Here is a 288,358-nt window from a genome sequence, read left to right on the forward strand (position 1 = left end):
AACAATACATTAATCAATGCAGTTGTTCCTTCAGCTGATGTCTTTTCTCCCCTCCTTTAGAGATAGATGACAAATGTCAGGGTATGCCAAGCACAATGAAAATCAAGTTCAGTAAGAATTTATTGCTTAGTTTATAATTGAGTGCACTTTTGAGACTTTTAGTAAAAGTAACATTCTCCTACTTTCAAAAATATTTATAAATTTCTTGCCTTTTTGAACTCTCACAGATCTACTTTGGCTGCAGTCCGTTTCTTCCAAGTACTAGAAACTTTTCAAAAATGCAAAAAGCATTCCACTATGTATTTTGAGTGTCTTAGGAAAAAGGCATGCTTTCCATTTAATATGAACAAATCAACATTGCTGAATTAGAATGTTGACTGCTTTCTAGTTATTAAGGCATGAAAACCATCAATCGTTCCTGTGTAATAACAGGTTTATCTAACTTAGAGGTTTTAAGAAAAGCACAGCTTGGTGGACTGCATGAGTCTTATTTTTCCAATCTTTTTTAGCCATTATGAAGCAACTACTATACTTCATCAAACGAGTTTGTCTTGTTTCTGCATTGGCAAGTGTTTTTCTTCAATACTTCAAATTAATTTCTAACATGACTTAGGTTAGTAATTTAATAACTACAATTTATTCACGTTTGCTTGACTCAATAACATGTATACCAGTGGTGGGATTCCAATAATTTAACAACCGGTTCTGTGCCCTAATGATTTCTTCCAACAACCAGTTCACCAAACTGCTCAGAAAGTTAACAACCGGTTCTCCTGAAGTGGTGCGAACTGGCTGAATCCCACCATTGGTGTATACCATCTTCTCATATGTCTAGCCTTGTTTACTCTTTGTAAACAGTGCCATCATCACTGTGGGTATCTGTAGTTTCATCTCCAGGAGGTCCTTCATAAACCAGGGAAAGCTTGCTTGGAAACAATCTTATCCAACATTTTCACCACCTTTTAGTTCCAGAGAACATCAAGATGTATGGTAAAACTGCCTACAAGTGACTTGGAAAATCCACAACTTACTGCATAAATCTCAAAAAGAATCTACAAAGCATCTGGGGTGAAAAATCCTAATCAGCACGATTTTTAGAAAGAAATATAAAGAAAACAATGTAAAAAGGCAAATTAAAACAAGTAATATATAGTTGCCCAACAAATAAATGACTTAACTTGCAATTTTTTTTAAAAAAGAAAATAAACAAGCAAATAGAATTTAAAAATCCTAAAAGCTGATAAATTGATAAAATAATTTTGCCTTGAATTTGTTTGGTATAAGGTGTGGTGCAGAGAAATTGAGACAGGCTTTGAAGAGTCTGTTATTTTACTCTAGAACCATAAAGAATATTTCTGAAATCTTGCTGTTTCTGTTTCTTACCCATCTTGAAGAGCTGATAGCTCATAACAGTTATTAGTATTTGTTTCCCAATATCCACTTCCTGCCACTACTCCCCATCACATTTTGAAGCTTCCAAAAGGATCCACTACCCATTTTTGGATAGCAGCACTCTTCCCCTCTTAAATCAACTTAAAATCACCTAGTAGTCCTTCAGCTGCACTATGAAAATCTCAGTCTACATTACATGCAGTGACAACTGGCCATCTGTAATGGGCTGTGATGTAGATGATGGCAAATGTCAGCATGGAAGACAGGTGGAAGAGCCACAGCCAGGGCAACAATCAGACAAGAGATATCTCTGCTCTGTAGCCCAAAGAAAGAATGGAGTGAAGAAAAGAGACCCACCCTAATTCTCTGAAAAGTAAAAGCAAGGGAGGAAAAAAGTACTTTCAGACTTGCAAGACTGTGTTCAATGTATTCTTTCAATATAGGTAGTATTGGTACTCATAGTTTTGGTTTCCTGTCTGAACCACCTTGAAGGGATGCCATCAATCTTACAAATCTGCTTTTTTCTAAGAGCGAGATCAAATCTTAGCATGGTGGGGCATGCTACATTGAGCTCTGCAGTAGACCTGCTGGTCAGGTGCCAGAAATGAACTAATAACTATGCAGACTTGTTTCAAGATTCTTGAGGCAAGGGTGTATTATTTGCCATACAATGAGTTGGCTAACTTTATATATCTCACCAGATTTCAGCATCACTTGTTCCTGAATATAATTAGTTATTTTAGGCATATGGCCAGATGTGTTTACACATCTGCATTCAGTTAGATGTATGATTTCATGCTTTGTACTTATCTTTATAAACTCCACACATTTTATGAGAAACGTCAGAGGGAATGGTGGTATGCAAACCCCTGAGCTGTTGAAAAATGCTGATTCTATTCCAAAGACAAAGCAGTTGTCTTTGTAACACATATCCAGTAACAAATGATAAGTGTTAGGATGGGTGGAACTTTGGCTCTTTATATTTGCACCCAACACAACTGTCCAATTTTGTCACCTTTATGTACTATTGTACATAAGAATCAACTGTCACATTAGTAAAGAAGAAAAGTAGAAAATGAATTAGGAATGAGCAAAATATTCCAATTTAAATTACCTTGAATTTGTAACACCCAGTTTGAATGCAAGATGGTGGCTCCAGGTTATTTGGGAGAGTTTCTATTTTAAATCAGTTCTAGTTTTGAAGACAAAGCATTTCCCAATATATTCATACAACCCATTTTACAACCATTGATTTGATTTGATTTCACATTTCAAGTGAAGATCTACCATTAAATTATTGATAAGCACCTAGTGAAGTGTTACTATCTCCCTCACTCTTCTGATAGGTGAGCCAATAGTGTTAGCACTGACATGTGCTTTTAAGGAGAGAAGGCTAGGACAATAGATAGAAGTATCTTTGAATTGCCACCCATGATATGGATACTACAAAACTTCACAATTCAGTATGATGCTTGGTTATTCTTTTAAAAACTGAAATTTATTTATGTAGCACATTCAAAAGTTGCTCTTCAGCCTAAGGATATTCAGGACAAAGCACAAGATGATTACAGTGAAGGAGAAACTCAATAGGAAAATGCAACGGTAATTCAAGTTTTTTAAAAAATCCTGTAGTATCAATAAAAAATTCTCCATAGTGCTACATTATGGAAGGTTGGGGGGGGTTGTTGTTTTTTAGACAATCACTATATGGCATTAGAGTATGGTGGTACTTAAGAAGTAATCTGTTTCACTCTCAAGTCTCTTTATCATCATTTACCTCTTCCTCATAGCTTATTGTAGCAATTATAAAATCCTGAGAAGACTTTTATGTATATATTGTTCATGTACAGACGCTTCTTCCAGAATTTGCAAATAATGGTAGATTCTAGGAGCACCTGAGGATGACAGTTTCCTGACAGAATCTTTTATGGTTTCTACCATTTCCCAAAGCCAGGAGAGGCTATGTGGAGGCGACTGATGTAACCTGCCTGTTTTTTTGCTCTTAAGATCAAGGAGAACACCTTGTTTCATAAAACAGCTTTAAGAGAATGCTTTGAGCAAATCTTAGCAAAACCAAGTGCCCTCTTGAAGATTTCTAATTCTTTTATTAAAAATGAGACAATGTCAAATCTGGTAGACCCAAATTCCCTCTTTCTTTAGCATCTCGCAAAAGTTTATATCTAATTCTTTTGCAAGATGCTTTTGCAGTATCACTTACAAGTATTGGTAAGGTCTGAAACAAAAAAAGCATCTTTGATAAAACATTTATCTTAATTACAGAAATTCTACCCAATAACGATAAAGGCAATTTATTCCATCTTAATAAACCCTTTTTGTATCATTCCAAAGAAACACATAGTTACTTTGAAACAGTTTCGCGTTTGTATTTGTCAATATAACACCCAAGTAGTTCACCTTTTTTCTCAACCTTAAAACCAGATTTTTTAATCACTATATCACACACATATACAATAATTATTTAGATCAAGTGCAATTCAAGGTGCTGTTAACTATAATGCCGTATATGTCATAGTGCCTAAGATATCTGAGGAACTGCTTTTCCTACAATCCATTCTGTCCACTCAGCATCTTCTGGCAGAGTGGGCGCATTCCAGGTCTCCTCCATTAAAGGTTAACATCTTGTGAAATCAAAGGATGCTTTCTCTGTTGGAGCTCCCATCTTCTGCAACAGTATCTCTCCAGAAATATTGAACAGGGCTCCCTTCCTAGGGCTCTGGGAAGTTCTGGGCTTGGTCACAGGCCTGGACTGATATTTGTTATTGGTTTAATGGTCCATGTTTTGTTTTGCATGCCCTCCAGAATCCACTGAAGTTGGGTGGCTAACAAATTTAAGTAACCAAAATCTTTTGAAACTGTTTTTTTTCCCCCAGAGAGGTCCCACTTTATGTATAAGTGACATGCAGAGGCCACATTTCAAAAATGGTTGGCAATGGGTAGGAAAATATAAAAATAAGCTCAATTTAGACTGGTTAAAATTATTTTCAGTCAATGAGGCAGTGAATATTTTTTTATCTTCTCTCAGATGAAAATTAGAATATTGGATTAGAATATTCTGGATGTGAATTCTAAAATGGGAATTCATAAGTCCCATTTTGCTCAGTTATAATCTGGAGCTGGAGGAAATGTGTTTGGCTCTTGCCTCATCTTGTCATCTGCCCCATCATTCATCTGCAGCAATGGATTCATCTCTATTGTCTCCTCTTACCCGTTTTCACAATGCATAGGAAATTATTTTCAGAAGTAAATATGGGCGCTATCTAACAAAATGAAATTCAACAGTGAAAAAAGTAAGGTTCTACATTTAGGCCAAAAAAACAAAATGCACCAGTACCGTATATGTGGTACCTTGCTCAATAGTAGTACCTGTGAGAGGGATCTTGGAGTCCTAGTGGATAACCATTTAGATATGAGCCAGCAGTGTGCAGCAGCTGCTAAAAAAGCCAACACAGTTCTGGGCTGCATAAACAGAGGGATAGAATCAAGATCGCGTGAAGTGTTAGTACCACTTTATAATGCCTTGGTAAGGCCACACTTGGAATATTGCATCCAGTTTTGGTCGCCACGATGTAAAAAAGATGTTGAGACTCTAGAAAGAGTGCAGAGAAGAGCAACAAAGATGATTAGGGACTGGAGGATAAAACATATGAAGAACGGTTGCAGGAACTGGGTATGTCTAGTTTAACAAAAGAAGGACTAGGGGAGACATGATAGCTGTGTTCCAATATCTCAGGGGCTGCCACAAAGAAGAGGGAGTCGGGCTGTTCTCCAAAGCACCTGAGGGTAGAACAAGAAGCAATGGGTGGAAACTGATCAAAGAAAGAAGCAACTTAGAACTAAGGAGAAATTTCCTGACAGTTAGAACAATTAATAAGTGGAACGACTTGCCTTCAGAAGTTGTGAATGCTCCAACACTGGAAATTTTTAAGAAAATGTTGGATAACCATCTGACTGAGATGGTGTAGGGTTTCCTGCCTGGGCAGGGGGTTGGACTAGAAGGCCTCCAAGGTCCCTTCCAACTCTGATGTTATGTTATGTTATGTTAAGTAGCTGATGTATAATTCTTTTCCATATTAGTTTTAATACCCCACTAATAAGTAACAATTAAATAATGAAGTTTAAAAAAGATTTGTAGTTGCTTTGATTAATAATTAAGACAGTGTGACAAATACGTTTAAAAATTACTTTAGTCATCACAACCCACTTGCACACTTCTTTTTAATAAAATCAGAAATAGTCAAAGCAACAGACTGACTTTTTAATTTTTTTTCTTTTGAACTGATATCAAGGACGCCAGAGTAGAATATAAGTTTTTTGTAACTATACGAAGACTCATCTTAGCCCAATGCTTTTTAATGCTTCATTTTCAATTTAATTTCTCAAAGACTTGTTTGTTTAAAGCAGTGGTAGGCAACCTGGTCCCAACCGCCCACTAGTGGGCATTCCAGCTTTCACGGTGGGTGGTAGGGGTTTTGTCCAATACTGAAGCACTTTCCTTTTTTTTAATTTAATTGACTTTTCAAAAAAATTTCATAGCATTATTTAAAAACATTTTCATTAGGTTTTTATAAAATTCCCCGTGACAATTTAAATTTCTGAAAATATACTATTTGTATCACCCGCGCATAAGTTTAGTTAAGTAAGTTAAGTTTAGTAAGTGAAACTAAATGGCGCTATAGTATGACCGCAGACAAAACAGCCTCAGCCCAGAATAGCTCGCACATCTCCCTCCACACCACCCAGCTGTAACAGACAAGCAGAGCTGGTAGCATGCGCCCCCCCAACCCCAATCCACGATGCGCGAGAGGTATGCGCAGACGATGATACACGGCGCAGGCTCTTTTGTTTGCGGTCGCACTGGTCAGTACGCAGTTAGATTTGTGAGAGTGAGCACGAACTGGTGGGCGGTTAGAAAATTTTACTACTAACAAAGATACAAAAGTGGGCAGTAGGTATAAAAAGGTTGACTACCCCTGATTTAAAGTGTTATTGGCAATTTCATCTCTTCTATTTCTTAAGAAGTAAAGAATATATTTCAATTATCAATAGATATAGATATACCTATATTTGTTGCAGTGTATTTCTTTAAAAAAATGAAATGTTTTTATTTACTTTATTAGCACAAGAATATTAGAATGGCTTCATAAACTGGTGCTTTCCAGTAGTGCCACAGAAATAGTTAAATGATATTATATTGTAGCTGAACATTCCAATTTTTTTCCCTGTGAAATTAATGCTTTTAGGGTGAATTTATGTCTGTCAACAAGTAATGATCATAGATGTGAGTTGGCTCATAATCCAAAAGTACTAGGTTACAATGTGTTGCCATGGAAACAGTGTTTTATTGCATTTTCTCTACTTGATTTAAATCATTTGACAATCATAGCAACTGTTTGCCTGTCTTCCCATATCATAAAAAATGCTAACGATAGACAGACAGACAGAATTTTGCTACTAGAAAGAAAAAGAAAGAAGGAAGTGACAAGCTTTTATTTAACAGAGACCTTTGGTGAACCATTTATCTCACAAAATGTAAAGTGTTGGGAAATTCAATCCATGGTTAGTCACTGCAAAGCTTTGTCTTACTATGGCTCATTTTGTTGATTGCATCATATATCTTTTATATTCACTAGAACTTTAGCTTGAAGCAGCATTTGTTCAACAAGAGCCATGTTTCTTCTGACACTGTTTATGTCATCTGAAACATTATTCTTTGGATCCAGGACCCATTTTCAATTGAGCAAAGGTCTGTAACCGAATACTGCATGTCTGTATTTATTCAGGATCCAGAGTAAGAAATATCCTTGTTCATGTAACATTAATCACTTTCCCAGTGTTCAGCTGAGGTCATTGCCACATTCCTAGCAGTATTACACCGAGTCAAGATTAATCACGTACATTAAACCCTGCAAGAGACCCAGTGGAAAGGATCTGAAATTATACATTTAGTAAAAGAGAAAGGGGGAGGGGGAAGAAGAAGGAAGGAAAAAAAGATTTAAAAAATGTGTTAGTATATCAAGAATTTGATACCTGTTTGGATTTGTCTTCAGTTTTTGCGCAGTTTACCAACGTCAGCTTTTCATTAGAAAATAGGCTACAGGGAATGATTAGTGTTGTATTGATATTTTATTGCTGTAAAACACCATGGGGGATCTTTTTTTACAGCTGAAAGGCGAAACACAAATGGCCTGTAAATAAATGCAAGTTAATTAAGTGATCTTTAGACTAACTATGATTAGGATGGACCTTTCTGAATGAGAAATGTACCTACATACACTCCAATGGAATGACTAAGCTTAGTTTATATATTGTGCTTTGGTGGCTGATACAGCTCATTAAAAAAGAAAAGAAATAGATTCCTTGTTCCAGTTAACTACAGCTGTGAAACATAAAATTTAAATAAGTATGAAGATGAGATTATGTACTCCTGCAAGGAATTACTCCTGAAGTGTAGGATTAGTGTGATAAAGTCTATAGTACATAATTATGTAAAGATCTAGCTGATATTGTAAGTTGTGTTAGGATGACGAATGTCTCATACCAAACACCTAGGCACTACAATATATGGGTTTGGATCAGTAGTGGGTTCCCCTTACCTTCGCTACCAGTTCAGAACTATGAACAAGCATGCATGCTCATTTCACTCATGCACGGAGCTAAGATGATTAGGGGACTGGAGGCTAGAACATATGAAGAACGGTTGCAGGAGCTGGATATGTCTAGTTTAATGAAAATAAGGACTAGGGGAGACATGATAGCAGTGTTCCAATATCTCAGGGGTTGCCACAAAGAAGAAGGAATCGGGCTGTTCTCCAAAGCACCTGAGGGTAGAACAAGGAGCAATGGATGGAAACTAATCAAGGAGAGAAGCAACTTAGAACTAAGGAGAAATTTCCTGACAGTTAGAACAATTAATAAGTGGAACAATTTGCCTGCAGAAGTTGTGAATGCTCCAACACTGGAAATTTTTAAGAAAATGTTGGATAGCCATTTGTCTGAAGTGGTGTACAGTTTCCTGCCTGGGCAGGGGGTTGGACTAGAAGACCTCCAAGGTCCCTTCCAACTCTATTATTATGTTATGTTATGTGCATGTGCAGAACCTTCTGCACATGCACAGAGCGTCCATAATGACATCTGGATGGGTGGGCAGAGCCTCCGACCACCACCACTACTGGTTCTCCCGAACCGGGGTGAACCACTAGAAACCCACCACTGGTTTGGATTAGTCTGGATTTGAAATTCCTCGAAATGTCAGTTGTTTCTGGAAGAGGAACAATTTAAGGTAAAATCAAAAGCTGCTTTCCAAGAATTCACAACTTCCAAGAAGATTGTAGTATTCCAGACACGTTTTCTAAATAATTTAAAATCAAATTTAATTCATTCAAATATACAGTTTGTATACCCATCTCACATATATGATTCTGGATGGCTCACAACAATTAAAAGTCCAAAACCATGAATAAACTTGCAACAGAAAAAATGTATGAACCTAATAGGTTAGATCAGAGGTCTGCAAACTTGGCTCTTTTAAGACTTGTGGACTTCAACTCCCAGAGTTCCTCAGCCAGCTTTGCTGGGTTAGACTATTAAAATCACTTCAATCAGTAGCCAAGGTACAGAACATTCACCACATTCAATATAGCCATCAAATAGGCTATGCTGAATATGAGTGCCACCCAAATGTGGGCCTTCTCAAAAACCAATAGGGTTGGGGCCAATCTCTGGGGTGGGGGTGGGGAGGGTTTTCCAAAGGGCAGTGCTTTGGGAGAAAAAGCTTTTTGGGCCCCATCAGATGAGATTCTTTAATAGATGGAATTTGAAGCACGCCACCCCTATGTGACTTAATGACACAGGTAGATGTAAAAAAAATGCATTTACTGCTATTTGTTAAACTTAAAATCTATCAGGTACATACCTGAGGCCAACACTGACAAAAATAGGTAGTGGCAAGAGAAAACACGAATTAGACTGAAGGTTGCAGAATTAAATGAATCGCAATTAATTAACATATATTTTATTAGATCTTTGAAGAGAACTTATTTATTTATTCTGAGTATTCACAATCTGAACTAGGTATGATTTAAGGGCATCCAGTACAAAACAAACATTGTAATATATATATATATTTAATAGGATTTTTTTCCCTGTAATCCTTGTGAGCCTCACTTTGATTATATGTAAATTTGTCTATGAAAAGAATAGTAGGTCAGCTCCCAACTCCAGGAATGAAAATTATTACATGTAATTTAGTTGTAGTTCAATATAATTCATCCTGAATTAATTATCAATTATCAGCTTGAAGTTTTCTACAGTTTCATCAATATCCAGAAAAACAATGACCATTTTAAATGAAAGAAACTAAGCAAAGAAATAATATTTTAATTAGTGAAATAATTTAATCAGATCTTAAACTGGTCAATCTAGTTAACTAAATATTCGGGGGGGGAAATCAGCCTTAGGAACTGAAGAACTGAAATTTCTTTAATTATCACAGTGAAGTATGTTTACAATCCACTTTCTACCTTAGCTATTGCAGTTGTCCATAATACCAGAAGAGATGAACTAGCAAACTCTTAATGTTCAGTTCACTTCCTCTACTAGGCTTTCCATTAGATTTGCCTTTGTATATTTTATAGTAATTCTGTACACCTTTCAGGTGAGCTTAACTCCCAGTGACATGATATGGAAATGAATCAACATTGCTTTCTTTAATGGTATTTTGTCAACTTTTTGGACTAACCTACAGCTTTGGAATTCCCAGATGGTCTCCATCCCAACCAGGACCAAATCTGTTCTGTTCTATAGATGTAACAAGTTTGGCTATATGATTTTATACTCATATTTAATTATTCAACCCATTACTAACCCTTTGCTTCTCCCAACTCTTTCGTTTGTTCCTTTTTTTTTTTTTTGTTTACATTTATACCCCGCCCTTCTCCGAAGACTCAGGGCGGCTTACAGTGTATAAGGCAATAGTCTCATTCTATTTGTATATTTTTACAAAGTCAACTTATTGCCCCCCCAACAATCTGGGTCCTCATTTTACCTACCTTATAAAGGATGGAAGGCTGAGTCAACCTTGGGCCGGGCTCGAACCTGCAGTAATTGCAGGCTACTGTGTTCTTAATAACAGGCTTTACCAGCGTGAGTTAAACCGGCCCTCTTCCTTGTACCACTTGTGTGTTATAATAAATATTTACCTTAAATTGCAGTAATTTGAGTACATTGCCAAAAATGTATGAATAAATACAATCATATGGTATGTATGTATGTATGTATGTATGTATGTATGTATGTATGTATGTATCAGAGGTGGATTTCAGCAGGTTCTGACCAGTTCTGGAGAACCGGTAGGGGAATTTTTGAGTAGTTCGGCGAACCGGTAGTAAAAAAATTTGAAACCCACCACTGGTATGCATGTATATGTATATGTATATATATGTATATATGTTAAATTTACTGAGAAAAAAATAAAGGGAGACTAGTATAGATCTATTTCAAGCTATTTAGTTCTCATCAGCTAGCCATACCCCTTCTGGGATTCTGGGATATGTATTTGTATATGTATATGTATATGTATATGTATATGTATATGTATATGTATATATCAATGGTGGTTCTATTTTCCAGATCACCGAGGCATATGATCTAATAGACTAGTTATGTGGATTATTGCATGCATTTGTTTATACTGCATTTTATAAATTCCATCACAGAACCCAAGGCAACTTTTTGATAATCTACTCAGAAACAGATGGATTGCTTGGCTTCAACAATGCATCCTGTTCTCCATAAAATGTAATAATTAATCAAAATATTCTTTTTTAATGTAATATTTTTGCAGGAACAGATTTTTTTTTAAAAAAAATATCCTATTTGCAGTATACTAACCAGTAGTGGGTTTCAAATCCTGTCGCTACCATTTCACTTGTGGGCGCTCGTGCAACGCTTCTGAGCATGCGCAGAAGCATCCGAGCGTGTGGGCAGAGCCTCACACTGCTGCTGCTACCGGTTTGCCCAATCCGGGGCAAACTAGTAGCAAGCTACACTGGTACTATCTTTATCTTGAATGCAAGAATTTTTCTTATTTCATATTGATTTTATACAAGGATACAGTGAAATCTCATTTAGCAAATTAATTGGAGAGATGAACACACATCGAGGAAAAACTGTTGGAGAGTAGTTTATAACAGAGAAATGTATGCTACTTGTATTAATTTATGTCATTTGCATGTGCACAAAGAAGTGCATGTATAATTATGCATTCTTTACAGAGGCTCACTTGAAATTTTACAAAAGATATATAAAAGAAGTGTAGGTAGACAGATAACTTCAATACTTTCACATTTCAAGCATTAATATGCTTGCTTAAAATAAGTGTCACAGATTTAAATACCTACCATAGAAGCACATACACATTTCTATTCTGTTTTATTCTGAGTCTTGCTATTTAGTCCTTGGCAAGTTACTATTATTGTACCAAGACATATTGGAATAATACTTGAACTAACCTCTTGTGCTTTGAGATCAGCTTTAGAAGTCATACCTGTGGGCTCGCTGATGAGATCAGTGAGCACGATGATCGCCCACTTTGGGAGAGTTCTTCCAACCAGAATATATATTTATGTATCACTTCCATTTTGAAGACCCACTTGCTTCTTTAAAGGCTACTTTAAGTGTATTTAGCTACATTATTTTAAAGCTCATGGTGCAACCTTCTACATTTTTTTCCTCTGAAGGTCTATTAATTTCAACGGCTCAGTAGCTAAAAGAAGTCAAAAGAATCAAGAGCTGTAATCCTCTGCTCGTGATACACAAAGTTCTTACATTGTGAGGGATATTTCTAAATAAATATGTCTAGAAATGAGCTGCAGAATGAATAAGTGCAGACAGAAAATAAAGTGGTATGGAATGGTACATCCATAAATATATGAAGAATATAGGAGTGATCAGAAATTAATTGCATACACTGACCTTGTTATTTTTAATATCTTTCAATATATGATGGGAAACCTCTCCAATGCATAGGAGTAACTGTGGACCTTCCTAACATAAGCTAAAATGGAAGGTGCACCATCAGGAAAACTACTCTTCAAAATTATTCTGAAATAAAATAAAATTTTCATTGACTGACTATCTGAAGAGGAACATCAAAAGCCTTTCTTTTTAAAAGAGGAAATTTTTAAAAGGTCATAGGTTCCCCTGAATGTGAAGTATAATATCTTTAGAATGTAATAATTAAAAAAAAACACAATTACAGTAGTGTTATCTGGACCCTGCAGCTGTATTTCCTTGTTTTGCATTGGCAGTGTGTATTGGAAGGTTATGACAAACCATGAAAATTGCATCTTAAAGAGTTTTCTTTCTTTTCCTATGATCTGATTGAAACAGACAGCTACATTTTGTGTATATATAATTAGGCAGTAAAATAGTCTTTGAAGGCAGATTTCATTTAGTATGTGACTCACACACAACAGGCTTTCATTCAACAGCCAAAGACTGATCTTTTTAATGCCTTAACTTGCTCAACCTGTTTTCAGGACTCTATACTCTAGAGAAAAGGGAGAAGTGACAACAATCTTTTGGATCAAATTTCTTCTGTCAAAGGAGAGAGGGAGGGAGGGAAGAAAAATGAAATGAAATGAAAGGAAAGAAAAGGAAGAGAATGTGAAAATCTAACAGAAAGAGAGAGACACAAAGAATCAGAATTGGATAAATATGAGGCGCTCTAGATGAGAAGGCATTGCCGTCACCACCTACTTTCTTCTTCATTTAATGATAACTAGGGCAATGAATGCTGCACCAGCTCTGGGTTATTTATAATTCCCCTTATAAAAAGCTATTGCAGCAATAAAACTAAGATCAATAGGGTTTTTTTCGTCATCACTTCTCAACAAACTAATAGCATCCGTTTTCTTTCATTTTCAATGCAAATTTTTTTTTTTAAAAAAAAGAAAAATGAATGGCATTCTGTTCTGTCAACAATCATAATGTTCAAGAGAACCATCCTCAGAAAAGCAGAGCTATTTTACAAGATGTGATTCACATATTGCCACAACAAAACATTTTCATGCACGGTAGAAAATATAAAAAGCCCCCAAGTTAAATAATGCTTCAGTGTTTGTTCTTATGCGTTCCAAGCATGTTTGTTCCTGCTTTATTCCTTAATACAGGTTGTTGTCAACTTACAATCATACATTCAGTGGCTGTTTAAAACTACAAACATGTTGAACAAAAGGACTTACAACCTGTATCCAAAGTTACAGCCATTGCAATGAGTCCACGGTCTCATGAACAAAATTTGGGTACTTGGCAATCTAGTTGCCTTATGGCTGTGCCTGTTGCTGCTCATGGAAATGGAGTTGCAAGCAGGCATGCACTTGCCCGCTGCTCATGCAGAACCATCCCCTTCCCCCCCCCAGCCGGTCCGCAAAGCCGCAAAGGTTGGGGAACTCTGTCTTAAACTGTACATCTTTCCAATTGGAAATCAAAAAAAGATCAAGCTGAACTGTATCAGCCAACTGTCTTTTACTTTGACCTTGTAGGGTGTTTTATATATATATAAAAAGGATGATATAGAAAAGCAGATAGTATAAAATAGAATTAAAATAGCTCCACATTAAGAAAAAATGAAACATAAATTTACATCTTGTTGAGTAAAGCATTTTAAATAAGTTCCAAAAATGAACAAACCAAATAGTGCTATAATTTATGGATCTATAATTCTATCAATTTGGCACATACGTTTAAAAAAACTGTACAAACAGCACCCAGAGCTTTATCTGAACCATTGTTTTCTCTCCTTTTAATATGACTTTATTTTAAAATGATGATCATCATCATCATCCATTTAGTCATATCCAACTCTTGGCCACTCTATGGATCAGCACTCTCCATGCCACTCTGTCTTGCACTGCCTTCTTTAGATCCACCACGATCATCTCAGTGTCTTCTTTTATACTGTCCAGCCAGCAGGTAGTAGGATGGCCTGTTAACATTTTTCTGCTGATTACTCCCAGCATGACTGACTTTTTGAGTGAGTCAGCTCTCATGATATGACCAAAGTATGATAGCATCTGTTTGGCGATCTTGGCTTCAAGGGACATTTTTAGTGAGGTTTGGTCTACAATGTCTGTTTTTATTTTTGCAGTCCATGGAATGCGTTATAGTCATCTCCAGCACAATAGTTTAAAGGCCTCCCCCCTTCCCGTATCTGCATTTAGTTAGGGCAATAACTAAATAACAATAAATTTAATAAATTTAATATTACCAATACCAAGAAATTAAAAAAAAATACATTATTACAAGGTAAATGCAAGCAAGCCATGTCTGATCCACAAACTTGCCCCAAAGGTGCTTTTTCAAGAGGCAACTGCACTTTCTGTTTTTTGTTTGAAAACATTTCGCTTCTCATCCAAGCTTAGCAAAATGCCTTCAAAAGAAAAAACAAAGTGCAGTTGCCTCTTGAAAAAGCACCTTTGGTTCAACCATGACCTCGATGATTGAGAATCTCCATAGACAAATCCCCAGACTTCCTTCAATCAACTTTCATGCAGCTTTTGGTTAATTTCAAATCACTATTGAAAGAAATGATTTCGGGTCAGAAACATCTTGTGCTTCTATACAGCCTTGTGCTAGCAAGAGAAAAAGGTTGCACAAGAGATACTGGATGCCCAACTTTTGACTTCATTCATGAATTGGCATCATCTAAGCAAGCCCCAATATATTAAGTTTGTGGGAATGTGGTTGTGCAGGAAAAAAAAAACTTTTATAGGAGGAAAGCAAGGGAAAAGATTTCCAGATATGCCAAAAGAAACATTTCAAAGTTACTTTTTTATCACCTTTGTAACTAAACAATTGCTATCCAAAGCACTTGTTAAACAGTGACTATCTATACTACACTGCTGAAGGACAAGCCCTTGCCTTACTTTCCATTTTAACTGCAGCCATACATTGACAAAAACACTTCCTCATAGTTTCACATTCAACTTCCTTCACAAGCATTTTGATTTTGCAAGTGGATAGTATGTAGTTCACTGGTAGACTGGGTATATTGCATACATCTACATTTACACAGTATAGTTTCTCTGCTTGGTAATGTTTTTCCACACCCACTGTAAAATTCAAAACTTTCTGGCTTGTGTTTCTGATATGTTTGGAACTACAGACCTAGCAGGCAACACCTCAGTAGTTATGCAGCTCAAGTAGCCAAAAACAGAGTGAATAAAATGATGCCAATTTATGCCTTCCGTTTCAAACAACTGCTCCCATACCTTCTACTGCTCTGTAAGTTAACGCATCTCTTCCATCTTCCTTCACAAAAAGACATGCTGACCAGTCAAAAATGTCATGTCCATGTGTACTTTGGTACTTAAGTTTGAGTTTCAGAACTCTTCTGAATGTTCAGTATTTCTGCATAATTATTCCCTAAATTGTGATCTATACTCCGCACAAATCCTAAAACTAAATAAAGAGAACCCAATTAAACAAATGAGTCAGAAACATGCTTGTTTATTAAAGATGATCCATACTTACATACATATTTTACTGTGAACTGCAAAATATTTCTTTTAATAGTTTTTTTTGGGGGGGAAAGTAGCAAAACAAAATGGATTTTTGAAATAATTAAGTATGCATTATGAGGCCTCAACATTTTTGTTCATAGGGTTAGATCAGTGTTACTGAGAGAATGCTGTGAACACAACATTTTAACAAATTCAAAGTGAATATGTTAATTCAGCACATTCTGAAAATGTTACATATCAGCAAAATCACTGCAATAATATGTTGCTCTTAGCTTTGTTTATTATAGAAACAATAACAATCTCTCAGTGTTTTCTCTTGAAATAGCATCTCTGGAATTTGTAATCTACTTTCAAATCTGGAAAGTCTATTGTAAAGTTCACTGAATATGAATCAGTAATGTAATTTGGTTACAAAAATGGCATAACAATATTAGCTTAACAGTAATTTCCAATTGACGGAAGATAATCATTCTTTTTCCTTCTGCATTGGTCAGACCCAATTTAAACTATCAATAGTCCTCTATTTAAGACCATTCATTTAATGACTGTTCAAAGTTACAATTATGCTGAAAAAAGTGACCTAGGACCAGGTCGCATGAAGACCAGCTGGCGGGCAGCATGTGCGCAATGGAATCCAGGAGAGCAGCTGGCGATGGCGCATGTCTCCACAGAGAATTCAATATTCTACAGGTTACACACAAAAGAACCTGCTACAGCTTGTATAAAAAAAAAAAAGAAACTTTATGACATTTATCAGAAATTCTCAGGAACGGCTATCAATTATTGTATATAGTATTAAGCCAAACAGTTTTAATAATGTCTGAATGTAAGTTAGATGTGCTATACCGCTAGGACATTTGTTCAATCGTTTTTCAGACCTGTATAAAAAAGAGGATGTGGCCCCCACCATGATTAAGACAATTTTCAAGCAATTATACAAAGACATATATTAAAAAATTGTTTTAAAATCAGACATTCAAGAAAACTAATTCCATGGGCCCACTTAGAGGCATATGTAGCATGTTGCTAGATACAGATAGTCATCGACTTATGACTACAGTTCAGCCCAAAGTTTCTGTTGCTATGTGAGACATTTGTTAAGTGAATTTTAGCCCATTTTTTGAGCTTTCTTGCCACAGTTATTAAGTGAATCACTGCAGTTGTTAAGTTAGTAACACAGTTAAGTGAATCTGGCTTCCCCATTGACTTTGCTTGTCAGGTTGCAAAAGGTGATCAGATGACTCTGGGACACTGAACTGTCATAAATATGAGTCAGTTGCCAAGCATCTGAATTTTTGATCACATGACCATGGGAATACTGCAATGCTCATAAATGTGAAAAATGGTCATGTCACTTTTTTTCAGTAACACTTTTAAAGAGTTACTAACTGAACTGTGGTAAGTTGAGGCTTACCTGTACCTCTCTATTTAAAGAGCTGATATAACCGTCTATCTCATGCAGTAATCCTACAAATGTCCTCTCCCTAGGTGGCTCACAGCAACCAGTTAAAATAATATACTTTCCCATTTCCATTTTGTTATATTTAAAATAGTGCCCAATTTTTTTATGATCCAGAACAACTCTTTAACAATGCTGATAATGTAATAGGAGATGTCCTATCGGCTTTATATAAATAGGCATAAAGAGATGCAATGCTGCAGTAAGAGATCTAAACATAAAGGTCTGAAAATCAACCAGTGAAGTGCTATAAACAGATTCTTCTATAATAACAATTATACGGCATATTTACAAAACTCTTTATAAGATGGAAGGCCTTCAGAGAATACAAGCATATTTCTAGCTTATGTTTATTACAGTGGATCTTCTGATTAATTTTCTCTTTAAGAAATTTAACAGAAGCATAAATTAAAACAATTGGCCCCAACACTATTAATCACTTTATATAGCCAAAGGGGTTAATATAATTATCCCCCAAATGCCTCTTTTTTCTCATTATTTTCCCAATACATCTTCAATAGTCACAGTGAATCACACAGGTCTCTAGTTAAATAAGGCTTTCTTTTATCTACACTGGTGCTTTGCTACAAAAGCAATAAACCCAAACCTACTCAGTTCACAGGTGCATTGTATGATGGAAGTTTGTCATCTATCGATCAACATGGATGATTGGACTTTGAATCTACCTTGCAAAATATATCCAGCTGTAAATATATAAATTGATTAAAATAGCAAATAAAGAAAAAAGCAGTTGGAAAGTTTGTCATCTTTATCTCTGAATGCCAAATTCTACTACAGTTATGTCTTTTGTTTTCCTTGGACAACAGCCAGTCAGTCATACATCTTTAAGAATAAATAATGGAAAACCACATACAAAACTCTTAAAGATGAGTAAAAAGGTGCACTCACCTTCAACTGGATGGGCTTGTCACTTAATTTTTAAAAATAGTTCAGAACTACGCTATTTTGTTCTTTGAAATATTAATAATCCTAATTGCATCTAATGTTATGGAAGTGGGTCCTCATTTACATATCTGAAATTATCCCTGCTTCCCCATTTGTTATAAAGTCCCTCTAAGAAACTTCGAGAATTAACATGAGTGTAATTGGTAAGAGTATCACATACCAGTCATCTTTGTTCTACAGGCAGCGAGGCATAATTATATGCCAATCCTGGATGACAGCTGGATGTGCACATATTTATATCTTTGTATACATGACCTTTAATTGAGGCTCTTGTGCAGACTTCAAAGGCAAAAAAGTTGGCCGATCCCTGCTTGATTAAGAATTAAAGTTTACGAGATTATTTGTGGGGTGAGCAATTAAGTGTGTAGAGGTGCATGTTCAGGAAATGTAATATGTGGACACATTAAATTATTTGTTTTAATGACTGCTATAGCACAACTATATTATGTAAATGGAACATGGAAAACTTCTAATATTTGCCTGTTAACTTATGTCACTGTACTTTTCAAACACATTTAAAACAAATGCATTCCTCGTTTTAATCAATCAATACAGTTTTTTGGTCAACTGGGAGATGAAAAAAAAGGAGGAGGAGAAATGGAACAATTAAAACTAACCATTTCAAAATCCCTAATGTGATTAAATTAATGCTGCATTTCACTTTACCATTCAAATAATTAGGATCTGAAATCAAAATAACAGCAAAGTTAAAAACAACTAAAATTAAATACCTTCCATCTTAAAACAAACTTAGGTCTAGGTAAATCTAATTTTATATATGAAATAAAACTTTTGAAGAGCATTAAATGATCATTACATAGATGCAAATTTATTGATAGTAAGTAGGTAATGGTAAAAATATTTTAATCACTACCATATCAAAATTATTACTGTTTTAATAGTAGAATGGTAATCAATCCTAATAAGCTATTTTTTTAAAAAAATCCGTCTGTGTAACTACTATTCTAAAACCTGGGAACCAACAACACAACCAGCCTACTTTTAAAACCTTACTCCTTCTATTTTGTCCGTATTTTGTCTTCCTTTTCCTGTGATAATAAGATGAGACAGCCATTCCTGCTTTATTAACATGTTGCTGCTAAATATATGAAGAATCCACATGGGCCTGCTAATATGCTCCAGGTAATTGTGCCTTTTACAAAACAGCATGATTCAATATCTACAGGCATTAAAGTAGGCTTATTTTTGAAAACACCTACCCTTTTCCCATTAACCATATTCTGAATTATAAGAATATGGTGGGATGGAGTGATGCTATTTCACCCGTCAGTTTCAGTTACAAAAACATTTGTTCAATGGACTGTCCTTCTGTAACATTCGGATTGTATAATACAAATAAAGCAGAAGCGTGTTTGCAATCTCACCCAGTGACCATTCCTTGGCGAGAGAACAGACTAACTATTCAGAAGCAATTTTCTTCAGACTGAATTTATGTGCTGACCGTATAAGATCACTTCCCATAATAACCCTCCCCCTACCCAGTGTTAAATACAATCTGTCTCCCACTCACTGTAATAATAATGTGCAAATGACTGTAATTTTGCAGACATGAAACAGCCTAAAGTGAAACATGTCTAAACAAGAGGTTGATTTTGAAAAATGGGGGCTATTAACCAAATAAGTAAAATATATATTATTCAAAAAGAAAAAAAAATCCAACAGTGACCTGTGTAAGTACTATTTTATTTAATTCCTCCTCCAAAAAGCCCTAATCTCAATGTTGCTTTCTTATAAATAGTACTGTGAAAAGCAGTGAGTAAAAAATGAGCCGAAATTATTTTCAATTTCATTGAAAAAACAGCATGGGAAAAACAGAAGCAAAGGAAGAAAAATATTTCCAGAGGTTCATCTATGAGTATTGGTCACTGACATTCTCCCTATCCAGATTTGTTATTATTATCCAATACTTAGTCCAAGTATGCTTTCAGCAACATTCTGTAAAACAGAAAGATTCAAATATCATATGCTGACTAGATTAGCATAATATACATTTACTAATGTTCATACTTTTTCCTTTTTCTACCATCTTTCAAATACCTTGATCATATACAATCATATTTTTATTTTATAATCTGATTTTTCTTTAAGTAAATCTTATACATAGTTTCAGAATACACCATGTTTTAGAGTACACATACATAGCGTTGTCAAAATGCAATCTTATTAAGACTTAATTGTTCACAATTCCGTTAAAAATTACTTTGAAGTCTCATTTACAAACTTTATATAACACACTGGGGAAAAAAGTGCTTTTTTCACAAGTAGGTGAAAAAAACAGCACAACAAAAACATTTCAAAGCAGTTTACAAAGTTTAGAGTTTTATTATTATTGCTGAACATTTTTATTGCAATCTTCATTTCTTTAACCAATACATTTCACCTTGTTTCAAAAGCCCACTTCCCAAGATTTGCTATTGTTAGCATATTGCTGTGTATTTTGAGACACTCTGTGTGGGAATACAACCTAAGAATTGGAACAAAGCTTTATTTACATTACAACTACACTGCTATAAACAGACCTTTTTTCCAGACTTCTCACTTCCAAGAAACCTCCCATTTTTTAGCAAGACTGTAGTTATTTAAAATGCATCAAGAAGTGTTTCTCAAACTCTTGAATATTCCTCAATTCAACCATTTTAAAATTTACTTTTTCACCTCCCAGTTTACTGCTGACATAAGATCCTGTAATGAAGTTCAAGTCATTCATCTATTTACTATTATCTATTTAGAGGGGTATGGGAGGAGGGAGAGGGGAAAGAGAGAGAGAGAAATGGCTGAATTTGCAGTATTTATGAACTGAGATGCTTAATACACTACTGACATTTCAATAGGTATAGAACTGGCTATCTCAGCTCTTCCTGAAATAGCATTAGCCTCAGCATTAACAACTACTTCTCCTAAATTCCCTTTACTACAGTATATCCCATATAAAGTGTCACTCAATCACTTAATCCTTTCTCCAAGTAAAAGAGACGGTTTTCCTGGCGCTAATTTCCATAACTTTTTTGTAATTTCCTGAATAAGAAGGTTATACAACTTTTTCTCATCTTCAAGAATCTGCTATGCAAAAATATCTTTTATACCAAATAAAATATGGATTGTGGGCATGGTAGAGAGAAACAATGATTTAGTTTTCTCTTTGCAAGTACAGATTATGTTGCAGAGCCAAAAATTAACAAGAGCTCTTCTTGCTGCATTCAAGATTTCCCAAACAAGTATCCAGTTGCCTTGCTGGATGGTTCAAATTTTACAACTGAATCTACAGATGGAAGTTCTTACTTTTAGCAGGCAGTATCGGAGTTATAATTTTAAGATATGGATTAGAAATTGTGAGTTTTTTTACAAGTTAACTACAAATTGTTGGCATGGTTAGGCTCAATTCAAATGACTATTCTGTGCTTCATATGGTCTGTATCATCATACCTGCAAAGTGTATAACTGAACAAAGCAGAATTTATTTCTATACAAATATAGTCTTACATTACTGTAATTAGACTATACTACAGCTCACACATTACACTAATGATTTTATTAAGTTTTGTTGAAGAAGCCACAATGGCTGGGATCACAAAGAATTCTGTGCCATAAATATATAAAAAAATAACATATAAACTACATGACTGGGATATAAATTAAGCCAAATCCAACAAAATCACCTAATAATTTATGTGACTCTATCTGATGATCGGTTGTTTGTACAATACCCTTCCTTCCATACATTTGTTGGCTGCATTCGCAACTGTACCAAATTTTAGTGGCAGTGAAGAACTGTTCCAACCATTGTTAGCTCATTAAAAAAGAAATTCAATTATGAAAGATTTTTGCAGAAGAATTTTAGGGGAACTGGCAAATATGTAAGATGTGAGCAAGAATAACTGGCCATTGTGTACATTGGCTGCACTTGTAAGTCTTTTTGACCTCAACAGCAGTAGTAAGCACACAAAGTGGCTCAACCCTAGGTTCGATCAAATGCAATTCCTGCCAGGCAAATATATTATTTTAAGGAGGCTCATCGTATTTATTCATCCAGAGATTTAGCACAAATATTGAACTGAGTACAAAATAGCGTTTAGGTATCAAAATATCAAACCACACAATTGGTTGCAAGCTGTTATAATTTGAAACCCCATACTTCAAATTTTATACTTGTAACATTTGGAGAAAATTGCTCTTTATCTGTTCAAGTATTTCTTTAAAAAAAACACATTCTTGATTCCCACTGATAAAAGCTAGCAGCAAAACCAAAAGGTTTGAAAGAAGCTATAAAACACATATGCCCCTCTAAACAATGGCTGCTATTAACTATCATGCACATGTTTAATGGTTTATTAGGCATGACCTCTGAGAGCACTATCTTCCAATAACTGGACGTTTTGATTATTTCAGGTTTTGCTTAAGTATGTAAAACAGGCCGTCTGGAATAAAATAACATACTCTGTACAGAAAGAACGGGGGAAGGGCTACCGAGTTAAGTTCCGCCAATGCAGACTGCAATTTTCTGACACCAGAATATACCACAGCTTTAGTACATTCTTGGTTGTACATCTACAACAAAATATAATTCTTGATGAAGTGATTCACTGGAAAGAGGTTAACTGGGGGAAGGGCGACCAGAAAATAATTGCATTCTCACTCATGTGTTCCCGCGGTTGGTAAGTGGTTTCTTGCTATTCCAGTTCACTGCTTGCAGCAGTAAATCAGCAGGCTGGAAACAAAAGGGTTACTCCTCTCCATAATAAAAATCGAAATGCCCTATTTAAGTCATATTGTAAAAATGAGCAGAAAATAAAAGTGTGGAAAAACGAAGGGAGAAGGGTGAGAAAAGGCGCAGCATGTCGGCTGAGTACCCCTGCAAAGCAGGGAGGATGGGGTGGGGGGAGGAGAAAGGGACAGTTTTCCTTTGGGAAAATATCTTTCCCTCACCCCCACCCCTCCTTCTCTTCTGCTCTGGAAAACACACATCAATATCAGAAAAGACCTACGTACAGAGTCAAATGGTACAGATATTCGGGGGGGGGGGCAAAAAAAGCACTCGGAGAAACGGTAAGATTTTTCAATTGGTTCTTGGAAAAAGCACACAAGGAAGCCATTAATTGTGGCTTTGCCATGCAGACGCAAATCTTAAGACGCTGAAATGGTATAAACGAGGGAGTCTCCCATATTCCGTGCCCGGGATTATATGGTGCAGTCCTAACCCCCTCCTCACCTGATCCTTTCATTTAAATAAAACGTATAGGCTAATGCCGTAATTGAAATAGGAAACATATTTGTATCTTGCTGTAGCAAGAGACTGCCTAATGGAGGACTCCTATAGGCTGAAGATTGCAAAATACAAGACAGTTTCTGTATGTGGGTGTGCGCGCATTTCTCACACCCTCCGGCAGCTAAGAGGAGCCACTATCCAATGAGACGGCTCGGTTTCATAAAAGCTGGCCTCTGATTGGACAGAAGGGAAAGGGCATTGGGAACAAAGAAAAGTCCCTTTCAGGTACGGGAGTCTAGGCTTGCTTCACACTCTCGCTTCTCTCCAGTTCTGATTTCTGCTGTTCAGTAGTGCAGTAAAGGCAGCTTGATTTATGCAGTGTGTGTAAGAGAGCGAGCTCATGTGAGAGAATGAAAGGCTCTATATTTTCAAGCTTTTTTTAAAATTTCAATTGAGAAAAGCCTTTAATGGTTCACGAAATCTGGTGCTCTTTTCTTCAAAAAGCCCCCCCTTAATCTGTCGAGGAAATTTAATTTTTTTTTCCAAAAATAAAAAACAAATAATCGGCTGCAACAAAACACACTCATTGCACTTGTAGAAGGAAAAGGTCAACTCCATTCGATACAGTAAGTACGACTGCGTGGTGTATCGATAGCACTTAGAGGGGATATCTAGAGCTATCTTATCTCTCTTATCTGTCTCTCTTTCATATGAAAAGGGGAGCGAGCATTAAGAAATGTGTGCGTTGCAAAGAAAGCTTGGTGTAGCTGGGTTTAAAACTAAAATACACCAAAGGGTACGTAGGAGAGGGTGAAAGCATTGCAATTTCTCACACAAATCATCCTGAAAGTGCACTTGAGGGGAAGAGCAGAGGGAGGGAGCGTGCTAAAGCGTATTACCTTTTGGGGTTTAACTGACCAAGTGGGGGAAATAAAAAAAGACCGAGACTTAAAGATCAGCCTGTGTATCGCCTTGTCCCTTGCTTCAAGATCAGCCCTAAAACAATCAAAATAGCTTGATGAAAAAAAAATCGAATTTAAGATCCTTTGGAGGGGAGAGATTGCCTTCTGTCACATGCAAATAAACAATCTGCTGTTAAAAGTGGGGCAGGAGGAGGATGCCCGTGTGTTGTGGGTGCAGTGAATATTTTTCTACCACCCTTAAAAAGCCGGTCCGGTTCCCCACCCCCGCCCATAGCAATATATATATCCACATCTCTATATATACCACAGAACTGCCATGATCCAATAAAGAAAATACTAATTTGAATGCCACGGAATGTTTTGTTGTGCTGGAGAGAAAGAGAAAGGAGGCATTTAAAAACCCGCCACGAAGCCATCCTCCTCATGGCGAATTCCTGATGGCACCGAATTCAAGGAAAGGGCGAGAAAGGGGACGATCGCCCTCCTCCCTCCGCAACAGACGGTTTGCAAACCTGGGGTGCTCATTTCACCTCTTATCTCGGGAGCAGTCACTTCTCGGGAGCAATGTTTCAGATGCGTAACTTGTAGCTGCGCCAGCCCCAGTAGGTAGGGAGGGGGGGAAGAGAGGATGAAGGAAGAGAGGAAATAGATTCTCTCTCCCCCCCCACCCTTTTAAAGACCAGATCAGTATTTTCTTGATACGGTTGTCACCCATTTTTTGTTCTCACGACAACCAATTGAGCCCTTGATCCTCACGTGATGTGAAAAGCTTGAACTGTAACAAAATCGCTCCTTTTAGGTGGTTGGTTGCTACTAACCCGCCCATCCCCCTCCCTCCCTGCCTCCCTCTTCTGTTTTCTCCCTGATACATTTCCAGCGAACCGACTCTGCAGTTTCCAATCTATCAACAATTCATTACAGGTTTTTTTTTTATCTTCCAAACACCAGCTAATTAAAAATACTAAAGCCAAGCTTCGAAAGGCGAGGAGGGAAGAAGGAAATGTGAAAGATGAACCAGCGTTGGCTGAAACATTTTTCGAGGGTAGAAGGGAGGACCAAACAAAATCTCTGTTCTAAAAATAATGACACATATTTTATCTCTTCGAATTCTTAATTACCGAATGGCTCATTCTATGAGCTGTTTGTTTTAAAACTACCTCTCCTCTCCAGGAACTGCTATTTAATTGGAAAAAAAAAGACCTATTCCCTCAAAAACTTTCAATCATTTCCTCTGTTTAGGAATATTTGCTTCATTTTCAGACTCTTTTTTCAACACTCCATCAGATGTTTTGATAACTGGTTCATCAGACCCTGATTTTATTCCCTCCCTCTTCTCCCTTCCATTTCCCCCCTTCAAGTTAGTTCAAGAAGTCAGATCTGTGAGCACGGGAGGGGAAAAAAAACCCACTTCCCAACTAACAGGCGGAATCCAGCCCAGATTTTCAGTCCTTTCTCCCCCCCCTTCACTAATTTTCCTCGATGTTAGCACATTCTGCCTTGTAACAACCGGACGCCTGTAGGTTTGTTTCATGGAATCATTACTTACTGATCAGGATGGCTACAGAAGCTGGAACTGAAGACTGGATGTGAACTTGCGGGAAACATTTTGCAATTTTTATTTCTTTATTACAATCACATCTTGGTGCTTGTACAAGGAAAGAAGAAAAAAAGATATATTTTTTGGTGCTTTTGTGGCTTCTGGTGTTTTGAATGTGAAATACTATCTTTCAGCCTGTGAAGTTGTGAGGAACAAAATACTTAAGAAGGAAAACCATATTTTTTTAAAAAAAAAAAAGTGGGAGGAAAGAACCTCTTTCGTGTGCCAAAAAGGAAGGAAATATGTTTCTTGACGATTACTCTGCCCGAAATGTTAGTTGGTTTTTACTTCTTGATTACTTGCTCTTTAAGTAAAATGAAGTGGGATATTGAGTTCTTGCTGAGACCAGCAAGAACAGAATTTTGATTTCTCTGGCTTAATTTAAAAAATGATAAAGGATTAAAGGTAAGCAATGTACATAATATATATCTAAATATTTGGACATGGACATTAAGAGAAAAAATATTCCTTTTAAAATAATTTTAGCTAAGCTGTGTCAAGCACACACTCTCTTGCGGTTAGAGGCCACCTTGGTGTAGAGCGTTTAAAGTGTATGTCTTAATCAGTTTCCTGTACAGTCAGTAATACTATATTTAACAGTCTGAGCAGTAGGTGACCTAAGTGGACATTTGAACCACTTTGAGATGTGTTATCTTAAATGCATTTCAAATAGAAATGGTTCCCTTCCCTCAGATTAAAATCTTAGAATGAATGTACTTTTATTGTTGTTTTGTTCTCAGAGATTTTTTCTTACAGAAAAGCTAATTCAGTCTAGGGAACAGATACAGAACTTGAAGGGGATGGTGTCTTTTCCCTCCCAATAATGGGGAAAATGGGTTTTAGAGAGAGAAGTTTCCTGATTGTGCTTAAATGATACAGAATCACATTTTATATTTTTGAATTTTGTGGAATTAAATGCTGCAATTTAAGAATATGATTTATTTTGGGCTTGGGTTTTTTTTGGTTGGTTTGTTTTTTGGGTACATGGCATTTTAAGAAATGATCATGGATGATGGGATGCAACCGTAGAAAAGAGGCTTATTATCAAAGGCTTCGGTTTTACAGATATCTCAAAAATTAATATATGGAGTGTCTTATGTGCCTCTAATATCAGTTTGACTGTATTCTGATAAGACCCAGCCAAGAAATATTCGACTTTTCCCCTTCCTCACAGGAAAAGGTGAACCTGGACTTCAGGGTATATACCCAGATATACCTGGGGGAGGAAAGCAAGAAGAGTTACACTTTAAAAAGTCCCACGGAGATAAACGAATGTCCCCTCATCTACAAAGGAAAGTTCGTCTGATTTTTACTCAAGAGTTCTCATTTTCAGGATGTCATTGAACACTTCCACTGCTGGCAAAGGTGTGGATCCAAACACAGTTGATACCTATGACAGTGGTGATGACTGGGAAATCGGGGTTGGGAATTTAATAATTGATTTGGATGCAGATTTGGAAAAAGACAGACAAAAGTTTGAGATGAATAATTCTACCAATTCCAAGGATTGTGGGAGTCTTGCTTCTAGTGGAGTTAATCCTACCTCAGCCTTAGCTGATGGCCTAAAATTTTCTTCTGTTCAGCCCCCTGCTTCTCAGGGGAATTCCTCACACAAAGAAACTAGCAAATCAAAAGTGAAAAGGAGTAAAACTTCGAAGGATGCTAGTAAATCTCTGCCTTCTGCTGCCTTGTATGGAATTCCTGAAATCAGCAGTGCTGGCAAGAGGCAGGAAGTCCAAGGGCGCCCAAGCGAGGCAGGTGGCATGAATTCAGCACTGGGTCAAAGTATGAACAGCAGCCCAAATGGCAATAATAGTACCACCAGCATCAATAACAACACTCTTGCCTCTTGTGGGAAAAATAAGGAGGAGAAAACAGGTAAAACACAAGCCAGCAGAGGCTCCAAGCGGGATAAAGATGGAGGGAAATCCAGGAAAGACCGGCAACTTGATCTACAGCAAGGACCCTCAAATAACTCTAGCCAAACTGCTCCTGGGCACTTGTACAGTTTTGGGGCCAAGGGAGGTTGTGCTGGGAGCAACATCCCTTTCAATTGTACATCCTCCTCCACAGCTGGGGATGCGAACAAAAGTGCTTCAGATTCAGGGTTAATGGGGAACTCTATTTTGGTAAAGAAAGAAGAGGAAGAAGAGGAAAGCCACAGGAGAATAAAAAAGCTGAAAACAGAAAAGGTAGGAGTAATTCACCATTTATCGTTTGATAAACTTTGAACAACTCTGCTTCTGTTTGTATATTGTCCAGTATTTCTTTATGATTAATTTTCTCAATTGCCTACCTATGGCCTGGGGTTATATGTTATCTGACTGGAGTGTTTGGTTTTTTAGGAAGAGATATCTAAATTGCCACTTTGATGGGTTTTGCCTTCATTGTGTTTTATCTTGCAAGTTGGGAGGTTGTTGTCATTCTGTTTGGAATGAAGCCTTTTGTGTGCATCCTACATTGAAATCCTGGTAGTGTCTGTTGGAGGGCGGGGGAGGGGGGGAGGTGTTCTGTCTCTCAAGGTATCTGAATAACTTGCACCATCCTCTCATTACAAGGAAGAGCGATTAAACAGGTTCTTGATTCCTTTAGCTCCTTGAATTAGAGAGATAATCTTGGTGTGGGTGTGGGGGGAAGGGGTTGTTAGAGAGTTATTGCCTCTTGTACAAAAGCCAAGACGCTCTACATAATTCAGAAACTGCCATAAGGCATGCTTTGTCAGCAGGCATGCCGTGTGCTTAGAAGCTGTTTGGTGCAAGTCCAGTGGGGGAGGGGAGCCCACTGTCCTGAAATCTGTGTGTACAACCTTTATCTCCAAATATAGATGAACACTTTGTCCTCTGTCCAGAAGTCTCTTTTCTTCTTATCTACGTTCTCAGAGAGTTCCTGGATGTGCACTGCCTGTTTGTTGAATAGCTGAAAAATGTGTGTGTTTTTCTTCCTCTTCACTAAAGTCTGAAGAATGTGCTCTGTTAAGGATAAATGGCCTTGCATTGTGAGGGGAAGTGGAAGCTACTGATTTCTCTTGGCTGCTCACTGGGGCAGGGTTTGGGGTAAGCACCAATTGTTCTGTATCCAGAAGACAGAAGGTTTCTTTGTCAACCAGGGAGCTATTGTTGCATTATAATTAAGACTCAAATTAATTCCACAGGTTGTTTAAACAAAAGACAACCCCTCCCTACTCCCATGCAGAGCAATTGCTTGCAACATGATTGTATACAATTGTCTTGACATTATTCCTCTTTACAATTCCCAGCCTAATGTCCAAAAGTGAGAAAGTTTTTAGTTGACTTATTTAATACACTGCAGCTTAAAGAACTGTGAAGATGTGCTATTTAAAAGACGTTTGGTGAATTTTCATAATATATGTTAGTAAATATTAGGCTCCTGTAACTCCTCATCAGTAAATTGTTTGCTGCAAAAAAATTGTGTGGTTTAAAAAATGATTGCCAAGGTAATTAATTTAGAGCACATAAACCTTATTTAATATATAAAATTTAATTCTAGTTATAATCCTGTAAACTAGGGCTTTGAATGGTCTGAGTTACACTCTCCCTCCTCCCCCTGTCCCCTGCTGCTATCTTCAGCCAATTGAAAAAAACTAGCTCAGTTTATATCCTAAATTTGGTTTGTCTTCTGGGTTAGTGCAGTGTTTCTCCTTGGTCTGAAAACTATCCTAAAATCCCATGCTTGTTTTTTTTTTTAATTAACTTAGTACAGTAGGCATTTGCTTTTGTTGCCAATAGTCTTCAAATTGTAGTTCTCTAATCTGCTTTAACTATCTAGATAAATTGCCCTAATCCAGTCTTCACAATAGTTGTGGTTAAAGAGTCAGAGCCATTTGATTGGATTCAGTGGATGCCTGGAATGTGGGAGGTGCTGCCCTTTTGTAACCCCCTTAGCCTTTTAATCTTTCAGCCAAATGTTCACATTCAACAATTTTGTTTAGCTGGCAATCTGAACATTTCAGTATCTCAAAGGCTGCTGTCATGGCAACAGGAGATTAGAGAGTGGTGTGGTTTTCTCCAGTTTTTGTGTTCCTTTTCATACTAGTCGCACAGGAAATTATATGAGGAATGAATTCATACACAAGCAAGTACATTTCATCCAGTGTAATGTAAATGAGGTAATGTGTAAACTAGGAACAAACCAGTCTGGAGTAGCTTTTTGCCAAAAGAACACTTCTCATTTCAGTTCTTGTCTGTATAGAATTGGTAGAGCTTGAATTACTAGTAACACCCACTGCTGCTGCCTTATATTGACTTTAATGGCTTCACTTGTTAGAGCCCTGCAGAGCTGCCCATTGTCTCTGGAAGGAGGATGTTGGCTTACTGTCTTAAACATCCTGAGTTTTTTTTTCCCCTTTTACTATTGAGGGAAATTCCTTTTAATCAAGTCATGTGAATGTAAAACTAAGAATATGGCTGTTTTTCAAGCAGGATTTAAAAACAAACAAACATTCAAGGGCAGTCTTGTTTGAAAAAAAAAACCCTGAAAATTAAATTGGCCTTTATTGAGAGACAAATTGGTGAAGAGCCCAAAATAAAATCTTTCTTGGCTTCAGCATGGATCTGGCAACAGTGGGTGACTGAATCAGTTTATACACTTGAATCTGAATGTCTTTTAACTTGTTTCTTTTTTAAATTAAGCAATCTCTAACATTTAAACTCTGAGGTTTCTTTCTTGGAATGGAGCTCTTTTTAACAACAACAATAACAAAAAGACAGTTAAAGCATAAAAGCTGCTTCCTTAATGGTGTGATTCCTATTTTTTATATATTGCTGTAATGCCAGTTTTAGGTTTCTTCTGTTTGTTGAAGCCATGTGAAAATACGTTCAGTGGAATCTTTTGGCAACCGTTAACTATTTCTTTTAAGTTTGCAAAATGTCAGAGGTTATGTGCTTGTTCAACCCTTTTGGTATTTAGCATACCAATTACATGTTTCAGTGAGTAAAACAAAGGAAAAGATTTGGTTGCCAGGATGTGACAGGAGGGGCTGGAATGTTAAAACTTGCTCCATTTCAGCATTGCCAAATTTCAACTATCAAGTTACAGAAAAATGTAATCAACCTAAGAGTTTGCTGTCTAGAAGTTTTTAATATTTTGCCTACTGTTCTTCTTCGTGTTCATCGAACACTTTGCATGATAATTTTATATAACTTCATATATAATGTTATATAATGTGTATAATATAACTTAATGCATTTAAGTAGGATGTGTGTTGTTAATTGGCTGTTCTTAGAAGAAGAAGTAGGGGATGGGCTGTTCACTGTTTTATCAGCATGCAGAGCAATTCTCTGTTGTAATTAGGTTGCTTCTCTGTATTCATGTACATTTATTGTAGAATGAATCTTGTAACTGGTTGTAGTACACATCCTGAGCTTTTTCATGTTTCCTTTAATGTTGAAGGATTGTGAACATTTTGAAAATGTTTTGACTTCATGAGGTTGTGGAAGTATATGTTGTTTGTATTTAAATATGCCTATGAATGCTAGGATTTGGGACTCATTTATTCATTGTTGAGTGAGAGAAAGGGCAGAAAGGTCACGGGTTGTAGCTAAGAACAAAGTCCATTGTGATTTGACAGCAAACAGTTTTGAAAGCTACATAAGAGATTTAGCTGTTGAAAACACTGATAACTACTGGGTGCTTAACAATGAGCTCAGTTCAGACTTCTTAATGTTCTGTATAGGGTTGTCTAGTAGTGTGACCACGTTTGGGTGGGGGGAGAGTGGAGGTGAAGAGATGCTGTCTTTAGGCTGACGAAAGCTTTCTTTGTGAACCTGCTGACTCCCTCAGACAAGGTCCATTCTGTATTGAATTCCTCAGTAAGGTTAAAGTAACACTGAAACAGTAGAGAATGGTGAGAAATATTTATACAGCAGAACATTTAAAAAGATTTCCTCATTGTGAACAAATGGGAAAAACAAATTGATTTGACATGAGATAGCAAAAAATTTTACCATTATAAATAATTTCAAAAATACCCAGTTGAAAAAAGAAAAAAATGTAAAGCTATATTGAGATTAAATTTATTCTCTTTATTTTAAGAAGTTTTCCTTTAAGCCCTTTTTAATGAGAGCTATATAAGTACTATTTTTGTAAAGCAGCATTTCATGGTTCAGTAATTGAAAAGAATGTTAAAGCTGCCAAGCATAAATATCATATAACCACAGAGGTGTTCAGTAACAAAATTCCAAGCAAAGTGGAATGTATGCTATGCTACTTCTAGTTTCCAGAGTAAAACAGAGATGAATAAACTGATTGGTTGACCTTTGTTTTTAAATTTCAAATGTTCAACTGTAACTTTATAGAATAATCATAAATTGCTAAAATAAAAAGAAAAAACCCTAGAGATGATATATATTATAGCCACCCATATTTTTAATGAAAGGTTAGTTTGACACTGAATAATTGAGAATACACATAATCGACTCCAGCAGGCAACCTACAATGAGGGTCAGTTTTTCAAAAGACTCATTACTTAGCAAGTGGCTGAATTATTCCATCAATTTTTTCCCAGAGGCAAAAAAGAAAAAAGGAACTTGGAAGAGAGAGGGAAATCTCCCAAAGGATAAATTTAGTGAGTTAATACCATTTATCAAATCATATGTGATAAAAGCTGTCCATTTACATTTCCAAGAAATGAACTCTTTAAAAATGTTAAGTAAAATCATTGAAATATTTTGTGAAAACACTTGTTTTTTTAATGGAAGCTCTAAATTTCTTAATTCTTAAGCAGTAAGATTCTTGACTGTTGATCATGCATCTTGGATAAAACATCATCCGGCCTTTGTTTGAAGTCTGTTATTGAAGCTAATGACTGGTCTTGTGCCCCCTTGAGATAAATGACATTATCTCTGAGTAGGCTGACAGGAAACAGGCATGTTAATGGTGAAGCTGCAGGGAGGATCTGCTGTAGTTCTGACAAAAGAGTTAAGCATGGACCCCTGGTTGTGATCATTAACAAACAATGCATTCCTGCTTTTCCTGGCAGAGCTGTGATAATTGGAAAGCTACTTTATCGACAATTACTTAAACCTTAAAACTACTTGTCCCCATCTCAGTTATAAAAATTGATGTCTTTTTCAGAGGAAGAAAAAAGTATCTTAGTAGCCGAGATTCTGTTCTGTGTATGAGTTATATTTATTATAATATTACTGGCCTTAAAACGAAAACAAAACAAAACAAAACACCAGTGTAAATGAATGAAACTTGTTGGGATCAATTCCCAGGGGGAACCTATTAAAAAGCCACAAAAACAAAGCAATAGAACGCTGTTGGTTGTCACCTACAGTTTAGCTCTCAAGCCACTGAAACATATTACCAATAAGCTACAACTCATATTGTACAATGACACTGCATTTTCTATTTCCAGTCCATTATCTGCACTGGATATCAGACCCATGTTTCAATATTGTCAGTCACCCAACCTTAAACAGATTTTCGCAAGCAATACAAACAACAGACAATATGGAACCCCACTGGTAACAAATCAAATGTCAACTTTGCTTTCCAAAGACTTTATGCACAAGATCAGAGATAAGTTTATATGTTCTTCCTTTAATCTGATATATCCCACTATTTGCCAAAAAAAGCCAACCTGTTTTTTTATGTTGAACAAACAGACCAAATTTTGCATAAAATAACAAATTCCCACAAGTTTGACATAAACATTCAAAACAAAGATAAAATAATGCTGGGACATTTTAACCCAGGACATTCAAGATCTCAAGGTAACTGTTTTGGAACAATGAAACTACACCAACAGGTTTGAATGAGAGATTGCTTAACTCACATCAAAGGTTTCAACTATTTCAGAAAGTCTTAACAAATAATGGATTTGAAATACATTACCATTTCTAATTGATATGATTTCACATTTAGCTTACATCAGCATTACCACTTCTACATCATCAGGATGAAGTTATGATTTGCTACAGTCTGAAAAAGTATTACCAGACTCCTGTTTTTTTGGCTACCATAGACTAAGATAGCTTAACTTTTACAATGCCTCTTAGGAATCTAATTGGCCATATGGCACTTATATATTGCATCATTAAATTATTTGAACAATCTTAAGTTTATAATCTAGTTTTGAGATCAATGTTATGTCCCCTTAGGACTAGTACCAGCAGCAGTAAGAATATATGTTTATGTTTATTGAAGTGTGCAAACAACTTGAATTTCATGGAAATTGAGACTTTTAAGGATATATTAATGGTAACCATATATCACATAAACCAGGGGTGTCAAACTCAAGGCGAGTGCTTAGATTGGGCTCATGGGGACACCCTGGAAACAGTGTAGGATCGACGTGTGGTTCCTCTGCTAGCAAAAGTGGAGGGAGAGGGAAGGGGGACACCCTCCCGGGCTCTGTTTTTGCTGGCAGAAGGTTGCAGGAGGCAGTCACAGCCTGAATGGAGCTCTGGAGCCCGTTTTCGCTGGCAGAGTGCTCGGGCCACCACAGGTACCTCCAGCATGAGTGACGTTGAGCAGGCTACCACCCCACTGAAGTCAAACACAACTCTGATGTGGCCCTCAATGAAATCGAGTTTGACACCCCTGACATAAACAGTACATTTTGATGTCTTTTTTCTCCTTATCAACTAGAATCTCCTACTTTTCCTTTGGCCCCTGGAAAAAGAAATGCTATTCAGAATGCTACTCCTTAAAACTCAATTTAGCCATCTATCCTTATATCTGACAAAACAGAATAATTCTTATTTATTGAACAGCTTATTAGTATTAATTAAAACACATAAGATTCTGAATATTTGTTGACTGGTTTCTTGTAACAACTGTTATGCTAAAACAGCGATATATATCTATAATCTAGATAGAGAAGTAAAGATTTGCAGCTTTCATGGATGACCTCAGTGAGGATGTTCCATGATCCTTGCAAGATTCTTATGGTATTTTTTAATATGCAGTATTTTCATAGGAAGTAGTCATATTTCATCTAATGATGCATTTAATTTTTAATTAATTAAATTATTAATGTATTTTAATGAATATATTATAGAAATTACTATAATATAGAAGTTGTTTTAACTCAAAACTTAAAGGATTCCTTCTTTTACCTAGTATGTGCCTATGATTTCTCTGTCTTTCTTGACTCCATCCCCGTGGTTCTCCTGTTCAGTTGATTCTATGGTTGTGGAGATTACATCAAAAACCCTGGAGAAAGTGACATTGGAAACTCCTGAAAGCTAAGCAGAGGCGGTTTGTGAGCTCAACTTTGGTTTCACACGACACTTTCTAAGATTTCCCACTGTAAGCAATTGCTAAGCCTTTTTCTGTTGCTTTCTCCTTGAATTTAAGAAATGTGAATTGATCTCATAAGTTCTGATGTAGCTAGTAAAGAAAGATATCTGCAAGTACACAGACTTAAAATATGTTGAAATTTCTTCCCACTTGTTTCATAACATATATCATGGAAAGTGAGAAATCAGAAAATAACAAAGAAGGGCAATGCATATTAGAAATAGTCCTCAATAGAAAACAAAATAAATTAGAAAGGAAAGATGGAGAACAGGTGCCTTAGGATTTGGGTGGCACAGAAACCAGCTATGGAAGCATTTAGGGCTCTTCCAAGTAGAAAATACATAAGAGCATAAGGTCCTTTAGGAACAATTGGAGGAAGAAGAAATTTGAATTAGAGGTTCACTAAATACCATAATAGTATAATTATCAGGAGCTTTCGAATAAAATCAGAAACGTTAGGAAAAAGTGGCTTTCTTTTCTTTCTCTAGCCAAACAAATCCCATGATGCCAGAAATTAAGCTACGTTTTCTATGAGAACATTTACCTTTAAATAAATAAATGATGTTTTTTAGAAAAATGGCAGCAGATCGTAAAAGAAACCAAATGAAAACAATTGCTTGCATTCATGAGGGACATGAGGTAAAATTAAACCTTGTCCCTAATCAGATGCTTATTTGTGTATTTTGATAGAAGGTGCACATTTCACTCAAAATGTGAAAATGGATGGACACTTTTTAATATGTGCAAATACTGAGTAGTAGGCTGCATCTCGTGGAAGGAAGAAACATTCAAAGAAAAAAAATGACTGTGAGGTGCCTGTTTCCTTTTTGTTGCTGCTATATGGAAATGAAAGTTGAGTATGGCAGAAGAATTAAACTATGTTTAATGTAGTGGAAATTTATTACTTGTAGAAAAACAAGAAAATACAAAGTCGAGAATGGATAAGTGTTAAATAAATAGGGATTGTTATTATCAGATTACAACTTGCACCCTTGCAATTAGAAGCCACTTGGGGTCTCTGGTGTGGTGGCACCTATTTGACAATCCACCTTTTGAACCTTATGGATCCAATTAATTTTTAAATGGCACTTCGGGAATTTCTTATTCTTCTGAACAGTTCTGTTCAGAGCCTGGTAAGCAATTGGCAGTGGGAGTTGAATTGAGCACTAAATTTTATTGCCCCTAAGTAGCCTCTTTTGGGTTCAATTGGTATCTTGGTTTACCAGTAGAATATAAAAGGGAGTAAACGGTGCAACAGAAGAACATAGTGGTTATTTGATCTAAAAAGAATGTGCCATTAGACTCAAGGTGCTGATGGTTAATGCCAGATCTGTTTGCAATAAGATCATCTTCATTATTCATGATTTAGTATTGAAAGGGGCAGGGAATGGCTTGGTGAAGGCAACAATGCACCTTACTGAAAATCTGTCTAGCTGGCATCAGGTCTTCCAGCATGCTTAGGGACATGATTGGGAAACAAAAGTAGTTCTGGTCATGTCAACCTTCCCAGATAAACGAGACAGGGAGCACTACCAGTAACTTGGGTCCTTCTGGACTCATGGTTTATTGTTTGATATTCTGAGAGGATCAGGAGGCTGAAGCTAGAAGGTGCTACTGTGCCAGTGCTGATACTTTGAAGCAGCCCCTCAAATGAATAGTTGCTGTTGTTTTTCACATAATTCAAGACTGAACTTTTATAAAAGGCATTCATAGAAATGAGAACGGTAGAGTAAGAAATAAACTAGGGTGAAATAAGGTGTAGTAGAAATGTGATAATAAGGAAAATGAATAGGATTAATGTGCAAGATAAATATATAAAGAAATAGTGAAAGGGTTAAGAGAAAAAACAAAGTTATGGTTGAATGACTCAATTGAGTTCAGAAAGAGAGATGATAAAAGATGTGTTGTTGTTTTTTATTTATATCCCGCCCTTCTCCGAAGACTCAGGGCGGCTTACACTATGTTAAGCAATAGTCTTCATCCATTCGTATATTATATACAAAGTCAACTTATTGCCCCCAACAATCTGGGTCCTCATTTTACCTACCTTATAAAGGATGGAAGGCTGAGTCAACCTTGGGCCTGGTGGGACTTGAACTTGCAGTAATTGCAAGCAGCTGTGTTAATAACAGACTGTCTTAGTCCGTTGAGCCACCAGAGGCCCTTTAAGAAGCATCATGTGGTGTGATTGAAGCAAGAATGGTTTCTAAGACAGAAGGGTATGGAGATGCACAGTGAATGGTGTAAGCTAAATTTAGCTATGTTCCCTTTTCTATATCTTTATATAGAAATATATTTTTGTATATCTATCTATCTATCTATCTATCTATCTATCTATCTATCTATCTATCTATCTATATTATATACACACTATATAATATTTACACAATAAAACATGTTACATACTGTATATCGTTATATCTTTTTCTATATATATTCTATATATATTCTATATTCTATATATTTAATTTCTATATATATTCTATATATTCTATATATTTAATTTTGTTTACCATTTCTGTTTGTACATTTTCTCTAACATTTCATATTCAGAAAATTGAAATCATGGTTTATATATACATACATCTATTATTTTTGGCCTAAAGGGGCTGAAGCAAATCAATGATGGCATAAGCTGCAGTCCAGGGGGGCTTCATAATCTTTTCCCTTCCCATGAAAAGGAAAAGTCCAAAGTTTCAAAGAAGGAAAGGAAGAATTCCCTAATGACTGAGATATTCAGCCCATATTCACTATTGATCTTCCTTTTGTTAAAATCTTTCTCTATTCCAGAAACAAAGTTTCTGCTATGGTTTTGCAAAACTATCTGATAAACAAAATGTCAGATGCTTTACATAATTTATTTCCAATATTTGTGGGGGGAAAGTCTCTTACACCCCATGCAATTGGTGGTACGGTTGATTTTGTTAATACTGTTGTGAGCGATAGCAATTTTATTTTGAGGATTCAATTGTTCACAGGTTAGGCAAACTATTACAATATAATTGGATTCAAACAAGTGCTTCTCCTTACAATTCTCCTGCTGTCTAAAAGAAATAAGATGACTAAGCAGTGCTCCTAATTTGATCACTATCCCTCTTTCATATCAATGTCTGTTTTGTGCTTTTTGGTGGTATGACTTAAATCTAAAATCTATACACAACAGCCTTTTCAAATGATCATTGTAGAATGATTGTTTCCTCTTATTAATTCAAAAGATATAGAGACGTGGCTAGAAGTCATGCCTTTGCACAGTTTAATGCTGCAGAAATCCCATAAGTGAATAGAAACTGGATGCTTTTGACTAAAAATAACACAATATGATACAGAATTTTATTTATGATAGGGAATGTGATAGAAAGCTTGATAAACCTGCAGTTCATCCATCTTAATGTATTATAAATTAAGTCATGTAATGTCCATACAGATAAGATCAGTTTGTCACCAGTGGTCCCCAATCTTTCTGGCATTGCGTACCAGCATTAGTTGCAGTCTGGGGAGGGGGATGGTTTCACACATGCGCCCACTGCTTATGCAAATGGAACTTCGCACACTAACGGATCCGGCCCATAGGGTACTTAGATCTGGCCTGTGGGCAGTTTCTTGATTGGGCTATTGTTTACTTCGTCATTGTAACTGGATTCCACCTGCCACTTCTTATAGAATAAATCCACTTCCCTATGATGGTCTTCAAGTATTTGTAAATTCTTATTATTCTTTAGATGAAACATACCCAATTCTTCCTGATCTAAAGATGTTCTTTGTAGGATTTAGGTTTGAAAACCTTTACTATCTTTGTGATACTTCTTTGCACTCTTTCTAGCTCTTCTGCATCTATCTTGTTTTGTGGTGACCAGAAATGGATGCAGTACTTCCAGTGTAGTTTAAACAGTGCGGCATAGAGTAGAACTGTACCTCTTTTTGTGATCTTGACTCATTGCCTCTTTGATCACATTGAAAAACTGCAGTAACTTTTTGGTAGTTGCAGCACGCTTGTGATCTATATACTGGTTCTTTCTCACAAGTACTGCTGTCAAGCCATATACCATCTAGCATATATCTGGCTTTTCTTTTCTAAATGCAGAATTCTACCTTTCCCATTAAACTGCATTTTGTTGGATTGGACTAAATTTTCAAGCTTTATCAGGAACTTTTTGAAGTTTGTCCCTGTCTTCTGTGTTATTGTCAATTCTCCCAGACTTCTGTCATCTGAATATTTGATGGGTATCTTTTTTATCCCCTCATATGAGTCAAGGATAAAAAAGTTTAGTACTAGGAATAGGACACAACCCAGACATATCCCACTTGATACCTTTTATGTTAACATAGTGCCATTAAGAATCATGTGCTGAATATAATTATTCAATTAATAGTGACTCTCATCAAGTAGAGTGATCATCCTTTCCTGCGTTATTTCATCAAGCAGGTTATGGTTATGGTCAACTTCATAAAATGCCACACTGAATCTTAAGTCTAAACCACTATACTCACAGCATTCCCTTAATCTAATAATGACTACTAAATGAGCAATGAAACTGTATGCTATTAGGTTAGAAGCTTCTTCAGTTTCTTTAAAAAATGTATAATATAACAGTATAATAACAAAACTGCATGCAAAGCATTTGAAATTACTTTGACAATTTACTATAGCTTCCACAAATAAATATTTAGCAGCGTGCATTTTGCTGTTTCAGTAAAAAAGATGCCTCCTTTTAATTTGCAAACATATACAGGTAATATTCACTTAGAAATTACTAAGAATCAGCAATTCCATTACTAAGCAACATGGTCATTAAGCTATATATCACATAATTAAACCAAACTTTCAGTATCACTTCTCATTCAGTCATTGAACAAGTCATTGCAGGACTGCAACTTGCAATTTTACTTTGGCTTTTCCTTTGACTCTGCTTATCAGAAGCCAGTTGTGAAGTGTGCAAATGGCAATCACAGGACAGCAGGATGCTGTTATGGTTGGAAATGCGAGGACTGGTTGTAAAGTTATTCTTTTAGCACCTTGTAACTTCAAATGGTCACTCTATCATACAAGTGACCATGTCATTCATTAAGGAAGGTTACTTGTATGATAGAATTGCTTGGTATCCTCTTCACCCATCAATGCTCAGGGTAACAAGTCTTCCCTCTGTATTATTTCCACATTCTCATATTCTTCAGTTATATCTTATCAAGCACTCTTCATGCAGTAATTGCTTTGCCGGATAGAGCGTATGCTGTTAAAGTGATTGTACTAAATCAGTGAAGTAAGTGTTCATTCTTAATTGCAGGGAACAGAAAGGTTGTTGCATAAATAAAAAAGCAAACATTTTTTCATTAGCTGTTTTGTGATATCCACTATTGTTTTTAGAACAAAGTTGTAAAGACCAATTTCTGCATGCTTTTCTTATAGCTGCAAATGCTAAAATAAGTCTTTCAAGATAAGGCTGGAACAGAGATACCAGTACATAAAATAAGAGGCATTGATAATGACATTGAATCAGCCATCAGAATCTTAGATTTTGAGGACAAATTCCCCTAAGTAAAAAACACCAGTATGGTTTTGTATAGTTGCTGACTGTTTAATATTTCTGGGTGAATGTACTGATAAAAGTGGAATTGCAAAAGGCATGTCTTCCTGTAAGTTACCCTAATGTAATAGCAGCTGTGGTATATATTTATTCACATATAGGTATTTATTAACATATAGTACTAACTTGAGAATCCCATTAAAAAACTAGGATTATAGCTTTGTTTGTAGTCCTTAAGAAAAGGATTATGATGTCAAAAAAATACACAGCTAGTTCTCGTTTAATGGTGGTAATTGGGACCATAATTTCCACTTGTAAGTTGTGATCATGAAGTATAAATTCATGTGACCACATTGCTTAGTGACACAGAATCTATGCAACAAGTAGAGATTGAGGGCCATTAATTGAGGACCTTACATGACCATGACATGTGATTTCTTACTGGCTTCCCCTAAGCAAATTCAATGGAGAAGCCAGTAGAAAGTTACACATCTTGTTGGGGGCAATATCCTGATTTTGTAAACAGCTTAGAGAGGGCTGTAAAGCACTAAGAAGTGACATAGAAGTCTAAGTGCTATCTTGGGTGGCTTACAAGGAGCCCAAAAGTGAGTGTTGTGAGCACTGTGAATGAGTGAGTACTGTGAGTGAGTATTGTGGAGTGAGGGAGGCAGGGGAGTACTGCAGTGAATGTATTTGTGCTGGGAAAGGGTTCTTGCAACATTTCATAGTGTGTATGGGCTGAAGAAGGGCTAATGCTGTATTGCTTGAGTTTAGCTGGGTGGGACAGCAGAAAGTGCGGTGTGAGCATGTTCTACAGTACGAAATCTCTCTGATTTCGTCCATAGCCAGTTTCCTCAGGAGAAAAAGGGGCAAGAATAATTTGCAACATTGCTCATTGGATTTCCCGCTGATTTTTCTTGTGAGAAGTTATTAGGGAAATGTCAGGGCCAGAAATAACACTGCGAAATCCAATTGAGTTCAGTCCTTTATTTGCGTACACCTAAATGGACAGAATCTTGCCATATTAAAGCTATTCTTTCTAATCTACTAATTATAGAAGAGGTTATCAGAGACATTATTAATGATTGTATAATCAAAAAAAGTATACTCACACTGCTTGAGCACATAAAAACTAGTGCAAGAATGTCTAACTGCAATATGTCCCCAAAGTGCTTTTCGAAAAGGCAGTTGGACTTTCTTGGGTTTTTCTTGAAAATGTTTCGCTTCTCGTCCAAGATGCTTCTTCAGTTCTTCAGAAGCAAAACCCAAGAAAGTCCAGTTGCCTTTTGGAAAAGCACCTTTGGGACAACCATGACCTGCATGAAAATCTCCATAGACTCTAATCACAATAATTTCATCAACATTTTCTTTGACATGGATTTCAAAAACAAAATTCTGAAAAATAAACAGGAAAAAATTGAGCGTAAAAGAGAAATTGTAATACGTATGGGGAGAAAATCAGCATGAAAGCCACAAGATAAGAACTTAGATAGCTGTAAGAAGCAATACAGGAAAAACCCAACTCCAGGTTTCATTTCTGTATTATAGATTTTATTTATATTCCTTGCTGGTTTGGCTAAAAAGAACAAGTTAAATTTTCTGCTTTATGCTTGTTGCAATTTAGTTTTCCTTTGACAAAAAGTATTCTTCAAAATGGGCTATGAGTACTGTATAAATAAAATATGTGTTGTAGAAAAAAATAAGTTCTAAATCATAGTTTGGAATTAATATCTGAAAGGTGTTGGTGTGGAGTTTGGGGTGTGGCTGTCTACATGTCTACAGGCCCTGCAAATATATGATATTTGGGGGAGAGGAGATGAAGGTCAGCATTCTCTTCTCTTCTCTTCTCTTCTCTTCTCTTCTCTTCTCTTCTCTTCTCTTCTCTTCTCTTCTCTTCTCTTCTCTTCATAATTTAAATATAAAATCAATTTTAGTTCTTTAAAGCATCTGTCTTGACCTCCTGAGAAGAAGTAGGGCCATAAGGTATGAATAATGAATTTTTATCTTCAGATTGACAGGACAAGTCTATTGCTATTTATTTTGGGGTTCTGCTACAACAGCCTTAGTGTTCTGTTATAGTTACTGCCAAATACGTGTGCATAGGTTTAATTACACGGATACACTGTTTAAACACATGTGAGAAGTTGAACCCACACTTCATTTCACTGGTGATTCCAATAGAAGCACTGTCTATGCAGTCATACATGCTTATGGACAACTGGAAAGACCCTTCAAAAGAGCTGCAGCAAGCTTTTCAGAGGATTCAGCTTCTTTAATGCTTCAAATGGATGCTTTATTTGTGAAACCTTGTGAAGCACCTTTTTCAAAGCTTTGTGCTGTGCCCAGCTATGCAGTATTATTAGTTTTCACTATCACTTCTGAACTGTGTATTTCTGCGCCTTGAGTGACAGTAATAAGAGAAATATATTCACAGAGAGCCTGCTCCTTATGAGTGCAGGGTTTAAAGCTAAACATTTTAGCTGTAATGTATGTATTCTGTTGAGTAATTTTAGGAAGCCGATACTTAAGTTTTGGAATTGATTCATGTTAACCAGGAAGCAGATGGCATTACGCCACAAAAGTATAATTTTACTTAAAAGAACTTTAAAGATTTTGATGTTTTTCTTCTTTTTTTCTTATTTCCCTGATGGCTTCTTTTTATTGAAGGGTAACTTGAGGAGATCTGGTAGCAATTTTATTGCCTTCCCATGACAGTTTCAAGTAATAGCATGGTTTTTGGTTGCTAGTCAATTTTATACCAGTCAGCTTGATTCTGGTTTTTATCAGTTTGCAACAGACTATTAAAAGTAGGTTTGCAATTTTCTTGAAGACCCTAATTCTGCTTTTATATTTCTGCAACAGCAAAAGACTGAACTTCAACTGATCATAATATTGGCTTCTTTTTTCATCCTCTTGATTAAATAAAGTACCTGCCTTGAAAGACCTCATTTCCCAAGACATTTTTGAGAATCTCTGGTATTACGAGTAGTTCACTGTCTATTGCTTAATTTTGCATTGCTACATTCTTCTTATTAGGTATTGATTTTATCTCAAATTGTTGTTAACTATAAGCTTTATTTAGAAAAAAAAATATTTTGATTTGTTCTAATGCTTCATGAAGGGAACTTTTTCCTCTTCCACAGAAATTAGATTTCTTGGTGGTTTGTTTTTAATCGTGTTTTTTCCACAAATTTGGAGAGAGAGTGAGCAAGGAAAGGGAGAGAAAATTATGTTGGCTATGGAGATTGTAATGTTGTATGTCACTTTTTGATCCTCAGAACTTAACACATTGCCTCAAAAACACACTGCTGCCAACAGCATTTTAACATTTTAACAATGACTATGCAGGTTGGTTGTTGCTGTTTTGTATGAATAAATAATACAATTTTTTCCTTATAATATATCTTTCTAGAAGATGAATAGTCAGGGTTAGTTAGAGAGAATAAGGTAAGAAATCCCAGAACAATTTTCTTTCAATGAAAAAAGGTGCATTCTATAAAGACTTTGTATGCATATAAAGCTACGGTGCCTATTCTTTTATTGGATGCCACAAGGGTGAATTCATTACTATTTAACATTGATCCAGGATTAAATGGAAAATACCAGTCAAGGTATATAAACCAAAATCAAGCCATGGTCTCAGATCTTAATCTTTTATTCCATTCTGGATTATTCCTCGAAGTACAATATATCTCAGCATTATGTTGAAAACCACTCAACAAATGATGTAAATTGGTATTTAATTTCTCTAGTGTAGTAGAATAGAATAGAATAGAATAGAATTTTATTGGCCAAGTGTGATTGGACACACAAGGAATTTGTCTTGGTGCATATGCTCTCAGTGTACATAAAAGAAAAGATACGTTCATCAAGGTACAACATTTACAACACAATTGATGATCAATATATCAATATAAATCATAAGGATTGCCAGCAACAAGTTATAGTCATACAGTCATAAGTGGAAAGAGATTGGTGATGGGAACTATGAAACGATTAATAGTAGTGCAGATTCAGTAAATAGTCTGACAGTGTTGAGGGAATTATTTGTTTAGCAGAGTGATGGCCTTCGGGAAAAAACTGTTCTTGTGTCTAGTTGTTCTGGTGTGCAGTGCTCTATAGCGTCGTTTTGAGGGTAGGAGTTGAAACAGTTTATGTCCAGGATGCGAGGGATCTGCAAATATTTTCACGGCTCTCTTCTTGATTCGTGCAGTATACAGGTCCTCAATGGAAGGCAAGTTGGTAGCAATTATTTTTTCTGCAGTTCTAATTATCCTCTGAAGTCTGTGTTTTTCTTGTTGGGTTGCAGAACCGAACCAGACAGTTATAGAGGTGCAAATGACAGACTCAATAATTCCTCTGTAGAACTGGATCAGCAGCTCCTTGGGCAGTTTGAGCTTACTGAGTTGGCGCAGAATATGGAAGTCTTGTCAAATTTCCCTGACTTAAGTATAGTTGAACAAGACTAGTAGAATTTTTGGATTTGCATTCATCTTCCTTTTATGATAGAAAATATTTGTTTTGTTTTTAACAGCAGAAACAACTATTAAGACTATTATTTAATGCTTTGTGGACATTCTGTTCTTTTAAAACGTGGATACAGTAAACAAGGTGGCAAATATACCAATTGTCCTTTGTCCTTCAGATTTCCCCACAAAAACAACCCTGTGAGATAAGTTGGGTTGAGAGATAGATTGACTCAAACTAACCCAGCCAGTTTTACATCCCTAAGGCAACACTGGAACTCACCATTTCTTGTTTTCTAGGCTGACATCTTATCCATTTAGCCAAACTGGCTATTGTTCCTTATTCTTGTGATCCCAATAACTTGATACTTAATCTGATATAGAGATACATATTTGGACTGAGAAATCAGTCTTATTTTCTTAGAAACATGGTATGCATTAATTAAGCAAGACATCATGTTGTCAGAAGCAGGTTGTGAAGAACGGAAATGGCAATTGCATGTCTCTAGTACACTGAGGTGGTTATAATGTCTGAGAGTTGAGAAACGCTTGAATCCTGATCATGTGACTGCAGGGTCATAATGATGGTCATAAGTATGAGGACTGATCATAAGTTACCTTTTCAATGCTAGCAAAACTTCAAACCCTTGCTAAATAGGGTGATTGTTAATGGAGGACTATCTGTATATGACTTTTCCTGTGCTGAAATAATGGGATGCAGTGTCTCAGTGGCTAAGACGCTGAGCTTGTCGATCGAAAGGTCGGCAGTTCAGTGGTTCGAATCCGTAGTGCCGTGGAATGGGGTGAGCTCCCGTTACTTGTCCCAGCTTCAGCCAACCTAGCAGTTCGAAAGCACATAAAAAATTCAAGTAGAAAAATAGGGACACCTTTGGTGGGAAGGTAATAGTATTCTGTGCACCTTTGGGGTTTATTCATGCTGGCCACATGACCACGAAGACGTCTTTGGACAGCACTGGCTGTTTGGCTTTGAAACAGAGATGAGCACTGTCCCCTAGAGTCGGGAACGACTAGCACATATGTGCGAGCGGAACCTTTACCTTTACCTTATGCTGAAATATTCTCATATCTCATAAGACCTTTCTATACCATCCTTGTTCTCCCTCCCTCCCTCCCCCATCTCTCTCTCTCTCTCTCCCTCCCCCCCCCTCTCTCTCTATATATTTTCTGAGGTTTTCGCGGGTGTTTGCATGTAGGTCCTTGGCTATTCGGGTTCTCTCCCGCGTAAAACTGAAAGTGTCTTGGCGACGTTTCGACGAAGTCTCATTCGTCATCTTCAGGCTTCAGCTTCGTGCTTCTGGGAGCAATGTGTGATTGCAGCTGTTTCTTCCTTTTTAACTGCTAGTGGGGGTTTGAACTGATTGGATGGGAGCTTGGCTGTGCTGTGATTGGATGGGTTTTTTTTGTGGTCTGATTGGCTGGGGGTGTGTCCTGTTTGGGTGGGGGCTTGGTTGTGCTCAGATTAGTCTGAGTTTCAGGGGGATTTGAGCTGGTGAGCTGCATTGCTGTTGTTTGGCTTCGTGTTTGTGGTCGTGCTACAAATGGGATGAAATCCCATGCACCGCCTGCCCCACCACATACATTGGACAAACCAACAGAAGAATAAGTGCACGCATTGAAGAACACAAGAACTCAGTCAAAAAAGAGGAACCAACTTCTTCCCTGGTCCAACACCTTAAAGCCACAGGACACGATATTGACTTTAAAAAGACCAGAACTATCGCCAAAACTGAACATTTTAACAACAGAATAATCAGAGAAGCCATCGAGATAGAAAAACGCCCACACAGCATGAACAAGTGAGATGATGCCTCCCGCCTACCAGCCATTTGGAAACCCGCCCTTATTGACAAAGGAGTCCCTAACACGAGGAATGACACCAGACCCACACTCACGAGGTCCACACAGGATGTCACCACCACACATCCACCCAGAGAGCAGACCCAGGCCCACGCTGATCATGAAGCACGACCAAGGACCAGAAGCCAGACCGCAGCTGCAACATTAGCCATTTCAAACCCCTCCAATCCATACATACAGCAGACAGACACCCACTATGAAGATGTAGCACGACCACAAAGATGAAGCCAAACAAAAGCAATGCAGCTCACCAGCTCAAATCCCCCTGCAACTCAGACTAATCTGAGCACAACCAAGCCCCCACCCAAACAGGACACACCCCCATCCAATCAGAGCACAAAAAAACCCCATCCAATCAGAGCACAGCCAAGCTCCCATCCAATCAGTTCAAACCCCCACTAGCAGTTAAAAAGGAAGAAACAGCTGCGATCACACATTGCTCCCAGAAGCACGAAGCTGAAGCCTGAAGATGACAAATGAGACTTCATCGAAACGTCGCCAAGACACTTCCAATTTTACGTGGGAGAGAAGCCGAATAGCCGAGGACCTACACACACACACACACACATATGTATATATTCACAATTTTTTTCTCTGCATGCACACAGATACAAAATACAGAATCACACACTCATTGTCACACACTGCAGCTTGTAGTAGTGGAGAATCAAGGCTCAGCAAACTTCAGTTTCTTTCTCCATATCTCCTCCTTTCTGGAGCTAAGTTAGTGTTTAGATAACAGCTGTTGAATTCATTCTTCAAAGTCACCTCTGTACCACACATATTGAGAATGCCATTCACATTCCCAGCATATCTCAGCTGGGAAAATGAGAAATGCAAGTGGCTGGAATGATATAATTGACATGATGGATATGAGAGGGATGATGTTCACGAAGCATCTATGTACATCTTTTCAGTAATATAATACTTCTGCATTTGCTATCTTGTGTTTTAATTTTGTAACCTCAAACCACAACTTCAGCCCTGCCAAGAAAATTATATGAATGTTGTCACCAGGAGTCAAGCTTATCTCAAGGGCATGCATACAAACAAAAGCTTTCAACAGTGTTTTAAAGTTTTGCTAATTTTTACTCTCTGAAAGCAAGTTGAAGGAAATAGAAAAGAACATTATTTTGCGTTTATAAATTTGCTGTTTTTAAACAAATCTTATTTTTTACTTTTGATTTTATTATTATTATTATTATTTTTGTCTGTGATTATACAAATAACTTGGGCAAATAGGATGACCTGATTTTGCCTGGGTTTGGAAGCTAAGCAAGGTCAGGCCTGGTTAGCACTCAAACGTGGAATGCCATATAGACAAATTGGGAACTAAACAAAAAAGCATTCTAGAAGGCAGTGGCAAAACCACTTCCATACTGTTGCCAACAACATATTTTAGCCAGCTATTTTCATAATACCTCAGATGTTCTCGTAGAAGAGCATTTTTATGGATTAGACACTATGCCCTCGATGGTTCTGGATGACAAATACAATTCATTCTAAGCCTGCCTGTGCTATTGTTCAGATGAATAAAATTTCAGTTTGTTTCTCATGTTTTGCTTCATTGTCATCTATAATCTTGGTCCTTAGCTCTAATTCCATGTTAGTTACTCAACTGGATCAGCCTGATGAGGAAAAGATGGGCTTTTTCCTAGCACTTTTCTTTTGGAATAATCAGGAAGATTGTTAAATTTTATTCAGTACAATTGTTGTAAGGGGACTCAAGTTCTGGGATAAGAAGATTTTGCAGATATATTGGAATATATACATAGAATTTTAGAGCATTGTGACCATTATTCATCCATAGTTTGCTGTATGCAAAAAAGAGATCTTCCTTTGTGTTCAGAACTTAGCTTGGAAACGTCCCTTCCAGGAACTTGACCGGGTCTGATGTACGTACAAGATAGTTCATTCTGGCTGGAGCTCAATTGCACCGGCATTTTAAAGTTTGATTTTTATTTACTTTTATTCTTCATAGACACGCACACACGCACTCCATGTATACAGTATATATTTCTTATTTCTTGTATAGCTTTTAGGATGAAGGATGATATCAAAATGTTTTTAACGAACAAAATAGTGGATATGTCTTGGAGTTTTCACACTGTAATGGTCTTGACAGGTTCATTTGGGAAATATTGCAGTTATCTGTCCTCCACAACCCTCCCTCTATTTATTAAGAGACTGTTCCTTTTTTAATATATTTGAACTTTTCATTTATTTTCTAGAGAATAATTTGGCTCCCAAAGGCTCTTTCCTGTGGGGCTAATTAGTATTACGGTGTAGTCTGCGCTGTCTCAGTGTACTACACCTGAAAAAACAGCCACTGAGAACTGATAGTTAAATTTAAAAGCTTATTTTTCAGAGTATACCTCTGAAATCATAAAAAATAGCCAAGAATTATTTATTTTTTATTCTGCCTTTATTATTTATACAAATAACTCAAGACAAACATATCTTCTTCCATCTATTTTTTCCACAACTCCTCCTCTGAGTTTAGTTGGGCTGGAAGACCACCCTGCTGGCTTTCATGGCTACACAGGATTTGAATTCACAATCTTCCACTTTCTAGCCTGGAGCCTTAACCACTGGACCAAACTCGGAGTTATACATATACTTGATCACTAGTCATTCGTTTATTCATTCATTCATTCACAAATTAATCAAGTTTTATAAGACCACTTAACCCAATAATGTGACTCTGTGCAATCTTGTAAAGGTTGTTTATTTAGTGGCAGTGTATTTTTTATTTGTAACTATCACTATTACACTTATACCTGCTGGGCTGGCACAATTAAATATAACACTTAGGTTTTGATGGATTTCTTTTCTTTTTTCTTTTTTTTTTGCTTCCTTTATAATTCTTGACCAAATAAAATAATTTTATTCATTTGTCTAATTTTTCTACAAACTCTTACGGTCTGATTTCCTAAATATATCCAGACAATTTGTATATTTGGATAATGAAAGCTCCTTTCTTATGTTATTTGAACCCTAAGAAAGAAATGTGTTTCAATTTGCACTTGACAACAGTTAAATTTAGTGTGGGTTTGACCAGGCAGGGTATTCCAATAGATGATATTCTTCACTATCACCTTTCCCCTTAAACATTTCCATTACTCTTTTTTTTTGCTTCCTTTATAATTCTTGACCAAATAAAATAATTTTATTCATTTGTCTAATTTTTCTACAAACTCTTACGGTCTGATTTCCTAAATATATCCAGACAATTTGTATATTTGGATAATGAAAGCTCCTTTCTTATGTTATTTGAACCCTAAGAAAGAAATGTGTTTCAATTTGCACTTGACAACAGTTAAATTTAGTGTGGGTTTGACCAGGCAGGGTATTCCAATAGATGATATTCTTCACTATCACCTTTCCCCTTAAACATTTCCATTACTCTTTTTTTTTTTGCATTCTCGGTGCATCTCATTTATACTGAATTAAAATTTGCCAGTGTAAGGTAGCAAGCATCATAAATTTAATGATACTACTGTGTAAACCAAAAGCTTCTCCATCCATGTAGACTGTTTGCTTTCTGGTAGATTTATTTATTTTCTGCATGCCATGTGCCTCAAGCTAGAAAGCTAGACTTTTAAGGTTGTGTATCATCTAGTCACAGCAGATGGCCTGTTTCCAGTAATATGCTTTTATTTCTGTCTCCTGTCTCCTGGCTAACATAATCTTGAAAATAATGATCATTCTTTGTATCTCTTTATAATCCTATAGTAACTGGAGAAATAGTTCTGATATTACCAGTAAGGATTTGTTATGAATAATGGAAAAATATACTTAAATTAATAATTTGACTGATAATTACACTAACAGATCAAATTGCGTAGGCTTTTGATAAGTACACCGTGAATAGATGTTTTACATTTTGATACTTTCCTTCTCAGCCTGTACAGAAAATAATAGCTTCATAGCTCTGTGCCCTTATTGCTGAGATATGACTGAGAAAACAGCATGCCGTACAGTGCAGCACATTCATTTTCATCTAGTACCCGTTTATTGCCCTGAGCACTGTAAATCTGTCAGCTCTTCACTATGCTTTCACCTCTTTCTTCATTTGCTCCAGCTTCTAGTTTGACAATGTTCCCCTGAGGCAGAATTCTAATCTGCTTCCAATTAGTTGCAAAATGTGACTGAAATTTCCACATTATGACTGCTGTTTTACTTGCACGAACACATCTAGAAACAAATTAATGCTCTTGAATATTTATTTTGTGAGCTCTTAGATTTACTTTCGGGAGGAAATTGCAAAATGTTTTCAAATGACGTACAAGGGCTACATTTTCACTAAAATTTTAAATCTAAATCTGGACTTTAAATGTAATTTTTTTGTAACTAAAAAGTGAATGAAATATTTTTGGCATCTTGAGGTTCTTGATCATTTATTATGCATGGAGGAGTTACATATTGCTGAGTTTTCTGTAATTATTTCATCCTGTTTTCAGTAATGTCTTCATACTGAGAACAAAAATAAGCAAAAAGTCGGTCTCTTAACCTCTGTGTAAAGAATATATGGTTTAAAAATATCGATCTAGAGGACCTAATCCATATCTTACAATGTGCATCTATGCTTTTCACCTTGATTATTACCACAGTTTGTATATAGCATAAATTATCTATTAGATAATTTAAAAAGAAATTAGTATCCTTTCATGTTAATAACACTAAACATTTTTTTTTTATCCCACACTTTTAAAATAATCCATGTAATAATTTTATGAGTTATCACAAAGAATACCCCAAAAAATATTTACCCAGTATTTTTACATTTCAGATGTTCTGTGATGCAGTTTTTTTCATGGGTTCAAATGACAGTTTCTCTGGAACATTTTCATTTTTTCCCCAGACCATGCCATTCTGGCTGATCCATGGATGATCTAGAAGCTTTCAAAAACAAATTTGCAATTTTTAGATACGGCCTAGTTCTGAAAAATCAGGGTGGCTATGGCTAGAAAAATCAGGGTGGCTAGTCCAGTGTTTTCTGGAATCGTCTATCTCAAAATGATATGTTTTGTGGATATATATATATATATATATATATATATATATATATATATATATATATATATATATGCTTCCAATCAGAAGCACGAAGCTGAAGCCTGAAGATGACGAATGAGACTTCATCGAAACGTCGCCAAGACACTTCCAATTTTACGCGGGAGAAAACCCAAATAACCAAAGACCTACATACAAACACCCGTGAAAACCTCAGAAAACATATATATATATTCATTCATTCATTCATTCATTCATTCATATTCTGAGGTTTTCGCGGGTGTTTGTATGTAGGTTTTTGTTGTTGTGGCCTCTGGAGTTCTGTGATGTGATGTCTTGAGCAGGTGGCTGTGATGCAGCATCCTGGGTTTTAGTTTGGCTCCGAGTTCGAGTCTTGTCATGTGTTCCTGGCATGTGTCAGCTTGCTTTGTGGGGGATCAGAGGGGGGTGCAGCAGCCGGGGGTGCAACAGCCAGTGGTGCCAGCACGGTCTGGCTTCTGGATGGTGGTTGTGTTTCATCTGTTGGATGGGTTTGGGTTTGAATCTGGTGAAGATGATCGGTGGTGGGGTTGTGTGTTATCCTGGGTCCGGTGTCAATTTTCGTGGCTGGGACTCATTTGGTGACTAAGGCTAGTTTCCAGATGTCTGGTAGGCGGGAGGTGTCATGTTTGTTCATGTTGTGGGGATGTTTCTCTATTTCGATGGCTTCCATAATTATTCTCTTGTTATAGTGTTCAGTTTTAGAGATTAATTTGGTTCTTTCAAAATCAATTTCATGTCCTGTGGTTTTAAGGTGCTGGAAAAGGGAGGAGGTTTTCTTCTTTTCTCACTGCGTTCTTGTCTTCTGCGATGCGTGCATTTATTCTCCTATTAGTTTGTCCAATGTATGTGGCTGGGCAGATTTTGCATGGTATTTCATAGACTCCTTGGTTTTCTAGATGGATCTTGTCTTTGGGGTTTCTCAAGATGTTGGCTATTTTTTGGTCTGTGCAGAAGGCTGTCTTGATATTGTGTTTGTCGAGAATTTTGCTGATTTTACCTGTGGTGTCTTTGATGTATGGGAGGAGGGCGATGCCGTTGTCTTGTTCTGTGGCTTGGTTCTTGGGTGTGTCTCCCTTTGGATTATGTTGGTACTTGTGTTTCTTTGGAATCCATTGGAGATTAATACGTTTCTGAGAGTGTGTAATTCAGTTTTCAGGTGGTCTTTGTCAGCTAGGCATTTGGTTTGCTCACAGAAGCACAAAGCCAAAAGCACCAGCATGAAGATGATGAGTGAGACCTCATCGAAACGTCACCAAGATACTCTCAACCTTACACGGGAAAAGACCCGAATATGCCAAGACCTACATACCTATACCAGTGAAAACCTACGAAAACATATATATATATGTGTGTGTGTGTGTGTGTGTGTGTGTGAGCCAAGAAAGAAATGAAGTTTTAACTGTCATCGAGTAACCAGAACTAAAATAAATCCCTAGTGCTATGCATGAGCATGTGGAGAAAAATGAAGACTACTTTTCTCAACAGGGAGTTGAAATTTGCATACTAAAAATCTTGATAGTTTTGTCTGCTACAAAAGTTACTCAATAACATATAAATCTACTTAAAATAAGATGTGTAAGTGGAATAAGTGGTAAGTGGTAAGTGGTATGTAAATTCTGGAATAGATATAGTTTCTGGAGGTTAAAAGAGATTAAAATAAAGTTCTGATAATCTCATATTCTGTAGGAAAGAATTGTAACTATACAGTTTGGAGTAACTTTTTAACGATCGCTGTCAAGAGCTCTGGAATCTGTATAGATTCTCATATTTATCCCAAATAGATATGACGTATTGATTAATATAGTAGTTAGCAAAATTGTGTAATTTTCAAAATGCACATCACATTTTTGAATTTTTAGGAATATTTCAAAATACCTCTGTGGCTCAGACTGTTAATGCAGTCTGTTATTAACAGCAGCTGCCTGCAATTACTGCAGGTTCTAGTCCCACCAGGCCCAAGGTTGACTCAGCCTTCCATCCTTTATAAGGTAGGTAAAATGAGGACCCAGATTGTTGGGGGCATAAGTTGACTTTGTATATAAATATACAAATAGGATGAAGACTATTGCTAACATAGTGTAAGCCGCCCTGAGTCTTCAGAGAAGGGCGGGATATAAATGCAAATAAAAAAAAATATTATTATTAATTTTTTGCAATCTGAAATACAATGAAGGCATTTCCTAGATTTTAAAAAAGGGCAACAATCAAGTCTTACTGTATGATAAATTTGCAAATACATTGATTTGAAAAAGAATTAAATCAGTATCTCAAAGGGTTTTTTTCCTTGAAAACATTTCGTTTCTCATCCAAGAAGTTTTTTCAGTTCTGAAAAACTAAATTTACAAGTTAGCACATCTTTCTGTAACATTTTGTTGATTCTAATAAAAGACATTACTAAAATATATTTTTATTCATGAATTACGTGTGTGTGTGTGTGTGTGTGTGTGTAAAAAAAAATCAGACAGCTCATTCTTTTTTGAGAGGCAAAAATACATTTCACAGTCCTGCACAGTTTTATAACTTCTGTAGGAATTTGTTGCTTTTAAATATCACAAGAACAACATAATAAATAGAATCTGTGAACTTCTCCATTGGATTGTAGCCAGAGAAAAAGTGGGGGTAAGATGAATTACTTTAATTGTACAGCAAATCATTTATTTGCAAATTAAGACTTATTCAGTAGCCAAATCTTCTGGACACTAGGTGAAAAAATGAGATTCCTAAGTCCAAGAAATGAACATCTGGCTTTATATTTTGTGACACATGTTTGCTATTCACACACCCCTCCCCCCCTTGCAGAGGCATAAGGGGGTAGGAAAAATGGATGGTTTGATAGATCAGGCTGCAACACAATGTGTGTTTTTGAAAAGGAAACAAAAGATTATTACAAGAAGAGAACTATCAGGCTCTGCTGTCTGTCAGGAACCTGACTATTCTGGAGCATCAGTTGTTATAAGCAAATGGAGCTTATCTCTTTGGTTTGCTTCAGTTGGAAAAAATAGAAACTAAGCCAATGAGACATTGCTTTGAACCTGAACAACTATGTTTGCTCAAACCTGTCTTTCCTTACATGGTTCGGTTATCAACAACGAGATGGTAAAATTGCATAAGTTAGCCATTATTTCACTATTCTAAGTAATTAGTGTACAGCAGGAACTGATGAAATATATGCAAACCAGGTCAATCACTTTTCAATGGGAAAAAGGAAAGCTAGTTTTATTCTAGTTAGTGCTATAAAGGTAAAGGTTACCCTCGCACATATGGGCTAGTTGTTCCCAACTCTAGGGGGTGGTGCTTATTTCCGTTTCAAAGCCGAAGAGCCAATGCTGTCCGAAGAAATCGCCGTGGTCATGTGGCCGGCATGACTAAACAGCAAAGACACACGAAACACTGTTACCTTTCCACCAAAGGTGGTACCTATTTTTCTACTTGCATTTTTACATGCTTTTGAACTGCTAGGTTGGCAGAAGCTGGGACAAGTAATGGAATCTTACCCCCGTTATGTGGCAATAGGGATTTGAACCGCTGAACTGCCGACCTTTTGTTCGACAAGCTCAGCGGCTTAGCCACTGACCAACCACGTACCTAGTTAGTGCTATATCTATGCTAAATTTTGGACTCTTACTTGGAATAAATCATACTAATTTCAGCTATAATTCTATAATGGAAATAATGTGGATATAATTATCCACACATTAACGTTTTCCCAAGGTGCTTTTATTTTGATCATTAGTTACATAGAACAGGAATAGGTAACTTATGGTTTGAATTTTACTTTTATTTGTGATTCCAAAACCCTTTGTAACTTATAGAGCTAAATTTTGATTTCTTAATAGTTTGGGCAGGAAATGTGTATAAGTAATCCTTGATTTATAACCGTAAATTGGGACTGGAATTTTAGCTGCTAAATTATGACAATGAATCATGATATGACCAGACCTGATTTTACAGCAGTTTTTACATCTTCTTAAGCAAATCATAATGTCATTAAACAAATCATATGATTGTTAAATGAATCCACCTTTTCCAAGTAACCTTGTTTGTAGAAAGGTTGAAATCATGATAATGTGACCCCAAAATTCTGCAGCTGTTGTAAATATGAGCTGATTACCAATCACCCAAATTGTGATCACATGACTGCAGGAATGGTGCAATTGTAGTAACTTTGAAGATGAGGTAGAAGCCAGTTTTTCTGAAACCATCGGAACTTCGAATCATTGTTAAATGAACAGACATAAGTCAAGGACTACTTGTAAGCATAGATAGGTTTTATAGCAGGAGAATTAAATTGAGGGCCTCATGAGGGTGGTGTTTGACCTCAAGGGTCTGGGGTGGGCGCGGCCAGCCCGACATCACTCGCTTGTGGTGGCCCGAGTGCTCTGCAGCAAAAATGGGCTTCCAAGCTCCATTTTTGGCTGCGACAGCCTCCTGCAACGTGCCAATGAAAACGGAGCTCAGGATGGCTTCCCACCGTCCTTGCATGCTCTGTTTTTGGCTGTGATGGCCTCCTGCAATCTCTTCCAGTAAAAATGGAGCTCAGGAGGGCTTCCCACAGGCTTCCTGAGCTCTGTTTTTGCTGGCAGAGGCAACATGGGCCAAACCTTTGTTGTTTCCAGGGCAGCCCTGCAGGCCAGATTTAGGCATTCCGCGGATTGGATCTGGCCCCCGGGCCTTGAGTTTGACACCCCTGCTTTATAGAGTGTTAAAACCTGAAAATAATTATTCCTTCAAATCCTGATTTTGTTTATGTGCATGATAAACAGACAGAGCTTGTGTCCTTATTCCTCACATAGCTTTCACCAAGATATTTGTATACATTTTTTAGTCTCCAAATATAGTGCACATTCAAAACTTCAAAGGTAGAGATATTGAACAGAATTTCCACTTTAAAATAAATAAATATGTCTTCCCTCTTCAATTGCCTATTAGCTAGCATTTAAATGCATTGAGTTGTACATAGGTAACTGCTGTTTATAGGGACGTGGTGGCTAAGTGGCTAAAACGGTGAGCTTATCAATCAAAAGGTCGGCAGTTCAGTGGTTTGAACTCTAGTGCCATATAACGGGGTGAGCTCTCGTTACTTATCCCAGCTTCTGCCAACCTAATTGTTCGAAAGCACGTAAAAAATGCAAGTAGAAAAATAGGGACCACCTTTGGTGGGAAGGTAACAGCATTTCATGCGCCTTTGGCGTTGAGTCATGCCGGCCACATGACCACGAAGACGTGTTCAGACAGCGCTGACTCTTTGGCTTTGAAACAGAGATGAGCACCGCCCCCTAGGGTCGGGAACGACTAGCAGATATGTGCGAGGGGAACCTTTACCTTTACCTCGAGCAATTGCAAGTATCCATAATCTTTGTATAGGTAATGTTCATGTGTATTTTTCCACATAGTATAACTTTTAAAATTAATTTATGTGTTTGTTGTGTTAAGCACTATAAATATATATTTTAACGTTGCAAAGTTAAAGATGCATAGCAGCAAGATAGAATAATAATACGGTTACATTTGATTGCAGGCTTTACGTACACATTCTAAGACAAAATAAACTTCATTGGTTATGGTGCAAGGAAAATTTTTTCCTCTTTATGAAACAGAAGAAGCACATAGATATTAAGCGTTTTTGTGCCAGCTGATTTCATGATCAATGGAACTCCCTTCAGTTACAAAATATTTAAAATCTGGATAAGAGTCTACAATTGTCACCCATTTTCTTATAAGCAAGTTTCTGCTGATCTCAGTGGGAATTATTTTCAGGCAAGTGAGAGACGGATAGCAGGCTATGAATTAGGTGATTGTATCATAGTTAGCTCATTAGTTGCCATGCTGTGTTCTGCCCTACCCACTGTGCAGGCAACTGGAACAACACTATGAGATGAGATTTCCCTACTGTGAAATCAGGGAGCTTTACCAACCACTGAAAACTCATTCTCTTTTTGTTATAGTTACTGCAGTTCATAAGACAACTAAGAAAATACATACAAGCAATAATTTATCTGCACAGTAGTTTCAGTCATTAAAGATAATTCATTGTCAAAGTAATGTTAAGCATTTCACAGTATACCATTTCTTGCAGCGATTTTGTGCAATCTTTTTATTTTTCTAGTATTATAAATATGTGATACTTTTTTTCAAAACAATAACAAGTAATGCATGGGAATATGGAGACCACTATGGCTAAATTAGGGATGGTTCTGAATCTAATATGAGAAATAAATATTTATTTAAAATGTAATGGTATTCATGTGTGAAACTTTCTTGTCTCTAAAAGAAACAAGATTCTTTCCCATGCAAAAATGAATTGTTTTTCTATTAGTAGTATTTTCTTAATAAAATTAAGTTCCATGATGTGTTAAATAACAATAAATAGTATCTGTAGACATTTCTGAAGCATGTCTGCTACAGTAAGTTGCATAATATAGTTTTTCAGTTCACCCCCGCAGTTTGTAATTGACACTTCAAGACAGCATTTTTTTTCCCTGCAATTTTTTTTCTTTTCTGAGACAAGTACATTCCAGTCTCACCAAATAAATCCAGTTTAAACTCTTGGTGACATAGCTATATCACAGAAATGATGGGTAGCTGGAACATAGCCAGTAAACGAAGGCAGGTTATGTTCAAGAAGTCCACTTATATGAATAGTGGGTAGCAGATTCACTTATCTCATGGAGGGGAAGCAAAAAAGACAGCATAATAAATATGACAGTAAGGTTGTGCAAATGATTCAGAATAATTGTTTCACAAAGCATGTTAGGGCAGATGAAGCGTTGCTCCTTGTCTTTTGAAACACAGTTGTTCCATATCCTGCTTTAAAGTACTTGATGGAAGTTTTGTTTTTGGGCTTGTTTGTAAATTTTATTAAGACGTTGAATATATCAAGCAGTTTTCACCTCTTTTGGCTTCTCAGCTATAGAGCAGGGCATTTGATTTGCTGAATGTAATGTAAAAACACTATCATAGAAGGTTCAAACTACTTTATATGCTAACCCTTAAAACTCAAACATTAGTTCCATATTTCTGAAACGAAGAATGTATGTTAAAATAAGTGAAGGAAGATCTGATCCAGGCTACTTCTGGTTCACACATCACTATTTTTTTCAATATATATAAATATATATTATCCTAATGGGTTTCTATTAAGAAAGCATAATGTCATATTAACTGATACCTACTGCAATTTTTAATAAAGCACATTATATCTTGCGTTGGGATGCTAATGCGTCCTTAATGCAAATACTTTCAGTTCTTATTTCAAAGAATAGTGGGTTCTGCTCTGAAGAGCTATGGATTTTACCTGTTAAATCAGATTATCCTGGACAAGCAAGGGCTTGTGCAAGTGCAGAAGCTTCAGAATGCAAATACATTTTCATGATCACAAGTATTTTTAGTTGTATAAAATATCTCCCTTCCATTAAAATAAATGATAAAAAAATCCAAAGTTTAGTTTGTTTTTCAGTCTTTTTTAGTTTTGAATTATTTCAATAGCTGCTTAAATCTACCTTGTAATTTTATTTATTTATTTATTCATTTATTGGAATTTGTCAAACAAAAATGAGAACAAGATTAAGAGAATAAAAATACAATGAGAGGGACGATAGGCACGTTAGTGCACTTATGCATGCCCCTCTACTGATCACTTAAGTATGAAGTATGGTCCACAGAAGTCAATTTGTGACTGAAACTGACAAAATTTACCATTTGTTTACTTATTTTAACTGATCCCTCAATAGTAAATCACAACTGTCATTGTTTAAGGATAAAAAAATAAGATAGCACTGCCAACAAGAGTAGTGTTTATGTGGTACATTTCATCTCATCTTTTCTGCAGAAGCTCAGTAAAGCAGAAATAGCTCCTCATTGCTACTTTCCAGCTTTAAAACACTAAAGTAATGGAATAGTGATAAGGGCAGTAAGAGAAAACAGATTATGAAAAAGAAATGAGAGAAAAAAGAGTTGACAAACTGGTAGAATTATTATATGAAGAAAGATTCCTATTTTTTAAATTGTACAACTTCTGGAAACTGGTTCTAACTTTCTACCACAATCAGCTGTAATTCTCATCTACAATAAAATTTAAAACAGGAGATTTTGCTTTACATGTTTTTATGAAGAAAAATAATTTGTGGTACATCAAGATTAAGTATGTGTTTTATCTAGTAGTGTGGAACACTTATTTCAGTTCTGAGCACATTAAATGAAAATAATTCCACTGAAATCACAGGATTTACTCCCCTAAATTTTTATTACTCTTATTATGGTACCAGTTAACATGAGTGTTTGTTTGTTTGTTTTTTGGTCCATTATGTGACTTTAACAAAAAAAAATATATGGAAACCAAAATTCACATTTATGAAACATCTCTAACACAGGCTTATCCAGTTTGACTACTTCAGTGCCAAATTTATTCAGCCCCATGTGGTGTTCTCATTTGCCTAAAACAGAACATCCTGGAAACTTGTTGCATTTGGTTACAAGCTCATTGTGATTCTGATGCTGAAAAGGTATTGCACTGCACAAAACTGCAATACTGGTTCAAAGATTTAAATTATGAGCTGTAATTTTTTCACTGTAAGGACCAGGGAGAAAATCTTTTTGGATATCACAGAAGAATTTTCATTGGTGAACTTTGTGCTCTGTGTTCCTTTGTGCATCTGTCCTGTCTTGAAAGGCTAGGTGGATCTCTTTACTTCAGCTTGGGAGATAAAGAACTTTAAGGACAGAGCTGGCACCAGACCAACTGTGAACGTTGTGCTCCAGTCCTGGTTTATCAGTTGCTCTGTCTGACTCTTGTAATCCCAGGGGGGGAAAATGAGAGTCTTGGAGGTAAGATTTCTAATTCTTAAAGAGAGCTATGACAGTACATTACTGAAAGGCACCCTACGATAGAGATTTATTTCACACCAGCATGTGATTCGGCATTGAAAACAGGAATATCCCAGGGCCCTTATCTTCTGTATATTGCATTAGAGATGGATTGAAGTTGAAGGCAAGAAAAAAAACAGACACTTCAGTTTTGACTTAATTGAGGGGACAAAAAACTAGGTAAAATCTAAATACCAGAATGTTAACTGACAACTATGTAAGAGATTTGTGTAGTTATCACTATTTTTACTGCCCTTGCATCTGGGTGGTTTTTTTTGTTTTTGTTTTTTTGGTACTATCAATTTTGTAGACAGATATTTAGCAGGTCATGTTTTTCTTATCATGAAAAGGCTGGATGAGATAATTTACTGACTTAATTTGTGTTATTAAAGAATGGGAGCTGGATTAATTAAGCCAAAGTAATTCCAGATACGCACTTAATGATATTTACAAGATTGACTTATCAGATGTAGTCTTTATCTTAGAGTCTCAGTACTTTGAAAGTCTGCAAGTTAGAAGCTGGCACCTTAATCTGTAATTGGGATGCCTGACAGTTCAACTGCCATTTCTGGCAACTAAGTACTGTTTTCAGTTCCAGTGAGCGTGTTTAGAGCTGCTGTTTCAACTCTTTCCTTTTACTTCTTGTGAGGAATTACAGCTTTTCAGGTTTCATATCGCTTTATTATAGTTATAAGCAAGATTTCTGCTTCATTTAGAAAACAAATGCACAAGATGTGTATCTCCCCACTTCATTATCTTTAAAGATTTCAGATGAAAGGAAAACAGGTTTTTTTTTTCCACCTGGTTTACAGTTAACCTTCTGTTGAACTTGACAGTTTCAACTGGCGCAAACCCTTCTCTACGTTCTGGAACTCTCTCCTTTCCATGTTTACAGAGAGAAATTATGGGAATTAACCAGTGATGACTGATACAATTTTTCACTCTGGAGAGTAGATGTTTCATTCCTAATTTAAGTGGCCTTGACTGACAAGTTATTTTAGCTGAAAGAGGCAAAGAAATAATTTTTACTGTAGGTCGGTAGGAAATGCATACCTTGTTATACTGTTTTCTTAGTACTTTAAAATAAATAATAATGCATAATTGAAAAGACAAGGGTGTTTTTATTATGCTGGGTGTGGTTTTAATATCCAGCCTCAGAATATGAATTTGCAATGAAAAGACTTAATCCAAAAGAAATCACCTATTGTTTTTACTAAGAAAATAAGTTTCTCAAAAGACTTATATCTCTGTGTTTAAAAATGTAAGTTTTTTTATACTATACATATGGATTCAATATAACACCTTCAGTGATGGTTTTCAAAAATTTTTACTACCGGTTCTGTGAGTGTGGCTTGGTGGGCGTGGCATGGCTTGGAGGGCATGGCTTGGTGGGCATGGCAGGGGAAGGATACTGTAAAATCTCCATTCCCACCCCACTCCAGGGGAAGGTTACTGCAAAATCCCCATTTTCTCCTGATCAGCTGAAACTTGGGAGGCAGAGAATAGATGGGGGCGGGGCCAGTCAGAATTTTACTACCAGTTCTCCGAACTATTCAAAATTTCCACTACCGGTTCTCCAGAACTGGTCAGAACTTGCTGAAACCCACCTTTGAACACCTTCCACTGTTTATAGACAAATTCCTTGTTCCATTTATTTCTTTAAAAAACCCTATATAGTACCTTCTGTAACTTTAAATATTTCATGTTTAATCCATTATTTTAAAATAAGATTGCTAGATTTTTTAAATTGGCAATACTTAGTTTTGCAGTTTCATGATCTCTTAAAACAATTGTAAATTATAATGTATGATCCTTTTAGTGAATACAAGGCTTTTAACACAAAGTAAACTATAACTATACTGAAAGAGTCTTTTAAATGATAATTAAATTTTCTTCTTTCTACACAATTTTTCTTCAGGTTTCTGAAGGCAATACTAATTGCCGAACATTGAATAGAAGTAATTATTTATTGGAGCACAGTCTTCCAAATGAGACAATGCTGACATTGTTCTCATATTTTGGTTCATGTATTTTGGAAATATAGTTTAGAAGAATATGTTTTCAATCCTTGTGATCATCTTTAGTAATTTTTAACCAATTTGTGCTTAAAATTACACAATCTGTTCAAGCAGTCCAACCTTATGAAGCTTTTAAAAATATTTATAAAATATATGGAGAGAGAGAGAGAGAGTGAGTGAGTGTTGTATGCAGTGGTGGGATTCAAAATTTTTAACAACCAGTTCTGTGGGTGTGTCTTATTTTGGGGCATGGCTTGGTGGCCATGTGACTGGGTGGGCATGGCTAGCTGATTATGTGATCGGGTGGCTGTGGCTAGGTGCATAGGAACTACTCAGAGGGCTGAAAAAAGTCATTTCTGACCGGTCCTCGGACTTTTGACCCGTCCTCACACTTATGACCATCCTCATATTTATACCCATTGCAACATTTTTAACAACTGTGTCACTCATTTCACAACTGCAGTGCTTCATGTGACCGGGTGGGCGTGACCAGGTGGTCATGTGACATCACATCTTTACCCTAATGACAGTTTGCTGCAATCGTCGTAGGTGTGAAAAACGGTCACTTTTTTCAGTGCCATTGTAAATGTTCTAAGTCAAGGACTACCTGTACAAAAATACAAAATGCTTCTTTACTTGCAAAAAGCTGCCCTAAATACCAATCATTAGATTAGAAATGCCTGCAAACTGGAGTTACAAATCAGGCAGGGAGAGCACCTTGATGAATTAAAATAGTTAAAATGCAATGATAACTATCAGAAGCCAACTCTTGCTCATAAAGTGAAACCCTTTAGCAGAGAGGTCATTTAAGCTCTCCAGAATGAAGCAAAGGAGCAGAGTATCTGTTGCTTGTTAAATCAATTACCAGAACAAATAGACACAGGAACTAGTCAGATTTCCAAAGCTGCTTCTTTTCAGGAACAGAGATTAACCTTTTTCCTTCCAAACAAAGTTGAATGGGGAAAATTATCCCATCACTAAACACAGGATTAAACATCACCAAGCACAGAATTAAACTTCACCCAAACCCAGTTTTAGACCAAAAGTCAGAAAGGGTATGTAAACTCACGTTTGAATGTCAATCTTTCTAGCTAGCCAATAAGCCTTGCTGAATGTCACTCAACTTAGTTCCTTGCCATTAAAAGCTTCTGCTTCGTTATTCAAGTATTTCTTCAAAGTGCTGATCATTATATCCTGGCTGGAAGAACTCCCAACAGGGGAGTGTTTCTTCCCAACAGTAGTGTAAAAAGCTTAAAACAATCTTTCACCTTTAAGAAAGTCAAGAAAGAAAAAAAAACTAGAGAAGCTCCAGAACCAGAAGCAACAGTAAGTCTAGGTGTACTGCGAAGAATGTAATAAGGTTTAATGGAGAGGCAGTTACTGTAGGCAGGACAATAAAGATTAGGCTAGGAAACAACACCAGAAAATTGTAATTCCTTACAGGATTAACCCTGTAAAGTGGAAAAAAAACAAAAGGAGATTTCTTCTAACAATCAGTTCTCCGAACTGCTTAACTACTTACTTAACATCTGGTTCTAGAGAACCGGTAACCGGTAGAATCCCACCACTGTGTGTATGTATATACATGTGTCAATGAACCTTTTTTTGGGATATCCCTGATTTATCAGAAGGCTTGCTATATAGAAAGAAAGTAGAAAAATAGCTTGTTTCGTAATCTTAGGCCATAAACACTTGCAGAAGTTTAAATTGAATGGCTGTTTCAAATATTATAAGTTCCCATTGCTTCTGTCCTTGTTCATAACACACGTCCATGTATGTGCCTGCAGGCTGCTTCACACTCAGCTCAGAAATGATGGAAAAAGTTTCTTCCAGTGTTCCTGGGGTAATGGTTCGCAGCTTTATGTTTCTCATATGTCTGTCCTTGTTTTAGAAAGACCATTTTCCACTACAGTGTTGGCAGACTTCTGCTGGAGATCAGTTGCCATCTGTCCTGTTGAGAGATGCAAGTACTTAAGAGCATTGCTTAAGTTTATTCAGGGTGTAAGTCTCATAAGTTACTTTGGGAGCATGACAAATTTTCTAAAATAACAATATAGTAAGGAAAGGAGGTGAGAATATCACTTAGTCCAGTGATCACCAACCTTTCGGACCTCAGGGACCACTAAATTTATAATTTTAAATTCCACAGACCACTAATATGATCTGCCTAATGACTGGGTGTGTAGGCGTAGCTAGGTGGTCATGTGACTGGGTGGGCGTGGCCAACTCAATGTCACTCACGTCAAGGGGCACCTCATCAGCCTCTACTCACCCTTCCCAGCCACTCCTCTGACCGAGAAGGAGGCTCAGTAGAAACACCTCACTGAGGAATATGAGCATAGGCTTTCCAAGCAAAGGGAAGACTTGTGGAAGTGCAAGGCCAGGTACCGGCGCCTGAAGGCTCAGTAGGCTGAGAGGGTCAGCCAGTTTCAGGCCATGATGCAGTCCCACTGGAACAAGTTCCTCCGCCTCTTCGCCACCGTTGGCACTTCCCTCCAGTCTTCGCCCAAAGCCCAGCACCAGGAGGCTGAAGCAGACCCCAAGATGGACTTTCTGCCCCCTTCTGCCCCACACAAAAAGACCCCAAAGGGGGAGGCTCTGCAGCAACACAAATGTTCGTTGCATGTATTTGTCCCAGGGGCCGTAGTTTGAGGACCGCTGATTTAGTGCAATATAAAAAATACAAATAATCTTTCTGCGGACCACCAAAATTTTCTCATCATGATCTACGGACCACAAGTTGGTGACCGCTGACATAGTCAGTACAGGCAAGTTTTGATTATATCACTATAAATAACATGAAGGGTAGATGAATAATGAATTTTGGGCTGGTGTATTTTAGAAGCTTTGATTGGCTATCTGTTTTTATATTTTTTATCATTCCTTAAACTGCAAAAGGGGGGGGGATTTTTTTATTCTGTTTTAGAATTTAACTATCTTGAATTTATTATGGAGCAAGAGCTTTCTCATTTTCTTGCTGCTCCTTCCCTCCTCCCCCAAATTTCTATTGAAATCATTCCTCCATGTCCCCCAGGGAATGAAACAGGGCTCAGTACAAATTCTAGGAAAGGATTATTTTTCATTGGTAGTGACATCTCTAGCCAATGTGTAATCCACATTAAATCTGAAAAAGGGCTACATGTGTACCAAATTAGAAGTAGATAATTCTTCTATGATATTAGAAAAAATGGCTAATCAGAACATAGATGCACACATATGGGATCAAACAATTGGCGCTGTCTGACATTTTTGAGATATAAGGTATGTTGAGGTATATTATAAAATGGCTAATCCTACAGCATTTCTAACAAAAACCATCCCTCCACTAAAATTTACCTTTAGTCCATAAACCAGCATAGACTCAGCAGTCTAGATTGTATTTGACTTGGATAAATATCTTGATTTACCTCAAGAATTTGTTAATTTTTTAAAGATGTTCTCTCTTTATTATATAAAATTTCTTTCCTATGATGGTATATAGAAAAACTGGGTTAATGATTTCTTTTAGTGTAGTCATTCCTTTTAATAGCTTTTTGTATGACATATACTTTAAGAACATTCATTACTATAGTGGAATATTTAATTGTGTAATAATTTGTTTTTCAATTTAAAAATATCAGCTTGTAAAAATTCATATGTTGGTATCAGTTTGTTAGCTTTATATGAATTACAAGTGCTTTCAAATAGCATTCTGCATTGAGTACCTGACAGTAAATTACATAAGTTTGAATAAAGGACAAATTTTGGCTGCGCATTCATCTATAAATATGCTCCAAGTATAATAATTGAATCTATATCCTTGCTGAACTCATGTAAATATTCTTTAGTGTAATGTGTAGTCACTTATAATTACTTATTTAACATATATTACCTGGCACTTTCGCTCTATATAAGACAAAGATACAAACTATAATTTATTCTCTTTGGCAGAGTTCTCTGAAATATAAGTAATTACCCACAATGTACAGCAAATAATCACCATGTGAAACCGTAGCAAGCTATGCTTCACTCCTGTTCTCTTAATGGACACTTCCATATAGTATTCTTGGCAGCTGTATGGAAGTGGTTTGGATTTCTGCCTTCTGGGATTTTTTTCCCCCAAGTTCCCAGTATCCAGCTCTGGTATTTCCTCGAGCTCTTCCATTCAATTTCTACTTAGTCCCAATCTTTTTAACTTCCATACACAGAGAATGTGTTACCACCTGCTGATTTAAGGCTTACTATAGGAGAGATCTGATTTTCCCTTTGTGTTGAATATAAAAGCTACTTTGCAGTTGATCTTTTCTTTTATCTTTTTGTCTTCCGCATATATATTGAGAAGTTATCCATACATATATCTTTTTTTCATTGCTGCAGGTGTCATTCTTCTTACAGCCCACAGTCTTTTCACTCTAGTCTTTGTGTCTGATTGGCTAATTCTCACTAGCACCCCATTAACGGAAAATAAGGTGGTAAAGTTTTATCTGCCTCAGTAATTGCTAATTTTATAGTATTGTGTTCCAAGTAACACATTTTTGCTACCAAAAAATATGCAATAGCAGACTAATTGCAGGATGAGTATTCTTACTCTCTAGTACACTGGTATCAAACTCACCGTGTCACCTTGCCATCCTGTGATATTTTGTGACATTTTTCCCATTCGAGGAGCTAGAGTAGGCATGGCCTGTATGTGATGCATCTGGCCCATGGGCCTCTAGTTTAACCCCCCCCCCCCGCTCTAGTATAGTAAGTCAGTTTCAGGAAGATCAGATGTATGGAACTCAATTTGATGATATGAAAACACTATGTATAGCTGAAAAATCACTTGTTTACTAAATGTTACTGTAATGGTATGAACAATCTCATTTTAGTATATATGATATGTAAATTTGAAGATTTATAATGGAAATTGAACAAAATTGCATTAAAAAAATTCTTATGTGATAAACCTACTCATGGCTGCTTAGATTCACCTTGATAATACAATTTGTACTTTAGAGATAATACAGTTTTCATGATTGAAGTAAGAGGTGATGCAAGACTTAATGTAGCTCTGTAGCATTTTTTTTCTCTTACTACCTCCTTACTTGCAAAGGCCAGAAAAGCATTGTATAGGAGTCTTGTATAGGAGTCTCTTCCAGTATAGTAGCTGATCAAGCAAAGCACCTTTTAACAGATTTACATACCCTGTTATTTAATTATGATTAAAATGGTCTGCTAATACGAATCTTATGCCCATTAATAGTATCAGGATATGCTTTTCATCATGACATGATATATACTATTTCTACAGATACCGTTTGTTTAGTATTTAAAATAATCCATATTATAAAACCAAATCTGAAAACATTTTATTATGGAAATACACATTTCACTTCTGCCTATATCTTATGTTTTCAGTTTTGAGATAGAGTAGTGAAATATTTTTGTAAATATTTGTAAATAAATATTTTGTAAATAAAATGAGCCAGCATAACAGGATTAAAAATACAGTGGAACCGTTTTCATACCTAACAAAAGAATTATACTAAATGTGATTTTATTATTTACAAGATGCCATAATGTAGCTCCTTATATTATTTAAAAGAATTTAGTGTGCATTGTTTTCTTCTGCTTCTATACAAAGCTATAATAATGTCATTAATAATTAATTGATGATCATTTTCATTTCCACTTGTATGTATTATTCATATATTAATGGAACCCTCTATAAAACTAAAATGTAATAACATGAATTGCCCTGAAAATTGAAAATACACCTATACATAATACCTGCAATTTGACCCAATGTATTTCATTAGCATGTTGTTATTGGGAAGCAGTGAAGGGCTTTTTGGTGGATTGTTTTAATTCTTATAGTGTTCTTCTGCAATTAAACATATTATAGAAGTATTGAGTTAGCAACTGTTTTATAAGTAAGATTACTGAACTTTTAACCAGTACAGTATGCTGAAGTATTGTATAGTAACAATTGTATAGCTCCCCAATTACTTTGAAAAATAGTGATTTGAGAATATTTATATCACCCAATTTTTCCAGGTTTCTGACAATTTTTTAATTAATAACATAAAGTTCATAAAGTTATAGCACTACACCTCAAACAAGCAGTTCATGACATTATCTTTTAAATGTTGCTGAATTAAAGCAGTTCCCAATGAAGGAGTGGACCCAAATTCCTACACAGTGATGTTATAGACTAACCTACAGTTATGGGAAACATTTTCTCACAGTAAAAAAGTACAGTTGAAGTTAGTAATGAATTTGGGCAGAGATACATCTAATGCATCAGTGCATTTAGAAAGTATGCAGACCGTCTTCACTTTTGTCAATTTTGTTATACTGCAGCCTGATTCTATATTTGTTAAAATTCTTTTTTTTCTCGTTAATCTACATTCAGTAACCCATAATGACAGGTAACCCAGATTGTTGGGGGCAATAAGTTGACTTTGTATATAATATACAAATGGATGAAGACTATTGCTTGACATAGTGTAAGCCGCCCTGAGTCTTCGGAGAAGAGCGGGATATAAATGCAAATAAAAAAAAAATATCAGAATTTTAGGAATGTCTGTAATTTTTTTTAAAAAAATGAAAATTAAAATACCACATTGGCCTAAGTATTCAGACGCTTCACGCTGTCCTTTGTTGAAGCAACTTTGGCAGCAATTACAGCCTTGAGTCTTTTTGAGTATGACGCAACAAGCTTTGCACACCTGGATTGGGATATTTTCTGCCATTCTTCCTTGCAAATCCTCTCAAACTCAGTCAGGTTGGATGGTGACTATCGGTGGATAGCCATTTTCAGGTCCCTCCAGAGATGTTCAATAGGGTTAAAGTCAGGGTGCTGGCTGGGCCACTGTAGGACATTCACAGAGTTGTCCCTCAGGCACTCTTGTATTGTCTTGGCTGTGTGCTTAGGATCATTGTCATGTTGGAAAGTTAACCTTCAGCCTAGGCTGAGATCCAGAGCACTGTGGAACAGGTTTTCATTGAGGAGATCTCTGTACTTTTCTCCATTCAGTTCTCCATGTCGGGGGAAACGGCCATCAGGTATGGCAATCAGGTATGGGTTTCCTCTTCTCGAATCCGATTGGACCGGGTCTGCATGAATCTTTCTCCTTATTGTCCCCGCCTCCTGTCTGTCACCAGCTTTTCGACTCGGTCCTGCTGGTGACCAGAGGTCTCGGATTGCTTTGCTCTGCTTCTTTTGCAGTTTTTTTCCTCTGAACAAGACTTTTTTATCCAAATTAAACAGAAAAGCGAGAAGGGACTTGATCCTGATACTGCAGTCGGCTTTGCATGCCGTTTCTGCCTTCAGCAGTTGTTTCCTGGCTGTGATCACGGGCTTGCCCTGAAGCGTGCTAGAAGAGCCGCTTGCTTCTTAGCGCGGCTGGAGGCGGAAGCTGTCAGCTCGCCTCCGCTTGCTCGGGCGTGGGAGTCACTCCACCCTTGGCTAATTGATCGCGCTTGACGCCGGTTGCGGCTAGAGATCCCGGAGCCCGAAACTTCCTTTGGAGCGGAGCCAGCTGAGTTTGGCCAGTCAGCAGCAAACTCTCCAATCGCGTTTGTAGCCCATGGGGCAACTGATCTAGCAATTCATTTAAACGAGCTATTGTTTAGCCAGCTATTGAAGGATTGTGTTAGCAGCCCAGCAGGCGAGTGATCACTAGCATTACCATGCCTTGAGGAGCCGCCAGCTAAGGCTTGTTTTTTTTCAAATTTCCCACCTGTTATTTCTTCGGGCAGCGGAGACTTCCTATCAATATTCAGGGCGATTCGGCTTCTGCAGGGCTTAGAGATAACGCTGTGTGAGATCCAGAGCACTGTGGAACAGGGTTTCATTGAGATCTCTGTACTTTTCTCCATTCAGTTTTCCTTCAACCATGACCAGTCTCCCAGTTCTTGCTGCTGAAAAATACCCTCACAGCGTGATGCTGCCACCACCATGCTTCACTGTTGGGATGATATTGGCCAGGTGATGAGCAGTGCCTGGTTTCTTCTATACATAATATTTAGAATTGAGGTCAAACAGTTCAGTCTTGGTTTCATCAGACCAGAGAATGTTGTTCTTCACAATCTAAGAGTCCTTCAGGTACTTTTTTACAAACTCCAAGCAGGCTTTCATGTGTTTTGCACTGCGGAGAGGCTTCCATCTATCCACTCTGCCATAAAGCCCAGATTGGTGGAGGGCTGCAGTGATGGTTGTCCTTCTGGAACTCTGACCCATCTCCAAACAGGATCTCTGGAGCTCAGTCAAAGTGACCATTGGGTTCTTCAGCATCTCTCGTACTAAGGCTGCTCGATCAGTTTGACAGCTCTTGGAAGAGTCCTGATTGCATCAAACTTCTTCCATTTGAGAATTACGGAGGCCACTGAGCTCTTAGTAACCTTTAGTGCAGCAGAAATTTTATTGTAGCCTTCCCCAGAACTGTGCCTTGCAATAATCCTGTTTTTGAGCTCTGCAGGCAATTCCTTTGACCTCATGGCTTTTGCTCTGCTGCAGTATGCATTATCAGCTGTGAGGCCTTCTATAGAGAAGTGTGCCTTTCCAAATTATGCCCAATCAATTTAGTTTCCACAGGTGAACTCCAATCAAGGTGTAGTAACATGGTGGTAATGATAAAGAGGAATGGGAGGTACCAGAGCTAAATTTCACATGTTGTTCCAAAGAGTCTGAATACTTATGCCAATGTAATGTTTCAGTTTTTTTCTTTTTAATAAATTTACACACATTTCTAAAATTCTGTTTTCACTTTTATGGGATATTGAGTGTAGATTAATGAAAAAAATGAATTTCAACAACTGTAGAATCAGGCTGCAGCATAGCAAAATTGATAACAATGAAGGGGGTCTGAATTCTTTCTGAATGTACTGTTTATGATGCTTACACTTTTTATTTTTCACTTATTAACATTTGTCCAGATTTCAAAGTACACTGGTTGTGTTTGATAAGTGAGTTGCATTTTATTGATCTACCCTAAATACATTATCATTGGGTTTTCATAAGGCTACATTTTAATGTCTTTCATTTTGCAACTGCAAGGAAAATACTGTGATAATTGTCTAACTTGCCATTTCCTCTCTTGGGAAGAAGCTGAAATATCACAGATGGGCTGCTACACTGCAAATTTTATTTTGGTTTACATCGATTATTTCTCCTTTTCTAGCAATAATCCTAGGGCAGTCAGCCAACAAAAATGTGTAGGCCCCCTTCGATGTCAACCAACTTTTATTACATATCTTCAAGAATGCAACAAGATGCTTTCTAAATATCAATATCCATCCCTGTAAATCATGTTTGTTTTCTGTATTTCTATGTATGTTTATTTGTTGCTGGTTTCTAGGTATAGTAAAGTTTGAACTGTTGTTTGTAGTAACACTTCCTTAGAATCTCACCTAAATTATTCTGGCTTTAAAGATTCCAGATGTCATTGAAATCTTCAAGCTGATATTTCTCTCAGAATCAGATTGAGATTTTATTGCCCAAATAGTTTAAGTATATGATTGCAATTGCTACATTTTTAAAAGAGAGGCATATGACACTTTTCTCTTAATGCACAACTTAGAGTTCTGCAACCTTTTACAACTTCCCATATGTTAATGAAAACATTTCTGAAAATTGGCAAAGCTACATACCATAACTTGTGCCAGCTATTTTCATAGGTCAGTTTGAAGCATGGCAAGAGAGAAGAATGCCTTGTTTTAGTGGTTGAGTCAGTCTGACAGGCTTTCACATTGCCCCTCCTCTTATTAATATTCTTTTTGATGTGAACTTGTAAAACACAGGATTGGTTGTTAATCTTAAGGATCTCGAGGGCTTTTGGCATTGGTCCATAATTTATGTGTTCACATGGCTGTTGTCTGACTACTAATGATTAGACAGCCGTGGTATCTCCCAGCTAAATCAGTGTTGCTTATAAATCACGCTTGATAAATGGCAGTTTCATTTCTTCAAAGGCCCTGTATACATCTGCATGCTTTGATAAAACTGCCAGGGGCATGTCATGATATTACAAGATTTTAGGTTGGGCTTGTTTACATTTGGTTGGGCAAAAGATTTGAATTTCTGTGAAGGGTAAAAGCACTGATCAAAACAAAAAAGAATACATGCTGGAACAATAGAAATACGCTGGAAAAAATACTGATCCTTTGTAGGCTTTTTTTTTAAGCAGGTAAAGTTACAAAACAATTTTTCACCAAAAAATAAATATTCCAAGTATTAAAATATAACAAAATTAATTTGTCATCACGTGAATTAATAGTACTATAACTTGACTTAGTTCATCATTCTTTTGAGTAATTTTATAGAATGTAATTTTGTTAGACTGTTTTGCCTCTCATAACATAATATTTCTTGTGTACGTGGAAGGTGATAACAGACATCGTTTTCAGGATTCAGTAATGCATCTCCTTTATTTCTCAAGTTTTTCATCCACTCACCCTTGATTTATTTGCATTGTATTAACAATATAGGTGTTGTAGAGCTGCACTTTTCGCTCTTAGAATTGATTTTGTAAATAAATAACTTTAATATAGAACAGTGGTTTTAAAATGGGTTGCAGGATACATTTAATTCTTTGAAACATTTTCAGAAGTTCTTTAACCAACTGTGTTCTTGGATAGTCATCCTAAAAGATGATTTGCTAGTTACTACATGTGATGATCAAATAGAAATAAATTGTGCTTCCCCTTACCTTACTTTCCCAGCTACCCCTCCAAGAGATGGTTGGTGAGGATATAAGGAAGCTGCCTGTCCCAGAGGGCTTGGTTCTGGGAATGTCATTGGATGAATGGAAGTGGGCCATAGAATCATTGTACTCATGGCCATGGGGTAATATGGGGCAGAAAATAAGGAACAGGTCGCTCTTGGGGACTGCGAATTATTGTTTTGTAACACTTATATTCCAGTTCCATCAGCCCATAAGTCATAAGACCCCTGATGGCCCTTCTAGATTGTTAAAGTGGCCCAAGGGGTGTCATTTGAATAGATTCTGTTGGTGATTAATACTTCTTTGTGGAAGAAGATTTTTCCTTTACCTCCTAAAGAGATCTGGTTCATCCCTTTCTCAAGAAGCTATCACTGGGTCCCACCATACTGAAATATGGTGGATCTATAGTATCTACAATGGACTGGATGCTGGATGGGATTTTGTTTTTGGAACAAAATTTATGAAAGGATGCAAGATTTGGAAAGTAAGTTACCCCAAAGGCATGTCGTGTTGAAAGATAAAATGCTTAAAAGTAAGATAGGGGGTTTGGTTGTTGTTGTTGTTGTCATTAGAATAACATTCTAATTCTGAATTAGATGTTTGTGTTGTATAGAATGTATGATCAAATGGCCCAGCATCTTCTTTTATTGCTTTTTTTGGTTAAATGTAGTTTTCCCACGGTTGCAAAAGGAAAGTCTCTAGTACTTTTATATATCTGTATTTATACCAATGTAGTAGGAAGGGAGTGTGTTTTGAACAGAAACTGTTTTGGTCACTGGATTTCATTGTGGGATTTTATTGCTCCAGGACTGTAATTCAGAAGAGTTTTTAGTGCATCAGAGACCAATTATCACATCCACAGCTTAATTTTAGGGCTGGTGAAGAAATGGTGGAGTAGTACCGTATGTATGTATGTGTGTATGTGTATATGTATGTATGTATATAAAACAACAATTATGACTAGACAGAATAGCAACATTCATTTTCCAGTCTCTTCTTTCTCTCTTGTTTTTGTTTGGTTAGGTTTTTTTAAAAAGTGTGTGTGTGTGTGTGATGTGAAGAGCTCTTCCTCCAGTGCTTGATCTATGCATTGGCAGATATTAATTGTCAACTTTCTACTACAAGTAGCCTTCATTAACTGATGTAGTCATAGATCTGGGTAATAGGGAACCCTGTTACCCTTGTAGGTGTTAATAGCTACCCTAAAAACCCATGCAATCAGGTGAGAGAAGAGAAAAATATGGTAGCATAACCTATCTTACATTTGGCTTATTTTTCCCCCCCTTCAGTGGAACCTGTTCTGTGATAAATATCAACAGCAATGCCCACTATGTCCTAACACCTGGGAATAATCCTGCCAAAATGACAGTGAGGAGCTACAGTGTTATTTGTTCTTTATGTTAATTTTCCTCATCTTGTCACATCTGATGTGCAGATGTTGGACTTATGTATCTTTCCTTCTCTATGCCCCGTGCAAGATGGCTGTCTTCCTGGTTTTGCTGCTTTGTCTCTAATTGTTCGTCTCTATCATCTTCTGAAGGTTTCCCACAAACCTCCTTAAGAACAATAGCACAGGAAAAACAAATTTTTTAAAATTAATTTTGCAATTACTCATTTAGAAAGAGGAAGGTAACTTTCTAGGAGATACAGTTAGTCCTTGTTTAACAACTGTAATTTGAACTGGCAACTCTGTCGCTAAATAACACAGTCTTAAATTGCAGTGTAATGTAACTGAACTTAAGATGGCAGTTCTGATGTAGTTGTTAAACAAATCCTACTTGGTTCTTATGTGCAATGTCATATGATGTAGTAGTTCTTGACTTGCAACGGTTCGTTTAGGGACCATTTGAAATTACAATGGTACTGAAAAAAGTGACTTATGACTATCACACTTATAACAGCATTCATGTAATCTTGTGATAAAAAAAATCAGACCCTTAGCAACTGACTTATATTTATGATGGTTGCAGTATCTTAGTGTCGTGTCATCACCTTTTGTGAACTTCTGATCAGCAATGTCAATTGAGAAGCCAGATTCACGTAACAATCTTTGTTACTAATTTAACAACTTCAATGATTCACTTAATTACTGTGGCCAGAAAGGTCGTAAAATGGAGCAAAATTCACTTAACAATTGTCTCAGAGAGAAATGGGCTCAGTTGTGGTCATACGTCTAGGATTTCATGGATGTTCTGCTTTTATTTCTAAATTGAATTTTTATTCTTTCTATTAAGCACTTTAATGATTCCCAATCCCTTTCTTTCCTGTCAACAAATCTGTGACATGGGTGACACCTGATAGTTCAGAACTAAACTGCATAACTCTGTGAGGATTTTTATATGAAATGTTTATGCGGTGTGCCTCAAAATGATGAAGACTGGTTTTTGACAAGAGGGTGGGATAATGCACTGAAGCCTAATCCTTTTCTATCTTCCTACTTTCCTTGTGGGTTTCTCTTCTATGCCCTAATCCTGTGGTCTATTGTACTCGATTAGATTTTTTTGAACCAAAATTATAGCATTTTAAAATAATTTTTAACCAAATTCTACGGGACACATCGGTTAGGTAGGTTGCTGCTAAAGTATGCTACATCTGGAGATAATACTGAGGAAAGTACAGAAATAAACTGCATTATCTTTATTACAAAAGCATGAAATTAAAACTAGAAGGCCTGTGTTACCAGGAGACTCTACAACAGTCAAAACTCATGTAGTGCAAACTCTGGCTCTCTCTCTTGAACTTAGTTCAAAGATAAATATTGTTTTATTTTATCCTTACTTAACTGATGACTGATTTGCAAAGAACATCTGTTTTTGAGGTCAGCTGCTTTTACATTTGCCTGCATATTTGGCTTCTTCTTGAGAAACTTTTTCTGTTTAATGCTGCCAACATCTTGAAGTCTAATGGCAGGAGGATAAACACAGAAGTGCAGAACTTCTATACTCAATTCATGCTTTTTTAAAAAAAAAATTGTTAGGCAACTGACAAATGTGGGGATTCAAAAATCATATTTCAGTCAATTTCCCATACATCTGGAATGCAGGATTATGGATAGAATTCTAGTATAGGATCTGGATTATATTGTTTCTTTTTGCATTATATTTGTTTACATGTAAACTTCTATTTTTTCAGTGTCTTTTTTGAGACTATGGAGAGATTAATGTAATTTTGACAAAATTATCTAAACTGCTGTTTTGAGTTCTGATTTAAGCATATGAGTGGTTCTAATATTTAAATTATATTGTACCCACTCATCTTTGTATTTTCCCTTGTGTTTTCTCAATTCATTTTAGCAATCAATAGCTGAATTTGAAATAAAGAGAAAGGGGAAAGTCTTCAACCAGCTTTCTCACTTTGGAATGTTAGAGATATGTTGGACTTATCCATAATGCCAGGTGGCTATACTATCTGTAAATTATGAGAATTGAAGTCTAATATAACTGAATATTACCCTTTTGGATATGGCTGTGCAAAGACTGCTAGTGTTCTCTCTGTGCAGCGTAAAACTCAGAAATCTCAAAGGTGATAAAATTGTACTTTCATTGTGTGATTACATATATTTCAAACTTCTGTTTTCTGGCTGAATAGAAAAGGGAATCTATCTGTTTTATGGTATTTGTCATTGTGCAAATTTATTAGAGAGACCAACTTGGGTATACAACAGTCAACATTAGATGCATCAAATTAAATAAAATGTTGTATATTATCTTTATACAGTAGTTGATCTAGTGGTATTCCTCATTTTGTATATAAAAATGCATTACAGTGACTGGAAATCCTTATTCCCCAGTAGACGTCTGGCAACCTTGTCATATTGCATCCCGTTATCTCTTCAGAACAAAATTTCATTGAGTTCTTGGAGAATTGTTAATATTCTCTTACTATAATTAAACTATTTTTCTGCAATAATGTATCTTTTGATTCATTTGTCAGTTTTCAAGTCACAACAAACAATGAATCTCTACACGGTCTCATTTATAGAAGTATATCTCCACTATCCTTTATTATATAGTAAAATACATTATTCAATAAGCATCCCTTTTAAAGGCATGTTTTATAAAGCATCTTGTAATTGTATGTGGGGAAGACTTTGAAAGATGGGCCAAAGAGGAACAGTCTGGATAAGAAGAGACAGCATAACCTACAGATACATAGTAGGCAGAACAGTAGTCTCAGAAGGGACCTTCACTAAGTTCTCTGCTGTAAAGGTGACCACATGATAATTGTACTTTCAAACTTGCAAGATTCTGTTAACATAGATTTATCATAAAGTAGAACTAGTTTATCTTGTTGTGTTTCCTGTCCGGCCTACCTGTTATGGCTAACATCAAATTTTAGGAGTAACCTCAATCCTTAAAGAATTCTGTTATCTGCCTAGCACCTGGCAGCAGCATTTTATTGCAAAACCAGCAGCAAGTGGATACACAGATGACTAATTTACATAATGTCATGATGCAGCTAATGCAACACCTGGAATAGAATTTGCCTCAACCAGTAGCAGAGTTACCAACTCTAAACTTGTTCCTAATTTTGACCTATGAGGGGGTATGCACACTTATTTTGCCACCTTATTCTAGTTTTTTATTGTTATTTTTTTCACCAGTAAACAATTATAGTTTGTTTTTCAATTGAATTGTACAACTTATATATTAAAAGGTGGAAAAAAATTCTGAAATGATTTATCTTGCTCTGATTTTTATACATCTCAAAAACTTGGTATTTTAACGGTGTGTATGTGTGTGTGTGTGTGTAGATTTTCTATATCTACTGTTATCCCACCTCCTAAAAAAATGCTTGGCAATATTCTCTTGGTTGACTGAAGAACAAGGGGCCTTTCCAGAGTCAAAATAGTTCTTTTCTTCTCAGTCCCTCCAGCATCCCAATGCCTTCTGCCCCTTTTTTGTGCAGACTTCAGATGGGACCATAGATGCAGGTTTATTCCAAGACAGATTTATTACCATGGGCCTTTTTCCAGACCGTTCCAGCAGCAAAGAACTATGATATTTTCAGTGAAAACTGCTGGCAGTAAAGAAATGCCTTTCAACAATTAGAGCAGCTCATCATGTGCAAGTTCGTATAGAACAGGGGTGTCAAACTTGCAGCGTCACATTGTCGTCACATGATATATTGCAACTTCTTTCCCCTTCACTAAACCGGGAGTGGGTGTGGCCAGCGCATGACACATTCAGCCCACAGCACATCTAGCCCACAGCATGTGACGTATCTAGCCCACAGCACATGACGCATCCAGCCTCCTTCATAAGAATTTAGAAGTTTTGCAAAATACTTAATTTCTCACCCCTCAGCAAACCAGATGGAAACAATATTTATCCTTCTTTGATTTTTACATCTCATAGGTTTCAACTCCCCAAACAAACGTTCAGATACCCTCTCATATAAGCCAGAGTATGAGTTGCCCAATCCTACACCCCCTACAATAATACTTTTTTTTATTATTATTATTATTATTATTATTTATTCAATTTTTATACCGCCCTTCTCCCGAAGGACTCAGGGCGGTGTACAGCCAAGGTAAAACAAACAATGTAATATACAATTTAAAATACGAATTAAAAAACTTATTACATAATTGGCCTAAAACTTTGGAACATAAAAACTAAAACCCATTAAAAATTAATAATAAAAATTTAAAACCAATAAAATTTAAGCCAGCCCCGCGCGAATAAATAAATGTGTTTTCAATTCGCGGCGGAAGGTCCGAAGGTCAGGTATTTGGCGTAAGCCCGGGGGAAGCTCGCTCCAGAGGGTAGGAGCCCTCACAGAGAAGGATCTTCCCCTGGGGGCCGCCAGCCGACATTGCTTGGCGGACGGCACCCTGAGAAGTCCCTCTCTGTGTGAGCGTACGGGTCGGTGGGAGGCATGAGGTAACAGCAGGCGGTCCCGTAAGTACCCAGGCCCTAAGCCATACTTGAGCCATATATCTTTGAGCTGTACCAAAAATTAGACAAACACAAAAAAAGCTGGCTCAGGAAGAGAGGCTATTGATATCTTTCATCAGATAAGGGGTAAATGGTGCAGGAATCTAGTCCCAGAGGAAAACATGTATAATACTTGATGCGCTGGAAAAGCTACCCACAGTCCATTTTTTCAATGTAGGCAATGTTATTTTTGTTTTGTTTTTGTTTTGTGTTGTTCCAGATGCTCAGTTATACATTGTCTCGGGTCTTCTTCTTGTTATTTTAATTTAGAAAACTTTGTTCTTTCTGAGGAGAAGGCAGAAGAGAGGAAGCCTGATTTTGAAACAATTGAAACAATGAAAATAATTCAATAAGTATACTAGCTTCCTTTACTGCTAACTCTCCCCGTTTGTCTCCCACAGTGTGAACTACTTCAGATAAGGGTTCCATCGATTTTTTTGCCCTTGGTAGACCTTTGTAGTTCTTCCAATTCAACTTCTGTGAATATTTTGTATTATAAATCAGCTTTGATACTGTTTCTTTCTTTCTGATTCTAGATGTTGTTCTTTCCAGAATGAATGCTTTCTCTTTAGGCCTCATTTGTAATAGCAGATCATTGATTATTTATCAATCTTTGTATATTTGAGATGGGTATGAACATTTTCTTCTAGCAGTTCTGCAGCTGCTTACCCTGATTTCTCAGTCAATTGTCCTGAGTCCTATAGTTCACTTATCACCAAAGTGTCCAAGAACTATTACATCTAGAATGGTGTTTCTTAACTTTGATGACAACCTATAAAATAGGTTTCTATAAATTACATCTTACCATATTATTTATGGGAGAAGCAGTCCTCTTTGTGAGAGTTCCATGTTCTCCAAGGTCTGGATACAACATGGCATAGCAAATCTGCGCACAATTTTGTATTGCAGCAAATACTCTCCCAACAACATGCTATTGTTCTGAGCACTTCCACTATTCTAGGACTTTGCCAGATGATGTTATCACACAAAGATGTCTTCAAAACTCAGCTTTAAAGTTCAGTCTGTCAATACTCATTTTACACAAAAGTCTCAAAGTCTATAAAGACGTATACAGACCAGACCTTCATCTAACAAAGCAAATGCTAAAACATGGTATGGGTGTGTAAGGAAAAACAGAGACGGAAAACTGCATACAGACAAGGAAGTGGGAGGTGGCACCTGAAGATTAGCAGTATCACAGGCAGGCCAGAAGACTTTCAGTCAGCTGTCAGGACCATAAGCTACGGTAAACATATCCTGATGGAGTACTGTCTGAAGCTTAGCTTGGAACTCAGCTGGAATGCTCAAAAGCACTGTTTAAGCTTGGAACCTGGTCTCGAGCTTGGCAGCTAAGAGAAAGAAGTAGCTAAAATGCTGAAATTGGCAGCAATTGAGCTATCCCATAGAGAATGATATGCACCAAAATCAAATGGGGGACATAGAATTTTACTGTTGTGACCCAGGCCCAAATAGGTAGTAGGAAACTCAGTCCATGAAAAAACAAACAAACTTTATTCGAACAGCTGAGAATTACTTCATTCCTAGCATAGTTCAACTAAATTAAAACAAATTCCTCCCAACACAAATTCCTCAGTCCTATCGCAAACCTTGGTCCAATTAGGCAAACTGCCAAAGGCCTTTCTTGGCAAACGTTCAGAAGTCACAAAAATAAATGCAAGATGAAGCAGAAGACGCAGCTACCAACATTGTTTTCCGGCAAAGCCCAAACGCATTACTGGTCTGTTTTAAGCCTTATGGGAGGGGCCAGTCATTTCTTGGCCCTACTCCCGAGTTGTCCCTTTTGCTTGAGCTTCTCTTGCCTTCTGGCAGCTCTTCTCATGTGTGCATTAGGAGCAGGCTCCTCCTGTTCCTCTGCCTCACTACTATCAGTCTTTGGAGGCTCCGGAGTCCACACCTCACTCCCCGATGGCCCTGGCCTCACCTCAGCCTCATCACTGTCCATCTCCATTGCCAGTTCTGTAGGCTGCTGGTGGACCACAACATTTACATAGACATGAGTTCAAGTAAATTCAATTGCAAAAATTGACATATGTCCACATATAGACCTTTTGCTAGATAGAGTAAAATCCATAGGAGAGAGTCCGAATGGTCACCTAATTATCCTATCGATATGGTATAGACTTTCCTGGTTATGCAGAAGGTGGGGCCTCTGGACCATCAGCACATCCTTGAAAATAGCATGGAGTGACTTAGGTTGTTGGAACACTGGCTTGGATGGATCTGAGAATGGCTGAATACCTGACTGAAGGGTTGGGGGGTGGACTTTTCTCTATGCCTGAGGCAACTTTTGAAATAAGCAGGTTGTAGCCCCAACTTCACTCCCTCCCACTCTTCTTATGAGACCTATCTAATATGGTTGAACTGAGGCGTATCTCTCATCTTCCTCAGAATGCAAGTTCCATAACCATTTCAAGGTAAAAATCACCATTTCAATATCTTACTGGTTGCATATTCAGTGTGTGTGTTTGTGTGTAAAAATCAGTGTGAAAGCTTCCAGTTCTTATTATGTTCTCCTTCATACGTACTGAATGATTGCCAAGAACCTAGAATGTTATAATGTATCAGATTAGTATATGTGCGGATCCAAGCAATGTGGCCTTTTGTAATTGACAAATGGAAATTTTGTCAATTTATGTTTTTTCTGTATGCTGTCCCAGTTTTTTTGGTATGGCACTCAGTGTGCCAATAACAATGGGAAACACCCCAGCCGGTTTATGAAAACTTTTTCAGTTTTCAGATCTTGATATTTTCTTATCTTCTTTAATTCTTTGTCTTTTATTCTGCTGTCCCTTTGTATTGCCACATCAATTATCCATACTTTCTTCTATTCAACCACAATTGAATGGAATCTGAGACCAAGACCAATTTGTATTATGAAATCCCACAATATTTTATCCTTATTTTCAACTATTTTTTAAATTCTATGTTCCTACCAATTTTTCATTACTGGCACATGATAATTTTCACAGGTGCTTCAATTAATCATTTTAGCCACTGTGTTATGTCATTTTTAATAATTTTGCGTGAATCTTTTTGTACAACCTGAATATATGACCTACTATTGCTTCTGCTTCTTTGCACAATCTTCACTTTGAATCATTTGACAAGTTTTCAATTCTGGCACTGATTGCATTTGCTCAAATTATTATGTGTAGGGTTACATTCACAATCCAAGACTGATGGAAACTTAGTAATTCATGTCCTGACCAAGGACCCAATCATTATTAAGGTAGCATCTAATAATATAGGGAATTCCATGCAGGGTGGGGTTGTTTTGTTTTTGTTTTGTTTTTTTGTTAAAGTAGGATAAAATTTGTGATAAAATTTCCAGATGTCGAGAAAGTTCTTTAGAGAAAGAAAGTCTCTAGAGAGAGAGAAAGTCCTCTGAGGGCTCCAGTCACAATTGGTATAATAACATATTTCTTTTTTCATAAGGTGTTCAATATCATTCTGAAAGTCCTGGTATTTTGTTTTTTTTTTCAAATTATTAATAAATATTATCATCTGTTAACAACAATGTGAAGTCATAGCTGCCAATTCTTCAACTGGTATTGGTCTTCATATGCATTCAGTTCTTCCCAAGAATCTAGATTGTTGTAATCTATCGGCATAGTGCATATTCAGATCTAAGCAGTGTGGCCTTTTGTAATTGACAGATGGAGAATGTTGTAATAAAAATAAAATAGTCATTACTTTCCATTGGCATCTGGTTGGGCACTATCGTGACAAAATGTTGAACTAGTTGAACCTTGGCCTGATTTAATATAACTTACATTCTGCTGTTCTTATGCCAGGAAATTAAAAAAATGGATTTCTTTCTAAAGTAAGATTTTTTTTTATCCATCTTGCCGAATTATTATATGGCATTAATATATTTATTTATTGATACATTTCTAATAACAGTATTTCCTTTTATTTTAAAAATAACATTTCCCCCTTTGTGTTTACTTCTAGGTTGAACCACTCTTTACAGTGCCTGCACCTCCGCCTCCTATTTCCAGTAACCTGACAACTCAGATTCTACCTTCCTATTTTTCGCCATCTTCATCCAACATTGCAGCCCCCGTGGAGCAACTTTTGGTACGGACTCGTTCAGTGGGTGTGAATACTTGTGATGTTGGAATAGTAACAGAACCTGAATGCCTTGGACCATGTGAACCTGGAACCAGTGTGAATTTGGAAGGGATTGTATGGCATGAAACTGAAGAAGGTAAGATGTTTTCTTCCATCTCTCTCTCTCTTGGTTGGAACGTTGCATTTGATTTAAAATAAATATTGCTGAAAAATAATGAAATAGTATGCTTTGTTTTGTTTCTACAGGGAAAAAATTATTAGGTTAATCTAAATCTGTCTATTTTATTTATTTTACAAATAAATCTTTTTCTGCTTTTGTTGTTTTTGAAGGATGGGGTTGGGTTTTGTTCTAAAATTTTGTTACACTATTTACATTGATGATATTTTGAATAAGGTTTAATGTATTTTACATTACATTACATTATAATAAAATATGCATAGATACCCTTACAAGAAGAATTACAAAATTATGCAATCTACATTAATATTAAAATTGTTTCATTTTTTAAAAGCATCTACAATATTCCAGTAATATATACAAGCAGCATATATTGTTGTTACTGGATTTGCTGAAATTTGACTAGTCTCTTGTGTGTATAGGCAAAATGTATAAATTGCATGTTAGCTGTTTAAATATTTTGTTTAAGTGCCCAGAGAGCTTTGTGATCATTGTTTGGGAACCCGAGATTTAGAAGATAACCTCAGTCAACTGCAGTTTCATATAAATATATATTTCCTTAAAATAATGAACAAAAATTCAAGCTACTGTTTGAAAAATAAATTGAAAATTATTAACAAAAGTCTAGACACTAAAAATGAATTTGAAAGATATTTATTTTTGACAAATTAGAAGCCGCACAAAAATGTAACCAACGTGCTTTTCAATATTGATTTTCAAAAGATTCCCCTAATATGTGAACTACCTATAAATAGTACTGCACAATTACTATATCCACCTGTTTTGGAGGATATGGTCTGAAATATTGAGAATTATTCAAATTGATTTTTTACAGATGTTTTCTTTTTTCTGTTTTAATAGTATTTAATTACTATTGATTTAATAGCCTGTGTAAAAGGAGTGTGGTTGCTCATAAGGTTAAGATGATCAACAGGTATTTGAGACCCAGTTACTGCTAGGGATGGGGTGAGCTCCTGTCATATGCTCCAGCTCCTGCTGACCCAGCAGTTTGTAAGCAGGCAAACCACAATTAGATAGATGGTTATCACTTTGTTGGGCAATTTATCAGGGAAATGAAAGGAGCCCCCAGCTGGGTGTCCCACGGGCAATGGAAAAGTCACCGTTCAATCCTTTCAACCCGGAAGTATTTTGGTGCTCCTGATACGAATGTAGTAATAGCCGATGTGAATTGAAACAAAGAAAGGGAATTTTAAAAGTGTACAATGTATTCCATTGATAATAAATCCTAAAGTATTTTGGTTAGAAAAGCTTCAGCAAAGCTTAATTTTATGGAATGGAGTATGAAATGTTATTAGAGTGTATTAGCTATGTTTGCAAAATGTTTTAGACTCTGCCCTTCCACTTGTCTTCTTTGTATGTATATCTTCATCAGATTCATAAACTAGATTGACACTTTAAGATTATTTTTAAAGGTCACATAAGCAGTTTTAAAATACTTTAAGTGAGATAGCTATCTATTTTGGCTTTAGTGTTCACCTTAGTAAATTTCACAGAAAGTCAGACTATGGGAAAAAATTATGGTGACATCGAAGAGCAATGGCTTTTAATACTGTTATTTTCGCTGAGTAAACTAAACATCTGACCCCCACAGAATTAAGAAACATCCCTTGTTAAAGGTCTGGAGGGCAATAGTGTGCTATTGTATAATGTTCTTACATGCTTGCAAGAATGGCATTTTATCTGTTTTTCTTCTGTGCTCAGATATATTCAGCCGAGAAGACTTTTATTTATTGATAAAAGATAACGCCTGATCTGTGCTTATAGATTCCCTGTTCCTATTGTAAAAAGAGTAGTCTATCAACCTTGTTACTTATCTCTCCCATTCTGATTGTGCATTTACAAATCTGGGCAATTGGTTTGGCATAAACAAGATAAAGATAAATCCACTATCTCCAAATGTCAAATGTAAAGAAATTTTAAACTTGCTATAAATTTTTTTGACAAAACTTCTCAAATTATACTGATAATATAATGAATAACTTGAAAGAGTGACATATGATACTGCTTAACCGAATAAGCTGCTTAAAGGGGTGGAAAAAGAGGAATGCTTCAGATTTTTGTTAAGAATTTGCTAAATGGAATGATTACTTGTGCTATGTTATGGAAGACTAGATATATCTTCATTTAAACTTTTTAATTGTAAGTAAACTATTGCTTATGCCCAAGAGACTATTGCACATGCCCAAGATGGCGCAGTAAGAAAATCTCCATTGGAACGAGGGAGCGGCCTTTCTCGGGGTCTGGGACCAGGAGGGGTCTATTTTCTCACCTTCTGGTCCCAGGCCCGGCTGGGGGAACATCATGAGCAGCGATCGGGGGTAAGGCTGGCCGAGCTGGTGGCCTGTGATGAATGGCAGGCTTCGGCGTTCTTCGGGCCCCTTGCTGGGGCGGCTGCTGCGGCAGTCGCAGCGTGGCTTCCAGGCTTCTGGGTTTTCGGCTGTGGTGGCAGCGGCTTCCCCAGGGGGCTGGGAGCTTTTTGCCATCAGAGAGCCCTTTACCATCAACGCTGGAGCCTTTTACCACCAGCGCTTTTTTACCATCAGCGCTGGTGAGGTCTGGGACGAGTGGCAGGCATCAGCATCTCCTCGGGCCCTTGTGCTGGGGCGGCGGCCGTGGCGGTCGCTGCATGACTTCCGGGTTGCAGCGGCAGTGGCGGCGGCGGCCTCCTCAAGGGACTGAGAGTTTTTTATCCACCAACGCTGGAGAGGCAGAGGGTCGGACGTATGAGAGGCAGAGGGTCCGAAGAGTCATCTGGAGGGCCCAGCCCCTTGAAGGGGGAGTTGGAGGTCGAGGCTGGCCCTCTTTCGGACCCTCAGCAGTTTGGCCTAGGATGGCCCATGATGGCGGCGGCGGTGACGGCTGGGAGTTCTGACTGTCGGCAACGCGACAGCCTTATCGTCTTGATGGACTTGTCGTGGATGGTCATGGCCCTCACTAAGACCAAGACTAAGTCTAAGACTAGGATTAAGATCAAGACCAGGCCTGAAGAATCGGAAGAGGTTGGTTGGAGGAGGCATCTTGAGGGTGGAATCTGCCGGAGAGCTGATTCGAGGCAGGTTCGGGCCCTCTTCCTGGCTACTGCCTTCGAGGGTGCCGGCGTCGGTGTCAGCGGCGTCGGTGAGGGACTTTGCCGATGGCGATGGCATCGACATTGGCCTCTCCGTGGCTAGATTTAGATCCGGACCCCCGACTTCTACTTTCTTTGGTGGCCTGGTGCGTGGTCCCTGGCCCATATCGACTTTTAACATCAAGGTTGACTAGACTGGCTCGGAGGAGAGTGGCTGGTTTTGTCTGGTTTCATCTGGACCTGGGGCGAGTGGTGGCCGTTTGGGTTTGGAGGTAGAACAGCGGCCCCACGGAGTCCTGGAAGTCCACGGTCCATCCTGCCAGCCGGAGAGCCTCGTTCTGCTGTGGTGACACCTTGACTGGCTTTGATGAGCTGCTTACCGTACTCTTTGTTATGCGGAGATTTTCAACTGCGGACCTTCTTGCCCTGCGAGATTCCCCTCTCTCGCAGGTTTGGCCCTCCACACTATCGAGGGCCCACCTTGAGGACGGGTTTTGGAACCCCGAGAGTTGGCATGCTAAATCTAGGAGACTTAGGGGATTTTTAACTAACTGTTTTAACCGTTTTTTTAAGGGGAGTTTTAATAGGGATTTTAAGAGGGGGAGGGAAATTGACGGGCCGGGGTTGGGGGGGGAAGGATGGGTGGGGGGGAATCCCGTCAGGGAGGGTGCCAAGTCCAGCTGATGTTCGCAGTGGTAACTTAATGGGTCCTAAGGTGACAGGGGAGGGTTTAGTTCCAGTTTATCAGGGTCGGGTCATCGATACGGTAAGTGGGAGAGGCAGATATGACGGAAGGGGGGGCCACATCAAGTTTGGGGGGTACGCCCTCGCTATTTAAGAGCGATCGTGTGCTTCGGCCCCCCAGGATTTTCCCGTTCCCCGAGTGGCCAGAGTACTCGGGACCTGGGCCTTCGGCTGATGTTATGTAACGCTAGATCCATAGTTAACAAAGCCCCCCTGATCTCAGATCTAATTCGGGAGGGGACCACGGATGTTATGGGTGTTACGGAAACCTGGTTGGGCACCGAAGGGGGGTTTCCCCTAGTGGAGATGTGCCCACCAGATTTCCTAGCATTTCATCAGCCGAGGGCCCAGGGTAGGGGAGGCGGGGTGGCGGTTATTATTAAGGAGAGTCTGGAATCGAGGGAGACCACTGTGCCTCAGATATCTGGGTGTGAATCTCTCTTCGTGAAGTGGGGTCGTAGGACTCAGGTGGGCTTGTTGATCACGTACCTGGCTCCTTGCTGCGTGACAACAGCCCTGCCCGAGCTGTTGGAGCTGCTGGCGGGGTTGGCAGTTGAAACCCCTAGACTGTTGGTCATGGGGGATTTCAATCTGCCATCAACTAGCACGGTGTCTTCGGCGGCTCGGGAGTTAATGGCCTCCATGACGGCCATGGACCTGATGCAATTAGTTGACCGCCCTACCCACGTCGGGGGTGGCACCCTAGATTTGATTTTTATCTCTGGCCAGTGGTTGAATGATCTGATTTTAAGTGATTTAGTGGTCGAACCTTTGTCATGGTCAGATCATTTTCTCCTTCGTCTAGACTTTCTGACCGCTACCCACCACCGCAGGGAGACAGAACCAATGCGTTGGTTCCGTCCCAGGCACCTGATGGATCCAGAGAGGTTCCTGATGGAGCTTGGGCTGTTTCCCGAGAATCTGGCCCACGGCATGACTGAAGAACTAGTCGCGGCCTGGGAACAGGCCGCGGCTGGAGCTTTGGACCGTGTCGTGCCTTTGCGGCCTCTGACCCGGCGCCGATCTCAACCAGCTCCTTGGTTCTCCGAGGAGCTGAGGGAGATGAAACGCCGGAGAAGACGCCTAGAGAGTGTCTGGAGATCCAGCCGCTCCGAAGCTGACCGGACACTAGTTAGGTCCTATAGTAGGACCTACCTAGTGGCATTGAGGGATGCGAAGCGTTCTTACGTTTCCTCCCTCATTGCGTCGGCAGATAACCACCCGGCCGCCCTGTTTCGGGTGACCCGCTCTCTCCTTCAACAGGAGGGGCGGGGGAACCCATTATCAGGGCGTGTCGAGGAGTTTAACGGTTATCTATACGATAAAATCATTCAGCTTTGGGACGGATTGGATCAAAATTGGGTAGATCCGGGCGAGAGTTCCGAGGCCCGTCTTGTTGAGGTTGTTTGGGATAGTTTTGATCCTGTGACTCCCGAGGGCATGGACAGTTTGCTGGGAAGGTTGAATGGCACCACATGTTTACTGGACCCGTGCCCCTCCTGGCTGGTGCTGGCCACGCAGGAGGTGACACGAGGCTGGCTCCAGGGGATTACAAATGCTTCTTTGTGGGAGGGGGTCTTTCCTGCTGCCTTGAAAGAGTGGGATGCGAGATTAAAAATGTGCGAAAAACAAAGCAACAAAATAATGCAATGCTACAACATTTATGAAAATATGACCATTTCCATTAAGGAAAAACTACGTGGAAGCCACATTTAATCTAGAAGATATTTGAATTCCATACCAGAATATATTTCTTTAAATAGATCAAACCATGAAATATTGCAAAAAATATATATTAAAATAACAGTTTCTTACTTGAAAATAATTAAAAATATTTGTTTATGACAGTAATACCAGAATTTCCCACTCAGTAGCTATGGTGGCTTCTGGAAAGATAGCTTTGTTGCTTTTCTTGGGAAAGCTTAATAAACACATTTGGACTAATATGAATTGTTAATAGCCTTAAGAAATTATAATAACTGTCTTGCTTGTTTCATCTTAGACGCCTTTGCTAGATTAGTAAATCAGGTGGTTTAATAATTAAATTACTAACATACTAATAGGCATGAATGTGATTGAGATATCAAAGGTTCTAGTTATCTGCATTTTTATATTTCTCCACCAGTTCTAAGGATACATATATTAAAAAATTCTCTATAGCCTAGTTTTTATTGTTTTACACATGCTCAAAATGACTGATGGTTTTAGGTGCCTATGCATATTTTATCATATTATTATTAGGACCTTAAATATTATTATTACATCAACACTAGATGCTTTTTATTCTGTTCATAAAGGATGCAAATTATATTTTCGAATTTTACCTGCCAGAATGAATTCTGCAATGATCCAATATGTCTGTAGGAAGTCTATACTATATTGTATGATGTCACCTAATTACAAAATGTATACAGCGATTCCTCAATAAAAGCCAGTGATAGGTTGGAGATGGTGTTAATTATAATTAGAATAATATGGTATTTGGAGAAGGTGAAGTTATATTTGGCATGAATTCTTAAAAAGGTAATACCTGCTGATATAGCACTGAAATGGACTGCATTTGGATATGACCTGATTATGTAGGTCACTTACATTCTCTTTTAAGACTCTTAACTACTGTCACACTACATTACTCATCTTATTTTTTTGAAGGTGATGAGAACAATAATGCTTAGTGTCCTTCCCCAATATTTAAAGTTAATTTGACTATAACATTTGAAATAGTGTATCAGACTTGGGTGTTTCTTAAAAAGAGTTAAATATTTTGACTTGTAAATTTCAGTAGATTAGTAGATGAAAACTCTGTTTCTGCCTGACATAGCCTGTTATCATGATTGCTTGTTTGTTAATGATGTTACTTATATATTTTACCTTTTTAAGTATTAATGGTAGCATCAAAACCTTCCTTTAATATCAAAATAAAAATGCAACTCTTCTGTAAAATGCTAACATAATATTAATAACATAGCAATTTTTGTGAGGTTTCCCATTTCCTCTTTTAAAAATGTGTTTTGAAAAAAATAGCAGTCATGACCTGAGATCACCAGTGAAATGGACTCTAGATATTTCATATTTAAGTGTAGAAAACTTAGTTGTATATAGAGTCCAGCAGCTTAGGGTAATAAAATATAATGAAATAAGGGAATACTCGTGAATTATTTCATATGTGGAAAATTCTTAGAAGGAAGTTCTGAATTGCTCGAGCTAACTTCTACAACCACAGTGTGTTTGGCACACTGAATGCACATTCTGTACCTTGCACACACTTGGTAAGGCTACCTGGAACAGCCATCCAACTACCACACTTTTACGTACAGCATACGAAAGAGTGATTGCATATATTCCCATAGCAAGAATATTAAAACGTTGAGTCTGTAGGTTTTCAAGGAAGCAGCAAACTATACAAATAACAAAATAAATAAAACTTGTCTTGATTCTTCTCTGCAGAAAAAGAACAAAGACAAATATTGTACAAGTAAACTTTGACTTACTGTCACAATACTGGAAAATTCATTGTTAAGCCGTGCAATAGTTAAGTGAGTCATCATGTGACCACACTTGATTTTACAGATTTTTTTCTGACATGTCATTAAACTAATTACCCACAGTCATTAAGTGAGACCTCACATGACCTCGACCTGCAACCTCTTTCTGACTTTTCCATTGACTCTGCTTGTCAGAAGCTGATTAGGAAGGTCCTAAATGGCAATCACATGGATGATTGCAGTAGGATGCTGCGACTGTGATAAATGTGTGGTGGTTGTCAAGCACCCAAATCACAATCATGTTACTATGGGACATTGTGATGGTCCGTATATGGACCAATCATTAATCACTTTTTAAAAACATAGTTGTAACTTCTAACACTCGCTAAATATATGATAATCAATCAAGGACTACCTGTAACTACCTGATTAATAGGCAGTATCATCCAGAGAAGACTTAATGAATTTTTAGATCTTCTCTGGATGATACTGCCCATTCATCCATTCATGTCACCAAAATTAATTATTGAGCTTTTAGAAAATGGCAGTTGATGATCTATGTAACTCTAGTTTTCCTACTTTCACCATTACATTTCTTAAATTTTAGTATAAAAGTTTATAAGTACTCTGGTGTTTTATTTATGCTCTGGTGATATATTTGTGCTATCTTCAGGACAGAATATTTGATTTCAGTAAGTAGTTCATGTTGGGAAGTGGAACAACAGGAAGGCTATATATATAAATGTGGTAAGCTCGCTTTGTAACTGGTTTTGTCCCATGGCAGCCATTTTTGTGAATAAGTACTTGAAATAATTCCTATAGGAAATAATTTCAAATCTGACTTTTGGCCAAAATGTTTGTGGATTCATCTTGTCTGTCATTCTAGTTTCTAATACCTAGTCATGGACTAGTTTTACAGAATATTTTTATCATTGTAAGGTTCATACAAGCATTTGCACAATTGACAAATAACAAGTATAAACTATTGTTCTTACTAAGTTTGGAGGCAGGGAATCTTCAGAAGAAGATTTAAGTACAATAAAATGATACCACATACATTGTTAATTGCATTTTCCTCTTTGAAAAATTAAGAACCATTCTTGTGAATCTCTCTTTACATAGTCATTGTTCCAGTACAAGCTGAGCTGATCCCTTTGCAGTGACTAAAAATATGTTGAAAGATTGAATGGGGATTGTAAGAAAGTATATTTCACAGGTTCAAGTGAAAGATGGAAGAAAAAAAATAGTCTACATTACATTGGTGGGAAGTATCTGCAAGAAATCAAACTTAAATATCAGAGAAAAAAATGTTGCTTAAAAAATAAGAGGTACAATCAGGAAATAAGATATAGTCTTGACAATTACTTCTAAGAATTCAAATTACCACTGGAGATTTGCCAAAAGCTTCAGAACAACTAACACAAGTCCTTTTATGAATCAAATAAAGATTCAGAGAGAGATTCAGATTCAGATTCGGAGAGGGTGATATGGCAGGCCTCTAAGGAGTAATTATGGACAGGCATCGATGGTGGGGACGGTTTCTATCCAATGGTTTCCTGGACTGGACTTTGGACAGATTGGTGGCTGTCCTTGACTTATTAAGATCTTACAAGGACGTTATTTATGGACTATTTACCATGGATCCCATCTGTCTATCTTCTTCCGTTATACCATCTTCGGCATCCTGTTCCAGCACCTATTGGTCTTATTGGTCAACTGGATACCCACTGGAAGTTCCATCATTTATTAATGTTCTGCCAACCTGGTTTTTTACCATCTTATCATCTTTCGCCGACTCTCACTTTTTCTATGCGTTACTCAGCACATGAACTCTTGCGCCTGCGAGGTGCCCCCGCCTCGCAGGAATGGCCCGTTTTGTTACCAAGGGCCGGCCTCCATGACGGGTTTTGGGACCCACAGAGGTGGCATGCGAAGAGAAAGAGCCTGTGGGGATTTTTAGAGAGGGAATTTTTAAAGGGGGGGAGGGCAAGGGCGGGTGTTGGGGGAAACCCGTCGGGGAGGGTATGTCCAGTCCTAGCGCGTGCTCACGACACTATTTTAGCTGGTCCGAAGACAGGGGGGAGGGGTCTGAACAGAGCAAAGAGCATTATTCCATCTGTACGGTAAGTGGGAGGGGCAGACATGGCGGAGGCAGGGGGCCGTATCGTTCGTTGGGAGCACGTGGTCGATGTTTAAAGGCGATCACGTGCTCCGGCCCCCCAGTCCTTACTCGTTCCCTGGATGGTCAGGATCCTCAGAGCCTGGGTCTACGGCTGATGCTCTGCAATGCCCGGTCCGTGGTTAATAAGGCTCCCCTGATTTGTGACCTGATTCAGAGGGAGTCCAAGGACTTTATGGGCATTACGGAGACCTGGCTGGGCACAGAAGGGGGTGTACCCCTGGTTGAACTGTGCCCACCGGGTTTCCGTGCATTCCATCAGCCGAGGACCCAGGGTAGGGGTGGGGGGGTGGCGGATGTGATTAGGGAAAGTCTGGAGCCGAGGAGTCCACTGTTCCTCAGATAGCTGGCTGTGAATCCCTCCTTGTGAAGTGGGGCCATCGAAATCAGATGGGGTTGTTGATCACGTACCTGGCTCCTTGCTGCGTGGCCACAGCCCTACCTGAACTACTGGAGGTGCTTGCTGGCGTGGCGGTTGAGATTCCCAGACTTTTGGTCTTGGGAGATTTCAACTTGCCATCGGCCGGCTTGTCATCAACAGTGGTTCAGGAGTTCCAGGCCTCCATGACGGCCTTGGACCTGATTCAAGTAACTGATGGCCCTACACACATTGGGGGAGGCGCTAGATTTGATTTTTATCTCTGGTCAGTGGGTAAATGATCTGGATTTAGGAGATATAGTGAAAGAACCGTTGTCATGGTCAGATCATTTTCTCCTTCGCCTAGACTTTCGAACCGCTGCTCACCACCGCAGGGAGACGGAGCCGATGCGTTGGTTCCGTCCCAGGCGCCTGATGGACCCGGAGAGGTTCCTGACGGAGCTTGGGCCGTTTCCTGAGGATCTTACCCACGGCACGACTGAAGAACTAGTTGCGGCTTGGGAACGGGCCGCGGCTGGGGCTTTGGACCGTGTCGCGCCTTTGCGGCCTCTGACCCGGCGCAGATCTCAATTGGCTCCCTGGTTCTCCGGGGAGCTGAGAGAGATGAAACGCCGGAGAAGACGCCTAGGGAGTGTTTGAGGTCCAGCCGTTCCGAGGCTGATCGGACACTAGTGAGGTCCTTTACTAGGACCTACCTAGTGGCAATGAGGGAGGCGAAACGTTCCTACGTTTCCACCCTCATTGCATCGGCAGATAACCGCCCGGCCGCCCTGTTTCGAGTGACCCGTTCCCTCCTTCAACAGGAGGGACGGGATGACCCCCTGCAGGGACGAGCTGAGGAGTTTAACGGTTATCTATACGATAAAATCGTTCAGCTTCGTGATGGTTTGGATCATGATTGCGATGATTCAGCCGAGGCGGCAGAGACTCGTCTTGTTGAGGTTATTTGGGATGAGTTTGAGTCTGTGGCTCTCGAGGACGTGGACAGGTTGCTGGGGAGGTTGAATGCAACTACGTGTTTACTGGACCCGTGCCCTTCCTGGTTAGTACTGGCTGCTCAGGAAGTGACACGAGGCTGGCTCCAGGGGATTATAAATGCTTCTTTGGTTGAAGGGGTTTTCCCCACCGCCTTGAAGGAGGCGGTGGTGAGACCTCCTGAAGAAGCCTTCCCTGGACCCAGCTATTTTGGGTAATTATCGTCCAGTCTCCAACCTTCGCTTTTTAGCGAAGGTTGTAGAGAGTGTGGTTGCATGGCAGCTTCCCCGGCACCTGGAGGAAGCTGTCTATCTAGACCCGTTCCAGTCCGGCTTCCGACCCGGTTACAGCACGGAGACGGCTTTGGTCGCGTTGGTAGATGACCTCTGAGGGCCAGGGACAGGGTTGTTCCTCTGCCTTGGTCCTATTAGACCTCTCAGCGGCTTTTGATACCATCGACCATGGTATCTTGCTGCGCCGGTTGGAGGGGTTGGGAGTGGAGGCACCGCTTATCGGTGGTTCTCCTCCCATCTCTCCGACCGTCGCAGACGGTGTTGACAGGGGGCAGAGGTCGCCTCGAGGTGCCTCACTTGTGGGGTACCGCAGGGGTCGATTCTCTCGCCTACCCTGTTCAACATCTATATGAAGCCGCTGGGTGAGGTCATCAGTGGTTTCGGGGTGAGTTATCATCTGTACGCTGATGATACTCAGCTGTACTTTTCCACCCCGGACCACCCCAACGGCGGTCAAGTGCTGTCCCGGTGCCTGGAAGCCGACGGGTCTGGATGGGGAGAAACAGACTCAAGCTCAATCCTCCGAAGACTGAGTGGCTGTGGATGCCGGCACCCCGGTCCAGTCAGCTGCCCCCGCAGCTGACTGTTGGGGGCGAGTTAGTGGCCCCAAAGGAGGTGGTTCGCAACTTGGGCGTCCTCCTGGATGGTCGGCTGTCCTTTGATGAACATCTGGCGGCCGTCACCAGGAGGGCCTTTTACCAAGTTTGCTTGGTTCGCCAGTTGCGACCCTTCCTTGACCGGGATGCCTTATGCACGGTCACTCACGCCTGGTTACGCCTCGGCTGGATTATTGCAATGCTCTCTACATGGGGCTGCCCTTGAGGTGCACCGGAGGCTACAGTTAGTCCAGAATGCAGCTGCGCTGAGTGGTAACGGGAGCCGTTCGTGGCTCCCATGTAACACCACTGCTCCGTAGTCTGCACTGGCTTCCTGTGGTCTTCGGTGCGCTTCAAGATTCTGGTTACCACCTTTAAAGCGCCCATGGCTTAGGACCCGGTACTTACGAGACCGCCTGCTGCTACCTTATGCCTCCCACCGACCCGTACGCTCTCACAGAGAGGGCCTTCTCAGGGTGCCGTCCGCCAAACAATGTCGGCTGGCGGGCCCCAGGAGTAGGGCCTTCTCTGTGGGAGCACCAACACTCTGGAACGAACTCCCCCCTGGCTTACGTCAAGTGCCTGATCTTCGGACCTTTCGTCGTGAGCTTAAAACATATTTATTCATTCAAGCAGGACTGGCATAAATAGCTGTTTTTAAATTGGGGTTTTAATAATATTTTAAATTTTTAAATGTTTTAATAATCAGCCGCATAGTAATAGTTCTTTTAAATTCTTTTAATTGTATATATTCCGTGTTTTATTTTGGCTGTACACCGCCCTGAGTCCTTCGGGAGAAGGGCGGTATAGAAATTTAATAAAATAAAATAAATAAATAAATAAAATATTTGGCAGCTAAAGACTAAGTAGTATGTTCTTTCTCACTAGTCTGTATGTGTAACCCATTCAGACTCACAGTATACTGTAGGGAATAAATTAAGAAACGAAGAGATGCTTTTCTTTTGTTGCTACTGCTAAATGATAGGGATTTTTTTTACAATAAACAACACTGGATAGCTTGAAGGAAAGAACTAATTGTGGTTTTTTTAAAAAAAATAAAGAGTTTAAATGTCTGAGAGACGTACATATAAACTCATCTTGAAGAAAGGAACTAAATAATACTCTTTGTTAATGAAAAGTATTTTGATGTTGAAACAAATTTGACTGTTAGCCAATAATAACTATGATTTGTTCGGATGATGGTGTATTTGCTTGAAAACTAATCACAAATAAAGCCATCACATATAAAAAGCTGTTCCTGCAGCATTTGTTTCTCTTCATCATTAGAATAGAATAGAATAGAATAGAATAGAATAGAATAGAATAGAATAGAATAGAATAGAATAGAATAGAATTTTATTGGCCAAGTGTGATTGGACACACAAGGAATTTGTCTTGGTGCATATGCTCTCAGTGTACACAAAAGAAAAGCTACGTTCATCAAGGTACAGTAGGATGATATTGCTTTTTAAAAACAATGTGTTGATTTATCTGCCTACTTATAATTTAAGACCTTGATTTCATGTCACGTAAGTCTTGGATTTATTCTATATAATATCCATTCAGGTGCTTAAGACTGCTATACCATATTGGTCATTACTTTGCGAAAGTTAACATAGCAGGCATTTCATGGAATACACAGATTCTTTATTTTCTATGTTTGTATACTTGTGTGGAGGAAGGGAGGGAAGGGAAGGAAGGAATGAAGGGAAAGAAACAGAAGAGAGAACTGTATAAAATTAACTTTAAAATTATGTTTTAAGCAAGTTGTAACTCAACCACAGAGGATGATATTGTTCTGTCTTTTCATTATGTTGATTATGAGTCATTTAAAAGACAGAGAATCCAGGACTGAAAATCTGGAGTAACAATTTTCTTTCCAACAGAGCAGAGCTATCAGTTTAGTTACACTCTACGTTCAATCAATCCCGTATTTGGCATACATTGATAAATAGCATATGTTAGTATATAATTCAACACCAAATAAATATATTTAAACTTTATTTCTCTTTCCAACTTTTTTACCAACAATGTAAATATTGTCAAAATGATATAAACATAGAACAGCCCTAGATTGCATAGAGCAATGTCTTCTTAAAGATTGTATTTCCAACATAAAGAGGTCAATTCATCCCTTCTTAAACTTCTACTGAAGTGTCTAGTAAACGAAAAAGAATTTTTGAATTAGCACCATAATAAATTTATTTAGCATGCTTCAAAACATAAGACTATTGAAAGGTTAAAACATGATATTTAAAGTCTTTATTCCAGAGGTCTTGTAAATTGTAAATTGCTAATATCTATGTTACTAACACTCTGCAACTATTTATAAAAATAAAGTGTAGATTAAATCTTCTAAAGCACCATATAATAATTACAGAATATTTAATGTTTGGAAAAAACTTTTTTCAAATTTTAAATTAAATTAAATTTTAAAAAATTAATTAAAATACTAATGCCATATTCTTTCCCCATAGTCTTGAAATGCTATGTACTTGTAATTCTCAAATAAGGATTATCCCAAAGTATGAATATTACATGTAAACAAAAATCACAGTTAATTTCTTAACCATATCTTCCAGATATGTCTTCTATTATTTAAAGCTGGCATATTGGCTAAAGTTAATCACTGTCAAAATATACCTAAGGCCAATGATAAATCAGAAAATTACCTCTGTGCCTCAGTTTTCATATGGCAATTAAAACATTTCTGGTTAGTACTTCCAGCATTAAGATAAATAACAGTGGAAATAATGGGCAGCCTTGCCTTGTACCTTTTGGTATTGAAAAATTTTCAGTTACCTCACCATTCACAATCACTCTGGCTTTCTGATTTATATATATTGCCATGAACATATTTATAAATTAATCTCCCCAATCCATATGTCTTACTTGGCATAACATGAATTGCCAGTTCACATTGTCAAATGCCTTTTGGGCATCTAGAAACAACAATGCCAATTGCTTTTTACTATGTGTTTTGTAGTATTCCAACGTATCTAATATTACGCTCATAATATTTCTTATCTGCCTTTTGGGTAGGAAGCCATTTTGGTCAGGGTGTATAAACTCCTTCAAAAATCTCTTTAGTCTTTCTGCTACTACCCGTATTTCCCGAAAATAAGACCCTGTCTTATATTTTTTTGAACCATGAAATAAGCGCTTGAGCTTATTGCTCAAAAGCCCAATTAGGTTTATTATCAGGGGATGTCTTATTTTGGCATTCAGTAAGGATATGGGTCTGTAGTTCTTGATTTGCATTAAATCTTAATCCTCTTTAGCGCTTACCACCATTTTCTTAATGCATATATATCTTTGCTTGATACAAAAAAAATGTACCCAGATGACACACTGATTGATTAATGTTTGTTTAATTGAAAAAAATGAAAAACTTTTATTAAAAAAATCTGAATCCTCTTTTGGTATCAAAGTAATATTAGCTTCCACCCATGAGGGTGGTATCTTCGTTTCAAACAGAACTGCATTGTATACCTCTAATAATGATTGGCCCAGAGTATCTTGTAGCTCTTTATATATCTCTGCCAGTTGCCCATTTGGGCCAGATGTTTTGCTGATGTTTTGTTGTTTTTTAATTGCCGCTGCTAGTCCTGTCATTGTTATCCTCTCATTCAGCATAGATTTCATTGCTTCTGGAACCTTAGGTAAGTTAGCTTTTTCCAAATATTGTAATATTTTCTCTTCTGGATGTTCCGCATCATCATCATATAGTTTCCTATAAAAGTCCTGGATAATATTCTTTTTTTCCTCAATTTGGTAACGTAGAAAGCCATCTTTGTCTTACAATTTACTTATCCATTGTATGTATGTAAATATTAGAATGATGGATATGGTGACATAATAGAATATAATGGTCAGAAACTATTGTACAACATTACAACTGTTTGAAATAGTATATAAGTTATTTTGTTTTTTTACTTTTGTGTTATGGTAAGTGGAATGCCAGGACAATTACACTGTATTCAATATATTCATATGTAAACAATAAAAATATATCTTAAAAAATCCCATCAGTTTAAAACAGAAATAATTCTTCATATCTCTATCAGCAACAATAGCTATGTAAACATTTATTCTTCTCCATAAAATATTGTTTTTTTATTGTGGTTTGTTATTTGATTTTAGAGACATCGTAGTAGACTTTTATTAATCTATGGTAGCAAAAGATCAGGAAATGTCTGGTAGTAGTTTTTCCAGCTAACACCTTTTATTAAAAGTACAAGTATTTGTGAGCTCTTATTTCATAAGCAGAGTTGTTAGTCAGAAAATGTGATACCAGGTCTCTTCCGATTTTGTTTTTAAGTTAATGCACAATAGCAGAACTTCAGGATTTTTAAGTAGAAATTAACATACTGCATTCTTGAAATAGTGTGATCCTGCTCCAGTCAACATGCTGAATCTTTCGGGATGGTTAACTATAGATCAGAGCTGTCAAACTCTCAGCCCATGGGCCGGATGCGTCATGCATTAGCCACGCCCATGCCCAGTTTAATGAAGGGTAAAAAAAGTCCCAATATGTCACGTGACGCCACCATGACGATGTGAGTTTGAGACCCCTGCTATAGACGGCACCCAATCATTCACAGTAGGATATATATGTAAATTGCATTCACTGCTTATAATCAATTTACTTTATTGTCAAGCAGCTTACTTTATAGTTATGCAGGTTAACTTTATGCGGAAGACTGATGGGAAGAGACCCACAGTTTTCTATTTTACTTATCTTTTTTCTGTTCAATTGTGTCCAATTCTCAGAGGAGAGTGCCAGGACAAGGCCCTGTCCCTGTTCATTACCTGGACAAGGTTTTTTAGAAGTGATTTGCAGTTTCCTCCTTCCTAGAACTAAGAGAAAATGACTAGCCCAAAGTCACCCAGCTGGCTTTGTGGCTAAGGATGGAGTAATTTATATACACTGTGAGGGAAAATTCTAAAGAATCTAAAAAGAATGAAAAATCCACTTCTACTAGGAACCATACCATCATTGTTAGATATTATGATGTCAGAATTGTATGCAGAATTTATGGGTCAGTGAATATTCAGTGGAAGCATTTACTATTTCCTCCATTCCCATGCGCTTGGACAGTTCCTGCTCTGTCCATCAAGTTTTCTGCTTTAATAAATTTGAATTCTCAGTCAAAAGTATGGCTTCTGGCTCTAGTATCAATAGTTTAATGTAACTTCAGATTGTGCTCCCAGCTTATCCTACATTTTACTCTATATTGATATTTCTAATTTACAAGTTAACATATTGATGGGATTATAGCAAAATGTCATTGTATCAGAAAGGCAGCTGTAGGAGATTCTAAAAACATTTAAGAGTTTTCTGAAATTGAAAACAATTATTTTACAATTCTTTGTAAAATGAATATGCTAAAAGTAAAAATCTCTTTACAAGAATTTATTAGATTTTGTGTCTGTTGACAAGCAGTCAACTTATGTCCTTTGGTTGTCTTTGGATCTGATAAACATAGCAGCAGATGTAGAACTAAAATCTGGTTTCAGTTTTTAATGAAACTAGTGTTTTAAAATTATTTAATACCAGCTTTCTTATTTTGGAATGTACATGTACATCCTAGCAACTGGAGTTTTGTGGAGAGAGAGGAGAGAAGAAACAGAATGTCAAAGTGATTTGAAGGTCGTTTGTGAAGAGGTTGGGTGGATAATATCTAGGATGATTGGCAACAGCGTTATATGTATTACCAGTAAGGCTGCATTGTTATGTAGCTTGGAAGTATGGCATGGATAGATGATTTGGCAGGAAAGATAGGAATAAATATCTCATATTCCAGAGAAAATAAATAGTTTTCTGGCATTAAATTTTTATGGGACACAGTCCATTTGATCTAACAAAAGCTTTCTCCTCTTCCTCTTCCTCCTCCTCCCCATGGTTAAGCTATTAGAAAATATTCCAGAATATTATGCAATTACTTCTCCAGGATAGCAGAGATATTCAAAGATTTTTAGTCAGTAGTCTATATGTTATAGACTCTTTTCATAATTGCAATAAATACTATACATTAGATTCTATTCTGATATATAATTTCTACTATTAGGGGAAGGTTTTCCATTACTTAAGAGAAATAATGTGACTGTATAACATGGTGTTTGCTTGGTTCGATCGATATAATTGTTAAACGTCTGACTCCTGCTGATTTAGAGTTTGTAATGGCTCAAAGTGTATGTTAGATCAATCTGATAGCAAAAACAAGCAAATCTAATTTATACCTTCCCACTGCAAATATATATGTTAATCTCTAAGTATATGCTTCTGGATGGTGAGATGATCTGATTAGAGTGGGTACATATATATGGGTGTGTGTTTCTGCTCTCCCCATGTATTGTGTTCGCATGATTTTAAACTACTGTACGTATGCGTTGGGAAATTATATAGTGTGCAGTCTGCAAACAGCACACATGATACAAGAGGGAGTAGGGTAGAATACTTAAATTGGAGCAATTGCAGCATTTCTCCCATAGGAATATTTTCCCCACGGTTCCTAGCAGGATCCAACCACTTTCTCTTACCATACCACATTTGGTCCCCTTCTGTTTTGTTTTCAGAAAGTTACCTTCCCAATTGACAGAGACAGTATCCAAGGACCTTGTTAATTCATTTCCAATATTTCACTGAGTTGGAAAGCATAAAAAGCATAAGATAAGCAAACTGAAGGACAACTTAGTTGAATGTGCTTTCTAAATATGTATTTCATTTTGAAAGTTTTTAGATAAATCAAAGATGGATAGCAAAGCAAATAAAGTAAAGTGGAGTTGTTAAACTTTATTAAGAAAGTTTTTTACCAGTTAACATGGGATTTGCATCTAACACTGAAAATCTGTCCAATTGATTAAAATTAACTTTTCCGAGTTGTTCTTATAATGAAATCAAATTATTCGTTTTATTTGAGAGATTTTCACAGTAACGTTTAAGTCCCAATTTTAAACAGGAATATTTTCTTGTGTTGAAAAATTTGATTTTAAGAACAAGATTAATGGATTTTCAAATTTAAAGTAAAAAATAATAATAAAAAATTAAATTCATTTTTATTTTCTATGTATGTAATAAATATATTTTCAACCATCCTACATATTTACTCTTGCATTTTACTTTTGCATCTTTTTGTGAGTGTGAGGAAAGAACAGAATTCACAGTCACTCTAAGCATTTTTACTGTGCTTTAAGGCATTAAAAGACTAAATAAATTAATAAACTTCCTCCAAAATCTTATTTCAATTTTCTGAGGTGAAGTTATTTTATAGTCTTTCTCCTATGTTATTTTAATAGTTTGTTTAATAAATCAAAAAACTGTGTTTTGTTGTTGCTTTATTTGAGGAGTGTTACTGGAAAGAGGAAATGATTTACAGCAGTTCTTGGATGTGGACTGATTTTGTAATCATGTACTGCAAATCAAGGAAAAATAACTGAGATTTTTTTTAAAAAAGGTGCAGAACAGACCACTAGAAAAAATAAACCAAGCCAAAAACTGAAAATCAAGTAAAGTCCTGGCAGCTCTTCTTACAAAAATATATGAACACTCAAAACAACATCTAGTCCCCACACATTTGCAATTATATATTACTTCTTTAAGTACTGTATATGAATATGAAATAAGCAAACAATAAATAAATAGTCTGCAAAATCATGTTCCCACCCCCCCTTTACAAACACACATTGTGCAGCTGCTCATCCTGGCAACATCTATTTTCAGCAAATAGGTTCAGTCTGCCAAATAAACAAGATTTTTTTTTGCTACTTATGGTCTGTTTAAATGATTGATTTAAAATAGTGTGAAAGTCTGCAGACATAAAGAGCTAAAAAACAATATTCTTAAATAACTCTTGACATAATCTGCACTGCGTTGTCCAAAAGGGGAAATATATATTATATGCAGGTGGATATTTTTTTAAAGATGTTTTTGCAAAATAGCTTCTTCCTGGCAAATTAAATACTGTGTTTGTATTTTCTTATGAACATAATTTTCAGAATACTGAAAAAGTCGCTCACCTAATCATATACCCAGCCTATAATTAGAATCAGTAGGATTTAAAGCTTGAAATTTTGAAATTGCCATAAACAGATGTAAGTTCCATTGTGGCACCAAACTGTCTTCCAGATCCTGTTTTTTTCCTGAAGTATAAATTTGATGGGCTAAGAGTAAATATTTCATTCAACCTAAAAACATTTCTGCCTGTCTAGACAAGAATAATCTAGGAGAAGCATATTTTACAGCAACTTGGTTAAATAAAGGCAGTAGCCGAAAGCAGAAGAGCAGTCTACATTCAGATGCATAGCTTATTCAGGCAAACCTGCTAATTTGTTTTCAGCTTCAAGGAAAGTTGGAGCCTTTGTATTTTGGGAGCAGTGTCCAATGTAATTGTTTCCTGCCCCTTAATCTTCAATCTAGTTGACTAGGATTAGTGTGCACAGAAAAGCATGAAATGTTGAGTACATTTTTTGTGCTTCTCTCCTTTTGAAGTTCTTGGAGCTGTGCCTGAAGTGTGATGTGTTATAGAAGCACAGTACCTGTTTTGATCATTTGCAATCATGAAATTGACATATGTCAGAATATGTTCCTATGGTGAAAAATATAAGAATATGAAAAATATAAGAATAAGCTATGATGTGCAATTAAAGTTTAGACCGAGTCCATTCCAAAATTTGATGTCAGTCAAATCTTTTCCTCAGAAGCCTCTGTTCTCTTCTTCATTCTTGTAAAAGTAACACAGTATTTGTTGGCTAGAGGTGAACCTTTTGAAAAAGGGTTTCATTTTTTAAAAAGTGAAACAACAGTAAAAACTGTTAATGGCGCTATATGGTAAACTATGATATAGTGAAGCGTAAGGTAATTTTGGATGTTACAGCAAAAGAATTGGGATAATCTTATTTGCTTTTTGATGGTTCCTTGACTAAATGTAATTCTGATGTGAGAAGAGGAAGGGAAACAAGATTCTTTCTTTGTTGAAATCACCTAATGTTCTCAGTGCTAGAAAGATGTGCTTTATTGATCATTGTAACCTCTTCTGCTTTATTACAGTTTCATCATGGAATCTGTTTTCAAGGACTCCTTCTGAGAATTAGTTGGAGAAAAAAGCAATTTGCTTGTGTTTTCTAATCATAAAACAGGCTGAACAGATGGCAAGCCAGACCTGAAATAGTTTATTGGCTGCCTGCCACCACCCTATGAATTTTTATTTGTATAGATAACAATTTTATTTTTCCCTTTTTGGGGAAAATATGTGTGTAAGTCTCGGGAAGATTAATCCTTCATTTCCTGAAAAAGGTATGCTTGTAGAACAAATGTTGCAGCAATGTGCCATGCAAACCCTGCATTGTGTCAATTAGGAGGCATAACATCAGGAGACTACCCAAGCTGTCAAAGGCCAGAACAGCTTTCAAAAGTTCTTTTATTCATGACTTTTCCTGAAAGGGAAAGAAATTTTCCTTTAGCCTCAAAAAGGGAGCAGTTAAAATAGCATTCCACAGCAAGCCCATTGTTGAATCACTGACCTCATAAGGACTGAGTAACTATTTCAAAAATAAATCTGCCTACAGCATTTTGCAACTATTGAGAGTGGAAAGAATGGCTTAACATATTTTGGTCAAAGCTAGCATACATGTAATGTAGCTCATTCAGTAGTACTAAAATGTAAAAATAAATTTTAACATTCCCAGTGACTATACTTAGGATATAGAATAAGAGAAATTTGTCATCTATCATATTAGTACATTTAACAATAACATTTTTGACTCTGAAGAGAAGATTAAAGGAGCCAAGAACCTATAAACCTTTTTTATTCTTGGATATGCTCAAGATGAATGTTGTTAGAACCGTGAACAATGCATTTCTGGTTGCTTGGAAACCCAAACATTAGCATGTAAGGGAAAGCCAATGAGTTTGTTCTGTATACAGAAATCATATAATTTGAACACATTTATTGATTTTATTTAAACTCTATTATAAGGTCTTTTTTTAAAGATAACTGTAATTCATGGACATTTTTATAATTTTCTTGTCATGAGTTATAAGACAGACAAAGCACAAAGTAACTTATTACAAGGAAAAGCCATTATTGGGGATTTACTTTATAACATAAGGCAAAATAATTATCTTCTTGGTCATCCAGAACTGATACTCATTGATTGGAGTCTAAACCATTTTGAATTTCAAAAAGCTTCAGATTGTACTTAAGTGATAATGGGCTCCATTATCCTTCATGAAATGAATTCGTTGGATTTTAATTGCATGATTTGATATTTCTAATAGAAAGTAAGGGTGATGGTAATATCTAAATCAAAACTAAAAGTCTATTTTTTCTGCAAGGAGCTGGTAAGATTTGGAAAATATGGAGTTAGTTGAGGAACACATGTTTCAAATGCCTGGTTCTGCTTTTGTAATTGTATGTCTTTCCTTTGTATTGAATTTCACATCTGGAGTAGTTTTCTTACAGACAGCTGAAAGTTTTCCTTACAGTGTGACTATTTATTAAATTTGAACTATGAAACTTGATCATACCACTTTCCTGAAAATGTTTTGTCTGGTACAGTAATCTGTGCAGAGGTGAAACCAATGGATCTTGCCACCTTTGGCTTTGTTTCCTATAGAACATGTATGGCTAATCATTTGTCCAAGTTTTCCATTGTCAAAACTTATATTTCAGGCAAGGCTCAGCCTGGGGACTTATTTTTCATCTCTAGTTGTAAAAGGAAAATCTGGAACTCTTCCGGCAAGAAAGTGCCTCTAAGTATCTGCAGAAGTCTATTCCCCTCTGTATTGAATAACAGCAGTTATTCCTCACACATCAATGATTAAACAGTATGGATTCCAGGATGATTTCAGTCCTGCCATTTCTCACTTTACACATCAAACACTCACTGTGTAATTCACTGAACTGAACCAATAGTATGCTTTAACTGCCTTGAAAGAAGACAGTATCAGCCACTTCCAAGCTAGTAAACCGCTGAGCAGAAATGAGTCTCCATGAATATTGAACATGTGTAGTTACCAGGAAAATGCATTCCGTTAGAAGATATTTTTTTGCACTATATATCATAATTATTACTTGATAAGTTCATTTGCATCTACAGGAATTTTATATACAAAAAGTAGCACTTCAGTTTGCTGATCTGATGATGGCAGAATAATTTTAAAAGGCAGTACAGTGGCATTTTCATTCAACAATGGGCTGAGGGATGGAATCTACCTAGTTTTCTTATGATGACAGAAGACAGAATAGCATGATTCTCAGCAATTCAGCCCTGTCACCAGCAGTCATCTGCAAGAGTTTTCAGACCAGGTTTTTGAAGCTTAAACAGAACTGTTAGTGGGTGGGAAAAGTGATTGCAGAGATGAAAATCTTCAGTTAGTGGTGAGAATATTCATCAGTCTCTGTCTGGCTTCTTATTTCACTTTTTACCTCACATGTCATAACTTCTCACATGAAGAAAATAACATTTCACCTTGGCAGCAAAAATCTGTCATAGAAACACAGCTTTTTACTGATAGTATAAAATTGCATTTCATTTAGAAAAGATTAACTTTAAGATTAACTTTAAGAATATAATCTTAAACACAGCAATGTAAAGCATAGCTAAATTATTATGAGTACATCTTAAATATTAGGTTATGAGACTATAACTGTACTCTTCATATAGTTATCTGAACAAATCTTTTTCCAGAATTAAGCATGTTTGTGTTTTTATGACTGAAGTTTCATTATTTACTATTTGGTGGGCTTTAACATTTGGGGTTGATGTACTTTATGCTATCACATAAACACACAAAAAAGTGTAATTATTAGCTCAAACAATGGGCTGAGGGATGGAATCTACCTAGTTTTCTTACAGACAGCTGAAAGTTTTCCTTACAGTGTGACTATTTATTAAATTTGAACTATGAAACTTGATCATACCACTTTCCTGAAAATGTTTTGTCTGGTACAGTAATCTGTGCAGAGGTGAAACCAATGGATCTTGCCACCTTTGGCTTTGTTTCCTATAGAACATGTATGGCTAATCATTTGTCCAAGTTTTCCATTGTCAAAACTTATATTTCAGGCAAGGCTCAGCCTGGGGACTTATTTTTCATCTCTAGTTGTAAAAGGAAAATCTGGAACTCTTCCGGCAAGAAAGTGCCTCTAAGTATCTGCAGAAGTCTATTCCCCTCTGTATTGAATAACAGCAGTTATTCCTCACACATCAATGATTAAACAGTATGGATTCCAGGATGATTTCAGTCCTGCCATTTCTCACTTTACACATCAAACACTCACTGTGTAATTCACTGAACTGAACCAATAGTATGCTTTAACTGCCTTGAAAGAAGACAGTATCAGCCACTTCCAAGCTAGTAAACCGCTGAGCAGAAATGAGTCTCCATGAATATTGAACATGTGTAGTTACCAGGAAAATGCATTCCGTTAGAAGATATTTTTTTGCACTATATGTCATAATTATTACTTGATAAGTTCATTTGCATCTACAGGAATTTCATATACAAAAAGTAGCACTTCAGTTTGCTGATCTGATGATGGAAGAATAATTTTAAAAGGCAGTACAGTGGCATTTTCATTCAACAATGGGCTGAGGGATGGAATCTACCTAGTTTTCTTATGATGACAGAAGACAGAATAGCATGATTCTCAGCAATTCAGCCCTGTCACCAGCAGTCATCTGCAAGAGTTTTCAGACCAGGTTTTTGAAGCTTAAACAGAACTGTTGGTGGGTGGGAAAAGTGATTGCACATTCCCCCCTTCTCTGATTCAGAGATGAAAATCTTCAGTTAGTGGTGAGAATATTCATCAGTCTCTGTCTGGCTTCTTATTTCACTTTTTACCTCACATGTCATAACTTCTCACATGAAGAAAATAACATTTCACCTTGGCAGCAAAAATCTGTCATAGAAACACAGCTTTTTACTGATAGTATAAAATTGCATTTCATTTAGAAAAGATTAACTTTAAGATTAACTTTAAGAATATAATCTTAAACACAGCAATGTAAAGCATAGCTAAATTATTATGAGTACATCTTAAATATTAGGTTATTAGACTATAACTGTACTCTTCATATAGTTATCTGAACAAATCTTTTTCCAGAATTAAGCATGTTTGTGTTTTTATGACTGAAGTTTCATTATTTACTATTTGGTGGGCTTTAACATTTGGGGTTGATGTACTTTATGCTATCACATAAACACACAAAAAAGTGTAATTATTAGCTCAAACAATTGCCTGTTGGCTATTGTCAGTTCATTAAGACAGACTTCCTGTCTTAAGAGTTCATTGGAATCTTCTTGCAAATTGATTATTCTTATAGTGGTATTGAATTTATATTGTTGAGTATATAACAATTGCAGTCCTGCATAGGTCTTTTGGTAGTTAATAGCTTAATCCTTAAGACATGGATATAACATTACAGCATCAATATTTCTCTGTTCATATTTTATCATTCTTTTCTAGGCTACCAGCCAATTTAACCTGTGCACTTTATTTCTTTATCTGTTCTTCACCACTGAAATCTACATTGCACATGTATCTGTGGTTTGCTTTCTATTCACAGAGGCATCCAGCTGGGAAAATACAATGTGTACAATACTCTGTGCTTCAACTGACATTTCTCATAAATTGCAACAGAAACACTGCTATCAGCAGCTTAATAGTAGGTAGAATGCAGTTCTACATATCATGTCTCAGCAGGATGCAGAATCTGTGGTTATGAAATTTTCTATTTGTGAGTCAGGAGAAAGCAAAAAGACACTTGTACAGTAGACTCAGGTTGGAAGGAAAACCAGTTGAAAACATTCATTGAAATCTTGTCTTTTTGAAAAGATGTTATGGGAACTGAACAATGATAGCATCATTCTTGCATTTTGCTGAATTGCTAGCTTTTGAGACTCAAACCCCACAGGAGGTTTTTGTGATAAGCAGCTCAGTAAAGGCTACATCCTTTTCTTTTCTGGAGGGATGGCCATCTCTTTCTCTCTCTTTCTCCCTCCCTCTCTCTCCCTCTCTCTCTTAAAAATAAACTCAATGCCAAAAGACTGTTTAGAACTATGTTTGTAATATGTGGGTTATAGCAGAAATTTTAATCTGGATGCCTCTTAGAAGTAGCATTTTTCTTGCACAGCATTCTGAGAAATGAATTTGTTCATTTCATTGTCAGATGCCTGGAGGGGCTTCTGAAGTGTGTGATATCTGTTTCCAGCTGCATAACTAGATATAAATATAATCTGTTCCTCATAATTGTTTCTAAAGAATTATCCCTCCTTTCTCATCAAAATAGTCTAGATTGGCACAAGTTCTCTCACTGAGCTTCGTTTTATGTATGTATGTACATTTAAACCCGTAGTCCAAATCCAACGTTCTCATCACTGCATCATCTGGATCCTAATTATTTTTAAGAGTTATACTGAAGTATGAAAATATTAATTTGATGTAGCAAGCACCAATAGAATAGGCAGCAATTACTTTTAATGAAGGACTATATAGGTATGCATTTTAATGCAGAAAGTAGGGTTGTGTCTAAAATTTAGTGTGTTTAGTTTTAGTAAGGAAAATAGTTTGAGGAATCACTAATCACTGAGTTACTCTATAGAAATGTTATCTGTTTGTGAATTTACAACTGGATTTCTGGGCATTTAAGAGACAATTCCCCAGTGACTAAACATAGACTAGCAGATGAGCAAACAAGCCTGACTGAAGTCATCATATGAGTTACACAATTGCTTCTCTTTAATATGCTGTAATAATGTTTTGAAGGCAGAAGGAATTGATTTTTTTTTCTTTTAGATACATTAAATATTTTCTAAAACAGTGGTGCTTGTTTCCTAGTAAGAGAAATGGCTATTTTAAAGAGACTACATCAATTTTGAAAGTCAAAAGTGATACATTGAACTTTATAGATTGACAGACTATATTTGGCTTAGTACCAGTTGCTGCTTGCATTGCTGAACGTGAGCTGATATGGATATGATAACTGGATGGGAAAATAAAACAAATAACAAAAATCATATTTGCACAAGGGAAAGACTATACATCCATTTCCCCAATCCATAAATGCACAAGTACCAGATGTACCTTTCATAGCAGTTGGAAATAGCAATAGCACTTACGACTTATATACTGCTTCACAGTGCTTTACAGCCCTGTCTAAGCAGCTTACAGGGTCAGCATATTGCCCCCAACAATCTGGGTCCTCATTTTACTGATCTTGGAAGGATGGAAGCCTAAGTCAACCTTGAGCCTGGTGAGATTCACACTGCCAAATTGCAGGTAGCTGGCAGTCAGTAGAAGTAGTTTTCAGTACTGCATTCTAACCACTGCGCCACTGCAGTTCATGTTTCAAAAAGCTGGCTGGTTATTTATTTTAGAACACTTTTTCCTATATTTCAGACATATGTAGGGAGAACTTTGTAAGTGGTCAGAAAATGCCTGTATTCGTAGAATTTTAGCTTACAAAGCAGCATACAAGGAAGAACCTCATTAAAAAAGTAGAACATGAATAATTTTATAAGTTTAGAAGAACTTTAGTATGAGAAAGGAGAATGAGTCTTTCACAGGTAGTTCTCAACTTACGACCACAGTTGAGAGCAAAATTTTTGTTGTTAAGCGGGACATTTGTTAAGTAGTTTTGTCCCATTTTACGACCTTTCTTGTCTCAGTTGTTAAATGAATCACTGCAGTTGTTACTGTATTTTTGGATTATAAGATGCACCTGAGTATAAGATGCAGCTTTGTTTTTGAGGAGGAAAATAGGACAAAAAAATCTGCCTACCAGGTATTCATCTGGCTAGCGTCCTTAGTCTGGTCAGCTTCAGCACATTAGTTTTGAGCGCACGTTTACTTGTGGTTAAAAAACAGCTGCTAAAGCACAATTGATCTTTGGAGAGAGAAGCAATGAGAAAAGCAGGCAAACCACAGAGATTGCTTCACTTGCTAGTGCCTCGTTAGGGCTGAAAAAAAGCTTCTAAAGAATAGCTGAGAGTCGGAGGGAGCAGGCAAAGCATGTAAGATCACTAGCACCTTATTAGGGCTGAAAAGAAGCTTTGAAAAAGCTACATTCAAAGTATAAGACACACCCAAATTTTCAGCCTCTTTTAGGGTGGGGAAAGTGTGTCTTATACTCCAAAAATATGGTAAATTAATAACAAAGTTGTTAAGTGAGTTTAGCTTCCCCATTGAATTTGCTTGTCAGAAGGTCAGAAAAGGTGATCACATGACCATGGAATATTGCATAAATATCATAAATATGAACCAATCACTTTTTTCAGTGCTGTTGTAACTTTGAACAGTCACTAAATGAACTGATGTAAATCAAGGACTACCTATATTTAATATAAAACAGCCAACTTGGCAAGAACAGATTGGGGAAGGCTTTGTTGCACCACTAGTACACTCTGCCCCCACTGAACCAGAATGATGCCTAGTTTAAGATCTCATGGAAGTCTTTGCTATATCGTTGTGCAGGAAAAGCTTCTCTTCATCCAGATCTCTTATCTAAATATATGGATCTTTTGTAAATTAGATCCCGTCCCATGACCTCAACTTTTTGCATTCCACAAATGGATACTTAGAATTTTTTTCCAAAGATGTTATAAGTTGAAATGCATAAATAAATGCTTTTGATGTCTTATCACAAATACAGGTAGTCCTCGACTTACGATCACAATTGAACCCAAATTTCTCTTGTTAAGTGAGACATTTGTTAAAGTGAATTTTGCCCCATTTTACGACCTTTCTTGCCTCAGTTGTTAAGTGAATCACTGCAGTTGATAAGTTGGTAAACTGGTTGTTAAGTGAACCTGGCTTCCCCATTGACTTTACTTTATCAGAAGGTCACAAAAGATGATCAAATGATCTTGGGACATAGCCAGGTCATAAATATGAACCAGTTGCTAAGCATATGAATTCAATCACATGATCATAGGAATGCTGGAAAGATCATAACTGTGAAAAACACTCATAAGTCACTTTTTTCGATGGTCACTAAATGAACTGCTTTAAGTTGAGGACTACCTGTACTAAAATCATTTCCTTTGGAAATTCAACAAAATCCAGATTGTGCCCTTGCTGTTGTACTCATCCTTGCTCTTTATATGATGTCCTCAGTCTCTCTACCACATTCCAAATCACCACAAAATCTGGCTTCTAGCCACTCTTAGCACTTTCCCATTATTGCTCTCTACCTCCCCACTAGCATTTTTATTGCTTTCAACTCAGTCCAGAAGAAAGACTTGAATAAAGTTCCACACCATGTTCAGAATTACAATTAGGTTACATATCTCTTATCAGGAAAAAAGTAGATAGATCTGTAGACTGACTCATATTTGTACACCCAGAGAACTATAAATGCTAAAAATGGTTTTGCTAGTCTTTTATGAGGGAAAGGCAAAGGATTACTTTTGGAGGGCAACGAACTGAGCAATTAGCAAAGTTGAGGTAAAAAAGAATGAGTGGTAAGTGGCTTACCCAATGTTCTTTGCACTTGATCATTGACTTTATCAGATTGAGCAAGAGGACACTGAAAGAGCTCCTGTTTAGCTTTAAAAGGTAAAGGTTCCCCTAACACATATGTGCTAGTCGTTCCTGACTCTAGGTGGCAGTACTTAACTCCATTTCAAAGCTAAAGTGCCAGTGCTGTCCAAAGACGTCTTCGTGGTCATGTGGCCGGCATGACTAAATGCCAAAGGTGCATGGAACACTTACCTTCCCACCAAAGGTGGTCTCTGTTTTTCTACTTACATTTTTTATGTGCTTTCGAACTGCTAGGTTGGCAGAAACTGGGACAAGTAATGGGAACTCACCCCGTTATGTGGCACTAGGGATTCGAACCGCTGAACTGCTGAACTTTCAATTGACAAACTCGGCATCTTAGCCATCGAGCTAAGTCCCCCTCTATTAGCTTTAGGAATAAACAACATTGTGTCAAAGCATTGTTGGGGGGGAAAAAATCAAGAAATTGGAACATGGGAAGAATATGGCTATGTTTTAACCTACATCTCTTTATTCATCTCAGTTTCGTCAGTGTAAGTAGTCTTCCTCTGAACTTCTTTTTTAAAGAAAAAAGTAATTTTAATGTGTTCTGAGCAAAACAAGGGATTTCATTAATCTGCTTGAAATTACACACAAGGTATGCATACAAATACAAATTGAGAAGCAGTTCCACAGTTAAAGTGCTTTTAAGAATTCCAGAGAGTGTTTCTTAATAAAAAGTCACTACAGTGTATGAAAATAGCAAATGAAGTAAAATAAGGTGGGGAAAAATATTTAACCAGTTATTTATTTATTTTTTCTGTTTTAAAAGTCTTGGGAGATACTGTCCACTAAGTTTTTTAAATATACATTAAGAAATTCCTTTGATTCTAAGGACTGGAGGATAAAACATATGAAGAACGGTTGCAGGAACTGGGTATGTCTAGTTTAACAAAAAGAAGGACTAGGGGAGACATGATAGCAGTGTTCCAATATCTCAGGGGCTGCCACAGAGAAGTGGGAGTTGGGCTGTTCTCCAGAGCACCTGAGGGTAGAACAAGAAGCAATGGGTGGAAACTGATCAAGGAAAGAAGCAACTTAGAACTAAGGAGAAATTTCCTGACAGTTAGAACAATTAATAAGTGGAACGACTTGCCTTCAGAAGTTGTGAATGCTCCAACACTGGAAATTTTTAAGAAAATGTTGGATAACCATCTGACTGAGATGGTGTAGGGTTTCCTGCCTGGGCAGGGGGTTGGACTAGAAGGCCTCCAAGGTCCCTTCCAACTCTGATGTTATGTTATGTTGTTATGAAGGTGATTCCCCGCCCCCCCCAAAAAAAGTTAATATAAGATTGTTGTTACAAATGAAAAAGGTAACCTAATAACTGCAAAGAATCTATAAGCTGAATAGAGACACATGAATATCATTCAGGGTGAGACTATTTTATAACGGTATATGTGCTAGATAGGAGCAGTGTTTCTTAATAAATTGTGAAACCAGTTTTGGATATACTTGTACAGACCAAAGAAATGCCATATTAGATTTACATTCTGCAAATAAAATGTATATATCCTGAAAAGCAAAATAAACTTGTTTCATCCTCCACTTTCAGTGTGCTTCCCTTTGGTACACACTGGCAAACGTGCACCTGCACACATAGTTTGAAGACACAGCTTTATGCTCTGTTGCATTGTTCTATAAAAAAGGTCTTGTTTTCTTTATTGCCCTTATCTATTACATCTATAAAATTTATTTAAGCAGTGCCAAATCTCTCTTTTGAGCCTTGCTTCAAAGACAATAACCTCTGTCAAACTGTTGCAGGGAGATTTGTTGAATATGACTGATCATTAAATTGCAAAGAGCTAAAGATAAAAACTGGCTGTTGGGAACTAATGGAAACTGCAGATAGATGTTAACTAAGAAACATTTGGATCTTGTTCATTTGCTCTTATTCTAGTCTTGCTTTGTTGCTATTTTACTGTTATTTTTTAAAAAGCCATTCTGGAATTTGAAAATACTATGGCAATGTAAAGAAATTACAGAAGTTGTATAATAAAGAAACTAGCCATGGTCAACGCCATGGTATATGGAAATTTTCATGCAGAATATAAGAATAATAATGAGCATAGTTTCTGGAATTAAGGAAAAGAAAGAAAAATAGAAATAGAATTATGTGGAATAATTCACTATTGTAAAAATTAAAAAAGAATGGTGGAATAGTAAAGAGAAAGAAAATGCATGATAAAATGATTGGAAAATAATAGAAAATTTATATCAAAAATTTGAAAAAGAATAAGGGGCAGAAGTTGTATAATAAAGAAACTAGCTGCAAAGAATACGGTCAAGAGCATTGAATGGTTGATATTAAAATAGAAAGAAAAGATTAATTACTATGTTAATGGAAATAAAATTGGAAATGGAGGAAAAGGATTAAACAAGGAATTATTAATAGGTTTAGTGAAATTAAAAATAAGTGATGGAAAGATTTGGGATAAAACTGAAAGTAAAAATGGTTGAAATATTTTTTTCTGATTTGTATAGGATATACAATACAACAATAATAGTTCAGGAATGAATTTGATCAAGTGTTATGCATATTTGTATCCAAGAAAAAGTGTACCGTAAGTGAATCACAAATGTAGAAAGTATTGAAATTTGGTGAGGCTGCAGATGGAGGTTTTGTGACTGTTGAAATGTTGAATGTTAAAATATTGATGTGGCTTGCTTATGGAATAGCTCTGTGATTTGTTCAAACAATGTGTGAGCATCTGTGCCTGATGATTGTAATTGTTCCCCAATACAGAGGGGAAATATAGCAAGATTGGATGGGGAATCTTCAAGGGAATTAGTTTTTTATGTACTTACAAAGGTATTTGATAGAATTTTGATCAAAACTCTGCAAAAGTGACAGCCAAACATGGGAAATGCAATACAGTTTTATGCCAAGCAGGGATATTTTCTTACTTAGCAAATCATTGAGAAATGTATGAATGTGAGAAAAAGGTAATATGAATGAAAGTTTATCTAAACTTAGGTTTTACTTAGGTTCTTCTATCCAGTTACTCTCACTTTCTTTTTCCAGTTGTTTAACTAGCTACCAGTCCATCAGACCAGAGAGATATACTTCGCTTTCTTTTCATTTAAAGTCCAAGAATAATTGATTTTTTGAATCAGCTGCATCTGATTTCTGACAAAATGATCAATAGCTATCTTTATTGCAGGACAGGAATGACATTCACTTGGTTCTGCTTATTTCACTTTTGGGATCCTGTTAGACTCCCATATTAAATTTTAACCTGTCAAAGATTGCAGATTAATCAAAATGCAACATTGAAACATTACTAACATACTAGATCTTGCAGATTTGAATATTTAACATATTTAGTATTTAGTATTCCGTGTACCTTTAAAACCTGAAATTTATAAAGGAAATATGAGATTAATAAAGCATGCATAATTAATTTCCTATTACCAGTGAATATATATTGCTGGAATCCAAACCTGCTTTCCCATAATTAGTCATTGTGTTATTTTGGGGGATTTCATAAAGCAGTTCTATAAATTTTTTAAATCAAAGCTACATAATAAATTAACTTAATTGTGCAAAAATACAGTCCTGATAAGTTTTTTAAATTATTACAAAGCCTTTTTTGTGTAGATTTATTTTAGTGATATGGCACAGAAATTATGAGTAGTATAAAGTTTACTGAATCATGATATAGGTATCCTGTGTCAATAGCTTTGTTAATTTACCTTCATGCTGAGTTCATTATTAAGGACTGTTTCTGTCTTGCATCATCATCACATACCTTGTTTTCTAACTCATTGTTAAGATTTCATTAGCCAAAACAATTCCTTGCCATGTTTTGCTTTGTATTTTATATATTCTTTTAAATTTGTTTGAAATAACACAACTGCTTATACATAATTTTGACAGTTACAAAATGTATACGCCATCTTAATCCACAAGAAATGAAATGTGTGTCCAATTTTATTTTTTACTTTGCTTGTTAGCAACAAGGAAAGATTTCTCAGTTGCAGTCAATAAATAGTTAATCTTTTGGGGGTTTAGTAGGTATATTTAGAATGTTCTGCCTACATTCAGTATATTTTCCCAAATTGCTTACCTTTAGGGGGGACTCATTAACCGACCAAGTTTCTGAAAAAAGTCTGCCAAGGTTCAAGGCAAAATGGCAGAAAGGCAAACTCCAAATACACAAACTACATCTCAGTCTAGTACTTACAATTGTGTAATCTATAAATACATAGATTGCATTATAAATATAATACCAGATTCTTACTGCCGTAGGGCACAGTTCTCATGCAACTGCTCTGGTTCCTGCATTCTGACATCTTGCCTGTGAATGATGTAGAAACATTCCTGAGGCTACCGTCATTTTTCTTTGGATACCAGTTATCAGTCCAGTTATCAGTCCCCGTCATTTGCCATAATGAAAAAGCAAGTAGTTGCATACTGATTTTTTAAAAATAGTACCGTATATACTCGAGTATAAGCCGAGTTTTTCGGCACGTTTTTTGTGCTGAAAAACGCCCCCTCGGCTTATACTCGAGTCTACCCTTGCAGAGCCGACCCAGGGAGAGGGTTTTTTGCCCTCGGGAACAGCTGGGCCGGCAGGACGAGCCCAAATGCTGCCGGCATGCTTTGCCAGCTCGGCCGGCTCGTTTTGAGCGGCTGGCCTCCGGCGTTTTCTTCCGCCGCTTTTGATGGCGGCGGTGGTCGGCGGAGGGGCGGAGGCGTTGTCACCCTCGCCCTCCTCTCGCCCTCCTCTTGCCCGCGGTGGGGGCGGAGGCGTTGTCACCCTCGCCCTCCTCTCGAGCCGAAATTGAGTGCGGCGGCGGTGGGGAGGCCGCCGTGAAGTGCCGGCTGGGGAGCCGGGATTGGCTCCTGGGCTCCCCAGCCGGCACTTCACGGCGGCCTCCCCACCCACCCCCACTGCTGACATTCGCTCAGAAGGTGATAACCAAAGAAGAACTCTCTTTATTTGTTTGTCACTCGCCTCCTCTCGAGCCGAAATTGAGTGCGGCGGCAGTGGGGTGGGGAGGCCGCCGTGAAGTGCCGGCTGGGGAGCCGGGATTGGCTCCTGGGCTCCCCAGCCGGCACTTCACGGCGGCCTCCCGCCGCCGCACTCAATTTCGGCTGGAGAGGAGGGCGAGTGACAAACAACAGAGTTCTTCGCTTGGCGTTTGTCACTCGCCTCCTCTCGGCCGAAATTGAGTGCGGCGGCGGCGGTGGGGGTGGGGAGGCCGCCGTGAAGTGCCGGCTGGGGAGCCGGGATTGGCTCCTGGCCCCCAGCCGGCACTTCACGGCGGCCTCCCGCCGCCGCACTCAATTTCGGCTGGAGAGGAGGGCGAGTGACAAACAACAGAGTTCTTCGCTTGGCGTTTGTCACTCGCCTCCTCTCGAAAGCCGAAATTGAGTGCGGCGGCAGTGGGGTGGGGAGGCCGCCGTGAAGTGCCGGCTGGGGAGCCGGGATTGGCTCCTGGGCTCCCCAGCCGGCACTTCACGGCGGCCTCCCGCCGCCGCACTCAATTTCGGCTGGAGAGGAGGGCGAGTGACAAACAACAGAGTTCTTCGCTTGGCGTTTGTCACTCGCCTCCTCTCGAAAGCCGAAATTGAGTGCGGCGGCAGTGGGGTGGGGAGGCCGCCGTGAAGTGCCGGCTGGGGAGCCGGGATTGGCTCCTGGGCTCCCCAGCCGGCACTTCACGGCGGCCTCCCGCCGCCGCACTCAATTTCGGCTGGAGAGGAGGGCGAGTGACAACGCCTCCGCCCCCACCGCGGGCAAGAGGAGGACGAGTGAGAGGCGAAATGTCGAACGCCCTCCGCCTCCGCCGACCACCGCCGCCGCCATCAAAAGCGGCGAGCGCTGAGGCCAGCCGCCGCCCAAAACGAGCCGGCCGAGCTGGCAAAGCATGCCGGCACTTCAATCCCGGGCTCCCCCAGCCGGCACTTCACGGCGGCCTCCCCCCACCCACCCACCCACCCCCACTGCCGCCGCACTCAATTTCGGCTGGAGAGGAGGGCGAGTGACAACGCCAAGGCGAGAAGAACTCTCTTTATTTGTTTGTCACTCGCCTCCTCTCCGGCCGAAATTGAGTGCGGCGGCGGTGGGGGTGGGGAGGCCGCCGTGAAGTGCCGGCTGGGGAGCCGGGATTGGCTCCTGGGCTCCCCAGCCGGCACTTCACGGCGGCCTCCCGCCGCCGCACTCAATTTCGGCTGGAGAGGAGGGCGAGTGACAAACAACAGAGTTCTTCGCTTGGCGTTTGCCCCCCTCCCCCCCCTCTCCGAAAACCCGAATTTGAGTGCGAAGGGGCAGTGGGGGTGGGGGGAGGCCGCCGTGAAGTGCCGGCTGGGGGAGCCCGGGATTGGCTCCTGGGCTCCCCCAGCCAGCACTTCACGGCGGCCTCCCGCCGCCGCACTCAATTTCGGCTGGAGAGGAGGGCGAGTGACAAACAGAGTTCTTCGCTTGGCGTTTGTCACCCTCGCCCTCCTCGGCCGAAATTGAGTGCGGCGGCGGTGGGGGTGGGGAGGCCGCCGTGAAGTGCCGGCTGGGGAGCCCGGGATTGGCTCCTGGCCCCCAGCCGGCACTTCACGGCGGCCTCCCCCGCCGCCGCACTCAATTTCGGCTGGAGAGGAGGGCGAGTGACAACGCCAAGGCGAGAAGAACTCTCTTTTATTTGTTTGTCACTCGCCTCCTCTCCGGCCGAAATTGAGTGCGGCGGCGGAGGCCGCCGTGAAGTGCCGGCTGGGGAGCCGGGATTGGCTCCTGGGCTCCCCAGCCGGCACTTCACGGCGGCCTCCCGCCGCTCGCACTCAATTTCGGCTGGAGAGGAGGGCGAGGGTGACAACGCCTCCGCCCCCACCGCGGGCAAGAGGAGGACGAGTGAGAGGCGAAATGTCGAACGCCCTCCGCCTCCGCCGACCACCGCCGCCGCCATCAAAAAGCGGCGGAAGAAAACGCCGGAGGCCAGCCGCCGCCCCAAAACGAGCCGGCCGAGCTGGCAAAGCATGCCGGCACTTCAATCCCGGGCTCCCCCAGCCGGCACTTCACGGCGGCCTCCCCCCACCCACCCACCCACCCCCACTGCCGCTTCGCACTCAATTTCGGCTTTTCGGAGAGGACGGCGAGTGTGTCAAACGCCAAGGGGCGAGAAGAACTCTCTTTATTTGTTTGTCACTCTCGCCCTCCTCTTACTCGTCCTCCTCTCGCCCTCGGAGGGGGCGTTTGTCACGAATACATCCCAATAAAATGCAAAGGTTTCAAAGCATGTTTTGGAAAAGCAGCGAGGGATGGGGGGAGAATGCTGCCTTGAATGTGAAAGAAACGTGGAAAACTCCAACTACAGTATAAAAAAAAAACATTTGCACTCAGTACTTTTTATTTTATTTTATTTTTTGCCAAGTTTTCCCCAGGGTTTTTTTTCCCCCCTATGGAAATTGGGGAGGTGGGGAGAAAGAGGTGAAAAAGAAAAGCCTCTTGGAAAGCGGAGAAATACGGCAAGAACAAACAATTTCTCCCCCCGAGAGGGGGGCAGGAGGAGGAGGAGGAGGAGAGATGGGGACATTGCAAGCTAGGGTGGGAAGAAGGAGGAGGAAGAAGAAGGGAGGCAAAAGAAACCGACCCTCGCGCAGATCAGCAAATTAGCTTTCCTTCTCCAAACCAATTTTTTTTTAAAAAAAAACCGTTCTACCCAGAGCAAATGGCAAATAAGCAGCCTGCTTTGAGTCTGATTATTGTTTCATGTGGTTGCCCTCTCTGATCTCCTTGTACATGACAAGGCACCTCTAACCCAGCGCTTTGTGTTTGTTATTGGTAATTCTCCTCTCCTTCTTCCATTGGAGTCCTCTCCTTCCTTTCCGAACGGGCGGGCGATTTACCTTCTCTGCCTCTTTTATTTTCCTGGAGGTGGAGGTGTATTCCTAAGGATGCCTTCAGTGCTGGGGAAGGAGCCGATCCATGGAGGGGAGGGGGGCGACGCTGCCGAGAAGCCGCTGCTTACAGAGAGCGAAAGAGCCAGGGAGACCTTGGCATAGGTGGGCGGCTGGTGTAAGGCAGGGCAGAACCTTCGACCCGCAAGGATCCCGGGAGGTGGGGGACGAAAGAGAGGCAGAGAAGGAGGGAGGGAGGGAAGGAAAAGAAAAGAAAAGGGGGAGTGAAAATAAGAGCAGTCCGAGCAATAAATAAATATTGCTGGGCTGCTTTCCAAAAATCCTCAGCACGGAACTAAAAGTTGCAAGTGTTTTGTGAGTTCAAACAGTCCCTTCCAGACTAACACGTTTCATTAAAAGATACAAAGTTTGGTAAACTGAAGCTCGCTCTGTCCAATGCAAAAAAATCATCATCATCATATAATAATAATAATAATGATAATAATAATAATAATAATAATGATGATGATAATGATAATAATGATAATGATAATAATAATAATAATAATGATGATGATGATAATAATGATAATAATGATAATGATAATAATGATAATAATAATAATAATAATAATAATAATAATGATGATGATGATGATAATGATAATGATAATAATAATAATAATAATAATAATAATAATAATAATAATAATAATAATAATAATAATAATAATAATAATAATAATATTCAGCCGTGCTTCGCTTTGATGGCAGCCTGACGTAAAATGGGGGGCAGGGGGATACATACACGGTTAGGGAAAAATAACAAAACAATGTTTTGGGCTCAATTGCAGTCTTAAATTGAGGACTACCGGTACTTGCAATTTGAACCTTATTGGACACTTCATTCCTGGAGGGTTTTTAAAGAACAGACTGGACAATCCTTTGTCTGAAACAGTATAGGATCTCTTGCTTGAGGAGTGGGGACTGGACTAGAAGATCACTGTTAGTTTGGGATATGTTCAGAGCCCACACATCTGATGACATAAAAAAATTGGCAAAGTCATCTCAAGTCACTTTGGCCGTTATTCCAGGTGGGCTTACATCTGTATTGCAGCCCCTAGATGTCAGTTTAAATAAACCTTTCAAGGACCATGTGCGAAGGATGTGGCATGAATGGATGACATCTGGTCAAGCTCGTCTGACAAAAGTTGGAAATCTGAGAAAGCCAGACATAGAACTAATAGCACAGTGGGTTCGTGATGCATGGGAAGATATTCCAGAGGACATGGTGCAACGTGCCTTCAAGAAATGTGGCATTAGTAATGCTATGGATGGCAGTGAAGACAGCGCATTGTATGAGAGTGACAGCAGTGATGATGACGACTGTGAACTCAGTGATGACGACAACGATATGCGGATAACATCACAGAAGCTGAAGTAGCTGAAGCTCTGTTTGGACAAACAGATGATGATGAGGAGAACTCCAGTTTTGAGGGATTTTAGCTCTCGTTAGCTTGGTTGCTGTTACTTTTAAAGATACTGTATTTTTGATACCATATTCTTTTTGGGGACCCCCTTTTGCACTTTTATTGTTTTTCGTTCAAATAAATATTCATGTTATTTTACTTGGCTCTATCTTTATTTTTTACATTGACCAGTAGCTGCCTCATTTCCCACCCTCGGCTTATACTCGAGTCAATAGTTTTTCCCAGTTTTTGTGGTAAAATTAGGTACCTCGGCTTATATTCGGATCGGCTTATACTCGAGTATATACGGTAGTTGTTTTTTTGAGCTTTTTACCTTTAAAAAAAGAAAAAAAACAGGGACAAAAACACAGGAAAAAACAAGATATACATAACAATACAATGTATGCTATTTTTATAGCCTTCTGTATCGACATACATATTCTCTATTTTTGTTCAATTCTTCTACTAAATACATATATTTACAGTATATTTATGTACATAATCAATATTATGAGATTAACAATAATTAGTGACTAATAGTTCTGTTGCATACTGTTATGAAAGATGTGTGCTGCGTGTGAAGAACAGAGGGAACGGGACAATCTACAACAGTTCATTGATAATAAATGATAAATTGATAAAAGCTCATATCTGCAGATTTAATGATTTTACTGAAGTATTTCACTCTGAAACCTTTAGGCCATGGGTGTCAAACTCGCGGTTTCACGTTGCCATCACGTGATGTTTCACAATGTTTTTCCCCTTTGCAGAGCTGGGGTGGGCGTGGCCTGCTTGTGACACATCCGACCTGTGGGCTGCCAGTGTGACACCCCTGATTTAGGCTAATGACAAAATGTATATATAATAGCAGTTGAATTGAAAAGGATGCAATTAAAATGAAGCTGGTTTCAAAATAAATCCTTTTTGAAAGCTGCTCCTTGTTATTAAGGGCACATTGGCTTTCGTATTTTTGCCATTCCTAACCTCTTCAAAGAGGAGACAATAATGTCTTTAAATAGCATGTGAAATTTAATGCACACTTGCATATTGGGAAAATGGAGCCCAGTGACTTCCACTATTTTTCAGCTGCTTTTTTAAATTGCTGTTTTAAATTCCATTGAGTGGAATAATAAAGGAGTGATCATGTCTAGTAGTTGGCCTTTGTAAAGACTGACTGGCTAAGAGGCTTTATGATTTACAGAGGCCACAGCTGGCTGCCAACCGAGCTGCAGGGATGTATTCTCTCCTGGGTCTGGTAGCTAAAGATGAAAAGGACCCCAGAGCTGGCACAAAAGCAAATAAAATGCTTTGACTTTAAATAAAGCATCATAATTTATATGAAGCTCTGCTTTTCAGCCCCAATAAGATTCGTGGATCAGCAGCAGCTTTTGGAGGTTGTGCTTATCTAACTGTCTGATCCCACTGTATTTTGATAACCATATCCTGAAATAGACAGCATTATTTTTACCTCCTTCTGTCCTCTCCATTCCCTTATCCCTGCTTTCTTATTTCAAAGAACAGAATCTACTCCTTCCTTCTAATGTTTCATTATCTGTTGTTGGATATTTTCCTATTGTTCACACCTGGCAGCCTTTTATAGCCATAGAAAACAGTGGGAGAGTAATTGCCAAATACACCTTGAGGTTTATTTACTTATGGTTTACATATGCCCTTCCTGCTGAGTTCTTTCTAAGCCTTTCACTGTTTTGAGAGAGCAGGAAACAAAGAACTCACAATATCATTTTAGAAGTTAGTATGCAAGGTTTGATGGTATACAAAGCTTGGTCTGGAAGTTTAGAGAATGGGTTTTTTTTGTTTTGCACAGGTTTGCAATACACAATCTTATTCAGTTGTTTTCAGTTGCCTTCTTTGAAGTCTTAAAATAAAGCAAGATGAAGGAAATAATTGTCTTTTAAAAATATGAGCTTAAATATGTAACTTGATAAATGTATGTTTAATGTGAAATTGGTTATCCTTTTGAGGCCTGGTCCTGTTACACATTTTTAAAGAATAGCATTCTTGGAGAGATGGGGAAGAAATAACTATTTTTAAAGCTAGAATTGAAGAAACTGGAATAAAAGTAAATACATCAAGATGGAAGATTTCCGAAACATTTAAGTCCTTTCCTTCCAGTTCGAACAATCGTTCCGGGATTCATATGAACAAACTGTTGTTTGCATAACCTTCCCTTGACAAGAAAAGAGCATTATTCTGCAATTAGTGTTATGAACGTCATATTTTGGGATTTTTCAGCAATTTTTTTAAAAAGTATGGGTGTTTTTTTAAGAAAATCTACATTATTTTAAAATAATACAGCTTTCTCATCTGGTAATTGATTAGCAAAAGATTTGCAGTACATTACTTGCAAATGCTTCAGATTAGGAGTGCAGATCATTTTGCTTATCAGCTGCTTTCTTTGGTTAAAATTCAGCAGTGATAGCCAACCTTTCCAGCTCTTCCGACCAGAGGGAGTGGGGAAAGAGGGGATGGTTTTGTGCAAGTAGCAGGCACTTGGGTGAGTATGCAAAGCTCCATTTGTGCAAATGGAGTTTTGCATGCTTGCCTGCTGTTCAGTACATAGGGCCAGTGCTAGCTGTTAATTAGATTTCTGACATGCCCAATTTCTCTTTCTTATGTTGTTTCTTTTCTCGCTTTCTCTTCTCCCTTCCATCTCACCTCTTCCTATATCTGCTTTCTTCTTTGCCTCAGTAACCTCACCTCAGAGAGAATCACTGGAGATTTTGAGCATTCAAAAGCATGGAGAAATAGTTTTTATAACTATGTAGAAAATCATTGCACATTATTTCACCTTTCATACGTATGAAAGCATGGTATTCAAATACCATTTTTTAAAATTAAAAACTAACATCCTTTTCAGGGTCTAGCTTGGATCACTCTGAGACATTATTTCAGGTTAAAGATGAAGTTTATCATTTTGATCTTATTACCTGGCCTTATTTCACCAATCTTTTGAAGGTTCTGCCCCCCCCCCTTTTTTTTTTCGGCATTAAAAGATTGATAAAGTAGCTTTGATTTTTTTCTTTATTAAGAATTACAGAATTGGCTTTCAACTAGTTATGAGTTTCTAGTGTTTCAGTGGTATGAACTAAATGCTAAAAATAATAGAATTAACTTTATGTCTCATATATTTTGTGATTTATATATCAATTAATACATCAATTAAACAATGCAATGATCAAATACTGTCGAAGCAGGAATCTGGTTTGGCTGACAGCCCAGTCACATCCAATTTGTACTCTTTCCTCCTCATCCTTTGCCAAACAGAAAAATTATTTACCTGCCCAGTGTAGTGCAAAGAGTGTGGAGTGGAATAGCACTGACTTAAATCTTCTCTCATCAGAAATTCATTTGGTGCTTATTGAAAAGCATTTTTGTTTCTGCTAGACCTGTACTGGAACCAACCCATTATTTATATTTGCTTAAACTTAGTGTACATCATCAGAGAAAAATGTAAGAATACACTCCAATATAAACTGCTGTAAAAATAAGATTCTTTTAAAGAGCACTGCTCTATTACCATTGATTTTTTGTTTTTCCTTTTTTCTCTTTATGCTAAAGAAAACCTTGGTTCAAGTATTAGGTGACACTTCATTCAGAAATGTTGGATTCATGCTGAAGCCAGATTTTCTACTATAATATACAAAAGCAGAAGGCTACTAGAGATGCAAAAGAAGAAAAATGATGAGAGCTTATTTTAGTAGCCTAGGCAGTTCAGTATTGACCTGCTGTCTTCCTGAGAGAGAAATAGATGGTGGTGAATAAGCTAGAGTCTAGTTTTCCAAGAAGCTCAATGATTTTCCCAAATCAATACAACTCATTGGGCTTCAGAACAAAGGCTGCATGGGATGTGACAGTGATAAAAGCGGCCATGTGCTCTTTTGAGTATTAAAGCACAACAGCCCATGGGAAAACAAATCTTTTTGATAATGCTTTTCCTTTCTCTTATTCATGTATTAAAATGTAAATATTTTAAGATTGTAACTTCAGTAATTTTACAAATAATACAATATATTACAGATTCTACTATTGTTCGGTTTGTTATATTTTATTGTGCACTAGTATATATAAAATTATGCAGGTAATTATGTAAAGCAGTCAGATTATATAGAACATTTGTTGAAAGGTAACATTTTAAAGTCTTGACAAGCAGTATGATTAAATAGAATCTTAGAAGTAGCCATTTTCCAAATGTCTTGATCAGGCTGTCTATATTGCCAGGGCTAATCATTAGAAGATCCTTCATTCCCTTTATTTTTAAATGCACTGTATATCTCAGAGGTTTATAATTGTGGTAGAAATGTGCTAGTATATAAAATGTGACATTATGGTGCTTGTTATTAATAATGTCCACTGTCCTTACCTTTATTTCCATATGCAAGATAAACTAATCAGACTTCTGCTTCAGATGGTTTGAATATAAGATGCATTAAATAAGTGATTCTTCGGATATATTAGCAATGGTTTTCTTTAACAATCACAATGCATAGCCCTCTGCTTTTTATATAAACTATCAATTTGAAGCAGGCAGCCCTTTTATAATTAATACGAGAATAAATTAATTTAATCATGTTAAAAAAGAGCATGCTTTATTCTGAATTTTCATACTTAAACAAATGCAAATTGTCCACAAGGTAATTGGTGATGTAAGTTTTCATATATTTTTGAATTAGTGTATTATTTTGACAACTTTATAGAAAATTTTGTAAAAATCTTTTTTACTCTTTTAACCCGTTTGGATCTACTTTAAATGTTTATTTGACATAAATTTATTAAACAAATAAACATTTTATCATGGGAAATGTTACAGAACTTTTGATCCAGACAATGTTTTAATATAGGTAACCAATCTACAGTGGATACAGAAAGTCTACATGCCTCTGTTAAAATGTCAGGTTTTGAGATGTAAAAAAGAGTCAGACCAAGAAAAGCCATTTCAAAATGTTTTCCACATTTAATATAACTTATACATTGTACAATTCAATTTAAAAACAAACTGAAATTGTTTAGTAGGGAAAATAAAAAAACTAGAATAATGTGGCTTACATAAGTGTTCACACCCCCTTATAAGCAAAGATGTGGTGTGGTCAGAATTAACCAATAGCCCTCAAACTGATGATAAATAATATCAGTTCACACCTGCCATCACTTAAAATGATCAAGCCCATATAAAGGTCAGTAGCAGTAATACGATTTTTCTGACATTTTCTCAGTTGCCACTTACAGCAGAAGCTATGATCTGCAAAGAGCTTACAAAGTATCAGAGGGCTCTCATTGTTGGAAGGTATCAATCAGGAGAAGGGTAGAAAAATATTTCCAAGGCATTGAATATACATGGACCACAGTGAAGACAGTAATCAACAAGTGGAGAAAATATGGCACAACAACATTACGAAGAACTGGATCCCCCTCCAAAATTGATAAACTATAGGAAGAAAATTAAAGAGGTTAAAGAGGCTGCCAAGAAACTTACAACAACATAAAAGGAGCTTCAGGGATTTCTGGCAAGACCTACACATGACAACAATCTCCCATATTCTTCATATGTCTGGACTGCTAGGTATGCTTGCAAGATGGAAGCCTTTTCTTGCAAAGAAAAACATCCAGACCTAGCTATATTTTGCAAAAATATACTCATATCAAAGGGAAATGCGTTATTGTCTGATGAGATCAAGGTTGAACCCTTTTGGCCATAATTCTAAAAAGTATGTCTGGTGCAAAAACAACACTTCATCATCAAAAGTACACCATAACCATGGTGAACCATGGTGATGGCAGCATTATGCTTTGGAGCTGCTTTTCTTCAGCTGGAACTAGAACTTTAGTCAAGGTGGAGGGAATTGTGAACAGTGCCAAATATCAGTCAATTTTGGCATGAAACTTTCAGGCCTCTGCTAAAATGCTGAAGATGAAGAGGAATTTCACTCTTCAACATAACTATCCAAAGCATATCTCCAAATCAACAAAAGAATGGCTTCACCAGAATATCATCAAAGTTTTGTAATGGCTTAGTCAGAGCCCAAACCTAAATCCAACTGGAAAATCTGTAGGGCGACCCAAAGAGGGCTGTGCACAGGAGATGCCCTCTCAATCTGACAAATTTGGAACGCTTTTGCAAGGAAGAGTGGACAAAGATTCCCAAGGCTGATAGGCTCTTACCCCAAAAGATGGAATGCTGTCATAAAAACAAAAGGTTCTTCAACAAAGTTTTAGTTTAAGGGTGTGCATCTTTATGCAACCATGTTATTGTAAGTTTTTTTTATTATTTTCTCCTCTAAACATTTTCAGTTTGTTTTTCAATTGATTTGTACAGCTTATATATATAATGGTGGAAACACTTTTGAAATGACTTATCTTGGTCTGATTTTTTTTTTACATCTCAAAAGCATGGCATTTTAATGGGTATGTGGAATTTATAGCCACTGTAGCATATAACTACTATACTGCAACAATTTATATTTGATTTTAAACCCTAAATGAAGTTTAGGCAAAATTATTTAAATTAGGTGTCTTAATTTATACCTCATTAGAGTTTTCCAAATATGAAAAGTGGGACGGCAATGTGTATAACCTTGAACATTTCTAAGGAAATAAGTAGATATATATTTTAGGAATTGTCTTATTGGTTTATTTTTTTTCAAGCAATTTCATATATTTCATTTTATTTCCATTCTTGTGTTGATAAATTATCCCATCCCTCTGTTCATCTTTTTAAGTTTAATGGTTATCTAGTTAGTTTACCAATTTCTGATCTAAGGTTAACATCCTGCAAATATTACCATCATTATCTATAGAAAAGGAACATTATAGGCTAGCAGACGAGGGCAACCCATTCCTGGATGCTGCCTCCACTACAATGGAGAATATTCCTTTCCATTTGTTATAATGCACTACTTGGATATCAGAACCATTGTTAATGACTACAGTTTATTGTAATACTTTAGGTATCTATGTGTATTTTATATGTAGTAAAATATTTATTATCCAAAATTTGTGGTGAATTATGTACTATAAAGTCAATGCCAACTTTTAGCAACTGCATGAATATATGTTTTTCTATGACAATATGTCCCTAGTCTTACCTTTCAAGTCTTCTAATGCTAAATCAATCGCCATTGTATGAGCCCATCCATTTTGCTGCTGGTTGTTTTCTTGTTCTCTTTCTTGAGTCCATCCTTTATACAAATTTGAACAACCACACTTAATCTCTAAATTTATCCATTGCAATAATGTCCCCAAATAATGTGCTTTGCCCCCAAAGAGTGAATGCATACATTGGGGAAAAAGTGAAAGGAATACTTAGACAAATTGTATAGGTACTATTTGGCCATGTTATTGAATCAGTGAAAACACAGTCAACTTCCATTAATGCAATTCTTTCACTTTTGTTACTTAGTGCCTTGTCCTTCCTACTAGAACTTGCAGAGTGAGCATGCTCTGGATCCCATCAGTGATCCAGGTCATTTGGTGGGTTCCAGGAAGCGTGCCTTCTCTGTCATGACACCTGTCTTATGGAACAGCCTATCCCAAGATCCTACCAAGCCTGAGCTTGTTGGCCTAACAAAGGGCTAAGAAGACTCTTCCCTTAAGTACTGAGGCCAGGATGTTGATTGATCTCTAGTTTGGAGGTAGTTTGTATGATGAGCTGATAATGTGATTTTTCAGATCCAGTTTCTTTTAATTGATCTATATAGTTGGTTTCTTTTTATTTCTGTCACTGCCAGAATTCCTTGAATAGATGGATGGCTGCATAAATATAGTAAATAATATTCCCACCTTCAAATTCTGTTTCTTGATGTGGCATTAGAATACATTTTAGGGGAAAAGCTTATGCTTCTTTTTATCTCCATTGATATTTCAGAACTTTATTTCTGCTTTTGGTTTTGAGCCCTAGCACATAAACTGTATCTCCCATATTAATTTCTTTAGTCTAGTTTTGTTTCAAGGTCTGGTAGAGTTTGGATTGAAAAGACTGCTACAGAGTGTCACTGTCATAATTCCCTTCTTTTCTTTTGTTGGGTTGGGGAAAGAGATATTTCCTTTGTCTGAGAAAGTCTGCAGATAGAGAAGGCAATCTGAAACATCCAGCAGGCTTTGAGCAGTAGGATGCCTTCATCATAAAACAGAAAACCATCTTTTCATTGATGAGAAAATCTGATCATCCTCAGGAAGGTATTACTGTGACAGAAGTGGGACAATAAAATGTCTTAAGCATGTGGCATATAGAGCCGAAAGGTACCAGGTTAGAGTTTATATATCTGTCTACTATCATTGACTTTCCAGTTCCATGCTTTTCTGGTTGAAGCACTTTATTCGCATGATTCACTTCTGCAGTAGATTTTCTAAATTAAATACTCTTACTTCATTGCTTGCATTCTTATGATGGAAAGAACCAGGGGCAAATGTGTGCAAGGCAGTAAATCCATTTTCCCCATGCTGTTTTTTAAAATAGAAGGAATATATATCTATAGCCTTTTAAGCTGTGGTCTGTGAATCAATGACTTTGGTGATTTCAGTTACTATTTTAATACAAACAAGTAATGCGTCAAGTACATAGGTTATTAGGTTGGATATTTTAAAAAATGCATTTTAAAAAAATCTGTTTGGCAGAAGAAAATTAGTACAAAGAAAAGTCCATTACTTAACTGTTATAGCAGCAGATACAAGCACTTGGAAAAAATAGCTTGTTTACACTTTGCTCCTGATAATTTTGTAAACTTTGTTCTTTTATTTACTTTAGCAATTCAGATTTTTAGGCCATTATCCTTCTGTGTTTATTTATACTATTTCTAGGTTGTCCCACTCCTGAGTGACTGGGTGGTGAATAACAAAAATTAAAATGATAAGCATAAAAAAAAAAGAAACGATTGTGATGCCTCCCGTTCAGCTTGACACAAGGCAATCTTTTTACTTGTTATGTTCAGAAAGTAAGGAAGGTGGGAGCTATTTAACTTTTAGAGTGGATATCAGTTTTTAAAGAACTATAGATATCCATCCAGATAATTTTGCACCTAACTCAAATTTCTCATAAATATCAGAAATTGTGGCTAAGATCTTTAGCTAACAGTTGTGCAATAATTTGGCTTTAATTTCAAATAGGTGTTTTTGAACACATGGGTGTAAACACAGCAGGTGTTCACAGCTCTTTTAAGCAGATGAGTCCTTTCACAGGATTATGTAGCAGGTGCAGAGGTAAGATCAACCACATGATCTTGGGAAAACTTGAGATTGCTTTAAGATATTGCATACAGATGATGGTCTTACTCCCTCTTAGGAATTAAAAACAAAACATTGCATAGTCGGCCGATCAGATTATGGCCAACCAGGAGAAATGTACAATCATATCTACAGATCTTTGCCCCATCCACACATGTACTGAATTAATTGCTACTTATTGCATTATAAGACTATGCCAGTCATTCAATGAATGAACTATATGAAAAGGACCTCTTAGATGTGCTCTTTGAAGGAGCCACAACCACTTGCTTTATTAAATATCTTGGTGGAAATCTGATCTGTGTTCAATTATACATGCCCAGATTATTTTAGGGAGGGTTTTAAGCAGCTACAACTGCTTCAAGGAAAAATTCTAGTCAATTTACACAAGCATATTATGTAATAGTTCATAAAGACATTAAACGTTATTTGGAGAGCAGGCAATGTACAAAGGATAATAATATCAGTAACTAGAATCATGATCATTAAGTCATTTGGGGAAGAGCAGTAAGAGAGTATTGTTGTTCTCATGTTGTTTGTGAGCTTTTTCGTTGTCATCAGTGGAACTCAGTGCCTTACAACCTTATTTAAATGTGTATATTACTTAAAAGTAAATTTGTCTTGATGTATAGTGGCACAGAGAAACAGTGTTTGTATTCTAAGGAATACATAATTTCTACCATATATTTCTAAATCAGGTTGCATCATATGGGCAGTACCGCACATATATAGCTGGCACTTCTCACCGTTTTGGCAGATCTTTTTTCTACCAGACTTCATTTTGTGCAACAATGCTCAATTTCAATTTTAGGAAAGGAAAGATCCATTTAAAAGAGTATAGGCAACTGAGTTGCCGTCATTAGGGTGCTTTTCACATTTACAAAAATAAGCCATTTATTAATATTGCTATATTTAGACATTAAGCAGGGGCCTTAATTAGCCGATGAAAAACTTCCAAAAATAGTTACTATATAGTTCACGAGGTTTGACTTCAAATTTGTCATTACTAATCAGATACAGTGGTTGTAATTTATAAGCCTAGATAATTTAAGACCAAATTGTTTCTTAGTATCAATCATTACTCTGCCGAACAAATTCCTTTTTTCATGATCCAGAGAAGATTTTGAATGCTTAACACAGCCCAGTTGAGTAGACAGTAACCTTTCAAGTTGACAAGCCAGATAGTGCAAACAAACCAGAGCGTAATTACAGAAGCAGGAAGCATTTAAACAAGCCTCTTGTACTGGTGAGATTATTCCAGGCTCACTCCCTTCCCTTCCCCCTCACCGTGTCACTTTCTGCTTGCACAGAAGGGTTGTGTTACATCACTGTTTTTCTTTCTTTCTGTGCCTCTACTGCAGTGCTAAGTCCAACCAATCAGATGGCAGCATTGTTAGCCAGCCCTGGCCAATCCAGGGACTGGATTTGAGGGAAATATGAAGCCCTTAGGGAAAGACAATAACAAAGGCCTTTTTCACTGCAGACAAATGTTAAGTGTCTGTGCAGACTTTTCCTGTTTTTTAATGCTATTATTCCAAGAAGGGAGGCCTTGTTGTTTCTTTCATGTTTCTCTTTCAAGTAATTTTAATTATACATTTGTGGTACATCAGAGATTCAAGCACGAAGAGATTTAGCCTATTGCTTCTTAAGCTCAAACAATGCATTAACCTTCTAACAATATAAATATATTTCAGCAATTTAAATACAGCAGATAGGTTGAAAAATGTTGAGCAATTGGAAAAGTCTCCAACACCACACACAGTGCCCTGGAGAGCAAATAATGTGAAGAACAGATCCATTCTGCATCTGTTTGAATGTGTATTTTTACAGCTTTAATCGGGAGGTGGGAGTATTTTCTTCTCTTTGCACTTTTGTTCTTAATTGCAAAAAATGAAATTTATTTTTCTAACTTGTGAGACCACTATGGTCTATGGTTTTTAGTTTTATTTAACAAAGATTTTATCATCCATATCTGGAGTTTATGTTTTTGTTCCTTTAAAAAAAGCCTCAACTCAGGATATATACCTTATGTGGTAGCCTTCTGCATTTACAATAACATGCTAAAACCATGCAGGGAACCATTTTCCCTCCTCTGATATACTGTTGAAAATGCTTAAAGGAAATCCCTTCTTCCTTAGTACTTTAGCTAATAGCATTTCAAAATACTTTCCTGCTGTTAAAAGGTCCCTAAGGAAATAAGTTGCAGGTTACATGTTTTCTTTACATTGATGTTCTGGTCTGGGAAAAAGGTTGAATGCAAATTAGAAATCACACTAGTGACGTAAATTAAGCCGACAAGCTGGAAACATGAGGCAGGATGTCATTATTTATTTATTTATACATTATTTCTCAGTTTAAAGGCTGGGATTGGAGTTAGATTATACAAATGTGTAGCGTGAGGAAAAAATTTACAAATTTGCCAATTGGTGCTACATATTTACAATGAATTACAACTCAATATTGTTGTTCTGGGTCTTTTTTTAGCATGTCTTATTATAGATATTACTTGTGATATTCCATATCCACATCTGGTGGAATACAAGTATTGTCTATAAGCCTAAAAATTATAAATTGTCTTTTATTTGAGGGAGGAAGATAAATCTGATAGCTTTTCTATGTTTAATAAAGAATACTCGTTGACACATTGGTTTTCAGTTTGCTTTTTGTTAAATATTGGAAAATATTTCTAATTTGGATTTTTTAATTTTTCATGCTTGGGAGGAATGTCTGCTTAAGAAAAAAAAGCATGCAATATTAGTCAAATTAATAATATTTAGAAGTATTAACGCTGCAGTATGGTGTTTATATTGAATAATTGCCTCCAAAGTAAGTATCATTTCAGATAAATATACTCTGTATCTGTACTCAGTTTTAGTTTCCTCATGCCACCCAATGCCTTGTGCACTAGCTACTAATAATCAGCTTTATTTTCACTAGTGAGCAACAATAATTATGCAATAATAGAAAAAAATTAAGAGTACACTGTTTCCTTTTTAAAGCATACACATTAAAAGCATTTCCTCCTCACTTTAGTATCTTGATTACTCCTTCATCATTTGTCTTGCGTGCATTGTCTTGTGGGTTTTATATGGAAGCCGCTGAAACCAACAAGAGGAAGTTGGCAAACCACAATCTGTGAAAGCAAATGAAAATTTAACTATTTTTACCCATTCTATTTCTGAACTAGGTCCAAAAATCATAATTCCCACCAACAATTCTTTGTTTCTTTTTCATCTGCAGGTGTCCTCGTTGTTAATGTTACTTGGAGAAATAAAACCTATGTTGGAACGTTACTTGATTGCACAAAACACGATTGGGCTCCTCCCAGGTAAGTAATTATCTAGAGGGTGGGGTCTGCTTTCTTGCCCACATTCTGACATGTAAACTAGACAGTTAACAATTTTGTTTAAAAAAAACAGTGAAACAATATGTTCTTGGGAAAGTAGTCCATGCAGAAGAAATTATTTGTAAATGAGTTGCAAATGAAACCATGTTTTAGGTGTATCCTCTCATGATCCAATATCAGCAGGATAGGATCTGTAATTGATACCTCCACCTACCAAAGAGTCCAAGTTCCAACCTGTTAGACCAGATGCAGCAGCCTGTTTTTTAATGGGGTTTGTATTTATCCCACTCCTCCAAGATCTACAGAATGTACCCATTTCAGATGTACTTCAGTGCATCTATTCTGGCTCTAATTTTAGAAAGCAGGCAGATCTTGCCATCAAAATTGGCAGTTTTGCTCTGAGTTTCAGCACTAATGTTGAAGGCCATAAAATGATCTCTGGTGTATGTCTCCTGTAGGCTATTATTTGTCCAGTCCTTAGCTGAATAAGTGGATTTCTTAAAATAAGGAATATTGAATAAAATCCAGTATACAGTTAGAGAAAATGTGGGATGCTTCTTCTGCTTCCTTCCACATTTACTAAGTTTGATTTTAGCATGTTAAGGTGAAAGAAAGGGAGAAAACACTATGGTGTTAATTAACAAATTTATGTTGCTTGCAGTATTGCACTGTTTATCTTTTTATGCATCTGGTGTTATTTCATTTTGCTGCTTCTGTGTATATGGTTTATTCTGTCGTTAAATCTTTTAAAAAAGAAAAAAAATAGTAAGAAATAGCAAATAAATCACCTCCTGCAAGGCTTGCATGGCTTATCAAAAATCAAAGATGTAACTGAGTACCTTATTAAAATAATCAACCCCACGGATTACTACCCTTTTCTTCTATACTTCCAATGACACAACAGTGAATCTGAAAACAATAATGAGATTATGAACAGCTAAGGAAGAAAGTTTAAGAATTAGGAGCACAAGTGGGTTTTTTTTTATCTATACTTCCAACAAAAGGCCAACATCCAGTGAGAGAGAAAAGGATTTTAGAAACAAATCACTGGTTTAAGAACTTCCTAGACCATGGCTTCCTAGACCATGGTCTGCATTACCTATATGAAGGGCTACTGGCAAGGATGGACTGCACCTCAAAAGAACTGGAAAGAATATATTCGGAAAACGACTGGCTCATCTTATCAAAAGGGCTTTAAACTGAAATTGAGGGGGGAGGAGCACCAATCTTCATGACTTTTAGAACCTAATTCCATGCAAAAACCATTAGATGCAGCTGCGCGAGTGGTAATGGGAGCCGCTCGTGGCTCCCACGTAACACCACTGCTCCGTAGTCTGCACTGGCTTCCTGTAGTCTTTCGGGTGCGCTTCAAGATCCTGGTTACCACCTTTAAAGCGCTCCATGGCTTAGGACCCGGGTACTTACGAGACCGCCTGCTGTTACCTTATGCCTCCCATCGACCCGTACGTTCTCACAGAGAGGGCCTTCTCAGGGTGCCGTCCGCCAAACAATGTCGGCTGGCGACCCCCAGGAGTAGGGCCTTCTCTGCGGGAGCACCGACGCTCTGGAACGAACTCCCCCCTGGCTTACGTCAAGTGCCTGATCTTCGGACCTTTCATCGTGAGCTAAAAACATATTTATTCATTCAAGCAGGACTGGCATAAATAGTGGATTTTAAATTGGGGTTTTAGTAATATTTTAAATTTTTTTAAATCTTTTAAATTATCGGCCGTTTAGTAATAGTTTATTTTAAATTCTTTTAATTGTATATATTCTGTATTTTATTCTGGCTGTACACCGCCCTGAGTCCTTCGGGAGAAGGGCGGTATAAAAATCTAATTTAAAAAAAAAAAAGATAACCAATCACACAAGGAAGCAAGGGGGAAGGAGTAAAAAGAAAGAAGAAATAAAAAAAGAAAAACTTAATAAGGTTTTTCCGTTTCAGCTCTATTCTGTTGATTGATCCTTCTCACTTTGTTAATTTCAGATGATTTAGGGAAGTGTCCACCTCATTACTGATACATTACTGATATTTGGAGGTGGGGTCTGGGTGTCATATATGTTGATTTGCCATTGAGACAGTTTTTATTAGAAGAGATTTTATTTTTTTCCCCATGTACCCAATTCTGATACCTGATTTCATTTATAACAGGTTTTGTGAATCGCCAACAAGTGACCTGGAAATGCGAGGAGGTCGGGGTAGAGGAAAGCGAGCAAGGTCTGCAGCAGCTACAACCACACCAGGGACTGACATTACCTTTACAGAGTCCAGAGGACTACAGAACAAGAACAGAGGTGGTGCTAATGGAAAAGGAAGACGGGGCAGCCTTAATTCTAGTGGCCGCAGGACACCCCCCAACTGTGCCATGGAGGATGTGAAAGTCAGCCCTTTGTCTAACAACAAGAGGAAAAACAAGCCAACCATGGAGCTGGACTTGAATTCCAGTTCAGAGGACAACAAATCTGGAAAGCGTGTGCGCACTAATTCTAGAAGCACTCCCACCACTCCCCAAGGGAAACCAGAGACTGCTTTTTTAGACCAAGGTTGCTCTTCTCCAGTGTTGATTGATTGCCCCCATCCTAACTGCAACAAAAAATACAAGCACATTAATGGGTTGAGGTATCACCAGGCTCATGCACATTTAGACCCAGAAAACAAACTGGAATTTGAGCCTGACAGTGAAGACAAAATATCAGACTGTGAGGAAGCACTCGGCAATGTGGCACTTGAATGCAGTGACCCGAGCACAAGCTTATCACACTTTGATCAGCTGAAGGGCCCCCTGTCTCCTTGTTCCCTGAGTACCCCTGGAACACCGAAGGGGAAACGGGAGCAGGCCCACAATGGCAGGAATTCTGGCAAAAAAAGGGGCTTGAACAGTGAACTGAATAGTCTCCCGGTTATTTCCAATATGACAGTGACTCTGGAAAACTGTTCAGTGGCAGAAAACAGTTTGGCCAGTGAAATGCCCAAGCTAGAAGCTGAAGGACTCATAGACAAGAAAAACCTAGGAGAAAAAGACAAAGGCAAAAAAGCCAGTAATTGTAAAGTAGATAAAAATCTGTCCAAGCTGAAAACTGCCAGACCCATTGCCCCAGCTCCAGCTCCCACACCGCCTCAGTTAATAGCTATCCCCACGGCAGCTTTTACAACCACCACCACTGGGTCAATATCAGGACTGCCCTCCCTGACAACCACTGTTGTACAGGCTACACCAAAGAGCCCTCCGCTAAAACCTATTCAACCAAAGCCCACAATCATGGGAGAGCCGAGCACTGTCAGCCCAGCTCTCACATTACTCAAAGACAAAAAGAAAAAAGAGAAGAGGAAACTTAAGGACAAAGAAAGCAAAGAGACTGGGAATCCTAAAGTGGATTTGAAGCTGGGAAAATTGGAGGACACCAAGGGGTCTGGGAAAGAGATTAGTGGGCATTTTTTAAAGGAACATCTCAGCAAGAATGAAGTGTTAGCTAATGGACTGTCAGAGTCTCAGGAGAGCAGGATGGCAAGCATTAAAGCTGAAGCTGATAAAGTTTACACTTTCACAGACAATGCCCCCAGCCCTTCGATAGGGAGTTCCTCCAGAATGGAATGCAGCCCTTTAGTGAATGGACAGTCTTCAGTGGCGCCACTGCATGTGTTGACACAGAATGGGGCAGAGGGTGCTGCTGCTAAAACTAACAGTCCTGCTTACTCGGATATCTCTGATGCCGCAGACGATGGTGGTTCTGACAGCAGGTCAGAGGGCATGAGGTCAAAGGCCAGCTCTCCTTCAGATATTATTTCTAATAAGGACAGTGTTGGAAAAGGACATTCTTCAACCCCGGTACAATTACCCCAAGTAAAAGAGGCTCATTCTCCTTATTACCATGGCTACGATCCTTATTATTCTCCAAGCTACATGCACTCTGGACAGGTCAGCACCCCCGCAGCTGGGAACAGCAGCAATAACCCCCAGGGAATGAAGATCAAAAAGGAGGCAGAGGAAGAGGCTGAGAAAAAAGACAAGGCAGAGCCTCCAGAGTCCAAAAAAAGTGAAGCTGGTCCCACTAATTTGCAGCCTCAACACCAGTCTGTAATAACTCAGAGGCATCCTGCACTTGCCCAGTCACTTTACTATGGCCAGTATGCCTATGGGCTTTATATGGACCAAAAATCCTTAATGGCCTCTAACCCTGCTTATAGGCAGCAGTATGAAAAATACTACGAGGACCAGAGATTAGCAGAACAGAAAGTGACTCAAACTGGCAGAGAATGTGAAAGGAAAAACGAGCTCCCCTTGAAAGATCTGGGAAAAGATGACAAGTTGAAAAACATACCCTCTGCTACAATCTCAAAAGCACCTTCAGCTTCAGAGACCAGTAAAAACAACACTAAAATAGGGTCATCAGTCCCTAATAAAACTGAGGAGACAAGTAAATCACAGATGCTTTCGAATCATCAGCAACAGATTCAGTCCGATAGCTTCAAAGCAAAACAAATGGAAAACCATCAGCTTATAAAGGAAGCTGTGGAAATGAAATCTGTTATGGATTCTATGAAGCAGACCGGAGTAGATCCTACTACAAGGTTTAAACAGGTGAGAAGGCGGGAGGGTGAGGGCTGGAATTATTCTAAGCTTAGATCCTAGGGCTTTAAGCTATATAATCTTTTGGCATTTACTCGTAGATACTTCTGCCAAGGATCATGCAAGCTCATGTGGATGTTTTTTCTTGCTTTCTCAAACAAGATTTGTTGCTATGCTGTCACCCAGATTTCAGGATAGTAGCAATCGACCTCCACAACCAAGCCCTTGGTGCTTTGTACTGAAATTATATTTTGAAAGATAGAAATGGTGACATAACTTCAGGGATTTGTCTGAACACTTAGTGGCCATTCCCTATTCTTCCAAGGTTCACAGCCAATAAATATCAACGGAGTGTGCAAGCCACACCAGAGCAGGGTAGAAAGAAGTAATTGAGTTACTTGGCTTTTGAAGCTTAAGGATATTTCTAAACTTTGTAGAGCCGTGCTCTGCTTTCAGTCTGTAACACTGTAGTGAAATTATTTGCATGCCTTTCCTCCTCATACTCTGCCAGAACTCTTCTTTCCTTGAATACTTGTTATGTTAAATTATCCTCCTGTTTGCAAGCAAATTTGAGGGTGGTTGCAAATTTCTGATGACTAGAAGTGTTGAAAGGGTGAGCAGGCAGAGAGATTGCTCTGAGACCTTCAGCAAGTTTCCCCCAATTGGCTTTATTCCAAGAATGAGAAGAAGTTAGGAGTCCATAACCCCCAGCCAACTAGCCGGGACTGACAGGAGTTGGTATCTCAAATTTCTAGATTATAGTGCAAAAAACTACACATAATTGAGGAAAGTGTAATGCTTCCAAAAGTCATTTACATGTGTAGAAATATTAGTAATAGCAGCAATATTCATGGGGAGGATTTATTATTTGATAGGTTTGTGGCAAAATCTGAAAATTCCTGTCTTGTATCAAGTGGCAGTTATAAATCTCACTGTATAATTTGGCTTATTATATCAATAAATCAGCAAATAGGAAGATAAGGTTTTAATGTTATGCTTTGCAAATATTTTCAAGTACAAGAAGAAGAGACTTAACTTTTTTTCAGACAGGGTAAAATATAAATAAATCTTTCTCATGCTAGTCTTTGATGGAAGTCATAAATCTTAACCTTTATATTACCCAGCAAGATCTTTATTCATAAACTCATCCACCCCCAATATGAAATATTTTATTGATGTTTGAATGAATGAATGAGTGGTCCCCAAACTTTCTGGCACCAGGGACCGGTTTTGTGGAAAACAATTTTTCCAGGGGCAAGGATGGTTTCCTGCACAACCTAGATCAGTGATGACTAACCTTTTCTGAACCGGGTGTACAAAGCGTGTGCGTGTGAATGCCTGTGTGCCCCCCTGAACCCCCATACATGCTCCCCACCCCCATGTATGCACGCACGACACCCTGCCTGCACCCTGCCACCCATGCCTGCAGATTTTAGCAATTTTCTATCAACTAAACCAGGGGTCCACAATCCCCGGGCTGCGGACCAGGACCAGTCCATGACCTGTTAGGAATAGGGCTGCCCAAGCAGTGGGTGTGTGCATGCCCCCCATGCATGCGCAACAGAGGTTCGACAACTAGCTGGCCGGCAGGAGGCATGCACACATGCGCGGCAGAGCTGAACTGGGGCAATGACTCGCTTGTCCACAGAGACGGCGCTGCGTGCCACCTGTGGCACGCATGCCATAGGTCCACCATCACGGACCTAGATCCTGTGTATCAAGAGAGAGTTTTGCTCACTCACCCACTGTCCTGGTCTGCAGCCTGGCGGTTATAGATCCTTGGTTAGTTGATAGAAAATGGCTAAAATCTGCAAGATACCCAATTTAAAAAAACACAAAATAATAGATCAAAATTATACACCAACAGGAATCAATTTACATTGGTTTGCAAGGCATACGGATCATAATGGTGCTTTTGTTGTCCAGCTCTAGAATTTTCAACAGAAGTTTTCTGTTTTACGGAATTAGAGAGCTAATTGGTGTAGTGGTTAAAACCATCAGGCTAGGCACAAGAAATCATGGCTTCTAGCCTCAAGTTAGACACAAAGTTAGCTGCATGATTTTGGATCATTTAAGATTTTCTCAACCTGTTGCAATAATACCTACCATGTAAGTACAGGTACTCCTGTGCACCCCAAAAAAGGTACTTATGATCCGGATTTGAATTTCCAACGCTCCCACCTGGGGCCTCCTAGTCACATGGTTGCTTTTTGTGTGCTCAACAATCAGTCCACATTTTCATAATCACGTAACTATGATCATTTTTTGCCAAAAACTTGTATTTATTTCTGGATTTTGCCAAGAACCGTCAATTGTGGCTAATGAGTCCACAATGGGGGCATTTGCTTAACAAACACCATATTGACTTAACAAATGAAACTCCCTTTTTATGACTCTGAAAACAACTGTCACAAAAAAAAATCAAGCTGTTCATGTGGGTGTCTCGACCTACAACTGTCATGACATATGACGAGATTCCAATCTCCATTAAGGTTGTAAGTCAAGGACTACTTGTATAGTCAGGAAGCTTATTCTAGTTTATAAGTTAGACTTATTAAATGCATGTTTCCTGAAATGGTTAAGTAATTTCAGTTTATTTACATTGTGTTTGGTGAAATGTAAAATATAAGTTCTAGTTCATGAGATCTGTATAATTTAAAAAAATGGTTTGATAACAATAAGACAAGATGGTATGATTAAAAAAAACAGAAACCATAATCTTCAGAATTCCCCAGCCTGTTCCTCAGTTTGGAGATATTAAGGTCCAAAAAAAAATTAATACTTTCATTCATTGAATTAAGTTCAGACTTAAAGGACTATTGCAGTCAACGGAGCTCAGTTTTACTTATTTAAAAGTGTATGTTCTATGTCTGGATTTAGTACATTTTTTGTTGGAATGAATTTAGTTAATAAATACCGTAATAGATTCAGAATACTTAATTTTATCTACAACTAGTTAAAAATCATTTTCAGTCTTCTCTTGTCCATGCTTACTCAAGCTCCATATAAGATTTCTCGTTACTATATATAAAGAAGCATACTGTTTAATACCTTTATCGTATAATGCGTAATTGAATATGCAAATGCACTATTGCTACTCCTTAATTACATTATAAGAGTGTTCTTTTTCTCTCTACTTTTCTCCGTAAATGTGAATTTCTGTTTCTGTTTGGTAAGACTGTGGCCCTTATCTAAAGAGCTCCTTTGCATGTTTCCCACAACTGGGCAGTCTCAATTCTGTCTCTGTTGCACAGTAAATGTAAACTATTTCAGTTTCAAAACACAAAAAAATGGAGATTGCTGTGCAAAAAGCATAAACGTACCTCAGTTTGGTTTGTGGGACTTGTCATACATTTATTGTACTGCTTTCAAAATTTCCCCCTTCATTATTCAATCCTTACCTATTGTAGGTAAAACACTTTAAGTCAATTTAAATATCCCCCTAGTGATTGGATAATGGGTTTATGGAAAAACCACTTTTACCCAATTTGGGATAATTTACTCTGGTTTGGGAAGCACTGTTTTTTTTGGGGGATCGTGACCAGTTTTTCTGTATCCAAGCAAAGCCAGTGAGCAAAAACTTTTGTATTGTTTACTTCAGTGCTGATAGTTTTTATTGCAAAACGTTCCTCAATTTTAAAAAAAAACCACACCGATAACCCTAAGATACATATATTTGCTTATTTAGAAATCAAAGTGTTATTTCTGCCTTCAAAGTAGATTACAAATTTCCTAAAATAAAACCAAGACGACAGTTGTATCTTTAAATTTTACATGTTTTGTATTTTTTCCAGTTAAGGTAGCGAAGGTTCATTTAAGTTTGATGAAAGCAATGTTTTTTTACTTTATATTAATTTTTAATGAAATACTATTTCTATCATTCCTGTCCATGACTTTGGCTTTAAAAATTGCAAGCTTTTGTTATTTTCCTAAGGCAAACAGGACTTCTATATGACAAATTGTCTCCTCCTGCATTGCACATTAGTCCTTTTTCAGCTTATGGAATTCTCCAAAGCAGTATGTGACATCTCAAAATGACTTCTACCTTGTGAAATTTAGACAGAGGCTAAGATTACATTACTAGCTCTCTCTATTAAAAAAAAAAAAAAGCAAAAGGCCAGCTGGATGGAGTCAGTGAGGCATTTCTGCTGACTTGAAGCTATTTTCTGCTCAGTAACTGCAAGAGAGATCTGCCAGGAGAACAGACTGAAATGCCAGTAAAAGAAGTGAAGCTGAGTTATGTCACATGCAAACTGCAGCAATGTTACACTGAAAAAGACATGCCCACGATTCCAACACAAAGTTCACTCAGGTTGACAGCAGCATCTTCAACACATTGCATTTTATGCAAGCTGTAAAACCCTTCTATATTTGCCAATTCCAGTCTTGACTCTTTTGGCTTTGTTCTCTGGACCACAGTGGTTGTAGGTTGTTCTTTTAAAGTGTAAACTTTAAAATGGTTTTGTTTTTTTTCCTTCCTTTCCTATCAGGACCCAGATACAAGAACATGGCATCATTATGTATATCAGCCAAAATACCTTGATCAGCAGAAAGTGGAAGAACTGGACCGTGAAAAAAAATTAAAAGAAGATAGCCCCAGAAAAACACCTAATAAAGAAGCTTCTTTCTCTAGCCTTCCAGTTTCATTAAACAGCATTAAAGAAGAGCCTAAGGAGATGAAGCGTTCTGATTCTCAGCCACTGGAGGAGAACAAGATAAAAAATGATGATCAAAAGACTGCTGTAAATTGGAAGGAATCCCGGGGTACTAGAGTGGCTGTTTCCTCTCCAATGACTCAGCATCAGTCATATATACAGTACTTGCATGCTTACCCTTATCCACAAATGTATGATCCTAATCATCCTGCATACCGCGCTGTTTCTCCTGTTCTCATGCATAGTTATCCAGGTATGTACCAAATTAAACTGAATAGGCCCATCAGTTTTGTCATTGCCTTTTAGAAGCAAAGGAAAATTAGAAGCTTCAGAGATTCAATTTCTTTTGCAAAGGTCTAGGAGTGAAATAACCTTAACATAAGTTATTTTTTATGAATTATCAGCATTTCCAAATACAATTTCTGCATCCATTGGCATTCTTCTAGGCTATTACACTCAAGATAGTAGCTTGCCTATAAAAAATATTGTAAGCATTTACTCTCAGAACCATTACAGTTATTACTTCTTCCACTTAAATCCCTAACTGTTTGAAATTGCAATATGTTCAACCCTTTTTATAACTTTTCATTTGCCAGGTTCAAATAGTCACATTTGACAAAGAGAAATCTAATCCCTTGAATACAGTTGTTGTAATTTGCATTTCATGCATTTGAAATTGCCTTATCCCCAATTGTAAATAGTAACTTGAGAGTACCTTTATTTTTTTTATCTGCAGGGGCCTATCTCTCACCAGGATTTCATTATCCTGTTTACGGAAAGATGTCTGGGAGAGAAGAGGTGGAAAAAGTCAATACCAGCCCTAGCATCAGCGTAAAATCAACCACTGAATCTAAAGCACTGGATTTGTTGCAGCAACATGCCAACCAGTATCGCAGCAAGTCACCTGTGGTAAGATATAGCTTGTTCTTAAAGAATTGCATTAATTGGCATAACTGGAAGAGTGAGAGGATTAACTTTAACTGGTACATATACCTAAATACAATTGGGATAATCACACATTCAGAAGACCATGTTTATCATAACACCTTTCAAACACCTGTAAACCACCACCTGTTTCCACCTTTTCACCATCCCCTGCCAGAAATGTTGCTGCTTTCAATCATTTATAGAAGCTAACATTGTACTATCAGTAATGAATAAAATGATTCAGATGATGACAATTGTCAGAGGTAATGTCAGAGAATTGAGGAAAATAATCTGCAGGGATGATATGACGAAGCAGGGAGATTTACATAACCTTAAATACAAGTATACACTGAGATACTTTTTTTGCACAGAACAAAACTTTACATAATCAGCATGTACTTATTTGAATAGAAGTAATTCATACATTGCAAACTGTCACATTGTGTTGCATGATGCAAAAATATATATATATTCATATTTGAGAACTAATCATGATTTAAGTTAGTTTGTGCTTTCCTTCAGGAACCAAAATTAAAGAACATATGCCTACTTTTAATTGTACTATGTATTCTATTGCACTGTATTTTCTCCTAAATGTTGCTTAAAAATCTCAAAGTACAGTAACAAAACTAAACTAAGTTTCCAAACCTTAATCAGAATAAGGAACGCAGTAAAGCCTTTGCACCTCTCCTTAGTTTTTGGAATGTCATGGTCACAATCAAATTATTTTTTTAAAAAAAGGTGGGGTTTTTTTTTAGTTAGCTTGGAGAAACTTTAATTGCTGTAACAAAAATTCCATCCTAATGTTTGATTAAAATAGTTGTCTTCTTTTTCAAGCCAATTAGGTGTAGTTTTGTTAGCAGAGTAACTGGAATAACACAGGTGCAGGATGGTACAAGGTGTCAGTAGCTTAGATGACAGGTAAAATGTAAAGTCTTCTTTGAGTCATGCTCAGTTTTCTAATAACTGACAGATATTACACATTGCTTATAGTCAGTTGAGAAGATAAATAAATGTTGTAGGTAAATAAACTGAATGGAATATCTCTATGTAGTTTTCTTGGCAGCAGGACAGAAGTCCCCAGTCTAAATAATAGTCTGGGATTCTTTGTTGGAAGAACTAACTTGATTCAACCATGCTTAGCTTTTAACATGGCAAGGTTGTTGCCACCCACCTGGGATAGATTGGAGATATAAGACATTAACTGGAGCCTGAATAACTCACATCTAGAGAAATGTGGAGTTATCCATTATTTTTTCTCAATATCTTTTGTTTTTAGCCTGTGGAAAAATCTACAACTGAACGCGAGAGAGAAGCAGAAAGGGAGAGAGATCGGCATTCCCCCTTTAGCCAACGGCATCTTCATACACATCACCATACACACGTTGGAATGGGCTACCCGCTAATTCCAGGTCAATATGATCCATTTCAAGGTGAGTATCAACTTTCCCATACTGTTCATTATAAAAATATTTGGTTTTGGTAGTGTTGATAGAATGTACCGTTCACTGGGGCTTATTGTCAGGATATGGGTATAGAAATGCAATCTTAAAGCCAGCCCAACTGGCTCAAATGGCCATAGCCATCTAAGGTGCAGTGGGCTGACTTAAAGGCTGCTATTTTCAGATCTCTGTATGGCTATAGGAAGGTGAGGATATTATACAATTGGAGTGCATGTGTGTTGTTGAGTTGGAGCTTCTATGGATTCAAAGACTGCCTTCAGCCATACCTAACTCTGTAGTGGCATGGTGAGCATGCCATTATTTTTGGTCAGGTTTGGGTACACCATAACTTGATTTGCTGATTCCTTCTGTTCTCCTTATTAAGCTCTTTTGACAACATACTGCAGCCAATAGGGCACCCTTGCTAGCAGAAGTGGGTGGGGTGAGAGGCAGCTGGTTTCCTGCCAGTAGAAAAGCCTTTCGTCTCCTGAAACACCTCATTCTTGTATTGATAGGGAGTAAAGTTTGTTGACTTACTATTAAGTAAGTATTATTAGGATTCTGCTGCTAATAAGCCATTTAGTCCATTATTGGTATTTCAGATAAAACAGGGTGAGCTCACGTTAAATTGATTTTAAAAGTCCAAAGGATTTTTAAACAGAATATGTGAATAGTATGAGTAGATTCATATGATTTTAAAAAAAAATGGGGAAAGGCAGAGAGAGAGTAATATTAATGAACAAGAACTCTGTTAGACATTTAGTTCATATAGTTTTAGAACCAAGATTGTTTTTATTAAATAATACATTACTGGAAGTTATTCATAAGCAGCAGAAAATACCTTTTTTGCTCTGTCCCTGTATTCTAATATTAAAAGGCTATATTTCTTACCTGCCCCAAAGAGATTCTATGATGTTTATAGCTGAAAAAGTGTTAACTCATTATGTTCATTTAGTGCCCTGCCAATGTCTCTTTTATGTAAAGTACTGACTGCACTTCAGTGGTCCCATACGTCTTATGGGATATTTATATGCATTCAGAAAGAAAAACACTAAAGCGATAGCTATTATGCAAGCATTATGTTTTGAGAAGCTATAACATCTTTGCTGTAACTCATTGTGACTTTTGATTCTTCTTGTTTCCTGGTGCCTATTATTTCTACTGAGCTTCTTATTCAGGAATTCATGCAAGCCATTTAGCACCATGCAGTGCAGTACTTGGAAAATAATACAATAAGGCAGAATGCCTTCTTTTCTTATAAAATGCCTATTAGGTGGAATCTAAAAAAAGGCATGCTGGTTAGAACAGCTAGGCAGGGTTTTCGCCAGCTTGCTTGCAGTAATTAGGTATGCCTTCTGCAAAAAATATAATGGTGCTGTTGTGATTCATGTCTTGTTAATACGGAGGTCTGTAGCTATTGTTGACTTTTGTGAGTACCAGCACACATGTCCTGAGATATACCATTTCACTTTTCTCCAGGGCTGACCTCTGCTGCCCTTGTTGCTACTCAGCAGGTGGCTGCTCAGGCATCTGCATCTGGTATGTTTCCTGCACAAAGAAGGTAAATATTGTGAATTATACTCAGCTATTTTAATAGGAAGGAAGGGGGGAAATTGTTCTATATTTTGAGGGCATTCTTTGTAGGAAAGATACTTTGTCTGTTAATTAGAGCATTATCCTCCTCATCATAACATTTTCCACAGAGCTGTTACCATAGCGTAGTTAATTGATCACTGAAGCAGATACTATTCTTCTGAAAAAATGAACCATCCTGTCTATCATGTAACAGCAAGTCATTTAGATTTCCACAGAGTATGATTTAGCTGTGTGTGTGTAAGAGTGTGTGTGTGTGTGTGTGTGTGTATGTATGTATACACACATATATTCATCTTTGTAATGTCGTCATAAATCTGTAAGAAAAATAGGCACTTTGAGATAGCATTTATTTTTAAGTAAAATATCTGCATTTAAACAGCATTAATATTCAACTGTTCCTAGCGAATGGAAGCCCTACCTATAAATAAATGTGTATTAATTAACAGATAATTAAATATCTGTCTGGTTTGCTATATAGCATAACAGTATTTTTCCCACTTATTGAGACTGTTGATGTTACAGAGTTAGAAATAGGTTATTTTAAAGGTTTTCTTGTTTTCTGTTTCTTTTCAGAGAATGATAAATCTGGACATGTACATCATCATGTGACTGGATCACATGAAAATAAGCGCTTTATTACAGACATCAGTTCCATGGTGTTAATTTGAAATGCCTTAATGGCAGGCAAAAACCAGTCATTTCATTTTTGTAAATTGCAGATTTTTATCTCAGAGTAACAAATGTTGCTGTATTTAGACTTCTGTTTATAAATATATATATATATATATATATGCTTATATATATAAATATAAATATATATATATATTCTTTACTTTTTTGTATCTGTAATTGGGCTCCTACAAAGAGTCTAATACTAAGTTGTAAACCACACAAGTAAATGAAAAAAGTGTATTTGTCTTGTTTAGAAAGCGTTATCCACAAAAGGTTGTTTGTTCCTTTTTTCTTCCTTTTTTCCTTTTTAAAAATTGTAAATAACTAATGTTATGTATCTGTGTGCCTGAAACTTGCATACTCTTCTAATATTGCCCACAACCTCAGTAGAGGCTAACTGTGATAATGACGATGACACTTTGGTACAATTTAGATGTCTATTTGGTGGCTCCTATTAAGATGCATCAGTATAAAATGTTACTGTATTAACTGTTTCATTGTAATTGTGTATTGTGAAAAATATACATTTGGAAGGCATGGGCTTGCCAGTACCACAAAAACTGTGTTGTACATAATGTATAGATTTTAAAATGGGAAAATAATGAGCATCTGTGAATAATGAAATGTCTTTTTTTATAATCTTGAATGGCAAATAACCCAATAGCCTGCATACCAGAAGACGTCTGTGATTGTTCTATTACTTGAATAGTCCTGCAGTCTTTTTTTTAATGTTTACAATTATCCCGTTTTAGAAGAGAGACTTTAATGCCATTGCCTCGTTACTTGTTTTATGCTGTAATCTAGTTTATTTTATGTAAGATGTATATTGAATGCTTTCATTTTTATACTTGCCTTAAATAATTTGGCAATCAGAATTAAAAAAAAATGCTGTTTTTTGTATTTTCTGGTGTCACATGGTTATTCAGAAATCATTGAGCACTTTCTCATATTTGTACAAGAATTTTGGATCAAAATTTGGGAGAGGAAATTCTAGTATAGAATCCAGAGAAAGTTCAAATCCTATCTTTTGTCTTTTCCTTTCTTAAACACAATGTAACATGGGCTTCATTGGCATGCCTCTCCCCTGTGAGAACCTGGGAACTGTCGGAGCAGTCTGGAACAGGGCTTCTAGAATAAAATTTAAATGCCCTTTTACTAAAGAGTAGGATCTTGTACCTTGAATTGAAATGGGCTGCCACAGCCCAAACATAGGGGGCAAGTTGTCTCTTCTTCTCCAGGGGATAAACTGAAAGAAAAATGGGAAAAATAGAATAATTAAAATTTCAGAGTTTAGGGGTGGAATGCTGAAGTGTCAGGAGAAAAAGAAACGAAAACTAAAGAAAAACTAAGTTTCTTCAGGAGAAAGAATGAAACTTCTGGAGTCTTTTGAAAACCTTGGTTATTATCATACAGTCTTTACTTGATATTAAGGAGAAGCATACCTCTTTGGGGCTTGGATATTTTGCAGTTGTATCTATAATTTAATAGAGGTTTTGGGCTATTGTGAGGGGAGGTGTGATCTATTCAGTTTTTAAGTAGTGGCATCTTTCAAGCCAGAAAATCAATGAAGAGCTGAGTTCCAGCTAGATAATTGAAATAACTGAATGCAGAACTGTAGCAGATCTGTATTAGTAACATCTTATAGTAGAAACAACAGAGGTTCCTGATGATAATGCTAATAATTTGGTGCCAAATGAATCAGCCACATATTTATCCCCAATATTCACTTTTTCCTTTAAATAACATGCTTCAACTTGCTTATTTAGCTTTCTTTCTTATCTGAACTGCAGATTCGCTTGTTCATTTAAATATGGTTTATTCATGACAAGTTTTCAAATCAAAATTTCATATTAATTTAACAAAAATATTTTAATTAACAAGAAATGGCCCAAGCTCAAAAGGTAGTTTTCTTTTAAAGAGGGGGAAAATACTTCAAAGCAGCTTACAAAATATATGCCAAATATAAATTAATCAACCTAGGTGGATAGAAAAGCTCTTGATTGCTTTCATCCCCCTGGATTTATGGCTGGCTACTGATGGAATCCAAGAAGCAGCATTGTATTTTTTCAGAAAAACAATGTTCCTCAACCTTAGCAGTTTTAGGATGCTAAACCATTACATGTGTGGGGGGGTGTGTGGAGGTTATTTTGTTGTTGGCCTAACATGTTGAATGAAATCACCCTCTTTATTCAACAAGTCACAAACAAAATCACATTAGAATGATAGTGTCAGCCCCGCCAAGCTGTCCCTCACCTGTTCCGCCGCCGGAGTGCTCAGGCCTGCCTGAGGAGCACTGCCATGCTGCCGGGACACCAAATGGCCACCGAACAGCTGAGAGGTGGCTGCATAGTGATGACATCACTGGCCGAAGCGGTGAAGATGCAGGGGTAGCAGGTGCTGCTCTTCCTGACCCCTCTAACCCCACCCTGGCCCCTGTGCTCGCTTGGGACAATGGAAGGGGGATCGAACCTTCCTTGCAAGCCAGTGGCTTGCAGAGAAAGGGATAGACCAGGGTGAAGGCTTGGCTTGATTGATGGGCGGATGCTGGCTTAGGTGATTTGTCTTTATTTCTGGGTCACATGGGTGGGGCACAAGCATGATTGGGTGGATGGTGTTTAAGATATAAAAGGTGGTGGAGAGAATGGGCCACTAGCCTGAGCAAGAAGTTCTTCACTGATAGTAAGTGCCAGGAAGTAAATAAAGAAGGCAGCAACAGACCAGGTTTGTGTCCTTTTTTTTTTCTTCTGTTGGGAACCTGACAGAAGGGCGAACATGGCAAATTCCAAGAAACAAAAATAAGTTTCCTATGCAGTTTTAAAAAGTAAAACTATTCCTTTATAGAATATTGATGAGAACAATAAATCAGCTATAAAAGAGATGGAAGATTTTGATTTAGAAATAATCCCTGAAGGCATGACAGGTTTTTTTAATTATTGCTTCAATTTACATGCTCCAATTGTCAAGACTGAGCATACCTATAAATAATTTTAAATTACAAATTGTTATATAGTATAGCTTTAAGTTGAAATACTCCTATTTCTCTAGCAGAATTGGAACGACTAATGAATTCTTTATTTCCCTTTATAGTGAGGTATATGATTTTTTTTTTTAATGTATTAACTCCAAAACAAAACTGAAGGTCCGAGGCTCTGCTGAACCATCCAGCTACAATGAGAATACTTTGGTTTTTCAAGATTTGGGACAAAAACTCCAGATAGGGTGAAAAGATGAAGACTGATGGATATTGTCACTTCTTCTCCTCACCAACTGCCAAGGCAGATGTTGCATTGGTCCAACACTCGTGATTTTTCCAGTACGTCCCATGCCACATCTCAGCTGCTAATGGCCTTGTTTTCTTACTCTCATCCCAGAAACAACCTTTGCCCAAAACAAAATAGGCCCAAACACCTAAAAATTGTTTCCAAAACAACTGCTTTTTATGCATTTAACCTGTTGTATATACCTCATCAGCCTCATTTTTTTCCAATTTTACAATTCAGGTAGTCCTCTACTTGCAACCACAACTGAGTCCAAAATTTCTGTTGTTAATTGAAACATTTGTTAAGTGAATTTTGCCCCATTTTAGGATCTTTCTTGCCACAGTTGTTAAGTGAATTACTGCAGTTCTTAAGTTAGTAACACAGTTGTTAAGTGAATCTGGCTTCCTCATTCGCTTTGCTTGTCAGAAGGTTGCAGAAAGGGACCACGTGATCTTGGGATACTGCAACCATCATAAAGATGAGTCAGTTGCCAAGTGTCCAAATTTTGGCCACATGACCATGGGGACGCTGTTGTAAGTGTGAAGTGTGTGTGTATCATAAGTCACTTTTTCCACTGCCTTTGTAATTTTGAACGGTCATTAAATGAACTGTTGTAAGTCAAGAGCTACCTGTATTTGTATCCTATCTGTAGATTATACAGCAATTAGAATATCAGGTCAAAATTTGAATCCCTACTAATTTGCTCCCAACTAAGTGACATTTAGATGGACTTAATAACTAATTGATCCATTAGGATTGTTGCGAGGATAAAATATGTTGAACCACATATGTACCCTCTTGCACTTCTTGGGGAAAAATAATATAAAACATTATTCCATGTTCTCCAGAAACTCAGAATGGTACATAAAATATCCCCACTTCTGTTTTTTTCCACAACAATCCCATGACTGATGACCATTCCATGAATTTCCATAATTGAAAGCAGGCTGGGATCTGGATCTCCTTTGTTGCATGTCAGCACTTTCAGCCAAATCCACACTGGGATGAATTCACATTCTTTTACATTTATTTACTCAGTTGCCTCCCACCAAGTTTGGAGAGATACAACCTACTTGTAACTCAAGCCTGTAATCTCTTAATTTCCCATATTTTTTTCAACCCTTCTTTATCAAATTTACCTACCACTTGACTGAGAACCGATTTAAATAATTGTGTACTCTTGTATATGGGATGTAAGTAGTTAAGATACTGGACTTAAGAGTCACTCAGGTTCAGCCTTGGAATTCAGTGAGTGACTAAGCTTCAGCTCAGCCTACCCCATGAGGTCACTGATTGAGGAAAAACTAGAGAACAATGTCTACTGTCATGTCTCAATACTGTACGAAAGTGAATATTGTACTATTCCAGAATGTTATACTATTTGATTCTGAATAACCTTCCTGACCTACTTCGATTGGAATGGCTTCTTTAACGGTGCCCTTTCCCCACATATTCCATGATCAGAAGCAAAACATTTGACTTCTCTACCAGTATTCTTCTTGGTCAATATTCCTTTTATATCTCATTTTCTCAGCATCTTAAATTTTTTTTAAAGCATTAAAACATAGTATTTTTGAAAAGCAGATAATACTCGGCAGCAGATGTATAACCTTCACCAGTTAAAAGTTTTGTTGCTGTTCAATTTGATTTCTTGCTAGAACTTTGTTTTTTGAAATGTGCTTCATGTGGATCAGCCTTTTTTGACTCTTTCAAAGAAGAGATCATGTCGGCTTCATGCAGCAAAGATGGTGCTGATTGGGATTGTAGAATTGATACATACCACTGCAAGGGGACACAAAGCTTTTCCACTCTTAACCACAATAGTTGTTATGATCTCTGGAAGAAGAAGAAAAGGCTCCCATGTCACCATCTGATCATTTTACAGGAAATGCCAGTAATGGTAGCTCACCATAATACATATAACAGTGGCAAGTATTTTATTATTATAGCACTGCAATATTGCTAAGAAAGACAGCAATTAATCCATAAGAAGAAGGGATTCATAAAGGTTACAGCTTTAATCTTACATGCTAGTTGACAATTTTTAAACTGTACAGCTTATATAAAAATGTTACTAACATAAAATGCCCATAATATTTCAAACTGAAGAATCAAATGATAACTGCAATAAATTATTTCTCTTTATGCCTAGAGTGGAATGAACATTAGCATTCTTGTCCTTGTGGTTTTGCAGAGCTACATTCAACCTCTTTAAAGACTAGCAATGAGAATTATTGATTTAGCTACACTGACCTATTCTTCTTTTCTTTGAATATTTAGATGCTAATATATAGGCATTAATGCTCTACAATTTAACATTCACCAAGGAAGAGGTAACTGAAAAAAGTCATTGTGGGACAGTTTGTGGAGTCAATATTATATTCCCCACTAATAAAAACTTGAAAGAGGTTTTACATTAAATTGTCCAATTGATTTTCAGCTTGGTAGCGCTAAGAATTCTGGTGTTTCTGATATAATATAAAACTGCCCAAAATTAGGTAAAATATTATTACCCAAATGAGTGGAGAAGATAATTTGTAGAGTTTTATAACACTTTTGCACCCAGAAGAAACAATCCAAATTACTCCTGTGTTAAGTTCTGCTCTATATAGTTTACCCAATATATTTTTATTTTTTAATTAGTATGTTTTTTTATTGTATTATTGCAAGCTATTTTTAAAATACACAAAAATACAAAAAGAAAACAATACAACAAAATACAAAAATAAATATAAATAAGATAATCATACTAAAGCAAAACCAAGAGGAAAATTATGTACCATCCAGGGATGTCAGCTCTATATCAAGTATTATAAGAAATACGTGACAATTTCAAATAAATAGGAAATGATTTACCTTTAGCACTTCCTTTCCTAACCTGGTACCTGGTTAGCACAGCAGTGTGTGTGTGTGTGTGTGTGTTGCCATTACCCTTCCTAACATGAGAGAGGGTGGCTGGCCCAAGGTCACTAAGCTAGCTTTGTGTCTTAAGGTAGGACTAGAACTCAGAGTCTAGTCCTTAAGGTAGGACTAGAACTCAGAGTCTTCTGGTTTCAAATCATTACTCAACTGCAAAGCTAAAAAGACTTTGGACAGTTTTGTCTTTTCCCTTTCTGCCTCATAAGGTTGCTGTGATATTTAACGATAACACTTCCACAGTTGCCCTCTAACATATGAACTGCAATTCTATAATCTCTGGAGTGACCCAATCAGGGGAAATCTACCTTATGCCTTTTTTAAAACTAGCCATATGTCAAATGCAAAACTCTGGGTGGTCGCTAGACAGCAGCAAAGAAATAGGATAAATAATGTGGAGTTTGGCATTCCATATATAATAGCCCTAAATTTCCTGCTTTGAATTCTGTAATTCCACAATTAATAGAACTATTGTTTCCACCTCATTTTGAAAACATGCACTTCATTTTCAGTCAGAAAATATTGTCACTCATGCTAAAAAGAGCATAATAATCAGACCAATAGGTAAGTGGGATTTTACAGCTAGGATGAAAAAGGAGGTTCTCCAGAAGCCCTTCTCAGAATTCAAAGTCCAAAGTATTCACTGCCACCTTTTTTTTGAGGAAGGGCCTGTTTGGAATTTTGCAGAAGTGGGTTAAAGAAATAAAATTCTTCAATGTTTCATGACTCAAGGACCGCCCCCCCCTCCCAAGACCCTGCCCCAGTCTTCTGCAAAATGAAACCTTTGATATGTCATGTAATGTTCCTCAAACCTGGTGGATGCATCACTCTTATTTTTTATTTTTTTATTTATTTATTTATTTGTCGAGTATGTATCAGATAATATATATAAGCATGAATTGAATACATAAAATGAATACAATTAAAGGGAACATTAGGACAGGGACGGTAGGCAGGAATGAGGTGAGATCAACAGTAGCCAGTCTAAGGTTAAAATTTTGGGGGTTTCCTCCATACTGTTTATTTTCATGATGAAGAGTCAAGGAAGGGATCAGTTGATATTGTATTTTCCCTCTCTGTTCTGCTGCCATGACGTACATAAAAGAGTTAAGGCTGGAATAACCCACGGCCTCTTTGGGACTTTCCATATTAACTACAAGCAGGATTCTTTCCAGAGGCTCTGCAAAGTTATATGTCTGAACTTTCTCTCTGTGGGAGAGAGAGAAAGAGAGAGAGAAATGTCATATAAATTGTTCTTTGATAGCATCTCTTGTCTCTATCTCTTGCCCATTGTTCATGTCTCTCTCCCTGCTGTTGCCTGCCTTTGTCCCATTTTATCAATGAACTCTTTTGTTGTTTGCTGATGTTTAATAATAAAGCTCTATTTTTGGCTAGCTGAACTAAGTGGCATTTAGACTTGCTCTGTTCTGATAGAGAGAAGGTGCTGAGTGCAAACCAAACTGGAAATTGTTCACAGTACAAAGCCAAAATAGCTGCAAAATTGTAATTGTTAATGTGACAGAAGGGAACACTTATTAAACAAGAGAAAGCATGTTAAATCTATTGAATGTTAAGGAAATTAAATGAAATGGGATTTAGTTTTTGTCTGGGATCCCTTCTCAGCCATTTGAAGTACAGCCACTGAGATATCACTTAATGGTCAAATGAGGTTCCTGGGCTATTAAAAAAATTGTATAACCCTGTCTTAGAAGCGAGTAGCAATCCTCAAAGAGATGTTTTATACAAACATTTCTTTCTCTTACATATGTGCAAACACATTCAACAGCAGCAATTAAAATACTTATTAAGAACTTCCACAATGGGGAAAAAAATTAAACTACCATTGTTTATTTTTATTTGTGTTTATTAATCTCACCATAAGCTATAATAAAAATGTATTTTAAAAAACAATTTTTAAAAAAAGTCACCCATACCTCAATCAATTTCTAGCAATTAATTTATACACTGATACATTTAGGCAACCGGATGGAGTGAAAATAGATAAGTTTCACCATTTTTTTCTTAAAAACACAACCTTCCAACAGAAGACAAGACATACAAAATACTTAACTGTTAGGGAATTTATGTAAGGTTAGAATTAAACACAAGTGACCAATTCCATTATAAAACTGGCAGCATAGTTGTACAAGGCAAAGTTTCAACTGTTCTTTGATGATAGGGGCACAGCCTCTTTGTAAAAGGAATGCATCAATATCTTTGTTCCAGTAAGGCTGAAGGCAGTGTGCTGAAACAAACTAAGATGAAAAGCTGTCATATTTTACAGTCTCAAGGTTATATGGTTATTTAGCCAGAGCAAAAGCTTAGCTTAGATTTCCCTTCTGAAAGCAAAAGTTGCTCTTAGTTTAATCTCTCTTTAAACCAATGTCCTTTTTTTGGGGGGGGGGGTCATCTAACAACTCTAGATTTAGAGAAATCTTTAGCTTTAGGGAAACCTAAAGATAGATCTAGTTCCACTACAAGGACTTCTTCCAAGTTGATTATTAATAATATTAATAACGTAAATCAATGGTGATACGTGTTCTTTGGCTTCTATTGAAAATGCAACTAAGGAAAAGCTAGCACTGGGAACCCATAGAGAAGCTCCAAAATTAGATTTCAAGAAGTTATATTGAAGTGCCTCCCAGAAGCAGACATAGTGTTCTTATAGATACAGACCCTTTGTGACATCAAACATCAATGTTATATAAAATCAACAAAAATATTATTTTTCAGTTTTATTTGGTAGTGCTTAATTAAGCAGTACCAAATGTAAATAAATCCATTTTAATGCCAGCCTACTTTCTACTAGTAAGCTGCTTTTAACTCTCGAAACAATCCCAGCATTTGAAGGAGAGATATCGTATATAAAATTTGCCAATTACTTTAAATAAGCTGATGGGACAATACCTTGACAGGTCCACCATATCCACAAAAGCATAAATTATTTTAGCATCTCTCTTCTTTCTATTTAGTGCAGCTTTTTTAATGAGTTCTGAAAGAGGGAAGATACACATTTGGAAGAAGTGTATGCATATTAGTAAGAGGATTGAGTTGTCCTATATTGTACATCATTAAACACACTTAATTTAATAGTGGAAAAACTGACCAGCCCACTTGCATCCACCTCTTTCACTCATTGACACCTGTAAAACCCATGAAGTGATTCAGTTCAACTTCTGCTAGTTTAATAATTTGGACTGTTACATTTGTATAACATCAAGCAGAATTATATAATCCTGCTTGACACCGTGAACTGCTCAGAGAATGCTTTAAAGCACTGTGGAGCAGTATATAAGTCTAAGTGCTATTGCTATCCAGAAAGGAGATATCACCTCTTTTGGAAACCCAGCAAGAGATATTCCAAGATAGAAGCATGATGATATTCCTGTTCAGGGATGAACAAACTGCCTTCTTTGCCATGCGAGTGACAATAAATCACCCATAGGATTTGAAGCCAGCTTAGGCGGAGGAGGATGTTAATTAAGAAAAAGCTCTTCTGGACCAGGACTTCGAAAATCCCAAGTTAATGAACTAGATCAGTATTGTCTGTAGGCCATCTCCCTTATTCCCCACATCACTCTCCTATGTTGGTCTCAATCTTTTAATGCAGGTACAGTTTTGATTTTGGTACCAAGTTACTACTTTAGCCACTATCCAAGATTAGCTATTCTTCTCTGACTAAAAGCTAACAATATTTTTATCTTCAAAAAAAATCTTAATAGAGTGCTTTGTAATAAGGGCCAAAACATCCTAAAGTTTGATAACAGAAGGATTATTGGTTGTCTGAAATCAAAACCATTCTTATAATCCCACTTATATTTGGTTTCCTTTCAACAATTTCAAAATCAACATGGCCAAAATTGTATTGTAATAGCTAATTCAGAAATCCAATAATATCTTCCTTTGCTGTCTAATTCCTCTTGTTAATGCAGTTAAATTCAATAACTGGCACTATCAGTTTATGTTGAGGCTAATGTCCAGTATCAGCTATTTCTCTTCTCTGTTGCCTATAATATGTAAGACTCCTCCATCTTCTGTTTAGATAGTTAAGAAGTCTCAGTAATGTTCTCCTTTCACCAAGGAACAAATGACCAGGGTCAAAAAAGTGGATGGGCTCAGTTACAGTAGTGATGAATGCAATTCTGAAAGACCTAAAACATCAGGTTAGGGACAAGTCATCATGGAGAAAATTATATGGTCACTAACAGTTGACACCAACTGATGACACATAATCCATCAACAATCAATTTTCCTCTATTATTTTTCAATTAGCCTAAAGATTGAAGATTTCCTAGTGCTAACTTTGCTTAGCTTTTGGTAATCAGCCAAAATCACAAAAGTAGCTGTATACTACTTCCTACTGTAATAATACACAGCATTCCTTACTTCATTTATAGCCTTGGATAAAATAATATTTTCCTGGATTACTGTTATGGATATTTTCTTTTAAGCAATTTCATTTATTGTTTTAGTATCATGTGAATTGTGGTTGATCAATTGCTTGAATCAATTGCTTCTTCAGTATAGCAATTCCAGTGAAAAATGATCTCCTTCACTGCCATGCCACTGTGTATTGGGAAGCCCAATGAACTAATAATTTATTTTTACTTCAATGGGACACTTTCAAGACCCTTTCTCCAACCCCATCTCTTGCTGTTGCCCATCCTCTCACCCCAAGATCCATCTCCTGTAGTGGCTTTATTCTGCTGAACCAATCCTGATGGAGCCAATCCTGCACAATGTAATTTTGAGTAAAGGACTCAACCCATGTCATTAAAAATAATATTGGGTGGAATAAACATGATTTTTTTTTTGCATATTCATTTTTTTTCATAATTAGGAAGCAATTCTTGCTGTGTCTCACTTATTTTGACCATGAGAGGAGATATATTGGATAAAGCTGTTATGTTTGGAAGAGTTAGCAGTAAAAGGAAATAAGGCCATCAAAGAACACAGTGACTGGACATTATCAAAGCTGACATTAGCCAGAGCATAGAAGAACTCAAAGAAGTAGTGCAAGATCAGACAATGTGGAAAGATCTGGCCAATAGATTCATCAAGCCTGAGTAGATAACATCATCAACTTTTGCTGTGATATCTATGCTGTTTTGCCACTGACACATGCATAACAGCTTTTAAGGTACTCCCTGAGAGACAGTTAAAAGCTTGACAGATGCTAGGCCCAAAGTTGTGCTTAATATAACATTGCCTCCATTTGATGAATCTCATTTTAAACAATAGTAACAGATTTCAGGTCACTATTCCTTCCTTGACCACAGAGCATGTAGAGCCAGCTTTTCTCTCTGTGCTAGTATCTTAACAATTAATAGCTTGCTGGAACTTCTTCAGTAAAATGCATTTGAGCATGAACATAGATTAACCATGTAGAAACACTATTATTCATACAGTGGCATGGCTAAGTGATGACAGAGGATCTTAACAACCTGATTTTCTGGATTGTGTCACTGGAGCTTGTTTATAGTGAAAAGCCACAATGAATTTCAGATTTGTCAAATATCTAACAAAGGAAAAAAAGGGGAAAGTTTGCCCCATTCCCCCACCAAACAAGACCATAGGCAGTAGCAAACCATTTCCATGTTGTTACCTAGAAAACTGTATGAATATAGTTGCTTAGCTTGTGTGTCAGCCCTTACCTTTTGATCATAGAGCTGACATAACTGGTTCTTCCCAGGAGGATATTAAAAAAAAAAATTCCAGGAGGAAGTAAGACATTTCTGTGATTATAGTTGGGACAGGGGAGTTAATTGTCTGCTCCCCATATGCTAAGAAAATCGTCCACAGAAAAATGGCTCTTCATTAGTATTTTAATTACGATAGGACTTTTTCTTTTCAAAATGCTCTGGGACAGAGTGAAAGTATATCTGAATCTGAATTTTGCTTAAGCGCTACCTATGGCTTGCTGCACAGCTCCAAAAGAGTTGTTCATACAGACAATAGTTTCACACTCCACACATCTAGAGCTGCAAGAGGCCTTCTTTCCTTTTGCACGGTGTACACAAAATATTTTTCAACCTGAGGTAAGAAGCGATGTGAAAATCAATACTATATGTGTGCTAATGTTTGCTTGCCTGAAATATTGACCATAGTCACACTGTTGGGTTTTACAAGAAGAATTAAAAGCAATTTCAATGGTTTGAAAGGTTCTAATTGTTTCACCCTTCTCTCCCCTCCCCTCCACCGCATCCTAACACACACACACACACACACAGGTGAGGAGGAGGGCAGGAGAGACAGAGAGAGCTGAAAGAGTAATAATGGGGCAAACTGAAAAGAAGGAGTCTCCGGTTATTTTATAACTGGCACTAACAAATCTCGTCAATTACAAAGTCTATTCTATAAGCAATGAAATTGTGGCTCCCAATTAATCTCGTGTACCTCTAGGCAAGGTCTAAATCAGCTGGATACAGCTAAAGCAATTTGCACCCAACTAAAAGCAAATTGGAAAATAAGTGCTCCATAGTTGCCTTCCCTTCCCCCACTTTTCCGGTCCCCATTTTCCTGAGCCAAATGCACAATCAGTATTCTGGCACTGGTCCTCGGTCATGTTATTTGCAGCTATCAATTTTAATTATGACAATTATTGATTAGTTGGGAAAGTGAATAATCTAATGTTCAATGAGCTCCAGGGAGGCTACCAAACCTCCCCGTTCTTCTTTTGTTGTGCAAACCAAGCCCCCAGGTGTCTCTCTCCCTCCCTCCCCCCCACCTCCAAAAAAATAACTCTGCAGAAGTCTCTGTGTACACATTCCCAGACTGCATTTTACAGTGCTGGACCTGAGGCTTCACTTATGTGAACTTTCTGACCCACCTGCATCTGAATGCTCTCAGAGCTTGTGAGAGATCACACTGAGAAATGAATGACAGAAAAGAGCTGTGGAGTCCAGCAAGGAAGCCTTCATTAAGAAGGATTCTCAAAAGCATAAATGGGAATTAAGCACACGGTGCTTTCAGAATTTCAGCACTGCTTACTAATGTGTCATTTTTGCCTGTCAGATGGTGTACTCAAGTCAGCATCGGCAATTCAGTACTTAAAATCAGTGACACAAAGGCGCTCTCACAAACAAATTCAGATGATAGATACTGCAGATGAATGTATAGGCATGACCTGTAAGTGTAGGATAGACAATTACGTGTGATGTTGATGACGGGTTTTCTATAATACCAAACATGCGGACTTCCACTGGAAACGCAGGCTTCGTGGACGTTCCTTTGGGATCGTCTGCCCTGGGTCTCATCAAACCATCCCTGACAGTGTAAATGGGCTGTCAAACGGTTTGGAATTCTCTCCCCCGGGAGAAGGGGGAGGGAAGAGTGGTCAGGTTTGGGTAGAGCTCTCCGGGAGCCCCTGGAATTTAACCAGGGGATCGAAGGGTGAGAGCTCCCCTTTAGCCTGACGAAGCTCCGTGCCCAGGGTGCTTCTGTTTATACAGAACGAGAAGCCGTGACCATTTCTGTGCCAAGATTTATTTTTAAAGAGAACTCAACACAGACAGAACAAAGTAGGAGGACTAGCAAGAATTTGCAAATAATAAATCTTAACTTCAGCTCTTAAATAGCTTTCCTTTGAACTAACTTTCAACTTGAGTGGATTTAAAATGGCATTTGCAATATACAAAGGGAAGTGAAACTATAAAAGGACAAAGGAAGAGAAGAACATAACAAGCTACTTTTTAAATGGAATGAATAAGAACTGTTAATGATTTTTTTTTTTTTACCTTTTTCTTTATCACAATGTTTAAGAAGTGTTTATTGAATTTTTTTTTCTCTTTTTGGTAGATTTTACAGTTTAAGAATGGCTCTTAAGCAAACAGAACTAACTACTAAAATCTTGGAAACTTCTTCACTTCAAATATGGATTATTTTTTTTATAGGAACTTTTGGAGGCTTATCTTTTCTTAATAAGTTTTTAAACAAGAGATTTTTACACCAATATATTAAAGATTGGAAATTCTTTATTGTTAGATGTTAAGCTGATTGGTGAGCAGATGGTGGAAAATGTGTAAGATAGAAGACAAGGGGAAGGAGAATGCTTAAGATGTGATTTTGATGGTATTTTTTTTTAAATATATATATATAGGGTTTAATTTTTACAACTGACTTATTTTGGGTATAAGGTGTTACTATTTGATATATGTGAGGTATAAAGGAATGGGAAGATGGAATATTGTTTAACTTTTGGAGGACAGATAGAAAAATTTATGGATGTAATGTTGGTATTTGGTTAAATAGAATTTAATTGTTATAATTGATATATTTTGGATATAAGTTATAATTTTAATAATGTTATTTGACAGATGTAAGGTAAATTGAAGAAATATTAATATTAGCAATGTTATTTGATTTATGTAAGTGATATTAAAGATATGAGAAGATAGAATATTGTTTATTTTGGGAGATTGGATAAAATTTAAGAATTTAAGCTGGAAATATGAATTATATTTGGGAGACTGTTTAAGGAAGAAAGGTATATTATAAAAGAATTTCTGATGAATACTGGAAGATGGAATATCGTCTTGGTCTTGATCGATGAAGATTGGATATTAAAACTATAAGATTCTGAAGACTTCAGGAGTGGAATGGATTGATATATATTTGGTGTTAATTGATGAAGATTGGATATTAAAACTATGTATTTTATTGATGAACTGGAAATACTAATTTAATTGGAAGATTCTGAAGATTTTAGGAGTGGAATGGACTGATATATAATGGACTGGAAGAAGAATGTACTTTTTGTTTCTGGAAGGGAGTTAAGGTCTTAGAGAGGAGTGACTATGGATTATGACTTATGTTGTATTTTAATTTATGATTGTTAATCTTATACCCTGTACTTTGTTCTGGGAAGTCTCGGGGGGGTGGGAGGGGGGAGGGAGGGGAGCGGGGAGAGGGGGGGAGATGAAGGATCAATGTAAAGGAATGATTGAAGATATGTAATTAAGAAATAGAAATAATTTGAAATGAAATCTGGGCTGCTCAGCTGCCATTTCAGAAGGGAATGGAAAGGGAGAGGAGAGAGTAAAGGAAGAAAGTAGGTAGGAAAGAGAGAGGTAGAAAAGGGGGAAAGGAGAGGAAGTATAATACCAAACATGCCACCTTCCAAATGTTGACCTTATCTACTATGTTCTTCTCTCTCCACGGTAAAAGCATTTGCTGGATCACAACTCCCTCCCCAGATTTATCTAGCTCAGAATTCTCTTCTTAGAAACAATCATCATCTGTGAATTTTAGGCCAGCACTATTAAAAGCCTTACACTTCCCACCAAATGTCCTTGGCAATATTAACCTGTCAAATGGAGAGCTGATAAATTATATGATTTATCATGCCACAAAGAGACATGACTGTCTAAAAGAAACCTTTCTCAATGTCAAACACGATATGTTTAATTTCCAATTAATTGATGTGTGTGTGTGTGTATGTGTGTGTGTATTTATATAAATTGTAGTATTTATATTTTGAAGTGTAAGCCGCCAAGAGTCATTGACAGAGATGAAGGGCTATAGAAATTGAATACATACCACCTACATACATACATACCAGGGCTGAAATGTTCCCGGTTTGGACCGGATGATCCGGTAGCGATGGCGGTGGGTGGTTCAGAGAACCGGTAGCAAAAATCCCTGCCCCCCTGCATATGCCCACCCAATGCCAGGTTGCCCACTTCCCCGCTTGCCGCTTCTTTTAAAAAATGCTTTTAAAAGGTTAAAAAAAAAGCTCTGATGAGCACAGCTGAGCTGCCTGATCTTCAGAGTCTTTTTTTTACTTTTAAAAGCATTTTTTACAACCTATTCAGCTGAATAGGTTGTAAAAAAATGCTTTTAAAAGTTAAAAAAAAGATTGTGTGCCACAGCTGATTACCTCCCTCACCCCCGTGTGCTCTTCTACTTACCCCATGCCTCCTTTTGGTATGCACTGCGTGTGCATGCACAGCCAGAGTGTGGTGCGCACTGTGTGTGGTGCGCACTGGTGTGTGGTGCGCACTGTGCATGTGCAGCCAGAGGACTGGTAGTAAACCAGTTCAGATTTTACCACTGATACATACATACATAAAAACTATAAAACAGTATCAAAAAGCCCTCCCCCCCAAAGAGAGGGCAAATAGAACTGAAGACGGCATCATAAAATCAGGGGAAAAGCCTAAGAAACAATTCTGTCTTCAGCAAGGTCAGTCACAAGAGGGCTAGTTTAATTTCCACCAGGAGGCTGTTATCCAAGAGAGTGACTAATGCCGTCTGCATCCAGAACCCAGGCTAGAACTCTGTCTGAAAAGGGTTCAGGTAATTTGCTTCCTGCAGGGTGCTGCAAAATACATCTGCTATCATCAGCTCAACAATCTTCCATATAAAATGGAGGTTGGAGTCTGGCCAATAATTATCCGCTGGATCCAGGAGTCAAGAGTACCGAGTCCATCAACTTTGTTAGGGAAACGTTGACACAGAAACCCAGTGGTAGATCACAAAATGGCGTCAACTAGGGTTCAGCATGCTAAACAAAGCTCCTGGCTAGCAGCCTCCTGACCTAATAAGAGAGGAGATGTAACAATTTAGTTTGCTTTATTTTAATTTTATTTGTCAAAACAGAGTAAATCACATACATTGTTTTTTAAAACAATAAGGGGGTTGTTCTCAATTAATCATGCCCTGAATTCTGGACATAATTGGTTTAAGCTGCCAAATTAACATTTAGAAGTCAAAGCTTTAATAATACTGTATTATGAAATACAATGAACAAAAGACAATATTTATTTATTTTATCAATTTATATCGCCACCAATCTTGCTCATTGTGACCCTTCATAGTGAACATTAAGCATGTCTTCTCTGTCTTGGCCTTAACCTCTGGAACATCATCTTTCCCCCCAGTGATATAAACCAGAAGCCCCCCCAAAACCTGGTTCCGATCTCAACCTGATGCTGATGTGTTTGTGTGGGCCATGCTGTGGTTTCTTGTTATTGTCATAGTTGTTTTAGTTTGGGTTATTTTATGTTTTTATTTATGTTTGTATCTTATTTATATGGTCACACTCACACCCACACCCACACAAAACACGACTCTGAACAGCATACAGCAGTGCAATAAAATATTAAAATAATTAAATTAAAACTGTAACGAACTATGAAAACATGAGCAGAGAGAATGATTTTAACTGATTTTATTGTTTGAATTTTTAAGTCATTGAAAATCTGCTGAAGTGGATTCCTGTAAACAAATTTAAATTATTATCATCATCCAACAGAAACAAATAAGCAACATAAGCAAAATAATAATAATACTATAAAGGATCCTGAGGACAATCTAGCTGAATATATACAATAGCCATGATGCTAAGCAATTTAGCAAAAGCATTAAACTTATATAGTGCTTCATAGCATTCTGTAAGCGGTTTACAGAGTCAGCATTTTGTCCTCAACAATCTGAGCCCTCGGAAGGATGGAAGGCTGAGTCAACTTTGAGCCCTGTCAGGATTAAACTCAAGACTATGGGTAGAGTTTACCTGGAATAATGAATTCTAACCACTGCACCACCAGGGCTCAGGGGTAGCATTTCAAACTGTCTAGAGCAGGGGTACCAAACTCACAATGTCACATTGTCATCATGTGAAAAATCACAACTTTTTTCCCCATCCCTTCGCTAAAACGGGGGTGGGCGGGGCCAGCACGGGATGCATCCAGCCCATGGGCTGCAAGTTTGACATCCCTGGTCTGTCCTATCAAAAAGCCATTCCCTCTGGAATCCTTTCCAATACTCCAGAAAGAGTCTAGCTCAGGATACCTGGCTGAGGGCTGGAGCACAGCTTCCCTTGAGTTAATAAAGTTGTACCACTTATTGCATTTAAGAAAGTAACAGAAGAGTTACAGCATCCATAAAACATACTTTGCCAGTGCTTTTAAAAAAAAAATAAATTAGCATGTTTTATGTTTGTGTATATGAGATTGATGATTTATACCATTGGTTATTATAATCCTTCGTACTGGCTTGAATTGATAATTATTTCAGAAATAGGATTATGCCGGGCCACAATGCAGCAGAAAATAAAGAAGAAATCAACAGCAGTGATACCTATAGATTAACTACATGATCTCTCCTCCCTCCCTGCCCACCTCCAAAGCAAAATAAAAACCTTGTCATTAAACATTGAAGTGAGATGGAACATCTGGCACTTCTGAAAGCTTGGGAAAATCCCCATTAAAATTTAGTGGGCTATCAAGGAGGCCAGAACACACATTCACCACTCATTTTCCAAAGCCTTCCGAGAGATAGCTGGCTTTAAAATCAAACCCACTTTAAGAGCAAACTGTGTTTGCTCTCTAACACTTTAGTTGCCGAGTTTTTTTGCTATTAAGATTTTGGGGCAAGCCCAAAAGAAGCTTCTGTAAATGCCAAGCACTCAAACAGCCATTGGATAGCAGAGAATTGGAGTCTCGGCCCCATTTTCTAAACCCAAGTCACAGCATAGTCACCAAGGATTCGGAAATATTATACAATGCAGGAACTGAACTCTAGTGCATGGCTGACCGGTTTTAGCTGAAAGAAAGAATGGCCACATTAGCATGCGTGCAAAGGAAGTCAAAATGATCTCTTTTAAAGACTCTCCTTCTATGGCCATAAAGAGAAAATGCATTTACAAAACAGCAGGTCTTTCACTCGGCTTCATGGGGCTGCCTGCCTAGTTTTCTTCACTCTTAACCTTGGATCAAAGTGTGCAAGAACAAAGAAAGGCTTTGCTCCCCCACCTCTCACGAACCACAGAAGAAGAGTCAAATTTAAAGTCTTTTCAAATCGACAGAATATTTAGACAATAAAACCTAAGTTTGGATGTAGTGACAACTTGAGTTTTATACCTAATTGTTGGGTTGTTGCCTAGATTTCAATTTATACTACAATCAATATAATTGGAAATATTGCTTCATGTTATTTCCCTTAAGTAATTTCAAAATTGCAGAGTCCTAATGCTCAAATCAAAGCAATCTTTGAAATCAATGTTGCCCCAGCCTTGATCCTACTGTTGAGATTCTTCTAAATCATTCATGCATTTGCTCACTCACTCATTCATTTATTAGATTTTTATCCCATCTTTATTGTTTTATAACTAATTCAGGACAGCAAATACTCCTTCCCCCTCCTTTCTTTCCAACTCTACCCTGTAAAGTGGATTGGACTGAGACAGAGGTGGATTTCAGCAGGTTCTGACCAGTTCTGGAGAACCGGCAGTGGAAATTTTGAGTAGTTTGGAGAACCAGTAGTAAAAGTTCTGCCTCCTGGGTCCCAGCTGATCGGGAGGAAATGGGGTTTTTGCAGTAACCTTCCCCTGGAGTGGAGAGGGAATGGAGATTTTACAGTATCCTTTCCCTGCCACACCCACCAAGCCACACCCATCAAGCCATGCCATACCCATCAAGCCACGCCCACCAAGACACACCCACAGAACCAGTAGCAAAAAAATTTGACACCCATCATTGGACTGAGAGCGTGATTGGTCCAAAGTCACCCAATTGACTTTCCCATCTAAGGTAGGATTAGAACTCACAATCTCTTGGTTTCTAAGATTCTGGTTTCTATCTCATTACAACAATGCACAGCTTTTCTATTATACTTCTGCTCAGAGAAATAACCCTTTTTTAACTGAATAGCTACCCTACTATATTAACTTCATGATTGCTCTGTTATATTATTTAATATATAGGCCATCAGTGATACTCATTTGCTAAGAACCAAATCTTTCTAAATAAGATAGTCCAATATTTCATAGCAAGCCAGTGATGTGCCTCCATGTTCTTAGAACTGCATCTCTAAGCCAAGAGTCAGAACTACACATTTAATTTTTAATCCCAATACCAGTTATTGCAGCTAAGGAACTAATGGTACATTACAAGCCGTTTTTGATAATGGTACCTTATAAGCAGCTTCTCAGTTGAGTTGTCATCTGTACTGCATACAGCTATATCTGATTTAATATTGTTTTGTTTTCAGAAACCATTTTGAAGTAAATATTATGACTCCAAAAATATTTATAGATGTACAGAAGTAATGGATACTAGGCCATAGCAATTTTATTTTCTGTTGAAAATATTGTAAATGCTCTTTTATTGATAGGATCTATTTTTATGTCACTTATATCTGACCACATCTTTTTTTTGTAGAATCAGCTTTTGTTACAATCTATGTCAAAGGTATCTTGCTTTGTTAAGAAGAAGAAAATATAGGATGGAAGAAGTACAATAAGTACCGTATATGCATTTAAAGACTATTTTTCTTCAGAGTCTTCGATAACAACATCCTGGTCTTCATGGAATTCTGCAACATGGCTTTTCTCAGTGGAACACATGAAATTAAATCTGTTGTCATTGCTAGATATTTTATTTTAGATGGACAGTTCACCTCAAAGGCAGGAAGCTTGTCAAACTAAGAAAACAGTGTTTTTGTTGTGGGTTTTTTGGGAGGAAAGGCAACATGTTCTTTTATGCTACATGGATATGTTTGTTCTATGCCTTCTCAGCCAAACTAAAAAACTACGGGGTGAGGTGGGGTATTAAAAATTCCTGGAAGACGTATTCCCTTAAACACCACATCTGGAAAATTATTGCTGTATCCTCTCCTTATTTAGCAATCACAATTTGTTCCTTAAATGGGAAACTTAATGGTCACTAGACAAACTGAACAAGAGAAAGATAATTGCTGTGAATATCATTGATATTCGGGCCTCCGTGGCTCAGACTGCTAATGCAATCTGTTATTAACAGCAACTGCTTGCAATTATTGCAGGTTCTAGTCCCACCAGGCCCAAGGTTGACTCAGCCTTCCATCCTTTATAAGGTAGGTAAAATGAGGACCCAGATTGTTGGGGGCAATAAGTTGACTTTGTATATAAATATACAAATAGGATGAAGACTATTGCTAACATAGTGTAAGCCGCCCTGAGTCTTCGGAGAAAGGCGGGATATAAATGCAAATAAAATAATAAATAAATAAATTGATTGCTGTCTTCTCATTCAAGTAAAGTTGTGTAATATGGTAGATATGGTATCCTGTGCCTGACATTTTTTTTGGGGGGGGCGGCTTTTTTGCTCACTGGCAAAAAGGGCTTAAACAAGCTATCTCATTCTGAGCTGCTTTTTCCATGACATACTATAGCACAAAGGTGGACAACAATGGTAGCTTTACAATCTGTGGACTTCTACTCTCAGAATTGGCTGAGTATAGCTGGCTCAGGAATTCTGGGAGTTGAAGTCCACAGGTCATAAAGTTGTCATAGTTTCTCCAGCCCTGGTTAACAAGCTTAGGCCTGCGATATTAATTAGTTGATTAGACCCTTCGATATTGCTTACCCTGCTGCCTGAAATTGACCAGATAGTAATCAATTTCAACTTAAGTCTTTTGTTCTCAGGTTCATGAAATTGGATACTAAATGCATGCATTGGTTGGAAAATGATTTTAAAAATGAACAAACAAACACTGTTATAATTCCAAACATTTGCTAAACAAAGTAGCCATTAGATGAAGTGTATTGACTTCTAGCAGTCAATACTCTCAAGGGTAGAGGTGATAATATCAGGTGATTTGCCAAATCCAACAGTTCATTTCTTTTTCACTGAAAGCATAGGCCTCCCTACCAGTTTGTCCCCACCCATGTTGCTTCGGATTAGGAACAATGAAGGAGAGTGTATCTGGGTATACTTCTTGCCATTCCTGGATATACTTAATGCCACTGATCTGGGCAATGAGGAAGAGAAAAAAAATCTAAGACTGGATTCTTCCAAGCAATTAGCAATATATGTATTTTGGTGTGTCAGTGTAGAGCAGGAAACGAGTCCTCTATTTGCCTGTTTATGGTTTTGTGGTGTTCAAAGGGAACAGAGAATTCTGTCTATGAATTAAAAGGAATGTGGGAAAAGCAACCTTTTAATAATGGGCCTTGGGCTGACCACTTTATGCCTCGGCTGCATACCTTCAGCTCTATATAATTTACTTGTTAGTTCTCAAGATATTTTCAAGGAACCACCAATGCTTTTCTGATGACAAAGCTAATAAGAAATGTATTGTGAATCATGTAACTGACCTAGCCAAGTCATTTTTGTAATAGTGATTACATTCGTTCAAGCACTGTGGTTAGATAATGATAATGCTTTTGTCACGTTCTGTGGGTTAGAGAATACTTTCTGGGAAACTAGCCACAACAATCAGAATATACTTCTATCTCACTTTTCTTATTTATTGTCTTCATATCAAATCTGCCTTATGTAATTGGATGTTTTCATAAATCCATATTTTTTTAGGAAAGGCTATCACCCATCACTTGATTATCTGCATAACCTAAGGTGTGTTTGTTCTCAAATTTCAAAACATTTTAGCTATTCTGAAATAGCTCATGGCTAACTTTGCTATGACCTGCCTACAAATTCTTGATTTATTTTATTTATTTATCATATTTGTATAGCTACCTATCCAGTGGTGGGATTCAACCAGTTCACACCACTTCGGGAGAACCGGTTGTAAACTTTCTGAACAGTTTGGTGAACTGGTTCTTGGAAGAAATCATTAGGGCAGAGAACTGGTTGTTAAATTGTTTGAATCCCACCACTGCACCTATCTCACATGAAATGACTATTGGCAGCATACAGCACTGTTCCTTCAGACACATGTGAAAGCTATAACAGAAAGTTCTCAATAAAATACACAGTATCAATTTCTTGCTTTGCAAATCCAAGTGTTTTAACATTTAATAGATTATAATAGTACAAAAGTCACGTTTTTATATTTGAAACTCAGATCAAGACAACTAAAGTGGATCTGAAAGTAATTTTATTCTTTTTAGTAATGTTGGCATGCTTTGCCTACACAGCATTCTACATTCAGTATCTGACATCTCACTATCAGGTGACAAGGAGTATTTTTGTCAGGGGCTCTGGAAAACTCATCCCAGTTAAAGGTGGTTTTGGATACACTTCAAAGACAGCCCAATGGAAAGTCCTTTGCTGTAGTGATCAATGTACCATCATGGTCAGAAATGCATTTTCCAGAAATGAGTTTTAAATAGTGCTCTAATCAGGGCAAAGATACTCCAAAAGTAAAATAAAATTACTGCAAAAGAATGTTGACACAGAAACAAATGTTTGGACAAAGGCATTGCAACCACTGTCTAGATTTGCATTTACATATCTATGCACAGATAGATAGATTGATTAGGGGTTTTTATCCAATATTCCTACATCCAGTCAATTACCAACTTGATTCTTTTGCATTTGTAAATGGACTGACCTCCCCTGCAATTTCATGTAAATCTTAAACTGTATGAAAGCACCTGGAGGATAATATGCTGGATCATATTATTAAACTCAAGATGTAAAAAGGTCTTTCCTATCTATTGGGAAGGACAACTCGGTTCTTTCACTATTCCCACCAATTCCCCCTGAGCTCATGGGTGGGGGACCCTGCCCATCAGACCCCTGGGATTGCCTGAATGGTTCAGATGGTGCATGTTTTGTTGCATTGCCTTGAATGTGCAACAGGTTTAACACCCAGAAGGCTTCCTGTAGCCTTAATGAAGCAGTTAATGAGGCATGCATTATAGACCCTGACAGGCCCCTCCCCAATAAAAACCAACAGGGATGCATTCAGTCCCTTCCATGGAAGTTAAGTAATGACAATGCTTGTCTGCATAACTTAACAGTGCAATGCCACTGAGTCAAGCACCATTCTTACCTGTCTGCAGCACCCTAAAATTTGAACCCTGAAGAAAGAGGAGAAGGCATCCCAGCCATAAGAGACTTTTTATTTCTGACTAGTCTGCAAAATAAATCCATAAGCCACGAACATCCTGTAAAACAACGTGTTATTCACAGTTTTTGTAATTTAGTTCTTCCAGAGACTTCTCGTCTAAGAAAACACACGGACGTTTGTCTTCCCAAAGGATTTCAATGAGCCAATTGTTTCCCCACATCAGTGAGGGGAGCTGAATGTGCTAACACTAGACTTCACTTACTTGTACTAAAGGCAAATCTTTGTCTGTGGCTGGGGAATTTGTAGGCCTTTGAGTCTGTAGGAAAAATAGCTGTTCAGAGCATAAAAAGCTTCTTTGCATTTCTTTTGATAGTGAATTTCAAGGTCACTTATTGATTTGGGGATAAAATCTACTGAGAATCTTTCCTGTCTAGCAGCAGAGCTTCATTAATTTCTGTAGAGTTTTCAGAAGAGAACTTCTTGAATTGCAGTCAAAGAAACAGAGAGAGAAGAAAGAGCGCATTAATGGATTTGCATTATGATTGTTTAGAAGGGATTATAAACCAGAAATATAAATGTCACAATGTCTGAATATACACTGAGTTCACACATATGCAAATGAACATTATTAAAATATTGTTACTTGGATCAGTAAACTATTTTTCCCCTGAATTACATTCATTTTAGGACAGAACAAAAGATCAGTCTAAGAGAAAGGCTTTTACATGCAGATATTCCTAAATGCATGGAGAAGGTAAGCTTCAACTTCCATTTAAACAAGTTTGTCCCAATTTCAAAAAATTGCGAAGAGTCTGTTAACCTCTTGCTTCGGTATTCCATTGCCCCTTTTCACCATAGGTGAAACAGTGAAGCTGGCATCAGTGCTATATAAATATTTAATAAGAAGTAGGTTACATATCAGAATTAATGGCAGGGAATGTAAAATGGAAGTGACATCAATGCCAATCTGGACATTAATCTTACCGTCAAGTGTCAGTCCTGTGAAAGTATGCACACGGTTGCCTCTTTAGGACAGAGGGAGGCATGTACAATAAGCAAAGCATATTCTGCAACCCAACAAGACAGACCCAGACTTCAGAGGATAATTAGAACTGCAGAAAAAGCAATTGCTACCAACCTGCCTTCCATAGAGGACCTGTATACTGCACGAATCAAGAAGAGGGCTGTGAAAATATTTACAGACCCCTCACATCCTGAACATAAACTGTTTCAACTCCTACCCTCAAAACGACGCTACAGAGCACTGCACATCAGAACAACTAGACACAAGAAGAGTTTTCCCCCGAACGCTATTCTATTCTATTCTATAGGGTACAAATAAGCAATCAAGAAACAATCAATATCAATATAAATCATATGGATACAAGCAACAAAGTTACAGTCATACAGTTCTAAGTGTATGACTGTAATTTTGTTGCTTGTATCCTTATGATTTATATTGATAGTGATTGTTTCCTGATTGCTTATTTGTACCCTATGACTGTCATTAAGTGTTGTACCAGGAGTGAAATCTAAAAATTTTCCCTACCGGTTTTGTGGATGTGGCTTAATTGGTGGGCGTGGCTTGGTGGTTGGGTGACCGGGTGGACGAGGCCAATAATAATAAATATAATAAACAAAGTACACAAAAAAACAACAGGTACCAAAAACCAACTTTCACACTTTACACACACACACACACACACACACACACACACACACACAAAACACAACACAATTGACTCACACACAATGTAAAAGCAGCTGCACTTCACCCAAAATGGCCACTGCAACAAGCAGGAACCTCACATAGCCACAAAAAGCTCAAAAACCAACTTTCACACTATATACACACACAACGCAACACAACACAACTGACTCACACACACACACAAAATGCCACATACAGCTTTGTAAGATTTTGTGTGTTTGTGTAGTTAGAGTAAAACACTACAGAAACACACCAAATCTCAGAAAGCTGCACAAATATTTTATTATTTTATTTTATTTATATTTTTAGATAAAAGCAGCTAAATTTAAAACTTCCTTAACTTTAAATTGCTATGTCTAAAAAAAAACTCCTTAAAAAAACCACAATTAACTATTTTTTAAAGCTCTCCCTCCCCCAGTTACTTACCCAATTGAGGAACAAGACAGACAGATTGAGTTGCTCACTGATGAGATGGATTGTTGGCAGGCAGATTGAGTTGCTAGCTGATGCAATTGATGGCAGCAGCTGAAGCAAAGCAGGAAAAGCGAGTGAGCCCCAAAGAAGCAGCAAGCTGCCAAGTAGACAAGTGGGAACCGGGCGATTGGGTGGGCATGGGTGGGGGGGGCGGTTCTCTGAACTACCTGCCCCCATTGCTACTGGAATGCCCGATCCAGTCCAAACCGGGAGCATTTCACCCCTGTGTTGTACCTTATGATTCTTGATGAACCTATCTTTTCTTTTATGTACACTGAGAGCATATGCACCAAGACAAATTCCTTGTGTGTCCAATCACACTTGGCTAATAAAGAATTCTATTCTATTGTGTTCTATAAGGAGATATCCAGGAGTTGGATAAAGTGATTGAATGAATATATTTCATAAAATTGAATAATTCCTTATGAACTTAATCTGCCAATAAAGTCTTTGAAGCATCAAGACAGCCTGGAATGTTGAAGACATACTTTTGGTAGCAATTTCTTACAGACTCTTGCAAACTCTGCAGGGTAAGAATTATGGAAAATAAATATGATGGTTCTTTCTTTAGTAATATGCCAGTTTTCCTTTAAAAAAACACCCATTAAGGTCTCCTTCAAAAAAGTCAGGAGAGACAGACACAAGAAAAGCTTTTCAGAGCTATCCTAGTTTTACAGAGGCTCTGCCGCTTATTCTTTCCTTAAAATATGAGCCTCATTTCACTCTTATTTTTAACCTAGTTACCTCAGATGACATGCTAACTCTGTTCTTTTTCTGAACAATTCGTAAGAGTGATACGTGTGTGTGTGTGTGTGTGTGTGTGTGTGTGTGTGTAGCATGGTGTGCTTTTTCAAGTTGTCAAATTCCAGGAATTATTCTACTGAGGTTTTGCCATCAATGTCCTACTAACAGCTTCCTATTCATGATTTAATGATACCAGGCACTACCAGAAACCAACTGAATGGTTGGATTGCCCTACTTTATTGTGCTATATTATCTTTTGTTAAATAGAGGCTGAAATACTCTTTCTATCTTTCTGGGAGGCATGAGTTTGACTACTACAAGGAAAAAGGAGTACTTGGTAAATGGACTGATAGTTATTTATTAGAATTATACCCCACCTTTATTTTGTGCAACTCGAGGCAGTGTACATAATACTTCTTCTGCATCTTTTCCTTTTAACAACAATCCTGCAAGGAGGGATGCACTGAGAGAGATTGATTGTCCCAATGTCACCCAGATGCCTTCTATGCCTAAGGAAGGACTAGAATTCCCAGTCTTCCATTTTTTAGTTCAGCACCTGAACCACTATACCAAACTGGATAACTGGAAGAGATGCTTGTGAGAAGGTCATTGATCATAGAAGAACATGCAAGGTCCAACTATTTATTTATTTTTATTTTATTTTATTTATTTTTTATTTATTTATTTATTTATTTATTTATTTGCCACAACAGTATATATAGGTATAAGCATGAAATAACTATACAAATTGGATAAAATCAAAGGGAACATTAGGACAGGAACGATAGGCACGCTGGTGCTCTTATGCACGCCCCTTACAGACCTCTTAGGAATGGGGTGAGGTCAATAGTAGATAGTCTTTGGTTAAAGTTTTGGAGATTTTGGGAAGAGACCACCGAGTCAGGTAGTGCATTCCAGGCATTAATAACTCTGTTACTGAAGTCATATTTTCTGCAATCAAGATTGGAGCGGTTCACTTTAAGTTTAAATCTATTGTGTGCTCGTGTATTGTTGTGATTGAAGCTGAAGTAGTCTTCGAGAGGAAGGACATTGTAGCAGATGATTCTATGAGTTAAACTCAGGTCATGCCAAAGGTGGTGGAGTTCTAAATTTTCTAAACCCAGGATTTCACGTCTGGTGGCATAGGTATTTTGTTGTGATCAGAAGAGTGGAGAACTCTTCTTGTAAAATATTTCTGGGCACGCTCAATTGTATTAATGTCCGAAATGAGATGTGGGTTCCAGACAGGTGAGCTGTATTCGAGAATTGGTCTAGCAAATGTTTTGTATGATCTGGTTAGTAGTGTAATCTTTCTGGAGAAGAAGCTACGCAAGATTAAGTTTACAACTCTTAAAGCCTTTTTGGCGATGTAGTTGCAGTGGGCTTTGGCCCTTAGATCATTTGATATGAAAATTCCAAGGTCTTTGACGGGATGAGGGTCATCTATAAGGTAATGTCCATCCAGCTTGTATCTAATGTTCTGATTCTTTTTTCCAATGTGTAAGACAGAGCATTTGCTGGTTGAGATTTGGAGTAGTACGTACATTTCCCCCCCAACAATAACAGCCTCAGTTGCTGAGATTGAGACCAATCTTTTGCCAACTCTAAATATTTTCCATTGTGATTTTCACTATCGTAAGAATGCTGCTAAAAGATGTCATGTAATTGTTTAAATCACTTTTGTGAGCAGGTTTTGCCTGGGAAAATCCATACCTGGAAATGGTCAAAATAAGCAATAACAGCATTGGGGGGGGAGGACATTTTTAATTTACTTGAGAGAATGAAGAGGATTTTGTGGATTTGGCAAGTCAATGCTATTCCCCAAAATGCTTAGCACTGTAGAGAATTCATCTTCACTTCAGACTAGTGAATGCAACTGAGCAATAAAATAGACTTGCATTTGTTTTGCTGTTATTTAGAGTCCACTGAAGCTGTGGCTTTCAGCTTGAAACAATCAATAAATCAAATACGAGATCACAAGTTGCAGTGCATTCCCATTCAGGGTAGTTTTCGTTGTTGCTTCTACTGTGTTAGAGTCCTTTGTCTTGGCAGCGGAATTGCTTTTATCCCTTTTCATCAAGCCCAACTGTCCGATAAAGCAAACTCAATTCATGTCCTATAATGACAAGGTCATGCACCACCACAGTGCTCCTTTTAGATTTGCTTTGAGATGGGTAGCTGAGGGAGAGTAAAGCTCATATCAAAATGAAGAGCATTGAAGGATTTGGATGAATCACCCCTAGTTTCACCTGAGAATATGAGCAGATAAAAAGAAGAAAGCTTTGATTCAAACATACATTGGTTAGTTATATTTTTCACAAATGACTCCTTTATACTATTGAACACAATGCGAACTTTAAGGCCAACTGCAATAACACTTTCTCATGAAAAATTAACAAAGAATTTATGGAAATGTAATGAAAGTCCCAAAGCAATTAGCCTAGATTTCTCTAGAGCCTGAGAAAAGCCTGGATAATTGCAGGCAGAAACTACATAAAGTGGCTATTTTCATTATCACAGGATACAGAACGTCCATTTTCATCACAATGGCGCATAATGATGTTAAAGCTAACACAAAGATATATTTTAAAAGGTTGTGACACAGTTTACAAAATGGTTTGATTTATGTGACTTTGGGGATATGTATTAAAGATTATTTAAAGAAAAAGAGAAGAAAAGAAGAAAAGAAAAGAAACCAGTTCTGTTATTGTCTTTTAAATATTACAAAGGAAGGGAGAGTGGACGTTATACTATTTATAATATAGACAAAAATTAATGACATTTGTCACTGATTTTAAAAAATTGGCTTGCAGAACAAATTGTTACAGTGAACAATTTGGAATATACTTCCAAAAAGCCTTTTGTATTTACTTTCCAATATGGTTATCATTTTAGTTCTGTGCTCTGAATAACTGTCTGTGGGAACAAAGGCATGTGGGTGTGAAGCAAAAGAGTGATGTAAGGATAAAATGAGAATATTCTCAGCTACATTTATCTGGATATTTAGTTCAGCTGATCTCACCTAGATAATTTTACATCACCCTATATAATATAGCAAAGTGTCTTTTTCTTTTATAAAACATAAAAAGTGTATATAGATATTTACTTATCCTGTACGTTATCTGGCAGACTATTCTAATTCATTTCTTCCTCTGAAGCTGTGACAGTGCTTTCAATATTTCTTTTATAATTTCATTTGAGTTCTGAATAAAAGCCTATGAGAAAAGGTTCTACATAACATTGTACAATCATAAAATCCAATGTTATTGTCACATTTTAAGCTAAAAAGCTACTCCTTTCTAAAGATAGAAGTAAACTGAATGGTTTTCTGATTGCTACAATTGATTTTTCTTTGGCTTCCATTAAATGTGAATCTGCAACTAACTATATAAATCCATACAATAACAACAAACTATTGAATCAACCATCTTTTAAATCTTTCTTCTCTCTTCTCCTCTCCTTGACTTTAAATGGAATGTTTAATATTTATCTTCCTCCTGTATCTTGCCAGAAAAAGAAAAATCTGACAATTTCTTTTTTAAATTCAGATGATAGTGTGCCCTGCTTGCACACTTCAGATCTCTATCCCATCTAACTCCAGCCTGAACATGAAGGTTTAAAAGAGAGAGAGAGAGTGAGGGATGCTGAGGTTGCTCATCATCAGGTAACATTTGGACACTGGGAAGTAATTTTCCAGTCTGGGAGCAGTGATTTATTTTTTATCTTTTATTTACTACATTTATATGCCACCCAGCTCAGTAACATCCATCACACTATGATAATTGAAAACTTCAGCAAAAGATATGTTCTTCCAAATTTTCTGCAGTAAAAGCTATGGTAAGATGTCATAGGGAAGTCAAAGCTTCTGACATATTCAAGTCTATACAGATGAGCAATTTTTAGCCCTTCTACCAATGACATTTCATTTTAATTCAGAGAAAGGGAGGGAGGAAAGATACTTTCCTGCTCAAAATTCAGAAATGCCAAACTAAACAGTTCTTATGACAACCAAATAAATAATTGGGGGAAAATCTAAATCAGAACTTCATTTGAAACCAGGGCATCGATTGGATATAAAAAGGAATTTATTACAAAAAGAGCAATATAGAAAAAACAAGGAAGGCAGCAATGACACAAAGAGTTCTCGGTAAAACCCATTCATCAGCTTAGCTAAACTAGTTAGTCCTTGAATAAACTTTTGGGTTTCTGCACATATTCAAAATTTATTGTAGTGAAGATATTTGGTGAAGAAATCTCTGGACCTTCCTGATTTATATATTGATAATATTATTTCTGAATTGTCTTATTTATGTGTTTATTGGCCGCCTTAATCACTTTTGTTGATAGGCAGGTAACTTTCTTTCCTAGACTTAAAAAATGTAGAAGAAAATCTTTGTGAAGACTGAATGCTGCTTTAGTCAGGCTAGAAAAGTATGGCAATATGTTTATTGTCTTCTGAATTTCTTATGCAAATATGTGGTTTTGTATTTTTGTTCTCTTATTGGTTAGAAATTAAATCTGCCACCAATTTGAACTGCTGTAAAACTTAATCATTCTCTAAACACTTAGAATTACTTGACGTTGAAGTTTTACTTTGTGGACACCTTTGAACAATAAAATTTAAAACTGTTGGTCGGTGTTAAGCTTTTTAGTCTGCACAGCCTTTCCCAATTTCTTATGACAATGTTGGACCACAACCACAGCTGGCATGGCTTTTGACTATATATGAAATGATCCATGGAACATTAGAGGAGATAAATCTGCTATACACATATTTCTGGGTGTAACTTACCCTTAACTCCTGGGGCTTAATTTTGAGGGGCAAGTATATTTTCACTGAAAGGAAAATGGCTGAATTCATGATTTCATTACTTGGTATACTGATTAAAATATGTCTTACAGCTTTAAGTAGAACTGGTGCCTCATCCTCTACATGCTTACTTGATGAAACTAAATCCCATAGGCATACTTAAAGATAAGTATGAATAAGAGTAGACTTTGCTTGCTTCTTTCCAGCAGTCTGAACTGAATTATTCCTTTATAAGGAGCTTTTTCCAATTCAGATTAATGCTAATTTATTAAGGATTTGGGAATCATAGCTGACAGAACGGCTTATTCTTTTCATCCTTCCATCCTTCCAATTTTGGCAATAAGTACATTCCCGGTTCAAAACATTTCCGAAATATTTTAGATATTCCAAATAAACTTATTGGTTAGGGACTAATTTAAAACTACATGAAACACAGTTTTATTTCCAGACTGTCGATTCAGCTGAGCAACAAGGCACATGGCAGGAGAATCTCATAAACAAATACATTCAGCTGTGCTGTGGATTACACTAAAGTGACACATTTATTTAAAAATCTGCCTACGACTTGTCCTCATTGATTAAATGCCCTTAAGAAAGTGAATCTGATTAAATAGAAGCCATTAAGATTCAGTACACCTCCTCCACTGCTTTTGATGGTTGACACATTCCCCAGAGAGGGAGATTGGACAGCTGATAAGCGAACACTGAATTATAAGCACTTTGTGGAATGTCACTAGCAAATGAAAGATCTACTGTTTTGCTTGCAAAGCAAGAGAATGCCTTAACAGCACAAAAATGGACATGGCACAGGAATTATTTCATCTTCTGTGCCTGGAATATAAATGACTATATATCACGCATGTAACTTTAGGGCTGGGGTAGCTAATAGAGCAGCACTGCTTGTCGGGAAATATGGATTCAATTGATCAGAACCAGAAAGAAGAGAAGTGGCTCTTTTTGACTTCTCATAATACTGTCAGAATTCCAAACAAGCCCTGCCTGTGTAATCCCCCAGGGAAGGCTTTCTGAAACGTAGTTAGGGATAGAGAAAAGGAGACACATATGCTATTTTTGCCTTTTCCAATTGAGAAAGAAACTACTAATTGTACCCTGCTTGCACTGTGTATCAGTAGTTTAAATTTAGGTGTCAGTATGAAGTTACTATTAATTTCCATTGAAATAAAGGAGTTTAACATCCATTAGGGCAGTGATGGTGAAACTTTTAGAGTCCGAGTGCTTAAATTAAATTAAATTAAATGTTGTACCTTGATGAACGTATCTTTTCTTTTATGTACACTGAGAGCATATGCACCAAGACAAATTCCTTGTGTGTCCAATCACACTTGGCCAATAAAATTCTATTCTATTCTATTCTATTCTATTCTATTCTATTCTATTCTATTCTATTCTATTCTATTCTATTCTATTCTATTCTAAACTGCAACCCAAAACCCACTTATGGTATTTATCACAAAGTGCCAACATGGCAACCTGAATACTGAGGTTTTACTACCTAAAGTAATAATAAACAAGGCAGAGTTCAGCTAATTGTTCTAAGAAAAACATGATAAATACACTTTTATGCCCCTTCATTTTTTTCTGCTTTTGAAATATTTTGTTTAGCAACAATAAAAAAACTTTTATAATATAATTTCTCTCTTTCCCTCCCACTCTCTCTCTTTCTCTTCCTTTCTCTCTCTCTTTTCCTCTCCCTCTCTTTCCCTTCCTCTCTCAATTTCCCTCCCTCTCTGTCATTCCCTCCCTCTCCCTCTCTCTCTCTCTCACACACACATGCACACATCTCCCCCGTGATGCCTCCACCGTCCTTGTCCCTGCACCTGGTCAGCCAAGACCTTCTGGTGAGGGAAGGTCTCAGCATCTACAGGGTTCCCACTGCCACCCTCCCCTTCCCAAGCCAGACCTTTTCCAGGCACCCTGCCAAAGTCCCAAGGCAGCCTACCTCCCTTTATCTGCTGCTGTAGCTGGTGTGGGGAGTGGGAGAATGGTAAGAGGAGGCAGAAGAACCAGGTTAGTCTTAGAAGGGAGATCAGGCAGGCTCCTGAAAGGAGACAGGGAAGCAGTCCTCATGGGAAGCAGGGTGAGTATGTAGGGCTGCCGTGGCACAGGAGGGCGGTAGGGAGCTGGACCGAAAAAGGGCGAAGCTAAAGAGTCCCCCTCACCTTCTCTCCTTTCTATTGCTCTGGTGAGGGATGAAAATTTGCAGGGGTTGATTTGAAAGGCCTAATCTTGTGTGAACTTTGGGCAGCGGGGGTGTTGAACTGTGAAGGCACTCTGCACATGATCCGAGACAATCCTGCCACAGGAAACTAACACACCAAGGGGACCAAGCACGGGACAAAGAGGTGGGCAGCGAGGAATCTGTTATTGCTGCAGAAATAGAGAGTGGTGTGCAAGATTCCTCTAGTCTAGTCTCCCCTACCCATTATTTGCAATTAGATCTCATCAACGCACAGGTTATTTACTTATGTATCTGTGTAATTTTTGAAAGAAGGCAAGCAAATGACAACTACTGGAGGGAATTGGGGGTGGAAAAAGTGAAAGGCTTGGAAGGGTTTTTCGAAACAGAAGGAAAGGAGTGGGGACCATTCACAAACAGGCTCCTAGCTGTCTATCAACTTAAACAGGAGGCACAAAACGAAACTTCACTCACCAATCAGAGCCCAGTTTTGCCCATCGCTTGTTTCGGTGCATGTTTGACAGTGTTTCATTCATGGACAGCACATGTGCCCATAGAGAGGGCCCTGGGTGCCACCTCTGGCACATTTGCCATAGGTTCACCAACAGGGCATTAGGGGCTTAAGGCTGCCTTTCTAGGCACTTGGCTAATGAAGTATCAGCTCAGTTGCATACATTATTTAGAAATAAAACTGCCTGTGCTCATAGTCTAATTTCAAGAGTTGCTTTCCTTATTTTTCCCCCCTAGTTCTCAGTGGTTAACTGCATGAGAGAATATACAAAGCTGCAACATTTTGTCAAATGGTTATATGCAGTTTACAGTTTTGAGTTCTGTAAGAGCTGTTATATAATTTGCCTTTAATTAATTCTTCAGTTTTTCCAATTAATTTGAAAGCAGAGGTGAATAATAGTTGATTTGAAATAGCAACCCCAGATGTCCTTTCTTACAATACAAATAAACAGTATTTTTTTTCTAATAATAAGAAACATGCTTTTTAGTTATGATAATGCGATCAGTGAGCAACACAAGGGAAGTATCAGCATGCTCAAGGAAGCCTATTCACAGTTTTCAGAAGTATACTGTAAGTAAGCTTTACAGGAGGAAAACGTATCTATGAAAGAAATTAAATTCAATTAGGAGGGAACATGCTCCAGTAGCTTTCTAATGTTTAGTGTATAAGATAAAGGGACAGAAAATTGGAAGGAATGGAATAGACCAGTGGATGGCGAACCTTTTCGACACCGAGTGCCGAAAAGGTCATGTGGAAATGTCACATGTGTGCTTGTCGGGGCTGCACTCCAGAAAAGCCGAACTTCTGGGTTTTAACATGAATGTGCGCCCAATGATCAGCTGGCCGGCACACATGCACAGGCTGGTTTTCAGTACTGCCACGCATGAAGGGATCGCGCTCTGGAAAAGCTGAACTTTTCGGTTCTGGTGCACATGCACACTGACAATTAGCTGGCCAATGCACATGTGCACATCAGTTTTTGGCACTGCCACGCACGCAAAGGACAGCTGTTCATCACGGGGGCATGCATGCCAGAAACCTGGAAGACAAACAGGCAAGGCCATAGGTTTGCCATCATGGGAATAGATAGTCTTGGAAAAAGGTTATGGTTATATCTGCCTGGACCTATAATATTTTCTTTTCCCACATAATGAGGTAACACAATTAATACTCAACTTATTTTTATTTATTTATTTATTTATTTATTTTATTAGATTTTTATACCGCCCTTCTCCCGAAGGACTCAGGGCGGTGTACAGCCGAAATAAAATACAGAGTATATACAATTAAAAGAAATTAAAAGAAACTATTAATAAATGGCCGATAATTTAAAAATTTACAAATATTTAAAATCTCTAAAACCCCAATTTAAAATCAACTATTTATGCCAGTCCTGCTTGAGTGAATAAGTATGTTTTTAGTTCACGAAGAAATTATGGTCCCAAGTCTGTATAATATTCTTTGGTATGATTCCTAAAGAGCTTCCATTAACACAGTATAATTTAATGTGACAGGACGGGAAATACTATTAAACATGATAGGAGACTTTTTCTCTTTACTATATTTATTTTATAATTTTATATTATGTAAATTTTGATGAGAAAGTAATCAAATCCCGTTGCCTGATCGATCATTTTTTGAAGTCAGAACATGGCACACTACTCAAAGCCAAACACAGAACTGAGTCTGGCAAAAAAAGAAAGGAAGGAAGATCAAGAAATCCCACATCTGAAAGTGTTTTATTGTACTCATGGATTTAGGACAGAACTTGTAGTTTACTTGATTTATTCTAACCGTAATGCTTACTGTTCCTTCTTATGCCTTCCACTCTTTTTCTGCTTTCCTTAAATTCCCTTGTTTTGCAGGTATGCAGGACATATTTGCACTCTCGCATGGGAAGCTTTTTGTAAAATATTGTTCTATCTCTGAATTTTACAGTGCTGGGTCATTGCCATTTCAGTGTTAGGTCTATGTTTCTATTTTCCCTACCTTGTGCTTACCAGAATTGTAGAAATATATAGTACTGTGTAGATTCAGAGGTAATCTATCTACAAATAAGCACTGACAATGATGTGGATGAGCCGGAGTAGCAATAGAGCTAAATATAAAAGATACAAAAAAGGGGCGAGACCTTAAGAAAGAATACAGTCAGCCCAGTAAAAAGAGAAGTTGTTTAAAAAGCTAAAGCTCAATACAGCTGAGATTGGTAAAGGATCCTATAAATAACAGAAAGGGACTTTTAGGTATGTTTAAATAAAAAGAATAGAAAAAAAAAATTACAGCTTGGGAAAGATGGCAGAATTCTAACAAAGAAGAGCTTTCCTAAAATTCCTATTTTATCAATTTCCCCTATTCTTAACTGTATACATTCAACCAGGCAGTTGTGAGCAGCAGAATTGATTGATTATGTGCCATGAAGTCCATGTTGACGTTTAGCAACCACATTTATAGACCTTTTCCAGGATGCTCTGTCTCCAATCTGGTTCTTTAAGTCTTCCAACAGTACATCCACTGTAAAAGAGTAGTCTTCTCTTTCACCTCCGCCAGAAATGTAGGTCTTCACATAATATGTCTGAAGTAGGATAATTTGAGTCTGATTAATTATAATTTGAGAATTATGGGTTTATTTGTTTGCTATCTGTAGTATTCCCAGAAGTTTTGTCCAATACCGAAGTCCAAAAGTATCAATCTCCTTTCTATCCTGCTATTTCAAAGTCCAACTTTCACTTTCTTAGCGTGTTACAGGAAAATAATTGCCTCTATAGATAGGAAAAAGCAGAATAAAGGGACAGAATAGAAGCTTCAGATCAATAATTCCTGCTCATGTTCAATTAATCTACTCTGAATAAGTTTATATCTACAATATCAGAGTAATTAAGTAAAGTTATTGAGATATCAGCATAAATTAGCTACTTTTAAAAATTAGAGAACTTTTTACAGTAAATCATTTGAAAAAGTGTTATAAATGTAATATAACGTGATGTCAGTAAAGCAGTTGAAAAAGAACCTCATAGTAACAAGACTATCTGAGGGAGGGGAAGTTTTTTTAAAAAAAGCAAGTATAAACAAGATGCCAAGACAACTAAGTAGATATTTGGCTGTCTCGAAAATCATACTCAAAGAATATTAATCAATGGCTCCTAATAAAATTGGTATAATGGTACAGGATTTTACATGGACACTTAATTCATAAGCAAAATATGAGAAATGCTAGACTAGGAACAGAAATTGCAATTAACAATTGCTGAGATTTCAGCAAACTCAGACATGCTGGTCACACTACATGTATATTAATATATAAGACAAATAAAATATAAAAAGTCACCTGTTGAAAGGGAAAGAAGAAAATGCAAAAGCTAAATTGCTCAATATTCAGACACTCAGATTATGTCAACCCATGAAATAAATATTGAAGAAACTGAAGTGGCAACAGACTTCATCTTCATAGCAGTACACAAAAAATGCCGCATTAGCCATAAGGAAACCTGTGTTACTTGGGAGAAGAACTGTGTCAAAACTAGTCAAAATATTAAAGTACAGAGACTTCACACTGACAACAAAAGTACACATTGTCAAAGACACAGCTTTCTTTCCTTTCCATTATAACATTTGGCTGTGATGTCTGGACTATCAGAAAAAGAGAATGAACTAAAAGGATTCTTTTCGAATTGTAGTGCCGGAGAATATTGTTGCAAATATCTTGGTCCACAAGAGGAACAAATCATTTCATGTTGTATGTAATAAAATCAGGACATAACATAACATAACATAACATAACATAACATAACATAACATAACATAACATAACATAACATAACATAACATAACATAACATAACATAACAACAGAGTTGGAAGGAACCTTGGAGGCCTTCTAGTCCAACCCCCTGCCCAGGCAGGAAACCCTACACCATCTCAGTCAGATGGTTATCCAATATTTTCTTAAAAATTTCCAGTGTTGGAGCATTCACAACTTCTGAAGGCAAGTCGTTCCACTTATTAATTGTTCTAACTGTCAGGAAATTTCTCCTTAGTTCTAAGTTGCTTCTTTCTTTGATCAGTTTCCACCCATTGCTTCTTGTTCTACCCTCAGGTGCTTTGGAGAACAGCCCGACTCCCTCTTCTTTGTGGCAACCCCTGAGATATTGGAACACAGCTATCATGTCTCCCCTAGTCCTTCTTTTTATTAAACTAGACATATCCAGTTCCTGCAACCATTCTTCATATGTTTTAGCCTCCAGTCCCCTAATCATCTTTGTTGCTCTTCTCTGCACTCTTTCTAGAGTCTCAACATCTTTTTTACATCGTGGCGACCAAAACTGGATGCAATATTCCAAGTGTGGCCTTACCAAGGCATTATAAAGTGGTACTAACACTTCACGTGATCTTGATTCTATCCCTCTGTTTATGCAGCCCAGAACTGTGTTGGCTTTTTTAGCAGCTGCTGCACACTGCTAGCTCATATCTAAATGGTTGTCCACTAGGACTCCAAGATCCCTCTCACAGGTACTACTATTGAGCAAGGTATCACATATACGGTACTGGTGCATTTTGTTTTTTTGGCCTAAATGTAGAACCTTACTTTTTCACTGTTGAATTTCATTTTGTTAGATAGCGCCCAATGTTCAAGTCTGTCAAGATCTTTCTGTAACTTGAGCCTATCTTCTGGAGTGTTGGCTATTCCTGCCAGCTTGGTGTCATCTGCAAATTTGATGAGTTCCCCATCTATCCCCTCGTCCAAGTCATTGATGAAGATGTTGAAGAGTACTGGGCCTAAAACGGAGCCTTGGGGTACTCCACTGCATACTTCCCTCCATGTGGATGTAGTTCCGTTGAGGACTACACGTTGAGTGCGGTTGGTCAGCCAGTTACGAATCCATCTGGTGGTGGTGCTGTCTAACCCACATTTTTCTACTTTATCTAGTAGTAGGTTATGGTCTACTTTATCAAATGCTTTACTGAAGTCCAAGTAAATTATATCGACAGCATTCCTCTGGTCTACTAAATTATCACGAGAACTGATAATTCTAAAGCTTAAATATTTTACACATATAATGTGTAAAATTCCCACGAGTTCCCACGACAACTGATAATTCTAAAGCTTAACTATTTTACACATATAATGTAAGAGCAAAAATCGTTGGAGAAGATTATAATGCTTGGAAAAATCAGTCAACTGAAAAAGAGATTGAAGAAAACAAGGTGGCTGGTTGTTATTATTGATGACCCAAGCAGAAGCTTTCAAGAACCCAGAAGAAACAATGACTGACTGACTCTCAGCAAAATGATACCCATTGGCTCAGTCAGAAGGAACTGAGTGATTGAACAATAATAAAGGCAACAAAGAGAGACTGAATATCTGAATAATTTTGAAATTCTGGAAATATCGATTAGGATTCTTTTAGAAAGAAACTGAAGAGATATTGAATAGATGGGTAAGTATGCAATGTTTGAAAGTATCAAGGCATGCTGAGCAATTTTGTAGGGTAAATTTCTTTGCAATAAAACTAATAGTAGAAAAATCATTGTATAGATCCTATATTGTAATGCATCCTATCCCCAACCCCACCCCATTCTCACATGTACATTTACACATACACAAAATAATTATAATTAAAAAAAACAATACAAGGAAGAAGACAGCTAATATCTGAACACACTGGAGACCATGTCTTGAAACATTGGTGAACCTCCTGTACAGAAGAGTAACATTGAACTGAACTAGTTCACAACATTTTCAATCATTTTAACCCAACATTTGCTGCATGAAAAAAATTGAGAGAGATTATTTTGTGTTGTTCAGGCAATTATTATTTTAAGGTTTGAAATATGGACAATTAAAATGTTCAACAATTATTTTAAAGCAGCTGCTAGCAGTACTTTTCTTGGGGAAAAAAAGAACCAGGCTAGCTCTATTTCTAAACTGCAGAGTGTAGATGTTATCACTTCTATTACCTGGAGGTGTTTACATCTTTGCAGAACCACTGTGATAAATTGCATTCCCTCTGTGGCTCAGTGAATCCAGATAACAGTATGCAATTTTAAACATACTGACTTAAATGTTTTCCACTGAAATCAGTGAGTATATTAAATTCAGCTCAAGCTTATACAGCTTCAGTGTAATCCCCAAGGAATTGGTGGGACTCAGTGGGATAAGAATAGGGTGTAGGAGCTATTAAAACAATTGTGTGTCTTATGCTATGTATGTCTGCCTTCTCTATGTGATAACTTTATTTTTAAAAGTTTTATTTTGCCACTTAATTACAAAGCTTCTCAAAATGATTGGCAAGAATATAAAATCCCAGTAGTAAAAAAAAGCTCTTTATTAGAACTCACAACACTTTATGAATGGTCTTCATTTCATTTCATTTTTCATTTCATTTCAATGTTTGTCATTCCTGATGCCAGGAATTCAAGTTTTTCTAGTTCTTGGAAGCTGGGGGAATTTTGACTTGAGATACTGAACAGATATAACTGAAATATTTGCATTTACTGTTCAGTGTTCTTTTAAAAGTTCAGTATGGAATGTTGTTTTCCTCAGCAGCTTCCCCATTGACTACCACTGAAAGCTTTCACTGAAAACCTAAAAATGGCAATATTGAATCATACTACACACTTATCCTCACTTACTGTACATGGATAGATCTAATAACTGGATCAGATATGCAGTATTTAACTGAACTCAATATGAAGTCTAACAGAAAAAGAGATGCCTTCTTCCATTTGGCTATTGATCCTTCCATTCTAAATAAAGATAATCCCATCAAATACGTAGTTGATATTTAGATATTTATTGATCCTTTTTTTGGGCCACCAGATGGTTGACACATGATTTGGTGGCTTATATTTGATGTGTAATTCTGGGATATGCAACCAGCATGACATTAAATTAAACTTTTATTGCCGTTGAGTTGTAATACATGATTATATTTCATTTAATTCTTCCTGAAGAAGTCTGGAGGTTGTTTATGTTGCTTATTGTGTGTGTGTCTTTCATGGTTTGACCTGTTTTAACAGATACTTAAGTTATGATAGTTATGATAAGAACCTCTGTAACTAGAAGATGAAATTAGATGAGCACTTCCATTCCAGTCAATGGAATGCTTCAGGAATTGATGGAGTACCCATAAATATATGGCAAGCAACAGAAGAAGAATCAGTAAAGGCTCTAATTAAACTATGCCAACAAATCTGCAGAATGACACAGTGGCCATCCAAGAGGTTAATTTGCATTCCAACACCAACAAAGAAGAGTTAACCAATTGTCTAATATCCTTAATTTGAAATGCCAGTTAAATAATGCTTAGTATCATCCAACACAAAAAAGAATCTACATGGAAAAGGAGATGCCAAATGTTGAAGCTGGCTTTAGAAAAAGCAGGTATTATTACTGTGTTTTCCCAAAAATAAGACCCTGTCTTTCTTTTTTTTTAACCCTGAAATAAGGGTTAAATTATTGGCCTTATTGGCATGCGCTCAAAAGCCCGATTGGGCTTATTGGCAGGGGATGTCTTATTTTGGGGGAAACAAGGTATATATTATAGTATTGTACAGTATAATATTGTAACAGCATGAGATAATATTTCTGATCTATGCTGGATAATTAAGACCGCCAAAGAATACAAAAAAAGGAGTCATTATATGTTTCATTGATTATAGAAAGGCCTTTGATTGTCAAACAATCATGTCAAACTGTGGAATGTGCTTTGAAAAATGAGAATCTAATTCTCATGCAAAACATATATACAGGTCAAGAAGCCAATATGGACAAAACATGATGAAACAGATTGGCTTCAGGTTGGCAAAGGTAATGCTCTTCCCTTATTTATGCTGAATATCTACATATCAGCATATATCTTTATGTCAGGTACAAGCAATGGTATTCTTTGTGACAGTATCCTGAAGCTCTTAGAATTTGAAGAGGTAGGATAGAAAGATAATTGACACTTTTGAATTTTGGTGTTGATCATGAATCCAGAAAATATTATGGGCAGTCAAGAAAACAACCAAGTAGACCATCAAACAAATCAAAGCACAAAGAACCACACTCAAATTATACTATTTCAGACTTTCCGTGGAGAAAGATGTGATGAGTATGTCTAGTCTAGTGAAAAGAAGGACTAGGGATTACGTGATAGCAATATTTCAATATCTGAGGGGCTGCCAAAAAGAAGAGAAGGCCTGACGGCAGGACAAGAAGCAATGGATGGAAACTAATCAAGGAGACAACCAACCTAGAAATTTCCTGATAGCAAGAAGTTGTGGGTCTTCTAACACTGGAGGTTTTTAAGAAGAGATTGGACAACAGGTCTGAAATATTATAGTGTTTCCTGCTTGATGAGGGAGTTGGACTAAAGGACCTCCAAGATCCCTTCCAAATCTGTTATTCTGTAAGGCTGGGAAAGATGTAAGACAAGAAAAGAAATTAGCAGCAACACGTGGCATGGACATAATTACAGTGGCAATCAGTGCACCATTAAAAGGCTTGAAGGACCAGGTTAGGAGCAGATCATCATGCGGAAAATCTATGTGGGTGTTAAGAATGGACACCAGCTTGATGGCACATAATCAATCAAAGTGTGTTATTATGTAGTTATTATGGCTTGGTTATTAAATGATCATTTGTTCTGGTATGCTTGAAAAAATAAACAAAGGATCAGGTTAGATTTATGGTAAAAGAATTACTGTCAATTATAGTTAGATGGACATAATAGTTTAACAATGAATATTAGCTTTATGTCATATCTGCTAGGGGCAATTACTGTGCTTTCAATTCACACTGGCAATATCCTCGTTTTCTCCTAAGCATTTTGGCATATTCATTGACACTGTCATTGTCTCTGCAGATGTTGCAACAGGCCTCTTTGTTGCTTTTGTATCCACCCATTTATCTATATATTGATCATAAAATCAATATACAAGAACTCTATAGTAAAGCAATTAAGGGTGTTGTTAATAGATGCGATCTGTGTCTGAAACACCAAATGTCACTCTCTGTGGTTAAAAGAAAATGAAAAATACATTTGCCTTTTTTGTGGAATTGTAATTGCATATATTATCTTTTTTTCAATAGTGATACAACCTACATCAGATAGTCTTTGCAGATATATAGAGGACATTAGCACAATGATCAGCAAATGTAATAAAACAGGGAGCTATACCAACAACAGGGAGATAAGAATAGAAGAAAACAATACAACACAGCAACCATTCATTAGAGGCATTGAGTTGGAAAAAAGCGTTCATATCGCTAAATTACCTGCTTATTGATTCATTCTGTATTTCCAGTTTCTTAGCCCTTTAATTTTCTGTCTATTATTTATAGCAGTATTTATACTTTTTCAGCATTTAAATTGTTTATTCCTTCCTAATACATGTGTTTCCTTCTGCCTCAAAATCAGCATATACTGAATTATCCTGTAGAAAGTTGTGGAAAGAAAGATAGAATAAGGAGCCTTTCCTGAAAATCATAGGTTGCCTTGGTTCAAATGTTTACACAGAAGATATCCCTAAATATATATTAACAGACACAACTAAGAAAAATCCAAACTGAAAATATTTTAAATCATGAGCATGACTGCAGAAAAGTCAGTACAAGCCCAGAAAAAAAAAGTTAAGTTAAATCATAGCATGAAAAAAATAAGCTCAAGATTACAGCAAGAGGCTACACATGAATATATTTTCATGGACTTTGAGATTTATTTCAAACATCTTGCATTTTCAAGGCAGTCCAACTGTACTATATAGAGAAACTCCACAGCTTTGCAATAACCACAGCAGGATGAATATATTTCTTGTTCATGGTCTAAAACAAACACAATCTCAAGTACACAATCATTATATCAGGAAGACCCTAAGATTGTGCAGCCAAATTAAATAGCAAAATGACTGATTTCTTTGAAGAAAAAGAGATAGCATTTTTGCAAGGATAGATAAACTTTTCAGATGCTAGATTTTTAAGGGGAACTGTGGAAGTCAAGGTTTGCAGTGGCCAATATCAGCTCTTCTTTCCTTTTGTTGTCTACTCTGGAATTTTAAGGCAGACTGACTAGATGGCTGGGAAATTCTGGGAGCTGAAATCCGGACATCTTCAAGTGTCCAAGGTTGAGAAATACTATCTTTACTCCATAGATTACTTACTTGATGAGTAGCCTAGTGGTGCAAGTTTTTCATTTCTTTCAGTGGTGGGTTTCAATTTTTCTTGCTACCAGTTCTGTGGGTGTGACTTGGCGGGCGTGACATGGCTTGGTGGGCGTGGCTTGGTGGGCATGTCAGGGAAAGGATACTGTAAAATCTCCATTCCCTCACCAATTCAGGGGAAGCTTACTGCAAAATCCCCATTCCTCCCCATCAGCTGGGACTCAGGAGGCAGAGAATAAATGGGGGCGGGGCCAGTCAGAGGTGGTATTTACCAGTTCTCCGAACTACTCAAAATTTCCACTACCAGTTCTCCAGAACTGATCAGAACCTGCTGCAACCCACCTCTGATTTCTTTCATACTTCTTGGCACACACCGTAGTAAAAAAAATGTATTGTTACCCATTCTTGTAGCGTTTTCTGTATTTTATTAGAATGTGTAGTATTTTATTCACAGTATATTATGTATTTCTATAAATTTATTATTACAAATTTAGAACGTTTATTAAGCTTCACTTGGATTGTCTTACTGAGTCTAACCAGTGTTAAAATAGTGTCATAGTTGAGCCTTCATCCATATTAACTGCCAAAACATACAGACAAAATGTGAAACATTAGAAGTGTTTCAGATGCAGAGCATGAACATATCTATACTGAATAGTTTGGGGGGGAAAGGATGGGGTAAGGAAACAGGAACGTGTAGGACAACTTACTTCTTAGCCTCTATCATAATGTTGGATCCAGCTCAGTGTGCTACCATTTTTTTCCTTTGTGTGACCTTTCATTGTGGAATGAGTCATGCTCCCCCCTTTACAAATGACACTCTTCCTTCAGCAAACAAAGGAAAGTGAGGGATTAAGCATTTCCAGCTGGTTTGCTAATTGTATGCTGTTTATTCAACTTCTGTGAAGAAAACCTATTGCCTTTTCTTGCCTCAGACACTGTTCAATTAGAACACTTAAAATAAAAAATCTTTAGGCCTAAATATTCTCTTTTATGAGAAATGGAATATTATCATATTAAAATCATTACTGAGCTAGAGCCTGGATATTTGTTCTGAAAACTGTCAATACTCTTAATGACAGTAGTCTTGGAAACTACACATCTGGCACAGAATTAATTACTCACATAAAACATTATCATTTCCCCACATCTCCTGTGAGATTGAGAAGCTGCTATAATGATTAATGGACCTGTATGACATACAAAAGAATAAACAGAAATGTTACCCAGTGGGGGGAAAAAACCCAGCACTTTCTAATTCTAGCTTGAATGAATTGAACAGTGAGGTGTTTTGTTATACGTCTTCAAATCTGAACAAATTCAAGAAGCAGGATGGGGAAGGAAAGATAAAATGTTATTTAGAACCAATTTGTCTCTATGTAAAGACTGCTATGGTTGGCTTTTGAAATGGAGCCATGAGGAAGGCACGTCCATCTGGCAAACCATTTGTGTAACCCACAACCTTTTTTATTTTTGTCTCTGGATGTTAGAAGGCTGAAGATTGGGCAAGAATATTATGCTAATTAGAAACATTTTGAAAGAAATAATTGAATGATTAGGCTCCCTTATCTAAGAATTTTAGCTGACACAATAAAACATGGCATGAACACTACAGGAAAAAAAAATCAAATTATATAAATTATAGTTTATGTAACTCCTTTCCTTAGAGCCCTCTAATTATCTTCTGTCCCTTCTGATACAAACATTGTGTATCTACCTTCAAAGTTCTACACAGCCTAGCCACATCTTTTTTGGCCCTTATACCCCACTAGATGACTTCTATAAAATCCTGTTCTATTTTCCTTCCTGTCTGTTAGACACAGAGTGATTTTTAAGAACATTTTGAACTGTCACCCCTTTCATCTTCTGTAAATTGCTTCTGAAGTTGTCTTTTCAATGACCCTTAGATGCTTGACAAGAGAATATCATTGAAGCATTTGAAATTTTTTTTTCTATTGAAGTGAATAAATTAGAAGGCAGTAAAATGTGGTGGCATAGAAATCAATACGTACGTACCAATTTGATGCAAGTAGTTTCAGTCTAAAGTAGGTGATAGTCATTTAAACTCTGGTCCATGGGTGCCTGCAGGATACAGTCAAAAAAAGTTTCAGTTTTGGTCCAGGTAGCTTTCATTTAATTTTTAGTTCCATTCTCAGCCCAAATTGGGTTTTCATATCTCCCATTTCTCTCTCTACTTTCTCAGCGATTCATAAAGTAAGATTAATAAGTTTGTATGAGTCACAGCAATGAAACAAGACATAACTACACATACTGTGTAAAAACATAGGAAATTGAGCTGCATTGATGCCAACTGAATGTTCGTGTTAATTTTAAGTACTTGGTTTGATGTTCCATGGTAGATCCAAACATAAGGTAGAGGTGGAAATGAAGGCAGTAACCTTTTGGGGAATCTCAGATTAAGTTGTTGCAGGAAAAGTGCTCATATATTTTTGGGAGCATTTGGAGATAGATGCATCATAATATCTTTTATTGGCTGTGCATAACTATGGTGATCACATGCCTCCATGACAAAGGAATGCAGCCCCAAAACTGTTTGGGTTATGGATTATACAGCCTACAACAATGATACATAGAATTTACAAAAGTAGGTTAAATTATAACATGACCTTACTACTGGAATGTACTATCTGAAACAATACGAGGTAACCCTAATATTAACTAACTTAGCACTTCTACTGTCTACTCAAAGCCAGTCTTTCTATTGATACTAGTACCCTCTAATCTAAACAATACCCTTCATTATACCCATATAATATAAAGCACCCATATAATGCACCTTTCACAGCATAGAAAAGGCAGCAACCTTGTATATGTTATTTGTTTCTTTCTCCTTCAGGCTCATCAGGCTTCCTGCTCTGCTTAATATCTACATTAGCATCATGCATGTACTATAACGTTAGACTATTACTTGTCTCCCACAGACACTTGCTAGATCCATATGCCAATCTCCACCCTATCCTGAATGTGAACCTCCTATTTCAACTCCAGACAACTGACTGGCTCATCTTGCGTCCTTTTCCACCAGTTTGACTGGACTACTGGACTGGACTACTGGACAATCATTTAAATATGAGCCAGCAGTGTGCCAGCTGTCAAAAAAGCCAATGCACTCCTAGGCTGCATTAACAGAGGGATAGAATCAAGATAATATGAAGTGTTAATACCACTTTATAATGCCTCAGGAAGACCATGCTTGGAGATTGGTATCTAGTTTTGGTCACCACAATATAAAAAAGATGTTGAGACTCTGGAAAGAGTGTGAGAAGAGCAACAAAGATGATTAGAGGTTTGGAGGCTTAACCATATGAAGAACAGTTTCAGGAATTTGATATCTCTATTGAAAAGAAGGACAAAGAGAGACGAGATAGCAGTGTTCCAATATTTGAAGGGCTGGCACAAAGAAGAGGGGGCCATCCTATTTTCCAAATCACTATAAGGCAAGATAAGAATTAATGGAAACTAACCAAGAACTAATTTCTTGATAGTAAGAACAATTAACCAGTGGAACACATTGTCTTCAGAACTTGTGGGTTTCTAAGATTTTTAAGAAGTGATTGCAGAGCCATTTGTCCAGAATGCTATAGGGTCTTCCTCTTGTGCAGGAGGTTGGACTAGAAAACCTCCAAGGTCTCTTCCGTTATTCTTTTCTAATGGTAAAAGAGAATAGCCTCATTCCTGAGCTGTGCATGTCTCAAAAGAGATCCAGGTTGCAGAAAATTCAGTAATGGACCGCAAGCAGGGAATGCAGAGATGAAAAGCTCAGGTTTAGAGATTAGGACCTTTGTATTCATGCTGAGCTATTGAGACTGTGTCACTTATTTGGAGAAAGAAGCAAAATGCAACTATGAGTTTGTACAAACATAACCAAACTAACTACTGGTAGATACCATGCTTGTATTTTTTTGAGGCTATATAATTCTTCAAGCCCAGTTTGAAAAATTGTATGTGTCTCTGCGTGTATGTACCTCTGTGTGTGTATGCAGGTGTTTGATAGAATCACTTTCATCCCTGATAAGATTTTCCCTCATACATCTGAAATAGTTCTTTGCTATCTGTGTTTGTCTGAGGAACAGAAGCAGCCTCGGTTTCCAAGCCATCTGGAACTGGTCACTATCCAGGATTAGAAGTTGGACTAGGTGAACTAGTAACATAATCCAGAAGGACTCTTTTACTGTTTTATAGTTATGCTAATTCATGAAAAAAGCACATTTCAGCAAAGTTGTTTTATGCAGGGAGGATTTAGCAGTTTATCCCCCCTTCATTTTCCCTTTCAACAAATGCAAACAGTTAAAATGAGTTTTTCAGCCATAAAATTATTAATTGATCTCAGCTGTAAAAAATGATGTCTCTGCAACCTCATTAATGTCAAATGTGTGATTTGTTGATTTTGTGTAGTAAAAACTAGTACCAATGTGAGTATATAAATGAATAATATTATGTGATCAAATCTGCATAAGCATCATCTATATGTCCTGAAAGACCATGTTTAAAAATATTTTGATTAAAAGTGCTCGTATTTTCTTTAATAGCACCAAGTTCTATTTTAATTTGTTCTCCCTTTGAAATTCAGAGTGTACTTTTTTTATTACCAAGATTGCCGAAGTGGTGCAGTTCTTGAAATCTAAATCTGGTTCTACTCATTCCTATGAAATGCAGAGGGGGGTGGGTGGGTGTAGAATTTGGCTGAAACTCAATTTACAACTCCTTTTTCTTCTGTGATCTGAAATAGGATTTATGCTTTCAATATTTCCTCCTTCAACCACACTCCTACCTATTATTCTATAGAAAGGTTTTCCCCCCACAAAGATCCATCATAGTAATGTCTCTCATAGCTTTGCACTTATTTGAATATTTGCTTGTTAATAAATAAAATGGAGAACTATTTCTATTAGGCAGAATGAAGCAAACCTATATTAGGCCCAGGACAGCAAGGCTACTCTGCTGTCTTTCTAACTCCCACAGACATTCCTCACTAATCTCAAGATCTTGTACTACTATTTTAAATGAAAGATAAAACAGGGCCCTTGATTACATGTACAGCTGCTATCAAAATTGGTAATTGACTATGATATCTTCAGATGGTCCAGATGCTCCCCACCTTACTGTGGGGAGAGACTGGTTCACCTTGTACCCCTAACATTCTTTTAATTTCCATACAGTTTTAAGAAATATCTATCCTTGGATTTCTGGGTTAGGAATGGCAAGCTAGAACATCACCAAATGGATAGAGATGACTTCACAATCATGACTAAGAACCAATGAGTAGACTGGTCCCACAGAACCTAAGGAGGAAATGAGATTGTCCATTTGTGCTTGGGATAGCCATTCCTCATTAGAAGGCTATTGTATAGTAGTGCCCTGAAAATATGACCACCAACGCATGAAAGGAAGCCATCATGCTCTCAATCATGGCAGAGATTTTTAAAAGATAGTGGGTATGCTAAGCTCAGTTTCTAATCTTTTTTGGGAATTACCTATTTAACCATATTAAGAGATCTTCAACATGACAAGTTTTCAAAGCCATTTGGTGAGTTTATCTTTAGTCCTATCAGACGAAACAAATTAGAAAGTAAAGTGCTTCAAAGAAAGAAAAAAGAGAGATCAAATCCTACAATGACATTCTGAATAAATGAAGAATCAAGATTCTTCAAAAGGAAAGAGTGCATGTTGATGTGTTTGATCAAGATTAAAATAAGATATTTTGTTATAAAATTCTGAAAACTCTTTATGGACTTTTTGCAGACGCTAGGGCTGAAAAATTAACAATTTATGGATTTGCATCAGGGTTCAGACCGGCTCACACGATCCAGTAGCGATGGTGGCTGCTGGTTCGGAGGACTGGTAGCAAAAATCCCTGGCTCTGCCCCCCCCCACCCCCGCCTCTGCTGAGCCACACCATCAGCAGAGGGTTGTTTTTTTTTACTTTTAAAAGAAGGTTTTGCTTCAGCCGAAACATGCCTTTAAAAGTAAAAAAAAGCCTTTGAGGATAACGCCCCTCAGCTGAGATCGGCAGAGCCTTTAAACTTTTTTTTAAAAAAAATTTAAAGGCTACTCTGGGGATCTCACCTGAGTTCCTCATCAGCAAAACCTTAAAAAACATGTTTTCTGTTGAAAACATGTAGAAAACCTCTTTTTAAGAGATTCTAAGGCACTTACCTGATTACTGATCAAATGCATGGCTTTTTTCCCAAAAGCCCCAGTTTCATTTTCAGCCAGACAGAATCAATTGCTTAGTTAATCTATTTCCTCAGTGAGCAACTAATGCTGGCTGATTTTGCTGGCTGAGGAACTCTGGGAATTGAAGTCCACAACCTTAGTTACTAAGGTTGGAGACCTCTGATTTAAAAATATAAATAAAATAAAATAATAAAATGAAATATTTGTGCAGCTTTCTGAAATTTGGTGTGTTTCTGTAGTGTTTCACTCTAACTACACAAACACACAAAATCTCACAAAGCTGTATGTGGCATTGTGTGTGTGTGTGTGTGTGTGTGTGAGTTGTGTTGTGTTGTGTGTGTGTAAAGTATGAAAGTTGGTTTTTGAGCTTTTTGTGGCTGTGTGAAGTGTGAAGGGCAGCTGCTTTTACATTGTGTGTGAGTCAGTTGTGTTGTGTTGTGTTGTTGTGTGTGTGTAAAGTGTGAAAGTTGGTTTTTGGTACCTCTTATTGTTTTTTATACTTTGTTTATTATTTTTATTATTTATTGTTATTGGCCATGCCCACCCAGCCATCTGACCACCAAGCCATGCCCACCAATTAAGCCACGCCCACCGAACCGGTAGGGAAAATTTTTAGATTTCACCCCTGATTTGCATATGAATAAGTGATGGCTTCTGTAAAGAATAGATACTTGCATGCAATCTTATAGGAGATGAAGAATTACTAAATTCATTTGTACTTGTGATGAAGATTGGAAGTCGCTTATAAATATTCCTTTTGACTTTTTCTTATTTTTTCCTCTTTTTTCTCTTACACTTTCTATTCTTTTTTTTTCTTTCTGAATTTAGTTTGTATTTATTATTATTTTTAAAAAATCATTGAAGTTCTTTTTTAAAGAGAAACATTTTTGCTTGATAATTATTACTTATGAAAGCACTTACTTATTTAAGTCTGAATACCTGCAGACAAATGCCGGACAATTTTAGGCAGTGCTTCATGGTGATTTTATCATCTTTTCACCTCTCAGAGAATTATATGCTATTTGAGTTCCAGAAGAGCCGCAAAGTGCTTGGAGTAGCAGAGTTTCAAATACAACACACTTATCCTTCAGGAAAATTGTCTTGAATTATTTTATCCTGAGGTCTTACTGTATAAACTAAGCAGGCAAAAACAGTCAGACAATGCAATGATGACAGGAGAATTGCATAGATATGAAATATCCTTTTTGTCATATCAACAGTGATGTGAAATAGATAAATTTATTTCAGTCACTTGTAGCTGAGGAAGTTGTAGGAGCTTCAAGAAATAATATTCAGAAAAATAAATAAATACTAGGAGTGTTAATGTGGCTAACACAGTACACATAGCATCCATTAAAAAAACAAAAAGAAAACAACCAATTAAATGCCATCTGTTCAATTGGAATGGAATGAATGTTTTTTGATATATGTTACCATTGTTCCTTGATCAAGAAATGGTAGACATAAAAGAGATACCATTCACTAAATGAAAATACCAGAATGTAATACGGTACATGTTGAAGAGTTTGGACAGTGCATAGATGACATTTTTTTAAAGCAGGTTGGATATGCAATTCATAGTCTGCATATTTGTTACTGAAATCTAAAGCAGATTGGGTATACAGTTCATAGTCTGCATATTTCCTATCCTCCACTTCCCTCCCCTGAAACTATTTGACTGCATTCATATCCCATGGAAAGCCATGCAAACAGAAAAATAAACAAATGAACATATTTTCCAACAAATGAACATAGTTGCCTCCCTACTTTGCATGCATATGTACAATTCAAAACAGGCTTTTTTTTGCATTGCTGTGGTGATTTTATGTGACCCTTTCTATTGGACAGCAACATCAGCTAATCAAAAGAAAGAATACATATATGCACTAGTAGTCGTTTACTTTTCCCCGCTGCAAAGATTTCTATATAAAGAAAGGGACAATCCAGAATCTTGAAGCTTTAACTGAAAATTCTGCTTCAGCCATTGAGAGAGTGAACTATACCCTCCTAAATACATTTCACTAAATTAGGGGATTAAGAATCTGAATGTTTGAAGGCAAGAGCATCCTTCCTACCCATGCCAAAATTGTTCTCCGTAACCTGTGGTAGGAGTTCAACTTCCTCAGAATCCATCCTGGTTGTCCTTCTGACATGCTTTCTTTGCTCCATCTCCATCTCCTTTGCTTTAATGACTACCATACAGTTGTGAACTTTCAATCCAAAAATAACATCATATGGTCTGGAACAGAGTTGTAAAGGGACCTCCTGGAAGTCTGCCAATGAAAATAGAAATTCTTCTCTTTTTGCCTGCATTTCCTCTTATACCTCCTAAATGCATATGAAAGCTCCACAGTCATTCATTTAGAACAGCTTTCTCCGATTCAGCCTTGTCCAAACCCATCTGTTGTTTTTGCTGATAGATGATAGTACCACTTACTGACCATTATGGATCTAGTGATAAAAGGTACCTTGACAAACTAAATTTCTAGCTTTGTTGGCATGGTTAGGAGCAACCACTACATCTGAGAAGGAGTTTTGAAGGCAGTGGTGGTTCAGCACCATGATATGCTAGGAGCTCTGTGTTTGTGATGTTTTTCCTGACCATCCTAGCAAACTGCTACAATCCCAGAGAGTGACTTGCAAGAAACTCTCCAGTAGGAGCAAACATTGCTGTTTGAAACATAGGAAGTAATATTATTGCTGTTTTTTAAGTAGTGCTTGTCACCTTGAATTGTCACTTCCTCTCCTAGAGATAAAATGCCACTGGCATAGGGACATGCCAGAATTGCTCATAATGTTCAGCTTTCAACTATACATCACATGTCCACCAGGATTCATTTTATCCTTAGGCAGTAAAGTAGTAAGTTGGTAGTATGCTTTCAATTGCAAGAGTTCGGAATCCATTTTACTTTTTTAAAAATTGGCATTTGATTCTATTGTACCCAACTAATCCCCAGGGTTTTTTTTAAACCTGTAATTGCTTCATCACAAGTAGGAAAAAGATGTTTTTAAGTAATCCTGAGTAAAGTAGTTTGATTTCTCTGTATATCTGTGTTATCCAAGCACATATAAATAGTTCAGTGTTGAGTCTTTTAGATCTTTGGCATTAATCCAAAAGTTATATGATGAAGAATACTTGATAAAAAAATCTAAGGAAGCATGTACAAGTGACATCTTTCCAGTCTCTTGATATATATTCTTTCATGCATCTGTAATATAAATACGGCAGCTCAAATAAGTTAAAGGTAAAGGTTTCCCTCGCACATATGTGCTAGTCGTTCCCAGCTCTAGGGGGTGGTGCTCATCTCCATTTCAAAGCCGAAGAGCCAGCGCTGTCCAAAGACGTCTCCATGATCGTATGGCCGGCACGACTAAACGCCAAAGGCACATAGAATGCTGTTACCTTCCCACCAAAGGTGGTCCCTATTTTTCTACTTGCATTTTTTATGTGCTTTCGAACTGCTAGGTTGGCAGAAACTGGGACAATTAACGGGAGCTCACCTCGTTATGCAGCACTAGGAATTTGAACTGCTGAACTGCCTACCTTAAAATTGACAAGCTCAGCATCTTAGCCCCTGAGCCACCGGATCCCTCAAATAAGTTTAGTGATGAACAAATCCCAAAGAACTTTATGTAGCTTTATGGAATAGCTGTGACGGGTATTATTTTTTTCCTCACACTACAGTTTCTATACTTTTTCTTTCTTGTTTTTAATAAGCATATCCATTTTTTGACAGCCTAAAATTAATCTAAAATTAAGATTTGATGGATGGATAGATGGAGAGGAGAGAGAGAAAAAAACTTTGATAGATAACAAGGTATAACAATAGCAACTGACAGGAAAGACTCTGATACCTATAGCCCAAATATGCTGTTTCCCCATATTTAAGGAATAGCTTGAGTAAAATATTAGACTCAAGTATTGTCCTTTGATTTTATTGTATTTCATTATGGTGAATCTCAAATTATTTTTCCTGGAGAAGCACACAGACACATGAATAATGTCTGAATATATTTCAGAGATCTGAACTTCGTGTGGGTGGGGAAACACGATCATTTGAAAGATAAATACAAATTGGATTTGCATGAAAGTAGATGTAAATGTATTGTTGTGAGAATGCGGAATGCATATACATGTTTTTTCAATACTTTTTGGTTTTTTGACTTACAAAGAATAATATTCTTTCTCAGCAGCAAGGATGAAATAATCAGTTGAGAAACTATTTACACAATAGTTAATATGTTTTCTCTTGTATGCTAAAAAGGCATGAAGAAATTTCACCATCCTTTGCTGTTACCTTAGTCAGTCCTGGCTTGATTTCCCCTCCCCCTCTGTTTTTGACCATCCAATCACCTTTTTCTTTTCTTTACTCCAAGAGTAAAGAAACATGGAAATTTGCATTTAAATGGATACAGGAAATGCATTAACAATACTTTCACTAACAAAACCCACAAGAAAATCCAAAACAATTTCCCAACAAAAATCTAATAACACCATTGTTAAAAAAAATAAAAATCATTTGCTGATACTTTCCATTGCTTGAATTAATGTGTATGTTACATGTGTATATCTATATACAGCACCATCATAATCATTGTCATCAGCAGCAGCATCTTAGCAATTGTCTATTCACTGCAGGATGAAGGCCTCTTCCGCTTTATCCTGCAGTGGGAGTTTCATCACTGGAAGCTTTCATCTGTCAAAAATGGTGTAGGGTCTGCTTGGGTGGGGGGATTGGACTAGATGACCTACAAGGTCCCTTCCAACTCTGTTAATCGGTAATCGGTAATCCACGTTTCCAACCAATTCAGTCCTGAGTTCTGTTTTGCCAATTGGAACTACAATAGTGCTTATGTCGTCGATCCACCTTGTTTTAGGTCTCTTTTGTGGACACATTAATTAATTTAATTAATTTATTAAGTGGGATCCATAAATATACAGTGTCTATATACTATATATATTCTATATATTCTATATATTCTGTATATTCTATATACCAGTGATGGCAAAGCTTTCAGGCACAGAATGTCCAAACTAGAAGGCGCACGCCAGAAACCCGACGACCAGCTGGCCGGGTGTGCATGCGTGCCTCAGAAACCTGATGACCAGCTGGCTGAGCTGGGGTGAGAGCGTGCATGCCCACAGAGAGGGCTCTGGGTGCCACCTCTGGCACATGTGCCATAAGTTCGCCATCACGGCTATATACAATATATAGAGATATATGTATATAGAATAGAATAGAATAGAATAGAATAGAATAGAATATTATTGGCCAAGTGTGATTGGACACACAAGGAATTTGTCTTGGTGCAAATACTCTCAATGTACAAAAAAGAAAAGATACGTTCATCAAGAATTCTAAGTAGAACACTTAATGATAGTCGTAGGGTAAAATTAGGAATCGGGAAATAATCAATATCAATATAAATCGTAAGGATGCAAGCAACAAAGTTACAGTCATACAGTCATAAGTAGAAGGAGATGGGTGGTGGGAACGATGAGAAGATTAATAGTAGTGCAGACTTAGTAAATAGTTTGACAGTGTTGAGGGAATTATTTGTTTAGCAGAGTGATGGCGTTCGAGAAGAAACTGTTCTTGTGTCTAGTTATTCTGGTGTGCAGTGCTCTGTAGCGTCTTTTTGAGGGTAGGAGTTGAAACAGTTTATGTCCAGGATGTGAGGGCTCTGTAAATATTTTCACAGCCCTCTTTTTGACTGGTGTAGAATACAGGTCCTCAATGGAAGGCAGGTTGGTAGCAATTGTTTCTTTCTGCAGCTCTAATTATCCTCTGAAGTCTGTGTCTGTCTTGTTGGGTTGCAGAACCAAACCAGACAGTTATAGAGGTGCAGATGTCAGACTCAATAATTTTTCTGTAGAACTGGATCAGCAGCTCCTTGGGCAATTTGAGCTTTCTGAGTTGGCACAGAAAGAACATCCTTTGTTGTGTTTTGATAACGTTTTTGATGTTAGCTATGTGTGTGTGTGTGTGCGTATGTGTGTGTGTGTGTGTGTGTGTAAAATCAGTTCATGCTTTGTGAATAGAATCCTTAAACAATTATGTTTAATCTTAAATATAGGTTTAAAAATAGCTGTTCCTATTATCAGTAAACCAACTATGGAAAGGATGGATTCACTTTTACATTCATTAAGCATCTGGTTAGATTCTGAGAGTGTCAATTCTGGGCAGTGATAAATTAAATCAAATACTTTTGTGGTAAAAGATTTGTGCAGTAGAATAATATATTGATTGATTTTGCAGTTTTTGAAAATATTTTGTCAATATGAAATAACATTAATATAGGTTTTCTGCATATGTGAACTCAAACAGTTGACTTCCATACATAGTCACCTAATCAGCAGGATTGGGGATTAAAAATGGAGCTGTATTTAGTAAAATTATCATTGTTAAGAAAAATTATGACCACTGGCTCATGTACTATTTATATAGAGTGACCGTGATTTAACGTACTATAATTTGTGTATGATACAGACTTAATTTCCAATTAACTTTTAGCACTGCATGTAAAGGGCATTTTAGATTTAAAATGTTTTCTACTGAATCCTTGAGTGGGAGCAACAGGAAAAGTTACTAGAGTAGTATTGCAAGATTTTTTTTAATCCAGGAAAACCAGCATCCGTCCAAGATTTAGGTCTTTTGTGTGTTTCACTGTATCCATACCCCAAAGGCTTCCTAAATTGCTAAATAAATAAGAATAAATTATTGATATCCTATCTACCTACTGAACCGGCCCTAGGGTAGAACAAATCATTTTGAAAAGCATAACAAATGTAATCAACACTTACGGCAAAACACATACCTCATCGCAATGAAAAACTGCAGTGTTAAAAACCTATTAAAAGCCTACAGTTTCTGATATCCAAAGTGAGGGCCTGGCAAATTGCCAATGGAGTTCCTATCTCTTTTGCACCAAGGAAAGTCCAAAATTATATTGTAGATTCTTTTGGTAAAGGAGAACATGGATCAGGTTATGAATCCATGAATAAAGCTAATAAATAATGATGCCATATTTCATTAGGTTTTTAAATCAGTGATTGGACCTGTAGCCTCCCAGAACATTCATGAAATATTATTTATGAACTTCAAATTATTATTATTGCTTTAAAAATGGCTGAAATCTTACAAGGTCACTGCATATACTTCTTAATTGGTGGGATGTGATTCAGCAAAGATGCTTTGGCTTTGGCATGGACACTCTAACTGTACTGTTAATCCTTAATTTATAACAGTTCATTTAAGTGACCGTTCAAAGTTCCGCTCAACATCAATGAAAAAAGTGACTTAGGACTGTTTTTCACACATACAACCATTACAATATCCCCATGGTCATGCGGTCAAAATTCAGATGCTTGGCAACTGACTCATATTTATGATAGACTTAGAATAACTTTATTGTCACTTTGAATATACACTAATCAGCATACATTAAAATGCAATTTTGTTGCACACAGCTGGTTGCAGTGTCCTGAGATCATGTGATTATCTTTTGCGACCTTCTGACAAGCAAAGTCAATGGGGAAGCCTGATTCACTTAACAGCCATGTTACTAATTTAACTGCAGTGATTCGCTTAACAATTGCGGCAAGAAAGGCAGGGGTGGTGTTCACTTAACTTCGCTACTGGTTCGCAAATAGGAGCACGCGTGCCTCCTCCACACATGCTCAGAGACTTCTGCGCATGTGCAGAGGATAAAAAACAGGATGTGATGACGTCTGAGCCTCCCACTGCCGGCGCTACCGGATCGCGCGATCTGGATCGAGCCAGCTGAATTTCACCACTGAAGAAAGGTCGTAAAATGGGAGAAAACCCACTTATCAAATGTCTCACTTAGCAACAAAAATTTTGGGCTCAGTTATGGTCTTAAGTCAAGGACTACCTGTACCTCTGGTACCTCTTTAATGAATACAAACTGGCCTGTCCAGGTACCATAGAAGACCAGAAAAAAGTATTGTTCTTTTAAGAAACTGCCAACGGATACAGCATGAGTATCCAAATAAGATCTGAAGTGTTTCTGCCTGCTCTGGGTATGACTAAAGCAAATCTCAGCTGGTCACTGGCAAGCAGTCTGATACCAAATTAATCCATTGCCAAAACAAGAGACAGGTGGAAATTATTCCTCCACCACAAAGGAAAACGGTTTCTAACCCATTACATCAGACAGATGGAAGGAGGAATCACAACAATTTAGTTCTTATTCCAGTATAAATGGAACTTGCAAAGTTAATAAAGCCATATTTCATAAATACTTAATTAACTTTGCTATAAAACTTCTATTTAGTAGCACTTTGATGTCCTTGGAAATCTATTCCTGCAAATTCTTGCCTAGCTGACCAAGAGAAAACTGACAGTTAGATATCTTAGCTTGTACAGAATAACATTAACATGCTTGGGATAAAACTGGATACATGTGTGGCATATTGGCAGAAATATGTCAAAACTGACATTGTTCTTAGAGTTAGCAGAAGATGCTATAGCACATGCAACATGGTATAATACTAAACTGATAATATATTCTGCATCATCTCTGTTTTCCCCCAAAAAATGTTATATAAAAACTGTGATTGATTAAAGCCATTTTGGGTAACAGAGGTTAATATCTATGGGTCCTATCTGATAATAACCGCAGCATATGGACAATTGTAATTTTGAATATAAAAGCAATAAATGTTAAGGAGCATAAATTAAACGAAACAAAAATGGATATACTGTGTATCTGTGAAACTAATAGAAAGGGGAATACTGGAATAATTCTGAATGAAGATGGACCGATTTTGAGGGATAAAGATGATGAATATATCCAGGGAAATGAAAGTATAATGAATTATGAATGAAAAGACTAAAGAATATATCAGAAAATATGAAGTGGCGTTATTTGGGTTGCTGGGAGTCTACAGTATATGAAATTAAGAATCTAGTTTCATTGCAGGGACTAGTGATAATAGAAGAATCAGATATCAGTTTGAGGAAAAATTGCATAACATTCTAAATAAATGTGATCCGGCGGGGAAAAATGTGGACATAAGGAGAGAGGGAAAGTGCTTGGAACAGAAAGAAAATTATACTGTATAGCAGTATAATTTCTGGCTTAGGAATTCTGGGAGTTGAAGTCCACAAATCATAAAGGAGCCACTGTTCCGTATCCTTGCTGTAAAGTGACAGTGATACACAAGAGTATAGAGTTGTGCTAATGGAATGTATGAACAAGGATTTGTTGTGGAAGGATTGAATGAGTGAGGCTGGGCATGATGAAAAACATGCATGCAATAAAATAATTACTGCAGTAAACAAAAATGAAATAATGGGTAATCAGCTGTGAATAATGTAGTTAAGGGGAACCAGGAAATGTTAATATTAAAACAGGAAGAGAAAATGCAGAGCAAGCTCAATGAGCAGGTAAAAAGGGCTACATTTTGATGGATGGGTGAAAAGGGGTAGGTGAGGTCATTTGATAATACAGGATACAGAATTATCAGTATGCTGATAATACCCAACTGTACATCTCTGCCCCTGTCCAGGTAGGTGATATGGTTGTGGTGCTGACCAAGTCCCTGGAGCAGGGGTCTCCAACTTGGCAACTTTAAGCCTGGAGGACTTCAACTCTCAGAATTCCCCAGCCAGCTTTGCTGGCCGTGGGATTTTGGGAGTTGAAATCCTCCAGGCTTAAAGTTGCCAAGATTGGAGTCCCCTGCCCTGGAGCCTTTAAAGAGTCCTGGATGGGGAGAAACCAACTTTACCAAGATGGAGTGGCTACATGCCTGTATTATTGGTTTAAAGTCAATTGTTTGAGAGGGGGAAATGATTTTGTTCCCCTACTTAATGCTATTCTCATTTGTTATGACATATAACTGTGATAATACTGGTTACATTAAACCTATTAGTTTATCAGTGTAATTGAAAAGTTATTATGGGGTGCCTAATTGTGATTATTTTTATTAATACCAACTAGTGTATTTGGGGCTTACTTGCTTAGTTTTAAGCTCCCAATTCTAGATTGCCAAGTAGGCAGGTATAAACAAGACATGCAGAACATGAACAAGAAACACATTTCTCTCTGGCAATCTATTCTCTAGTGATTCATTAGATACAAAAACTGTATTAAGTAATGAATGATGAAGACCAGACATTGTACTTAGGAGTGTGGGGGTGGGTGTCCTATTTATTGTAAACAATGCCCTCCTTCAAGGATTTCATTAGCTGCTTTTCGAATATTTTAAAGCAAATATCTTGCAAAGGCCTCATATATCTCACCAAGCAGATCTGGGTAAAGTAATACTAACAGAGAGACAAAACTCCAGATCAGGGGTTTCCAACCTTGGCAACTTTAAGCCTGGCGGACTTCAACTCCCAGAATTCCCCAGCCAGCTTTGCTTTGCTGGCTGGGGAATTCTGGAAGTTGAAGTCCGCCAGGCTTAAAGTTGTCAAGGTTGGAGACCCCTGTTCCAGATCACACTGATTTTGGAAGGCCCTAATAGCTAAGCATTTTTTTTTCAGTTTCCTGAGGAAACTACAAATCCTTACTGTACTTTCCAAAATATTTATTGCTTGACACTCATTACAAAATTATCAGGGCTTGCTGTAGATGTTATGCTCTACAGGTATAAAAGACTACAGTTCCTGGTATAAACATAATATTAAAATTTTTATAGGACCAGTAAAGATTTAAATTCTTTTAGTTTATTTATTACATCCAGTTTTGGTCTCTATGATGTAAAATAGATGTTGAGACTCTAGAAGGAGTGCACAGAAAGAACAACAAAAATGATTAGGGGACTGGAGGCTAAAACATTTTTATTTATTTTATTTATTTATATGTCAAGAACGTATTAGATAATTTATATAATTATAAGCATGAATTGAATACATAAATAGATACAAGTAGAGGAAACATTAGGACAAGGACGGTAGGCCCGCTGGTTGCTCTTATGCACGCCTCTTTCAGACTTCTTAGGAATGGGGTGAGGTCAACAGTAGACAGTCTTAGGTTAAAATTTTTGGGGGGTTGGGATGAAACCACAGAGTCAGGTAGTGTATTCCAGGCACTGGCCACTCTGTTGCTGAAAAGTCATATTTTCCGCAATCGAATTTGGAGCGGTTCACTTTAAGTTTGTATCTCTCGTGTGCTCATGTATTGTTATGGCTGAAACTGAAGTAGTCATTGACAGGTAGGACATTGTAGCAGATAATTTTATGAGCTACGCTTAGGTCATATTGAAGATGGCATAATTCTAAGTTTTTTAGGCCCAGAATTTCAAGTTTGGTGGCATAAGGTATTTTGTTGCGAGCAGAGGAGTGGAGGCAGTGATGGGATTCAGCCAGTTCACACCACTTTGGTAGAACCGGTTGTTAACTTTCTGAGCAGTTTGGCAAACTGTTTGTTGGAAGAAATTATTAGGGCAGATAACCGGTTGTTAAATTACTTGAATCCCACCACTGGGTGGAGGTCTCTTCTTCTGAAATATTTCTGGACATGTTCGATCATATTAATGTTCAATATTCATAGATGAGCTGTATTCGAGACAGATGAGTTGTATTTGAGAATTGGTATAGCAAATGTTTTGTATGCTTTGGTTAGTAGTGTGATATTACCAAGAAGAAGATTAGGTTTACAACTCTTAATGCCTTTTTGGTGATGTAGTTACAGTGGGCTTTGGCACTTCGATCATTTGATATGAGTACTCCAAGGTCTTTGGCAGAGTGAGGGTCATCTAACAAGGTTGTATCCACACAGTTTGTATTTTGTGTTCTGATTCTTTTTGCCAATGTGTAAGACACAGCATTTGTTGGTTGAGACTTGGAGTTGACAATTGTTTGACCATTCCGACACAAAGTCAAGGTCTTTGTGAAGGGTAGCAGCATTGTTAGTGGTGTAAAATATTTTTACATCATCGGCGAAGAGAACACAGTTGCTTATAATATGATTGCAAAGGTTGTTTATGTATAGTATGAAGAATGTTGGTCCTAGAACACTGCCCTGGGGGACACCGCTATTTACAGGTGCAGGATTTGATAGGGTGCTCCCTATTTTGACCACTTGTTCTCTGTTTGACAGGAATGCAGCTATTCAATTATGTAGGGGTCCGGAGATGCCATAGGATTTTAGTTTTAGAAGTAGTTTGTCATGTACCACTGAATCAAAGCTTTACAGAAGTTTATGTAAATTGCGTCTATTGCTTTGCACTGATCGAGATTTGTAGTCCATCTGTTTTTGCAGTTGTAGATTACAGGATAATTTTTTCTGAAACCAAATTGTTTAAACATATAAAGAATGGTTACTGGAATTGGGTATGTCTTGTTTAATGAAAAGAAGGACTAGGTGTGACATGATCACAGTGTTCCAATATCTTAAGGGTTGCCACAAAGAAAAGGGAATCAAGCTATTCTCCAAAGCACCTGAAGGCATGAAAAGAAGCAATGGATGGAAACTAATCAAGGAGAGAAGGAACCTAGAACTAAGGAGAAATTTCCTGACAGTTAATCAGTGGAACAATTTGCCTTCAGAAGTTGTAATGCTCCAGCACTGGAAGTTTTTAAGAAGAGATTGGACAACCATTTGTCTGAATTCAAGAGATTAGACTAGAAGACCTCCAAAGTCCCTTCCAATTCTGATATTCTATTCTATTCTATTCTATTCTATTCTATTCTATTCTATTCTATTCTATTCTATTCTATTCTATTCTATTCTTTAATTTGGACCAAGGCAGCTTCTGAACTTCTAAGTGGTTTCAGGTAAAGATTTTAAGAGATATTTTTAATATTAAAAAAATTGAACACTGCATGCCAATCTTGAGATGCTACATTTTGTGGGACATAGGAGATGTGCTTTCTCCATGGCAGGACCTGCCCTAGGAAAGTGTTTCAGCCTCCTTCCCATCTCCCGGTTGGGAGAAACTATCTTAGCCTACCAGATGACCTGGCTTTTCTCCCAGATCCAGGATGTGATTTTTATATATGTTGCCTTAGTTTTTGTACTTGAGTATTTTAGATTTTGTTTTGCTTTGTTTAAGGGATTTTAGATTGTTTATGCACATGAGCAAACTGGCCTGTGAACCACCCAGCATTATATATTTAAGAAGGTTTAAATTTTATAAATAAATAAAGAAGAAGAAAGAATGTATCAGAGTTGGGGAGCTATTACAAATGTAAGAAAACAAATAATGAAGGGAGGAGTAGGAAGTTAGCCATCTGAAGGAGTAAAGAGATGGTGGAACACTAAAAGTTGGCATCCCAAATGGATCTTCTGAAGATCTCAAATTAACTTAAGGGACGTGATAGCTCAGGCTGTTAGAAGCCTGTTATTAGAACACAGCAGCCTGCAATTACTGCAGGTTCAAGCCCGGCCCGAGGTTGACTCAGCCTTCCATCCTTTATAAGGTAGGTAAAATGAGGACCCAGATTGTTGGGGGGGCAATAAGTTGACTTTGTAAATATACAAATAGAATGAGACTATTGCCTTATACACTGTAAGCCGCCCTGAGTCTTCGGAGAAGGGAGGGATATAAATGTAAATAAATAAATAAAAAAAACCCTTGGTGTGTTAGTCCTGGGAAAGGGCAGAGATGATCTTGAAGGGGGTCCATGGGGAAGTCTGAAGCTACCAGGGACACACTATGTCCCAACATGGGAGAACAATATTGAAAAGAGAAGAGAGAAAAAGCTAGTATTCCCTTTTTCTTCTCTCATAGAGTGCTAAGAAGTCAAGGATCAGATATAAGATATGGTTAAGGGAAAACAGCATCAAAGATTGTTTCCAGAATAGCTACCTTGATAACTACTAAGAACTCCAGTAGTGATGAGAGAGAGAGGGAGGGAGGGAGGGAAGAAGGGGGAGGTGAAATCCAATTTTTATTTCTACCGGTTCTCTGGGCGTGGCTTGGTGAGCATGGTGTGGCATGGTGGGCATGACTTGGTGGGTGTGGGAGGGGAAGGATACTGCAAAATCCTCATTCCCTCCCCACTCCTGGGGGAAGGATATCACAAGATCTCCATTCTCACCCCACTCTGGGGCCAGCCAAAGGTATTTGCTGGTTCTCCAAACTGCTCAAAATTTACACTACTGGTTCTCCAGAACCTGTCAGAACCTGCTGGATTTCACCCCTGGGAGGGAGAGAGAGAGAGAGAGAGGGAGGGAGAGAGTCTGATAGGTCTGGGTCTAACTAACAATAAAGCAGAGATAGATAGACTAAGTAAATAAAATCATAGGTAAGAAAGAATTAATTGCTAGGATAAGGCAGGGACCTAAATTGAGGCTATAGAAGAGGAGATAAACAGAGCTGAATGAACCATATATTGCTAGATAAAGGGGAAAGAAAAATGCAAAAGAAACGATAATGCCAAAATGATTAAGCCGTGAGCTGGTTAGAGCCACTTGGAGGTATAAGGGAAATAATGTAGTGGACTTAGAATTAAGTTCAGATATAGAAAAAAAATTGGAATAGATGCTGAACAAGTTAACAAAAATTAGAGTAAGCATATAGGGAAAAGACAATATACAATAAACAATCCTATATTTCAAATGTGCACTGACTCATATTTGTTGTGCACATTACTAATAAACAAGCAATGGCTACTTTCATCTCAAAACCTTGTGACACGGGATTTTTTCCCATCAAAATGTAAATTTAAAAATACTACTAAGAAGAAACTGTCTGAGAACAAGATAAAACCATAACACTTCTTACAGGGCAAGAAAATAGAAAAATTACAAGGTAGATTTCATCACAGAATTTATTTGCATACTTTTTCTAATTGTTTAAATATTAAACAATTATATATAAATATATAATATAAATCAGCTTGCAACAGTACTAAAAAGATAAGCGATAAACTAAAGACCTGGTATAATCATTTTATTACAGAAAAACAACTGCAAAATTTGTTGGAAAAGTTAGGAATTGAAGTGAGGGAGGAAGAGAAGGTAAATTATCTCCCGCTGCTATGAAACATGATAAATGCTACAGTACCTAATGCCATATGCAAGCAAGTTTTTATTAGCCTGACTGAATTACGCTACAGTATATAATCTCAGTTGTTCTCTTCAGAATAAATAGATTCAGTGTGTTAACTGTGATACTTATTCTGGGGCATCTTCTGAATCAAAAAATATGCATTTTGCTATTTATTTCTAATGTTACTGCTAAAATACTGTCTCTGTGACTCCAGAATAAATTGGTATTTTATGCATAACATAGCTTTAGGACAAGAAATGCTGAAGAATATTTTTCCCCAGTGTGTATGTTCTGTTTATTTGTTTACAACATGTACACATGGAAAGCAGCTGTGAAAAGTTTATACGAACAGATTAAACACTCAAAAGCCTTTAAGAATGATGCTTCCAAAATTACAATGATAGTGACTTACTGAAAGTCCACTGAGCTTGCCTTCATTTTTTTTAAATGTGCAGAGCATCCATTCTTTCCCCCCAAACCACAAGGTATCTAGTTTGGCAAGTTCCACTAACTAACATTTATTTTATCGATTAATATTTTTATTTCCTCTTAGATGAGCCCTATTCTCCCATTACCGAATCATATTCTAAGACAGGGGTCTCCAACCTTGGTCCCTTTAAGACTTGTGGACTTCAACTCCCAGAGTTCCTCAGCTGGCTGAGGAACTCTGGGAGTTGAAGTCCACAAGTCTTAAAGGACTAAGGTTGAGACTCCTGTTCTAAGATATGTCGAGACCAAAGAGATAAACTTGATAACTTGTTTATTTATTTATTTGTCAAGTACGAATTAGATTTATATATATATATATATATATATATATATATATATATATATATATATATATATATATATATATATATATATATATATATTAGGACGGGGATAGTAGACACACTGGTGTTCTTATGCTCTTATGCTTTTCTTGTTGCTCACTCGTTTTAAAGTATTATACTTTTGAAGGCAAATGAGGTAATAATAATCATTTTACCAAATTTTACTGCCTACATTGGATTTCAATTCCCACCATCTCTACTGAACCACAAGACTGTGTCAATTCAGATGCTAATCAGTCCGCGTAGAGATAGAAAAGGATGCATTCCTTCACTGGCAGTGCAAAGTAATAAGTAAAGATGGGGTTTTATGTGAAATAGATAGGGATAGTGCAAAGGTCTAATTTAACAAAATCTCACACACACTCACCCTCTTTGTCTCAAAGGAAAAGCAGCTCCGTGCCAGCTTGCCTTGAAGGAATTACCTACAAAAGCTTTATTAAACATAAAGTAATGCAAGATATACTTCAGCTCCAGTTACTAGTCTCTTCCCAACACAGAGATGTATACAGATAAATTATTGATACCTCCATCACAACTGATGATCTGTCAAGAGTAAAGAAGTACTCGGATAAAAGGTCCTCCATCTAAATAAAGCAGTACTAAAAAAAAAAAATTAAGGCACACGATGCAGGCAGTATTTTCAGTGCTTTTAAGATAGGAGTGAGAAAGGTTTCAGTATAAAAATAAAACTTCTTGTTATTATGAGCTACTTGCTTTGATGTAGCAAGAAACGTCCCTTAACACCACAAGAATCCAATTATGTAGCAATATTTTGGCTGCCCCAGCATTTTCTGCTAGGTTTGTAAGTGCATCCCAAAGTGGGGCTTTACATTTTGTAATGTCAAAGGCAAAGCAGTCAGCATTTTTGCAGCTTTGTCAATTGATATTCAATAGAACGCCAGTGACCAACAGCAAGGAATAGGATGCTGACTCTATCACACTGGAGCTCCTAGGAGAAAACCACAGGTTGCCCTTATTACTTTAGCAATCCATGTTGTCAGCAAAGGCCAGGCTCACAAAGGCATTTTCGTCTTTGATGGGGTAATAATAACATGGAATAATAACAAGGAATAAACCTTTGATGGATTCCAAGGATGAGATCTATGCTGCAAATACATTCTTAATAAATATTTTCTTGTTCGGCTAAAATCATGTATTGTAGTATATATCCAAATCAGTGGTGAAATTCCGCCCGATCTATCTGGGTTGTGCTATCCGGTGGGAGGCTCCACCCACCCGCCCGGACATCATCACGTCCTGTTTTTGACCCTCTACACATGTGCAGAAGGCTCTGTGCATGCCTGGAGGAGGAGCGCGCACGCTCACATTTGCGAGCCGATAATTTCTAAGTGTTAAGGAGTGCAAGCTATGTAGATTCTCAAGTTATTCACCGGATTTAGGAAATAATGACAGTGTAATGATTAAGGGGGTAGACTTAAATATTGGCTTGCCCAGTTCCTGGGAGTTCACAATTGCCTTAAGTCAAGTCATTCTATCTCAGCTCAAATTACTACACAGAACTTCTGTTACTAAGAAAAAATTAGGATCCTTTATATAGGGCTTTAGAAAGCAAAAGCTTTCTAAAATCAAATAGGATGTCAAATAACTAAATAAACATATAAATAAATGCATAATCAAAATAGGCTTCACAGGCAAAAGTATGTTAAATCTGTATGGAAAAATAATTTACATTTCCTGATTTATTCTTCATTAAAAGATGAACAAATAACAAAATAATGATAAAACAGGTGAAACCTTTCTGTGCATTGTACATATTTCAAACTGGGGATGTCATCTGTTCTGACAAACAGCTTCATGAAAATATTGATTCTTGGAATAAGTAGGATTAACAAGTCTACTTTGGCATCTCAGGGCATGGTGCAGTATTATATGATGAACTATCCTGTTTTAACTAAGTAGATTTTGATCTACTAAGTGTCTTGGATAGGAAATCGTCTGGAAATATATGTAAGGTTACTCTGACCTTTGAGGATTAATCCCTATAAGTAATTCTCAGTTACAATGAATTAAGCCTGAATTGTTCAGAAAAAAAATATAAATATAAATTTATTGTTTAAATCCGTGAACATGTGTATGTTGTCACATACATATAATAACATGAAAATGAAATAAGATGAATATGAGGGTTCTTTTGCTTAGACTTCTATTCTGTATTTCCAAGGGACATCCAAATCTATTTTCTACCTTTACCATCCTCTCCAGTGGTGTGATTCCCTTCCCTTCCCTTCCCTACCGGTCTGCACATGCACACGGCCTTCTGTGCATGCACAGTGCATGCACATTACGTCAGGGCAGGTGGGCAGAGCCTCCCACAGTCGCCGCTACTGGTTCGCCTGATCCGGAGAGAACCAGCTGAATCCCATCACTGATCCTCTCGCCTGCAGGCCCCCTGCCTCTCTTCCATCTTCTGCTTTGCCAGAATAACCTCCCAATTTAGTCATTTTTCTGTTATGGAGGCTGTTTTATCTTCAGATTATTTATGTGATCATCACATGAAGTTGCTGCAGTTCTACAGATTTCTACTTCAAAGGGAAGTCAAGTGTATGCTTCTAAGACAGCATTTTTAGGCATTATTCATACATATACTTAGCTTGGGATCAAACCGACTGAATTCCATGGGATTTTGAATTGAATTGCTTTGAATCTGCTGGGAAGAGAGAGGAAATTTTGAACTCTCGGCTTCCTACGTTCTGTTGGATATGGTCCCTGGCAGTGGTGGGATTCAATTTTTTTTACTACCGGTTCTGTGGGTGTGGCCTGGTGGGCGTGGCCTGGTGGGCATGGCAGGGGAAGGATACTGTAAAATCTCCATTCCTTCCCCACTCCAGGGGAAAGTTACTGCAAAATCCCCATTTCCTCCTGATCAGCTGGGACTTGGGAGGCAGAGAATAGATAGGGGCAGGGCCAGTCAGAGGTGGTATTTACTGGTTGAGTCCGAACTACTCAAAATTTCCGCTACCAGTTCTACAGAATACCATCTCTGGTCCCTGGCATAGGGTTTTTTCATTTCTCTGCCATCATGTCTGGAAACCAAGAGCTTTAGACATAAGGGCTACCCCTAAGAATTTACAAGCTGCTTCTGTTCTGCATCACCACAAGAATAATAGTAACAGTTCTTTCTGCTACATAGCAGTCATCTAAGCTCCTTAGGAATACTTTTAATTAGACTAAACATTCCTACCAACTGAATAGTATAGTCTTAATAAAAGTAATTATTTAGTTTTAAAAGCTGAATGAGACAACATAAGGGATTGTTTCAACAAATCGTATGCTGTCCTCTCACACATACGAGGGACCAGAAAAACAAGCATACTCATATGTAAATAGTATGAAAATGGACTGGAAAGATCAGACTCTCAACAATCATTCTTATGATCAATCTTCACATAAATAATTTAATAAGTTAAATGCATGAATGGATGTGTAATTATTTATAATACCTCTAAATAATTCTCGGTTACTAACTCCTCTGTGAAGGAGGCACTCTTAAAACAGAGTCCCAAACACTTGCTTGCATAACTTATGCTATTACATAAATAATGATTGCATATCATGGTAAACAGAACTCACATCCCTTATTTCACTTAAGCTAAGCATTTGTACTCACTATAGGGAAAGTTGGCATATGTTATTGTTCTCTTTGTCAGCTATTTAAACTAATTATTTTTTAGGTTACTTAATAATCAAGCTTCAGTAATTTTATGCTTAGTGGAAGCTATACTCTTGTGTGAAAAAAATGCCAATCAGAACAGCTAGGACTATATTAAGATAGAATGAATACCTCTAAGCTAATAGAAATAAAACCTATAAGCCCTGAAAACAGTAAAGGTAACATTAATTCAGTCGGTGCCCTTTCAGTTTGCCTTAGGAATCATGAATAGCAAATCTGAAATCCCTTTTTTCTCTTGGGAAAAAAAATGGTGCCTGGAATATGATATAAACTGTACTGATCAAATAAAAAGCAGAGCCTCAGGCTAAAACAGAGAAAAAGAAGTTACAACAAAGAAAAATGGCAACTTCTATGAAATGGCACATTTATATACCAACAGAATAAAATTAGAATTTCTTATACTATTGAACTAGCAGCAAAGGAAAAAGAGCTATATTGTAGAAACATCAGAAAATGGAAATAAATGTTGAATGTATGTTTATCTGAATCGGTCAAATAAATTTTTCACATGGGTTTATAATATGTTGCCTCCATATAAATTGCAGGCAAAGAATACGTAGATGTCAAACAAGGATAAGTAAAAGCCCAATGTCGTTCCGTATTCCATGTTAGGAGACAGTTATGATCCAAATGGAATGTTAATCTGTTTGAAACCTGGCATTTTTTGTAATTGATTTGCAATAGTTTAAACAATTCTAAGACACAGTTACTTAACAAATTTTTTTTAGCCACCTAATAAGGATAACTGTGTTGGAGGAGGTTTTGATATCCGAAGAAATACACCTCTTCTTCCTACCTTGTTAAATTGATGTGTTGCTAAATACAATCTGCCAATAGCAACAAGGGTATCATAGGGCTGGACAGGGTGGTGAATAAGAAAGGTGAACATGGATCTGCACTTTAATTGGGCAGGGAGCAACATCTTAACTTTTGACCCTCCCCCCCCATTTCTGAATAACAATTTACCTTTTCCCATCTAAAATCATACAGGGCAGGGCAGAGAAAATATGACAGCCGTATTCTTACATGAAATGGTGGGCTTCAAATAATTTAACAACTGGTTCTCGGCCCTAATGACCGAATGGGTGGGCGTGGGCATAGTGGGCATGGACAGGAGGTGTCATAGGCAGCACTCAGCCTCCTGCATCCCCCTGGGAGCAAAAACAGACCACAGGGGGTGAACATTCCACCCCGTGCCCCATTTTGGGCCTAGGAGGCCTCCCTGGGAGCAAAAATTGCCTAGTAGGCCTCCCTGGGAGCATGCCCCCCGCATCCCATTTTTGACCTAGTAAGCCTCCCTGCACTTACCTGGGAGCCAAAACAGGGTGTGTGGGAACTCCTGGAATGGGTAGGGTGGGAAGGAGCGGGGCCATTCAGCAATTTAACAACTTGAACTGGCCTGAACTAACTGAATCCCACCACTGCTTACATGACTAGAAGAGCCAGGCCAGTCTTTAATCCTTTTTCTTTCTTACTGTCTCAAATATAAAACTCACCATATATTAGACATAATTTTCAATTCCCTCAACAACGATATTTGTATTGCTCCAAATTGGCAATCTGTAGTCAAATTTGTGGGATGCAATTGTGGTGGGGTTCTAAGGGCTTTAGAAAACAGAAAGCTTTTAGGCACCTTATACCTAATGGCTGGGACTTTCTGTACTCAGGAAGAGCCAAACAGAAGCTGAGAAAAGGTTATATATATTCACCAAGGTTATATTTGGTGAAATATATTTAAAGCAGGAAAATGTAGTACAAACAAACCATTAATTACAAATGTGCTTTCCTTTAAAACTCTCTAAAGAGAGTTTTATCCTTGGAAACGCTATCACGTTAATAATAGCTACAGTTCCTTTTAAAATTGGATATCATAAATTCCTGTGAAGCTTTTGCATACCAGAAACTACATTGTTGAGATGATTCTACACTGAATGTCCTTGGTGAGACTTTGGAGGCTCCAAGTGCTTACAGAACAAATGCAATCTACTTTCAGGGAAGGTTGAGCAGTCTGTGGGAAAGCTAAACGTAAAAGCAACGTAGTGGGTCACTCTCCAAGACTGACATTTTCCAAGTTTATGATTTATTTCATCTGGAGGCCAATACCTCAGGAACCCATCTGACTTCAGCATGGGGTTGGCAGATGGTCAGGTATTTTAACAAAATTAATCCTGTGCTGAAATCTTCTCCTATGAGATAAGTTTGTATTTTCCTTCCTCTTTCTTACAATACATTGGGATTTATTTCAAGTTTCTTTTGGGGTGGTTTAAGTGTTGTGAGGTAGTGAAGTGTATTAATACTGAGGGTTTTGTTGTTTGTTAGATTATCCACATTCCCTCTAAAAAGGAGGCCTTTCTCCTAGATATCATTCCTTTTTATTTTAATTGGCATATGAGAAGCAAAGGAGGCTAAAGATGACAGGACAGATGATTGAACTGTAAAAAAAGAGACCTGACAGTATTATTAGAACCTTCATATGGAAGATAAAGGCAAAAACTCAGTCCTACCTAGACTAATTTCACAGTACTTCTATACTAGGAGTATCCAACCTTGGCAATTTTAAGACTTGTGTACTTCAATTTATGGACTTCAATTCCCATGGCTGGCTGAGGAATTCTGGGAGTCCACAAGTCTTAAAGTTGCCGAGTCTGGACATCTCCAAACTACACTAAAAGAAATTTAAAAAGCATTTTCCCCTCATTTTAATAATAATAGTTACAAAATCCATAGAAGCACTTTTTTTCCGTAGAACTAATTAGGGAAAGAATTCATGTGTAAATAGGTTGATATCCCCCCCCCCAAAAAAAATAGTTGGGTAAGAATGTGGGCTGGATTATTTCCTTTGATATATTTATGAATGAAACTGCAGACAAACATCTTATTTGCCTTGATTAAAAATGGTTAACGCTACTAGGGGTCAAGATGTAACTTGGGATCAACCAAAAAGATTTGTGACAGAAAAGAAGAATAACAGAATTGGAAGGGACCTTGGAGGTCTTCTAGTCCAACTCCCTGCTTAGGCAGGAGACCTTAAACATTTAGATCATAGAATAATAGAGTTGAAAGGGACCCTGGGAGATCTTCTAGTCCAACCCCCTGCTCAAGCAGGAGACCCTACACCATTTCAGATAAAGGGTTGTCCATTCTCTTCTTAAAAGCCTCCAGTGTTGGAAAATTCACAACTTCTGAAGGCAAGTTGTTCCACTGATTAATAACTGTCAGGAAATTTCTCCTTAGTTCTATGTTCTCTCCTAGATATTCACCTGGATTCAAAGGTGATAGAATAATAGAGTTGGAAGGGACCTTGGAGGTCTTCTAGTCCAACTCCCTGCTTAGGCAGGAAACCCTAAACAGTTAGAACATAGAATAATAGAGTTGGAAGGGACCTTGGAGGTCTTCTAGTCCAACTCCCGGCTTAGGGTTAGTGTGCACACTGCTTAGTGTGGGTGGGTGTCAAATTTACATATCACTAAACTTTAGAGGCAACTTAGTGCTAAGAGGAAATACATGTGATTGTAGGGTCTGTTCCTAAAATGGCAAATTTAGAAGGAACCATATTTAATTATAGGCAGACCAGCAAAGGTCCCCAGAATAAATCTATCAATTTTGCAAGGATTTTCTATTAAACTAAACATTCTAAGAGCCTGACAGAGGTCAGTATAAACAACTGTTCCACTTTTCTTTTTGGTTGTAAGTTGCTACAACAAAGCAGATGGCAAAAGGGAATGCACATCTGTCTTTTGTCTCAGCTAAAAGAGATAATAAAAGGCTTTGAGGGAGGGTAATATAATACAAGAGAACATACTGTTGAACCCTCACACTTCACCAGTTTACTGCAAATCAGCAATGAAAGTACCCAAATTTATGTAGGTATTATAATACTTATCAACTCATTTTCCTGGATAATTTGCTGTTAGTTATGGACAAATGTGGAGTTAGACAAATCCATAATTCCATAGTCATATTCTGTCTTGAAACGCAAAGTAAGTGCTTCTAACAGCCATGCATATTGGTTAAATTAAAAATTTATAATATAACAGTCTTTTGGAAAAAGAAGGGGAGATGAGGAGAATTATACAAGTACCAGCATTCATAATTGTTTCCAATGTCAGCAATTCTAAATCTTTGCATCTACGTGAAATTATTTCTCTGCTCGAATTAGCCTCAAATGTTAGTCATTTCTGAAAGATTCTTTTTATGTCCTGCTTATATCTCAAACCCTGGACTGAAGAAACAATGTTCATTTACTTTCAAGTCAGCACAGTATGGAATATTTATAATGGCATGCCAAAGTAAGGCTATTTCTATTTTTTCCCCCCCCCAAACAGCGCAGAGAGAGAAAGGGATGCCTGCCAAATTGATCTTCATGAATTTTGATGCACATGAATATAATCTGCCTGTCGTAGACTAATGTGTGAATTGGAACGTAATTATATTTCCCATTTTCTTCTTAGAAATTTGCAGTGCAGCTCTTGGCTCACAATCTTTACCAGAATATGCATTAAAAAAGTGTGGGGGAGGAGTGGGGGGTGGGGGTAATAGATGCTTAGATCCATGTATATTTAAATATATAAGAGTATTTAAAAAGATTCTCCTTCATGTGAAAATTGGTTACAGTTGGTTTGGGTATGAAGGCATCTTAAATGGCTACAGGTAGACTAGAAATGGGCTGATCTATTCCTAAGAAGAGGCAGGAAAGTTTTTAAAATGCTATATGAACATTTGTGCCAGTGCAGGAAAGAGAAAAAGTTATAAATCAGACTTAGACATAGAAAATGTAGAAATAAGAAGCAGGATTCACTGGTGTGCCTTGATTTACCATTACTTACAAGATAAGAAATGGGTTTAGGTCTTGTTGTATTGCATATGCTGTTTTGGCAGACTTTCAGTCATTTGTTAGATGAATAGTAAATTTGACTGGAAACGCAAACATATAAAACCAAGCAAGATGGGTTATTTAGATAAAACATGTGTATTGTTCTATCACCTCCCTCTCTCTCCCTCCCTCCCTCTCTCTCTCTCTCTCTCTCTCTGTTCATAGCATTCTGTTGAAGAAAATTCTTAGCAATCCTGAACCAAAGTGATTGGATATGAACTTTTGTAGTATAATATTATAAGTCTTTTAAGTATAAGTCTGTGTGTGTGTGTGTGTGTGTGTGTGTGTGTGTGTTTGTGTGTGTGTGTGTGTGGTTATGAGTGTGGTTGTGTGCATATGGCATTTGTTCAAGTCACTTTTCATCATCTTTTACTAATTCCATACAATAATATTGACGTTATCAGAACTGGCACACAGAGTGCAAAAAAATCTCTTGGGAAACCTTTCAGATTTCTTGTTCTAACAGTGCCTGCAACATTAACAAAGCTCAATACTGAAAAGAAAAACTACTTAAAGAATGTTTTCTTTTTTCTTTTTCCTTTCCCCCCAACGCCTATGTGCTGAGCCAACATTATGAGTGTGAGGGTATGAATCCCTTTAAGTGTGGGATTATATTCAAAAATAAAAGTAGCTAAAAATACTGAACTTTAAGAATGTTTTTCAGACAATGAAAGCAATAAAATATTATAATGATTAAGATTATGACCATTTGACATGGGTTCTTGAAGAAATACTCTAGTATTAAGAAATGCACACAGGTCTACTCTGAAGATTGTTGCACCACTATCATAAAACTTCTGTTGATCTTGATATCAACCTTGGAGCAGATATAATCTCCCCAGATATATGGGGAAATGATTTTGATCCTTGTAGTTAAAAACAGAAAGAAATGAAACCTTGGTAACAGCTCTGTTTAAGGTACCAGATGTGGGTGCGCACATATAAGCATCATCCTCCCAAAATGAAAGATGCTCAAGAGACACTGAAGGCAAATCTATACAATTTATATTCGGTAGGAGTAAATTTCAGAATTATACTGCTGGAGGGGGCCACTTAAAGTCCAGCTACTTCTTCTAAATAGGCAGAGGGCTGTCCAGCCCCTACTTGAACAAACTGAATCCTTCACTATTCATTAAGCCTTCCTACCTGAATCCATTACTCCATGACTTATCTTCTGGAAGAAAAGTAAACTTGTACTGTATGTGTCAGCTTTTTTGATTCTTGAATAGTAGAATTTTAGTTCTTCTAGTTCTCTCTGCCCAGTTAAAAATTTTGGTTCTTTCAGTCTCTCTTCTTTTACAGGTAGTTGTAGGGTTGGACAACTGTGATCTTGAGGGACTTGGCACAGATTTGGATAATCATAATACAATCATTAACCATTGAGAAACGTTTAATTGTGTAGACAATTTTCTTGCTTTGGTAAATGCTACTCCATTTGTTTTCTTGGTGTCATGTCCCAAGGAATAACGAATCACTCAGACTAGAATTAGCTATTATCCATCCAATCTAGCTCATCGATGTCAAGGAAGTCAATTTTCAACCTGGCCTCTCCTGTTTAATGATATGAAATTTACCATGGCTCATTCCATGTTGCTATCCAATGTGCCTTCAAGCAGCACAGACCCTTGATTTCACCAATGTCAGCATCAGCAGCTAAGATGCCTGCTGGGTTTGCCCTAGGCACTTCATTAATGCCTCGACTACTCACGGCAGAGCCTTGCTTTCCCCCAAGTAGCTTATTGGGTACCTTCTAGCCTGAGGGTTCTACCATTGGGTACCTTATCTGATTAGTTTGACAGCCTTTCCATAAAATTTTCTTAGCAAAGAAAAGACAGGTCACCAGGTCTTACCTCAACCATTGGCATGCGAGTGTGTGACTGACTGAAGAAGTTTTTTAAAAAGTAAAGGAGTCCCTGCACTTTTTACTCTGCTAGTCATTGCTGACTATACAAGATGGTGCTCATCTCCAAGGTCATTATTTCAAGGTCATTCAGCCAGCACTGTCTGAAGACATTTCCATGGTCATGTGGCCAGCAAGGTTACCTACACACTAAAGTGGTACCTATTAATCTACTGTCATTTGCATACTTTAGAACTGCTAGATTGGAGGAGTTGGAGCAAGGATAGGAACTCACCCTGTCACATGGCACTTGGGTCCAGCCTACAGTCCCAGTGTCTTTATCACTGAGCCACCAAGGAATTGAGAAAGAAAGAAGAATAAATATTTGCCTACCAGAGAATTAACCAGGGAGTCACATATCATTTTTTTCAGTTTGACAGTGCATGGCACCATACCAATTTATTCAATAAGTCCTTTATTCATAGAATGATAAGTAGAATATTTCCCAAAATAAGAAATCTAGGGACATATGTTTGAAACACACATATTTTAGGCACATCTTATTTTATGTAGCTTCTTTAGTTTTGAGAACAAAGAAAGGTCTAGAGAAAAAGACTTCTTTTTAGGTAGGAAATTATTCACTAAAAATATAAATACTAGTAATGCTGAAGCTGGTGAAAACTGAAACTGCTCATATATTCTGATTAAACATGGTCTACATAAAATCTGGAACCCATGTGATCTTGCCCAGTGCCTATCAGTTCTTGGACGCTCTCTGTGTATCCCCGATGACACTTCTTTTAGCACTCCCTTCCCTTCCCATTAATTTTCATTTTATTCTGTTTTCCACAATTTGGACTAGATAATATTAAAACATTCATTTAGCAAATTCCTTTCACAATTTAGTGTACAATTGTTATGGTTCTTATACTTTATATACTCATTCAAAATAAATAGGAATTCTGTTATGTGGGCAAGTTAAGAGAATTTGACTGAAAAAGCATCCGTATTTCCTTTTTCTTTTGTACAAGCTTCTGATAAAATATAGCTTTGCAAGAACAATTTACAGTTAGCTAATTTCCTTCCATCCCATTCTGAACAATTTCTTCCTCCTTCCTCCAGTTTTGTTGATAAGGCAGGCTATCAGGGCTAATGTTCTACTCATTTTTTCCAAATTCCTAGTTTCAGCCTCAGACAAACCAAATAGATACATGCATGCAGATTATGACTTAAGTTTAAAATATGTATATAATTCTATTCTTAACTCTATGTATGAATTCTAGAGTTAAGGAAGTTCTTACAGGATCAATGCAGTGGTAGGTTTCTAGTGGTTCATTCCAGTTCAGGCGAATTGGTAGCGGTGGTGGCGGGAGGCCCCACCCACCCACCCAGATGCAATCATGGATACTCTGCGCATGCACAGAAGCACTGTGCACAAGCGTGCACGTGCACATGCTCACAGTTCCAAACAGGTAGTGAAGATAAGTGAAACCTACTACTGGATCAGTGGAAGTTTTTTTTTCAAACTTTCCCTGGTTTGTAGCATTTCTGTTGGATTTCTTTTGGCAGGCAAATCATTGATCATACCTTCTGATCTATTGTGTTCTTCCTTTGTTTATTTTTTATGGCATTTATTCCACCTTTTCTCAGAGATTTCAGAATAGATTGGATAGGAATCTTATCTAATTGTATCCCTACAAATACCACCATATGACATTAATTAGGCTGAAATCATCCAATGAATGCTCTGGTCACTTGGTAGCATTTAATCCTAATGCTCCCTAACACAAGTAGACCTCAATTTACAATAGTTCATTTAGTCTCCATTCAAAGTTATGAAAGCACTGAAAAAAGTGACATGATCATTTTTCACACTTACGACCGTTACAGTATCCCCATGGTCCCGTGATCAAAATCAGGATGTTTGGCAACCCACTGATACTTATGACAGTTGCAGTGTCCCTGGGTCATATGATCCCCTTCTGCAACCTTCTGACGAGCAAAGTCAATGGGGAAGCCAGATTCGCTTCCCACCATGTTACCAACTTAACAACTTCAGTGATTCACTTAAAAAATGTGGCAAGAAAGGTCACAAAACGGGGCAAAATTCACTTAATAAATGTTTCACTTAATCACAGGAATGTTGAGCTCAGTTGTGGCCATAAGCTAAGGGCTACCTGTATTTAAACCATTTTTATTTTTGAGAAGATATGTAAATACTTTTTTTACAAATGCAAATTCTCCTTTTCTATTGTTCCAGGTTGTTGTTTTTTTTAAGCATCCTTAAGTTGCTATATTCCAATCACGAGAATCATCACATCAAGTCTGTTATACCTATTAAGTTGTATTTGTCTTCCTGTTCTAACAGTTTAAGTTCACCTTGTTTATTTACCACATTCTAAGTATGAACATGAAGGTCAGGAACCTTTTATGTATATTTTGATTTGAATTGTAATTTCAAGGGTCAGGTTCATGGCAATGGAATACTGTACATAGAGATAAATTACATGAAAAGGAAAACTTTTCATGTGAAAGCCTATACTTGGTAAACCAATGATGAAAACTAAAGGGATAAAAACCAATTTTATCAAAACCAAGGAATTAAAAAAAAGTCTTCAGTCTCTACAGATACTGATGTCTAAATGTTTGAGGGAGATCCAGATACAGGTTTCCTTCCATTACACTTAGTTTAGTGTATCAGCTTCAACGGTTCAGGCCTGCTGCAGCCATCTTTCCATTTCTTAGATTGCCACAGAGTGGAAGGGAAGAAGTCTGGAATGTCAGCAAGACAACAACAGAAGACCATCTTGTGGGAGCCAAGGTCATCTCAATAGGTGCTGGCCAGATACTGAGAAAAGTTGCCAAGGAGATGCCAGAACACCTAATTGGACAATGTGACCTGTGACCATGAGGGAAAGAATTATTTATTCTTTATACTGAAACCGCAGGAAATATTTAGAGCTGGTTTCGTTTTCATTAGTGCCGACATGATGTACTCAATAAAACAGTTCTTTGGAGAAGCTGAAAGTCTCAGAGTGCTGAATTGGTTGTGTTCATTATTCGCAACCTTGACATTGTGATTTAATTGTTCCATATATTGAAATAAATGGTCAAAAATCAACATAGTTAACTTATAAAGCTGAAAATGTTTATAACATATTCCACTTGCTGACTAAGGTAGACTGAATTTAGTATGGCTTTTGTGGCAGAGTTCTAGGAGTTAATATCCCCTACCTCTGAAGCATAGAGCTGCTAAAAAGGCCACAAAAATGGAATGGAGTTCCTGATGTCCAAGCAGATCACTAAATGTAATTACCTATACTTTATTGGTTTACAGAGGATTACACACTGAAAATTATTTGTAGGAAGGAATAGACAAATTATAATATTTTCCTATGGAGCCGTATATCAAGTATTTAGCCCAATGCAAAACACAGCCACATTAACAGGTTTTTGGCAGCCTTGAAAGAAACGCATGCTAATGCAAAGCTGGATGAGCGTAATGGAAAGCTGCTAATACAAAATGACTTTGATGCCACATTATTCCTGGAATTTTGCTGCTGGCTTAGTTGGCGCTTATTCAGCAATGTTTGTGACCACAGTAAAATAACGGATTAAGTTTGGCACCCATTCCATTCTGCAGTCTGCTCTGAGGCTTCTTAGATTAAAAATGTCTTTTACTTGTGGCTTTTCAAATTTCCCCATTGTATCACAGCACCTTAGTCACTTTTTAAAAATGCCATTTTGAGACAATTAGGCTATATCTGTGTGTGTTCCAAATGTGGCTATTTAGTGCTAAACTGCAGATCTAAGACCATCTGGAAAAGAAGCAGAATATGCTACGGGGGTTATTGTGTGCCAGAAGAAGGACCACTTTCATTAAAGCAGTACATATCCTCTATTTGGTCTCCTCCCAACGCACAGGTGGTGTGTACTGCAAGCTGAGCGAGGATGCTGAGAACTGAGCCCTAAAGGAATATAACTGAATGCCAAAAATATTTTTGTACAGCTCAAGCTTTAAAAAAAAAGATCACTGAAAGCTCTTTAACTATGTTAACATTATGTTCTTTATAATTTGGGAAAAGCATTACCTAAGCCATTTCATCTGGGCGGTGATCCCTAAGTGGAGAAAAAAGGTAGGCGACATATTTAGGCCAAGAACTACAGGTTGAGTGAGAGACTGGAATTGCATTGCAAAAGTGAAGAGGGCCAGGCAAAAGCGGATGTGAGTTAATATTATGTTATTATATTAATATTAATTAAACAGTTAATTGTTTTTGATATATTTAATAATTGATCCTGTTTTGTCCATTAAAAATTAGAATCTGGAAGCAATTTTTGGAAAAACCTAAAGAGGGTTTTTTTGATGGGGGGGCTGCTGCTCTAGGACCATTTAGTACCCTCACAATATGATAATAATGAATTTTCTATCAATTTGTTCATTGATCAGAGAAGGTATTCAATAAAATAGCTTTTATAAATTTGGAGCAGTCAGAACTCTGTTTCTGTAAAATCTAAGTAGGTTTAAATATATTATTGGTAATCACTTTTTTATACCATTTGAGTTATTGAAAAAAGATTTTGGATTTTCTGAAGTTGTGAAATGGAGGCATATTCTATTAAAACATACCAAATACAGTTTTTCATCAAAATGCATTAGCAGTGTCTAAAATTTCCTGAGTTATTGTCAATATTGGAATTTATTTTGTACAATACAAGTGCATAATCAAAATGGATATCTGTGGTTTACAAGAATTCCAGAATAAAAAGTCAGAATACCTCATGTTAACAAATCAATGGTTCTTTAAAAAGCAGAAGTATATTCTCATGCCCTTGCATGAATTCAGTAGAGACCCTACAAGTGGAATAGTCTAACCCCCAATAGCCTTGGATTTAGGGTAGATCAAAGGCACATTTCTTCAATTTATTAAAGACTTTGCATTTGGAGATTTTGTTTTAAAATGTTTCTGACATGAGTCATTTGCAAGAATTCTCAGAAAAAACCCCAATCAATTTGTCACCCAAATACACTCTACATATTTGTCTAAAGTGTCAGAAAATATTTTGAATCTGGAGAAACTTCTCCACAACTAACCAAGCCAAAACTATTGCTTGTTGTATCTGGTGTCAAATGCAGTTAAGAGTTCCCGTTCCTTATTCATTTTGATCAGCTTCCTTCAATGTGATCTGTAGATCCATAGTTATGGCACTTCAAAGTCAAGTCCAGAACAGGAACTTTAGCTGTACAAGAGCTGGGTTTATTTTTAAGAATTACACAGTAAAAGTATAAAACGAGGTGCTGGATTCTGATGAAGCTATTGGGAAGAGGATGATGGGTGAAGAAAGCCCATGAAACCCTTTGCCAACGAAAAGTCTTTTGCCATTTCTCCCATACTTCAACTCTTCCAACCAGCTACCTATTACCATGAAATGTTGAAATAGCTCTTTCAAATGATCTGGGATGCATTCTATTCTGACATTGCTTGAGTTACAGTTGTCTCATGGTTACAGTTGTCCTCCTAATCAAATACTCAATGGACACTTTAAATCCTGATAACTGTCTAATAGTGGATCATTAACATTTTTATTTATTTATTTATTTTTATTTATTTATTTATTTATCGTAACAATATATACAAGTATAACATAGAGGATTATATAATATATAAACATATATATGAGGAGAAACAAGGTACTATAAACACACATATATATAGGGGAAGAAACAATAGGACAGGAACGGTAGGCACGTTTGTGCTCTTATGCACGCCCCTTAGAGTCCTCTTAGGAAAGTGGTGAGGTCAACCGTGGATAGATTTAGAGTAAAACTTTTGGGGTTATGAGAAGAAACCACAGAGTCAGGTAATGCATTCCAAGCATATATAATTCTGTTACAGAAATCGTGTTTTCTGCAATCTAAACTGGAGCGGTTGACATTGAGTTTAAATCTGTTGGTAGATCTTGTGATATTGTTATTGAAACTAAAAAAGTCATTGACAGGAAGGACATTACAACGGATGATTTTATGAGCTAAACCCAGGTCCTGTCGAAGGCGACGAAGTTCCAAGTTTTCTAAACCCAGGATATCAAGTCTGGTGGAATAAGGTATTTTATTGGTTTCGGAAGAGTGGAGAACTCTTCTTGTAAAATACCTTTGGACACGCTCAACTATGTTGATATCAGATATATGGTATGGGATCCAGACAGGAGAGCAGTAATCAAGAATTGGCCTAGCAAATATTTTATATGTTCTGGTCAGTAGCATGGTGTTGTTGGAAAAGAAGCTATGTAGAATTAAGTTAACAACTTTTAGAGCCTTTTTTGCTATATAGTTGCAGTGGGCTTTGGCACTTAGATTGTTAGATATAAAAACTCCAAGGTCTTTGACAGGGTGGGGGTCATCTGTGAGGTAATGTCCATCAAGCATGTACTTTATGATTGGGTTCTTTCTTCCAATATGCAGGACTGAGCATTTACTGGTTGAGATTTGTAGTTGCCAAATTTTAGACCAAGCAGTTAGATGATCAAGGTCCTTTTGAATTGTGGATGTATTGTCAGTGGTGTTGAAAAGTTTGACATCATCAGCAAAGAGAACACAGTTACTTGAGATATGATCACAAAGATCATTTATGTATATTATAAAGAGAGTTGGTCCAAGAACGCTACCTTGAGGAACACCACTCTTGACAGGAACAAGATTTGATAGAGCATTACCAATTTTAACTATTTGTTGTCTGTTTGACAGAAAAGCAGATATCCAGTTGTGTAAGGGTCCTGAAATGCCATAGGATTTTAATTTTAGGAGAAGTTTATCATGTACTACTGAGTCAAAAGCTTTACAGAAGTCTATGTATATTGCATCTATTTATTTACCTAGATCAAGATTTGTAGTCCATAGGTTTTTACAGTGGAGAAGTTGTAAATTGCATGATAAATTTTTTTCTGAAGCCAAATTGTTTATTTGAGAGAAGGTTATGTATTTCTAAGTGCAAGGTAATGGATTGGTTGATGATGGATTCCATTACTTTGCAAGTGATGCAGCAAAGGGAGATTGGTCTATAATTATCAACTAAGCTGGGGTCGCCTTTTTTGAAAACTGGAATGACTGTGGCTAGTGACCAGAGATTGGGAAGGGAACTGGTTGCGAAAGTTTTATTGAAGATTATACTTAGGGGTTCTGCTAAATTACTAGAGAGTTTTTTTAAGAAGTAAGCACAAAGTCCATCAGGTCCAATGGATAGAGATGGTTTCAAGTTACAAAGAGCTTTACCAACATTTTCTTCTGTAAAATCTATATTTGTTAAGTCGTCATACTCATTGCTTGTACGGTTTGGGAATGTGGGATATGTGACATCATTGTTGACAAAAACTGAGCCAAAGAATTTGTTAAAGAGGTTTGCTTTAGTTACTTCGTTATTGTATTCAGTGCCGTTCGAATCTTTTAGTGGTGGCATGGATCTAGAGTCTTTAAGCGTGTTGTTGACAAAATTATAGAAGGAATTATAGACTGGAATTAGTGCGCAGAAGATCCTCTTCTTGCTTGGTGTGGTAATTTGTGCATTCGGTTTTTATTTGGTTACATAGATGTTCTGTAGCGATTTTTAAAATTTGCTACATAGCCCTTTTTGTTTCTTTTCCAGAAGGATTTTTTTTTAGATTGAAGCTTTTTTATTGACATGGGTAGTTTGCTTTTCCTGATCTTGGTGGTAGTTTGTGGTACATATAGTTTGATGACTCTGTTGATTTCGAGTAGGAAAACTCTATAGTGGTCTTCAGAAGTTAAACAGGTTGAGAACAGATTAAGCCAGTCCAGAGATGAAAGATCATTGTTTATAAGGTCATAATGGGCTTTTTTGAAGTTGTAGATGGGAATGCTATTGATATGACGATTTAAGTGACGACGTATATTAAGATGGAAGTCAATCATGCAATGATCACTGTTGGAAAAGGGTTCTCTTATTTGTAGTCCATAAATGGTATTGTTGTTGTTGCAGAAGATGAGGTCAAGGCAGTTGTTTAGTCTTGTACTGTTAGTTACAAGTTGTTCAAGACCTAGGTTTGTAACAGCGTTGTATATTGTAGTATGGATTGGATCAGTTGTACATTCATTTGTTATCCAGTTGATAAGAGGTAAATTTAGGTCACCCAGGAAGATGAGTGGATATGGGCAAGAGGCAGCCCATGTTAGTAGTGAGGTTAAAATATGAGTAATGTCGTAGTCAGGGGCTCTGTAGCATAGAATGAATCGAAGTGTGGTATTAGATGATAGGTCACATACAATAGTTTCAGGAAGAGAAAGTTTGTGTGCAACTTGAATGTTTTTTAGATTCAGTGACTTTTTATAGAAAATAGCCACTCTACCACCTCTTCGGTTTTCACGATCTGAACGGTGAACTTGATATTCTTTGTTTAAAATGATGGAGTCAGGGATGGATGAGATTAGCCATGTTTCACAAATAAATATAATATCAAATGTACCACTGTTTAGCAGGAGGATAAATTCAGGTAATTTGTTAACAATGCTACTTGCATTCATCAATTTACATTTAAAATCTGTAGAGAGAAGTGTTAAAGAGGTAAGGGGCGTGCATACCTAGTTTTGAATGTTAGTTGGTTGAGGGATATGTATAACTGGTGGTTGTATAGGAGGTTGGATGGGTGGATGGATGTTTTGGGTGGTGAGTGTTTGGATGTTGGGTACTTGACTGTTTGTTGATATGGTTGGTTGGTTGCTTGGATGGATGGTTGAAAGGCTGGTTGGATGGTTGTTTGGAAGGTTGGTTGTATGGATGTTCGGATGGCTGGCTGAATGGTTTGTTGGATAGCTGCACGGATGGCTGGTTGAATGGTTTGTTGAATGGCTGATTGGATGACAGTTTCGATGGATGGTTGGCTGATGGGTACTTGATTGATCATTGGGATGGCTGGTTGGATGTTTTGGGTGATGGGGGGTTTGGTGGTGAGTTTTTTATTGTAGGATTTATTTATTACACAATTGGCACGGTAATCAATATATAGGTTTGATTCACCATTGTCTTGTCTTCGTTTGAGTTCAGTGCGGAGTTCACGAGAACGTATCCATTGCAAGAAAGATAGATCGGGGCGTGATCTAAGTTTACTGTAGGCAGGTTTGTTTTAGCAATTGAGTTGATGGTATATATGAACTTACGACTCTGCAGAATCTTGGTGCTAATGATCCGTCACTGTTTTTATATTCTGGTCCATCTCTGGAGACTGCAATTATTTCATTTGGGGAGATGGATGATGAATTATTAATAATAGATAGTTGGCTGCCCCTTCTTTCAGCAAACTCAGGGCCCAAGTTCTTGGTGCAATCTATTGGAAATTCATCTGGCTTATTGGCTGTAAGAAACTCACACTGAGTTGTAAAGGTCAGGAATTGTTCCTGGTTTCCTCCAAATTTCTCTAGCAAACTATTAGACGAACATAGAGATACAATTCGGGTATAGGCTAAAGGCTGCTATGCTGCTGCTTGCTGAGGTAAATTCTGGCCAAAATGCTCTATTAGTTGCACCATGGCTTTTTGTAGGTTAGTTGTTAGTGAATCTATCTGATGTTGAGACTGCAATAAAGCTGTAGCAAGTGTACCACAGACAGTGGAGTGCCTTGAAGGTTAGATGCCATCCCCACTAACAAAGGTAAAATCTTCAGCTTTTCTTGAAACAGAGTAAAAAAAAACACCTTGTAATATGATTGTCAGCCATACAAGGTAGATCAGATCAAGAAACTCATTCCATAAGAAGACTAGAACTAAACTTTATTGAGATAGGCATTAGCAAAGAGAATCTTAAAAGTCTGCACATATTTTCCCTTCCCTCTTTCAGGAAGTCATGGGGAGTCAGTCCAGGCTTAATACATGTTTCTGCATCTGCTATTGTGGATGACTAGATGGCTTCTCCAAGATCATTTCCATAGCTCTCTCCACAGCATGAAGACCTGGTTCCTAGATCTCCTTCCTCCCAGTGTTTGGGGGACAGAGAAGATCCTGGACCACCTTACAGAGCATTTAGGAAAGAGTAACCTAATAATGGCAGAACCTAATTACCTGGAAGTTCCTTCATTGCCTTACAGTGCATCTTAATTCCTTCCAGTGTTTGTTTCATTTTCCCCCCTACATGGATCATAAGAAGGGACAGTGGTCATCAGGAGTCTCTTAAATATGCAGGTGGCTTACTTTTTTTTAAAAAAAAAACTAAATGCAGAATCTGGAACCAAGAATTAATAATAATAATAATAATAATAATAATAATAATAATAATAATAATAATAATAATAATAATAATAATAATAATAATAATAATAATATCAGAGTTGGAAGAGACCTTGGAGATCTTCTAGTCCAACCCCCTGCCCAGGCAGGAAACCCTACACCATTTCAGACAAATGGCTAGCCAACATTTTCCAGTGTTGGAGCATTTACAACTTCTGCAGGCAAGTTGTTCCACTGATTAATTGTACTAACTGTCAGGAAATTTCTCCTTAGTTCTAGATTGCTTCTCTCCTTGATTAGTTTCCACCCATTGCTTCTTGTTCTACACTCAGGTGCTTTGGAGAATAGTTTGACTCCCTCTTCTTTGTGGCAACACCTGAGATATTGGAACACTGCTATCATGTCTCCCCTAGTCCTTCTTTTCATTAAACTAGACATACCGAATTCCTGCAACCGTTCTTTATATGTTTTATCCTCCAGTCCCCTAATCATCTTTGTTGCTCTTCTCTGCACTCTTTCTAGAGTCTCAACATCCTTTTTACATCGTGGTGACCAAAACTGAATGCAATATTTCAAGTGTGGCCTTACCAAGGCATTATAAAGTGGCACTAACACTTCACGTGATCTTGATTCTATCCCTCTGTTTATGGAGCCCAGAACTGTGTTGGCTTTTTTGGCAACTGCTGCACACTGCTGGCTTATATCTAAATGGTTGTCCACTAGGACTCCAAGATCCCTCTCACAGTTACTACTATTGAGCAAGGTACCACATATCCGGTACCTGTGCATTTGTGTTTTTTTGGCGTAAATGTAGAACCTTACTTTTTTCACTGCTGAATTTCATTTTGTTAGATAGTGCCCAATGTTCATGTCTGTCAAGATCTTTCTGTATCTTGAGCCTATCTTCTGGAGTGTTGGCTATTCCTGCCAGCTTGGTGTCATCTGCAAATTTGATGAGTTCCGTATCTATCCCCTCGTCCAAGTCATTGATGAAGATGTTGAAGAGTACTAGGCCTAAGAAAGAAACAAAGGTCATTCTATCTTCCAATTTACTAGTTGGAATTTTGAAGGGACATTTAAGATTAACTGAAACCAAGGGAAATTTGTTTTAGGAAAACAACTATCTTTGAAAGGATAGGTAAAACACTACAGTAGCTAGAAAACGAATGACAAATTCAAGTTCTTCAGATCTATGCTTTCTAAGCACCTCAGTAACTTAGGTGACTTATACAACTTAGAACTATACCGTTATCTTACATCTAAATTAAGAACAAACTTAATTTCATAGACTTCCTAGAGCCATAATTTCTTTTATATTTTTCTATTGGAAATCCATTTGAGTCAAAATCAGTGCAACTATTTAAAGCCAAAAAGATTTTTACATTCTCTTTTCCTTTTTAAATACAAAGTTTTACATTATTAATTTGTGATTGTTTCATTCAAACCCAGATGAATAGTTAACACATGTTGCAGAAAGGAATTGACTTTCCTCATTCCACATTGGTTGGTTTTGACACCAATCAGGCTGCCAGCCACAATTAGCAGTGCTGGTTAACTAAAGCTACAGAGATACCCGGTAATAAGAAGGGGAAATATTTCTGATTACATTTTTATGTCATTCATGGGGCCAGCCTTATATCCATGCTTAAAGTTAATCCTTAATATGAACATTTTTAATGTAACCTGAAAGGTTATATACTAAAATTAGGACATCAAATTACTAGAGACCAACTAAACGTAAATCTAAAGCAAAGGTAAGACAATTGAACAATGCAGGGCATGTTTCCCTTAAAAGTCTGTAGAAGACACATTTCATCTGAAACTAGTTAAGAATGAGAGCAAGAGTTCAGTTGACAGAAAACAACTCTCTTAGATTTTCCAGAAGGAGCTTTGTTGTTGTGAAATTAAAAACCAGCCAGGACAAGGATGAAAGAAAGAAAGATAGCTGAGTAGGACGATCTGTTGATTTCTTCCCTGGTCTACTTTAAGTATTATCAAATGATTAAAAGATAAGGAGTGCAATTTCAGAGTCTGAACACCGGGTCCTCCAGAAAGTCAATATATCTTGTGGCTGCAGGGAAAAACAGGAGGAAAGGAAATGAGAAGCCACTGATTGGCTGACAATGAAAGCTCCTGCTTTGGCTTGTTGCTAACCAGCCCTGAATTCCAAAGGTAAATATTGCTTTTTGTTTTCTTTGTTGAGGGGGAAAAAATTGACTTTGGCAAGCTGCGTGTATCACAATATAGAGGTTGTCTGTGACAGATTTTGTTAAGGTTTACAATTATTTTAACAAAAGGACAGAAGCATGTATATTTATATTGTTTCCACTGGTGCAGAGAATGGACTTTCATTTCCTTTATAAGGAAAGTCAATTGAGCATGACACTAATATATTGTTCCAAGGAAAGTTAACTCAACTAAACTGGACGCTTGGTAGGAAATTTAAAAAGAAAAGCTATTTCTGTTATCAGTTTTAATGAATGCCATTAAGTGATAACCAAAAAAGAAAGAGATAAAAAAAGATTGCTAAGAAAACATCCTTCCTATTCCTCTAAATTATCATGACACCACAATCTGTGGCTATAAAGTTAATTTCCTCAGTAATTACATTCTGTTTAAGAATGTGAGTACTTAAAAGACCAAGAAATGGACAAATGGGGAACTCTAAACTGTTGTGGATAACTTAAAGCTTTTCACCATTTATTCCTTCATTCTCCTGTCCATAAAAAGCATAATCAAAAAATTTTTATTCCAAAGATATCATACCTTTAGCCAGATATTATTGGAACACATTTTCCTTGGAAATAAAAATTTGGACAATTGGAAGTCTTCATTTGAATTTTTTTTACTTTTATTGTTTTGACCATGACTTGTGGGCGCAATGAGTGAGTGAGTATGCCAGATATTACAAGGCAAGTGGATGTGACTACTAATACCTGGATAACAATAAATGTGCAGAAAACTCTTTGCTGCTATCTAGTGGTTAATTGGATTTTTACAACTCATATCTAGTTCTCTGTAATACCGGTATATAATTCTTTCCTTATTAGTAATATGGTGCCTTCAAAAGCCAAGGGTTCCCAGCATGGCAGATATAATCTAAGAAGACTTTCCTTCTTTGAATAGCTTATATTTTTCATTTTAATGAATGCAATATTTGTATGAATGTAGCTTTGTTGTAAAAAATTTATATCCACGATTAAGTGCATTTATTAATTATAAAAGGCATGTAGACTCCCTTTTGAATACACTACATAGTCAAACAGCAATGTAGCATCAGTAAGAGATCAACAACCAGCAAAATAATAAAAACAAAGCAAAGGACCAAAAAGTAATCATAAATTAATCACTAAAGCCTATAATGGCAATAAATCTCAAATGGCCAGGAACACCACAAGGATGTAAATCCTAAGTACAGAGAGAAAAATATAAAAAATGTTTGCACATTATAAATAAGAATGTTTTCTGTGACAGAATCATTTGGTGCATGAATGTTTAACATACACATATAAAAAGATTGGTACTTTGCTTCTAGCCAGAGGTTTAAAGATGCAATATGTGCAGCCTTCACTTGACAACCTGCCAAAAAGCAGCAGAACTAATACAATTAGCTGGTAGAAGAGGGATGTCTAACCCTTTCTTTCCTTGGGGCTCCAGATTCTATATTTTCTGTAGCCAAGGAAGCATTGGATGTAGCAGGGATATGAGATGAGAGTGGCCAAGAAGTCAGTATTGGCCATGTTGGTACTGAAGTCAGATTGGAATCCCTAATCTGCTTCATTGTTGAATAGGGAAGCTACCTTGCCCTTTCCTTTTGCTGAAAAAGTATTAGGCTTCTTGTATCTTGTGCTGATAGACACAGTATCCTTCTTGTTAATACAAAGATCAGATGATGTGATAACCTATTTTTAGACAACGATAACCAAATTCGGTGTGCACAGTGTTGGATCCTTGGTGCTCTCTGTAGACATTTCATGATCAAACAAGGTATTACCTACTTTGGTGATGAAGGCTCCGTGGCTTTGGTGTTTAGGCTTTTGTATTTGGTCTGGTTTAGTCCCACCATAAGGTGGGAATCTTTACCAATTCCCTCAATATTTCATTATAAACAATCAAATCATACTTTTCAATTTATATTCATGTCATTTCATTTATTGTGTATATATGATGAGACATACTGTATACTCAGGACCTATATTAAAAAAAATATGTCTGCTTTTTTTCTATGCAGATAAAAATAGTCACTGTCACCATGATTGTTTAACTTTCACTAACAGTCACCATTATTACTGATGTTTGGATCCTCAAATGGCCCAATAACTTTTTCTCTTCTCTCAATACCATCTATCCCATGGGTGGTATTTACTTACCTTCGCTACTGGTTTGCAAATATGAGCACGCGCGCATGTGCAGGGACTTCCGTGCATGCTCAGATCATAAAAAACAGGATGTGATGATGTCCAGGCGGGTGGGCAGAGTCTCCCGCAGCCGCTGCTTAGTTTGCTTGAGCCGTATAGAACTGGTTGAATACTACCACTGATCTATCCATTCAATATGGATATCAAAATATGTTTCTTTTGGATCCCATTCATTTAGAATGTTGCGCGTATCTCTGGCTATTCCATTATTCCCTGGAGCAGTATAAGCAATTGTTGCTAGCCTATGAACTTTTACTATTATCCAAACCTAAAGCAACCTAAATGACATCAGTTCATTCTTTCTGGTATACATTTTACCTTATTTATTCATAATTAAATGTACACCTCCATTCAATTAACTTTTCCACACAAGATCACTCTAGCTTTATTCAAGTGCATTATATTTTTCTTTGTTCTTTTAGTTTCAGACAGTGAAAGACTACAACACTGCTATTTCATCTCTTTGGTTACATTAATTCATGTTTTTTAAAAAACATGTATTTGTTTTATATTAAAGTTGTAATCATATTTCATTCTAATTACCAGATGGGCTTGTAAATCAATCTCCCACTTTTTCTTAAATTGAGGGTTTCACATAGCATCTTTTTGCAAGCTAGAGATACAGTCTAGATACAATAGTCTACCAGCTCTACTCATAATCATGCCACATGCAGCATTCCATTCTGACAGCAGAGATAGTACTGGCATGAATATGCCCTAAGGCTACTCATGCTATTTTGTGCAACACAGGTATCTTCTCTAGAAAATGTTTTTCTAGCCAATATATTATTGCTCATATTTCATCAACTTAAAAGTACACGCAATGTAAACTCAGAATGTATTTTAAATATCTGTTAATTAATAGCATCTTAGTAAGATGCTACAGTGGATAATTCTTTCCCCAGAAGCTGGGTGGAGCCCAGGAACCAAAATAATCAGCTAATTTTCAGGCTGCTGGGATCCATGACTCCCAAGTAATTTAGAGAAGTTGTGGTTGCTTCAGTTCTGCTGGACTGCTTCAGCACTGCTGCTGCACTGCCACAATCAACTACAGTCATGTCATCTTCAATTTCAGCTTTCCCTGACAAGTTCATGGGAGCAACAATCTGTCTGCACTTGTACCATACTTCGTCCCTTCCTTCTCCACCTGCCAGTAGCCACTTATTTGCCTGCTGGGAAGGGAAGGGGTGGGATGGAAAGGGAAGGGAAGGGAAGGGAAGGTGTGGGAAGGGAAGGGAAGGGAAGGGAAGAGAAGAGAAGAGAAGAGAAGAGAAGAGAAGAGAGGGGAAGAGAGGGAAGAAGAGAAAGAAGGAAGAGAAGGAAAGAAAGAAGGAAGAGGAGGGAGGGAGGGAGGGAGGAAAGAAGCAGAAGGGAAAAAGGAGAATGAGGGAGGATAGGGAGGAAGAAAGAGAGATGGGACAAAGGGAAAAAAATAAGGAAAGAAGGAACAGGAAAGGAAGATTTTTGATGCTCATTTCTAGTTTCCCAGAAGGAAACTCAGTGGGAAAGCTTCCAGGAAATCTTTCCCATTCCTGCTTCTTCTTTGTCCATCCACTGAAGTGCAAGACTTTTTTTGGTGTGCCCTGGTTCTGGAACTGCCTGAAGTCCCTGAGCTGTAGCATGAAGGCGTGGCTTCCCCTAGCTACTGCAGCCCTGTAGTGCAAAGCTGCAGCAGCTTCAGACCAGTCTCACCTTGTAAAACTACATCATCCCAGACCAGGCAAGCAGTGTGAAGTTGCAACTGTTCCAGCAGTGTGGAGTGGAGCCCTAGCTGACCAGCCACATTACTATGCTGAGTGTGCAGACAGACTTCTGACTTTTCTAGGAATTTCCTATTTGCACAGATGAGTGTCAGAGTGGCTAAATATCCCTCTAGATCCTCCACTTTCTCCTCCAGCAATCTGATCAGTTTGCATTTGGTGCAATTATAACTGGAGTCCTCCTGAGACAGGAATCTAAACACAGTACACACTTTGGTGCTAGCCCCTTTCTCCATTCCACTTCATCGCTCTTAAGAGTTGTGCAGATCCAAAGAGATAGTTTCCTGTATATTTCCTGATTTAGTTTCTTAGTTGTAATATCTCTGTGGGCTTTCAGCTTGATCTAATCAAAGTCCCAGTTCTCAATTGCTTGCTTCTCAATTGCTCTTCTTAATTCTTCCAGAATCCTCTAGTGGTATGCAGACGTTCCCAATGAATCAGTACTTCATTTGTAATAGATGAAGGGCTATATAATTACAGTATCCTTTACCAATTTCTTTCCATTCTTACAAACATGCAATATCCATTTCGGTTGTCCTTAGATTAGTCTCTAAACCATGGGTGAAATTCAGAAGGTTCTGGAGAACCAGTAGCGGAAATTTTGAGTAGTTCGGAGAACCGGCAAATACTGCCTCTGGATAGTCCCAGAGTGGGGTGGGAATAGAGATTTTGCAATATCCTTGCCCTGGAGTGGGGTGGGAATAGAGATTTTGCAGTATCCTTCCCCTGCCATGCCCACCAAGCCACGCCCACCAAGCCACACCATACCCACCAAGCCTTGCCCACAGAACCAGTAGTAAAAAAAATCTGAATTTCACCACTGCGCTAAACTATAACTGTACAAGGTTATAGTATAACCTTGGAGGTATAACTTTTGGAGGTATAAGCACCTCCAAAACCAGTGATTTTTCCAGAACAAATATGTGAAATCATGTCTATCCAGAAGGAGCTCACTAGAGCACAGGACAAAGTTGCATTATGAGTTTTAAATCTCTAACATTTAGTTGTACCCCTCATTTTCTTCCTTGAAAGATTCAATATAGTCAATACAAACAAAACAATATTCTGTTAAATTAATCATAATTTAAAACATTTGAAATATTGTGTATCCAGATCAAAACTATCATTCACTGATGCTTATATGCCACACATTTCAATGCCTTATTTAATTCCTCTCAAAAGTTTTCGCATAGCTGTTTAAACAATCTAGTGCTAGAAGAGATTCTGAATAATTAAGACTTGATTATTTAGCTGTTTCTATTTCAGTTTGTTCAATCATAATAAGCAAGAATGGATTTTTTTTTAAATCTTACTGGGTTACAGATCCCCTATACACTTCAAAGTGCTTCACTAATATCGAAAAATGGGCAGATTAAAATAGAATCTATTCTGATTTCACCAAAACTGGAAACACAGCAACCTATTATTATGGCTCATCTACAGCAGAACAATGATCACTTTGGAGTAATGAAAATACAGAAGCTGAGAACATAAGGCTGTAGCAGCAGGCTACGGAAACTGAATCAGTATATACATAGTAGTTTGTTGAGTATAAAATGAGTTGCTTAATGACATAGAAAATCCTATTTAATTAATTTCCAGAGAACCTTAATGCACTAACAATAAAGGCCAAGTTCTACACTATATTTTTTTCATACTTATATTCTAGTGGTTCATTTTCTTGCAATTATTGAATTTGGAGCTTTCTATTAATATTTTACTAAAGTTATGATTTGCTATATTCACAGTATCAGTTTCATACAAATTAGTTCTGCATGTGTTGATTTTATGGCTTCTATTATTTCAGAGTAACTAATTTTGATTTATATCCCAAAGACAATGCAAATGTGGGCTGTTGCATTATAACATTCACCAAATTCAAATAAATGTTCATCAACTCATAGATTAATCTGAGCTTTATCTTCTAATAAAAATTAGAAGGTGCTAATTCTTTGTTTAATACACATTTTAACAAATGAATATAATCTGTTGCCTTGAGTTCAGTAAAAATTCAAGATAGCTATGCTATCTTGGGAAAGATACATCCCATAATTTAGGCAACACTATTGGGAGGGCCATCTATCCTTTCTATTATACTAATAAAAATAAATCTTAAATTCTTTTACAGAAGCCGATTCTCAAAAGTTTCAGCAAATTTTTATTTAAAAATATAAATACTGAGCCAGAATCTGACATGTACACCTATATGCTTGAATGGAATAAAAAATTTGAGATTGCTAAATAGCCCAGATGTTTGGAAGAAGGATAATATCAATATCAAAGTCTTTGATAGATTTTAGATGACATTTGTTCAATAAAAATATTATTTTGGACTTACTGGATTCTATTCTGTTTATACAGAAAAGGCTTGAGTAAATTGTCACGTTAATGGAAATTCCAAGGGTTTAAAGATTCCTTTCAACATATGTTTGTACAGTCCTGGTAATTGTTTTATTCTGGGAGGAAGTTATATGTATTAACTGTGAGAAAGATTAAATATTCTTTTGAATGTTCACATTCTTTTGAATTGTATTCCTTTTGCCTGGAAATTGACATTTGGACAAAGAAAGCAGATTCTCCATGCTCTTATCGTACATAAAAGATGTATTCTTCTTCATTGAAAACATAAGAAGATCAAGCCATTCAATAGTGTGCAGGTTGATTTTATTAGTAACATTTAAATGAAATGTTTGTCAGTGTAGATTAGCTAGGGTTCATTATCATAAAATAAGGCTATCATTTACTGAAATGTTTATTCTATGTTTTTTATCATTTTTAATTGTTTATTTTATATGGAATGTGTATTAAATTAATAAAATAAAAGTCCCGTGATTCCTTGACAATTTTCAACAGAAAACAGTCACACAGCAATAAAAAATGTCAGAATGATATGTTTGTGTCTCTTTTTATATACATAGGTATATGTATATGTGTTTTCCTTCCTCTCTCTCAAATGTGGAGATAGCTTCCCAAAGATCTCCTCCCTCATTTAATGTGATTATCCTTGCTCCAAATAGTTCTGGATGTTTGCAGTCCAGATCTGCTATTCTTACTGGTCAGGTCCCCAAACATCACTGTGAAAGTTATTAAAACAACAAACGTATGCTTACATTTGAACTATCTTGACCCTCACCTTGTTACTTTAATCATATTCCACTTGTGGATTGTTAATGTTTTTATATCTATTTTTTCTGACTCTAAGAAAATATTTAAGGGAACAAAGGTAAACAAAACAAAACAAGGATAAAAAGAATTTTGTATATATTAAACAATTTATATTGTGAAAAGAAGTAAGGCTAAGCAATTGCCAAGTTCCTTAATTTGACGGTTCATACATTTAACCAGGTATCATAACAGCACTTCGGTGATGTTCATAACAGTTGCCAAATTTTGTTATTGTGTTAATCTATTTTTTAGTTCAGCTAAAACATTAAATAATAACCAAAAGGATTATTCATCAAGCACACTATGGGTAAAATAAACAAGATCCACAAGTTGAGCCAATGTAAGTACTAGATCTTTAACTGGCCTGATTTAGCAGTTTGTATAAATAAAGTAAGATTATTTCTATGGCTGTCAAGACATTTGGAGAACAGATTTTCTTTGAATATTTCATTTAATAGAAAGCTCTGTGATTGTTAAAGATGGCTTGTTTGACATTGTCCATGATAACATTCATTCAGAAAATGGCCTGACTATGAGGAAGACATCTAGGGACTGGTTACTCATAACAAGTGTAATATACAGATAAACAGGTTTGGGTTTTTCACACTATCTGGAGCCTGGTGATTTCATTTTTGAAACTATTAAACTGGGTTCATTGTCAACTTTTGAGCTTTTACAGCAGAGTTGTGTCTACTTAACTGAGACCTTTAGAAGCCTGGAAAGAAAGAAGATTCTCAAACTGCACTCTGAGATATTTTTGTATTACAACTTTAGGTCAGAAAGATACAAAAGGAGATCCTGATAGTTTCTCCTGAATTTTGATGCAATTCTTTGTAGCGGTGAAAGGGGAAGTGGAATAAGAATTTTAAAAAGCAAGATGACAGGCATGGTATTATAATGCAAGTCCCATCCCCTTGTCTCTTATACATTTTCAGCATACATTGTGATGCCACATATCAAAGTTTGCTTTTTTCCCTACACATATACACATGAGCACTGGTATTTTGGTGAATTATAGTTCTTAAAAATCCTCCTTAGGACTTTACTGGAATTCTGACTCTTAAAAAATGGTTCATTGAAATATTTTTTTGGATTAGGCTAAATTGTTTATTCTGCTTCTGAGATCTATTTTCTCTTCAGGGTTTCATATAATAAGAAATCTTGGGATAGACAAGCAGATCAGAAAAAAAAATCACCCTATAAATTGTCTTCCTCATCTGATTCCTGGATTAATCTTTCTCCTGGGAGGCTGGAACAATCTTTTATCTTCCTGACTGAACTGGCTTAGTATGAATTTTCTGAGGTAGAGAACAGAGTGAATATAGCCGTCTTACAAGGATATATCATAAACTATCCTGATTGTTTTGTCTCAGATTTTGCTATAAAATTTCAATCAGCTTGTTAGAACAAGAAAAACAAGTGTTGAAAATGGGAGCTCTACTAAAAGAGGACCTCTTGCTTTCCTGGAAGTTTCAACTTAGTCCATCACTGCATCTTTTATTCATATTCTTAGGACATTCAGCTCCACCTGACTTGCTTCAACTGGAATCTAATTCCATTAGTACACCTCCTAAACTGTTCATACCTACTCATTAATAAAACAGCAGCGTAACTATGTGTGGCAACCACAAGCAGCAGCGAAGTATTTAAAAATACTTTATTTTTAAATATATTTAAAAATATTCTTTAAAAAGTCATGAAAACGCTTGTTAGAAAGCAAACTCATTTTCAGTCCCAACTGTGATTTACAGGGCTTCAGGCGCTGATGATACTTTGTCTGCCTGATTTAAAAAAGCTCCTGATATAACAGAACCTGACACTGTTTACTTCAGCCTATTATGTTGACTGCACTCACTGAATGCTTCAGTGGAAGAGAAAAATCGAAAGATGGCTATTCACTGTAATGTCACCTGCTTTTTTGCTTTTTTTTATTTTTCTTTTTTAAGGAAAATCAATTGTTGAAGCTCCAGATATACTCAAGCAATTCAAGTGATCCACTTGCATTTTCACAATCATTGCAGTCTTTAGACATCTTGAAAATCCCAGCTTAGTCTCATTTTAGTTTAGATTCAAATTGGTTAATCCACTAGTTATGGCAATGTATTACAAAACAGAATAGCTCAGTTGTCTCAGGTTGCATGTGCAAACTGAAAGATCTTTCTCGGCGACATATTGCTTCATTATATATTTCTTGGCAGGACCCTTTTATGACTGAAATAATTAGTAGTGTTTAGTATTTATAGCTGGTTATCATGATGCTTTCTGTACTGCTAATTAATTTTATGGTCAGCATGCTTCAAATGCAATTAGTTAGGTATGGCAATGATCATAATATTTTACATATTCAGGGCAACATTTTGCCCATGTACTGTGAAACTTGCTAGTAAACTGAATGTCAAATTCACTTAATGTTTTGCTCTTAATGCAAATGCCCATGCCAAGTAAGTGCAGATCAGTACTTGGAACTAAATGATGGCAGTTTTGACTATTTTTTAACTTCTTCTTTTTTAAAAAAAAATCCATAAAGGAAGGTTTGGAAGCAAAACTACTGGGCTTAATGTTTTAATTGTTGAATTAGATATATGAAAGCTTGGATTGTGAAATAAAAGAATCTGTTTTACATGGAATAATGTAAATTGTGAATGCAGATACAAATAAATACAGAACTCAAATGCATCAGGGAATAATAGGAGTTTATTATTGCTATTCTGTTCATGTTAGAAAGTAGAAGTGTAATGTAACACAACTATGGATTCCAAAAATAAATTTGGGCATTTCACGCCCACTGGATTTCAGAAGGCATGAATACCTACGAGCCAAGCTGGCGCAGTGGTTAGAGTGCAGTACTGCAGGCTACTTCAGCTGACTGCTAGATGCAGTTCAGCAGATCGAATCTCATCGGCTTAAGGTTGACTCAGCCTTCCATCCTTCCAAGGTGGGTAAAATGAGGACCCAGATTGTTGGGGGCAATATGCTGACTCTGTAAACTGCTTAGAGAGGGCTGTAAAAGCACTACGAAGAGGTATGTAAGTCTAACTGCTATTGCTATTGCTATTACCATCAAATTCTGCGATTGTTTTTCTTGCCTAACCTAAAAATAAAAAACTCAAAGAAAGATATCTTATTGAAAGTTTGTTGCATATCACAGTAGATGTGTGTATTTGGTAAAAAGACTATATTAGGCCAGGGGAGAGAAACTTAAGGCCCAGGGGCCGGATCTCGCCTGCAGTTACTTAGATCTGGCCTGTGGGACCACCCTGGAAACAGCAAAGACTGGCCCATGGTGCTTCTGCCAGCGAAGATGGCAGAGAGTTACAGGAGGTTGTGGCAGCTGAAAACAGAGCTCGGGAGCCCATTTTTGCTGGTAGAGCACTCGGGCCACCACAGGCCCCCCTGACAGGAGTGATATTGAGCTGCACATGCCCACCATGGACATGCCCCCCCAAGGTCAAATACAACCCTGATGCGGCCCTCAGTGAGTGGCCCTCAATAAAATCGACTTTGACACCCCTGTATTAAACATTTGCATCTGAAAATTTTGCATTGGATAATTTAAAGTGTCAGAGGACAAAAACAAACTGATTTATGCATGAATAAAAGAGGTCCTTGAGCAATTAAGGAGCAGGTATGTGCAAGTACTCCAGACATTAAGATGTAATAATAATCAGGCATATTTTTTTAAGGACTTTATACAATTATTTTAAAATACTGGTCATTTCTACTGGGATGAAAAAGAGAAAGAATTTATCAGGTAAAATTGTCAGAGTTAGGGTTAGAGTGTGTCTTCTAAAGCTTTTATGAAACTAAGGAATCCACCACTTCCCCCATAATTAGCATGGCCATTGCTATTATTTTCTAGTTTGCTGACATAATGTAGTTCAGTTTAACTACATTAAGCAGCAGCCTATTCCACTAGCTGACAGCTCATATAATCAAAAGGTTCCTTTAGCTTGCTATCTAGCTTGCACCTCCATTGCTGTTACAATCTATTGATTCTGATCTTGCCCTCTAGAACAATAGAGCATAAATGTCACTCCTCTTTCTACCGGATGACCATATGGCTATTTGAAGACTGCTTTAATATCTCTGTCTTTAGCTGTCTTTTTTTTCTAAGCTAACCATATCCAGGTTATTTAATCCTTCCTTACAGGGCTTGGTTTCTAGACCCTTCACTATCTTTAGTAGCTCTTCTTTGATCATGGTCCAATTTGTTGGTGTCATTTTTGAATTGTGGTGCAGGTCAGTTATAGTGGAACAATTCTAATAAAGAGGTCTCTTGTGCTCCTTTTAATACACCCCATGTTAGAATATGCCTTTTTAAGGAGCTGCATCAGTTTGCTAGTTCACGTAACCTCCTGGTTAACAAGAAAAGCCAAGTCACTATCACATGATTCCTGCCAAGCCAATTCAGGATTCTTAATTTTTTTTCCTGTTTAGGTGGTTTTTCCCTGTCTAATTCTATTCTATTCATTTCTATGCATTGCTCAAGCCCTGCTAGACATTTTTGAATATTTTCTCATTCATATAAATTATTAATCACCATTTCCAATTTAGTCTCATTTGCAGACTTTATAAGTTTCCTTATACTCCCTTCAAGTCATTGATAAAAAGATTGTCCAGAACAATCCCAACCAAGATGAAGTGAAGCCATGAATAAGTAGACTTTGACAAATAGTCATTCAGCCAACTATACTTAAACTATAAAACATGGGTGTCAAACTCGTGGTGTCATAGTGGTGTCAAATGATGTATTGGGACTTTTTTCTCCTTCACTAAACAGGGTGTGTGCATGGCCAGCACATGATGCATCCACCTGCAGGCCGCGAGTTTGACAGCCCTGCTATAAAAGTTGATATGACCAATATACTCTTCACAACTGAAAATGAAGCTACAGTAAAGATAATACATTTAGAAACTATAACTATATTAAAAATTGAATGGTACATTGAAAATGGCAGAATTAGTTAAAAAAAAATTTATGTATAGGATACAATCGTGCAGCTCTGACTTTTTCTTTTTCTTTTTCTTTTTATGACCCTACTAGCTGTTAGGGACGTGGTGGCTCAGAAGCTAGGACGTTGAGCTTGTCGATTGAAAGGTCGGCAGCTCAGCGGTTCGAATCCCTAGTGCTGCCGTGTAACGGGGTAGGCTCCCGTTACTTGTCCCAGCTTCTGCCAACCTAGCAGTTTTGAAAGCACATAAAAATGCAAGTAGAACAAATAGGGACCACCTTGGTGGGAAGGTAACAGCGTTCCATGAGCCTTTGGCATTGAGTCATGCCGGCCACATGACCATGGAGATATCTTCGGACAGCGCTGGCTCTTCGGCTTTGAAACAGAGATGAGCACCACCCCCTAGAGTCGGCAATGACTAGCCTGTATGTGCGAGGGGAACCTTTACCTTTACCTTTACCTTACTAGCTGATAACCTGGAGTTGCCCAGGTATTTATTTATTCTAATCCTGTATTAGACAGGAAGAGCAACTTCACCCTGAGCTCTGATTTTGGTGAGAATTAAATTAGTTAAAATTGTTTTCCCCAGAAGCATCAAGTTAAATGATACCACCTTGTTGTTTTGCTAGCTGATCCATGATCTTTTGGTATGCTTTTTTCTTATCTTGATTTAGAAGTGGCTTCTTGTCCGTCCGTGATATATGCATTAAGCTGTTCGACATTGTCATTCTTTTCTCATATGTAACCTGTGTGAAGTATGTCGTGTCGGTTTTGTAGTGGTGCAAGCAGGCCAAGTTGCAGTAATGTTTTATTGATCATGGCCATACATTTGTCCTTAGAAATAATCAAAGCCTTGTTGAAAATGTCCGGACCAAAGATAATTTCTAATGTTGGATTTTCCCCCTTACCAGAGGGAGCCCCCTTGGGGAGTACTGTGAATCATGGCAACTCCACTGTGCTGCACAGTAGAAGCCATTTTAAGGCAGTAGAGTAGAAGCTATTTTTAAGATAAAACAGGCTGTATCTTAACAGAGCACACAACCTGAGGGGTGTTAGGGGTGTCTTACCCCCACAGTATTTTTTTTCCAGAGAGTAAGTCATCTGTGTACCAAGTTTGGTTGAAATTGTTCGAGGGGTTCCAGAGTTATGCTGGAACGTACACACACACACACACACACACACACACACACACACACAGCGTATATAGATCGATTGATTTATCGATCGATCAATCGATAGATATAGATATAGATACAGATATAGATATATAGATATAGATATATAGATAATCCTTTTTATTGGGATGGAGTCAGGGCAACTGAATGAAGCTGAGCATTTTCTGTGCAGCTCTGATTAATAGACATATGTTTTCCTCATTAAATACATATATACCTACTATATTTATTTTTTACTAAGATGTTATAAATTTCTATAGTAGTTTAAATTATGTCAAAGGAAAGGTTATAACAATACACATAAAAGCTGGATAAAATTTTATTACATTTCCAGTTTTATTATATTATCTAAATGTGTTTTGTTTGGGGGAGTTAACAGTTCTAAATAAATGAAAACTGTCCATTTTTGATAATAACAATTAAGACTAATCATCACCAACTGTGCATTCCGAAAAACAGTCAAGGGCCATCTTTATTAAACAAAAGTTAATTCTACGGAGGCCAGTAATGCCGACCTTCTGCTTACCCAAGGGCATACAATGAAACTGATCTGGGAGTAATATATGCATATATTTGAGAATATTTGTGTAGTGTTTTTTGTACGTTAAAAAAAAAGCTCCCTTTGCGAATGGGAACTACAATCCTCAATATCATCATCTTCTAAGAATGATAAAGCAATTGAGGGAAGCATAAGAGTAAGTGATGCTAAATCTTATTAGATGCAGAACTACTTTGTTATATTTTTGGGGATCAATAATCCGTTTTTTTCTTTTTCTTTTTGACTTTCAATTACAAGATAGCTCTGGCAGGTCTGATAATGTAATGTAACAAATGTAGGAAACCTTCAGGTACGGAAGCTCAATTGCTCTCAGCAATTACTGTGTCTTGTTGGAAACGGCAACCTTATTCTCCAAATGTCATCTCTACAGCATCCATGTAAAATCAGAGTTAATTCATTCAAAAGTTTTGATTAACACATTCAGAGGATAGGCGAGGCTTCGACATTTATTATTAGTAGTAGTAGTGGTATTATTTATCACCAAAAGATATCTACTGCAAATACTTTTCTGAATTCCTCTGCAGATATACTCCTAAATTTAATAATTAATCCTGTTCAACATTTCATTTAAACAACAACAAAAAAAGGCAATGACTTTTCTGTGACCTAAATATTTTTTAAAAATTCATTGTGGGGTTTATCAGCTCCGTGCAGATTAGTGTTCCGAGGAGCAACAATTAACCTTGCTGGGAGTTGGCTAATATTAATTATATATCTTGATCACTTTCTTGTACAAGCATACAGGCGCTCCCGGAAAAAGGGGGTCGTGTTTAATGTGCTCCTATCAGCTGAGAAGCTTTGTGCTTTGCCCTCTCTCCAAACCAAATTTGTTTGTGTTTGACAAGCATAACATTAGCTGCCCTGGCATTCTTTAGTGGCTGCTGACACTGATGAGAAAATATATTGCAGTCTTTTTCAGAGCAAAACAAAAGGGATTCATCTCACTAGGCTAGACCTCCAATTTCAAGAGGAAAACAAGTTGTCCTCAGCTCACCCAATTATCTTTCCATCAAATACTGGTATATTGCACAGGAGGGGTTTTTTTTTAATCACCCCCCTCTCTTTCACTTACATTTTTTTTTAACTTCTAAGTGCCTTGTAAGATAAAATGCTGAACATGATATGTTGGGACTAGTAGGAAATACATTAGAGAAATGGATTTCCTTATGCTCCATTAAAGTACATATTTAGAAATACCTGCAGGTATCAAGAAGCACTTACTTGAAGTCAGATTGTTTCCGTGTGATACAGGGTTGGGTTTTTTTTGAAAGAAATTTAAATACACACATACACAATGGAAGAGCGCAAAGCCATTCAGTATTCTTTTTTGCACAGTTTTATTCACATAGCCATTTTTAAAGAGACGTGTTCTTAGCAAAATCCGTGTGCGCGCGGAATGGTTCTGCAGAACAGTTTTCCTCACTGAGCTCTGCATGAATTTTTTTTTCACAGATTCCTCTACAAAGAAGACAAAATGTGATCCAAATACTCACTCAGTTGTGTTGGGACTGATGTTTGGATCACTCAAAGAGAGTTATTGGTTGGTTCTTGCATGGAACAGTTTTGACAATACCAGGACACTTACAATGCGTCCTTCACGGAGGGTCAATGTCTATGGAGATTCTCAGTTATTGAGATCATGGTTATCCTAAAGGTGCTTTTTTCAAGAGGCACCTGGACTTTCTTGTTTTTTTTTTTGAAGATGGTTTGCTTCTCATCCAAGAAGCTCTGACTGGATGGTGGGGAATGGACCGATTTATATTCCTTGCAGACAGCTGGTCATTTGTATCCATTGAGGCCACTTGGAGGTTTATTTGTGTCTCAGGGTCTCAATTCATGAGGGTCACTTCTTTTTTGAATATGGCTTACCAACAATATTTGCTTGGCAGTATTCAGGTAGTCCTTGACTTAGGACCACAATTGAGACGAGTTTCCATTGCTAAGCAAGGTGATTATTGAGCCATGCCCAATTTTACAATCTTGTTTTTTGGTTGTTTTGACTCATGTGGCCATTAAGCAAATCCAGATTCCTCTGTTGACCTGGCTTGTCAGAAGCCAGCTGGAAGGTTGAAAATGGCAATTAAATGGCCTCAGGTTGTGCAATCTCTGTAAATTTGATTGTATGACTGTGGGAATGCTGGGATAAGTATAAGTATGTCACTTGTTTCAGTGCTGATGTATCTTTGCATGGTCACTAAATGAAAGGTTTTAAATTGAGGACTACTGATGTTCCATTTAAATATGTCTTTATTAAACAGTATTTAATAAATATGCATTTATTCAACAGCATGTATTTATAAAACAGCACGGGGTAAGCACATGCCTCTTTTTTAAAAAAAATATCTATTTTTTTTAATTTTTTTAATTTGCATTTATATCCCGCCCTTCTCCAAAGACTCAGGGCAGTTTACACTATGTCAAGCAATAGTCTTCATCCATTTGTATATTATATACAAAGTCAACTTATTGCCCCCAACAATCTGGGTCCTCATTTTACCTACCTTATAAAGGATGGAAGGCTGAGTCAACCTTGGGCCTGGTGGGACTTGAACCTGCAGTAATTGCAAGCAGCTGTGTTAATAACAGACTGTCTTAGCAGTCTGGGCCACCAGAGGCCCTTTTTCAGACTGATGTTTAGCTGTGTGCTAGAACATTCTTTACTGTTGTTATAAAATATCCAATCATCTGTAGTTGGTAAAATTCTTTCTCTACAAGGCAGTATTGTTTGCAAATATTCTTTCACTGATTCCATCACATATATCTGGAAGTACAATATTTTCTTGCCTGATCCAGGTCAATTGTTAGTTACCTGGCTGTAACTTTCATAACAACCTAGCTGTCAAGCATGCTATTAACCATTCTTATTAAGCATTCCTATTTGAAATCACCTCTACTTCCTTCTCATCAAATATATTAACTACAACAGATCAAGGAAAGAACTTGTATCTGTATTTTCAATATTTGGATGTCAGCATTGCTTAGAGACAGCAGACAGGAGAAGACAGGTGAAAGAGAAAATATTCATTAACAAAACAAATATGGATTGGGAATATAAATTTGCAGCTGTAATTGAAACAAAGACAATAAAAGCTGTTTGAGGCATTATTGACTAAGCAACCGAGTTTTGCATGCATTTTGCCAGGCACATAAACACACATTAAGTTGCCTCTCATTTGGATTTTTTTTTTTAAAAAAAGGTCAAAAAGCAAAAAGGGGATCAGCAAAAATATTAAATAAACAAAACAAAGAAAATGAGTGATAGCAGTGATAATTCTACTGTGTAAGACTAACTAGCTCCAGTGCAAACAGTCATGTTTCTTCCTCAAAGCTGAATACTTTTGGTTATTATTTTAAAGATAGTTTTTTATCTGAATAAAAAAAATAAGTCTATAAAATGTTGCACAACTTGCAGATTAATGTTAAAAGTTGAAGGACTCAAGAGAGTAATCTTCTTCCCCAATAGCCATTAAGATATAGTGGCAATATGCCTACTGCTTGCACTGCAAGGATTAAATATTTAAGAAATATAAAATATATCAATTTCTATTTTTAGTGCATCTTAAAGCCTAGCAGTGCCTTCCTTATGGAGATAAATCCTTCTGTCCATTAAAAAAAAAATCCCAATTACTGCATAAGGAGGTGCCAGCTACTTACAGCTTCGATTATTAACACTTGCATTGTATATTTATGTGATTTACAATTTCTATGGTACCAAAGTCATTGATTTTACTTAAAGTTTTATTTTATTTGAGTTTGAGATACATACTCTTTCAAATCTGTGCTGCATTGGCTTTCATCATCCACATAAGGCTTGCTATTTGCAGGATAGAAATTCTCAGCTCACTGAATCATTAGTTCTATATTTAAACAGTATAACAGAGTTGGAAGGGACCTTGGAAGTCTTCTGGAATAACACCCTATCCCCACCACCACCCCGCTCAAGCAGGAGAGCCTAACACCATTCCAGACAAGTGGCTGTCCAGTCTCTTCTTAAAATCCTCTAGTGCAGTGGTTCCCAACCTTTTTTTGGCCATGCCCCACCTAAGCATCTCTAAAATCCTGATGCCCCCTCCCCCATGACATACAATTCTTACTTTACTCGAAAAGTGAACTCTACTCCGGCAGAGGGAGCCTAAAAGGTCATTAACTTGGCTTAAACAAGGTTCAAATTGCCCCCATTAAAAATCAAATTGATCCCCTGTGGGGCATGGGAACCACTGCTTTAGTGATAGAGCACCCACAACTTCTGAAGGCAAGCTGTTCCACCGGTTAATTCTTCTCACTGTTAGGAAATTTCTCCAAAGTTCTAGGTTGTTTCTGTCCTTGATTAATTTTCCATTCATTATTTCTTGTCTTGCCTTCTGGTGCTTTGGAAAATAGGTTGACCCCCTCTTTTTTGTATGAGCCCCTCAAGTACTGGGACCCTGCTACAGATGTTCCTTTATTGGCTATTTTCAACTTTTCCTCCCATGTCTTTCAGGACCTTTTATCTAGTAGTCTCTCACATTTTTACTACAATTAATTGCGCAGAGGAAAATCAGACAAAGTCTCCCCACTGATACCTTCAGCAGATAGTGCTCTGTCCTATGACATTGCATTTCAGCTCTGCTTTGCTCTACGGATAATGCCACCTATGAAGCAAAACTAAGGATTTTGCAGGTCATCAAAGCCAAGCTCTTGTTCAGTGCGGGGCAGGGGTGAAATGCTACTGGTTCAGACTGGTTCGGGCTGAACCGATAGTGATGGCGGCGGGTGGTTCGGAGAACCAGCAGCAACAGCAGCGCAAGGCTCTGTCCACCTGCAGGTCGGCATTACTTCCTAGTTTTAACCAGGAAGCAACCTGTTTTTTACTTTCTGCGCATGCGCAGAGGGTTCCCGCATGCACGTGACATGGGCGGGTAGTGCGTGCACTTCCAAACCGGTAGGGAAGGTAAGCAGATTTCACCCTTGGTGCGGGGTTTCTTTCAGTTATTTAACCTCTGTTTGAAGACCATCTCAGAGTTATATTCAATGAGGCCGGTTTTCAAATGCAATCCTATCTCTGCTGTTCTTAAAGCAAAACAGACTACTCCTTTCAGACTTTTCTTACAGGGTGTGTTTTCAATCTTCTGACAGATTTCACTTAATTTCTTTACCCACCCCCATTATCTGTAGCATTCTTAAAATGCAATGCAAAACACATGTAGAGATCAGTATTTGTGACTGTTTTCTTCTTTCAATTCAACTGTTGGAAAAAAGAACTAGATAATGCACTTGTCACTATATAATGAGATGTTATAGAGGAAGCGTGGGCTGCCTCTCTTCCACATATACTCCTATTTTTTTTACCCTTTCCATCCTGAGGAGTGTATTAAATGCACCTCAGATCCATAAGCTTGTGATTAATGCTGCCAGAAAAAAATTTATATAGTGAGATTGCATCAATTTTTTAACATAAATGATGTAAGTTGTGATCATACAGGGATTCTAAATGTGATTCTAATTATCCCTAATTTGGCTCTCTGGGGGTCACGAGGAAAGTCAATTCATCCGCACTTATATCAATATAGTAAATCTACAGCCCAGTGTGTTACTAGCTTCCCCTTCCTATTGAGATAGTGGCTAGAGATTTCTTAGTTACAGTGAAGACAAAAATATAAGCAAAGGTTATGATTTACCATTCTACCAGTTTCATCTTTTGTCAGTCCAATTGTTTTCCAGTAATAGGAAATAATGTGGGTTAAATACAATGACTAGATGATTTACACCACAATGTATCATTTGCACTGTAATTAGGATATGCATAATACAGCATTCCTGAAAATAATAATTGATGCATTGAAGTTTCTAGCATGGTATTATGCTCAGTGGTGGGATTCAAATAATTTAACAACCGGTTCTCTGCCCTAATGATTTCTTCCAACAACCAGTTCACCAAACTGCTCAGAAAGTTAACAACCGGTTCTCCCGAAGTGGTGCGAACTGGCTGAATCCCACCACTGATTATGCTCTTCCTGATACTTTACCATTTAACCAATTAATAGGATGGGAAAGAGGTGCAAGTTCTTGTACTGGGAAACAGAACTACAAATAAGCTCTGGAAGCAAATCAATAAAGCAACCTGGTTATGGGACTGAAAAAGTTCTCTTTTCTTCCCACACTTTGCCCCTCTCTCCCACAGACCTGTTACTGCTGACACGGTTTCATGCAGACCTTGACTCTGTGAAATTTCAAATGAAGACAGTCAACAATGGGAATGGGAATAGAGCCCATCACCAGCACATCTCCTTACGAAGACACCATGGTGCTGTGTCAAAAGTTGCAAACTTCACTGGGCTTGTACAAAAAGGCACTGATTGTTCATTTATAAAGCATTATGAGTAAAATTCTCACAGTGGCATGATATGCTTTACTACATTGATCAGAAATCAAACAAAGGTTATTGGTCCAGCTCCCAGGAAGGAACTCAAAGGGGAAGCAAGAAAATAACACTTGGTGGTGCAGGTAACGTTCAAAAAATAGCACCTTTGTGAAGGTGAGAAAATGAGGACCCAGATTGTTGGGGGGGGGCAATACAAGTTGACTTTGTATATAATATACAAATGGATGAGACTATTGCCTTACACAATGTAAGCCACCCTGAGTCTTCAGAGAAGGGCAGGATATAAATTCAAATTTAAAAAAAAATTCACAATAACAAATATAAAAATATAGGCTGCAGCTCAACTCAAATGTCATAAAACATTTGTCATGCATGACAATTAGATTATACAGTAGCAATTTTAATGAAGTTAGACAACATTGACTTCATGCATTTATAAAATTAATTGCCTATAATATGTAAAGAGGATTGCACTGATTTTTATCTTTGTTTTCTTATTGAACAACCTTTCCTCCCCACTCTATAGAGAATGATCTCTCTGAAAAGCAAGTAATTAAAAGGATAATCCAGATAGCCACAACAGTAAGAAGGTGAAGTTCAGGTTAATTGTACTTGCACACATGATAATTAATTTATCAATTCTGCGTGTTGGTTGAAAAAAAATCCCATGTGCTTCATTTTGCTTCCTTTTGTCTAAGATTTACAAAAACAGACAACTGAAGACATGAAGTTATTTTAGCTGAAAGTTCTGGTGTTTATAAATGTAATTTTTCATAATTTGTTGTATAGTTAAGAGAGCTTAACCTTCATTCAGTGGCATTTTGCTACTAAGAATTATGAATTATTTTATATTGATAACATTTCTATATACAATACATTGTGTATGTTTAACTCAGCATGTTGAATTCAATGCAATTTTTGTTTTATTCACAGTACACAGTGACTGGATAAACTCTTGGCACACATTACGTGGATTAATTTATTAACTTATTATACTTGGCAGAGAAATCAAGCAGAGTCTGGCTAGTTCTATAATCTGTGCACAAAACTAATAAAATAAATCTCATCATATTTATAATTCACTGCTCTAGTTCACTGCTTCCTAAATCAGAACAATAAAGACCACGTATGTTGAATGATTGGCTGGGTGGCAGCTTTCAGACTGTAATTTTAATGTACACTGACAGTCATAATTGTCATAAAATCTGTCTTCTGACATTTTTTTCTTTTAGTGGGGATAATGATTTAATCAGAAAAAACAGTATAGAAGTGCAAATCTCAAGGTATGATGTTTCATATTTTCATATTATGATTTTAGTGATTTATAGCACCCTTTCTTAATCAAAGTACCTCCAGATATCAAAATTCCAGAATTCCTAGCTAGCCTAAACGATGTTGAAAATTCTGAGTTGAAACATGTATATATTAAAGATGCTTAGACTGAAAGATTGTTGCATACAATTTTGATTTGTAATGGGTAGATGTACAGGTGGATAGGAAAGTGGCATTTTGGTCTGAAATGTTTTGCAGAGAGAAGAGGGATAAGGAAAGGGGAAGAAAGTGGGAAGACAAAGTGAGTTAAGGAAAGAGAAAGTGGGCTAAGAGGAACATTTTTCTTCCTTTGAAAAAATCTAGGTTCTACATAATGGAAGACAAAAGTGCATGGTTAGTGAAATTCACCACAAGTTTACCTCTTATTAAATGATTTAATATGTCAATTTAGAGCATGAAACTATCAGTGGTTCCATGTAAGTCTCAATGCAACTTTGCTGGGATGCTTGAGGATGTGTCTATTAGTCTACAAATCGACAATTTAATATGATTCTTAGACTATAGATTAAAGTTGTTTAGTAAATTTTAATCCATTTTCTTTCTTGCTGTTAATTATAACCGATACTTACCTATGGAATAATCACAAATTGAATACAATAACAGAGTTGGAAGGGACCTTGAAGATCTTCTAATCGAAGGCCCTGCCTAGGCAGTAAACCCTACACTACTTCAGACAAATGGTTATCCAATCTCTTCTTTAAAACTTTCAGTGTTGGAGCATTTACAACTTCTGGAGGCAAGTTGTTCCACTGATTAATTGTTCTAAATGTCAGGAAATTTCTCCTTAGTTCTAGGTTGCTTCTCTCCTTGATTAGTTTCCACCCATTGCTTCTTGTCCTACCCTCAGGTGCTTTGGAGAATAGCTTGGCTCCCTCTTCTTTGTGGCAATCCCTGAGATATTGGAACAATGCTATCATGTCACCCCAATCCTTCTTTTCATCAGACTAGACATACCCATTTCCAATGGCCATTCTTTATATGTTTTAACCTCCAGGCCCCTAATCATCTTTTTTGTTCTTCTCTGCACTCTTTCTAGAGTCTCAACATCTTTTTTACATCATGGTGACCAAAACTGGACACAGTATTCTAAGTGGCCTTACCAAGGCATTATAAAGTAGAAGTAACACTTCACGTGATCTTGATTCTATCCCTCTGTTTATGAAGCCTAGAACTGTGTTGGCTTTTTTGGCAGCTGTAGTACTGCTGGCTCATATTTAAGTGTTATCCACTAGGACTCCAACATCCCTCTCACAGTTACTACTATTGAGTGTACTGTACCTGTGCATTTTGTTTTTCTTGCCTAAATGTAGAACCTTACTTTTTTCACCATTAAATTTCATTTTGTTAAATCGCGCCCAATGTTCAAGTCTGTCAAGATTTTTTTGTATCTTAAACCTATCTTTTGAAGTGTTGGCTATTCCCGCTAGCTTGGTGTCATCTGCAAATTTGATGAGTTCCCCATCTATCTCCTCATCCAAATCATTGATGAAGATGTTGAAGAGTATTGGGCTAAAACAGAGCCAGCCTTAGGGTACTCCACTGCATACTTCCCTCCATGTAGATGCAGTTCCATTGAGGACTGCATGTTGAGTACGATTGCTAGCACATTATAATTATTTTCTTCTCAGAATTTATTGTATCAGTTATATTTCCCCAGCAATAAATCATATCCAGAAGTGATACCTTGAGAAGTCTATTAAGAAGGTAAACAGACATCGTAACATCCCAACACATGTAATCAGGCTACCATTTCCCAGAATGATTTCCCCCTAAAGTATCTTTGATCAATAGATAACTGAATTGGAGATATCTAAGCCATTTTGTCGAGACAGTATATTAAGCAGTAAAGGACATTTGCTGTCTTTGAATAAAATGCTGACTACAGCGTAGTTGTCTAACCAAAGTGATTGCTAGCCCATGGACTAGGAACAATCTTTAGATTGATTGACAATCTTCACTGCCAACACATTTGTTCAGCTAGATAGTTATAGATATTTTTAATTTATTGTAGCTAAAATTTTTGGTTTGATTTTGATCTCTAAAGTCAACTTCAGCATTTTTAAGAGTACAATTATGTTAAAACCTCTAATACCTTTTCCCAATTTACAGATGCACCCTACAGATTACAAGATCCATAATCCTTAGAAAGAACCATCTTGGTGCTGCTATCTAAAGGAAAGCAAAGATAGAATGGTGTATGAATTCTGTGTATTTTCTATTATACCTTCTAAAAATGCCTCCAGCAACAACTGTCCTCATTTCAAGTCCTTTGAAAAAGGCAGACTTATCAAAATCCTGCATAGTGACATTCCAAGTTTAAGCACAAATAATGCAATTTCTGAAGATATTTAGGTGTTTTTCATTTTTTTAAATAAAAAAAAAACACTTTTGCCCAGGTACGAGAAGTTGATCCAGTTAGCATAGAAATAAAGTAAAAAAGAAAAAGAATATAAGTTTCTGCTGTAATGGCAAGACCAGAGCTGTTCCTCACACTTCCATCTAACTGCAGCACAACATGCTGAGGTCATCTTTTTCTACTGTGACCTCATAACAATTTCTTCATCTGATCCCCAGTTGAATCCTAAGGTTGCCTTGTATACCACTTTACAGTGCTTTACAGCCCTCTCTAAGTGGTTTACAGAGTCAGCATATTGCCCCCAACAATTTGGGTCCTCATTTTACCCACCTTGGAAGGATGGAAGGTTGAGTCAATCTTGAGCCTGGTGAGATTTGAACTTCCAAATTACAGGCAGCGGGCAGTCAGCTACTTCAGCAGTACTGTACTTTAACCACTGTGCCACTATGGCTCATAAGATATACTTAGCTATACCAGTGTTAAATGTAATGTCTTCCTTCTTATCCCAGCACAGTTTTGCCATGGGCATTGTCTGATCTGCTTTATTAACCACACTGTTTGTGGTGTAATCAGTGTGGTGTAATCAGGTGATAGCTAGAGATAAGATGAACCTAGCACTTCTTAGCCATATTTCCTCTGGCTCCTGAGCACCATCTTTCAAAGACATTTTGCTCTACACAGTTAGAAAGTCTTTTCCTTCCAAACTGGATTCTTTGCCTGTATTCTTCAGGTCTTTGAACCAAATTCTAGCTTGGAGACCTAGCTGAACAGCAGCTGATCACTAGTGGCAGATGTTTAGCAGCCATGAATTGCCCTGGTTGCTCTTAAACGCAGTCATCTGAAACACTGTATATTAAACCCATGCCTGAAAGGAGCCAATCAGTTGATAGACTGTATTTGAATGTACCTATACAGAACCAGAGCAAATTTGACAGATGTCAATATTTCAATATACCCTTTTTTCAGCCCACATTGAGAAGAGTCACAGCTGGTTGTTTGTCTTGAACATGGGTGTCAAGTTCAATCACGTCACCTGATGTATCACGAGTTTTTGGCCTTTGCGGAGCTGGAGTGGGCACGACCTGTGATGCATCCTGCTTGCGGGCTGCCAATTTGACACCCCTGGTCTTATAGCTGATGTAAAAGAAACAAAGTCGAAGGAATCTGCCAGTCCTATACTTTAACATGCCTTGTATGGTGACCCAATTGCCACCATCATCCATGGAGCAAGCTAGGAATCTGTGGTAGAGATCCCTACCACAGATCCCTGTGGTAGAGGCAGAAACTATTGTTTTTTGATGCCTTAAGGATGAATAATAGCACTGAGTTGTAGAGAAAAGCCTTGAGAGTTCAGCCTTTCAGCCTTCCTCTTTTTCAGTCCATAAGAAAAAACAGATTGAATTACAACAATAACTAACTACATGACAGCTAAAATTGGAACACAGTTTGTGGAGATTATGCTTTGATCCTACTTATTGCCAATGACCTTAGCTTTAAGAAATCATAAGTCCTAAAATAATGAGGTACAAAGGTAGCAGAAATTAGAAGTTGCTTTCTCTAAAGAAAGTCACACGTTCATTATCAAATATCTCCCAAAGAACTAACTGCTAGACTGTTCAGATTAATGAATAAGATGGAGAAATGCCCTGTCTCAGTATGAGGTAGCTTCTGAAGTGCCTATGTTCTTATGCTCTTTTCTGATGTGCAAAATAGTAAAAAGTAAACAGCACACAAATTCAGCAGCACCATAATTTTATTTCCTAAAGGGAAATCGCATTTCATGTTACAGTTGAATCAAGCTTTATATTGGACTCTCAAAATAAAAAGAAAACAATCCATACAATTGAAACACAAATATTTACTTTTCTGCGCAAGATTTTCTCTAGGATCAAAAGAATATTATATAAATAAGCTCAATAAGAAATGCTGTAGAGTCAGAGGGTCCCCCCCTCCCATCAGGTTTATTCTCCCAAGAAGTAAAATAACAACTCAAACAGTTGCCAAAACACACACAAAAGGAATGGTAAGATAAAAAGGTATGGGAAATGTTGCCTAGATAGAAGGGATGGATTGTCCTTTGTAACAAAGACCCAATTCATTAATCCTAATTTATTCAAGCTGCAAAGAGAGATAACAAGCTTGCTATGCTTTCCTTTGGTTGTTTTACTATGCAGTTTGATTTGCAAATCTCATCTCTTCTCACATCAGTCCCGCAGGGTGTGCCACCACTGTTTAAAATGGGACACTTGACAGGAAGTTACTCGCCAAAAAAATCCCCCAGAAAAATCCATAAATAAAACTGGATTCAAGTCCAGCCTTCTGCAACCATCCCTCTCCTGTATACATCAATACTGTGAGTAATGCTATACATGTCTTATATCCTTCCCTGAGCTGTGAGCCATATGGAACCTTCTGCTGTGAGCTCCAATTTAAACGTGATATCCTGGAAAAAAAAAATCTGCTGCCTATTCAGAAGTCACCTTGGAACAATCTACAAAATGTGTTCAGTTTGCTAGCTTTAATGCATATAAATCTGCTAAATGTGATTAGTATCACAGTCGTAGCTTGAAAAGGTACTTAAATGAACAAAAAGCATTATGTAGAAAACAATCATCGGTATCTTTCACATTTCTATCTTTTATCTTCCTATATCCTACCGCGAACTCACAGAAATTCCTCTCCTTTACTGAGGTTGCTGTCTGATTTTGCTCTTATACCTTTATTTTAAAAGCTTAATTTTAAATGCATTGTAATTTGCCCTAATTTTTGTAATGAAATACAGTATGACCTGGTTTTTGTTGTTGTTGTTTTGGTAATTGGATTGGCAAGGAACTAATTATAGGAAATTCATTTGAAATATTTGAATGAGCATTCATAGTCAATGGAAGATAAAATGAACATTATCATTTGTCCTATATTAAAAATGATAATTTCAGAATAGAGTAAACACATAGATACCTGGTGTGTGTGTGTGTGTGTGTTTATAATCTGCCTTTAAAAAAAAATCACCAGGGCAAATAATATTTTCATATAATTATACAAATACATTTTAAAGATATGCCATCATTGGTTAGGTGTGAAAGATCAGTACCACATGTGAACTTCCAATTAAACTAATTTATTATTAACATATGCGTGCATAAGAATCTATTCAAGTGACAACATGCTTTTAGCATTGAATAAGAGTCAATGGAATTCAAGAGGGGACTTAATTCATATAAAATAGAATAGAATAGAATTTTATTTATTTATTTTATTTATTTATTTATTTAAATTTTTATACCGCCCTTCTCCCGAAGGACTCAGGGCGGTGTACAGCCAAGTTATTGGCCAAGTGTGATTGGACACACAAGGAATTTGTCTTGGTGCATATGCTCTCAGTGTACATAAAAGAAAAGATACGTTCATCAAGGTACAACATTTACAACACAATTGATGGTCAATATATCAATATAAATCATAAGGATTGCCAGCAACAAGTTATAGTCATACAGTCATAAGTGGAAAGAGATTGGTGATGGGAACTATGAAACGATTAATAGTAGTGCAGATTCAGTAAATAGTCTGACAGTGTTGAGGGAATTATTTGTTTAGCAGAGTGATGGCCTTCGGGGAAAAACTGTTCTTGTTATGTGGCCATAACAGCTGCGGTGGCACAGTGGTTAGAATGCAATACTGCAGGCTAATTCTGATGACTGCCAACTGCCAGCAGTTCAGCAATTCAATTTTCACCGGTTGAAAGTTGACTTGGCCTTCCATTCTTCCGAGGTCAGTAAAATGAGGACCCAGATTGGTGGAGGAAATATGCTAACTCTGTAAACTGCTTAGAGAGAGATGTAAAGCGGTATATAAGTCTAAATGCTATTGTTACATAGTCTCTGGGCTGATTCCTGTTTTGATTTCATCCCCATATTCTGCCACTCCTTCTCCTACATCACTCCTATCATAAGGAAGCGGTGGAATGTCTTTTTCCTATTGAGGAATAGATTCCCATAACACAGGTCTTTATTGTACACCAAGGATAGATGAAACTGAAGCAAAGTAGAATAAGGTATCCGCCCCCCCAAAAAACCCGCCCCACTCAATATAATCTCTTATCATGAGTCACTTTAAAAATTAGCCTGAATACTGTATTAAATTAACTCAGGAATGTACATGGAAGCAGAATGGAAAGCTGCACATATCCAGTTTAAATTAATGAACATACAAATATTGAATATTATAACCAATTTTTTAAATAGATCAAAATAGATTAATAATTATTGAGTTACTATAATATTGTCTAAAGTCATAGGCAGTTGATGAATCTTTAAGTAAATATGAATCCCTTCATTCTTCATTCAAGCCAAACAGTAACTTCATTTGTTCTTAATTTTTTTCACAATTAAAAATTGTAGCTGTGATATCAGAGCATAGTACTTTAAATCTCAGGAAATGGAAATAATATTCCACATTGCTGACCTATGGTTGATGAAGTCCTAAAAATGTCTGATAATGATGTAATAATCTACATAAAGGAATAGATTGGAAATAGTCTGTTTAGATCCTCAGCTGACCACCCAGAAAATCTCATTTTTAATAGAATATTTTTAAAAGAAATATCAGTTGTTTAAACATTGAAATCAAACTGTTACTGTAATATTTATTTGTTTATTAATATCCGACCTTTATTATTTTTTCAAAATACTCAAAATGGTGAACATCTCTAACATAACTTCCTTTTCCTGTTTGGGTGGGGGCTTGGTTGTATAAATAAATAAATAAATAAATAAATAAATAAATAAATAAATAAATAAATAAATAAATAAATAAATAAATAAATAAATAAATAAATAAATAAATAAATAAATAAATAAATAAATAAATAATATAAAAAAATAAAAAAATAAATAAATAAATAAATAAATAAATAAATAAATAAATAAATAAATAAATAAATAAATAAATAAATAAATAAATAAATAAATAAATAAATAAATAAATAAATAAATAAATAAATAAATAAATAAATAAATAAATAAATAAATAAATAAATAAATAAATAAATAAATAAATAAATAAATAAATAAATAAATAAATAAATAAATAAATAAATAAATAAATAAATAAATAAATAAATAAATAAATAAATAAATAAATAAATAAATAAATAAATAAATAAATAAATAAATAAATAAATAAATAAATAAATAAATAAATAAATAAATAAATAAATAAATAAATAAATAAATAAATAAATAAATAAATAAATAAATAAATAAATAAATAAATAAATAAATAAATAAATAAATAAATAAATAAATAAATAAATAAATAAATAAATAAATAAATAAATAAATAAATAAATAAATAAATAAATAAATAAATAAATAAATAAATAAATAAATAAATAAATAAATAAATAAATAAATAAATAAATAAATAAATAAATAAATAAATAAATAAATAAATAAATAAATAAATAAATAAATAAATAAATAAATAAATAAATAAATAAATAAATAAATAAATAAATAAATAAATAAATAAATAAATAAATAAATAAATAAATAAATAAATAAATAAATAAATAAATAAATAAATAAATAAATAAATAAATAAATAAATAAATAAATAAATAAATAAATAAATAAATAAATAAATAAATAAATAAATAAAATAAAATGGCATCTGCTGGCCTCATAATGAACAACACAATTGATGGTCAATATATCAATATAAATCATAAGGATTGCCAGCAACAAGTTATAGTCATACAGTCATAAGTGGAAAGAGATTGGTGATGGGAACTATGAAACGATTAATAGTAGTGCAGATTCAGTAAATAGTCTGACAGTGTTGATGGAATTATTTGTTTAGCAGAGTGATGGCCTTCGGGGAAAAACTGTTCTTGTTATGTGGCCATAACAGCTGCGGTGGCACAGTGGTTAGAATGCAATACTGCAGGCTAATTCTGCTGACTGCCAACTGCCAGCAGTTCAGCAATTCAATTTTCACCGGTTGAAAGTTGACTTGGCCTTCCATTCTTCTGAGGTCAGTAAAATGAGGACCCAAGATTGGTGGAGGAAATATGCTAGCTCTGTAAACTGCTTAGAGAGGGATGTAAAGTGGTATATAAGTCTAAATGCTATTGTTACATAGTCTCTGGGCTGATTCCTGTTTTGATTTCATCCCCATATTCTGCCACTCCTTCTCCTACATCACTCCTATCATAAGGAAGCGGTGGAATGTCTTTTTCCTATTGAGGAATAGATTGGAAATAGTCTGTTTAGATCCTCAGCTGACCACCCAGAAAATCTCATTTTAATAGAATATTTTAAAAGAAATATCAGTTGTTTAAACATTGAAATCAAACTGTTACTGTAATATTTATTTGTTTAGCAGAGTGATGGCCTTCGGGAAAAACTGTTCTTGTTATGTGGCCATAACAGCTGCGGTGGCACAGTGGTTAGAATGCAATACTGCAGGCTAATTCTGATGACTGCCAACTGCCAGCAGTTCAGCAATTCAATTTTCACGGTTGAAAGTTGACTTGGCCTTCCATTCTTCGAGGTCAGTAAAATGAGGACCCAGATTGGTGGAGGAAATATGCTAGCTCTGTAAACTGCTTAGAGAGAGATGTAAAGTGGTATATAAGTCTAAATGCTATTGTTACATAGTCTCTGGGCTGATTCTGTCTGTGGTGCCTTTTATATATGGGAGGAGGGCTGTGCCATTTTCTTGCTCTCTGTCTTGGGTTTTAGTGGGGGTTCTTTTGGATTAGTTTGGTAATCTTATTTCTCTGGAATCCATTGGATGTTAGTACGTTTGTGAGAGTGTGTAGTTCGGTTTTAGGTGTTGTTCGTCAGCTAAGCATTTTGTTCTAGAGATGAGTGTCTTGGCTACGGAGTTGATCTGTGCTGGGTGGTGGTGTGAGAGTGCATGCAGATAGCGGTTTGTGTGTGTTTTCTTCTGGTATAGAAATGTAAAGGATCCCACAAAATGAATCCGTTGTTAGAATCTGATGTCATCTGAAAGATGTTAAAGGCAATCAGTGTATTTTTCAAAATACTCAAAATGGTGAACATCTCTAACATAACTTCCTTTTCCTGGTTTTCCCACAGCAACACCCCTGTGAGGTAGTTGGGCTTAGAGAGAAAAGAGCAACAAATAAAGGAGCTTGATGGTCCAAACTGAACATGTGGTAATTTTAGAGAACTATATTCCAAAATTACAGTTGATTGGGGAAGAACTTGTTGGAATACAGCAGAGATGTCAAACTGGCAGCTGGCAGGCTAGATGCATCATGTGCAGGCCATGCCCTCCCCACAAAGGGGAAAAACATCATGAAATGTCAGGTGACGGCAACGTGACACCTCAAGTTTGACACCCATGGAATACAGTCAATATAAAAGAAAATAAAAGGATCTTATTCTGTTACAAATATGTCTATGTGATACATGTTTTCAGTTTTCTATCTGTTAATTTTTTTGAAATAAGCCAAGTTACATGTTTTTTTAATATATCTAATTCTGCCATGTAAGACTTGGTGCTTTCATCTAAGAGTATGTAATTATTATTTGTGCTGCTCCAGGTAACTTATTGATTAATGTCTAATACATTAAAGATCAATTTCCACTGACATAAAGAAGAGAAGCAATGCATCACAGAACTAAAAACATTTTAACAATAATGGCAGGACAACTAATTTTCAAAGATTTTTTATAGCTAAACAGATAAGCCACATGTATAGAAATGTAAAGGATCCCACAAAATGAATCCGTTGTTAGAATCTGATGTCATCTGAAAGATGTTAAAGGCAATCAGTGTATTTTTTCAATATTTCCTAGGGCTGAGCTGAAGTTGTTTTAGTGATTGTGATGAAGATCTTGGGTGCTCAAGTGGCATTCTTTGCCACTGAAAGTGAGATAATGGCAGAGAGAGAGAGATAATCTTCCTACCCAAATGTTATACTCAAATGCATACTAAATTAAACATCTATATATTATTAAAATTAAGCCTTTAGGTAACCTTTTGTAGCTCTACCCTTCACATATATTTATTGTTCAGAATTATTTTTTGCCTCTTTGTAAATAACTCAATGCAGCAAGCATATTACTCCCTCCCTCCCTTTCTTTCTCAACAAAAATCCTATAGGTTGCCTTCAGCTAAGAGAAGGTGAAGAAATAAAATTGCCTAGAGAGCTTCTGTGGCTGAGGATGGACTTGGATGGTGGTCATTCCAGAATCAGCCCAACAAATTAACCCTATACCACACTGACTCAAGTTTGGGTCATTCCATGTCAAGTGGTCTGGGATCCCAGCTTGACCATCACTGATTTTGATGAAATTTAGTGTGAACATGCACACATGTCCCAATGAACATTGGTAAAGTGTTACATTTGCTGATGCAATACTTGTGGAGATATAGCCATTTGTTTGACCCCCATACTGCAGCCTTCTACAGTTCGACTCTGAGGTTTCGGCAACTTTGAGACATAATATCTCTGGCAATATTTTGTTGAGAGAAACAAAACTTGGCCAACTTGTACAACTTGTATTCTATTAAACAAAGTAATAAAAATATTCTTATGAGCGATTTTCATCTCGATAATTTGGAGCAAAGTTGGCCAAAAATGACTGCAGCACACAAAAAAGGTAAAGTTTGCCCTTTTATATATCTGGAAGGAAAGGTATGACAAATGTGAAACTTTGTACATAATAACTTAGCAACACAAGGTTGTTGAATATAAAATTTCATTCTCCTACTACTTTCCAATAGTTCAAAAATTGAGCGTAAAGGTGACATGAAAATTTCCAAAGTAGATATTTCTAAAAATTCCTGAGGTAAATGATCAGATTTTTCTAGTGCTTGGGTTTCAAAGTGTTCCATGTAGAGGTTGGCAATGACAGGTGAGAGGGTGATCCCATGGGTGCTCCTTCTATTTGTTTGTATTTTTGTCCGTTATAGATGAAGTATGTGTTGGATAGGCAGTGGTTGGTCAGATCTAGGATGTGCTTGGGGGTTATATTTGTTTTGGATAGCTGTCAAGGCTTCTTTGATTGGCACTTGGGTGAAGAGGATATGACATCAAAGCTCACGAGTAGGTCGCTGGGCTGTAAGTTTTGTTTCTTTATGATCTCTATGAACTGGAATGAGTTTTTACGTGTGAGGCGATGGATTCTGCATAGGGCTGTAGTTGTTTGGCGAGAAATTTGGCTAGGTTTTGTAGAGGTGAGCCTATGGAGCTGACTATGGGTCTGAGTGGGGTTCCTTCTTTGTGTATCTTGGGAGGCCGTAGAGCTTAGGGCATCTGGATGATTTCTCTCTGGGAATGATTCTTTGTTGGATTTCTTCGCTGATGGGGAGGCTTTTATTTTGGATCTAGTGGTTTTCTAGGTAGGTGGTGGGGTCTGTTTTAGGGGCTTGTATGCAGGGTCTTGGAGTAGGTTGGTTAATTTGGTTTGGTAGTCAGATGTGTTCATAACCACCGTGGCGTTGCCCTTGTCTGCTGGTAGGATTATTAACCTGATGCCTCTTAAGGGAGCAAGGTGGAGGGAATCAACTGTGCCACATGATTGAGATGAGTGATAAACCAGGAAATGAAGGAAAGGATAGAACGGGGTGGGTGAGCAGGGCCAACTGATTGTCAGAGGTACTGGTTCACTTGAACCGGTCCGAACTGGCTGAATACCACCCTTGGCCAGTTGGTATTGATTAACCTGATGCCTCTTAAGGGAGCAAGGTGGAGGGAATCAACTGTGCCACATGATTGAGATGAGTGATAAAGCAGGAAAGGAAAGGATAGACCGGGGCGGGTGGGCAGGGCCAACTGATTGTCAGAGCTACTGGTTCACTTGAACCGGTCCGAACTGGCTGAATACCACCCTTGGCCAGTTGGTATTGATTAACCTGATGCCTCTTAAGGGAGCAAGGTGGAGGGAATCAACTGTGCCACATGATTGAGATGAGTGATAAAGCAGGAAAGGAAAGGATAGAACGGGGTGGGTGAGCAGGGCCAACTGATTGTCAGAGGTACTGGTTCACTTGAACCGGTCCGAACTGGCTGAATACCACCCTTGGCCAGTTGGTATTGATTAACCTGATGCCTCTTAAGGGAGCAAGGTGGAGGGAATCAACTGTGCCACATGATTGAGATGAGTGATAAAGCAGGAAAGGAAAGGATAGACCGGGGCGGGTGGGCAGGGCCAACTGATTGTCAGAGCTACTGGTTCACTTGAACCGGTCCGAACTGGCTGAATACCACCCTTGGCCAGTTGGTATTGATTAACCTGATGCCTCTTAAGGGAGCAAGGTGGAGGGAATCAACTGTGCCACATGATTGAGATGAGTGATAAACCAGGAAATGAAGGAAAGGATAGAACGGGGTGGGTGAGCAGGGCCAACTGATTGTCAGAGGTACTGGTTCACTTGAACCAGTCCGAACTGGCTGAGTACCACCCCTGGCCAGTTGGTATTGATTAACCTGATGCCTCTTAAGGGAGCAAGGTGGAGGGACCCTATTTGTGGTACCTAAAGAAACAATAACTAAGACGAATAGCTTGTGGCTAGCCAGGTTTGTAGCATCTTTATCTGAGAACAACCTCAGAAGTCCTTTTACACAAATGCAGTGCTTCTGTTACTCATTAAAACAGCCTGGCTTCTCTCAGGTTTTCCAATGAGACAATAAAGGTGCTATTGGTTGATGAGTCCCATTCACTTTAATGAGTTTATTCCTTAATCTTCTGCATAAAGCTGATTTTTGGTGAGTGGAGCTTTGAGCACAGGGGCACCCCTCTATTATTAGGGTGAGTCTTTTGTTGACTTCCCTATGAGCTCCATTATTCTTGTAACCTTTCATAGCAGTCTCTAAGATATTATTATTCACAGGTGATACCTTTAACAAGGAATGCAAGGAGCAGAAATATTTTGACTCTCAGTCCTTTGAGGTACGCTAAGTCAAGAAACAGACAGAGCAGGACCAGCTACAGGTATCTGAAGACACTTGTAAGTGGATCATAAGCTTCCTAACAAACAAGAAGCAACAGGTGAAGCTAAGCAGAATCACATCAGACACCTGTACAATTAGCACAGGGGCACAGTGGTGCAACTGGAACAATCTGGAACTAAACACACTCCAAACCAGAGAAATGGTGGTAGACTTTAGGAGAAACCCTTCCATACTTCCACCTCTCACAATACTAGACAATACAGTATCAACAGTAGAGACCTTCAGATTTCTAGGTTCTACCATATCGCAAGATCTAAAATGGACAGCTAACATCAAAAATGTCATCAAAAAAGCACAACAAAGGATGTTCTTTCTGCGCCAACTCAGAAAGCTCTAACTGCCCAAGGAGCTGCTGATCCAGTTCTACAGAGGAATTATTGAGTCTGACATCTGCACCTCTATAACTGTCTGGTTTGGTTCTGCAACACAACAAGACAGACACAGACTTCAGAGGATAAGTAGAACTGCAGAAAAAATAATTGCTACCAACCTACCTTCCATTGAGGACCTGTATACTGCACGAGTCAAAAAGAGGGCTGTGAAAATATTTACAGAGCCCTCACATCCTGGACATAAACTGTTTCAACTCCTACCCTCAAAATGACACTATAGAGCAGTGCACATCAGAACAACTAGACACAAGAATATTTTTTTCCTAATGCCATCACTCTGCTAAACAAATAATTCCCTCAACACTGTCAAACTATTTACTAAATCTGCACTACTATTAATCTTCTCATCGTTCCCATCACCCATCTCCTTCCACTTATGACTGTATGACTGTAACTTTGTTGCTTGTATCCTTATGATTTATATTGATGTTGATTATTTTCAGACTGCTTATTTTTATCCTATGACTATCAGTGTTATACCTTATGATTCTTGATGAATGTATCTTTTCTTTTATGTACTGAGAGTGTATGCAGCAAGACAAATTCCTTGTGTGTTCAATCACACTTGGCCAATAAAAAATTCTATTCTATTCTATTCTATTCTATTCTATTCTATTCTATTCTATTCTATTCCTTTTTGTACCAAAGTAATAAATCAAAATCTTGAAAGCCTGTCCATGTTTTTCTCTGCATTGTTTTACACCAAACGAAATCAAGGCAGACCTTTTTGAGTTAATTTCTCACACTTTCCTTTCTCTCAGGGTTATGTAATTTTTTTTTCTGCCAGTCCCTCCTTAATGGTTCACTCCTTCCTTATCCCTTAACAGCTTTTTCATACCTTTCTCCAACAGCTCTAAATTCTTTTATATAAACTGTTGGGATCACATAGATGCTTCACTCAATAACTGCCAGTTTCCTGCAGCGATTAATCTTTCAGAAACAAATAACTCTGAATATAATAAAAAATAGAAGGTTCAGCCCCAGATAAGAGCAGAAATATTCCTTATTTTTCACATTTAATACTAAAGGGGAGATTTGCAGGGCACAGGGCTTGGTTGGGCAAGCTGTTTTGCCATTATCTAATAAAAGCCAACTCCATGACAAATAAAATGGAGCAAACAGTAATCGAAATTGTAATCTGAAAAATTGAGTTTGTAGAAACTTGGAGACATATTTTTTTTGTGCAAATAAGATGGGTGCATGTATGCCAAAGTTTTTTTCCCCTCCATATCTCATATATATGAGTATGGAGAAAATTAGTCAGTCATGTTGCCTTACAGTTGGAAAGCAACCATTGTCAATAACAAAGGATTTTTTAAAAATTTTCTTTTTTGATACCTATTTGTTAAACTGTTAAACTATTTACTAAGTCTGCACTACTATTAATCTTCTCATTGTTCCTATCACCCATCTCTTCCCACTTATGACTGTGACTGTAACTTTGTTGCTTGTATCCTTACGATTTATATTGATTGTTTCCTAATATGATTTGATTCAGTGGTGAAATCAATTTTTTTGTGGCCGTGGCTTAGTGGGTATGGTGTGGCTTGGTGGGTGTGGCAGGGGAAGGATACTGCAAAATCCATATTCCCTCCTCACTCCTGGGGGAAGGATACTGCAAAATCTCCATTCCTACCCCATTCTGGGGCCAACCAAAGGTGGTATTTGCCGGTTCTCCGAACTACTCAAAATTTCCTCTACCGGTTCTCCAGAACCTGTCAGAACCCACTGGATTTCACCCCTGATTTGATTTCTTATTTATACCCTATGACTATCATTAAGTGTGTACTTTATGATTCTTGACAAATGTATCTTTTCTTTTATGTACACTAAGAACATATGCACCAAGACAAATTCCTTGTGTGTCCAAGCACACTTGGCCGATAAAGAATTCTTTCTATCTTATCTGTCTGTCTGTCTGTCTGTCTGTCTATCTATCATCTATCTATCTATTTCCATTAAAATCTGACAGCAGGAGACAGTCTTCTACAATTATGAAATTCAGGTATAGAGAAACATAATTTTCAAATACTTCTTTTGCTTCTAACTTGCTGTAACCTACCAGCCCTTCCCCCCCACCCCATAAAATTGCTGCTATGTGATTCATGCTTCTCTTAATAAACCAGTGTAACATTTGGACTGTTATGTAGTTTACCTTGAAAAACTGCATTCAAACACTTCCATAGTCCATCATATTCAGAGCATCCAGCACTTGCAGAATTAGTTATTTTGGGAAGTTGTAAGTTATTTTAATAATGTTATCTCTTTGCTTGGGAATTTGGTGGCCTTGGACCAAGGACATATTCAATATCATTGCCAATGATCTTCAAAGCAAGGCATACTTTATTATTTCAGTTTATTAAATAAAGGGCACAAACTAAGTGATATTTAACCTGTGATTGTGATTTTCCAAATTATAAGGGTATGGTTAAATGTGTAATTGCTTCTGACAAATTCATTTTTTTTCTACTGAGAGATCAAGGCATCCAGTTCAAAGAAGGTCATACACTATATCCATATTTTTTTTTGAGAATTTGCCTCATTGATCAGGTTTTAATACTACCGTATATACTCGAATATAAGCCGATCTGAGTATAAGCCGAGGTCCCCAATTTTACCCCAAAAAACTGGGGTAAACTGGGGACTCGAGTATAAGCCGAGGGTGGGAAATGAGGCAGCTACCGGTCGGGGAAACCCTCCCTCCCTCAGCTGAAAAGGCTGGCGGCTCCCCCGCCCCGCCCTCTCACTGCACCGGCAGGGCTTCCCCGCGCTAATGCAAAAGCCCGCCATCCGGTATAATGTGAAAAAAAGAAGAAAAAAAAAAACTCGAGTATAAGCCGTATATACTCGAGTATAAGCCGAGGGGACGTTTTTCAGCACAAAAAACGTGCTGAAAAACTCGGCTTATACTCGAGTATATACGGTAATTTGCAATTATCTTGCATTTCTTTTTAAATCAGTGGGAAAAGAGGCTTTAATTAATTGTCTCGTGAATTATCCTCAGCTTTCCCACCTTTTGATCTTTAGGAGCTAGGGAAGCCTTATATGCATTATCAGCAGAGAAAATGGCTAGAGATCATGCTATCTCTTACTAAAAATAACAACTTATCCAGGCTGTATTGAATTATTGCGTACCATGTAAGTACGCGAAATTAAAAACTGAAAGCAACACACTTTGTTCTACAAGAAGGGGGAAAAAAGTATGGAAGGGTTATAGTTCTCTAAGCTGACATAACTATCTTTGGTAAATATCTTTGGTAAATATGTAGAAAAGGTTTCCAACAGTGGAAAGAAAAATTTAATTGATTTCCTTTCTGCGCTGACCCTTTTGCATTCTTTTCACGTTATGCATTAAATCCTTAATTTTAAAGACGGAAATTAAAATATGGTCTACAGAAATATCAGAAGGAAAACAAAGGTTACTGCAATATTTGCATGTTTAGAAGAAACCCATCCACTAATCGTTTCTCACTATCTAAACTAGAAGTGTCAAACTCAAGGCCCAGGGGCCAGATCCGGCCGGTGGGGTACTTAGATCTGGCCACCCTGGAAACAGCGAAGGACTGGCCTGCGCTGCTTCTGCCAATGAAAATGGCCTCCTGAGCTTCATTTTTGGCTGCCACGGCCTCCTGCAACCCTGTGCCAGTGAAAATAGAGCTTGGTAGGGCCGCATGAGGCCCTCCCAAGCTCTGTTTTCACTGGGAGAGGGTTACAAGAGGCCATGGCGGCCAAAAATGGAGCTCAGGAGCCTGTTTTTGCTGGCAGAGCACTCGGGCCACCACAGGTGCCCCCAACACAAGTGACGTAGAGCTTGCCACGCCCACCCTGGCCATGCCCCCTGCCTCCATCCCCAAGGTCAAACATAACCCTGTTGCGGCCCTCAATGAAACCGAGTTTGACACCCCTGATCTAAACCAACATGATAACTATGGCCAAGAAAGACTAAGAATCTTTGTGATAATCAATTTGGTTTTAAAGAAAACCATGGCAATAAAGAATGTGTGTGTGTGTGTGTGTGTGTGTGTGTGTATGTGTGTGTGTGTGTGCATATGTATGTATATGTGTGTGTTTCTCTGTGTATTACACAGAGACAGACAGAGAGAATATGGAATAAGCAGGTCCTTTGGCAGATTATAAAAGTTTCTCACATTTCTTTGGGAAAGTGAAATAAATGTGGCAGATGTGGCTCACATTGCATAGAGAAACATTTGTGCTGAATGTCTCATAAAGTAAAGCCCCTCTCTCCCTCACAAAATAGCCCTTCATCTTTCTATATACATCTAAATTTAAACAAATCAAATAAACCCCCCCCTCCCCAAAGTTTAATAATTATATCTACATCTAAATTTAAACAAACCAACTCACAAATTGATTTCTTGTTTTGAGAAAAAAATATGCACCTTTCTGAAAGGCTATGCAAGTTTAGACAGGATTAGGAGGAGGAGAGGGGTGGGGGAAGGGAACCTACTTTACTCTCCAGAGAAAATAATAATAGTTGAGATGCTATTGAATATCAGTGAAAATGATTTGTAATGGGTCTCAGGAACAAAATGAGTATTGCATTTATACTCACAGTCTGAGCAGGAGGAGCAGACTGTATACATAAAAGAAATCAATACTAATATTAAAAAAGCAGCCGCTTGCAATAAAGATAGTAAGAGACTGTTAGCAAGACAAAAAAGTTGCTTTTTAAAAAACTGTATCCCTCCTCCTCTCAATAAAATAAGAAACCTTGAATCTAAACACTTTCTAATGTTTGAGGTTCTTGTTTTTACAGTGTCATATTCTGAGGCATGGTTAAAACTATGCCATAATTAGAAAACATTTAACCTACCCCAGATGATTAACCAAAGACTAAGGAATTAACTTTAAAAGCATTCACTATTTAGCATTATTATTACAATTAGACCTGCTCATGTCAAAACTCCCATGTTTCTATTAAGGATTAAAAAAATAAATAAAAGTCCCAGATCAAGATATTACTCCAATTAGACTTATTCCCACCAATCATTTATGCTTGAATGCAATATGGCTGATGTTTTTATGCTGAAGCAGAAAGCAGGAGACAGCTCAAGGCACATGTCATCAAATCCTAACTAAGCTGTAAACCTATACAATATTCATCTAGAAGCTAAGCTAATTTATTTTCTAATTACTGTTTTTAGACATCCACATTCTTTTCTTCTAGCATCTGTTAGAAGAAATATTTAAAAAAAAACCACTGTGTGAACTTTACACTTCTATAGTCCTTTAAAACTGAGCTACTCAACAAACACAATCACATGACATAGTTTTGGAATAATCCTCCAACAAAAAATACTTCGCACATGTAGAAAAATGTACATAGAAATCTGATATCAGGAATGAAACTAGAACTATTCCTGGATAATGTTTGCAACATTGATAAAACAAAGCATGAGTTCTTCATCAACACCAGGAATCAGATATTTCTCCAATGGAATTGGAGGATGTAATTCTACAGATGTGGTTTGATTCTTGTATATCAACATATAAAACAATGATAAAAAAAGCACAACAAAGAACCTTCTTTCTGCACCAACTCAGAAAGCTCAAACTGCACAAGGAGCTGCTGACACAGTTCTATAGAGGAATTATTGAGTCTGCCATCTGCACTCTATAACTATCTGGTTTGGTTCGGCAACCCAACAAGACAGACAGAAACTTCAGAGGATAAGTAGAACTGCAGAAAAAATAATTGCTACCAACCTGCCTTCCATTGAGGACCTGTATACTGCACGAGTCAAAAAGAGGGCAGTGAAAATATTTACAGAGCCCTCACATCCTGGACATAAACTGTTTCAACTCCTACCCTCAAAACAACACTATAGAGCAGTGCACACCAGAACAACTAGACACAAGAATAGTTTTTTCCCTAATGCCATCACTCTGCTAAACAAATAATTCCCTCAACACTGTCAAACTAGTTACTAAGTTGCACTATTATTAATCTTCTTGTCCTTCCCACCACCCATCTCCTCCTACTTATGACTGTATTACTTGAACCTTGTTGATGGTATCCTTATGATTTATAGTGACAGTTTCCTAATATGATTTGATTGCTTATTTGTTCCCTATGACTATCATTAAAGGTTGTACCTTATGTTTCCTGACGAATGTATCTTTTCTTTTATGTACACTGAGCGCGTATGCACCAAGATAAATTCCTTGTTTGTCGAATCACACTTGGCCAATAAAGGATTCTATTCTATTCTATTCTATTCTATTCTATTCTATTCTATTCTATTCTATTCTATTCTATTCTATTCTATTCTATAAAAACACCAGTGTGTATTGATTGGCAGTGCCAAGTTTATTTGATTAATTGCTTAGCACAAATATACTTGTTCCACTAGCAAAAAAAGGTGTCCTAATTAATCTGGCATAAGATTATAAAGAAATGTTATTAACAGTTTCAGAATAACAATGGTGAAAAAATGATACATTGATACAAGTTGAAACATTTGTAAGATAGTAACTGAACATTTGTAATTGAACCTTACAAGCATGAGTGACTTTTTTCCACTACTATATTCAACCCTGAAGTGACATGTGTCTTGACCTAGGTTCTGCCTTTTTATCCATTTGTGTCTGACATTGTGATGTAAGAACAGAAAAGCAGAGCTTGCATTATGATATCAGAATGCACATTTTTTCATTTTGATTGATTGTGGTTAGGAATAGACATTGCTAGTATTTTGTCACCAAGACAGCTATAGATTTAGATTTAGTATTTGGCAGAACAAAAGATCCATTGATACAAGATGGGTGCTACATTTCATACCAGAGGTGTCCAATCTTGGTAACTTTAAGACCTGTGGATTTCATGCTGGGTGGGGAATTATGAGAGTTGAAGTCCACAAGTCTTAAAGTTACCAAGGTTGGACATCCCTGATTTATGCAATTCACTACCTGAATCTCTTTGATGCATCAAATCTAACCTCTCCCACAGTAATTCAAAATTGGTACATTCAAAACAAATTACAAATATACCAAGGCACACAACCAATTTATAAAGTGAAGTTTCTCTGGATTCTTTATTGCAACAAGATAATTTAAGTAGATTTCATGTGCTTATTATTCTTGCTCCTTGACATGATTTATTTAAACTGTTTCATGAAAACACTTGTTCAACCTTGGTTTATTAATAACAAGAAGAAGAACCACAGTAATATATAATTGGAATGCTTGACATTGGTATGAAAATGGCAGCTATAATCAAGAAATAAATTGCTGCTAAACAAATGTAACTTGAGATATTGATTAACTGTCACTAAAAAAAATTAGGAATTTTAAAACACTGGCTTAGATTTCTGGCTGAATAAGAGCTGTTTATGTTCCTGAATCAGTTAACAGAAAAGGTTTATATACATGCAAGTATGTGAAACAAAAGCCTTTTGTTCTTTTCAGTAATGATAGAACTACAGGTCTTGATATTCTTCATCACTCACCATGCTGGCTAGAGTATTAGGGGACTGGATGTTGAAGCTCAACAGCATTTGAAGGACCTCATGTTGCTTATCCCTAATTATAACAAAAGCAAGAGGTAGCTTATCATTTATCAAATTGAGTCTGCGACCAATAGAGAACTTAGAACTTAGACTTAAAATAACTTTATTGTCACTTTAAATGTACATTAATCAGCATATATTAAAATGAAATTTCATTGCATACAGCTCTCAAATGACATAAACATAACCAAAAATAAATAAATAAATAAACCCAATGCACGATGCACGAGAGGCATACGCAGACGATGATACACGGCACATTACTGTGGAATCGGTGGGCAGTTAGAAAATTTTACTACTAACAGAGATACAAAAGTGGGCAATAGGTATAAAAAGGTTGATTACCCCTGATTTGAATGATCATTTGAAATTATGACAATGCTGAAAAACTAATTGTATTACTGGTCACCACACTTACAACCATTGTAGCATTCCATGGTCACTGGATCACCCTTTGTGTGCTTCACAACCTGCTTCTAATAAGCAGAGTCAATGAGAAGCCAACAGTGAAACTGTAGGTTGCAGTCATATGATGCCTCATTTAACAACTGTGTTGCTTAGCGATAGAGTTGCCAATCCCAATTTTGGTCATTAAGCAAGGACTATCTATGAGAATATTCTAGTGCTATTACTTCATCTCTTTAAATTTTCATCTTTGTAAATATGATATCTGGTTTGTTGATGTAATGCTAGCCATAGTATTAGAACTCCATCATTGCTCTCACCTATACTCCTATTTGACCAAAGGGAAAATGGAAGGAGAAAGAGAATGGAAGGGCCTCCACTCCATCTCTTACTTGGTCTGTCGTTAGTTAAACCAATCTTTGGTTTAAGAAACAAAGGGAAATCTTCTATTTCTCATGCTGCAGATTCCATTACTATCATCATGTTTTTCAAGATAGAAGAAAGCTTTTCTATGTTCATGTATTTCATCATACATTTAATTTTTACTTCAAAGACCAGCTTTCATTGATGGTCAGACAAAATATGTTTCTTGAATTCAAAATAACCATGTTATTTGTCCTATTTGGCTGTTAATGAGTTATCTTGTTACCCGATTATTTAGTATTCTTTCAGCATTCAGCTGAATATACCCCCTCATAAGGGATCTTTCTGATTTTAAATTGACATGTAGTTTACTATACAAGCAGATCATTTAGCCAAAAACAAACATACTGTATTACACACAGCCATGCACATACATAGAGACATAAAGACATTCATTAGTTCTTGCCGGTTTGTTTACCTTTTTGGTATTTCTCTTTTTTTTTTTTTAAAAAAAGCATAAAATGGCAGTGGCAAGTTTTATATTTTATCTGTTCTAAGATTATCTGTGAAAGTGCCTGCCAAGGGCCATTAATCTGTTACTGTGCCAATAGGAAGGTAAGTCATTCACATAGTATGATTTTACAGTTCCAGTGTCTGGACCATAAATTATAACCATGTACTCAAAGAAATAGCTTTTCTTACATGTTCTCCAGTTCTGTCTACAGCAAAATGCCCTGTCATCTTTTTCTTCTTTTTCTATGTATGTTTTGTTTCTGATCTTCTCACCAGAACAAACATTATCCTTTGAAAAGAGATGCATGCCTTCCACCAATGTTTTAGAGTGCATATCTTGCACTTTCCAGCTTCCTGGTCATAGGTGTGCCCACTTCTTTTTTCCTTTATTACCTATGGTACATTCTGTCCCCAGCTGGCTACAATGTATTATAGAAGCAGAATAGCTTTCAGCCATATGAACTAGAGCTTATCAGGAATTATGAGGCATGCCTATCTCAGAAGTGTCCAGATTTTGCTATGTAATACTCAGTTAATCCATGTGCTTCACAGCAGGATATTCTAGTGTCTTTTCTTTAAAATAAAATGGCATCTGCTGGCCTCATAATGAACAACACAATTTCTTGCAAGCTTTGCCATATTGTATAAAACACAGTGACAGATGGGTGATTCTTATGGAATATCCTGTGATTATTCGCTTGCTTGAAATGTCAAATGTAAATAATAAGGTCTTTTTCAATAATATGTTTTTGAGAATTAAATCAGTGTGAGACATACATCTAACAGAGTTCCTGGATGATTTTTCTTTGCCATTCACAGATCTCAGACTGAGAATTTTCTCAGGATTTTTTTTTTTAACTTGTTAACAAAGATGTGATCATTTAGTGGCAAATGTCTTCAAATAACAGCAAAGGAAGGACTCTTTATCCATGATTATTCACACCCTTAATGTAAAAATTAAATAAACATTGAAGTGCCTATGATGGTACTCATTGAGAGCAGCATCGGCACTAAAAGGATTAGTAGCACCTAAACTAAATAACTAAATCTAAATAACTAAAACTAAATAAATGGAAGTTAGCTTTGTGTAATGGTTAAGGCATCAGGCTAGAAATTGGGAGACCTTGGGCCAGTCACTCTGTCCAGCCCTAGGAAAAAGGCAATGGGAATTCACTTCTGAAATCTTCCCAAGAAAACTGTAGGGACATGTCCAGACAGTTGCCAGAAGGGTACATTATCATCACAGGTTAATAAATTTACTGAAACAAGAACAATAACAAGCAATTTCTTCTGCTTTGCATATTTCTTCTTTAATAAAATGTTTTCTTTTTTTACTTTTAAAACCAAAATAATAGCAGTCCACCTGTGGTCATTCTGTTTCTCTGAAACAGAATAACCACAGAAAATATCTTTTTCATCCTTTCAGAAAATATCTCTGAAAGGATGACCCAATGGATCATGGATTGCTTAGTTCCAGTGGTGGGATTCAGCCAGTTCGTACCACTTCGGGAGAACCGGTTGTTAACTTTCTGAGCAGTCTGGCAAACTGGTTGTTGGAAGAAATCATTAGGGCAGAGAACTGGTTGTTAAATTACTTGAATCCCACTACTGCTTAGTTCTTATTATTATCCTCATATCATCATCCCCATATGGGGTAGATGCTGAATGGTTTCCTAAAACAATCTAATACGTTCCTGTTAGAAGAGTCGCTTTTCACATCACTTCCATTCCCTCATGTCAGTGTTAATATCCTAGTGTAAGTTCAGCTCACCAATAAGATCCAATATCAATATCTAATATCATAACAAGTTTAATAGGAAAACCACTCTTTCCATGTATGTGTGTGTACAAAGTCCCTCTGCAATGCCCAGTTAGGCTTCACTATGTTCACAGCTAATACAGTTTTAAATTTTGCTCAAGAGAACGTACTATTGGTGGCTGCACATTCATACTGAAAGTGCTTGAAGCTAAATGCAGAAGGAATAGCTTTATTTGTCTTTTCAAAAGCAGGCAATAGTCCTATGACACCTCTAATCAATGTATTACACTATAAATCTGATGCCCGTGCAGGAAAAGGAAATAATATGAACAAAACAAGGTTTTCTTCCATTCAATTGTTTTGAAGTTTGTACTCTATAAAGAAGAGCTGTAATAGATGTTGTCCAGCAATATTAAGTACCTCACATGGCAAGGTATCCTTTCAATGCAAGCACAGTATAATTAGAGAAAGGGACCATGTGTGTCAAACTGGGTAAGCAGTGCTGTCCACTTTAAAAGGTTACTATAGCAAATGGGCAATTAGTGCTTCCCTCTGCAAATAAAGACTGAGCGTCTAGAAAGATTACTTAAACATAACACAATAGATGAATAAAGCCTTTGCGTAATACCACTTCTAACGAATACAACAGTCTGGTTTTTCCTGCATTATCCAAATATGAATAGCTGAGTTTGTCAAAGATTTAAAAAGAGAGTGGAAGAAAGAAAAAAAAAAGCAGTGTGATATATGTGACATTATACTTCTCAATGTGATATTATACTTTTCTGAATACGCAGTGCATTGTGACTGTCTATAGGGAGGGAGTCTTTAAGGGCAAGACATCTATTCTCACGTAATATTTCTTGAGTATAAATGAACATGAAAAAGATTCTCAATGTAGCCATTTGTGCTAAATTCACATATCTTTGAGGAACGACTTAATGACAAGTATGGACTAATAGGGCCCACTCTGATTCAAGGATTGAAAGAATTAATGTTCATAATGTATATATGGAACTCAATCACGCAAATTTCCATTTCATGACAATAAAATAATTTTTGGAATTGAACACCTCTATGGGACTTTGAGACTCAAACTTGCTGTACCCTCTTCAAAACATTCAGCTTGACACTGCTGTTAGAAAGACCAGCATAGCCAAACTAATTTCATGTGAAGCTCCGTTGCATGGAAATTACCCTTCTCTGCTTTAGAATAAAAATGAAAAAGATCCCAAGATTAACAATTTAAAGGCATTAGGCAGTTGTAGCTTTTCATTGTTTTCCAGCATATGCATATGTGTGAACAGGAGAAAAAAAGATGGATAACCGGAAGGAATGCATTTGAACCCTCATAAAATTAAAGGAATGTAGTAGAACAAATGAACAGTAAATACTTCTAGCTTCTTGTGGTGGTAATTCCTGAGGAAAAACAAGGATACAGAGAGGGCTGCAGACTATTCTTCTCCAAGCCTTTATCACTCTATGATAGAAGATGCAAAAATGAGCCAATTGTACAACTTGGGTCATTTTCAAATGATAGCTCTCTAATTTGGCCTTTTCTGACAGATGATGAGCCACAGATAGATTCCGGCTCTAAGAGTTGTTAACCTAATCTTGCGTAGCTTCTTCTCCAAAAACACTACACTACTAACCAGAGCATATAAAACATTTGCTAGACCAATTCTTGAATACAGCTCGACTGTCTGGAACCCATACCACATTTCTGACATCAATACAATTGAACGTGTCCAGAAATATTTTACAAGAAGAGTTCTCCACTTCTCTGAATACAACAAAATACCTTATGCCACCAGATTTGAAATCCTGGATTTAGAAAATTTAGAACTACACCGCCTTCGACATGACCTGAGTTTAACTCATAGAATCATCTATTACAATGTCCTTCCTGTCGAAGACTACTTCCACTTCAATTGCAACTATACACGTGCACACAATAGATTTAAGCTTAATGTTAACCACTCCAATCTTGATTGCAGAAAATATGACTTCAGTAACAGAGTTGTTAACGCTTGGAATAAACTACCTGACTCTGTGGTCTCTTCCCAAAATCCCCAAAGTTTCAACCGAAAACTGTCTACTATTGACCTCACCCCATTCCTAAGAGGTCTGTAAGGGGCGTGCATAAGAGCACAACCGTGCCTAACATTCCTGTCCTATTGTTCCCTTTGGTTATATCCAATTAATATAGTTATTACATACTCATACATATATATGCTTATATATTGTACAGTTATTCCATGCTTATGCTTATATATACTGTGTGACAAAATAAAATAAATAAAAGTTTCCTGAGGAATGTCACCAGAAACCTCAAGAGTACCTTCAAACCTCTGTATGCTATAGCCTTCTGAGAAGCTGATTTGATTACAGAAACCCTCAAGCAGCTATCATTGGAAAATTGTGGGCTAGGATTATTTCAAGTATCTTTATTTTATTCTGAAAGCTGAAATTTAAGTCCTTGCCCATTTGGGTTTGTATTTTGTACAATCACAAAATAATGTGAGTTACTCTCCTAGGCCACCCAGGGCCTGACCTCCCAAAGTAGCATTTTCTTGTCAGTCGTCAGTTTGGCAGCACCACATTAGTATCACTGTGTCAACAGAAACGACATTTAAAAGCGCATAATTACTGTTTAATTTTAATATTTGCTTAGTGCTTTCCAACTCTCAGAGCACTCCACAGGGGAAAAAAAAATAGACAACAATACATCAAAGGAAAAATGAAAGCACAAGGCCCAATATAATCTGGCCATATATTTCAGGAGAGTGTGTGGACATGATCACAGTGCCCTAGTCCTCAAAATACTGTTTATGCTGCTATATGAATGAATTGAAAGTTTTGTTGTACGTATATTTCACAGGAAAAGTAAGCAAGCAATAGAAAAAATGTAGTAACTTTTGCTGTTGGACTGTATAATGTTTGAATGACTAATTCAGTTCAAAACAAGTTTAGCAAAACTGCTCTTTTTAAACAAAGCAAAACACTTTTTAAACAAAGTGTTGAATCAAATCAAGGTACTGTATCAAATAAAATAGTTTCAAATTGATTGAGAGAGATTCACAGACTGATTCCAAGATAGGACAGAAATTTTGTATTTTCACAAACACTTTCTTTGCATGTATGGATAAAGACAAAGGAGACGAGTGATGTATTGGGCTGAATATACAGTACTGTTGATAAGTTTTAACCACTGGTGAAATCCAAATTTTTTTACTACCAGTTCTCTGGGCATGACTTGGTGGGTGTGGTGTGGCTTGCTGGGTGTGGCAGGGGAAGGATACTGCAAAATTCCCATTCCCTCCTCACTCTGGGACCAGCCAGAGGTGGTATTTTCCGGTTCTCCGAACTACTCAAAATTTCCGCTACCGGTTCTTTTTTTTTATTTATTTGCATTTATATCCCGCCCTTCTCCGAAGACTCAGGGCGGCTTACACTATGTCAAGCAATAGTCTTCATCCATTTGTGTATTATATACAAAGTCAACTTATTGCCCCCAACAATCTGGGTCCTCATTTTACCTCCTTATAAAGGATGGAAGGCTGAGTCAACCTTGGGCCTGGTGGGGCTTGAACCTGCAGTAATTGCAAGCAGCTGCTGTTAATAACAGACTGTCTTAGCAGTCTGAGCCACTCAAGGACTCTCCAAGAACCTGCTAGATTTCACCCCTGGTTTTAACTCCTACTTTATCAAAATGCTTGCAGGAATGCTGTCCATGACTCTCACTCTTGTCCTATAATTTGTTCAAACAGATTTTCTTGGGGAGGGGGGAGAGGAGAGAATGAGGAAATGTGATTGTGTCTATGTGTGTGTGTGTGTGTGTGAGGGAGGGAGAGAGAGAGAGACAGAGAGAGAGAGACAGAGAGAGAGAAAAATGCCTTATGTCATTGTAGGAATGTTTTTCTCTAAATTTTATTCTTATTTGTCTACCTTTTAAGCATTTTAATATCTCTGTAGTCCATTCTTGTGTTCAGCCTGTCTATAGTTTCAACATTGTCAATTTCTTCCGTTTCTTTTTCATCCCCTCTCCCTTTAAATAATAACAACAAAACTATTTTCTTTCTGATACCTATCTGCTCTGGCTTGAC

The 288,358-nt window shown here is 37.2% G+C and overlaps 1 protein-coding gene across 3 annotated transcripts; it reads left to right on the top strand.

The window, feature by feature from the left end:
• Window positions 1-23,731: 23,731 nt before the first annotated feature.
• Window positions 23,732-149,972, top strand: ZNF608 (zinc finger protein 608). Of its 3 annotated transcripts, none has more exons than XM_058169985.1 (10): window positions 23,732-24,210; window positions 27,279-28,296; window positions 83,778-84,033; window positions 135,132-135,219; window positions 137,390-139,817; window positions 144,296-144,713; window positions 145,197-145,369; window positions 146,667-146,820; window positions 148,309-148,390; window positions 148,999-149,972. In XM_058169985.1, the coding sequence occupies exons 2-10, from the start codon at window positions 27,439-27,441 to the stop codon at window positions 149,003-149,005; spliced, it is 4,464 nt and encodes a 1,487-aa protein (XP_058025968.1). In that variant the 5' UTR covers window positions 23,732-24,210; window positions 27,279-27,438; the 3' UTR covers window positions 149,006-149,972. The 3 variants fall into 3 exon arrangements, with proteins under 3 accessions (XP_058025968.1, XP_058025967.1, XP_058025969.1); XM_058169984.1 differs by lacking the exon at window positions 23,732-24,210 and adding an exon at window positions 26,025-26,509; XM_058169986.1 differs by lacking the exons at window positions 23,732-24,210; window positions 148,999-149,972 and adding an exon at window positions 26,025-26,509 and having other exon boundaries at window positions 148,309-148,394.
• Window positions 149,973-288,358: the final 138,386 nt, after the last annotated feature.

The sequence above is a fragment of the Ahaetulla prasina genome, chromosome 2, assembly GCF_028640845.1.
Source record: "Ahaetulla prasina isolate Xishuangbanna chromosome 2, ASM2864084v1, whole genome shotgun sequence".
Lineage (NCBI taxonomy): Eukaryota > Metazoa > Chordata > Lepidosauria > Squamata > Colubridae > Ahaetulla > Ahaetulla prasina.

Bases quoted from the DNA above. Each gene is read 5' to 3' on its own strand.
- ZNF608 (XM_058169985.1), top strand. From the start codon at position 27,439: ATGTCATTGAACACTTCCACTGCTGGCAAAGGTGTGGATCCAAACACA. The intron at 84,034-135,131 runs GTAAGATGTTTT...TTTCATCTGCAG, and splicing joins ATGGCATGAAACTGAAGAAG to GTGTCCTCGTTGTTAATGTT. The intron at 144,714-145,196 runs GTATGTACCAAA...TTTTATCTGCAG, and splicing joins TCTCATGCATAGTTATCCAG to GGGCCTATCTCTCACCAGGA.